Source organism: Canis lupus, chromosome 19 (genome assembly GCF_011100685.1).
Source record: "Canis lupus familiaris isolate Mischka breed German Shepherd chromosome 19, alternate assembly UU_Cfam_GSD_1.0, whole genome shotgun sequence".
NCBI lineage: Eukaryota > Metazoa > Chordata > Mammalia > Carnivora > Canidae > Canis > Canis lupus.
In genome coordinates this window covers 52597467-52885824 of record NC_049240.1, presented here as the reverse complement: position 1 = coordinate 52885824, position 288358 = coordinate 52597467, and the positions used below count along the sequence as shown (strand labels likewise).

Below are 288358 nucleotides of genomic sequence, written 5' to 3'. Positions count from 1 at the left end.
ACAGGCTATCCCAATAAAAACATGTCTTAAGGAAAGAAAATTCCATATATTTCTCCTAATAGACAGAAGTCTCATAAATTTTGGAGTTAAGAAATTCCTCTATTCACGTGGCACTGTCTAGATTTCTTATAAACATGATGTCTGAGATGGAAAATGCAGACCTCCTCTTTAAGAAATCATCCTACAACTACATTTAGATTTATGCTTAAAATATAATTTTAGAGTGAACAGAGGAAAAGAACATTAATGTTCCCATATTGAAGGAGTGAGATAAATCAGAACAAATGATGATTCCAGTTTCACTAGTCTTCTTTGGTGAGAATTTTCACAAGCCTTCTCTGCCCTTACGCCCATCCCATGCAAATTGAATAGATTGCTTAAAGTATATGGTAAGACCCAAATGAGGGGGCTGCCATAACCCAATCTTCAAAATATTAACAAACAGAATAGATTTAAATCTTTCTGTACAAGATAAAACATAAAATACCAGGCATATGCTTTCTTATAGTAGAGAAAAAAAATGTTCTGTATTACTTATCACTCTAAACCAAAATACCAATCTAAACAATTGTTTTATAGCAAAATGCTATCCAAATTTCTCTTATAAAAATAATAATAAACAAAATCCTACTCGATGTGGGACAGTATATAACATTTTTTAAAAGTTTGATTCCCTTATGTGAATAAAAATATTCACTTAAATAAAATTTTTCCCCAACTGATGAATTATAATATTTTAAGATTAAATTTTTGGCATCCTTTATATCCTAAAACTGAGTAAAAATAAATATAAAATAGAAATCTGTTTATTACTTCTGCACTATTGTAAAATATAATCTATGTATATACTAAGATTGATATTCTTTCACTTAATCACTTGAATCTGTGACTTTACAAATGTATTTAGTTCAGAGTTCTTTAGGGATAAATATGAATCTATTTTTACTCATTTTGATAATACATATTCTACTCACATTCATAATATGTATTATGTCATAACTATATACATATTATTTACTTATAGAAAATATTAGGAAAGATTATGTTATTTGACTAAGAAGAGTAAGATACAAGTATCACTGACAACTTTCAAGAACTCAAAATATTACTACACACAAAATCATGATTTCCAAGCTCAAATATAAAACATCCTAGAAGGTCTCAAATTATCTCAAACACTGTCCTAATACTCTCAGATCCTATCAAGATTAATGCATTTAACTCAAAGAAAAATTAAAAACCAGATGACACTTAATGCTTTTGAAAGAAAGTAAGAAAAAAAATAGAACAAAATCTGCTAAATGAATGTAGATGTCAAAAGGGTCAAGAGAAAGCCAAGAACCTCAAACAAACGTGGGCCAGCTATCATCCGTTTCTAAAGAGGATAGAGCCCAAAATGGGCTGAATGAAATGGAAGTTATTTATGAAGGTTTTCCTGACTGTGAAATTTGCTAACCTCCCTAGCAGTAGAGTGAGAAAAGAAGAGTTTTACTAGAGAAAATTCAAAATTGGGTAATATCTCACTGGTCTGAACTAACATATGTGACTCTGTTTGAAGGATAGGAAATTGGTAAGACAGTTATTCAAGTTTCCTTTTAATTCTGAATGTGCACAGTAACATATTCTTTAAAATTACACAGAACAGCTGGTCTTTTGGCTCTTTTAAGAATGGATATACATAGAAAGTGGGAAACATATGCATTGAATTCCAGTTCTAAGATCTTCTTGATACTGCTATGCAAATTGTTTACTTAGGTTTTTCAGATACTATCTTTTCTACCATTTCATTTATATGAAAAAAAGAAACCTGCTATCCAGATCTGAGGATTCACTTTCAACAGTACATGGCCCAATCATGGAACATTTAAGATAATTACTTCATATAGATAATATATGCTCAAAGATTCTAATTCCTTTTAAAAAGTGTTTAACGCAGTGGGATTTTCTCTTGTATTTTTGCCACCATCTCTGCTGTTATGGCAGCTGGTCAGCTAATGATACTCACTTTAACTGGCTTTTATTGAATTGATCACACCTTAAAGATAGAGCATATGAAGGTTATTGCTCTACTACCTAATGTTTGTTCTTTTTGATTTTTTTAAATTTTAATTCCAGTATAGTTAACATACAGTGTTATACTAGTTTCAGGTGTATAATATATAGTGATTCACCACCAATTCTATATGTTACTCAGCACTCATCATGATGTGTACTCTTCAATCCCCATTACCTATTCACCCATAGCCCCATCCACCTCCTCTCTAATGTTTGTTCTTAATAACAGTCAACGTTTTATGCCTCCTCTATAAACCTTGCTCCATTTTTCATCAAACAATTTATTTTGATAAAATATAGAAAACTGTCCCAATGATTCATGTTACTCATTACATTTATAAATTATTCAACAGAGAAATAACAAAAACTCTATGAAGTATAATCTAAATTGAACTAAACACATCAAAGTTAATGAACAGTTCATCCTTGATTTTTATTGTGTTTATTCAATTGCTGCTTAATTAGAAAAATGTCATTATTCAGACTACAGATCCCTATCACTGTAAAATCCATGAGACCCTACTATAAAACTATTATTAACTTTAGACCCAGTGATTGCTTTCCTCAAGCCAACAATGATGAAGACTAAATAAATACTTCAATAAGATTGAAAGTTGAGTTGCCCAAGATACAAACTTCAATGGGTGTACCAATAAATATGCAAATGGTTTCCAAAATTTTCAATATTTATTTAAATCTTTTCAAAACCACTTATTTTACTTTGGTGGTTATTTGAGGGTAGATGATAGAAATTCAATTTAGTTAGACATAAATTCCAAAGAGAAGAAAATGTATGAGCTTGGTGTCCCACCTCTTCCTAGGACTATAGAGAGAAACAAATGATACAGGAACTAATCATTCCATCACCATTATTTTGCTCAGACCATCTAAAAATTGGTTGGGATATAGAATCCATGAGAACTTCAAGAGCCATAGAGAAGAGTATCAAAATAAATTAAGTTCACTTTTATATCACTTGATTCACTAGCTCAGTAATATCATGACTTCTGTCCATTAAAATTAATTTTGTTCAGTTTACCCCATAACTTTATAATGCTAGCAAAACTGTAAAGAGTCCTCACAATGATATGTGATCTCTCTAAGAGCAGGTAACAACCATCACATTTATACACTTATTTATATGATTATAATCTAATCCTAACAGAATGATTAAGCTTTTCTTTCTTGAAGTTCAGCAAATATTAACAGAAGGACTAGGAACAGAAACAGGTATGGAATATAACAAATGAAATATAAATCCCATATGGAAAAGTCAAGTATATTCAGCTCTATATTTGGGGGCATCTTTATAATGAATACAGCAGGACTAGTCCCTACAACTCTGAAGTGTATTGTTCATCTATAACATAGTCTGCAGCACACAAGATAGAACCTAAAATTTTTAGCCTCATAAAATTTAACCAAGGTCAACGAAAAGCAGTTGTGAGCTATTATTACCTCCAGGTCAGAAATAGAGGTAAAAATCAAACCAAGATTTATCCAACCATGGTCTAGGTAAAATACATGTTAACAACAGACCAAAAAACCTGTAATTCTATATGTAAGAATCTATCCAAGGAAAGATCTCCCCACTCTAGAAAGCTTGAGTGTAACTGATTGAAAAAAAAAAAGCATAATTTCATTATTTCCCTTGTTTAGCTTTTGTTTGTTTTTCTTCTGTCATGGAGGCAGCAAAAACAAATTATTTGGGGGAGCCAGTTTGGCTTCCATAGCAGCTGCACCAGTCAGACACATCACAGCACAAGATGAGATTGCCAAATGTTCATTGTTTAAATATGGCCCAATTTACTAGGGTCCAAGTTATAATTAGGTTTCTTCTTTGAATTTTAAAAGGAAAAAAGTGAAGACACAAACTCCTAATACATATAATTAAGACTAGCAGCCTTAACCTAACAGGTTTTTAGAGACACTCTTACTGTCACTCTAAATACAGGTTTCCTGCTGAGAGCATAATTACAGTTTTTGTTGCACTTCATACTGTCTACCTCCTAGAGAGCTAACACTGTTTGTTATTAAAAGAAGACCTTGTCATATCGTGTTCACCTCTGCATATAATGTCTCTCATTGTTGCTGCTTACCTTTTATCTACTCTTCTGGTGTGAAGAGGGGTGGGGGGAATGGCTAATGAACTACAGAGACTTGGTAAATTTTAACAAGTTGGAGTTAATGGGGTATTTCCCCCCTCTTCTTCCACCAAAAGGCAGCCTGTCTTCTCAATTTGACATACTTGCATTCTGAATCCATAGATGCCTTTTCTTTATTATGCCTATAAACCAGGCTAGAATGAAAAGCAAACCCACAGAATCCTAACTACCTAAACTAGGAGGGTGGGAAATTCCATTTCAAATTAAATAGCACAGTTTTAATCCATTAAACTTTTCAACTACATTTATATTTAACACCAAGGTGGTAGCCAAATCTTTTCTACTGATCGAAAGCAAGGGCAATGAGCAAGTCTTAGGTAGCCAAGTACATTGAGTTTCCAAAGAGAACCTATAAAAACATGGTGCTTTTTTTTTTTTTTTTTTAAGAACATGACCTACAGGGGACATTTGTTGGTGCTTTGATAACTACATATTTCCAGACATTCAAATAGAATGGCAGCAAATGGATTTCTTCTTCCACATATTTACCATTCTTAGTATTAAAGTCACTATGCAGTTTTGGCAGTTTTTTAAATCTGCTTTGCATGTCTCACCAGGCTGTGACATCTCATTATGTGTTGTAACCTGCTCTGACAAATCAGCATCAAAAAAGACTGCTTTGTAAGGTGGGATAGTTTTTCACTATCATTTTCTAATCTGCTAAAGCTATAACCTATCAGAGAATGGAACACACAGTTGTTCACAAAACTGTAAGACTTAAAAAGAAAAAATATCACAAGTATTTTGGATCAGAAAGAATTTGTTAATACCATTTTCTCTAAGGCGCATTCAGCTACAATTATTTACTTGAAAAAAATAACAATTTCCAATGATGATCATCTATAGTTAGAGTTGAGGGTTTTTTAATATGCTGAAGCTGGAGCTTGACCACACTTTACAGCCAGCTATGCTTCCTCTCTACATGTCAGAAAACTATGTTTCAACATTTTAATGTATAAAATAATTTAGTGGAATGGTTATATAAAACAGGAAAGATCCATAGAATGGAAAATCCAAAGAGTAGCTAAAAGTATACACTTACGTATACTAATAAAAAGAAAGAATTCCAAGATACAGTGATAAGCCCCCAAAAAGCAAATTGCAGAATAGTATATGCAGTACAATTTTTAAAATACTCAAGCCATACTATTTAAGCATGCACAGGTATGTATATTGATGCCTATGTAAAGGCAAGTCTGGAAGGATATAAAGCATGTTGATAACACTAGTTACCTCTGCTAGAGGGAGTGAGACTCAGGCTCTCTTAGTGTCCTATTGCCACTGTAATAAATTACGACAAAATAATGGCTACTTAAAAAAAGATGAATTTATTACCTTACAATTCTAGAGGTCAGAAGTCCCAAACCAATCCCACTGAACTCAAAGTCAAGGTGTTAGCAGGGTTGGTTCCTTCCAGAGCCTCTGAAGGAAGAATCTATTTCCTTGCCTTGTCTAGCTTCTAGAGGTACCTGCATTCCTTGGCTTGTAGCCTCTTCCTTGAATCAGTTCATCCTCTTACTTCCTCCATCACATCTACTACTGACTTTGATCCTCTTGCCTCCCTCTTATAAGGAAGGACCCTTGTCATTACCTTGGGCCTACGTGAATAATCCAAGATTCTTGCTCCATCTCAAGATCTTCAACCAAGTCACTTTTACTATGAAAGGTGACTATCCACAAGACCCAGGAATCAGGACATGGACATCTCTGGGGAGGCCATTAATAAGCCCATTGCAGGAGGATCAAAGTTTCCTGGGTGATAGAGGAAACTGTCAGGGAAGTGAATCCTAGATTCCTAATCAAGAAGGAGGCAAAGACCTATTCTGTCGTTAGATTTCCTCCTAGTTATCAGATGGCTCTAATCGTGGAGAAAAAAAATAAGAATTCTGACAATGTCTTTTTCTGTTATCTCCATCTCACTCTTTCTCCTTCTCCATCTTCTTTATTGAGCAACGAGTATTTTGGCCAAACTTTAATTGGGTTTAATCTTCTCCAGACTTTGAGAGAAACTGTATCATGTGTATTACTGTCTTGGTTCTTAATATGCTAAAATTTTAAAGAACTCCTAAGGCTGGCTTTAAGCCTCTTACTTTCTGAAATACCAAAGGACCAGCTCCCTTCCTGCCCTGTCTGTAATATTAAATTTCCTATATCCTTCTGAGGCAGAAGGCTATGAGGCAACATGATTTGCTGGAAGAGGGATTGATTCATGCAACCCTCATTCCAACTGCCTTCTAACAACATTAGGTGTTGAGAGACTAAAGTCTATACTCTCAGTCTTTCTTTGTAGCTGGGGTTCTGGGTGAGATCTAGGCTCTGCCCATCTAATGCACTGATACACAAGGTCAAGGAACACTAGGTCAAGGAACCATTGTGAGAGAGGTCAAGGAACAATGGCAAAGAAAGCATGTTCTGGAGATGGTAGTCACGGAAGTAGTGCTCTTATTTGGTAACTTCTTGGTGGTAAATTATCAGAAGTGGTAACGTTCTGTGGTATGCAGCTGGGCTGGTGACAGCTTCTGAATCAAGCAGGAACAACTCAACTCAGCTCCCTGAGCAGCCAGAAGCTTTCCTGGCTCCTGATTCCTGGGAACTGATTCACCCTTCCCAAGAATTTGCTAAGCTATATACACACTTCAATCACCTGTACTTAAACTAGGCAGACTAGACTCCATTTTCTGCAACTAAGAATCCTGACCAGTACCTGTGTATGAATGAAGAAGGTGAGGTCAAATGCTTCAATTTCATATTGGAGAATATGGCCTCCCATCATGTCTCTTTGAGAGACGAAAGTGAGCCCAATGGGTACTGGGTAAAGCTGCTCCACTTCTGGGTAAGGTTAAGAGTAAAGGACCATTCTTGAAGCACAGCATGAAGTCTTTTCTCTCACTTTTTCTTGTCCCTGCCTCTATTCAAGTTTTATAGACTTTGTACTTACAGTCTCCATGCATAGCCTCTTCCTCTTATCACCCTTAGCCTGTGGTTTTTGGTTTGTTTGTTTTTGCTTTTATTTTCATTTGTTTCTGGTCAGGGCGGGGAGAGAAGGGAAAAAGTAAGTCTAAGGGAATGGTTCTTGAGATCTTTATTAGGAAAGAGAGGTAGAAAGCCCTTCGGTGTGCTCCAATCTACCCATTATCACAGAGTTCTGAATAAAACTGGTATTTTATTTCCATTTGGCTCCTTGTGACTCTACTCAATGACTTAGAATTTTATGGGCTGGAGGGCTGAAGTGATTGGTATCCACAAACTTCTACCATGCAAAGCTGGAACTCATTTTAGAGATCATTTATTTCAACTCTCTATTTTGTTGAAGATACTGACGTCCAAGGTTATAGAACCAATAAGTGGAAAAGCTCACAGGGAAGCTCAAATTTGCAGACTCTGAGCCCACTATTATTCACCACATCAACTAAAGTTTGGGTGACTGAATTTAAGAGACTAGGTCTAGCTAGTGGATTGAATTCTAGTTTTCTATCCAACCCACTTTACTCTCTTATATATCCTGCCTAATCCCTAGAAGCACTCAGGTTTCTGAGTCTTAATTTAAAAGATTTGTATGTAAAATATTTCAGTGGAAAAAAAAAAACTACTTTGGTAAAGAAAATCATTCATTCTCTATATCTAAACTCTGTAGTTTGATATTCCTAAAAGCAGAACCCACCTAGGAAAAGGGCTTGGAACAATAGGAAGGGTCTAGAAATATTTTTTAATATTTTTTGTATCTTTAACTATCCCTCCTTATAGTTAAAAATGTACTCTTTGTTCTTAAGGATAGAACATACCAAGAACTCTCCAGAGCTGGGAAGTATTTCCTACGGAACTAGGCAGGTAACATCTCCACCTGGCAAAACTTGCCTTTGTCTTCCATCTGGAATAGCAACACCAGTTCGGTCATCCCCAAAGGCACCATTCTGATACAACCCATTAATTTTTACAGGGTCTTGACCCATAAGAATAAATGGTCCATGCTTTAATGTCTAAGTATTCACATAAAGAGAACAGAGTTTAACTTAAGTGCTATATGTATAATCTTGGACCCAAGAAAAAAATATTTATGTTGAAAAGATATAAATTGCTTCAGGTAGTTATTTATTAAGCTTCTAAACAAATATGTTGTAGCATAAGACAATCCAAATCTATTTGGAAGAAAAGTATAAAAGACTACCAAGCATTATCACTAGTTTCTTATGAACAGTGTCATTATTCCAGCCCCTTTCATGCTAATGTATTCCCAGTTTAGTTTAACTATACTCATCTACGGATGGGATGCTCAAAAAAGAAAGTGGTTAAGTAATTCAAAATCCTCTCCCCACTGAGAACATTAAATCCTAAAAAATTCCAAAAGTCAGAATACAATAAAATTGGTTCTTTGGCCATAATTAAATAATTGTTCATGTGGGGAAAGTATAGCCAAACCACAATGTGACTCATATTAGAAACAGACACCAAAATCAAGTAAGAAAATGCAGATATATTCCTAAATCAGACCCTAGCTCCAAAGTATTAACCACGTTTTCCAAATAATCTCTTTTATTTATTTTTTTTAAGATTTTATTTATTTATTCAAGAGAGACACAAGAGACAAAGAGAGGCAGAGACACAGGCAGATACATACAGGGAGCCTGACATGGAACTTGATCCCAGGTCTCTAGGATCAGGCCCTGGGCTGAAGACAGCACTAAACCACTGAGCCACCTAGGCTGCCCCCAAATAATCTCTTTTAAAGAACAGTAATAATTAAGCAAATCAATTACCAACCCAGTACCTTACACCCTTCCAGGATTTCACTTTTGGAAATGAGTCAAGAAAAAAATGAAATAATAAAAGCTAACATTTATTGAATTTTTGCTAAATGCTAAGTGTTCTACCTAAGTTATCTAATGTTTTACTCATAAGAGCTATTATCATATACATTTTGCTGATGAGAACAAAAAGGTTTGGGATATTTAAGTGAGTTATCCATGTCCCTTTGAACATTAAGCTGTGGATCCCATCTATCTTCTCTGGAGCCCACAGTCAGAATCACTATCCTTTACTATCACCCTTGCGATCAACTTCTTTCTATAGTATACTTCCAGAACAACAGCTATGTTAGGAAACATTCTGGTTTGGGGATTATAAAATTCATCAAAAGAGACCAAATGAAGCCTGAGTGTTTTATACTGATAAACTCTCATTGGGCATGCAAAATATTTACTGTTTGTCTTCACTGAAAAAAAGGCATCTAATAGAAGACCTACAGGAGTGGAAAGTGTTGGAAAAAGAGCTTACAGGAAGCCTGGTCCACTCCTCATACACCCAATATATGATTTACGACCCTTCAGAAAAAGAGAAGCAGAAAAACCCTTTTTCTTTCCCCTCAAATTTTACTTAAGTTATCAATTTTTTACATTTTGCTTGAAAATAATGAGCTAATACACATCAGGAAACATTAGCTAGATACTTCCTCACATGAAAAGGCTGCCCAGTGCAGGGAACTGATCTGACTGGAAAATAACTGAAAGATTGACTATAATTAGATCAGAATCCTTTAATACAGAGATTCCCACCATAAAACATATTAAACAACATCAAAATAAAGTCTCCATTCAATTCTGTGTCAAACAATAACTGGCTCACGTAATTAGCCTGTCAGAGTATTCAGTGTCCACGGTAATGAGGAGCATAGTGATATGTCAGGAAGAAGAGAAGGTGGACTGCAGAGTTAAATCTGAGTTCAAATCCCAATACCTCTCCTGGGTAAATTTATGTCAGTAAATACATTTACTGGGTCTTGATTTGTGTATCTGCAAAATGGTAAGAACACAGGTTTGGGAAAGGTTAAGTGAGAAAATGTATATAAAAGACTAGATTCTAGTCCTAAAGATTCGTTTGTAAATAGAAGTTCCTATTATTCACTGCTATTGGGTGTGCAGCAGAATGCAACCAATAACACATGGTTCCTGCCCTAGAGCTTACGGTCTAGATCAGGAAACAAAGCTAGCAGATATGAAAACAGAATTATTGATACACACAGTAGTATTTGGAAGAAGAAATTGTTGTGGACTAGAACAGTTGAGGAAGTTCATAGTGGACACATATGTTGACTGGGCCTAGAAGGCTAAGGAAGATCAAGGATACGATGACTCAATTATCCACTCCCATTTTCTTTTAGAGATTTTATTTATTTATTTGAGCCAGAGAGAGCATGAGCAGGGGGGAGGGGGAGAGGGAGAGGGAGAAGCAGACTCCCCACTGAGCAGGGAGCCTGACCCAGGGCTTGATCCCAGCATCCTGTTATCATGACCTGAGCCGAAGGTAGATGTTTAACCAACTAAGCCAAGTGCCTCCAACCACTCCCATTTTTTAAAGAGAGAATGGTGAGTTTAAGACACAATGGTGATTCCGTTTTCAAAACAAAAGACTCAATAAATAAAGGACCAATGTTTGACACAATGGAATTCTACATATAATGTGCTTTGAACTTCTGCTACTGACCAACTGCAGTTTGTTGGATATGCAGATTCTTGGATCCCACCTACTAACCTGTAGGGGATTAGACCTACTAATCTGTACAGATTAGACCTACTAATCTGTATTTCAAGATTCTGGGGTGGTTTGTGTGTACATTAAGGTTTAAGCAACACAGTTGTAAACCACAAGAAAAGCTTCAAAACAATGAGGCTTATATGTTTTATATTTAAAAAAAAACACACAGGGTTTTAAGACACTTTAGAGATGATAAATCCTATCCTGGAATATTGTCATTTATAAAATGGGAATGATGATACCTGCCCCTCAAGACTTTAATGAGGGAGAGGCACCTGGGTGGCTCAGTAGGTTAAGCATCTGACTCTTGGTTTCAGCTCAGATCATGATCCTAGGGTCTGAGATTGAGCCCTGTATCTGGCTCCACACTGGAAGTGGAAACTACTTATAATTCTCTCTCTCTCCCACTTCATATACACACAGTTCTCTCTTTCTTAAAAAAAAAAAAAAAAAAAGACTGTTAATGAGGGTTAAATATGATAAACATACATAGAATCTACATTTTCTTTTTTTTTTAAAGATTTTATTTATTTATTCATGAGAGGCACACAGAGAGAGAGAGAGGCAGAGGGAGAAGCAGGCTCCATGCAGGGAGCCCCACATGAGACTCGATCCCGGGACTCTGGGATCACGCCCTGGCTGGAAGGCAGATGCTCAACCACTGAGCCACCCAGGCACCCCCAAAATCTGTATTTTCTAATCCCACAAGGGAAAACCATGTTTTTAAAATCTTTATATCTTCACTCTTAGCATACTGCTCCATACATAGCCCATATTCAAAAAATATGTATTAAATAAATGAATTAATAAATGAATCAAAGGCTTTAGGAAATGATCAAGGTCACTTCAAATTGGATGAACATAAGATCATGAGTTAGGCCTTTAGACAAAGGATGCTGAAATGGGGGAGCACTTTTCAGATTAAAATGTGCACATTCATTTACTTACAAGATCTTTTTATTGTTAAAGAAATAAAAATGTCACATAATAGTGAAACTTAAGCTATAAAATGTATTTGTCATAGAAAATTAGATTTATCACTTATAATGTACTCACTAACCTTGTGTTAATTTAATTCAGTACTAAATGTACTGTGGAGGTTCTGTTATTAATTACAACACTAGTTTTCTCCTGACAGACTCAAAATAGATAATGAGTTCATCTACAGAATGAAATCCAAACATGGTTCAAAGCCTCATTCTTTGATACCCTCAAGAAGCAGATAGTCTAGTGGGGTTAGTGACAAATGTCATTAGCAATTAGAATGAAGAAAATGTCTTAATGGAAGGATGTTCTAAAGAACGGTGGTGTCATTAATAAAAAAGCTGCCCCAGGCTGCCTCCAAAAGGTAGGGCAGGCTTCAGAGAGAAGCTGAGCTGAGACCTGAAAAATGAGTGATGCAGCAGGTGGACTAGTAGGGGGAGGTACCACATGAGCAAAACATGGAAGAGAAGAGAAACAGCTTGCACAGGAAGCTACCAGCTAGCTCAGTGTTTCTGGGGTGTAAACTCAGTATTTCTCAGTAGCAGGAATAAAACAGGAGATACAGACAGAGATGACATAAAGATGGCTTTGCATACTATAGAAAAATTTTACTTTTGAGGCTGGGGCGGGGGGAGGTCACCAAAATAATTTGAGTAGGGAATTAATATGATCACATTTTCATATGGGATAGGTCAAATTTGGCAGCAGTGAATCGGATTGATTGGGGGGAGGGAAGAGTGGAAGGAATAAATGGAATGAGACCAGAGACTGGCGAAGAAGTAGAAGAATTAATGATTAGTTGACATGGTGCCTGTGTCAGTGATGGTCAGAATGGACAACAGAGAGTAAGATAGATATTAACTAATTCATTCATGCTTTTTAAATTTCTAACCTTGATGCTCTAGCGCAATGATTTTCAGAGCTGTCTACCACCTGGAGAGCTTTCTCAAAATAAAGATCCTGTCCCCATACCTAAAACTTCTAATTTAGAGTGGGGAAATGCCAGCCTAGTATGACATCACCTGTGCAGACTCTCAAGCCTGGCTGCACATTAGAAACTTCTTTTAAAAAATATCATGCAGGGGCAGCCTGGGTGGCTCAGCGGTTTAGCACCGCCTTCGGCCCAGGGCTGATCCTGGAGATGGGGATGGAGGCCCACATCGGGGCTCCCTGCATGGGGCCTGCTTCTCCCTCTGCCTGTGTCTCTGCCTCTCCTATGAATAAATAAACAAAATCTTTAAAAAAAAAAATACCATGCATAGCTCCAACTTCTCAGAGATTCTGATTAATTCATCTGAGGTAAGGTTTTGGAATCAGGTGTTTTTAAAAACTCTCAACTGATTCTAACATGAAGGTATGGTTTAAAACTACTACCAATCCTCCAAAGCACAATCTCCACTTTTTTCAAAACTACTTCCCCTAAACTCACTCTTAACAATAATCATATCTTTTAGCTGACTGAGACTGTAGGAGTCGGATATAAGCAACACCATCTTTTCTCTTTTTTCTCTCCTATCACTTTGATTTTTGATCAAGAATGTCTCTATCATCTTGATCTCACCACCATCCTCATCTGGATTACTGAAGATAAAGATAATAAACCAAACTCCTTTCCTGAGTGGATCTTTTCTTCTGATTACAATCATGTAATTACAATCATGTAATCAAGTCTCTCTCACATTAAAAATAAAAACAAAACACAAATAAACAACCTTCCAAAAACTTTGCTAACTCTTGAGGCATCTTTCCATTGTTTTCCTTCACTTCAAAGCAAAATTTCTTTGATTATAAGTTCTCCTTATGACTGCAATTGGTGTAGTGATTCCTGATAATTTCTAATAACTTTGAAAAGTGGGAAAATCTGAAGAGGAATATTCTGTCCCAGAAACTCTAGTCAGGCCCTAGACAATAGGTCCTCTACTTTACCATGCAAAGTCAGAGAGGGAAATCCAACATTCTTGTACCAAAGGAGGGACTTTCATGTATTACATAAGGACAAAGAATTGATCTGAAAAGAAGATAAGTTCTTATATGAAAGGTGAGAGAGCAAATTCCATGTATTTTTATATCATTAATATTGCATTATGTTGTCAAACTTGTTGCAATAATTCTGGTGCAAAATATATAGTCCAAGCTTGTAAATTTGGTTCAATCTAGGTACAAGTGAGACAGAAAATAAGATAAGGGCTGAATTATTGGCCATTGTTTAATATGACTTTAGAATAAATGTACTAAAAAAGAAAGAATAAATGTACTGGTCATTAAAATAATTATGTGACACATTTCAGCAGTTTCGGTGGGGGGAGAGGGGGAACCCAACACACTTAAAAATAGCCATATAGGAAAAATGCCCATCCTACTGGCTCAAAGTAAATAGAAACTATGCCAAGGACTGGAGAAAGGATCTCACAAAAAAGTCCACTCATCTCTCTTAAAAGAGGCAGCAATATCTCTGGCTCACTAGACTTCAAAGTTAAATCAACTGACTTAAGAGAAGAAAGATACGAGATAAAGAACATTTTAGTGATATACTGTGACCTATCTCATTCTGGCATCCAGGAAGAATTTAAAGTATTACCCCCTTCCACCATCACTGTCAACATCAAACTGAACACACACATTGACAATTTCATGTCTAACAAGTAGATCTCTGACACAGGTACAAGAATGTTGAAGACCAAGTAAATCTTTGGCTGGAAAATTAAGAAAGTAAAAGTAATTCTTCCTCAATTATCTTTTCTCTCATCTTTAGAAAGCTGAATTAGAAAACTGAAAGGAACCCATAAGAAAGATAAGGAATAAGTAAAGAAGAATAAAACTCTACTTCTATCTGAGAAAAGGATTCCTTACGGGTCCCTGCAAGGGCAAATTCTGTTTACATGATTAAGAAATGGACAGACTTGGCTTAGCAGCAAGATTGAAACATTTGCCGGGAGCAGATCTGAATATATTACCCTGGAATCAAATTATTCCAATGGTTATTTTCAATATTTAGATATGTGAGACCTTATATAACTACGTTCTCAAGTAACTATTAACCATTATCTCTTGAAGGCCAACATAATTCCTAATTTATTAATTTCTCAATAATCATTTGTTGAAATAAAATTTTTTGGTCTTAGTTTTGTTGGTATGCCATAATCAGTAAAATCTGTTTTAAAAATCTGTGGAAGAATAAATGAAAATGCCCTTTAAAAAAAACTGAATACTTGCATGAATACAATATATTCCTACCATTAGGTGAAACAGGATACTTTAACAGTACATCCCACCAGGCAATCTGCCTGTCGAATCACCAAGCTTTATTAAGAAACCAACAGATGGGCAATATAAAAAAATTGACATTTAGAAGATTTTGGTCTTTACCCTTTGGCTCCCTGCCCTCAGGCCCAGAGTGTGGCCCTTAAATCTGTCTCCCCAAGAGACTGTAGGAAATGTCTGTGTGGTCAAACTGGTTCCACCATTGGTCCCATTCCAACCAAAGCTCATTAGTTTTACTTTTCCCTTTAGATTTGTGGGTTAGAGTTTTATTTGTTGCATAATAGAAGGCACTAGCAGCTTGTATTTTTCTTTACCCCTTGGCATTGAATCAGCAATGTATCCATTGCATTTTCTTTATAAAGTGGTAGTTCACTCTATGTCCTTAGACCTGGTTGTCATTCTAAATATTTATTAATTACTCTAATTATAATTACATACCAGTCATTTTATGTCTCTCAACTAGGTAAAATAAAAATGAACTAGTGCATTAGCTTCAACTTTAAAAATCTAGACCTGTACTGTCTAATATAGTAGCCTCTAGATACATTCAAATATCGAGCACTTGAAATATGACCAATCCAAATTTGAAATGTGCTGTAAGCAAAAACACACACCAGATTTCAAAGATTTACTACAAAAAAAAAAAAAAAAGAATTCGGAATATCTAAAATTTTAAATTATTTCTTTGAAATGATAATACTTTGATTATACTGGATAAAATAAAATATATTCTTAAAATTAATGCCAACTGCTTTTTAATTTTTTAATGTGGTGACTACAAATTTTAAATTATATATGTGGTTTACATTCTATTTCTAGTGGATAGCATTGATCTAGATGCTCAGAGTCATTCTAAAGATTTTCATTCTTAATGACTGAATAGTTTTACTAATTAATTTGAATTCACTCTTGCAGGCTTGTTTAAAATTTGTTTATTATCTTCTAGAGTTGACAAGAATATAAAAGATAAATTAAATAAAACTAATTAATGACCATTAATCATGTTTAAATGGCACTGACCTTGATCTTCCAAGAGCCTGGGAAGTCCTTTAAATACCTACATTAATGGCTTTCTGTCATGCCAAGTGATACTGAGTGCTGAACCAGAAATATTCTAATGCTGTTCTTGCCTTAGGTGACTGCCTCCGCCTGGTGCTCCACTAAGCATAATAAACAGTGAGTGACACATAATAGCCCAAGCCCCAATACATGTGTTGGAAAAATGTCATAGCACTTTTACCCAAAACAAAGTCATGAAATAGAATATAAGAAATTAGAAAAGTAAATCTGTTTCTAGTACTTGTGATGTATTCTCAAACTCAGCTTTCAATATATATGTAGAATAATGTATGCATGAATGTACGATCATCTATTCATCAGAGGCATGTTTTTAAAAAATGAGTGACCACTGTATTTCTGACCTATAAAAGGAAAATAAATTTTTTCTTATGGAAGCTAAAAGAAATAATGAGATGAAAAACCCTAATATTAAAAAAAAAAAAAAACCACCAACCATCCCTCCATGTCACTGCTTTTATCCATTGAATTGAAAAGCAAGAGTCATAAGAAAACAGCTCAACCATGAGAAAATAGTAATATCCTTCTAATCTGGAATATACAGCAAGGGCTTTATTAAATATCACTGAATCCAAAGGAAATACAGGCCTACGATGAGCCATTTGTGTAAAGGAAATAGAAGCCTGCAAAATCACATAGAGCATGCAAGCTGATAAAGACTCAAAAAAAGAATAGCTGCATTAGGAAAATTGTTCTGTATAATTCTCCTACCCTTCACTAAGGAAGTGAACTCCATAGCTGTAACAGGATATTCAAACAGGGAGAAAATTATTTTTCTCCAACACAAGCTTCTATTAACAAGAAACTTAATAACAAGAAATCATTCAAAGGATTTAATAATGCAAAGATAGTATACTTCGAATAACATAATCTAAAAGATACTCCTATTTATAAAAACTCACAAAGACAATGAAGAGATAACTAAAGACTGCCCAACATTTGTGTACAGAAGCTCTCAGTACGCTCCTATTTTTGTTCATCTTCAAGCTTCCAATTTTTCAGATAGATAGACCAAAGCATTGAATTTAGTAAACTTGCTAAAAATAGAAACAGCCTGTAGAGGAACCAGAACCAGAAGTAAATTAATTTACAATTTTTTAAATTAATTTTTCAAGCAGTTCTTTCTCTCCACATTCTCACTGTAAAACCACTATTCTTGGGGCAATATGAATGATTAGCTTTTACCAGACCTAATATGAAGGAAATAAACTTTTTTCCCTTTCCTTTTAATTGAATAATGAACATATAGTGTTATATTAGTTTCAGGTGCAAATATAGTAATTTAACAATTCTATACATTACTCAGTGCTCACCGAGATGAGCAACACACCCTCTGGCAATGACCAGTTTCTTCTCTGTATTTAAGTAGGTTTTTTGTTTGCCTCTTTTTATAATTTGTTCATTTGTTTTGCTTCTTAGATTCTACATATAAGTAAAATCATATGATATTTGTCTTTGTGTGACTTAGCCACATTTAGCATTCAATCTTCTAGGTACACCAATGTCGTTGCAAATGGCAAGATTTTATAACATGAAAGAAATAATCTTAACAGAGAATTCACTATAGAAATGGTCCTTGAATCAAGTTCAGCTTTTAAGTTGTTCCACAAAATCACGTGAAACTCTTTCCTAAACTATGGCTTCTATGAGTTAATGATACACTCCTTAAAACATCGTATAAAATGTATATGATCATATACTTTTTAAAAAATCAAAATAGGAGGAGGCAATACATAAAGTTTTTTTTAGTATATCATTTCCTTTTTAGTACTTTATTTTTTTTAATCTACATAATTTGCCACTCTATAAATGTCCCCAGGTTTCTCAACTCCCACTGTATAATGTCTATTTAGTATTTAGGTTATATACAATTTTATACTCTTACAAACAATATTACAGTACTATTCTTTGGTTTTTACACTGCAACCAATTTAAGAATTTCAGAAGAATAAATTCCTGGAGGTGGAAATTCTGAGTCAAAGATTATCATGTTTTTAGGCTTTTGGCAGATAAAAAGCAAAAATTACTCGCCAAATTACTCAGGCCAATCAATGTTCCCACCAGAAATAAACAGTAGGGCCTGTCTTCCCATACCCTCTCCAACAATGAATGTTAAGAACTACTTTAATCATACCTCATAGGAAAAGAAGAATGTATCTCAATTTTTACTCAGATTTTTTTGACAAATCAAAATTGAGAAATTTTTCTTTCTTTTTAAATTTGCCTTTTATTCTCTACTCTCTCCTTCAGTTGGTCTTTCCTGATTCTATGAAAAAGAACAATAACAATAAGAGTTCTCTGTCTTGAGATAGAGTATGCAGGGTATATGTGAAAATATTTACCTGCTTCCAGGGACTGGTAAATATAATTCAGTGCTGGATATACTATGCATTCCAGAATTTCTCTAACATCTTTGGTTTAGCTTTTCAACAAACAAAGCAGAAACCAGTCTTATTCCATATAACGCTCCCTTGGAATAGAGAACATTTCAGTTTGGCCTATATCCAGCAAAAACTCAAAACTTTTAATATTATCTAATTTTTAATTTCAACTCACTATATGGTTTTCTCTTCAAACAATTTCTGTCTTTCATGAACACAGATTCAAACCCTAAGAGAGATCCTTTCTGTAAATTTATACTTCAAAAGGAAACAAACAAAAAAACAAGAGAAGTGCTTCAAGATTGCCATGGAAATTGACATTCCTACTGTGCATCTTAGGACAACATGTGAGAGCTTTAGTGAAGCCTTTGAAGATTTAAAATGCATCAAATTAAAAACCATGTCCATTTAAATAAAGAGCTCTTCTGGCATCAATTCTGTCCACATTTCTGGTAGGGAAGCAAATGGCTTTTTTTTAAGATATGAACACAGTTGGGGATAAAGATATTTTCTTTATAGGGACTATCTAGATATCTCACTGTTGGATATTAATGTTAAGATAAAAGTAAAGCAGATTTGTGAAATGGACATGACAGGGAAATAAGCTACAAAGAGAAAACAATCTTCAGATTGCAAGAAATTGGAGCGCTACAGAATATCACCCAGTCTTAAGGATTTGAAGACAACTTTAAAAGAGATCTAGTTCAACCACTTATCTATCTAATGCTTAAATCTTCTCCATGGGAGATTGGTCAAATGTTCAATCACTTAATGTTTAAATACATGCAATGATAGAGAGCATGTTACCTATTGGGGCAGCCCATTTAAACTCTGGAGCAGTCCATTTAGCCGTGGCAATTAGTAAGTCCTTCTTGGAATGTCCTGCTGAAATGCGCTTTCTTATACTTCATATTTATGGATTCTCACCTCTACAGCAGAATCGCAAGAGAACTCTTGGTTGGCTAATCTTACATCCGTTCCCAACTGCTTCCTCCTTTCACCTTCCATCAGAAGGTAAAAAGTAAATGCTTTTTCTCTAGTATCCCCTGAAGCTAAGGGATGCCAGTGGAACCCAGTTATGATTAATAAGATAGAAGAAAAGTTTAAATGGGGGTTCTGGAAAAGCTTTTTATCCTTCCACTCCCCCTTCTTTCTGCCTTGGCATAAACTTGATAAGGGTATAATTGCTATTTGCAACTAAGAATCCCAGACACTGGCCCTTACGTTCCTGAACCACTGGCAACCACCTACCTTTAGACTTCCTATTACTTAAGAAAAGTAAACTCCATCAATCCTGAGGGATTTTAACTGAGTGTTTCTGATGCTTGCGCCTGAAGACATGCCTATTTAACACATATCCCATAATGATCGTGCTGGAAGGTCAAATATTTGTTCTATTTGATAACACCTCATATCTTAACAGAGAAAAACATATTTCAATAAACTGCTACAGGTAGCCAGATTAAATATAGCCTCATCTTCAAATGTCAACAATCTAGAATATATTATCATATTGCAACAATTTCAAACCACTAGGTAGACTACATCCAAAAGTAAGGGAACTTAGTAAATGGAAGTTAGAGACCTCTGAATTCTGAAGCAAGGCCACTGAAGCAATTTATTCATTGTCCCTGGTCAATTCTTTCTCTTTTCTGTCCTCTCTTTCTATTCCTATCTTACCTCACCTCCAAATTCACATTAAATTAAGATTTCTAAACCTTGGGAAGCCTGATAGAATGATCCAATTCGTTTTCTCTTCCCTTTTTTCTTTTCAGGTCTATCAGGATGTCAGTTTTCTGCAAATGACTTGGCACCATAGCTTAATCTCAAAAAGGAGTACTGAATTTCAGCTTTCCCAGGATCAACAAATGTGAGCCTCAAGTTGCAATGTGATTTACAGATACTGATCTGCTATAATCTTTTTAAACTAATAGCAAAATGCCCCCCAGAAATATGTCCAAAAGTTGGACCTATTTTTCTAGCTTCGTTTAATGCATATTACCAATAATGCTATAAAAGAATTAATATAAGTAGTCTCTAACAGGAACTAAAAAATAAAAATACATTAAGGTAAATCTAAATTTCTCCCCATAATTCATTCCCAACTCAATTCTTTTCAAGAAAAATTATAATTGTATTGTTACAGAATTTGTGTTTCTCAATTGCATTTCTTTTGTTTCTTTCTTATTTTTTTTTTTATTAGAGAGAGAGCAGATGGAGAGGGGCAGACAGGGAGGGAAAGAGAGACTCCTAATCCGGCTCCTCACTCAGCACAGAGCCCCATGCGGGGCTCAATCTCACAACCCTAAGATCACGTGAGTCAAAATCATGAGTTGGACATTTAACCAACTGAGCCACCAGTGTGCCCCCACAAACTGCATTTCTGAATCAGTCAGCAGGGCTGATCATATATCTTCCATCTACTTTAAAGAAAACTTCTAAGGAAGATAGTAAAAATAGTTAACAGAATGAACGTCAGCAAGAGTAAGTTCTGGAAAAAAAAAAAAAAGATTCTGAGTTTGAATCTGGATTGCCCCATATGAACTGATATCGGACAAATTACTTAAGTCCATGTGTCCTCATCATCAGTAAAGAAAGAATAATTATATCTACCTCATAGGTTTATTTTTTAAATTTATTTATTTATTTATTTATTTATTTATTTATTTATTTATCAGAGACACAGAGAGAGGCAGAGACACAGGCAGAAGGAGAAGCAGGCTTCCTGTGGGGAGCCCAATGTGGGACTCGATCCTGGGACCCCGGGGTCACAACCTGAGCTGAAGGCAGACGCTCAACCACTGAGCCACCCAGGTGTCCCTTCTTCATAGGTTTATTATGAGGATAATTTAAGATGTGTGTGTGTGTGTGTGTGTATAAGCCACACACACACATACACGTATACGGCTTAGCATCATCACTAGCATGTAAGTTTTCAGTAAATGGTTAGCTATCGTCATTCCTGGAAAAGTGCTGGTCCCTTTGGTACATCCGAGACCTCAACCATACTACTCTCTTTTATACTACCCTGGTTTTCTCAAATTATTTCTTTTGATTTAGCTAAATGATTAAAAATCATGGACTATCTAGCATAAGTATAAATTATTTTCATATTTATATAACTTCATACGTTTTAACCTGAACCATTGTCCATCCTTTTATAGGAATAGAATCTATGTGGTTTAGCAAGAGTTTTTGAAAAGACAGAAATAGTAAGGAGGTAGAGATTGAGCCCCCTGATATGAGAGGTATGTCTAAACTTGTATTATCCCAGGAGGATACCGTGAGACAAGGACTCAAGTGCAAATTGCTTTTTTTGGGAAATGCTGGGAACATTGGTAGGGAAGTAAGAAAGAGCTACAAAGAAGGGTTCCTTATCAATCCTACTACCTACTCTAGGTAACTTGATTTAATCTCACTAAAGAAACTCTAGGAAACAGTGCAAAACATACACCATCAAATTGGAGCACCTAAAGGGCAAGAGAGCCCAATTCCTGAGATCATCAGTTAACTGGTACTTCAAGGGATTGTTAAATTCCCGGCTAGTTCTCACCTACTGATCATGTCTCATAGGCATATATGTTTTCTGTGGTGCTGGTGAAAAAGAAATCAGCCACTGAGATACAAATATTGGGGCATGAAAGCCAGGAGGAACCCACTGAATGATCAGGGTAGGAGGAAGGAGGACCTGATGGGTGTGCATCAGGACACCGTGCACCAAATCAAACTAGAAGAACAAGAGCTAAATCCAAGTAACGTCCTGTGACAGGATAAAACCCTGGAGTAAAAATATCACAGGAAAGGAATCTGAGGGGAGGAAGTAAAAGCCTGAGATTTTTGTGGAATGGAAATGCTGGCAACTCAAAAAAAAGCTGGAATTTGGGTTTGGGGAGCGTGGTACACATCTCATATGCCATTTCAGTTGTGTGTATCCTAGCAAGAAATTCATGATGCTACAAGGCCTTCCCGCAGCTATATGGGCGCACCTAGGACTTCGGGCACACATTTTTCATCTGGCTGACTCTTCTTTAGAGCATTTACTTCCCAAAACATGTCAAGTCATACATTTCAGAGTCCCTGAAAGAAGAGTCCATTTTGGAACTCCTCCTCAGACCTGGACTATCCGCTCTGAGGAAAATTCAAACATCTTTTGACTCCAGGTGTGCTTTGGTGACTGACACTTACTCGCTGGATGACGTTTTCTGCATCTTCCTGGCCTGCTGCACCGAACTCGTTAGATGCTGTCTTCCACAGTGGATGTCCAGAGAGAAGCCCAGAACTGTGAGCTGAGGCCCAGAATCTAGGTGGAAGCAGAACCTAAAATTGTGAGCAAACCCAAGACATCTGCAATTGATGACCTCTGGTTCCCTCACTTCTTCAGCTAATATTTATTAAGCATCTACTTCTCTCTCACTTATATATGTGGCAGAGTTATAGTGGGAAGCAAGCCTGGGGCTGAAATCCCCTCTTATAGGATCTGCCAGTTAGTCCCTTTGTGCTGAGGAGGTCAAAGTTATAGATTAGATTGCTATGATCAGATGCTCACTTATTTTCCAGTGTCTGAATGCCACACTCCATCTCCGCCTCATGCCTGCCCCATCCCTGACAAGCTTATCACAGAGGGGACCTCAGTCAAATCCATCTCTAGGACAAGAGACAATATGCCCTACAGTGAGGTCCTTCTCACACGCAAGGGATATCAACTATCATTAAAAAGGCTTGTGAAACATTTACAGCAAGCTATTCAATGATTTTTATTGGGCTTCTCTGAGTATGATTACACTTAGGAAGGTTTAAGAACTTAGTAGGACATCTTCATGTAAGAACTACAGGATTTCCTTTATAGAGAGAAACTTTCCGTGAGAGTCATGATTGTTTACTATATTGATTTTTCATTTTTTATAAACTCCTGTGGACTTGATACATTGGGGTAAAGATATCTCTGAAATGGGTAATTCTCACTTCAAAAAAAAAAAAAAAAAGGCTGCTTATGTGGAGTTGTGCTTTCAGATTAATGTAAAAAGTTAGGCATGTTTACAAGGCACCCGGGTGGCTAGGTCAGTTAAGCATCTGCCTTCAGCTCAGGTCATGATCCCAGGGTCCTGGGATGAGCCCTGCAAGGGGCTCCTGCTCAGCGGAGAGTCTGCTTCTCCCTCTCCCTCGTGCGCTCACTCTCTCTGTGTCTCTCTCTCATCTCTCATGCATCCACACTCTCAAGCAAATAAATAAACCTTAAAAAAAAAGAGAGATGTTTAAATGGCTATTTAAAATTAATTTGGGGGACGCCTGGGTGGCTCAGCGCTTGAGCGTCTGCCTTCAGCTGAGGGCGTGATCCCGGTCCAAGGATCGAATCCCGCATAGGGCTCCCTGTGAGGAGCCTGCTTCTCCCTCTGTCTCTCTCTGTGTCTCATTAGTAAATAAACAAAATCTTTTTTAAAAATTAAAAAATAAAAATAAATAAATAAATAAATTTTAAAAATTTAAAAAATTAAAAAATAAAATTAATTTGGGACAATTCTAAAAGTTAAATAAATTAATTAAATTAATAAATTATGTGTTTCTAGATCCGTCCCTAAAACATATGAATCTTCCATTTTGTATACTGGGATTTTTTTTTTTTTCAGAAAACTAGATATATAAATGAACACCTTTGGAAATATAATTGAATCTTTATCTCTTTGGGGGCAACATTACCCTTAAAGTATGATGATAAGGCTGAGAATGGTTTCATTTCAAAAACTCAACTGTTCAAACTAACAAAGGAAAATACTGACTGAATAATTTTTAAGCATACAAACAAAAAATAATTTACAGCTATCTCCAGGTGAGAACATGGAAACAAGGTAAGAAGGAAAAGGGAAACAAATTAGGATGCCCAACGTTGCCTTCATTAGTCAAGTCAACCGTGCTGTTTTAAAAAGGCAAATGACAGTCCCTTCTCAGGGCCCTATTTGAATGTAACTGCTTTCTAAGTTAACTCCTGTCAGTCCCTTATGGAAAATTCAAAGTGGATACAATATAGCAAGCTTTAAAAAAAAAATACTACTTTTAGGCAGACCTTTACTTTCCACCTTACTACAGTCTCCATCATCCCTTATTACTCATAACCCCATCCTGATTTAGACCTTTATTTATTAAGTCTCGTCTCTGCAGACATGTGATCTGGGACTTCTGTGCAAAATTTCCCCCACCCAACCAAAATGCTCTATTAACTATCCTAGAACACTGTTCAGCCCATAATTCCACTCTCAAGTAGCCCCCCTCATTCCCTCTTTGCCTGTCTAAATTCCATTTCTCCATAAAATCCACTCACGTGATAATTATTATTTATGAGCAGTAGTGTACCACTATGTGTTTAGTAACTGGCTCTCTGTGGAAAAGAGGGAAATCACTGATCTGCAGTGTTTGCCAATTTCTGTGGTATAACGTGTCCTACCATGGCATTGCTGATTTCAAAACCTACAGTGAGAAAAGTGCATACAATCTGCTCTTGAGAGGTGATGAGAGCCAGCTCCAGCATACAACTGTTTTATCGGAATAAGTGGCTCAAGACTTTGTAATGCCATATCAAAGTATCGTATTTTTAAGAGAGGTGAGATATTATAGTAGAAGCAAGCATTGTGGAGCAGAAGTAAAAAGAATTGGGTTCTAGCTCTGCCATTACCTAACTAGCTGACTCTAAAGCCACTTAAACACTCTGGGTTTCAGTTCTCTCACCTATAAAATAACAGAAGCACACTAACTAACCTTCTAACATTAACAGGTCTATGAATGTCTGTAACTCCGCCTATGAGCGTGTCTCTTATCATCCATCTTAACTGAAATCTTTAGAGTAGGCTGTGCCATAACATGTTATGTCCTCAACACGCCGAGCACAGTGCCTTGCACTTAGCAGGTGCTCCACAAATAGTTTTTGAGTAAATTATTTACCTGGGCGACACTGGAGGTAGACTGAGTACACAAGGAATTAATAGAAGACAAAGGGGTGCGGGATTGTATCAGCACAAGGAGATGAGATCAAGGGATTAATTTGAAGAAACATTTTTCTCTGTAAATATAGATATTTTATGGGTTGGTTACAGATGGATAGGAAGTACCATTTTTAGTTGCACACCATATCTGTTCCTTCCCTCCTTTTAGGAGCATCTCTGAACAGGAACCAAATTGTCCTCATTTGACAATGTCTCTTAGTAGAAATTTCCCTTCTCCACCATCATTTTTCTATTCTTAAGATCACACTAAATTGTGTCATTAACATTTTTTTATCATTTATATTTCTCTCATCATATATCTCTGCCAGATTTATCTCAAAGAATATCTTTTCTACCGATCTCTTTCTTTCCATTTTTCTCACAATGCTACTTGTGATTATAAAGAACTTGAATTGGGACACTATTGTTTATACTCATAGTCCAAAGTACAAGAAGACCATATGCAATGAAGTAAAATTGGACATTCGACAGAAAGATAAATGCGATTCTTTCTATCTCAGTTTTAGCCAAGGCCCCAAAGGTTTATGTATATATAACAGTGAGGTAGGAAGGGCCCCACGCAGAATTGCTAAGACTGCAAAACCACTTCTGCCAAGTGGTTTATTCCAAGCAGTAATGACTCTTGAGTTGGAAGAACTGGAGAAGAATCCTTTGGAGAAAGTTATTGCAGATATTGTTGCCCCAAGGGAAAAAGGCTACTTCCTTACTTTAAGTCAGGTGAGAGCAAACTCAAAGGGAGACTTGGGAGAGTTTGACAAGTATCTCCCAGAGTGTAAATGCTGGGGGTAAGACGCTATGGCCAGACTGGAGCAATGCACAAAGACAAGACATGGGCCACACAGGAGGAAACAAACCTAGAGCCATCTTGAAAGAACTGTCTAAAAGACAAAGTGACTCAAGAGACGGACAGCTACCAGAAGTCTAGGAACTGAGGACAATGTCAAAAGTAACCAACTGCTTGAAGTATCACCTATTTCACAGGCATGGGAGTTATAGATGAGGGTCTCATAAGGGGAATCACCCCAAAAACAATGGATAAAAAGAATCTGCTTTGAACATCTGTGAAGTCAAAGCCAAATCACATCAGTAAGATCTCTACTGCCCCCTTTATGTATCTTCCTTCATCTCACTCCAGTGCTGGAGGGGCCAGAAACCATGGTGAGAGAATGGAAGAGGAGATGCCACTTCCCATATGCACGCACACCACGTGTGCATGCACACACATACCCACACACACCACTCCAGGCTTCCAATCCTTGCTCAGCCCTGGCTGAGGATGGAAGAAATTTTAAAGCGGACAATACGTTTGGATTATTAGACTGAACTGTATTCTTTGAAGCTGCAGAACTATTAATTATCAGAGAGTAACTTAAAAAGTTATGTTCTTTAATTCTGTTATCCCTCTATTTTGCCTAATTACCAACATTAAGATTGTGTTTTTTCTATTGCCTTTCATTGGAAATAAATAATGTATTTCTACTCCCTTTAGATTTTTCAGTGAACTAGTCCTAGGACCTCAGACACCTGTTCTTTAAAAAGGAGAATGTGTGCATCATTTCAAAAATCAATGGTTGGGACTCAATCCATTTAGAGACTGAGTCTTCCTGCAATGTGCTTACTCTTGTGGGGATTGCCCAGGTAAGGCTAAAACAAAACTCTTTATTCAAAATGATAATCTCTGTATATATAAGACTTGTATGTGATCTCAAATCTCTCAAAGGATTCTTGTAAATGTTTTCCCCAGCAGGTCTGGCATGGGACTAAGAGAAACTCATTATTCCATTCGTATTAATTTGTCATGGTGTGTACGGTCATGTACCCAGGACAGAAATGACACAAGCAAAGACTTCCAGGCTGACTGTCTCCATGGCTCAAGTCACCATATTGACAGAGTAAATAAAGATATATTCTAAGACTTATGAACCTGCCCATTATTCCTCTGGAACAGCAGCCAAAACCAATAGGAAAAAAAATGACCCAATGCTGCCAGGATGGCAGGCATTCTTTACTACATTTCATGCCAATTATTTCCTTTCACATGACAAGCAGGCATTACTTTTCAACTCCTGACCTATATTTCACATATCTGGGTTTCAGACCAAAAGAAACACTAGCCATCATAAAAATGCTGTAACAGCCTGCCACACGATGAGGAATCCCTTTAGGCTCCCAGCCAATAAGTTTGGTTTGAGTCTGCAAAACTTTTATAAGGTGGAAAGGTGGGGCAGGAGAAAATGAGGGTAATTGTCCTACCTTCCTTCAGAGGTCTTATTTATCGCAATATCTACCACATTCAGAGTGGTAGAAAGAAGTGGTGGAAATAATAATCCAGTGTTTACTTGTCTCCATGGTGTCTCAGGGCCAGCTGACCATGTCCTTGGCTGTTTCCCCTCTCTCAAGCACATTCTAATCATTCAAATAAAACTCCCCCTCCTCCCCCAAAAAAGTATCTTGCCTGAAATATCCCAAAGACACGAGACTGGAATAGAGAATTCTCCAGACAAAAACCTTACGATAGAGGGTGGCTTTTGCAGGATGTCATTGCCAAAGGCATTTATAGTGGCTGAGAGGGAATTTAAGTGTGATGGTGCACATCCACTAAATGGTTCCCTAGGGGCCCTGAAAAAGAAAAAGTAATATCCAAAAGTGCCCACCATCTTCCCAGGGGTAACTTTTTCAGAGTAACAATCTAACTCTGTGAAGACTCACAATGTGTTCAGCTGAAAAAAAATGTAGTGAAGATACATACATTCCTAGCCCCATAAAGCAGACCCCAAATGCAAACAAGAACCAGATCACAAAACATTCTCAGAGTATAGCCAAGTTCTAGACGGATATCAAGACCCAGAGAGATTTAATTTAATTTTCTAGTGTAACAGAGTAAGTCAAGAAATAGGGGTTTTAAATGAAATTCTTTTTGCCTTACAACCATACAAGTGCTTAAATAAGTCACTGTCAAACTCTATTGTTTCAAATTATATTATTGTTTCTAGGCGTAATAAGAGAAACATGGGGAAAAGGGGCGGGAGGCATATTGCATTGTTACACAAAGTAGCCTCCGGCATCTTTCTGGACTTCATTCATTCACTTCAATTATTCATTCATTCATAAGTACGTATTAACTACTACATTCCAGGTACTGGGCAAGTTGCTAGGGTTGAGATTGTGAACAAGATAGATAAGACTCCTATCTTCATGGAGAGGCAGAAGAGAGGCCAACTGTACTCTGGGCAAGAGACAAGCTGTAGCTGAGCCGAAGCCCTGGAACTACCCTCTGACATACTTTAGTCAAGGCAGCCAGCCTTTGCTTTACCACTGTGTGATCTCACACAATTCATGAATACCTTCTGGCCCCCAATTTGCCATCACTGCCATGAGACGGTGACACCTGTTTTACACCCACTGTATTTCGAGCTAAATTCTAAGAAAATAAAGCTTTATAAAACACTGTATAAATATCTAAATCACAAATATTAGAAAATACCTGCAGTAAAAATACTTGTTGAGAGATGGTATTCTACTTGTTACCTAACTCAAATCTAACAAAAAATACACCGTCAGAGATGAGAGCCAAAAGAGGGAACCAAGTGGTGGTTATAAATAAACATTTACACAATGCCTCCTGAAGAATACAATACTGAGTTTTGTATAAGGTCACAAGCTAGGTCACAGCAATGTTTTTCACAAACTCACAAACCATGTAAGAAAAATTACTCACAAACTATGTAAGGAAAAGAATATGCATATTTTCCATGTAATACCTTCCAGAATTAAATAAAATAAAGGAAATAAGACATGACTTTATAGATGAATATGGTTTTCTTTAAAATACAAATAGATTAATATTTCAAATAATATTCAATGATTCTAGAGAAAGAAGGTAGAGAAATAGTCTATGAAATTTGTTTTTCTCTCCCCTTCTCTTCCCACCTCTCTACAAAAGGAAAGAAGCCAAGAATTATGAGTTGGGGGTACTTTTTCATTCTTCCATAATTCAAACATATGTTTTCCAACTGAAAAGGGGGCAAGTGCTTCTTTAGCTATGACCCAGAATGATCACTTTCAGTTTCAAAGAAGATGATTAAAACCAAGTAAACCAACAGAGGATGTATGGTGGTAGTCACAAAGAGGGTTTTTTCCTACATCTAAAACATAACTGAATAAAAATATTTTGCATGGCTTTACCTCTAGGTAAAAAAAAAATGTATTTTTTAAAATGTAGTGTGCAAAAAAAAAATCCTCATAGATGGGTGTACTGGATTCCTTATAGCAACGAGTGCCAAGGTGTTCTCATTTTTAGACAATGAGGACAATGAGTTCAAATCCAAAGCCACTGACGAATCCAAACCTGCCACTGTAGTTGCAAAGAGATTGTCATTGGATGCTTTAATTCAAGAGGCATGGGGAATACACCGCAGTTCATCAAGACTGGTTTCCTTGTCTCCAAGTCCTGGCACACATATATGGGAAAACTCTGACCCTTTTGTAAACAGACAGCTTGACTCCCCCACCTTTGTGTGGTGGGGCCCACCTAGCCCAGTAGCATACTTCTCAACAAGCAGAATATTAACTTGGCATGAGATGATTTATCACCTAGTTATTGCAGGCATGGCAGGGTAGCTGCAAGGAGTAAATATTCTAATGCACTCTCACTCCAGGCAGGCATAGAAAAGGTAGAAAGGGTAAGTCCATTATAAGCTTAAATACTTAATAAGATTTAATACCATCCCTTTGCTGACAGAAGTAAGAGAAGGGCAGAAAGAACTCCAAAGAAGCAATGGGAAAACCACACGCCAAAAAAAAGAAAAAAAAAAAATCAGAGTTCTACACAGTTTGCAGAAAGGATGCAATGGAGTAAGTTTCTAGTAAAGGTCATCAAAAGTCCCACTACAACGGTACTATAAAAACACAAGAAAGAGGAAGACACTAAGCAGCTGGGTAATTGCCAACTCACAGAAAATGTCTTCTAGAAACATCAGCATGAAGAGAAATTATGTCTTAACCAAAACCATCTGATGGCTGAACTCTAGATGCCTTGTAAACAGGATCTTTGCCTTTATTTTCCTCCCAGCAGCTGACTGTAATTTTGGTGGTTTATATAAAAGCTGGATTTTTTTTTCTACAGATGAAATATATATATTTGCTGTTTGCATTTCTGAAATCTTTCTTTAGCCCTATAAGGCTCTGGTAACCACGGATACAAGTACTACTACTGCTACTACTACTACTGCACACACACACACCAACAAAACACTGATATACACTCGTATATCCAGATCTCCAGAGGAGGAAAATACTCTCTGATAAAAGAAAATATAATCTTTTTTATGGAGAATTTTTTGGGGGGGTTATAAATATGACACAGTGTTGTCAGATGTCTTATATTTTTCAAATGATATCTCAGTCAACAACAAGCGATTTTAAGCATGATTTACCTGCACTAGATTTTAAATCTGCTGAACTCATGGAAGTTTACCGTAGCCCAGCAGGGTGCATGAGACATAGGCATTGAGTACACTTTTGTTAAGTATATTAACTAATATAGTGAGACCAACCAGCAAACCTATTGTTAATTGAAGTTTTACTTTAATCATTTCTATAAATTAATATTTCCATTTTAATATTGCTAGTTGTGAGCAAATAAAAAAATCTCTGCTTCGATTTCATAAATATGCTAGGATTTCACACTACTCTCTTCCCCAGTGGCAGCCAAGCCTGAATCAATAATTGTATAGTGACATTTCAAATCCCCATGTCTCAAGCTAACAAAACCAGTAGGGTAAGAAGCAAATGTATTAAATATTATTTGAAGAATGCTTAAAAGAGTGACTGAAAGGATTTTTCCTTCACCAATTTACCACTGATTTGATCTGAAAATGCCACTACAAATCTACTTAGTAGACTCAAAACATACAAAGGCTCTGTTAATATGCAAATGTTATAGGTATAACCTGAATTTTCTTACACCTTAACACGGGTGTGCTAAAATATTAATTAAAATAATGATTTAAAAAATAAAAATAAAATAAAATAATGATTTAAATGTTCCTGGCTTATACATCCACTTATGCTAGATCCTCAGGCCTTCAGCATCCCCAGTCACTGCTCCATTCCTCACCTCCTGCAAACTCCTTTCCAGTGTTTCTTGGGTTTTCAGAGGGCATCTCAGACCTGCCCCTACATGACCATATTCCAGCTAGCTCCTGAAGTGATCTTAGAGGGGTAATAGAGCCCTCAAGAAATCAAATCTCTGTAGGGAACAATGTCATAGCAAAGAATACCTCATTTCCATTTTGGTCCCGGAACTTACAGAGTATTCTCTTTCTCTCTCTCTCCCTTCTCGCTCTCTAACTCGCCTTTAAATTTAACAAGAGTCCCTCTGCTCTCCACAGAGCTCAGCTGTTTCCAGTAGGGCTGAGAGACAGCTCTAGGTGACTGCAACCGTGGTGCGCACTGACCCAGCCCAACCCCCAGCAGGCAAAGCTCTCTTTTGAGAATTCATCCAGCCTGGCTCCTTCTTCTCCCAAGACATTCTTCAGTGTTTGTGCAAATGTGCTTCTGGCAAATACAGGAGAAAAATTTGCCAAATATGCCTGGATTTCGGTCTCACTTGAGACCGTATTCACATATGAAAAGATGAAGAGATAAATATTAACACAATATCACCCAAAAACGCCTTCATGAGCATTAGATTTTTTTCCAGTTTTACCGAAATACAATTAACAAATAAAAATTGTACGTGTTTAAGGTGTACAAGGTGATCTAAGATATGTGGACATTGTGAAATGAGTACCACAGTCAAGCTAATTAACACATTCATCACCTCACATACTTATTTGTGAGTCTGTGTGTGTGGTGAGAACAATTTAAGAGCTACTTTTAACAACTTTCAATTATACAATATGGATTATTTACTGTAGTCCCCAGGCTGTACATTAGATCCCCAGAACTTACCCATCTTAGAACTGAAAGTTTGTACCCTTGCCCTTGGACCAACATCTCTCCATTTCCTTCATCTCCTAGCCCCTGGCAGCCACCAATTTATCCTCTGCTTTTATTCTAATAATTCTCCAATTTTCTTATCCTATTCTGTGTTCTGAATTTGACTTTTTTCGATTCCAAATATAAGTGCGACTATACAGTATTTGTCTTTCTGTGTCAGGCTCACTTCATTTAGCAGAACGTTCTGCAGATTCTCAGACCAGTTGACCTTTCAGCAGACTCAGATCTCTGAATGATACAACAGATGAGATTTGATGAGCCAAGTAAAAGGGGAGAGGGATATAAAGGCTAAAAAAATAAAGAAGCTGGAGGTCCTTCCCCAGAAGAAAAGTCCCAGGAGCCAGTGCCTTAGCTGGTGCCACTGCCACCTGAATGGCCGCAGGCAGCCTGAAGATACGGGGTGCACGGCAGGGGACACCTGGATGCAAGGAGCTAAAACGTGGAGTGGAGGGACCCCAGAGATAAACTAGACCAGGTCTCGATGTTTATGAGAGTCAGTCTTAGAAGCAAATATCAGGGCACCTGGCTATCTCAGTCAGTGGAGCATGTGACTCTTGATATCGGGGTCACAAGTTCAAGCCCCATGTTGGGGGTAGACATCACATAAAAAATAAATAAATAAAACTTTAAAAAGAAAGAAATAATTATCTTTTCCAGTGAAATTCCACACGAAGTTTTATATTTGTTTTTGGTCTTCACTGTAACTGGCTCTGTTCCATCTTTCGCCAGTCATAACAACAGTCTACGTGACACCAAACATCCAGCCAATTCAGCCATAATCAAAACTCTTGTTAACCAGCCAGCTGTTTTCTGTATGTAACACCAAGCAATCCACTCGCTGGACTAAGGATACGCCTGGAATGATGGAAAAGACCAGATGTTTTGGCATTATATAGATGTTAAGCGCTAGCTGAAAACAGGAGTGTTCGCTGTCACTTTACATATGATCTTAAAAATGATCCACTCGTGCACTCTTCTCATGCCTAGGACATAAGCTCAACAAAGACCTAAGATACACATGCACAAACACATGCACAAACATGCGCTAAAAATCCTGGCTAGTGAGCATGTGTGTTATGGAACGTGTCAGAGGGATAGGGGAAATAGGATACCTCAACGTGCCCCTTCCCTGCCAGTTTGTGCTCTGCTCTGGCCTGTCCTGCCCTGCCCTGCCCTGCTCTTTATCTCAGGGAGCCGCTCTTCCAGGCTCTTCTGCCCTCTAGCTTTGGCATATGGGAGACAACACCGGAAGATGGAGGATGGCAGGAGGAAGGGAGTAACTAGGTAATTTTTTTTCTTCTGTCTCCACTGATGTCTCTACGAGCTACAGGTCTCGCCAGTAGGCCTTCCTTCTAGTTCTAGTTCTCACCTGAAGGCCCCAACCTCGGTCCCTCAAGCTCCTGTGTCATCTGTGTAATCTGTTTCCTGGACGAAATTTCATCTACTCAGAGACCTAGAGTGACTTTCATTTCTTTGGCTAGAATCTGATACATAGAATAATCTGAAAAAGTATCTTCTGACCCTGGGATTTCAAGAACAATCTGAGGCCTATGATGTAGCAACCCAGGTACTAAGCTCTCCTCCTTTTCCTCTCCTCTCCTTGTCAAGCATTCCAATTAGGAGGAAAAAGTCAATAAAAGACACTTATGAAAGCCCAGTCCCATTCAAAAGTTCCCTTGGTGGTTCTTATGAGACAGAGCCCTGAAATCAAATGTTTGCAATGCTTAACCAAAATCAGCAAACAATCCTTTCTGCGTGCCTCCACTCTCTTTGTATCTCCAAATGGACTTTTTAATTATTATTAATAATGGCAAGAACACTTTTAACATTTTAAGATTCATCTTCTTAAAGTTTTAACTGTACAAAATGTTAACTATAGGCACAATTGTGTATGGCAGCTTTCCAGAACTTACGCATCTTACATAACTGAAAATTTATACCCGCTGATTCATAATTTCCCCCTCCATGCAGGCCCTGGCAACCAATGTTTCATTCTCTGACCCTATGATTTTGACTATCAGATGCCTCTTAGAAGCAAAATCATGTAGTACGTGTCCTTCCGTGACTAGCTTATTTCACTTAGCATGGTGTTCAAAGTTTATCCTTATTGTCACATATTATAGAATTTCCTTTTTTTAACCTAATATTCTACTGTATGTATGTACCACATTTTCTTGATCCATTCATCCATCAGTGGATATTTAGGTAGCTCATCTCAGCTACTGTGAATAGTGCTTCAATGAACACGAGTGTGCTAACATCTCCTCGAGATCATAATTTCAATTCTTTTGGATAAGCAGAAATAGAATTGCTGGATCATATAATATTTCTAATTTCAATTTTTTAAAGGAACTTCTATATTGTTTTCCTTAGCAAATGCACCATTCTGCATTCCCATCAATAATGTAAAGGGTTCTAATTTCTCTATAGCCTCACTAATACTTGAGTTTTAACAGCCATCCTAATGTGTGTGAGGTGATGTCTCGTGATTTTGATCTGCATTTTCCTGATGATTAGTAGTATTGAGCATCTTTTCATATACTTGTTAGCCATTTGTATTTCTTCTTTGGAGAAATGTCTATTCAAGTCTTTAGGACATTTTTAAATCAGGTTACTAGGGGATTTTTTGCTATTCAGTTGTAGGTGTGCCTTACATATTTTAGAAATTAACTCCTTATCTGATATATGGTTTGCAAATATTTTCTCCTATTCTTTAAGTTGCCTTTTCACTCTGTTGTTTCCTTTGCTGTGCAGAAGTTTTTTAGTTTTTTGTGTTCAACTTGTCTATTCTGCTTTTGATGCCTGTGTTTTTGGTATCATATCCAAAAAATCATTGCCAAGACCAATGTCATGAACCTTTCCCCTATATATTCTTCTAGGAGTTTTACAGTTTCAGGTCCTACTTTTAAGTCTCTAAGTCATTTTGAGTTGACATTGTGTATGGTGTAAGAGTTCAATTTCATTCTTTCACACATGAATATTCTGTTTTTCTCAACATCATTTGTTGAAGAGACCATCCTTTCATCACTATGTATTCTTGACATTCTTGTTGAAAATTAGTTAATGATACATACATGGATTTACTTCTAGACTCTCTATTCTGCTTCATTGGTCTACATGTCTTTATGTTAGTACTATACTGTTGTTTTATTTTTAAGGTTTATTTATTTGTTAGAGAAAAAAAGGGCAAGTAGGAGGAGGGGCAGAGGGAGAGGGAAACAGAGAATCTCAAGCAGACTCCACACCGAGCAAGGAGCCTGACTCAAGGCTCCATCTCATGACCCTGAGATCACAACCTGAGCTGAAACCAGGAGTCCAAGTTGCAGATGCTTAACCAACTAACTGAGCCACCCAGGTGCCTTTATACTGTCTTAATTAGTATAACTTTTTGTAATATTACAAAGGCAAGAAGTATAATGTCTGCAGCTTTGTCATTCTTTCTCAAGTTTGATTTGATTATTCAGAGTGCTACATGATTCCATAAGAATTTTTAATATTTTTTATATATCTGTAAAAAAATACTATATAATTTTATAGGGATTGCAATAAATCTGCAGATCACTTTGTATAGTATGGATATTTTAATAATATTAAATCGTCTAATCCATGAATATAGAGTGCTTTCCATGTTTTTTACTATTTCAATTTCATTCATCATTTTTTTTTTTTAGTTCTCAGTGTATAAGTCTTCACACTCCCTGATTAAATTTATTCCTATGTATTTTCTTTTATTTTTCTTCTTATTGTAAAGGGATTGTTTTCCTAATTTCCTTTTCAAATATTTTGTTGTTAGTGAATGAAAATATAACTGATTCTTGCATGTTGATCTTGTATCCCAAAATTTTATTGAATTCCTTTATAAGTTAATAATTTTTTCTAATGGAGTCTTTGGAGTTTTCTCTGTATAACTGTGCCACTTGCAAACAAGGTTAACCTAACTTGGATGACTTTTATTTTTGTCTAATTTCTCTGGCTAGGACTTCCAGTACTACGTTGATTACAAGTGGTAAGAGTGGGCAACCTTGCCTTGTTCCTGGACTTAAAGGGAAAACTTGGTTTTTCACTATTATGATGTTAGCTGAGAAATTTTTATATATGGCCTTTATTCGGTTTAGGTAATTTCCTTTTACTCCTAGTTTGTTGAGAGTTTTTATCATGAATGTGTGTTGAATTTGGTCAAACACATTTTCTGAAAAAAAAGAAAAAAAAAAAAAACACATTTTCTGCATCCATTGAGATGATTATGTAATTTTTATTCTTTATTCTGTTAACATGGTATATCACATTAATCAGTTTTTGTATGTTGAAACATCCTTGCTACCTAGGAATAAATTCCATTTGATCATGGTGTGTAACCATTGTAATTTGTTGTTGATTCATTTTGGTAGTATTTTGTTGATGATTTTTGCATTTATATTGACCTATAATTTTCCTGTGATATCTTTACCTGGTTTTGCTGTTAGAGTAATGCTGATCTCATAAAATGAATTTAGGAGCATTGTTTCCTCTTTAATTTTTTATTACTTTGAGGATTGATGTTAATTCTTCTTGACTGTTTGGTAGAATTCACTAGTGATGCCTCCAGGTCCTGCACTTTTCTTTGCTGGAAGGTTTTTGACTACTGATTCAACTTTGGTAGGTTGTATGTTTCTAGGAAAATACCCACTTTTTTTCTAGGAATGTATCCATTTCTTCTTGGTTATCCAATCTGTTGGTGTATAATTGTTCATAACAATCTCTTTTGATTTATGTGGCAACAGTTGTAATGCCTGCTTTTTATGTCTGACTTTATTTGAGTCTTTTTTTCATAGTCTAGCCAAAGCCTATCAATTTTGTATATCTTTTCAAAAAAATAATTTCTATTTTCATTAAATTTTTCTATTTCTACTTTCTATTCTCAATTTCATTTATTTCTGCTTGAATCTTTATCATTCCCTTCCTTCTTCTAAGTTTGGGATTAATTTGTTCTTCTTTTTCTACTTCCTTGATATGCAAGAGTAAGTTGTTTGAGATCTTTCTTTTTGTTTAATGTAGTCCTATCACTAATAGTTTCCCATAGTACTGCTTTTGTTACATCCTTTGGCTTTAGTATGTTCTATTGCCATTTATCTCTAGATTATTTTCTAATTTTCCTTTTGATTTATTATTTGACCTGTTGGTGGTTCAGGAATGTGTTGTTTAATTTTCACATATTTGTGAGATTCCAAATTATATTATTATGTTTGAAGTGTTCAGAATAAGCAAATCCATAAAGATAAAAAGTAGATTAGTAGTTGCTATGGGTTGGAAGAGGAGGAATAATGGGGAATGATTGCTAATAGGTATGTAGTTGGTTTTGGAGTTGAGTAAAATGTTCTAAAATGAGACAGGGATATTGTACAACTTTGTGTATAACAATAAATACTGAATTACATAGTTTGTAAGGATGAACTTCATGGTATATGGATTATAACTCAATAAAGCTGGTATAGAAAAATCAAATACCCTAGGTATTCAACTGCAAAAAATACTGAGCAGGATCAACCAGTGAAATAGAAGCATGGTGTCACTGAGACTGAGAGAAGAAAATAAGTGTTTCAAGAATTAGGGAATGGCCAACCATGTCAAATGCTGCTAAGCAACCGAGTAAGAAGATAATAAAATAATTGCTAGGGGTACCTGGGTGGCTCTGTCAGTTAAGCATCTGACTCTGGCTCAGGTCACAGTCTCCGTGTCCTGGGATCTAGCCCTGCATTGTCAGGCTCCGAGCTCACCAGGGAGCTGGTGAGCAGTTGTCCCTCTCCTTCTTCAGCTGCCCCTCCCCCTGCTCGTGCTCTATATCTATCCCAATAAATAAGATCTTTAAAATAAATAAATAAAGTGACCGCTGGATTTGATAAGCAATGCCAATAAAAAATAATATACTTCTCTGTGATCTTTATTAATGCAGTCCATTACTTCAAACTAATAGCAAATATTATTGCAGAATATGGCAAGAAAATAATATCCTTATAGTATTTGTCAGCTTTCAAAATTTTATTTTCTTAGTCTAAATAATTATTCATTGCCATACCCATAGGAAAGCTTAATAAAGGCTGGAAGAAAAACTGAGGACATATTTCAAAAACAGGACAAAAAGTTAAATAATGGAAATACAAAAGAAAAATAATGAAATGAGAAGAACACAAGAAATCAGACATTTGAATGTTAGGTATTCATTGAGAACAAAGGGAGGTGGAGGGAAGAAAGTTATCAAAGAAAGAATTCAAGAAAATTTTCCAAAGTTAACGGACATGAGTTTCCAGATTGAAAGAGCCCAGTGAATACAAAGGAAATTAAGCCACACAACAAATGTCATCACAGTGAAATTTTAGAGCACGGTTGGGGGAAGAAAAAAACAACAATCCAATAAGGGTCCAGAAAGGAAGGAGAAAAGAATTTCACATAAAGTTTCAAGAATCACGGGGCGGGGATCCCTGGGTGGCTCAGAAGTTAAACGCCGGCCTTTGGCCCAGGGCGAGATCTTAGAGTCCCGGGATTGAGTCCCACATCAGGCTCCCTGCATGGAGCCTGCTTCTCCCTCTGCCTGTGTCTCCGCCTCTCTCTCTCTCTCTCTCATGAATAAATACAATCTTTAAAAAAAAAAAAAGAAAGAAAGAATCACAGGGTGCCTACGTGACTCAGTTGGTTAAGTGTCTGCCTTTACATTTTGTCACTTTTACTGCATATAGAATTCTAGATTGCAGATAATTTCCTCTCAAAATTTTGAAGACATTTACTTCCATTGTTCTCTTATTTCAGTGTTGGGGTTGAAAATATCTCAATCATTGTGATTATTTTGTTTTTTAAGATTTTATTTATTTATTTGATAGAGAGAGTGAGCAAGAGAGCACAATCAGGGGAAGCAGCAGAGGGAGAGGGAGAAGCAGGCTCTCCACTGAGCAGGTAACTTGATACGGGCTCGATCCCAGGACCATAGGATACTGGTGGTAGGTGGGACCAGAAGTGGACTGAGCATAGTCAAGGCAGGTGGTTGGAAAAGCATTATCAACATCCTCCAGAGTAGGGCTAAACATAGTGCTAAAAATATTTTCCATTTGAATGTCTCTTTTCATTGATCTTGTAAATGGGATCTAGCCCATTGATAGGGAGACATACATGCTAACTGTCTGTATCCCTATACCTACACCACAATGTTGAACATAAAAGAGATGCTAAAGAAAACAGTTTATAGTAAATCAGTTATTTAAGTGCTTATTTACAGAGGGATTATATATTGTCAGGCAATCTGAAAATGTTTGACCTTAATTTTATGTAAAACTTTCCTCAGACATAGTTCTAGAGTGAAGGATCTTAAAAGTATATGTTAAGACTTTGAACTACTTTTTGCAACTCAGCTTATGACATTGTCCTCACAGAAAAATTATTCTCAATATAACATACAAGAAAACATAATCTTTAACACAATTAAAACTTTGTATCATCTATCCATGTTTTCTGGTGGATGGTCAAGTAAAATAAAGACAAACAGGTCAGGGATCCCTGGGTGGCGCAGCGGTTTGGCGCCTGCCTTTAGCCCAGGGCGCGATCCTGGAGACCCGGGATCGAATCCCACGTCGGGCTCCCGGTGCATGGAGCCTGCTTCTCCCTCTGCCTGTGTCTCTGCCTCTCTCTCTCTCACTGTGTGCCTATCATAAATAAAAAAAAAAAAAAAAAAAAATTAAAAAAAAAAAAAAAGACAAACAGGTCAGTATGAAAGCTACTGAAAATCTCACTATTTCTGTTCATGAGTATCTGCTTTTGTTAAACACACTAGCATCTTCATTCTTACCTATATAAAATCTAGATCTAACACCTAATCATCAGGACCAGCTCATGGTACGACTGTAGGAGCATAGCCCACACACTGAAATTCTTAGTGCAATGGCTATCTGAGTCATTCCTGTTTCTTTATCACCAAATCCTTCAGAAATCTTTAGCTGTTATCTCTCACTGCCCCCAGAGCTTTCTAATTTTTCCCTAGCAAGTGAAAAGACTCCAGACATGTGAAGGAAAAAGGCGGCATAAGCCTAATCAAAGGAAGACTGATTGCTTTCTTGACATTCTGTAAAAAGAGCAATAGCTTCTTAAGGGGCTAAAAAGCTTTCCTTATTCATTCATTTTTAAAATAAACCTGTAATTGGACTATTTGTTTTTAATGGTTCCTTAGAAAAGCAGATTCATTATAATTAGAATTATAAATTCATATCAAAGAGAAATTTATTAAGAATTATGGTTAAAATTTGCAATGGGCCAATATAAGAAAATTTTTCTGATAATTCTAAGGTGATTTTGCAGAACATTTAAAAAATTATTTAACACTAAGATATTATAACTGGGGATTTAAACTATTTTTTAAAGATAGTTAAAACTGGGATCCCTGGGTGGCGCAGCAGTTTAGCGCCTGCCTTTGGCCCAGGGCGTGAACCTGGAGACCCGGGATCGAATCCCACATCGGGCTCCCGGTGCATGGAGCCTGCTTCTCCCTCTGCCTGTGTCTCTGCCTCTCTCTCTCTCTCTCTCTCTCTCTCTCTCTATGTGACTATCATAAATAAATAAAAATTAAAAAAATAAAAAAATAAATAAAGATAGTTAAAACTGCCACAAAACAGAAAAATCCTCCCAATGTATTATTCCACATAACATTAGAAAGCCATAGCAAAACTCTGAAGAAGCATTTACATATTATTACCTAGAAAAATATCTCTAAGTGCACAATAATAGAGAGTAATTTTATCTGAAAATTCAAGGCACTTTAAAAGACTAATAAAAAGAAAATGTTAAAATTATAATCCTTTAAAGAGTCTGCAGCTATATACATATATTCATGTGTGTACATTTATATCATTTCTGAATGGTATTACTATGTTCATAAAAATGCTGTGCTCTTTTTAAGGGAGACTTAGATACTAAATTTTGCACTGAATCTTTAGGGATTTATGCCAAAGTTAAAGCACTATACCAAAGCAAAATTCAAAGAAAAGCGGTTTTTAAACAAAGTGAATTGAAAGGTAATAAGGTGTTTATCCAGTAGGAAGTTACACATATAATCTTCTAATTTGAAGTCAGAAGATTAAAGCTGCTTTTCACTTACCTATACCAATACACAAACTATTAAGGTAGTTGGCATATTAGTTCTACTTTGGCTTTTCCTGCCAATTGTCTGCCAGAGAGAAAGGTAATGACCTCTTTGGACTTCAATTACTCCAGACAAAATAAGGAAAGCAATATTCTCAAATTCTAAGACCTTGTGGAGATTGTAGGGGAAAAGGACTCTACATTTCATGATATTTTTCCACTACAGTCGATGTACAGTTCAAAGAACTTTCTAATTCAGAGAGCTCTGTGATTCTTTTATTTATCATTGCTTAGATGAACTGCTAGACTACATATACCTAAGTGGGTCTTATCATTAATATACTGGCTATTCTCCTCTATCATATACTCTGCGGTGTTCATCTGGTCGTTAGCAGCAATACATCAAGAACTAAGAATGACCTTCAAACTCCATCAGTGTATCCAGACATTTCTGCCAAAATGGAGTAAAAAGGACAGATTTAGTACCACCACTACCACCCTCTGTGTTATAAACCACTGGAAAATTATTTAAAAATACAGGGAACAATGACTTAACAACATTAGAGTAGAAGCATTATAAGATTATGTTCTCTGTGAGAAGAGAAAAATGACAATGTGATCTCAACATTCACCAGCTTACTTCCTGGAGACAGTTTCAAGGCAAGAGACAAGCAGTCACCGAGCTGAAGGAGCAGAGATCAGAATTCAGATAAACTCAGCACCATACCCTCCAGTTCTATCCACGTTGAAGCAAATGGTGGGTATTCATCGTGTCTAATGGCTGAGTAATATTCCATAGTATATATAGACCACATCTTCTTTATCCATCTGACGATGGACACAGAGGCTCCTTCCACAGTTTAGCTATTGTGGACATTGCTGCTGTGAACATTGGGGTGCAGGTGTCTCGGTCTTTCACTGCATCTGTGCCTTTGGGGTAAATACCCAGTAGTGCAATTGCTGGGTTCTAGGGTAGCTCTATTTTTAACTCTTTGAGGACCCTCCACAGTTTTCCAGAGTGGCTGCACCAGTCCACATTCCCACCAATAGTGCAGGAGGGTATTATGCTGAGTGAAGTAAGTCAATCAGAGAAGGACAAACATTATATGGTCTCATTCATTTGGGGAATATAAAAAATAGTGAAAGGGATTAAAGGAGAAAGGAGAGAAAATGAGTGGGAAATATCAGAGAGGGAGACAGAACATGAGAGACTCCTAACTCTGGGAAATGAACAAGGGGTAGTGGAAGGGGAGGTGAGTGGGGGGATTGGGTGCACTGAGGGGGGGCACTTGTCGGGATGAGCACCGGGTGTTATACTATATGTTGGCAAATCGAACTGCAATAAAAAAATATACAAAAAAAAATTTCAGATAAGCTAAGAAAGGTAGAACTCATGGAATATAGTACCACAGAGGAAAAAGCTGCATAAAGAAAGAACTCCAGAGATCTACGGTAGGTCCGTTTGACACTTTGGATACTTATCTGTGCATGCGCACAAGTAATGTCCCAAGGCCGGGGGGTGGGGAGACCACAAAAAGTAGTCAGAAAAACCCCGTGGCTCTCATGAGGCTAGGAATAGTTTGTTTTCCCATAATCCAGGATGGGGAAAGAAATATAGGAAACATCAAGTAGAATTCTCAGAAGGATACTGCGTGTCAAGGTACAACATAATCAAATTGCTGAAAACTAAGAATGAAAAGAAAAATCCTAAAATCATTCAGAAAAGTAAGATACATTGTGACATATTATATAGAGAGCAATAAAGAGAAGAATTACCACAGACTCTTCATCAGAACCTATGCAAGCAAATGTACTGAAAGAAAAAAAATGAGAATGTCTACCTACTGTTCTTTACAAAGGGAAAATATCTTTCAAGAATGGTGAATAAATATGCATTTCCAGATGAATAAAATTAAGATGATTCATTATCAATAGAACTACACTCCAACAATGTTAAAGAAATTTTCTTATGCAGAACAAAAATAACACCACAGTGAAAGCTAAACTTTCACAGAGGATGGAAGAAAGGCAGAAACAATACCTATGTGGAGGAATACAAAAGACAATTTTCTCATTTTTTAAACTATCTTCAAAATATAATTGATTGTTTAAAGCAAAAATGGTAATAATGTGGTTTGCAGTTTATAGTGCATGCAGAAGTTAAATATATGACAATAACACCACAAAGGGTAAAGAGATGGAAGTACACTGCTGTAAAGTTCTAATACCATATATGAAAAGGTACCATATTGGGGCACCTTGGTGGCTCAGGTTTTGGCTCAGATCATAATCTCAGGGTCCTGAGATCAAGCCTCATGTCAGGCTCTGTGCCCAACAGAGAGACTGCTTGAGATTCTCTCCCTCTCCCTTTGTCCCTCCCTTCCACTTGTACACACACCTCTCTCTCCCAAATAAATAGACAAATATTTTTTTAAAAAGTGACAATATTATTTGAAGTTAGACTATGATAAATTAAGTTACATATTATCAACCCAAGAGAAAATAATAAAAAGCAAAACAAGAAGGTGAAATGCAACAATGGAAATAAAATAGAATTATTAAAAAAATATTCAATCAATCTCCATAAAAGAAAGAAGAACAGGAAAAAAAACACAAACACATGAGGCAAATAGAAAACAATGAGGGATCCCTGGGTGGCGCAGTGCTTTGGCGCCCGCCTTTGGCCCAGGTCGTGATCCTGGAGACCCGGGATCGAATCCCACGTCGGGCTCCCGGTGCATGGAGCCTGCTTCTCCCTCTGCCTGCGTCTCTGCCTCAATCTCTCTCTCTCTCTCTGTGACTATCATAAATAAATAAAAGATTAAAAAAATTTAAAAAAAGAAAACAAAATGAGATGGGTAGATTTAAATCCAATCATCTGTATAATGACATTAAATATACATAGTCTAAACATTTCAATTAAAAGTCAAAGGTTGTTGTATTGAACCCCCCCAAAAAGACAAAAAATACTCTTTAAATATAAAGGCACAGGTATTTTAAAAGGACAGAAAAATACATGCCCTAATCAAAAGAAAATTTGAGTGCCAATATTAATTTTTTAAAAAGTATACTTCAGGACAAGAAATATCATGAAATCATATTGTATGACTAAAGAAGAATGTTTCATAATAAGAAAAGTGTTAATTCATCAACAAGACAAAACAATCCTACATGTGTATGTAGCTACTAACAGAACTTTCAAATGCAAAACGCAAAACTGACAGAACTGAAAGGAGATACAGACAAATCTTAGTTATATTTGAAGATTGACACCTCTCTTTCAGTAATTAATAGAATATGTAGTCAGAAAGTCTAAAGGATGGACATAGACAATTTGAACAAGGTTATCAATTACCCTCACCTAAAAAAAACATTTAAAAATACTATACACAACAGCAGAATACACAAATTCTCCAAGCACGTATTGAATATTTACCAAATGAGATCATATTCGAGTCCATAAAATTTCTCAATAAATTTAGGAGAAATGAAATCTTATAAAGTATATTTATTTCATGTCTGCAAAAGGGTTAAAATAAAAATCGACAAGGGATATTTGGGAAACTCCCAAATACTTGAAAATTAAACAACACATTTCTAAATAACTCATCAATAAAAAAGAAATAACAAGGAAAAATATAAAATATTTTGAATTGAATAAAAATAAAAACACAAATTGTCAAAATTTCTGGAACATAAGCTAAAGCAGAGATTAGAGGGAAAATTACAGCAAATGCTTCTATTAGAAAAAAAGAAAGGTCTCAACTCAATTACTAAGCTTCTACCTTAAGAAATTAGAAAAAGAATGGAAAATTAAACCAAAAGCAAGCAGGGAGAAGAAAATAATAAAGAGCAAAAATCAATGGCATGAAAAACACAAAACCTACTACTAAGAGAAAAATCAACGAAATCGATAAATCTCTAGTCAGATTGATCAGGAAAAAAAGACACAAATGACCAACACTTGGAATGAAGAAGAAACATTATAAATCCTAAAATATCAAAAGATGATTCCTGCCCCTGAAGAGTTTATAATCTAGTTGATAGGGCAGGCTCTACGCACAGAGAAAAATGAACAATCTTATACTTGAATCAACAACAACAATAACTTTAATGAGAATCCATCACCTATTATATGCCAGAAAAGGTTCTAAGTACTTTTTATATATTAAATATTTTAATCATCACAACCATAATAGGTAGATACCATTATTTACTCCAGTCTACAGAAATGTACCTTAGGCACTCGCCCAATGTAGATACGGTAATGGTAGATACAATTTAGTAACTGAGACTCAGGAGGAGAAATCAGGACAAGGAGGAGAAAAGAGGATTGCACTGGCCTTGGGAATTTGTCATGGAAGACATAAGGCCTAAGCTATCTCTTGGAAGGTCTCTCCTGACGTCTACCAAGATTTACACTAGGTGTCGCAATCTGATATTAGATCTACTAGAGATCTAGTACTTCAACACAGTAGCTTACACCCACGTTTCAGCTGCTTCAACAAGCATTTATCGAATACTTACTGTGTTTTCGGCTCTGGGATCATAGACCCAGGCAGAAGATCTACTGAATATGTATATACAACATGCACCCTACTGGTAGATGTCACGGAGCCACAGTCCTCGCTCTCAAAAAGCTCAGAGTCTAGTTAGTTGTGTGTGTGTGTGTGTGTGTGTGTGTGTGCAAACAAATTAGAAAGCAACTGAGACTAGGTGGTAATTATGAGCGAACCTGAATAATATTATATACGAGTCCAGGAAAACGGAAGATTAGTGTGTTATCCAGAGCTTCATGAAGGAGAGGCATTGGATTTGAATACTGAAAGACTAATCATACATATAAAGAGAGAGAGAGAAGAGGGGCAATACCAGCTGTTGATGAGGAAAATTCAGGTGGGAATCAACAGCCTGCTTAGCTAAATGTAGGTGATGCCAGAAGATGGCTAAAGATAAAGCTGAACATGCAAAGCAGGTGGAGCAATAAAAGTTGGGGCATAAAAATTAGGTTGAATCCCAGATTTTTGTTGAAAATGTAGGCTTGATAAATTTCTCCCCTAAATTCTAACTAAATTATTCTGTTTTATTCAGGCAAGAGAAAGGGCATAAACACAAGAGGGAGTGCAGAGATCTCCCAAAGCAATAGAGAAAAATGTTTCAGTGATCATTTGCTATGCATGTCATTTCCCTGGGAACTCAGAAATATCAATAAAAATTAAAATAGAGAAGAAATATACCTAATCCAAGATTTTATTGATTTTTAAAAGACAAAAGCTTCTTTAAGCAATTAACATGCATCACTGATGCCACCAAACATCATCAAACCATGTAAGAGGAAGCTTAGAGTAATACAATCACTGATACTCCTGTGGGCTGGTAAAGTGGCTGCTGTGCTCAAATGACAGGGCACTGGGTCTTCAGGGTGTCCAAGGGATATTCCCACCGCAATCCATCAGCAGACTGGCAAGTGTTCTTAGTGACAGGAACACACAGCCCAGGAATACAGTCCTACCCTCGCTTGTGGCTCACAGCACCTCAGCGCAGGGCTGCTCTCCTGGCTCCCTCTAATGGCCCCAAATACCAATTAAGCAGCTTCATCATCTCTGTATCTATATTGGAACATAGGTATCAAGTTTGAATGCCTGATGAGACTAATTAAGTGCTTTGCAGGAGTGTGAGGTAATCAGTCCTGGAAGGGAAGGGGGAGAAAGGCAATGCCCAGAAGTGGATCTGACATGGTTCCTGTCCCTGTTGAAGTTTCATAAGATCACAGCCGAAAGAACATTCTACCATAAATTGAAAGGCTCTGCATTAACAGCAGGAAACAAAAACCCATTTCACAACTCATCCCCTACTAATGCAGCACACCCACCGCAAATCCTCAAGTCGTCGCGTTGTCCTATATCGCCACCTAACGTCCACAGGCAAGTGCATGCTAACACTAGCTGAGCCCAAAAAGTGACATTTTTTCTGCAAAGCCCTTCCAAGGGCTTCCAGGTAGACCTAGCTGTTCACGTCAGGATTCCTAGTGTGATTCCTCATTCTACTCCAGGGCATACCGGTGAAAATGTAATAATGAATTTATTTTATGAGAGTTAAAATCCCATTCTGTGGATTGCCCTCAAGTGCTTTGAAACTGCAAACTCTGTAAACTGCTCCCCGGGATGACTTTTTCCTTTTCTCTCTCTCTTTCTTTTTTAGAGGAGGGGGGCAGGCAGAGGGAGAGGAAAAATCCCAAGCAGTCTCCCTGTCCAGTGCGGAGCCCCACGCCGCGCTTGACCTGAGATCATGACCTGAGCCAAAAATCCAGAGTCAGGTGCTTAACCAACTGAGCCACCCAGACACCCCAGGATGACTCTTGACCCTCAGCATACATCTGACTCCCCACTTTTCCTTCTCACGATCTTCTATTATTGGAGTATGGATCCCGTCTACAGAGTGCATACACTTTGAAAGCATTCTTTGCCGCATGAGATATAACTGGGAAGAGAGGGCTGTATCAGAAATGCACCCAAATTGTTCATAACACCAGCATTTGATTGGCTTTACAATTGGTTCATTTTGTAGATTCACCCTTTCCCTCCTTCTACTCCTGCAACCACACAGTGGGAAAGAGAAAGAGATTTTTTTTAAGATTTTATTTATTTATTTATGAGAGACACAGAGAGAGAGAGAGAGAGGCAGAGACACAGGCAGAGGGAGAAGCAGGATCCACGCAGGGAGCCCAACGTGGGCCTTGATCCCCGGTCTCCAGGGTCACGCCCCGGGCCAAAGGCAGGTGCTAAACCGCTGACCCACCCAGGGATCCCCGAGAAAGAGATGTTAATGAATAATCAAAACTCAACAGAATATGACAAAAATAATTCCAAGGATTAATTACTTCAGAGACCCCATCTCCTTCCAAGCAATCTTTAGAGTATAAGCCCAAGCAAGCCATTTCTAGACAGGAAGTGTGACAAAATTCCAAAGATACAAGCTATTAGATGGCAATAAATTCTCTCAAAGCATTACTGTCTGAGTCAGGCCTCTTCTGTACCAGGCAAAATAGAAGATGTGAGCAATTAGATGAGTGTAGACATATGAAAACGGGACAGCTTTCTCAGTTTGCTTTGGAGTTAGATGTGCCGGATTGCCATGTAAAATTTAGGGCATACTTACACTAAAAAAATTACTCATTGTTTATCTGAAACTCAAATTCACCTGAGTGTCGTGTATTTTATCAGGCAACTCTACTTGAAATGGAATAAAAGACCTTGTTGGAGAAAATGACTAGGCTCCTAGCAGAAATGGAGTCACTTTTATGAAAATGGTGTCTTGGTGGGGTCCAGAGACCAGTATCAAAACAAGGGCCCGACATTGTAAGCATTCAAATAATACTCTGCATTTATTTAAAACTTCAATATTTCATATTTGTTATCTGGATTCTCCTAATGACAACCGTTATGTGGATATTTTTATGCCTGTCTCAAGGCTCACAGATATTAAGGATTTGTCATGGTGATCCACATGAAACTGTAGGAAAAAGAACTTGAATCCAAATCTCCCAGTATGGTACAACGTCCACAGATAAAATGTTCGTGTGGACCCCACAAGGACTTTTAATTGACATAAGGCCAGGAAAATGACGATATTCTGAGTCACTGAGCCGTCTTACATACTTTCAGACAATAGAGTCCAGTTTGATTTTTTAAAGCACAGAACATTCCCTATATTTCCCCAAGTACAGTGAGACATCATTCTTCTAAGGTAGGTTTATTCACACGCACCCAACTACTACCCTTTGTAAGCCATTTCGATGTCCTCGAGACTTTTGATAAAATCCAAATTTGTTTAATTCAGAGTTCACTTTCCCTAGATCTTTATATTTGAAATTTAGAAAATGTTCTTGTAATCCCTTTTGCTGTTATGGCTCAGGTTTGTGTTTAAATTGTGGAGTAGTGACACCTGGTGTTCAAAGTATGTATTACATGTTTCCCTGACAGTTTCGCTTTCATTTACTGATTTTTAAAGCTTCTTTTTTTTTTTTTAGATTTTATTTATTTATTATTGAGAGACAGAGAGAGAGAGGCAGAGACACAGGCAGAGGGAGGAGCAGGCTCCATGCAGGGAGCCCGACGTGGGACTCGATCCGGGGATCCCAGGATCAGGCCCTGGGCTGAAGGCAGGCGCTAAACTGCTGAGCCACCCGGGCTGCCCTATCTTTTATTCATAAAAAAATTAAAAAATATTTATTTTTTTGTGGTGGTGTGCTGCATTAGTAAGGGATGGGTTGTGAAATGAGTTTTTGTCTCCAGCTGCTAATGCAGAGCCTTTCAATTTACGGTAGATAAAGTTATTTTCAATTTAGGTTCCTCAAATTCTAGTTCTTATAAAAATTTCCTGAAGAATTTCTGAAAATGCAGCCTCCTAAACCCTTCATAGATTCTGATTATCTACAACTGGAGTAATGTACATGATGCAAGCCCCACTGCTACCATCCCTTTCTTCCTCCCGGTCAATCTCACGTAAGAGAACATTATTGTATCGCCCCAACAAGCACTGTGCAAATATATGGAAACCAGAGCTACAAGTATGAAGTTCAGAGGAGTTCAATGATGACAATAATGCTGATAATGAAAATAAAGATGATCTCAGATGACATTTATTACACACTAAGTACTGTGTACCATGCTAAATCCTTTACATGGATTATCTCATATAATCTTCTAAATATATCTATAAAGTAGATAATATCTGGGGCACCTGGGAGGCTCCATCAATTAAGTGTCTGACTCTTGATCTCAGCTCAGGGTCCTGAGATCAAGCCCCACATCGGGTTCCACACTCAGCACAGTCTGCTTGTCCCTCTCCCTCTGCTCCTCCCCCAGCTCGTATGCACTCCCTAGCTCGCTCTCTCCCTCTCTAAAAAATAAATAAAATCTTTGTTAAAAAAGTAGATAAGTGCTCGCTTCGGCAGCACATATGCTAAAATTGGAACGATACAGAGAAGATTAGCATGGCCCCTGCGCAAGGATGACACGCAAATTCGTGAAGCGTTCCATATTTTTATCAAGATACTTTCATATACAGGATAGCCTAATTTTGTCTAAATATGCTTAATATGCCCCAGATTGCAAATGCATCAGTCAGTAACGTCACTGTCTGTATGTGGAAGACATGTTCCCATGGATCATATGTGAAGATGTCAATAAGCTTGCATTAAGCCACCTGCTTTGTAAGTGGATTGATTAATAAATAACTTATATTTCAAAAAAAAAAAAGTAGATAAAATCATGGTCTCCATTGTAATGAGAAGGAGGCAGAGAGATGAGCAGATAGGTAATTGTTATTTCTAATATCACAAGTAAAGTCCACTGATTGTATGAATCACGTTCAAACTGAAAATAAGGGCAGCCCCGGTGGCGCCGCGGTTTAGTGCTGCCTGCAGCCCAGGGTGTGATCCTGGAGACCCAGGATCGAGTCCCAAGTCGGGCTCCCTGCATGGAGCCTGCTTCTCCCTCTGACTGTGTCTCTGCCTCTCTCTCTCTCTCTGTCTCTCATAAATAAATAAAATCTTTAAAAAAAAACTGAAAATCAAAATATTAAATAGAAGGCTTCTCTTCCATTACACCCTAGAGACACCCAACATTCACCCTCTACAATATTCATGTGTTGCCACATGGCAATAGATGGCTAGAACACATACGGTGTTTCCAGGAAAAGTTTGAGTTTTCTAGAAATGGCTATATATATATATATATAATGGCTATATATATATATATATATATATATGCCTATCTTAATGTATCAAATACTAAAAAGATATTGCATCACTGTCATAAGGAACTTAAAAGTTGTGATAATAGTCAAGTTCTGTGACTGAGTCCAATAATAAAAACCAAGTGTTCACAGATTTTTACTTTCATCCACACCCTTCTTACGTTTCTATTATCATTTTGCATGTTGTTTTCTTGCAACCAGGTAATAGTTCCACGCAGAGTTTATTAAAATAATAAAATATTGTCTTCAAACTTCTACTGTGCTTTAGATATGCTTGGTTGAGCAGAAAATAGTCCATCTTGTCTTTTGGTTTTATAATCCTACTACCTTTACAGAAAGGATTAGCTACGATGCAACAGTCTTTCCAAACTGAGCACTTAGCCATTACTAGATGTTCCTTCGTTCCTTCGGTTGCATTAGTATGCGTCTTTTTGTTACTCAGAATCAGCGTGTTCTAGAATCAAAAGGAAGGCATATGTTTACCAAAAAACATCAATGCACGCAGCTGAATGCGTGAGATGAGAAAGAAAACCCCCAAGGATGTGATATACTGGCTGGCCTCTGAATAGTCTCGTAATCTGGTGAACGGATCCATTTCTACAGTTTTGCCAAGGTCCTGGCTTATCTGAAGCAGCAGCACAATCTGAGAGAGAGTGAAAGGGAGAAGCAGGCAGGAGTGAACCGAAGTAAGCGGAGAGACAGCTACTCACCCCTTCGTCTTCCGCGCTGTATTGTTGTGGAAGGCATAGGGGTTTCGGAGCCAGACAAATCCCGGGTTTGATCCCATAGTCACCACTGCAGGTAGTTGTATGGCAGCAGGCAGTTTGGGCCCAAGGGTCAGTGTCTCCCCTCACGCAGTACAGACCCTACTCCTCTCCCAGCCCAGGTGTTGGGTAGCTAGATGCCAGGAGCTACGCAGCCTGGAAAGCAGCAGCGGCTACCGGCAGCTGGTTATTAACGATCCACACTTCGGCATCTACTCAGCAAACATGTACTGGTCCCCCCACCCCCACCGCCCCCCGGCTCTGTGGCAGGAATATAGTAAAGTGCTGGGGATGCAGTGAACAAGCAGATGAAGCCTCTGTCCTCGGGAAGTTTGTTTCACCCTCGGAGTATCTACTTATCAAAATTCCACCCCCCGTACCCTGCTCCACTGAAATTCCTCTGGCAGTCACGGCCACTGGATTTATCAAATAAAATGAACCTCGCTAAGATCTTTCTGTAGCACCTAATAATATGAGCAACGGCCATCATTCCTGACATCTAACACTCCTGATTTCCTTCTCCTTTCTGAAACCTGCCAGTCTTGTTGCTAGGTTTTCTTCTGTTACCCCTCTAATTAGTGTTTCCTGGTATCCTGACTTTGCCCTTTTACTTTTACACTCTACACTAGTATGTCCTGGACTAACGGAGCCACGAACTCCTTTAACAATCTGAAGCTATGCACCCTCTCCCTATGGGGGAAAAATAATGAATCTACTTACAAATATACAAAAATCTGCATAAGAGTTTCACTGATCTTTCTCCCTTCCCATAAAGCCCATCATTGAACTTTAGGTTAAGGGGTTCCCATGGTGTTCATTACTACCCATATGCCAATGACTCTCAAATCTCGGTCTCCTGTACAAACCACTTTCTTGAGCAATAGGCCTACTTTCAGATGACTTATTGGCAAGTCCACCTGAACTCCACATAGGCGTCTTCAAGCCAAGGATGGCCATCTTTCTCCAAACACCTGTTCTGCTTCTGGAGAACGTGAAGTGTGGAAAAGAGAACACTATTTTCGAACCTAACAGAGATTTGTATTTTTTTTAAGATTTTATTTATTTATTCGTTTTTGGTTTTGTTTTAATTTTTATTTATTTATGATAGTCACACAGAGAGAGAGCGAGAGAGGCAGAGACACAGGCAGAGGGAGAAGCAGGCTCCATGCAGGGAGCCTGATGCGGGACTCGATCCTGGGTCTCCAGGATCAAATCCTGGGCCAAAGGCAGGCGCTCAACCGCTGAGCCACCCAGGGATCCCCCCCCCCTCGATTTTATTTATTTATTTATTTATTTATTTATTACAGACACAGGCAGAGGGAGAAGCAGGCTCGCTGTGGGGGGCCTGATGCGGGACTCGATCCCGGATCCCGAGCCGCCCAGGTGCCCCAGACCCAGACTTAAGTCCAGACCTGGAAGCTTCGGAAGCATCCTTACCCTCTTTCTCCTTCCATTTCTTCATATGTGACACGAGGTTGATGACACCTCTACTTGCTATAGTGCCAGGAGCCTTAAAGCAAATAATGCAAAAATCCCCACCCAAGTGCCACCACAGAGTGCACGACCCACAAGTACTGATATTACCGGGTTTCAAATAAAGCAAAAGCAACTCTGTCTCCCGAATACCCTGGTTCATGAACCCGGGAGTCCTCCTCACGGGCCCTTCCAGCCGCCCTCTAAACGCCCTCTAAACGGCGGCAGCAGCGGGTCTCCCCGAGGCGCCAGCGCCGTCAGGCCGGGGCCCCGCTGCACCCTTCGCAGCTGCTCCCCGCCGCCTCCAGGACCACGGCGACCCGTGCCCTCGACCACCTGCGGGCCGAGGCGGCACGAGCTGCGGACCCCACGGCCGCTCCCCCCGACACATCTTTTCTCGGCTTTCGGACCAAGCCCGGTTCATCCTTCCAGTCACGCGCGGCGGGGGCGGCGGGGGCGGCGGGGGCGGCGGGGACGGCGGGGGCGGCGGGGACGGCGGGGGGCGTCTGCCTGCGGCCCAGGCCGTGACCCGGTCCCGGATCCAGTCCCACGTCGGGCTCCCCGCATGGAGCCTGCTTCTCCCTCTGCCTGCGTCTCCGTGTCTCTCAAGAATAAATAAATAAATGAATAAAATCTTTTTTAAAAATTAAAAAAAAAAAAAGTTCGAGGGTGCCGGGGGCCCAGCGGTGAGCACCGCCAGCGGCCCAGGCCGTGACCCGGTCCCGGATCGAATCCCACGTCGGGCTCCCGGTGCATGGAGCCTGCTTCTCCCTCTGCCTGCGTCTCTGCCTCTCTCTCTCTCTCTCTCTCTGTGTGACTATCATAAATAAATAAAAATTAAAACAAAAACGAATAAATAAAATCTTTTTTAAAAATTAAAAAAAAAAAAGTTCAAGGGTGCCGGGGGCCCAGCGGTGAGCGCCGCCTGTGGCCCAGGCCGTGACCCGGTCCCGGATCGAGGCCCACGTCGGGCTCCCTGTGAGGAGCCTGCTTCTCCCTCTGCCTGCGTCTCCGTGTCTCTCAAGAATAAATAAATGAATAAAATCTTTTTTAAAAATTAAAAAAAAAAAAAAGTTCGAGGGTGCCGGGGGCTGAGCGGTGAGCGCCGCCTGCGGCCCAGGGCGTGACCCGGGTCACGGGGTCGAGGCCCGCGTCGGGCTCCCTGCATGGAGCCTGCTTCTCCCTCTGCCTGCGTCTCTGCCTCTCTCTCTCTCTCTGTGTGTGACTATCATAAATAAATAAAAATTAAAACAAAAACAAATAAATAAAATCTTTTTTAAAAATTAAAAAAAAAGTTCAAGGGTGCCGGGGGCTCAGCGGTGAGCGCCGCCTGCGGCCCAGGGCGTGACCCGGGTCACGGGGTCGAGGCCCACGTCGGGCTCCCTGTGAGGAGCCTGCTTCTCCGTGTCTCTCAAGAATAAATAAATAAATAAAATCTTTTTTAAAAATTAAAAAAAAAAAAAGTTCAAGGGTGCCGGGGGCCCAGCGGTGAGCGCCGCCTGCGGCCCAGGGCGTGACCCGGGTCACGGGGTCGACGGGCTCCCCGCGGGGCGCCGGCGTCTCGGCCTCCCTCCGTGCCTCTCAGGAATAAATGAATAAAATCCTAAAGTAAGATAAAATAATAAAATAAGTATGGACTTCAGTCAGAACCTGAGGAGCGGGTCCAGCTGCCCGTGCGGCCGTGAGCGCCGGCCACGGAGCCGCCCAGGGCCCGGGACGCGCAGGAAGCTCGTCCGGGCTCGAGCCCAGCGGCTCGCGGGCTGACAACCGCGCCCCGACCGGCGGGAGCCCGCGTCCTCCGGCGGCAGCACGACGCGAGGCCTCTCACCCGGCCCCGGGACGGACGCGGAGCACCGGGAGCCTCGCGCCGGCCGGGGGGGGGCGCGGGGCGGGGGGCGCGGGGCGCGTCCACCCACGACGCCCACGGCGGCGGCCCCGGTGTGCGCCTGCGCGTGCGCATCATCCCGCCGACGCTCCTCCGCATCGATGTGTGCGGAAGCCGCTGCTCCGGCCTGGTCGCCGCCGGCGTAGGCGCTCGCCGCGCTGCCGTCGCGGCCGCCATTTTGACGGCGGAGCCAGTGCGGGCCCGGGACGGCTGGCGGCGGCGGCGGCTTCCACCGTGTCGGACCCTCCGAATGCGCCCGTCTGGGGGCCACCGCGCTCGGTATGGCCCCTGCCCCGACAGGCTCCCTGTGGCCAGGCTGTCCCCGTCAGCCCCGGCCCAGCGCTCGTCCGGAGCTGCTGTGGAGCCGCCGGCCCTGAGGACCGTGTCCCGGGCCGGCACGGACTCCTGCTTCCCCGCCGTCACCGGGCCCCAGCTGCTCGCGGGAGCGGGGGGGGGAAGGGGGCTTGGGGGCGGGGCCCTGCGGGGGCGTTGGGGGTGGGGCGCACTTCCGGGGAGCGCTCGGGCGTCGGGGGCGGGGCCCTGTGGGGGGGGCGCGCACTTCCGGGGAGCTCGGGGGTGGAGCCCTGCTTGGGGGCTGGACGGACTTCCGGGAGCGCTCGGACGTCGGGGCGGGCCCTGCGGGGCGCGGGGGAGGGCGCACTTCCGGGAGCGCTCGGGCGTCGGGGGCGGGGCCCTGCGGGACGCGGGGGGCAGACTTCCGGGGAGCGCTCGGGCGTCGGGGGCGGGGTCTTGCTGGGGGTGCACTTCCGGGGAGCGCTGCGGCGTCGGGGGCGGGGTTCTGCGGGGGGGGGGCGCCCTTCCGGGGAGCGCGGGGGCGTCGGGGGCGGGGCCCTGCGGGGGTGGGCTTGGGGGCGGGGTGCACTTCCGGGGAGCGCGCGGGCGTCGGGGCGGGGCGGCGGCGCGCCCCGGAGCTGGCGCCGGGTGGGTCACCAGGCTGCTGTGTTTTGTCGGTCCCCCAGGGGTAGAGCTTCACGGAAGGGACGATCGCCGGCGTCCGCCCTCCCCGCCGGAAATGGCCACCGTGAGTACACGCCGCCGTGGTTGGCAAGTGGGTTTCGGGACGGCGGCCTCGGCGGCCTGTTTCTCGCGCTCGGACGCGCTGTGTGAGAAGTGTCGCGGGCAGCGGGGGGAGGGGCGGGTGTGGACAGCGCGGCGCGCCCCGAGGGTGGTTCGAACACGGACGTTTTCGTCGGTCCCGGGTCCCCGCGCCTGCGAGTCCGTGTTTGGACACGAAGCCAGTGCCCGGATCCTTGCAACGTTTTCAGAAGACAGTAGTCAGTGGGTACTCGGAATCTGCCTTTAAGCTTTTTTTTTTTTTTTAATTACCCGGGTTAGCTACACGGGAAGGTTTTCGTAGCCGTCCCGGGATAGCGGGACCTCCCGCACCCTGCAGGACGGGCGCCAGGGAGGCGGGCCCGTAGCCCGGGAGTCCCGGTGGGCGGCGGCCGGGCGGTGGGATGCAGCTCACCGCGGAGCTCCGGGCCAAGGCGATCGCAGAAGCACTTCATCGGAGTTCCGAGAAGACGCTGGGATCCAGATAATTGGAGATTTTAATTTAATTTAACTTATTTATTCATGAGAGACACAGGCCGAGGGAGAAGCAGGCTCCCTGCAGGGAGCCCCACGCGGCGGGACTCGGGACCTCGGGGTCACGCCCTGGCCCGAAGGCAGAGGCTCAACCGCTGAGCCGCCCGGGCCGCCCGGTAATTGGCGATTTTAATGGAACAGCGGGGGATTGGTCTTCAGAGTCCCTCTCCCCTCCGTTTCAAAAACTCCAGAAGACCCTTCCGCCTTGCGCAACGCGGAAGAGCGGGAAGTGAGGTTGGGACCAGGGAACCTTGCATGTCACGCTCAGGGTTTAGATTCGATTCTTTGGTAAAGCTGTGGTCCTTTGATCAGAGCCGTGTGAGGAGGATACAGATGGCAGCCTTTAGCCAGGGTAGTATTCCCCTAAGGGAACGTGGTAGGTTGAGAGTCTAGTGATGTGAGTGCAGGGCCAGGTCATAAACGTGGACCACTGTCTTGGACCCACTCTAGGGTGACTTTCTACTTAAAAGCACAGGAAGGGAATGTTGTAAAAGAAGCCTGAGGTGTTCTCAAAACAGACATTAATTAGAATAGAATGCGAATGTTTAACTTGGCTTTGTTTTCATTTAAACGGATTAGCTCAGCAAGGTGACTGTTTCCTAAGGTGCTTTCATAGATCCTTTTATTGTTAGAAGTTCCGATAAAGTTTCAGTATTCAAATATACTTTTGAAAATTTGTGTTTGCGTTGTAAACACTGAATGCAAGTATGTGTGTCTTCCACATTGTAGGTAACATAGGTAGCAAGAGTCATAAATGTCTCCGCTTTGAAAGCTGGACCAGTAAATCAAGATGCCTTGGTGGGAACTTTGACAAACTGCAATTTTCATTTGTGATCCGGCAACAGGAGGAGCCTTTCTTTAGCTACAACGATTTGTTATTTAAGCCATTTGGGAATATGAATCCAATGCTGTGAGCTCTTCTGAGTTTTCAAGAATAGCTGAAAATTTGGACTTTTTCGGTGAAATCTGTGATTTTTCAATATTTATATCCGACACAAATTTCTTAGGATTTCTTATAACATCCCACTCAAATTCCTTTTGTGTGGACCACACAAAAATGTCTGAAGATAGGTATGGATGAATTTCCTAGAATGTGGATGAATTTCTTAATAATAAGCTTTCAGTCTTTGTTATAGAGCCTGTTTTCTGCTCACATAACCCAAAACGGGACTTAGTCCTAAAAGAGTGTCAAAAAGACATTTCTCCTTATACTACTAAGGACTTTAAAGTTATATTTTAATAACCTGTTTTCTTCCCAAGTCTAGAATCTTAGGTTTTGAAGTAGTCATATACAAAATCACGCTTATCCTCATACTGAGATAAACAGGCTGTTCTCTAATTTTTGAGTCATTTATTGGTTGTCACTTTTAGTTATATTTATCACTTTTAGTTATATTTACCAGCCGACCCAATGTCATAAAATCTGCCAGGTAAGAATTTGTCCTATAGGTTAAAAGGAAAACTTGAAAGACATCAACACTGTTGTCAGCTATTCTTTTCAGTGGATAAATTAGATACTGGCTTATTTAGCTGTTAAAATGAAACTTGGTAAATAAAATTAACATGAAACTTGGTGATTAGATTGTCTTAGATTGGCAACAAAACTCACATTTTATTATGACTTTTGTTAAATGCTTTACCATCAAGGAAAAATTCCAAAGTACGAGTTAGTGGCCTTGGCGCTCCCAGGCTAAAATAATCATAATCCTTAATAATATTAGGCAGTTGCTAAAATAATTTGGATTATCTTTCTTTTCCTTTTTTGCTTATGAAGTAGTTAATCACAAATAATAGCTTGATAATCATACTTTAATGTTAATAGTATATGGAAGTGTGGGAATAAGTAAAAGAGTGCATGTAAAGCACTTAGCATAGCATCTGTCCCATAGTAATTAACATCTATTGATTATTTACTATTTAATATTGCCCCCTTCAGATAATGTCTTATTGAGGGTTATTTTTAAGGCTTTGCCCAAAATATTTTCGGAGTTTAAAATTTTATATTGCCTTTAAGATCCTGAGCCATTATTCTCTTAAATGTCTTATTTGTAGAGGTAAATTGTAGAAACACCCAAAGTCTGAGTTTGTCTAGTAAGTTAAAATCTAATAATTATTTTATTTATCTCTCTGGGGAGGTTGGGTCCTGACCCAAGGAAGGATGCTGAAATTTTCAGATGGCCAGAATGCTCAGGAGACCTGCCTTCTTTGGAGATACATTAAGGAAGTTCTGTTTATCCAGTTATTGAAGACAGAGTTGAAATTTGCTAGACCTAGAAGGAGAGGGAAAGGGGCATTCTAGCAGAAGAACTCATAAGGCAGTATAAAAGAAGGCAGAGAAATATGAGAAGTGTTGTGGGGTTTTTTTTTATGTGAGACTAAAGAATTGAAAAAGAAAGGAAGGTAAAGTTAATAAATTATGCTAGAGAGGTAAAACAAGTTAGGATGTTCTCTTGTACTTAGGATGAAAAAAAAAGAACACCTGGGTTGGAATTCAGAGTACTCTGTGAAAGGGGAAAAGACTGATTCTGAAGTTATCAAATGGCTAGAGTCTTTCCACACCCTGGTAACTAATTTTCGTACCACTCCAGTCTATTCTTAAATCCTATTCCAGTCCATCCTGCACTAAGTGATACATTCCTAAAAACATTCCTTATTTTTGTCAGTTTATTCTATTCCCTGCCTCCAGATCAGGATTCTGATTTATTGAATTGCTGTTAACAAACCCTTTACTGTGTCAAATATAAAGCCTTTTATGATTACCCACAACTTAACTTCCAAGCCGTTTTTTTTTTTTTTTTTTTAAAGATTTATTTATTCATGCTAGACATAGAGAGAGAGGCAGAGACACAGGAGGAGGGGTAAGCAGGCCCATGCCGGGAGCCCGACGTGGGACTCGATCCCCGGACTCCAGGATCGCGCCCTGGGCCAAACGCAGACGCGAAACCGCTGAGCCACCCAGGGATCCCCCCAAGTCTGTTTTTTACCGCAATCCCTTAAATACCTAACCTTACTAAATTTCTCTCTTTTGAATATACCTTTTATGACTATACATCTGTTTCTGAAAGTTGCTCATTGAAATGCCCTTTTCCTCCACAAATTTCTATTTCTTCAAAACCTTGTGTTCTCTATGAAACTTCTTTTCCTGTTCTCTCGAGCTCTTAATTGTTCAAATCATTTAATAGTATTTCACAGATAATATAATATTCTTACATATTTTTTACTACACTCAGTCGGCATTTTTGTTTTTTAATGTAAAGGGTCGGATAAGTAAATATTTTAGGCTTTCTGTGCCATATAGTCTCTATACAACTACTTAATTCTGGCATTATGGCATGAGAGCAGCCGCATGAGAGCAGCCACAAACAGTACATAAGTATGTGTGACAATATTAGGCTAAAACTTTACTTACCAAAATAGGATGTATTCAGCTATAGTTCGCCAACCCCTGTATTAAATTATTACACTGACATAGGGCACCTGAGTGCCTCAGTCAGCTAAGCTTTAGACTCTTGATTTTCTTCAGGTCATGATCTCAGGGTCTTGAGATTGAGCCCAGCTGTGCGCTCAGCGGGGCAAGTCTGCTGGAGATTTTTCTCTCTCTCAAATGGATAAATCGGTATAAAATACAATAAAAAAAATTATTTTGACCCAAGTATTTTGCTAGAAATTTGTTCATGAAAGATGTTTACACATTCATCTATAGTCCGTGACCTCAGAGTCCAGGAAGTGAACATAGCAAAATATTTACCACAAATCTATGTACTAAAAGTGTTGAAGATTCCTTAACAATAAAAAAGTCTTACTTGTACTACCTTTTTAGTGTTGTTCCTGAATAGGGCAACTTTTAGAGGTTCCTATTCTCTCTAGTGTGGCACTCTCGATTCTAGCCTTTATCAGAAAGGCCATACACTTTTCCACAAAGTAATTTATTACTTGTTTGTTTAATAGATATGTTTTTAAAATTATATATATAATCCTTGTCATATGATAGTTGCTCCATAATAGGATAAAACTTGGTTTTAAAAGATTCTTTGCAGTGTGAGGGTTTGCCAGAGATTGTCTATGTTAAAAATAACGTATATGCAGAACAAATAATTTTAATTTTTGTCTTATTTTTAGGTGCTCTGTAATAGAGCCAGACTGGTTTCCTATGTCCCAGGATTTTGCTCTTTAGTTAAAAGGGTTGTCAGTCCCAAAGCCTTTTCAACAGCAGGATCTTCAGGTTCTGATGAGTCTCATGTGGCCACTGCACCGCCAGATATATGTAAGTAAAAGTTACCGTAATTTACTTATATTTGTTGCAAAACACCCATCTCCCTTTTGGCGACCACCAGTTTATTCTCTGTAGTAAAGACTGTTTTTGTCCCTTTTTTTTTTTCCTTAAATTCTATATGAGTGTAGTCATTTGATATTTGTCTTTCTCTGACTTATGTCACTTTTATATCCTCTGCATCCATCCATGTTGCTACAAATGGCAAGATTTCATTATTTTTTTATGGTTGAGTAATACTCCATTGTGTACATATACCAAATCTTTATCCCTTCATTTCTGTATGAATATTTGGATTACTTCCATATCTTGGCTATTATAAATAATGCTTTGTTAAATATAAGGGTGTATATATCTTTTGTTGTGTGTTTTCCTTTTTCTTTGGGTAAATATCCAGTATTCAATTATTGAATCATTTGATAACTTTGTTTTTAATTTTCTAAGAAATCTCCATACTGTTGTGCAAAGTGTCTGCACCAGTTTGCATTTCCACCAACAGTGCAGGAGAGAATCTTTTTCTCCACATTCTTGCCAACACTTGTATTTCTTATATTTGTTCTATTCCAACAGTTATAAGGTGATCTCTCGTTGTGGTTTTGATTTCTTTTCCCTGATGATTAGTGATATTGAGCATTGTTTAATGTGTGTACCAGCTATATATTTTCCTTACAAATAAGTCTCTTTAAGCTCTCCATCCATTTTTAATAATTTTTTTAATTTTTTAAAAAGATTTTATTTATTCATGAGCGAAACAGAGAGAGGCAGAGACACAGGAGGAGGGAGAAGCAGGCTCCATGCAGGGAGCCCAATGCAGGACTCTATCCCAGGACTCCAGGATCAGGCCCTGGGCTGAAGGCAGACGCTCAACCATTGAGGCACCCAGGTGTCCCTTTCCATCCATTTTTAATAGGTTTTTTGGTTGGTTTGGTTCCATGTTAAGTTATTTATATACTTTGGATATTAATATTTAGAACTATAAATGATGTATCAGATACATCATTTGAAAATATCTTTTTCCATTTAGTAGGTTGCCCTTTTTTTGTTTTTGTAATTGTTTCCTTCACTGTGCAAAAATGTTTTATTTTGGTGTAGTCCTAATAGTTTAATTTTGCTTTTCTTTCTATTGGTGAGCAGAAGTATCTAGAAAACTGTTTCTATAGCCTTTGTCAAGGAAATACTACCTATGTTACTGAAGAATAGTTGAGTGTGAATAGTTTCAAGCATACATTATGATAATTCAACAATCATATATATATTGCATAGTTCACACCAGGATAAGTAATAAAAGGGTGCATCTGTCACTATGCAGCCTTACTACAGGACTATTGACTATATTCCTTATGCTGTATTTTTAATACCTGTTGCGTACTTATAACTGGAAGTTTGTATGTTTTAAACCACTTCCCTACTTTGCCTATCTCACCCCTCCCTTTCCAGATGACAATTATCAGTTTGTTCTCTCTATCTATGACTCTCTTTTGTCTTTTTTGCTTGTTTGCTTGGTCATTTATGTTCCATGTTTATTTTTTTTATTTATTTTTTAAGATTTTACTTATTCATGACAGAGACAGAGAGAGAAGGGCAAAGTACAGGCAAAGAGAGAAGCAGGCTTTCTGCAGGGAGCCCAATGCTCGATCCTAGGACCCTGGGATCACAACCTGAGCCAAAGGCAGACGGACAATCACTGAGCCACGCAGATGTCCCTCTGTTCCCCATTTATAAGTGAAATCATTTCGTATTTGTCCTTTTCTGACATATTTAACTGAACATAATATTCTCCAGGTCCATCTATTTATTGCAAAGGGCAAGATTTCATTCTTTATGACCAACAATCCACTGTGTATGAGCGCATACTACACATGTTCTTTATTCCTCCAACTATCAATAGACACTTAGGTTGCTTTCCTATCTTGGCTATCGTAAATGATGCAGTAAACACAGGGTACATATGTTTTTAAATTACCACTTTATTTTCATTGCGGAACTACCTAACAGTCAAATTTCTGGATCGTCTGGCATTTCTCTCTTAATTTTTTGAGGAACCTCCATACTGTTTTCCATATTCTGCACCAATTGACATTCCCAATCAACAGACCACAAGGGTTCTCTGCCTCCACATCCTTTCCACTCTTATCTTTTTCATTCTAGCCATTCTGATGGCTGTGAAAATGAATTCATAAATATGATAGTTATTAAAGACTTGTTTGACCATTTTTGAAGAGAGAGATCTGCTGGCACAGGGCAGAAGTGCAGGAGAGAAGTCCCAGCGCCCTGCTACTGTACTCAGGGGCAAAGGCAAGAGAGACCTGGATTAGGACAGTCGCTGTTAAACAGGAGCTAAGTATTCCAAAAGTCCATTTTAAAGACGTTGGTGGCTTTTATTCCCTTGCTCTGCTTCCGTATCCTCCCAATCTGTAGCAGTTTTCAGCCTGGATGAATAATAGCATCATAGTAGTAATGGTAATGGCGCTTACTATGTGCCCAGCCCTTGTCTAAGTCCTTTCCATGTAATAATTCATTTAGTCTTCATATCACCTCGTGAAACCAGCAGCATTTCCACTGCACAGATAGGAAACCTGAAGCTAAGAGAGGTCAGAGGATGTGGTCAGTCATAGGACAGGGAGTGACAGCCAGGAGTGGAACACCAGAGTCCTGGCCAGAGAGTCTAATGCCTCTCCTGATCCTCTCATTACCAAGTACCTGTTGGTGGGTTACAGCCCTATAGACTCTCAAAGTGCTGAAGTGGAAGTGGTGGCCAATATTCAAATGGGAATATCCAGCTGGGAGTGGAGGTGGGAATCCAGAACCCAGAGAATAGTCAGGATTGAGGAGACACCACGGAAGGGGGGGTGAGATACCACGGAAGGGGGGGTGGAGTTCACTCGACCAACCTGAATCCCTCAAACTCCATTACTGAGTGTAGGATCAGAATTTAACCCACTGATTTTCCCGACTCCTTACAGAACTTCTTTAGGAATCACCACTCTAAATGATGACATCCTAATCACCAGCATGGTGCATAAGGCCCCCTACATCTGTCTCCTGCTGACCTTTTGGGGAATCATCTAATCGCCTTCAGGCTACCCTCTGTGGTTGCATTCCCAACTTAATTGTTCATACCTCAGAGCTTTTCCTTGGCATTTCTGCTCTCCTTTACTTGGAATGCTTCTCTACCTTGTCTGTCAGGTATATTTGTGTTCACAAATCATCCTTACCTCCAGATCGTTTCTCCTGACCTTAACAATCTCATCCCTGTGAGTACAACAGTCAACACAAAGGAGGGCTCCAGAGTGCTTGATGTCACAAGCTGAGGAGGCACGGGCTGAACTCTCTCTGAAAATCCTCCCTAAAACATGTAATATATCTATTTCCACTCTTCATTCCTCAATCTTAGTAAATAATAAACAAAAAAATACTATATGACTTTATTTTTTTTTTAATTTTTTGCCAAGGTATATACACATTTTATTTAAAAAAGTTTACAGTTTTCATTATACACAACTATTAAGAAGTTATAGTCAGAGGAGGCATTTGTCCTTTTGACAGAAAGCCCGCTAGATCTCACAATGCAAGGAAAAAGGTGGAAGAGAGGAGATAGGGCAAGGAAAAAATAAGTGATAAAAAGCTTAGATTTGAATTAAGGGCTGGTAAGTCCCTTTTCTCCAAGTATCACACAATATGTACCAAATACAATCAGTAAATAATGGCCATTTCTTCCCAAGCCCCCACTATTCTCACTATTCAGATCTGACCTGCCCCTCACGGGCCAGCTCAAGTTTTGTCTCCTCCAAAGACTAGACATGTAGTAAGCTCTATGAATTGGAGCAGACATACAGGGCATCAGAATAAGAACTCAGACTTTATTAATTCAGTCAGAGTGCACATATATTGGGGCTGATGACTTAACAAACAAAGGTATGGGGTTTGAGAAATACGAGTACCAAATTTTAAAACTATTCCATTACTCTTGTGTTTATATGGTAATAACAAGCAGTGATTGTAACTAGCGAAGGACGTGCTGGTACCTGTTTTAATAAATGTATGTCAAGAATGCTTGCAGTTACTGTTCAAGATCAAATGAGTAGCCCTCGAGATCACCATTGTCCCTTTTGGTATAATGTGACTGTGGCAATGTTGCGTGCTCTGAAAGAAATATCAATGGAAAAACCAGAAGTTTTATACCTTTTTTTTTTTTTTTTTTTTAACCATTCATCTATGGATGAACACTCGGGCTGCTTCCATATCTGGCTGTTATAAATAATGTTCAGTAAACATAAGGGTGTAAATATCTTTTTGAATTAGGGTTTGGTAGGGGAGAGGGAACTACCCAGCAGAATGACTGGATCATTTGGTAATTCTATGTTTTATTTTTTGAGGAACATCTATAGTGTTTGCCACGGTGGCTACTCAAGTTTGCATTCCCACCAACACTGCATGAAGGTTCCCTTTCTCCACATCTTTGTCAACACCTGTTATTTCTTGTGTTGCTGACTTTAGCCATTCTGACAGGTATAACGTGGTTCTCCCTGTGGTTTGCATTGGACTTTCCCTGATGATGAGTGATGTTGAGCCTCTTCTCATGCGTCTGTTGCCCGTCTGCATGGGTCTGTGGGAAAATGTCTGCAGGTCCTCTGCCCATTTTTAATTGTTTCACTTGAAATTTCTTGGTGTTGAGTTGTTGAAGTTCTTTATGTGTTTTGGATATTAAGCTTTTATTGGATGTTATTTGCAAATGTCTTCTTCCATTCAGTAGGCTGTCTTTTTTGCTTTGTTCCTGGGTTGTTTCTGTGCAAAGCCTTTTATTTTGGTATAGTGACAGTAGTTCAGTTTTCCTTCGGTTTCCCTTAGAACACATATCTAGAAAAACGCTTCTACAACTGATGTCAGGGACGTTAGTGCCTGTTTTCTTCCAGGACTTTTATGGTTTCAGGTCTCTGTTTAGGTCTTCAATCCATTTAGAGTTTGTTTCTGTGTGTGGTGTAGGAAAGTGGTCTGGTTTCATTCTTTTGCCTGTAGCTGTCCACTTTTCCAGCACCATTTGCTGAAGATCCTGTCTTTTCCCCATTGTATAATCTCGCCTGCTTTGTCATAGGTTATTTGACCATGTAAGCGTGGGTTAATTTTGGCTCTACTGTTGCACTGATCTGCGTGTCTCCTTTTTGTTGTTGCCGGTGCCATACTGTCTTGATTACTGCAGCTTTGTAGTATATCTTGACTTACAAGATTGTGCTGTCTTGAGCTTTGTACTTTTTTGTGAACATTGCTTTTTCTATATAGATTCTTTTTGGTTCCATACAGATTTTAGGGTGTTTGTTTTGTTTTGTTTTTTGGTTTTTGTTTTTTAGTAGTCTGAAAATTTGTTGGTAGTTTAATGAAGATTGCATTAAATCTGTGGATTGCTTTGGGTAATAGGGAAATTTTTACGGTAGCAATTGTGCCAGTTCATGCACATATCTTTCCATTTATTTTTTTGCATCCTCAGTTTTTTCATCAGTGTTTTATGGTTTTCAGAGTACAAATCTCTCACCTCCTTGGTTAAGTTTAATCCTAGGTGTTTTATCTTTTTGGTGCAATTGTAAATGGGATAGTTTCTTAATTTCTATTTCTGCCACTTCATTAGTATACAGAAATACAATAGATTTACCAATAATCTCTATTCTGCAACGTTACTGAATTCAGTTATCAATTCTAGTACTTTTTGGTAGAGAGTTTTTAGAGTTTTCTGTATATGGTTTATTTCAGCTACACATACTGGAAATCTTACATCCTCTTTACTAGTTTGGTTGCCTTGTATTTCTTTCTTTTTTTTTTTTTTTTTGGCCTGATTTCCCTGACTGGGTCTTGCAGTACAATGTTGAAGGAAACTGGTAAGAGTGGACATCTTTATCTTATTCTTGATCTTAGAGCGAAAGCTCTGCTTTTCACCATGGAGAATGAAGTTAGCTGTGGACTTTTGACATTTAACCTTTATCATACTTTGTTGAGAGTTTTTTCTTGGTGAATGATGATGTACTCTTTCAAATGCTATCTTGTGTCTGTTCAAATGATCATATGGTTTTTGTCCTTAAAGTGACAATATCACTTAATAACACTTTTTGCATGTACTGAACCACCCTTGTATACCTAGAATAAGTCACACTTGATCATTTTGAGTGATTTTTTTTTTTTTAGATTTATTTATTCGAGAGCAAGTGTGTGTATGCAGGGAGAGGGAGAGAAAGAATTTTTTTTTTTAAGATTTTATTAAGAGCACATAAATGGATTGGGGGATTGAAGGGAAGAGAGACAGGGAGAGGCAGAAGTAGACTCCCCACCGAGCAGGAGGGAGTCAGCCAGGGGGCAAAATCCGAGGACCCCAAGATCATGACTTAAGCCAAAGGCAGACCTTAACTGACTGAGCCACCCAGGTGCCCCAAGGAAGAATCTTAAGCAGTCTCCTTATTCAATGTGGAGCCCAGTTCAGGGCCTAATCTCATGACCCTAAGATCCTGATCTGAGCCAAAATTGAGAGTAAGGTGCTTTTAACCAGCTCAGCCACCCAGGTGCCCTGTGAATGATTTCCTTACTATATATTTGTATTTGTTTTGATAGTACTTTGTTCAGGATCTTCCCATCTATTTTCATCTGAGATTTTGGTGCATACCTTTTTATTTTTAGTATCTTCAGCTGGTTTTGGTAACAGGGTAGTCTTGGCCTGCTGGAATGAATTTGCAAGCTGCTTTCATGGTCTGTATTTTGTAATTTTCAAGAACAATATATAGTAACTCTTCTTCATATGTTTGGTAGAATTCACGGGTGTAAGATACCTGATCCTAGACTTTGTGTTAGGAATTTTTTGACTACTTATTCAGTGTCATTGCTGGCAATTAGTCTGTTTAAACTTTCTATTCATGATTCAGTTTTGGAAAGTTTTAGCTTTCTAGGAATTTGTTCATTTCTGTTATGTTCTTCGTTGGCATATAATTTTACATAATATTTTCTAACTATCTTTGGTATATTTGTGATGTCAGTTGTTATTTCTCTTTTTATTTATGGTTTTTAGTTTTCTCTCTTTTGGTGAATCAGTCTAAAGGTAGTTCAATTTTGTTGAGCTTTTCAAGGAACTGGGTCATGGTTTCATTGACCAGTTGTGGGTTGTCTTTTGGATGGTTCTCCATTTTAATTATTTCTGCACTAATCTTCATTATTTCCTTTTCTCTTGTTTTTGCATGTTTTTTTGGGGGGTTTTTTTTTAGCTCCTTTAGATAATAAGGTTAGGCTGTTTACTAGAGATCTTTCTTGCTGCTTTAGTTATGCCTATATTGCTATAATATTTAAGAGCTATTACCACATTGCAGAGATTCTGGACCATTATGTTTTCATTTTTATTTGTCCCCTTATATATTTTATTTCCTCTTTGATACCTTGGTAGGTGCATTCAAGGTTTAATAACATGTTATTTAGCCTGATTGTATTTGTGTGGTTTTTGTTTTTTCAAAGATTTAATTTATTTGAGAGAGTGCACAAGCTGGAAGAGAGGGAAAAGGAAAAGCACAGGCCTCGCTGAGAGGGAGCCTGACTCGGGGCTTGATCCCAGAACCCTGAATCATGATCTGAGCAGAAGGCAGATGCTTAACTAAGTGAGCCATCCAGGTGCCCCCTGTATCTGTGTTCTTTCCACATTTCTTTCTGTGATTCATTTCCAGTTTTAAACTTTTGTAGTCAGAAAAGATGCATGATACGACTTCAGTCAATTTGAATTTATTGAGACTTGTTTTGTGGCCTAACATATGATCTGTCCTGGAGAATGTTCCATGTGCACCTGAAAAGAATGTGTATTCTGTTTTTAATGGAATGTTCAGAATATAGTTCCATCTGTTGTAATGTGTCATTCGAAACAGTGTTTCTTTGTTGATTTTTGTCTGGTTCATCTATCTATTGACGTAAGTAGGTGTTAACATCCTCTACTTTTGTACTATTGTCAAGGTCTTCCTTTTCTTGTTAATGGTTTTATGTATATAGGTGCTCCCATGTTGGGTGCAAAAGTATTTAGTTTGTTATATTCTCTTGTAGGACTGTTCCCCTTATTGTAGGTATGTCCTTCTTTGTCTTTACAGTCTCTGTTTTGTTTGATGTGTATTATTACCCTAGCTTTCTTTCACTTCCATTTGCATGGTCATGGTTTTCCATCCCTTCACTTTAAATCTGCATGTGTCTTTAGGTCCAAAGCAAGTCTCTAAAGGCAGAATAAAGGTGGTCTTGCCTTTCAATCCATTCAGTCACTTCCTACTGATTTGATTGGAAAATTAGTTCACTTACATTCAAAGTAATTAATGATTAGCGGGTACTTAGTACCATTTGTTACTTGTTTTATTATTGTTTTTGTAGTTCTCTATTCCTTCTCTTGCTCTCTGGTGGTTTATGTGAAAAAATAAAAAGAAAGAAATCCAAGCATATCTATTATAGGTAGTTGATTTGTGGTTCCCATTAGGTTCATATATAGCATCTTAAGCAGTAGCAATCTGTATGAAGTTGATGGCCAATTATGTTTGAGTCCATTGTAAAAGCACTAAGTTTTTACCCACCTCCACATTTTATGTAAATGATATCATACTTGACGTCCTTTTATTTTCTGATTCTCTATGATTTTTATAGATATAATTGATATTACTGCCTTTATGTTTTTACCTCCATACTGGTTTTATATTAATCTACTACTTTTATTTTGTATTTACCTGTAAGATTTTTTCCTAATTTTCTTTCTTTGTTATGGCGATTTCTTTCCACTCAGAGAATTCTCTTTAATGTTACTTGTAAGGGTAGTTTAATGGTGACGAACTCTTTTTTACTTGTTTGGCTGGGAAATCTTTATTACTCCTTCTGTTCTGAATGACAGCCATGCTGGATATATTCTTAGTTGCAGGTTTTTTCTTTTCAGCGTTTGGATATCAGCCAATAGCCTTATGGAATTTCCCTTTTATGTGACTGCTCTCTTTTACTGCTCTGAAAATTCTCTATCTCATATCTGGATATGTATTTCCTGCCTCAGGTTTAGAAAGTTTTCAGCTATTATTTCTTCAAATAAATTTTCTGCCCCCTTTTCTGGGATCTCTATAATATGACTGTTTTTATGCTTGTGGTATGGCTGAGTTCCCTTTTTCATTTCCTGTTCAGCTTGGTCACTTTCTATTACCCTGTCTTCCCAGTCCCTGATCTATTCTTCTGCCTCTTCAAATGTTCCATTCATTGCTTGTAGTTTATTTTTTATTTCAGTCATTGAGTTCATCTCTGACTGGTTCTTTTTATATTTTCTGTCTCTTTGTTGAAGTTCTCACTAAGATCCTCCACTCTTTTGTCAAGTCCAGTAAGTATAGTTATGAGCATTACTTTGAAATCTTTATCAGGCATATTGCTTGTCTCCATTTCATTTAGCTCTTTTGCATGGTATTGTCCTGCTCTTTCATTTAGGACATATTCCTTTGTCTCCTTATTTTGTTTCTGTGTTTTTTTGTATTTATCTGGAAAGTAAGATATATCTTTTGATCTTGAAAGGAGTGGCCTTATGAAGAAGAGGTCCTGTGGTGCCCTGTAGCACACTTTCCACTCTTCTTCAGAACCAGGCACCTTAGGGGTGACTTTGATAGGAGTTTTGCACACTGTACTATTGTGGCTCAGTCACATTTGCCTTCAATCTAGTCAGCTACAAATGTTCACTTTGCTTGTTGTGGGCAGGGTTTGGTCCTTGTACTGTTAAGGGCCCATGGGGCAGGGAAGGGCTTACAGTTGGGCAGTATCAGTAATCAGTCTAGATGCCTGCTTTTCAGCCTATTAGCTGGGGCTGCAGTTGCATAAAAGTGTATCATGTGAGAGTCTTTGCTGATTAGTGGGGCCAAGAGATCAGAAATCAGATGTCTGGAAGTCAGTCTGCTGGTACTGCAGTCAGACTTGCATGTATGGTTATCTTCCCACTCCGCAGGGCAAGTGGAGTGATGGTATTCACTGTCAGGGCTGCTTTGCAGGGACTCCTGCCCAGTGGGGCTGCTTGAATGGATTGAATCAACAGGACAATGTAAGGTTGGGTGCACAGTGTTAGCAAACTACATGGAGAGTATTCACGTTGGATGCACAAATGTGTGGGTATCTAGGCTGAGATGGGATGGAGAAAATACTCTTGGAGAAGTTTCTTACAGATCCTTGCTTCTCCAGCACAGGTTCTTTTCAGCACACATTGAGATTAATTAAAAAAATAAATAAATCACCTTCATGTATATACCCCAGGCACTTTTCAAACTTTTGCTTCTGTGCTGTATCTAGGTGAGATTGTTAGTTACACACTCTCTCTTTGAGGATGGGAACTCAGTTTCCTATCACTCTCTAGCTCTCCCAGAGCTAAACGCACTAACTGTAAAAACTTTTGAAGTTAAGCCACACTGATTTTCAAAGCCAGATGTTATGGGGACTTCCTTTCTCTGGGGAGTTCCCTATGTCAGGGGTACCTCCTGTGGGGTCTTTTCCTCTTCCTTCTGTGTTTGTCCTTCCTGTTTGTGGTTAGTCTCACTGGGTAGTTTGGTTTCCAACTGCGTCTCTGCCCCTTCTATCTTGATTGGCTTCTTCTCTGTGATTAACCCAAAGACTTCCTGGGTTAGTTGCACTGATATGTCTGTTAATCTAGGTATCTCTGTATTAAAGAGGAGAGCTTAGGATCCTTCTACTCTGCTGTCTTCCTAGGTTCTTTCCAAAATTTACTATATTCTTTTAATGACTACCAGGTATTACATAGTATGGATTACTGTACTTTATTATATCCTTTTTCTTTTAATGGTCCTGTCTATGAACTGAAAACTGGCTACGTTGATCTATTGGTTTTATAAAAATAAAAATACCTAATTAGAAAAAAAATATTCTTTTAGTCCACCCATACATTTGACTGTTGGAGAAAATAGATTCACTTTGTTGTTCCTTTTCAGGTTCTCGAACAGTATGGCCTGATGAAACTATGGGACCATTTGGACCTCAAGATCAGAGATTCCAGCTTCCTGGGAACATAGGTTTTGATTGTCATCTCAATGGGACTACATCACAAAAGAAAAGCCAACTTCATAAAACTTTACCTGATGTTCTAGCAGAACCTTTATCAAGTGAAAGGCACGAGTTTGTGATGGCACAGTATGTGAATGAATTTCAGGTAAATTGTTAATATCGTTTATTTTCTGATTATTGCTAAAATAATTTCTGATAACTGTGAGCGTATTACTTGATATAACGTTTTTAAAGATCTTAATTCAAAATATATTCAACATATATGGCTTTTAAAAACAGCATTGTTCTATGTATGTTTGCTATATAATTTTCTTTTTAAGATTTTATTTGAGAGACCACACAAGCCAAGGGAGAGGGAAAAGCAGACTCCTTGCTGAGCAGGGAGCCAAAAGTGGGGCTCGATCCCTGGGATCATGACCTGAGCTAAAGGCAGACACTGAACTAAGCCACACAGGCACCCCTTCTTTTTTACTTTAGATTACAATCTCTTTTAGGTAAATAGTTCTTCAAAAATATCTTGTCTAATAGCTGTTTATTTCAGATATAGTTTAATTTCTATATTACTAAAAATTTAGATTCTTTTTCACTTTTATAAACAATAATCCTAATTTTTATGTGGAACAGATAACTAGTTTTATGCTCCACTGGGCACTTAAAACAAGAAAATACTGAGATCTCTGAACTTCTCCAGATAGAGTAATCTAAAAAAGAAAGACTTACAAATAAGTTTTGTTTTTCTGGGGTTTTTTTAAGTGAGTTTTTAAACTGGTATGGCAGGAGTACCTGGCTGGCTCAGTTGGTAAAACATGCTCCTCTTGATTAGGGGTCTGTGAGCTCAGGCCCTGTGTTGGGCATAGAGCTTACTTTAGAAGTGGGGAGTGGTAAATAAATAAACTGATATGCTCACCTAACTGGTTTCTATCAAACCCCTAATCCTTACCATTTTCTGAATTTCTAAATAGTTTCAGGCTGAGTTTTTTTTTTTTTTTTAATCAAAGCCATAATATTTGTAGCAGCAGCCCTTACAATTATTATGATTTAAATCAGCCTAACATTTGGAGACAGTTGACCTTCCCTAACTTTTTATCTCCCATAATTCTTTCTCAGTCTTCTTGGCTCCTTCTCTCTGTCTACCAATTATATGTTATTTCCCATGTGTTTCTTCTTTGAGTAACTCCTTGGTCACTTAATTCCCTGGCTTCCTCCATAAATTATAATTCCTAACTCTATCTGCCTGCCAAATGTCATTATCTGAACGTCTTAAAATTCCCTAGATTTTTTTGTGTCTCATCCTTAGGTTCCGCCTTCCTGCCCCCACCTCAAAACGTGTCCTTAATCCCATGTTATCAGCAGTGTAAGTGACTTAGTCATTATCCCACTGACCCAAGGTAAAGATCATACTGCTAAACTTGGCTCCTCTCTCCATCATATCCCTATACAGAGTGACAAAATTGCATTGCTTCCACCTTTGAAGTAGCTTTTAAATTATTTGTTGTCCCTTCAGTTCCCACTAATAAAGCTAGAGTTCAAGGTCTCTATCTCTCCTCCATTCTTAGAGGCATTATAGTGAGATGGACTATGGAACTAGGATGAATCTGATTTCAAAGGTTAGTTCTGTCTTTTACCTGATTTTGTGGGCTTAAGAAAGCTACTTAATATTTCTGAGCCCATTTCTTTATAAGTAAGATGGGGATAATAATACCTAGTGACCATAAAGTCGCTATGAGAAAATGTGAAAATGTACCTAAAACACTTAAATATACTGTGATCAGTAAATATTAGCTATTAACTGTCCTATTGCTTGCACAGTAATACTAGCATTAGCATTTTATATCTGATCTTGCTATTCTTCATTGTTTATAGACTAAAGTCAAAATTTCTTAGTGTGGCATAAATGACTTTCCATAGTTTTGATCTCTTAATCACAGCATACCCTATTTTTGTTTTTAAATGTACCATTCTCCTTGTACATACCATTGCATGTGCTTGTATTGTTTCTGTCTCTTCCTGGACTCTCTTTCCTCCTGAGTTTCTAATCCTTTCTACCTATTCTTTGCAAACCAAACACATTAACTCACATGTAGCTCAAATAGGATTTCAACCTTTTTCTGATTTCCCTCAGCAAAGCAAGTTTCTTCCCCATCTATACTGTGAAAAGACTTTCTATCTAATTTTATAGAACTTTTCACATTGGATTACATTTATTTGTTCATGCTATTTTTCTTCTATTAGCTCTTTTAAACCTAAGAGTGAAGACTGGATTTTTTTTACTATTGTGGGGCTGCTCTTGCTATAATGTCTGATGTATATAGTAGGTGCCCGGTAAATTTTAGTTGAATAAAAGCCTCTAAACACATCCTGTAGGAGAGACTATATATTTAAGCATGTTATTTTGTAAGTTAGTGCTATTATCCCCATTTCACAGATTACAGAACCAAGGGAAGGATAAGTAGATACCAGAATATCAAAGGTAACATTGTAGGACATAGTCATGGCATTTTAGTTTCTTAGCCAACTTCTATTCATATTACAATATTAATATATGTTCATTTTTAAATCTTCACCTCTTTATTCATCATAGAGAACAGTTTGAGTATATAACACTATTACTCTATTGCCAGTTAACTAGGATTATTTCTAAAAACTTCTCAAGGAAGACAAGTTTATAATAGACCAAATATTTTATTTGAACTCCAGCTTTTATTTATACTTCTTATTCCTCTTAGGGTAATAATGCACCTGTTGAACAAGAAATCAGCAGTGCAGAAACTTACTTTGAAAATGCCAAAGTAGAGTGTGCGATCCAAACGTGTCCAGAATTGCTGCGAAGAGGTATAGTGTACTTCAAACATTTTTACACTACGTGTATTAGATAATGCCACCAATTTTCTAATATGTTAAATGATGTACTCTGTAGGCATTATAATACTTTGTAATTAAATATTTTAATATGTCTGGCTGGAAATGATTACATGGCCAAGGTAAGGTCTTTCGAATGTCCCCTGACATCTGACCTCATGCTGCCATTAGACAGGAATAGTAGACTTTTTAATAATTTTTTCCCTGAAGTTCTTCTTCTCCTGAGGTAATAATTATAGCTATAATTTAATGAATGCATAATTTTAATAAACTTTTTTTGAAAATTACAAAATCAAAAAAAAAAAAGAAAATTACAAAATCAGTAACAAGTAACCTTACTGCTCTTCAGAATGGTAATATTTCAGTTCAGCAAGAGCAGAAGTTAACCAAAAGTTCACTTCAAATTCCTTTTTAAAAACAGTATGCATTTATTGGTACTACAATGATTTAATCATTTTTCTAAGGAAGTACTTTTATATACTGCTTTTTTTAATTAAAAAAAAAAAAAGGACTTACTTTCTCCCTGGAATTATTATTTATAGATTTTGAGTCCCTGTTTCCAGAAGGAGCCACCAACAAACTAATGATTCTCACTATAACACAGAAAACTAAGAATGATATGACTGTTTGGAGCGAAGAGGTAGAAAATGAAAGAGAAATGCTTTTAGAAAAGGTAATTCTCTCAAGTGCTGACAAGTTTTATGATACATTGTAAGATGATGGGGTTCTTCAGGCTTTAGTAGTTCCCGGCTCACGTGCTATATTTCAGTAGTAAGGGACTTTGACATCTGAGAAGTGAGATGCCGTGGTTGGTTGTTTTGTTTTTTTGACTTAGATTCTGTCTAATACTGCAATTTTTTGGATATATGTGTTTTTGTAAAATTGGAAAATACAGTAAAAATGGCAAAAAAAAAAAAAAAAAAAAGTAAAATGAACTCTTTATACTCCTCACTCTTTTTAAAGCAAGTCAAGTAAAAAGTGCAAATTACCCAAGGAGTAATACTCTGTGTACAGCAATAACATACTGTATACCCACATTTTTTTCCTGTCCTTTGCTTTTTGCCAGATGATGTGACACCTTTCCATAGCTACACATAGATTTCCAACTATGAATTTTTATCTTTTCCTGTTGTAAGCAGTGAATATGTTTGTGCATATACTTTTTTGCACACACTTAATCTACAGATTCCTAAATAGGAAATTGCTGAATCCAGAAGATATACTCCTTCTACATTTTGATAGATGCTGCCAGTTTGCCCACCAAAAAAACTGCCCTAGTATATATGCTGTCACCATAGCTCACCCTGGATATTATTAGCGTTTCTTTTCATTTTTACCAACCTGAGAATTGGTAAGTGGTAACTTAAAGTCTTATTTAAAAATATATATAACATATAAATATAAATATATAATTGTCTCAAGAGTTTGATGTTGGGTTATAGGAGATTCTGCAAGATAGTATAATACTCTTGCCTTGTGACAGATCAAGATTAGCTCACTTGGGCACCTTAGCTAACTATAATTGAAAAAATTCCTTTTACTAATTTCCGTCTAAGATAATACTAGCAATTTTTTCTGTTTTCTTTAGGATTGATGTATGGTTCTCTTCGTTTGTAAATTTTAGGATAATGACTTCATACTAAAATGTCCCACATAGCTTTGCTAATAAATTTCATGTAGTCATGATCATACACTAATTAATAAGGAAGTTACAGAGAGGCATACGATATTGTCTAATTTTAAAGAGATATGAATTTAGAGAGTTAACATTTAGGCAGTAACTCATTTTCTATTTACATATAAGGCAGTATTTACTAATATATATACTTACCATTGCTATCAATTAGTCATTCATGTACATTGCATTATTGGTCCTAACTTCTAATGAGTTAAGGATTCCAAGTCTCATTTAATACTGACTCTAGTAAAATTATCAGTTTTTTGTAACCAATTTCAGGGTTTGAAATGTCATTTTTAATTTTATAATAACTAAAAGCTTTTTTCCCTATGGAAAAAAAGGTGTTAGTGACTATTTTAGAACCAAATGTAATTTACTGTCAGTAGATATTTTATGTTCGGTAGTTTATTGTAGTTTTTTCCACCAGATGTCAGTGTTTTCTGTCAAGGAGCATAAATCTTAAATACTTAAACTGGTTCTCTTTGTGATAATTTGGGATTCTTTTAGTTAACTTTTACCACATTTGCATTGTTTTGTTCTCCTGGGAATTTTGTGTACAGCAGATCTGCTCATTAAATAAATATATTTTCTAATGACTTTTCTAGCCCATATTCAGTTTGCCGATTTAAGAATTATGAAAATAACCCAAAAATACAGCATTATCTTAATGTTGCTCACTCAGTATTTTCCAAGAAAGTTAGCTTAGTTTACAGAAAAAAGTTTGCTGATTGCTGCTAAAGAGCCACCTCATAAGTTTTTAGGCTTTATAGGTTTTAGGGTCTCAACTATTCAACTCTCCCTGTGTATTGTGAAAGGAACTAAAGACCCTATACATGAACAAACATGGATGTTTTCCAGGGAAACTGTCTATATACAAGCACCCAGCTGGATGGTTGGGCATTTAAGCTGCAAGTTGCTAACTCTTCTTTTAGGATATGGCCCATCTTCCTCAGGCTTAAACATTTGGGGGATCTCAGCTGGATGTGTTCAGTGAGGTCTTAGTACTCTGTGTGGGCCAGAAATCATATTACCTAGCACTGCACCGACCCATGGTAACACCATTGAGCTCAGGTGCCAGTTGGCACAGTCTGTGAGGCAGATTCCTCAAGGAATCGTGCCTTGTGAGTCGAACCCACAAATTCCAGATGCTTCAACATTCCAGAACTCTTGCTTTCTACCTCCTTAGCTTGGAAGACAGTGTTCCAAACAGACATGAGGATCACGTAATTTGTTGCCCTTCTTTCTGTCCAAGATTACAGTTTTGTCTGACTGTTCACGATTTAAAACCGTTGCCTCATAGGTTTTAGTATTACATCCCCTACTCTATTATGGCCAGAAGTGGAACTGTGCCCTTGGTTTTAAACATTTATGGTTTGTCCCCCACCCCCCTTTTTTTTAGCACTCTAATCTGGTCCTAATATTTGTTACTGTCTCTTTCACTGCTTACACTTCTGATAAAGCTAATAAAGACATCATAGGAATTAGAGTAGGATGGCAAAACCAAGATTTTGAATAGGTGATAGAGCTACATGGTCTATAATAATACACAAAAAATACAAAGAATATAGTGAAAATTATCTATGACTGAGTATGGATAAATGTGTCTTTGACATGTAAGTTTTTAAACATTAAAATGAATGAATGGTTTATATCTTTTCATTAGGGTAAGAAAGGAAAAACAAAATATTCATATTTTTATAATATAAAAATGGCAGCTATATTTTCTAATTCATGACAAATTCAGGAATCAGTAGCACAGAACTGATTAGAAATTGTTCCTAAAAATTTAGAAGAAAAAATACACAGACTTTTTGAAGGAAATGAAAGTGTTAAATGAACCATTTTTTGAACTGGTAAAAAATGGCTTTATATCTAACTTATCAGTCATATTTTCTTATTGAACTGTCTGAAGCAAAAGATATTTAAAATTTTGTTGAAAAATAATTTGTAAGGATGCTATCCAGGATATTTGTGTCTTTTTCTATGCAGTTCATTAATGGCGCTAAGGAAATTTGCTATGCTCTTCGAGCTGAAGGCTATTGGGCTGACTTTATTGACCCATCATCTGGTTTGGCAGTGAGTAATTACATTTTGAAAGCCAGATTAATTTGAAGTGGGAGTGTTTGTTTGTTTGTTTGTTTTAATTATAAAATGGTTTACAACTTTGGTAGAAATAGATCATTTAAGACATTTTTTTTAATCTTAATTTTGACAATCTTTGAGGTGCCATCATCACTTATAGTTAAGTTTTTCTGTCTTTATTATTTTTCATCCTCACTAGTAAATACTATTACATTAATGAAATAGGTAGTTACAAATCAGCAATCATAGTTGAAGGGAGAAAACTTCAGGAAAAACCACTGTTGTCATATTTTAAATTCTGGGTATAGCTTTCAGTCATAAATAATCATGAAATGTTTTATATCTTAAGCTAGGAATATATATTATTTCTTTTCAAAATCAAGTAACACATGTAGTATAGACGAGAAATGAAAAACTTAAAGATTGTGTTTTAGATAACATGTAATTTGCTAAGATTATTGGATGAAGAGGAAGTGTTTGGTCACACTTTTAATATTTGGAGTATTAAAATAGGTATGTGTTCATCATTGTCTTTCTTGCTAACGAATAGAACTTTTATTTCCTCCAGTTTTTTGGACCATATACAAACAACACTCTTTTTGAAACAGATGAACGCTATCGACATTTAGGATTCTCTGTGGATGATCTTGGCTGCTGTAAAGTGATTCGTCATAGGCTCTGGGGTACCCATGTGGTTGTAGGAAGTATCTTCACTAATGCAACACCAGACAGCCATATTATGAAGAAGTTAGGTGGAAACCAACAGTAATGTCAATGTATTGGCTGTACTATTGATATGTACCATTTGGGTTGATCTATAAACACTGTCAAAAGCTTCAATTTTTAAAATTTACTTATTTCTGGGTATTTATTTCAACATTTATGAATTTACAGCATTGGCAAATGGTATAATTTTTAAATCTCAAATGTTTATTAATACTATCATTGAATACATGTTGATCACATCCACATCGTATAGAATGTGATAATTAACATGTAACCAGGACATGATCTCATATTGTTATTTCTCCCCTTTATTGGAAAAACTTGAGTTTTATTTTTCTCTAAAAATAAATCAATCACACATTTGGTTATGATCTGTTTTTTCATTGCTATATTTTTTTTAAAAATTAATTTTGTAGTTTTGCATTTTTAAAATAAATGCAATCAAGAATTCTAGAAAAACTGCTAAGAGTTTTACTTTGAAGTAACCTTGTGTCAGAAAATAAGGATAATACTACATCTTTATATATGAAAGTGTATGACTCTCACCCTTTAAAGAATCCTTAACTCCTGGATAAATGTGGTTTATTTTGACAAAACAGTACCTCAGCTGCTAAATTCTATTTCTCCATTTTAGCAAGAGATGGAAATTATGATACTTTACAGAAATGCCTCTTAGTGACACTTTTTTACAGCATTTTAAACTTAAAAAGAACCATAGAAATCTCAGAAGAACAAGTAACTTCTACCAAATGAATTAAGAAAATGATTTTTTTTGTGTATTTTTCAATTGACTTTTTAAAGGAACACATGGAGATAATAAACTTAATAGAAAACCCTGCTTAGTTAACTAACATGTAGCTAAGTGTTGCTTAATGATTCAAGGAGTAATGGCTGCAGAGTTTTCATTCATTATGAAAAATAGAAAGCAATATAGGGTATACATGTAGAAAAGTGCAGCTATCATAAGTATAAGCAGCACCCAGATCAAGACAGAACATTACTGGCACTTCCTTCACTTGCCCCTCCCAAGGGTAACCACTACCCTGATTGCCTGCTGCATGAGTTGTTTTGTCTGTTTTGATACTTGATGCTATGTGAAACCACATATAGTATGTTCATTTACTGTGCATAATTATAAATCTTGTTTGCATAGCTTTTGCCTTCTCAGTGGCCCCACAGGAAAACTTGGGGCAGAGTGAAGGGGGTTCTAGTAGGTAGAGGCCAAGGATACTGTTAAACCTCCTACAATGCAGAGGACCGCTCACACATAAGGAATTATTTGGTCTGTGGCCTTGCAGCTCTCTCATTGTTTCTGCTGTGCGTATTGATTATTCAGGCATTCTCTTCTTTGTACCATTGTTTGAGCCATATTCCCTGAAATTTCAACATTGGTTTTAACATCGGAAGTGCCATCTACCGGTTGAAAAGGGCACTTAGTCCCCAAAATGGCTATGGCTGTGTATTATCATATAAGGGCTAGGGTACATGGTAGCAGGGCTCCTTTTAGCTTGCTAACAGAATTTCCAGAAACAACATGAGAAACAGTAACTGCCAGTTGTAATATTGTTTATGAAATGTGATGGCAAGATTCAGGTTCGGGAAATATAATCCAAGGGATCTTACTAATAGATGTAAGAAAGTAGTTGACTGTTATGTACGACAGTAAGAAAACACAGGTATCAGTTTAATCATGTCTACTTATTCAGGACACCATAAGGAAATCCTATGTAAAATTGTCCATCTTAAACATAAATCTGCTTCCTTTTAAAATAAGGTTGAGCCATTGAAATTAATTTCGACCTGTCACTGAGAAATAGGTTTTGTTGTCAAATTTGTATTTTGGCAAGAACTTAGAAATCTGTGGGAAGGGATTGTTCAGGTCATTTGACCTACATCCCTCATAGGCAAAATGAGAAATACCTAAGAGCACGCATTAGGTTATACAACTAGTGTTAAGATCAGCACTGGAATTTGGTTTGATTCCAGCGTGTATATATGTAGTTTGTTTTTTTTTTTTATTGGCTCCAATCATTGTCAAAGTTTATTAAGTGATTAAAAATATTAAAAAATCAGAATTTAAACTGCAAGGACTTTCAGGTTAACTAATACTGCTACCACATTTCATAGATAAACTTCGAATTTCATTCTCTTGAACTCCGCATGCTTCGAATTTCTTTGAAAATGTACTGAAACTTATCCAAAAAAAATTCAATTATAGATACTACACTTCAAAAAGCAGCTCTCTGACTTCAAGTGTAAAGCTTCCACTTTTTTTGGACTTCTGTCATTTGGAGCATCAATATAATCCTTAAATTTCAACAGAATTCTTTTAGTTCCAATTCTATTTCCTTCTCTTATAACTGGTTCTCATGTTGCTCCAAAGCAAGATTTCTGTATGCCTCCCGTACGGACATTTTGAACCGGGTAATTGTTGAAGGAGCTGTCCTGTGCAATTTATGTTTTGTAGCATCCTTGATGTTTTGTAGCATCCTCTACTCTAGATGCCAATAGCAACCCCTCATCATGGCAAAAATACCTGAAGATATTGCTAAATTGGCAGGGCAGGGACTAGGGGATACTAAATGTTTATCTGAAATTTAACAAAGTGTCCTAAATTTATTGCAACAAGCCTATCCCCAGTTGAGAACCACTTACGCACATTCTGCTTCAGTGGTCCTCAACTCTACATTTGAATTACCTCGAAGATATTACACATGCTGATGATTTGGCATCCACAGACTGATTTTATTAGTCGGATGAGGCCTGGGTGTCAGTATTTTTTGGTACTTCAGATGTGCAGTTAGTGTTCAAACCATTAGTATTTGAAACTAATAAAGAGACATCTAAGGAAATAAGAGCAGGATATGATAGTAGATTTAAGGTATTAAGGAGGTATAGGAAACAAAAATGAAAGCTACGTTAGGAGTTACCTAATAACTAAGCAGAAATAGCAGAGTAGGACTCTAGGCTCACCCTCTCCCACGTTTACAACCAGGCACACCACTCACATCTGAGTAAACAGAAGAGCAATCTAAAGACTGGAAGAACATATTCCACAACTAAATGTAGAGAAGAAACCACATCTGAGAGGTTAGGAAAGGCGGAAACAGAGATTGGGGGCTGCCTGCAGGAGACAGGGAGCTGCATATACAGGCAGGAGAAGGACCAGGATGCCCACGTGGGGAAAAAGAATCCCCGTGACTGGCTTTGAAAACCAAAGGGGATGGATTCTAGGAGTTTGTATAACCAGCAGGACCTGGAGCTTTAAGTCAGCTGACTCAGCACTGGGCCAGGGAAGGCAAATGGTAGCTGGGTGCCCACACTTAGCAGCTTGCAGAGAGGCACCACAGAAATGACAGTTTGTGCAATGCCTGGGACAAAATGAAGAAAACCTGTTTATACAGATTTTGGAGTATGTTGAGGAACTTCTCCAGGAACAAAGAAGTTGGCAAGTGCCATTTTCCTCCCCTGCCCCCCAGGCATAAGTATAAAGCTTCTTGTCAGAGGTGGTGCTACACAGACACTTGGTACCTAACCTGCTGGCCATGTGCCCTGACCACGAGTTCTCGTGAGGACTTCCCCACCCCTGTGCCCCACCACCACGAACATGCCAGGCCTGCTGAGACTGCCGGGCTCAGCACGGATTTGGTTACCACCACACACAACCCTGCCCAGCCACTGCAGACACAGATAACTGTGCCCACAGCTGCTACACAGCCGTCATACACCATGCCCTTGATGGCCATCCCCACACTTTGTAGGATTCTTCCTGAGACTAGCAGTTCTACACAAATTTAGATAACACTGCCACCCTGCTTTCAAGCCTTCCCGTGGCCATTCTCCCTCAGAGCCAGCCTGCCTGGAGCAAGCACAGCTCACAACTGGCAGAGTCAGGACTGAAAGAAAAAATGACCCAGACACGATACCCGGATGCAAGCAACATATAAGAGACTTCTCTGAATTGCCAGCTTATAGTGAGCAGGGGACATTGCACTGTGGGGCCCTCTTCATAAACCCACTACTTTCAAGAGCATAAAATGTAGCTGACTTTGCTAACAGAAACAGAATGGTAGAATGAGACTAAGAAATATGTCCCAGATAAAAGAATAGGACAAAATCACAGCAGGAGATCTAACCAAAACTGAAGTAAGTAATATGCCTGATAGAGAATTTAATGTTCATAAAGATAGTCACTGGACTTCAGGAAAGTGTAAAGGAAGTCTGTGAGACCCTTGACAAAGAGAAAAGTAACATACCAGAGATAATACATGAAATTAAAAATACAATAGCTGGGACAAGTAGTAAGCTATAGGAAGCACAGGAATGTATATATGACCTGGAGGATCCAGTAATGGAAAGCAGTCAAACTAAATGAGAGACAAATACCACATAATGAGAATAGACTTAAGAGAATTCAGTGATACCATCAAGCCTAATAATATTTGCATTATAGAGATCCCAGAAAAAGACAAAGTGGGGCAGAAAATGTATTTGAAGAAACAAAAGCTGAAAACTTTCAAATCGGGAGGGAAAGAGATCTAGATTCAGGAGGCAGAGAGATTCCCCCTAACAAATTCAACCCAAGGAAATCCACACCCAGACACATAATTAAAATAGCAAAGACAGTGATAAAGAATTTGAAAAGTTGCAAGAGAAAAGGCGTTTACAAACAAAGGAAATCCCATAAGGCTATGAGCTGATTTTAGCAGAAATTTTGTAGGCCAGAAGAAAGTGACAAAGAAGTGCTAAAAGAAGAACCTGCAACCTAGAATACTCTAACCAGCAAGGCCATCATTCAGAATAGGAAGTTTCTCAAAAAAAAAAAAAAAAAAATGAACTCATGACCACTAAACCAGCCCTATAAGAAATCTTAGGGGAAATCCATGAGTAGAACACAAAAACCATATGTAAGTGTTCAGAAAAATAGGAAGCACAAATGCAAAAATAAATATGTCTAAAAATCAAGAGAAGCACAAACTAAAAGGATATAAAATATGGAGCACCAGGGTGACTCAGGCAGTTAAGCATCTGCCTTCAGCTCAGGTCATGATCTCAGGATCCTTAGGTCAAGCCCCAGGTCAGGCTCTCTGCTTAGCAGGGAGTCTGCTTTTCACTCTCCCCTCTCCCCCCACCAGTGTGCACTCCTTCTCTCTAATAAATAAAAATCTTTTTAAAAAGGATATAAAATACGATTCCAAATATCTGAAATGTGGAGGGAAGAGGAGTAAACAATGACTTCAAAATTAAGCATTAGCTTAATATAGACTGCTATATGCAAAAGTTGTTATAAACTAAATGATAACCACAAATCAAAAAATAGGTATTCAAAAAAAAGTAAGGAGTATTTCACTAAAGCAAACTACTCATGAAAGAAAAGAGCAAGAGAAGAAAGGAACTACAAAAGTAATAAAACAAAGTGACAGTAAATACACACATGGCGATAATTACTTTGAATGTAAATGGACTAAGTACTCCAATCAAAAGACATAGGGTGATGGAATCAATAAAAAAAGCAAGACCCATCCATATGCTGCCTACAAGAGTCTCACTTCAGACCTAATGGAACATGCAGATTGAAAGTGAAGATAATTTCCATTTTTCATTGGAAATGAAAAGCCGGAGTAGCAATGCTTATATCAGACAAAAGAGACTTTAAAAGAAAGATTGTAAAGAGGAACAAAGGAAACTAATCAAACGTACAATCCAATAAGATACAACAATTGTAAACATTTAAAAAACCAAATATGCACACAACATGGGAGCACCCAAATCCATAAGATCGCTAATAACAAAAATGAAGTTAAAAAAAATGAAGTAATCAATGGTATACAATAATAGTAGGGGACTTTAACACCCCACTGCCATCAACAGATCATCCAAACAAAATCAAAAAGGAAACAGTGGCTTTGAAAGACACATTGGAACAAATGGACCTAACAAATATATTAAGAACTTTCTATCCTAAAAGAGCAGGATACACATTCTTTTCAAGTGCACATGGGACATTCTCTAGAACAGATCATATATTAGGTCACAAAACAAGTCTCAAATTCAAAAAGACTGAGGTCAAAGACCTTTAAAAAAAAAAAAAAAACTGACCACAATGTTATCAAACTACAAATTCACCACAAAGGAAAATCCATAATGAACACAAATACTTGGAGGTTAAATAACATGCTACTAAACAATGAATGAGTCAACCAAGAAATCAAGGAGGAAATAAATACACAGAGTCAAATGAAAGTGAAAATACAACGTTCCAAAGTCTTTGAGATTCAGCAAAACCTGTTCTAAAAGGGAAATTTATAGCAATATAAGCCTGCCTGAAGAAGCTAGAAGAATCCCAAATAAACTAACCTTACTTGTAAAGGAACTAGAAAAAGAGCAAAACCCAAAAGCAATAGAAGGAAATTATAAAGATTAGAGCAGAAGTAAACAAAATAGAAACTAATAAAAACAATAGAAGAGATCAATGAAACAAAAGTCCAAGGCCAAATGGCTTTATGGGGGAATTCTATCAAGCATTTAAAGAAAAGTTAATATCTATTCTCAAGTTCTTCCAAAAAAGAGAAGAGGAAGGAAAACTCTAATTCATACTATTAAGGCAGCATTACCCAGATACCAAAACCAGGCAAAGACACTAAAATTTTTTTTAATTAGAAAAAAAATCAGGTTGATATCTCTGATGAACATAGATGCAAAAATTCCTTAACAAGACTAGCAATCCAAAGAGTACCTGAGTGGTTCAGCGATCAAGCATCTGCCTTTGGCTCGGGTCTTGATCCCAGGGTCTGGGGATCAAGTCCCACATCAGGCTCCTACAGGAGCCTATGTCTTTCCCCCCCCCCCCCACCAAAGATTTTATTTATTCATAAGAGACACACAGAGAGAGAAAGGCACAGACACAGGCAGAGGGAGAAGCAGGCTCCATGCAGGGAGCCTGACACGGGACTCAATCCCGGATCTCCAGCATCAGGCCCTGGGCCGAAGGCTGCGCTAAACCGCTGAGCCACTGGGGCTGCCCAGGAGCCTATGTGTTTTCCTCTCTCTCTGTGTCTCATGAATAAATAAATCTTTAAAAAAAAAAAAAAAACTACCAATCTGAATCAAATGATACATTTAAAAAAAAATCATTCACCACAATCAGGTGGGAATTATCCCTGGGATGGAAGGGTAGTTCAATATTTGCAAATCAATATGATACATCACACTAATAAAAGAAGGGATAGAAGTCGTATGATCATTTCAATCGATGCAGAAAAAGCATTTGACAAAGTACATCTATTCATGATAAAAAAAAAACAACTCAACAAAGTAGGATTAGAGAGAATATACCTCAACATAAAAAGGCCATATATGAAAAACCCTAACATCATACTGGTGAAAAAACAGTGTTTCTTTCCCCAAGGGTCAGGAACAAGACAGGGATGTCCACTTTTTTTTAACATAGTATTGAAAATCCTAGTAGACACAGCAGTCAGACAAGAGGAAGGAATAAAAGGCATCCATGTATTGATAAGGAAGAAGAAAAACCTTCACAATTTATAGATGACATAATTCTATATGTAGGAAACCCTGAAGACTCCACCAAAAATCTAGAACTGACAAATTCAGTATGATTGCAGGATACAAAATTAATGTACAGGAATCTGTGGCTTTTGTATATACTAGTAACGAAGCAACAAAATGAGAAATTAAGATAGCAATCTCGTATATAATTGTACCAAAGAGCAACTTAGGAATAAAGCTCACCAGGGAGATGAAAGACGTAGAATCTGAAAAGTATAAAACGTTGATGAAAGATATTGAAGATGACACAAGTGGAAAGATATATCCCATCCTCATGGATTAGAATAACAAATATTGTTAAAATGTCTATACTATCCACCTGAGTGGCTCAGTTAAGCGTCCAACCCTTGATTTTGTCTGAGGTCATGATCTCAGAGTCATGAGATCAAACTCTGCATCAGGCTCCACTCTGGGCATGGAGCCTACTTAAGATTCTCTCTCTCCCTCATCCTTTCCGTCTGCCCCTCCCCACCACTTGCATGCTCACTCTCTCTCTTGCTCTCACTCTCAAAAAAGAAAATCTAGACTGTCCAAAGCGATCCACAGATTTAATGCAATCCCTACCAAAATACCAACAACACTTTTCACAGAACTGGAACAAAAAATCCTAAAATTGGCACAGAACCCCAGAAGATTCCAAATAGCCAAAACAAACTTGAAAAAGCTAGAGGTATCACAATTCTAGATTTCAAGTTCTACTATAAAGCCATAATAATCAAAACAGCATAGTAGTGGCATGAACACAGCCACACAGATCAAGGAAATAGAATGAGAAGCCCAGAAAACCCACAATTATATAGTCAATCACTTTGGACAAAGGAGTAAAGAATACACAATAGGGGGAAAAGCCTCTTCAAATGGTGTTGGGGGAACTGGATGGTGAAATGCAAAGAATGAAACTGGACTAATGGCTTTCACTATACACAAGGATATATTCAAAATAGATTAAGGGCCTAAATGTAAGACCTGAAACTATAAAAATCCTAAAAGAGAGCACAGGCAGTTATTTCTCCAACATCAAACATCGCACCTTTTTTCTAGATAGGTCTCCTGAGGCCAGGGAAACAAAAGCAAAAATAAACTACTGGGACTACATCAAAATAGAAAGCATCTACACGGAAGGACAAAAATCAACAAAACTAGAAGGGAACCTACAGAATGGAAGAAAATATTTGCAAATGACATATCCAATAAAGAGTTAGTATCCATAATATATAAAGAACTTATACAACTTAACACTCCCAAACCAAATAATCTGATTTAAAAATGGGCAGAAGATGGGATCCCTGGGTGGCTCAGTGGTTTTGCACCTGCCTTTGGCCCAGAGTGTGATCCTGGAGTCCCGGGATCGAGTCCCGCGTTGGGCTCCCAGCATGGAGCCTGCTTCTGTCTCCTCCTGTGTCTCTGCCTTCCCTATGTCTAAAATAGATAGATAGATAGATAGATAGATAGATAGATAGATAGATAGATAGATAATAAATCTTTAAAAAAAAAAAAAGGCAGAACACATGAATAGACATTTCTCCAAAAACGATAGACAACAGAAAAAAAGATACTTAACATTACCCATTAGGGAAATTCAAACAAAGCTACAATGAGATATCACCTCACACCTTTCAGAATGGCTGGAATGCAAAACACAAAAAACAAATGCTGGAGAAGATGTGGAGAAGAAGGAACCCTAGAGTGCACTGTTGGTGTGAGTGGAAACTGCTATAGCCACTGTGGAAAACAGTATGGAGGTTCCTCAAAAGAAGTAAAAAATGGAAATATGAATATATGGAAATCCAGTAATTATGCTACTAGATATTTACTAAAAAAATAATAATAAAAACATTAATTGAAAGGCATACAGGTTTATTGCAATATTATTTACCATAGCCAAATTGTGGAGGCAGCCCCAAGTATCCACTGACAGATGAATAGATAAAGAAGACATGCATCTCTCTCTCTCTCTCTCTCTCTCTCACGGATATCATTCAGCCATAAAAAATGAAATCTTGCCATTTGCAACAACACGGATGGAGCTAGAGACTATAATGCTAAGTGAAATAAACCATCAGAGAAAAACAAACACCATATGATCTCACTCATATGTTTTAAGAAATAACTGATCAAAGGGGCTGGGGGAGAAAGAGACAAATCAAGAAAAAAGACTCTTGACTAGAGGACAAACTGATGGTTACCAGAGCAGAGGTGGGTGGAGAGAGAGGTGAGATAGATGATAAGGATTAAAGAGTACACCTAGCATCATGAATAATGTATAGAATAGCTGAGTCACTATATTATACACTTGAAACTAATATAACATTGTATGTTAACTATACTGGAATTAAAGTAAAAATATTTTAAAGAGAGTCCAAATCAATTCAGGAATTTATTTAATCCCCACATCCTCTATGAAGCCTTTCCTAACTACTCCATCCCTCACTGATCATTTCTTTTCCTTCATCTGTATATCAGTTGGTACACCACACCATTTTGCACTTGATTGTACACAATTTTTTTTTTGTATTTTTGTCTTAAACTGTTCTTCTCATACTTTAGTCCTTACTAAATTTAGACACAGCACTAAACATGCAGTAATAGTCTTCATTCTCATCTTACTAACTGGGATACTTTGATTTTTTTCATAAGTTTTCTTTGCCCACTCCCTTCATTTTGTGTCAGTACAATGTATATAAGGTCTAACTTAATTATCCTGAAGATTAAAATTCAGCCTTTGAACATAGGACTTCCATTCATATTATTGGAAGTTACAATCACTTAAGACTATGTTGCTACTAGAAACCTGTAGTAATTAAGATAGAATAGTACTGCCATAAGGTTAGACAAACTGACCAATGAACAGGAAAAGTCTAAGAAACAGACCTCTACATAAGTAGCCGCTCAATTTATGACCAACATGACACTGCAGTGCAGTCAGAAAAGGATGATCTTTTCAATATATGTGGCTGGATCCGTGGATCTTCATAGGAAAGGAATATACTTTTGCTTTTACTTTATACCATACTGAAAATTACTTCCAAATGGGTTGTAAATCTAAACGTACAGCATAGGGAATACAGCCAATGGTATGGTAACAACATTGCATGGGGATATATGGTAGTTGCACTCACGGTGAGCATAGCATAACACGTGGGGTTGTTGAATCACTATGCTGTATACCTAAAACTAATGAAACGTGTCAGCTATACTCAAATTTTAAAAATTAAAAATTAAATATAAGGAAACATTCATAAATGTGGGAAATTAAAGCTTTTTAAAAGGAGAGAAAAAAATGGTCTTTGTGATCTTACAGTAGGCAAGGATTTTTTTAATAACAGGGAAACAAAACTATACAGGGTGCAAATTGATTTTGTCATACCAAAATCAAGAATTTTTAATTCATCAAAAGACAACATGAAGGAGAAGACAACCAATAGAGTTGAAGACATGCATATGCAACAATACAGCTACACACACACACACACAACCAATAAGACTCCTCTCCAAAATATATAGAGAACTTCTAAAGGCAGTGGAAAAAAAAAACCAGAAACATAACACTTAAATATTTACAAAGAAAGATATCCAAATGGGCAGTAAGCATGAGAAGGTGCTCTCCTATATTAATCATCAGAAATGCAAATTAAACCCCCAATACCACACCACTTCATGTCCCCAGAATGGCTAAAATGAAGATACAAAGTGTTGACAGATGCATAGCAACTACAGAGTTGTTGGAAAATGATACACTTCAGAAAATATTTTGACAGTTCTAAAACTTAATACTTCTAAGACCTAGCAATTCCACTCTGAGATACAGACCAACAGAAATGCACACATCTGTTCAAGAAAAGACAAATACTCCTGTAAAAGTCTATACTACCACAGTACAGAAAACCCAAAAGAAATACATTGCTCAAAAGCCCATCAGCACTAGAATGGATGTCAACTGGGGAATAGTCCCATAACAGGACACTATATAATAATGAAAACAAATGATTTATGACTATTTGCCCCAAAATGATGACACTATTAAACAATGTTGTGTGAAAGAAGCCAGACACAGAAGAGGACGTACCATATAATCATATGCATATAAAGTACAAAACTAAAACTACTTGAAGTCAAGATGATGCTCACCCTTGGGAGGGGAGGGGTAGTGACTGCAAAGAAGGACCAGAGCTTCTGGGGTGTTGGTAATGCTCTTTTTTCTGAATTTGGTTACTGACTGCATAGGTATTTCAGCTGGGCAAACTTGAGTAGTACATTTATGTGCACTTTTTTATATATGTGCTATTACTTCAATAAAAATTTTTTAAAAATACAACCAAATGCAGTCTTACAATAGTGGGAGAGCTTACTCAAAGATAACTGGTGTGATACAAAAAGATCCTTAAACCGTATACTTTTTTAAAAAGGGATTACAATTTATAGTTAACTCTGAAAAAATTATGAAACAAAATTGTTCTTAAATATTTAGGTATAAGCTCAACTATCCATTAATTCTTAGATTAAATAAAGCAACAAATTTGCAAGCCAATTCATTTTTCTTAAGCATTGTATTAGATCTTAAGCGTTATATCAGATCTAATTATATAATAAATTAGATATTATTTTACATTTTTTATGACATGATCATTTTGGCCAAGAGTTTAAAGAGTTTTCCAAGAACCTCTTAATCTTGGATACTTAAATCATTCTTTTAGAGTTTCTTTTAAAAAAAAAACAACTTTTTTTTAAATTTTATTTATTTATTCATGAGAGACAGAGAGAGGAGGCAGAGACACAGGCAGAGGAAGAAGCAGGCTGCATGCGGGGAGCCTGACACGGGACTGGATCCCAGGTCTCCAAGATCACGCCCTGGGCCAAAGGCAGGCGCCAAACCACTGCACCACCCAGGGATCCCCCTTTTAGAGTTTCTAATATTTAGTCATCCTCATAGGTTTTTCTGTCTTTAATTATTAATCAACCTAATAGTTGTTTCATCATATTCAATTATTTCATAAAATGTTTCATTTTTGTTACATTTGCAATTTTACTTCATTTTATTTACCTGTCATGCCATGGTTATTAAATTTGCTTCCTTAAAAGGAAAACAGGCAAAACAGATAAGGTTGCAATGCTATATAGTTTGCTTTGATCTTATACTATAAAAAATAGAGGTTCTTGATGCTTTAATTTTGTTTTGCATAAGATTATATTTAAATTATCACTTCTTACATAGTCTAAGATAAAGAGCAATATTCCTGCATTAAAAATGAGTGGTAATTTAATGATACAAAAATAGGCCTTAAACTTTTTAAATAATGGTTTGTACTCGTAGCCTAGGCTCTTTTCCTAGAAGTTGAATTTTTAGTAGTTTTGAAGAGTAAAAAGCCATTCTTGTCACAAACTCCATGCACAGGTGCCTGCCAAAGGTCCAGTTTTTTGCTGGAAGAATGCTTCAGCACAGTGCCTATCACATAGATGCTCACTAACAGGTGTCCTAAAATTGATGCTGACTAATTTAATGATGGTTCAGAAAAGTAATCCAGATTTGACAGGGTCAAACTGAAATTTTGTCTTCATGTCCATTTTAATCCCAAAACCTTGTGTAGAAAGAGCCCCAATTAGTTTCAGATTAGTTCAACATGTTTTATAATTGCAACACAGTTGGAACATTTAATGAAATACACTGCCTATCTCCCAAATATTGCCTGGTACATAATTACACTTAAAAAAAAAATGTCACTTTTTACCTGAAATTCAAATTTATCTGAGTGCACGCTTTTTATTTGCAAAACCAGGTGACCCTAAGTGAATGACAACAATGCTGTCAAATAGTGATTTTTCTTCTCTCCAGTTTTACTAAACCTAGTTGACAATATAACATCATATAAGTTTAAGGTATATACATACCATAATGATTTAATATATGGATAATTGCAAAATGATTGTCACAATAACTTTAGTTAACACCTATCACCTCACAGTTACATTTTTTTTCTTGTGGCAAGAACTTTTAAGGTCTACTCTCTGAGAAACTTTCAAATATACAATATCGTTAACTATGATCACCATGCTGCTTAATATATTCTCATATCTTATAACTAGAAATTCATACATTTTCACTACCTTCACCCATTTCTCTCACCCCATCTATGGGGACTGGCAACTGCCAGTCTGTTCTCTGTTTCTGTTAGTTAACATTCAGTGTCTGATTCTGCATATAAGTGAGGTCATGCAGAACAGGCCTTTCTCTGACATTTCACTTAGCATCACACCCTCAAGATTCATTCATGTCACAAATGGTAAGATTTCCTTCTCCTTTTCTGGCTGAATAATATTCCATATATACGCACCCCATTTTCTTTATCCCTGTATCTGCCCATGAACACTTAGGGTTTCATGTCTTGGCTATTGTATGTTGTATGGACATGTTGAATCACCCTGCCGTACACTTGAAACTAATATTACACTGTATGCTAACTGGAATATAAATAAAAACTTGTTTTAAAAGATGACAAAAAAATCAATGGAATAGAAAAGACAACCTGTGAAAAGGGAGAAAGCATTTGCAAGCCACATATCTGATAAGAGGTTAACATCCAAAATACATAAGAAATTCATGCAACTGGGACGCCTGCGTGGCTCAGCGGTTGAGTATCTGCCTTTGGCTCAGGTTATGATCCCTGAGTCCCGGAATCGAGTCCCACATCAGGCTCCCTGCAGGGAGCCTGCTTCTTTCTCCCTCTGCCTATGTCTCTGCCTCTCTCTCTGTCTCTCATGAACAAATAAATTCTTAAAAAAAAAAATTCTGCAACTCAGTAGCAGAAACACACACACACAAAGAAAAAAAAACATGAAAACCTCAGATAATTTAATTTAGAAATAGGCATAGGGACTGAATAGTCCTCTTTCCAAATAAGGTATTCAAATGGCCATCAGGTGTGAAAAGGAAAAGGTGCTCATCATCACTAATGATCAGGGTAATGCAAATCAAAACCGCAATAAGATAACATCTCACACCTTTTAGAAGAGCTACTATCAGACAAAAAAATAGGAAATGCTAGGAAGCCTCTGAAGAAAAGGGGACCCTTGTACACTGTTATTGGAAATGTACATTTGTGCAGCCATGATGGAAAACAGTATAAAGGGTCTTGGAAAACTGAAATCGAGCTATCGTATGATCTAGCAATTCTACTTCTGGGTGTATATCCAAAGGAAATTTAATCACCATCTCCAAGAGACATTTGCACTTGCATTCTCATTGCAGCATCATTTACAATAGCCAAACAATAATGACTTGCAATGGTGAGATTACAGAGAAACTTTAATAGAGCAGCAGACTGAAATTTTTTTTAAATGTACCAATATCTACTAAGAATAGAAGTACCCTCCTGAAAAGGGTACAAGATTTGATGATCCTTGAATAATCCGCACTTTCAGAAGTGAGTAATGCATCCATGACTCATTTTCTTCCCCTCAGGTTTTTGCCTTGAAAGATCATGGTTACTGTAGCTCACTGATTGCTTCCCCCCCCCCCCCCCACCTATTTTTCTTTAAAAACTATGACTCAGTTACAGCCTTAATATTGGACTCAACAATATTTTGAAAAAGAATTTTGTTGTTCAGATTTCTATTTGATTGCAAAAGGACATCTGCAATCCACTTGTCATTTGCTTACACAGCACGTGACTGCATTTGCCATTATTTAAAGTTATTTTAGCACTTCTGGGAAGGTGGTGAGTAGGGGGATCCTAAACCCACCTCGTCCCATGGACACGCCTAGATAGTAGCGACAGCAGTGCAACTAACCCAAAGACAGCCCCAACGCTGGAAGAACAGACTACCCACTGTTAATCTGTGGGGGCCACACTGAAAGAGTAGGAGAGGCAGAGACACAGTCCAGGACTAAACCCCAAGTGAGACTAAACCAAAACAGGAGGAACAAACACCACAAGTATGGAGGAGGGAAACGAGCAGAAACCACACCAGGCATCCCAGACACAGGGCACCCACCTCGGGAAGACAAGTCCTTACACCATGTGGCTTTGAAAACTAGGGGGCCTTAATATCAGGAGTTTTTACAATCAGTGGGGCTGAACATTAGGTACTTTAAAAATCGGCAGGCAACCCTCTGGGAGAGCCTGAGGACAACAGACCACTGAGTCTCTGCCACTGAAGAGCATAACAAATAACATCTCAAAGATACAGCACAGACGCAAGTTTGAAAAGCTCATGAGGCATACACGAAGGAGATTTATTTAATAATCTCAGAACGTAGATTGGAGGGGCAAGAATCATCAGGAGACCTCTCCAAGGACAAAAAAGCTGGCAGGCACCATTTCTCTCCACACCCCTAACTTCCCACACTAGATAGCCTGACAGCTGCAGGAACCAGTGGAGGCCTCTCTACCTACACTGCTGACCATGTGCCCTGCCCTTACATTATGCTGAGGTTCCTCCTATTTCAACCCACCCTACTCAATGCAGGAGTCCCTTCGAAGAAGCTCTTGTGGTATCATATCCAGCAGGCAGCTCTTTCAGGAACCAGTGTCACACCAAAGTGACTCCTGCCCTGGGGAGGGGAGAAGGTAATAACCGTACACACGAGTTTGACTGCAGCCACAGTACACAACCCATCTGACTATCCATCCCCAACACCAAAAAACCTCTAGGATGGCAACTCAAACGCTTTGAGTGGAAAGAAAGGGTCCTAATCAAGAATAAGGAAATTATGAAAAGAATCTCACAAATAGAAATCAAAGTGACACATTAACAGAGAAAGGGGGAAAATCATATCATCACCTTAATAGATGCAGAAAAAACAAATGACTAAAGACACCCATTCATAATAAAAACCCCAACAAAGTAGGTTTAAAGGGAACATCATAAAGGCCACGTAAGAAGAATGCACAACTAACTTCATATTCAGTGGTGAGAAACAGAGCTTTCCCTCTGAGATCAAAACCACAGAAGATTGTCCCTCACCAGTTTTATTCAATAAAGTACTGAAAGTCCCAGCACCAGCAATCAGACAACTAAAGAAATAAAAGGATAAAAGGAAAACATTCACTGTTTGCAGATGACATGATACAATGTAGAAAACCCTAAAGATTCTACCAAAAAACTACTGAAACTAATAATTCAGTAAAGTTGCAAGATGCAAAAGTAATATAAAGAAATCTATTCCATCTCTATGTTAATATGAAGCCACAGAAAGAGAAACTAAGAAAAAAAATCCCATTTACAATTGCACCAAAAAGAATGACACTTAACTAAGGAATTGAAAAACCTGTACACTGAAAACTATGAAACACTGATGAAAGCAACAGAAGATGCCACAGACAACTGAAATAAATTCCATGCTCAAGTATTAGAAGAACCTAGATTGTTAAAATATCTATAATATTCCATGCAATTTATAGATTTATTTTTAAAAATATTTTATTATTTATTCATGTGAGAGAGAGAGAGAGAGCGAAAAGGGAGGGAGGGAGGAAGGAAGAGAGAGAGAGAGAGAGAGAAAAAGAAAGAAAGAAAGAAAGAAAGAAAGAAAGAAAGAAAGAAAGAAAAAAAAAAGAAAAGAAAAGAAAAAAGAAAAGAAAAGAAGAAAAGAAAAGAAAGAGAGAAAGGGGGCGGGCAGAGGGAGAAGCAGGCTCCGTGCAGGGAGTCTGACGTGGGACTTGATCCCAGGTCTCCAGGATCATACCCCGGGCTGAAGGTCAACGCTGAGCCACCCAGCCTGCCCCAATTTATAGATTTAATGCAAACCCTCTCAAGATTCCAACAACATTCTTTTACAGAACTAGAGTAATCCAAGATTTGAAATCCCAGATTTCAGGGTATACTACAAAGCTGCAGTAATCAAGACAGTATGGCACCGGCAACAACAAAAAGGAGACACGCAGATCAGTGCAACAGTAGAGCCAAAATTAACCCACGCTTACATGGTCAAATAACCTATGACAAAGCAGGCGAGATTATACAATGGGGAAAAGACAGGATCTTCAGCAAATGGTGCTGGAAAAGTGGACAGCTACAGGCAAAAGAATGAAACCAGACCACTTTCCTACACCACACACAGAAACAAACTCTAAATGGATTGAAGACCTAAACAGAGACCTGAAACCATAAAAGTCCTGGAAGAAAACAGGCACTAACACGTCCCTGACATCAGTTGTAGAAGCGTTTTTCTAGATACGTGTTCTAAGGGAAACCGAAGGAAAACTGAACTACTGTCATTATACCAAAATAAAAGGCTTTGCACAGAAACAACCCAGGAACAAAGCAAAAAAGACAGCCTACTGAATGGAAGAAGACATTTGCAAATAACATCCAATAAAAGCTTAATATCCAAAACACATAAAGAACTTCAACAACTCAACACCAAGAAATTTCAAGTGAAACAATTAAAAATGGGCAGAGGACCTGCAGACATTTTCCCACAGACCCACGCAGACGGGCAACAGACGCATGAGAAGAGGCTCAACATCACTCATCATCAGGGAAAGTCCAATGCAAACCACAGGGAGAACCACGTTATACCTGTCAGAATGGCTAAAGTCAGCAACACAAGAAATAACAGGTGTTGACAAAGATGTGGAGAAAGGGAACCTTCATGCAGTGTTGGGAATGCAAACTGGAGTAGCCACCGTGGCAAACACTATAGATGTTCCTCAAAAAATAAAACATAGAATTACCAAATGATCCAGTCATTCTACTGCTGGGTAGTTACCTACCCCCCCCCCAAACCCTAATTCAAAAAGATATTTACACCCTTATGTTTACTGAACATTATTTACAATAGCCAGATATGGAAGCAGCCTGAGTGTCCATCCATAGATGAATGGTTAAAAGAAGGTATGGCGTATATATAACATGGACTATTAGCCTTAAAAAAGAATGAGATCTTACCATCTGCTACAACATGGGTTGACCTAGAGGGTGTGATCCTAAATGAAATAAGCCAGTCAGACAAAAACAAATACCTAGGACTTCACTTGGGTGTGGAATTTAAGAAACAATACAAAACAACAACAAAAACCCAGACTCTTAAGGACAAAAGAACAAACTGGTGGTTGCCAGAGGGGAGGCTGTTGGGCCATTGGTGAAATAAAGGGTTTAAGGGCACACTTACCTTGAGGACTGTTGAGAAATACAGAGAACTGAGGAATCATCACAGTGCACATCTGAAACTAACAGAACACTGTGTGTTAATTATACTTGAGTAAAAAAAAAAAAAAAAAAGAACAAAGTTATTTAAAATACTATGAATTCCGTATCTGATGTTATAGAATCTTAATGAAAACAGCCCGAGACTAAAGCTGTTCAAACAGAGTTAAATCATTGGTTTGGTCAAAGGAAGACTGTTTCGGCACGGAGTGAACAGCTGGGAGAGAGACGGGGAAACCGTGGGGTTTTTTTGCAGTAACTAAGTTATAGTAATGAGATTTGGCCTATATTAAGGCCGCGTGGGTTAAAATACCTTTGCAGAGTCAAGTGGTCACTCATGGGAAATAAATGAACTCTCCTGGGACCCTAGGGCATGAATCAGTGACCTGGAAGAGGCAATTAATCCCAAATGGACGAGCACCAGGCTTTTAGGTTGCTCCCTGCCCTCAGGACCAACCAGAGGCAGGCCCGCCGCCTGCTGTCGGACGCCCCGGCCCGCCCCAAGCTCTGCCCGGACTCCGACCCCAGTGTCTGCGCTGGCAACAACCGCTTCAGCCGATGGGAGGACACCTGAACTGGAGACACCACGAATATCGAGACTATAAAAGCTTTATAGACTTTGTTACGGAAACTTTGTTTCTGACAGTTAACACGGGTCCTCCGGCAAATCGGACGGGAGGCGGTGGAGCGAAAGGACGGGAAGTCCCAGTTAGGCCTCAGCAAACTCCTGGCCTGCTTCTAAAACGAATCCTGTTCTCCATTTAAAAATTCAGTGTAAAAAATATAAATAAATAAATAAATAAATAAATAAATAAATAAATAAATAAATAAATAAATAAATAAATAAATAAATAGATAAATAATAAATAAATAAATACTAAAATAAAATAAAATAAAATAAAAATAAAAATTCAGTGTATTTTCACTGGCAAGTGAAAGACTCTGGAAGTGCAGGATTGCCTTTAGCTGCCTTTAGCTGCCGGCCTCTCCACCACGTCCCCCCAGCCCCCAGTGCAGACTAAGCCCCGGCGAATCACGAATCACGTCCTTTCACAGGAACACAGACAAATACACATTTCGGGGAGGAGGGGGTGCAGAGAAACAAGCTTGTGAATACCTTGGGAACAAAGCAACTTCACAAAGAAGAACAAAATAGCTATATATATGAGGCATGTTTATCTAATGTAAAATATTACGTTCAGGGACGCCCGGGTGGCTCAGCGGGGAGCACCTGCCTTCGGCCCAGGTCGTGACCCCGGGGGTCCCAGGATCAAGTCCCATGTCGGGCTTCCCGCAGGGAGCCTGCTTCTCCCTCTGCCTGTGTCTCTGCCTCTCTCTGTGTGTCTCATGAATAAATAAATAAAATCTTTTAAGAAAATATTACATTCAAAGGTATCCATGTGAATATCTCAAATGGAAAAGGAAAAAAACCCTGATTTTACCGACCTGATTCAATGTTCTGCTCCCAGATGTTTAAAACCATAGGACGCAGTGATACCTTTGACCAATAGATGTCACCATCTAATTGTGTACAAAGTCCTCAAATTTGGAGCTTCAGTTTTGCAAAGAATTTGGGGTTTCTGATTTTGTAAAGAATATCCTACCTTATCAATCCTGCCAGTGTCAAATTTATTCTGTTCAGAGAGAGAGGTTACCCCACATCGATAACGACCTTGTTAGTCGGTTGGCCCCTAACGCTATTACCCAGATGCCACTATTCGGTTATGAAACTAGTTAGATTCTCCCGTAATAGAAAGTGGATCTCTCCAGTGTAGTAGGTCAAACTGTTGAGTACTTACACATGTCTTTTTTCCCCCATTTTTTAAATTGTGAGTTTCTGTGAAGATATCAGTGTGTCTCATGCAGGCTAATGGCTTAAATGATGTTAGGAAGGAGGACTTTTAGCTCTTAATACTTAAAGAAAGGGGCAGCAGTGAGACCTGGCGTAGGGGGTCAAATTCATCCTCACCAGCAAGACAACCAAAGAATCCTGGAGTAATCAAGGAATGCTGGGTTTAGCCAAAAGATCTGCTCTTTATATGGTCTCAAGTTTCCAATTTCCAGTTGTTAAGCACTTGCTGCCTCCTGCCTCCATTAGAAGAGACTATGTCTGAAATATTATGAAAGCAGAAAGTTAATAAGAGGAACTACTGCGTTTAGGAAATGTAGTAATGTATTATGGCTCTAGAGTCATTAAAAATATGTAGTACTCTGAAATACAGAAAAAGTGTGCTAAAAAATGAACTGACTGGATTTTTTTTTTCATATTGTTCCACAGTAGGTGGGACATTGATGATCCAAAGTATCTGTGAATCATAAAAGAAAAATTAAAACTTGCAATTATTTTAATATTAAGAATTTATACTCTAATTCTTTGAAAAGTAAGGTATGTAGGAATAGACACATTCATTGAAGTTTCAGATCATTGTAAGTAATAAAGCCTTACATTAGAAATAATTTCTAGCCTTCTGGGTAAATGAGAAAAAAGCACAGAGATACTGATGCATCTTGGGTCTTTGAAATCATCTAGTTCTACCTTTTATTATTTAGAAGAGAAAACTCAAACCTTTAGAGTCTTAAGTGATTTGACCAACATTGCACTAGAATTCAGATTTGCCTGGTTTTTTTCTGTTGAACTATTTCTCTAATTGGCAATTTCTGATAACTCAGGTGGTTTTGAAATTAACATTTTTTTTCCTTATAAAAAAGAATTTTCAAGTACGGCATAAGCTTTTTATAAAACTGATTTTTCTTACATGATCGTCTATTTTTAAAGCAATTTTAATTAGGAACCCTCTCCCTTCTCAGAACAGTATAAATGGCTCACAGCACCCCTACTTCATCCAGGCAGTTCTCCATTTATCAGAGCAGTGATGATAGAAATGTAGGAAGTTCTGACTAATGGTGGTGCTACAAGTAACTGAGAAAGGCCAATACTTTTCATGTTAACAAAACACTGGATTTGCTCAATGTTTAAGCTTTATGATTATACCACTAGGGCTATAAGTTAGCACCTTTATTGCTGGAATTCCTTACTCAAAAATAATGTCATGATCTGAAACTTCTGGTTTTTCCATTGATATTTCTTTCAGAGCACGCAACATTGCCACAGTCACATTATACCAAAAGGGACAATGGTGATCTCGAGGGCTACTCATTTGATCTTGAACAGTAACTGCAAGCATTCTTGACATACATTTATTAAAACAGGTACCAGCACGTCCTTCGCTAGTTACAATCACTGCTTGTTATTACCATATAAACACAAGAGTAATGGAATAGTTTTAAAATTTGGTACTCGTATTTCTCAAACCCCATACCTTTGTTTGTTAAGTCATCAGCCCCAATATATGTGCACTCTGACTGAATTAATAAAGTCTGAGTTCTTATTCTGATGCCCTGTATGTCTGCTCCAATTCATAGAGCTTACTACATGTCTAGTCTTTGGAGGAGACAAAACTTGAGCTGGCCCGTGAGGGGCAGGTCAGACCTGAATAGTGAGAAGAGGCCCTAGGAATAGTCTGTGAACTGCACATGGCAGGGAGTGCACTGCTTTGCCTAGAGCAGCCTCGACATGCAAGGGAGGGAGATGAGGCCAGCAAAATAGGCTGGGGCTGGACTGAAAGCATTTTCTGTCCCAGAACCACAGGTTTGCACTACATGCTCTAACATTAGACACTGACAGTTGTGGAGTAGAACAGTCTACAGACTCAGGTTTGAAGAGAGAGATCTGCTGGCACAGGGCAGAAGTGCAGGAGAGAAGTCCCAGCGCCCTGCTACTGTACTCAGGGGCAAAGGCAAGAGAGACCTGGATTAGGACAGTCGCTGTTAAACAGGAGCTAAGTATTCCAAAAGTCCATTTTAAAGACGTTGGTGGCTTTTATTCCCTTGCTCTGCTTCCGTATCCTCCCAATCTGTAGCAGTTTTCAGCCTGGATGAATAGTAGCATCATAGTAGTAATGGTAATGGCGCTTACTATGTGCCCAGCCCTTGTCTAAGTGCTTTCCGTGTAATAATTCATTTAGTCTTCAAATCACCTCGTGAAACCAGCAGCATTTCCACTGCACAGATAGGAAACCTGAAGCTAAGAGAGGTCAGAGGATGTGGTCAGTCATAGGACAGGGAGTGACAGCCAGGAGTGGAACACCAGAGTCCTGGCCAGAGAGTCTAATGCCTCTCCTGATCCTCTCATTACCAAGTACCTGTCGGTGGGTTACAGCCCTTTAGACTCTCAAAGTGTTGAAGTGGAAGTGGTGGCCAATATTCAAATGGGAATATCCAGCTGGGAGTGGAGGTGGGAATCCAGAACCCAGAGAATAGTCAGGATTGAGGAGACACCACGGAAGGGGGGGGGGTGTGGAGCTCACTCGACCAGCCTGAATCCCTCAAACTCCATTACTGAGTTTGGGATCAGAATTTAACCAGATTTTCCCGACTCCGGGGAAGGGGACCCCATGGGGTTCCTAGTGAGCGATGGAAATGGTGCCCACGGACTTCCTCACCAGAACTCGCAGGACTGACGTTCTGCTCATCTTTTGTTCTCTCACACTGTACTTCTAATAATCTGCTATTTGATCAAGTACTATATTCATTTCCACTTGGCTCCAGGACATCCGGGGGCTTCCGATATTCTCAAGCTCATTTTAAAAGTTCCCACCTGTCTTAGGCTTCTGAGAATCTCAACTATCCTGCCATCAAGTGTGAGCTCAGGGATCTAGACACTCATCTGGAAATCAAAGAGCTGTGTAGCATCATGGCTTAAAAGGAAAAAAAAAACAAAAAAAAAAAACACAAGAGCTTTGCAAAAACACCCGGGGTTGGACCTTAATTCCGCCATTGGTAAGTTTCCCATCCTTGGCCAAGTTGCTTTCCTGTCTCTAATAACGTGCATCTGAGGCAAAGACTGTCAGGCTTAGAGGAAAGGACACAGACAAGGCGTTGCTTCAATTTCCTATGGAAAAGGTCAGTAAATTTTAGCTGCTATCATCTGATCTGTAAAAGTGTACAATTTCGTGGAATAAAAGCAGTAAAAATTATCTTCAAACTGTATTTCCTTAGAGATACCATGCAAGCATTTCAAGACACACGTGACAAAACATGTTAGCACTTAATCTTATCAGTGACCGATGCTGTTTGCGTAGTCAAGTCTTAAAAAGTCCTACCTGAGGCAAAACAGTTCCCATGTAGGTCACGGTAAAGGTCAGACCGTTCGCTCACATCTACTGTGATGACTCTATTTATAAGTCAGTATGGACAGAATTAGCAGTTTTTTGCACAGACATTTTCTGTTGAAATTTACATAAGTATCTCATTTACTATTCACAAAAACAGTATGGGGTAAGTGATCCCATCTCCAATTCATGAGAAGGAAATCAAACTCAGAAAAAAAATAAAAATTAAGGCCTTTACAAAGTTTTTAAGTAATGGTCTAGGAATCCAAACCCAATGTTTTGTTTTTTTCATATGAGGCTTCCCATCTTTCGTACTGCATTGCCATTTGAAAAATCACTGGTCAAGCTTCTCACGTAGGTTTTGCATATTTTATTGGAAGGAAGGGCTGCTGCTGATGGGGAAGGGATTTAAATGTCATTCAAAGTGATTTGAGAGGTGATTATTTTTAGGTATTTGTAGGTGATAAATGGAAAGACATGATGATACAAGATTATATGGCAGGTGGTTCAGAGTATGTTCTGCTGCCTTTGGAAAGCAACAGTTCAAGAAGCCATTGAGTTTTGGTTTTAGCAAAAGATCACGGTTTTCAGACTCACTACTAAAATGCAGATTAAAGTACAATTCCTAATACTGCTACCTCCAGCATGATCCATGAGTAGTGGAATATCTTTATCATATAAATTCATATATTGTTCAACATAGGCAAATACTTACATGTATCAAATACTATAAATACCTTAACCAGAATTTTACTATTTGTAAATTAATTATATGAATGAATTAGAAAGAAACATTGATGGTAGTCTTTTTTTTTTTTTAAAGATTTTATTTATTTATTCATGATAGACACAGAGAGAGAGAGGCAGAGACACAGGCAGAGGGAGAAGCAGGCTCCATGCACCGGAAGCCCGACGTGGGATTCGATCCCAGGTCTCCAGGATCTTGCCCTGGGTCAAAGGCAGGCGCTAAACTGCTGCACCACCCAGGGATCCCTGATGGTAGTCTTGATAGGCCTGACTGGCTAAGGTTCCCCTCAAAAAAAAAAACAGATTGCAGACGTTTCTGTGCATGTGTCCAAACATATGCAAATATGCAAAACTTTGATTTATCTTGATATTATCCTATTATTTAATAATAGTTTGTTGGTTAGAGTTACTATGAGATTTCTTAAATCTGTCTTAACCTATGTGTCTTTATCATACCTCAGCTAGTATTCAAACCAGACCTTTAAAGTTAGGAAGTAGCAACTGTTGTTATAAAGTTAGATATTCATAGCTTTATTAAAGAAATATGTTTCAAAGGTGTTTGTTTTTTATGCCATGGGCCTTTTTTTTTTAAATGTTTTAAATGAAGTACATATGTTTAAAAAAGTTTATTATCTTTACATACATTTATCAAAATATTTTTGAAATTTGTGATTGGACATATGTGCTTCTGAAGCCTTAGTATTATAAGATGTCTAATTCTGAAGTATTGACAGTGTAAATGGTATTGATATATTGGCAACTACACAGACTGTCCCCAACCTACGGTGGTTGACCTTAGGATTTTTCAACTTTACCATGGCGCAAGAGCAATACATATTCAGTAGAGACCACACTTTGAATTTTGAGTTTGAATCTTTTTCTGAGCTAGGGATCAGCAGCACAGTCCTCTCTCATGATGCTGGGCAGTGGCAGGGAGCCAGAGCTCCTGGCCCGCCACGTGATCATGAGGACAAGCCACCGCCATCCTTCCCACCACTCTGTCCCCATACGACCGTTCTGGTTCACTTTCAGTAGAGCATTCGATCGATCACGAGATATGCAACACTTCACCATACAACAGGCTTTGTGAGAAGATGACTCTGCCCAACTGTAGGATAATCTAAGTGTTCAGAGCATGAGGAGGCAGGTGAGGCTAAGCTCTGAAGTTCGGCAGGTGAGGTATATTAAGTGCATCTTCAATTTATGCTAAGTTCAACTGACAACAGGTGTATCTGCACAAAATGCCATCATATGTCAGGAAACAGCTTTAATGCAATAGGAAAAGATCTGTGTTTTCCGGTGGTGACAAGTCACAGGACCTGCTAACCATACTGGATGCGTTGCTCATATTCACAAAGAAAACAAATGCTAAATTTTAGTGGAATATTAGTGAAAAGAAAAATGTAATTTTTTCTATCCAAGTTTATTCTATGCATGGACCGCACACTCGGAAGGCCTGTAAGCAACATGTTTTCTGCGAGTTTGTAGCCGCAATGACTTCTTGCTGATATTGCATGCTCTGGGGCTCCTACTACAGTATCCCCGTAGTGTTTAAAGTAGACTAAACCTTTTGAACAAATGAGCTGATACACGTATTGGTGTCTAACATGATGGAAGGCTTATTTCTTAGTTCTAGAACACTAAGGCAGGTGGCCCTCTTCCGGAATGTAATTCAAGGGCCCAGACTGCTTCCATCTGTGTCTGCATCAGCATCTAGAGCCTTGCTGTTGTCTAAATTCTGCTGATGGAAGGGGAAGAGGGTGTGAAAGGACCACTGCAGCTTCTTACAGAGCTTTGGCACACACCACCACCACTCACGTTTCCTGTGGCAAGAATTAGTCACATGGCCCCATGTGGGCATCTTCCTGGTAACCCTAATACAATGGGGTGGAAAGCACAAATTTGGGTGGACAGCTGTATCTATGCCACAATCAACTTTTCTCTCATACCTTTTATATGGTAGACCTGGGGAAAGCTTTCCTTACACCCGACCACCCTTCCCATGCGTGAGATGAACCCTACTTGGTTTTGGTGGATGCTTGTTTTTCTCCGTTGTTGAGCTGGATGAGAGGAAAAATTAACAAACCAACGCGACTGGCAGCTCTCACTCTGTGAATGGAAGCACCTAAGCTGCCAACCTAGGAGTCATCTTTGAAGTGTCCTCTTTCCTCCTCAAAGGTCATCTATCAGCTACCGCATCCCAAGTATTTCACCTCCTAAATACTGTTTAAATCCGACTGCCCCAGCCACAGCCTCACTTCAGATCCTCATAAATTCTTTCCTGGATGGCTTCTGTTAGAGCCTCCCAACCCAACATTCGGTCTGCAGCTTTGTCCCTCTTCCAAGGCCATTTCTCCACCAATATTCTCAAATTTTGAACACTTCACACCTCTGTAGGTGAACAAACTGAACACACGTCTCAACACAAGCACTTTGACGTCTTTACGAGTCAAGTATACTTACTCTTTCCCTATTCTGTCATAAAATGGTATGATTTTAAAATGGAGAGGTTAAAACAGAAGCATAAATAACACGCTCTTCCCCATCCAGTGGATTGCTCAATACACACCTGGCTCGGTCTGGGTTCTATCCGGGGAAGGGACGCAGCAGCAGCGGTGGACCAAGGGGTTGCCATGAGCATTAGGGCCTACCTGAATGCTGGTCTGCAAAGGGGTAGTCGGAAGGTCAGAGAAACAGTCCCTGCCTCAATTTGAAGTGGAAAAGCTGGCGTTTCCAGGAGTCTGCGAAGGCACAGGTGTGACCAGAGGACCGTGAAACGGGAGCTTCCCCTCGGGTCTCCGGAAACAGCTCCTTGGACTATCCCCGGCTCCCGCGACCTTCTGAGTATGATGGAATATGCTCCACCTGTGTCTCACCGGAGAGCGGATGACTAACAGCGGGAAGGCCGTTAAAGGGAAATGTACTTCCCAGCCTTAGGAGAGGGGAGCCAGGCGGTGCCAGGTGACCACAACCATGCCAACGCCACACACTGGGAATACTATGCAGCCCCCTCGGATGCAGACGAATGCTCTAATCTGGACTGAGACTGGGTTTTCTAAAACACACCAGATTTTGTCTTATTCAGAATCCTTCCTTAGCTTTCTTTTGTCTCCAGTAGTTGGTTTTGGTTTTTTTGGTTTTTTTCTTCTGGTAGTTTTTAATCATTTTAGCCTTGCAAACTTTTGTTTGTATACTTACAGGAGAGTGTAAAGAAATAAAATCAAATTCTCATGGTAAGCCTTGGTTGAACAGTGGGAGGGTTGGGAGCCTCTTCTAGATCCTCAGTGGCCTGCCCAGTTTTCCCTCAGTAGGGCAATACCCAGAGCCCCACAGAACTTCTTCAGGAATCACCACCCTAAATCATGACTTCCAAGTCACCAGCATGGTGCATAAGGCCCCCTACATCTGCCTCCTGCCGACCTTTTGGGGAATCATCTAATCGCCTCAGGCTACCCTCCGTGGTTGCATTCCCAACTTAATTGTTCCTTGTTCTCAGAGCTTTTCCTTGGCATTTCTGCTCTCCTTTACTTGGAATGCTTCTCTACCTTGTCTGTCAGGTATATTTGTGTTCACAAATCATCCTTACCTCCAGATCGTTTCTCCTGACCTTAACAATCTCGTCCCTGTGAGTACAACAGTCAACACAAAGGAGGGATCCAGAGTGCTTGATGTCACGAGCTGAGGAGGCACGGGCTGAACTCTCTCCGAAAATCCTCCCTAAAACATGTAATATATCTCCTATTTCCACTCTTCATTCCTCAATCTGTGAGTGCTTAGAAAACAAATAAATATATATGGTATATACAACTTTTTTTTGGTAAAAAAAAATAAAGAAAATAAATAAGTATGGTATACAATTTTTTTTCGTGTTGTTTTATTTTTTTTTAAATTTATGATAGTCACAGAGAGAGAGAGAGAGAGAGAGAGAGAGAGAGAGAGAGAGAGAGGCAGAGACATAGGCAGAAGGAGAAGCAGGCTCCATGCACCGGGAACCCGACGTGGGATTCGATCCCGGGTCTCCAGGATCGCGCCCTGGGCCAAAGGCAGGCGCCAAACCGCTGCTCCACCCAGGGATCCCTTTTTTGTGTTGTTTTAACACCAAACAACAAATCTGAGGAACACACCACACCACCTCTAGAATCTCTCTGCATTTGTATGTGTGTGTGATTTTGTCAAAACCAAGATGCTTCCTGAAATTTCAAGATGCTTCCTGAAATTTGAGATATGTTGCTTTTGCTGGAGAAAAATTGAAAATCATTACAAAAGTAATAAAGCATTCTGTAGCTCTGATATTCATGAATTCTCTGATATTCATGAATTCTACAGCATTCTCACACCCTCAGAATGGCTAGAATGAAAAAGAGAAGAAACAAGTGTTGGAAAGGATGTGGAGAAAAAGGAACCCTTGTGCTCTGTTGGTTGGGAATGTCAATTGGTGGAACCACCATGGAAGCCACCAGTATGGAGATTCCTCAAAAAATTAAAAAGAGGAATTCCAGATGATCCAGAAATTCCACTGTTGGGTGTTTACCCAACAAAAGTGAAAGTGGAAATTTAAAAAGATATGCATAACCCCTGTATTGCAACATTTACAATAGCTAAGATATGGTAGCAATCTAAGTGTCTATCAATAGATGAATGAATAAAGAACATGTGTATGCACTGTATACACACACAATGGAATGTTACTTAGCCATAAAGAAAGAATGAAATCTTGCCCTCTGCAATAAAGAGATGGACCTGGGGGATATAATGCTCAGTTAAATATGTCAGAGAAGAACAAATACCAAATGATTTCATTTATAAAAGTGGAACATAACAAATGACCAAGCAAGGAAGCAAAAAGCCAAAAAAAACTCATAGAAACAGAGATTAAACTGGTAGTTATCAGTTGGAAGGGGAGTGCGGAGATAGGCAAAATAGGGAAGTGGTTTACAAGGTATAAACTTCTGGTTGTAAGCAATAGGGATTAAAGGTTCAGCATAGGTACAGATAGTGTACTAAGGTCATATGGTGACAGATGTAACTACACCTATCACGGTGAGCATTGTGTAATGTATAGAATCGTTGAATCACTATGCTGTATACCTGAAACTAAAATAACATGGTTTTTCAAACATTTAAAAAGTAAAACTTGCATTTTCCTAATATAGAATAATGACCAACATGCACATGAAAAGATGCTTAATGTTACTAACCCATAGGGAAATTGCAAATCAGAACCACAATGAGAAATTACCTGTTAGAATGACTATCATCAAAGAAGAAGGCAAGAGACAACAGGTCCTGGCAAGAATGTGGTGGAAAGGGAACCCTTATACATTGTTGGTGGGAATCTAGATGACCCAACCTCTGAGGAACACAATATAGAGGCACCTAATTTAAAAAATTAAAAATAGGTTTACTATATAATCCAGTAATTCCATTTATGGCTGTTTTCACAAAGGAAATTAAAACAGGATTTCGACAAGATACTTGCACTCTTATGTTATTTCAACGTTATTCATAATCACCAAAATATGGAAACAACCCAAATGCCCATCAATGGATGAATGGACAAAAGAATGTAGTACATAGACACAGTGCAGTATTAATCAGCATGAGAACGTAAGACATCCTCCCATTTGGTGGACCTTAGCATCTTATGCTAAACAAGATGAGTCAGGCAGAGAAAGTCAAGTACTGTATAATGTCGTTTATATATGGAATCTAAAAAAGTTAAGTGTGTATAAAACAGAGTACAAGGGTGGTTATGAGGGAATGGTGGAGGGTGGTTGTGTGGAGGTGTGATAAGACCAATGGCGTTTAAGGGTACAAACTTGTAACAAGTAGGAAATAAGCCATTGAGATCTAATGCACATTATAATTAATATAGATAATAATGTAATATAACTATGTAATGTGGCAAATATCGCTACACTGACAATTATAATATATAAATTTATCAAAGCAACATGCCGTATCTTAAATTTACACAGTGTTATGCATTACATTTACTTAACAAAAAAAAATTTTAATGATTCCTACTAATAACCCATAGAAACAAGTGACTTAGGAACTCTGAAGACAATTAAAGGGATCACTCACAATCAGTTTACTCCTTTCATTCTAGAAATAAGTGATTGAGTCCCATAAGTAAAGAGACTTGTTCTGAGTTACACTGTTTTTAGCAGAATGAGAAATGTAAAATACAATTCCCACATGGTCCTCCAGGCCAGTGTTACTGGCGGATGGTGAGCAAGGGGGAGACATGTAAGGACATGAGAACCTCAAGAGGATGGGGTCCAGCTACTCATAGCAGTTTATATTTTATCTAAGTGCATAATAGAAAGCCACAAATCTGATGTATATTTTTAAATATTGTATTTAAAATAAATTTCATGATATGAATATACAAAAGTGAAAGAAAAGAGACCAGTTGAAGGTTATTGTAATAGTTAAGAGATGGTGGCAGCTTGGATGAAGATGGTAGCCAAGGTGATAAAGAAAAATGGAAGAGTTCAGGATCTACTCTGGAGCTACAAACAATAGAACTTGCTGATAGGTTGGATATGTGGAAAAGGAATGGAGAGGATATTAAGGGGTATTCTCAGAATTTGGTTTAAAAGGTGTCAAATACTGAAATGGGAAAGCTCAAGGTGGAAAAAAGCAGAAATTCTACTGTATCCTCTTAAGTTCAACCAATCAGTAAACTATTTCCTGATTCCATCCTTAAGTATCTACTTATGTATAAAGCATTGTTCTAGAAATAACACATATTCCCTCCGCTTACATAGCCTATGACTGAGGGAAGTGCTAACTGGGGAGGTGTTGCATAAGAGGAGGTCAAACATGTCTGTGAGGGAAGGCAGGATAGGATTTCCCATGAGAGTCACTAATAAAGTGCTACATAAGTGTTGTGAGATTATTTCTTATTGGACTAAGGGAAGAAAAGCTACAATAGTGGAAGTGTTATTTGACTTTTTGGGAGAGACAGAGATGGCATTTCAGACAGAAGGAAAGGTGTTCTCAAAGACAAGCAGTAGAGGAGTGAGTTCAAAACATGTTCAAAAACTAGGGAATACTACAGGGTCGGACTGATAGATTGATTCAGTTGTTTCGCAAGTATTTATTAAAAACTTAGCATATCCCAACTACTATGACCAGCTGGGGACTTAAGGATGGCTGAGATATAGCCTTTTCCCTCAGAAAGTTTATTGCCCAATAAGTGGGGTTGAATGAATTTGATGAATACATGGGAAAGAGGTATGAAAACAAATACTTTACATTCATACTTTTTTTATTCATCCAATATATATTTATTGAGTACCTACCATGTGCATTGTCCTTGGACTTGTTCTAGGACTTATATCCTAGTACAAACAGATGTATTTATGGACATTCTAGAAAAGGATTAGTGAAGTTTTAACTTGGGGTCTGGTTGAGATTGTTCAGAAAAGACTTTACAAACAAGTCATCTTTTACACTACACACAGTAGCTGGAATTGAGACAAAAATATTGGGCAAGGACCATAGTACAGAGGGCCCCTAAAGTCCATCCAAGGAGTTTGGCTTAATTCAGTTGTCACTGAGCAGTCATTGAGGGATTGTTGACAAGTTGAGTGACAGAAATAGATTTTTAATTTGGCTCTTTAAAAAAAAATGGCTCTTATTAATTTGATACAGGGACAGCTATATTTAGGAGTAACAGGGAAAGAGGAGAAGTTTTGAAATATTCAGCAATTCCAATCCTAGAAATATACTCAAGAGAATTAAAAAAAAAATGCATCCATGTCAAAACCTATATAGGAGTATTACAGCATCATCATTCATAACAGCCCAAAGTGGAAGCAACTCAAGTATCCATCAGTTGATGAATGGATAAAGAAATGTGGTATATCCCTGTAATGGATGCAAATCACCTGTAAAAAGGAATGAAGTACTAATTCATGCTACAACATGGATGAGCCTTGAAAACATTATGCTAAATGAAAGAAGCCAGACACAAAAAGCTACAAATCATATGACACTATTTATTTGACATGTCTAGAATAGGCAAATCCATGGAGACAGAAAGTAGACTAATGGTTTCTAGGGGCTAGAGGGAGCACAGGGTAGGGGGAGTGACTGTTCAATCGGTTTGGGATTTCTTTTGGGGGCAATGAAATTGTTCTAAAATTAGGTAGCAGTGATGATTGCGTAGCTGTGAATATACCAAAACCCCTGAATTGCACACTTTATAAGGGTGAATTTTATGGTATGTGAATTATATCTCAATAAAGATATGTTAAAAAGTTAAGTGGCTTTAAGACCAATGATGTTATTCCTGGGTATAGAGGACTTAAGGGGGAAGAGTTGCGGAGGAAAGCTGAATTTGGGACATATTGAAGCTAAGACATTTATAAAACATCTGGGTATAAATACCCATTATTGTAAATGCCCACTTGCAGCCTTAAAAGATGTATATTTGTGTATTGTCTGCCCAGAAGTGATTACTGGAGCCCTTCAGGAGTGGATAAATACTGAGTGAGAAAGTGAAAAGAGAAGAGATGAAATCCAAGACAAAAATCTTAAGAAATGTTGCAGGAAGGCAGCAGGGGAGAGAACTGAATTCCAGCAAGAAAAACTGTTTGGAAAAAAGGCCTGAGAAAAAGAGCCTGGAACAGGTGAAGAACTGAGGAGGCCATTGTGGCTGAGCTTAGGGGTAAATCTGGGAAAGGATGCGACTGGCTAAGTCCTAAGATAGGTGAGTTGGAATAAATCTTGTAGGTGCAGTTGGGATGCTTGGTCCTTAACCTGAGAACAATATGGAGCTATTGAACAAGGAAGGTCATGATCAGATTCGCATTTCTAAAAGATCACTCTAGCTATAGTGTGGAAGATGATTTGGAGATTGTTCAATCAAAATAATTCTGGTGGAAAAGAAAAACTTGGCCTAGAATGGAAATAGTGTAAGTGGAGACAGTTGAGAGAGATTTTGGTGATAAAGTGATAACTTGGTGACTTGGTGATAAAGTGATAACTTGGCGATAAAGTGATAACTTGAATATGGGTGGTGAGGGAGAGGCAGGTGTCAAGTGATAGGCTCCATTTTCTGGTCACTTTTATTGAATTGTGGGATAGAATGGGATAGAAGAGAAAATTATTGTGTGTGTGGGGGAGGGGGGGAACAGTGTTTGTCAAAATCCAAGCAAAGCAATTGAGGAGAAAGTTGTACATATACACAAGACTGTGTACTCCAGTGAATAGCTCTGAGTTGGAGATAATAACTTAGGGGTCATTATCAATAGACAGTCATTGAAGTCATGCTGTGAACAAGACTGATTAGAGAGAAAGAATAAAGAAGCAAACAGAACCAACCTATGCCTATGGGTCGTGTAGAACACCAATGTTTAACAATCAAATTGAGGAGAATCAGCCACTAAAAGAGAAGGGAGTGAGAGGGTTGGTCAGAGAAACAAAAGGAACATCAGTATAATCCGATGTCATGGAAACCAGAGAAAAGACAGTGTTTCCAAGACAAAGGGGTGATCAGCAGGAACAAGTGGTTTGGATGATGCTAAGAGGTCAATGAGGATTAAAAACTAAAAACTATTGGTTGTGAGAATTCAATATAGTTCCATGGTGGAAATGTACCAAAAGTGCAATCAATTTCAAAAACCCAAATCTAGACACAACTAGATTTTGAATGAGGAGGTGTGACCAATGCTGATCTTTGTTGAATATTGTTCAAAAATGTTAAAAGGAGTTCCTGATGATGATTAGGGAGCTGAGACTTGGTGGCCTTCCAAATGGTTTCAGTAATGAGGTAAATCAGGTTCAACCACCTGGAGGGTGTTACAGACGTGGAGTTTCCAAACCCACAGTCCCCTGGGTCTTCCCTCTCTAGAACCTCCACTCAAAGAAAGCCAGGAATATGGAAACAAGATGGGAATTCCACATAATTCCTGGTCGTCACTAAAATCAGAGACGGAAACTATTTACATCTGACTCACCAAATCTTTTGATAATACAAAGACGTGCATTTCTTTTTTTTTTTTTAAGATTTTATTTTTTAAAATTTATTCATGAGAGACGCACAGAGAGAGGGAGAGACACAGGCAGAGGGAGAAGCAGGCCCCAGGCAGGGAGCCCGACGTGGGACTCGATCCCAAGACCCCCGGGTCACAACCTGGGCTGCAGGTGGCACTAAACCGCTGGGCCACCAGGGCTGCCTAGATATGTATTTCTTAAATGATAAGTTAATTTTTCCCTCTCTTTTTCACCCTACTCCCCTGTCCAGCAGCCTAGAAGCACACGCTCTAATTTCTATTTGTTGAAAATACAACTGGTCTGTTTGGGGGGCTTCATCCAAAGAGATGGGGAACAATGCTGGTGATGTCAGCTATAGCATTTGTCCAGCCTTTCTTGCAAAAGTTTCATAATTCAGTGATGACTTCAGTGTTGATGGTTATCAAGTAAGGTAGGACGGTGATTTTCTGTTATTTAAGGCAACTCAATCCAACCAGAATGTAAACATTATAAAAATCTATAATTCCAGCTAGATCTATTTTACTTGTATTTGAAAGCTCGCTGTATTTAATCTCTTTTTATTACATAAGCTAACGATGTGGATAATGTTGTTGACTTTTTATTCATCTCTTAATGGGTAGTTTCAGAGTTAAACCACGTAAGTACCCTCCCGCAGTACTGCTAAAGGATATGGTCAAAATCATATAGGAAGGTGACAAATCATTCATCGAGAACCACAACCCTAAGTCACAGGCAAGATAAAATGGAGCTGAAAGGTATTTATAGGATCTGCTGCAATTACTCAAGAAATATGAAAGTATTTTCCTATTCGATAGCATGCAGCTTTAAAAAAATACACTGTGTGGGTAAAAGCTAGGCTGCCTGACTCAACTTCTTTTTCCAAGTGTCATTAATAAAGCTTGGCTTTAGGCTGCGTGTGCTTTCAAAATAACGTGTAGTCAGCTCTTCCTTTCTCAGAGGCCGTAACTTGGTTATCAAGTTTTTGGATTATACGGGTCCTCCGCTTCTCTCTCTCTTCTTATCCTCTTTCTTTTCTTTCTTTCTTTTTTTTTTTTTTTTCTTCTGTTGCCTAGTTTCTAGATATGTCATCACTTGTTAGTAATTCCATCTGGCAAAAGAGTAAAGAAAGGAGCCGAAACTTAATTCCGCTCGTTTCACCTCTTGCTAGCAACAATGGTAGAAGAATTATTACAGGAAGGGGTTGAAAGTATTGGCCGGAATGAAGTTCAGGGAATATGGGATATTTCAATTACTTGTGCCCTCACTCTGTCTTTGGCCAAATAATCCAGTCCTGGGCTTGCAGTCAGCTAGTCAAGCCTAATCATCTCAAGCGTGGGGTGTGCACATGCCCTGCTCCCCCCCCTTTGCTGTTCCATCCACCCAACTTTGGCATCAGTCTGATGCGTTACCAATTCTACCCGAATAAAAACAGCCCAAGTGAAGTCTGGCTGCCCACTGCATTCACGGCCCTCCAGGAAGACTGAAGAACTACAGCACCTGGAACACAGTCCTTCGAGGTGCCTTTGAATCACCTGGGGGTCTTGGTAAAATGCAGATTTCCACTCAGGGGGTCTGGGACGGGGCCTGAAATTTGGCATTTCTAATAAGCTCCGATGCCAAGCTACTGTTGCTGGTCCATAGACCCACACATTTTGAGCAGAAAAAGCTTGGAAAAATGGGTAGACCTTGATAAACAATAAATAAAAACATAAAAACCTATCCCGCTTTTCTATAAGGTTCAGGGTATAGGTAATAAAGTAAAGGTCCTCCACAGCGTATTTTTATTTAAATAAAGAAACGTGTATATTTTGCTATAAATCAGTGGGTTTCAAACATGCTTCCTTAAAAAAAAAAAATTCGTCCCATTGTGATAGGAACACTTGACATGAGTGCTGCCCTCTTAACAAAGTGTTGAGGGTACAGTACAGCATTGTCACCAGAGGAACGCTGCAGTCCAGCCGCTCTCTAGAACTTTCTCATCTCACGTGACTGAAATTCTATGCCCCTTGAATAGTAGCTCCTCATTTCTACCTCTTCTAAACCTCTGGCAACCATCTCCTCACTCTTGATTCTGTGACTTTGGCCATATTAGATCACCTCGTATGGGCGAAACCATGCAACGTTGGCTCTTCTGTGCCTGGCTTATTCCACTTTGCACAATGTCCCCAAGTCCCATCCATTTTGTCACATACTGCAGAACTTCCCTCTTTCTAAAGACTGAGTGGCGCCCCACTCTCTGCATTATCACTCCCACTTCACCTCCGGTTAGGAAGGCGTCCATACGTGTGTCTAGCGCCTCGATCTTGGGGCCCTCCGGGGGGTGGCCCGCAGCGCCGACGGGTCTGGCTGCCTGGGGGAAGACAGTGCTTTGGGCTGGGAGAGGCCTTGGGCCCTCCCCGTACTCGGCACAGAGCAAGTGCACAAACACTCTCAGCTCTCAGCTTTCTACGGGGCGGGGGAGGAAGAGTTGCTGAAGCATCTTTTCTTAAAAGCAACAGAACTTCTTTCTCAAAAGAAATATTTTATGAAACTTCAATATATAAACCAGAGAAAAGTGGTGGAGTCAAGGGAGAATCCCTTAAACCCCTCCCACTTAGCCTCTTTCAGCTTCTCTCGGCCACAGAGATCTTGGTGGAACTTCTATTTTTGCAAAGGACACAGACAAAAAGTCCACCGCTTTAGGCCGAGTTTGAATCGCCTAGCCAGCGCCACGAAGCAGTATTTATTCATTTAGCACGCATTTGTTTTTGTGCCTACTGTGTGCCGGGCACATTGGCGGGTGGGACTTACATCCTAGTGTAATATAATCACAGTAATACAAATATGATAATTTTGCACGTTTATTTAAAAAAAATTAGTACTAGGGGCGGCCCGATGGCTTAGCGGTTTGGTGCCACCTTCAGCCCAGCGTGTGATCCTGGAGACCCGGGATCGAGTCCCATGTCGGGCTCCCTGCATGGGGCCTGCTTCTCCCTCTGCCTGGGTCTCTGCCTCTCTGTTTCTAATAAATAAATAAAATCTTAAAAAAAAAAAAAAGAAAAAATAAATTAGTACTGTAAAGTGAACACAGTAATACAACAAATAATAAACAGGATGAATAAATGAACCACACAGCACAGTAGAGGGAGATAAGGGCTAGCGAAGAAGCCAGAAAGCAGGGTAAGAGGAATGGCCGGGGCAGGGACAGCTATAAATAGGGGGACAGAGGGGCCTTGTGGCGAAGGTGATATTAAAGCAAAGACTTGAAGGTGACCCAGGGCTACAACGATGGTCATGAGCTCACGGAGGAAGGGTGCTGCCGAGCCCAGCCTCGGTGACGTTGGCCTGGAGGCCATCCAAAGGCAATCCGTGACAGGGAACCGACTGTGCGGACCCCTTGGCCTGGCCTGTATGGTCAGAAGGAGCCACGCAGCCACGCACTGGATTGGGCAGCCTCGCATCTCAGACATCCATCAAGATCTGGGGCTCAGTGTCAATCATTCATTCATGCATTCATCCATCAGACACGTATTAATTGTTCACCATGTTGAGGACCTTGTGCCGGGGCCCGGGACGCAGAGCCCAAATCATCCGAAGTCCCAGTAGGAGCGCCTCGGGCTGCTCGCAACGTGGTCGGACCGGGTGCGCCTGCGTGAAAGGGCGATCCCCAAACAACCGCTAAATGCAAGATGCAGTCATGCGTCCGGGTGATGCGAATTCAGGGGGCAGCAACCCAGGCCGTGGGCACGGAAGGCCCCCCACAGGGTGAGCAGGCCTTCGGGGACGCAGCCTGCCTCCCGCCTAACAAGCCCGCCTGCCGAGTCACTGCCCCTCGGCGGCTGACACCCCGACTAAATATCAGGTTTGGACTCATGAGGTGCTTTTCGCCCCAAATCATAGTTAACTGAAGTAAGTCGTACCTGCAGATACTCCCGGACTCTGCGTTAGGGAAATGTGTTTCTTCGTGTATAATGCATTTTGCCACACGTTCATTGTTCACGACGCTTCATGGCGCCGAAGAGCATCTCCTTGATTGTCTGTGGAGTCACCCGGGGGCAGTGAACGTGCTGCCCCACTCTGTGGCCTGAAGAATGTCCCGCGTGAGCAAGCGATGGCCAGACGGCCGCCGACGGGGAGGGCGGCGAGGGAGACCCGGGTGCACGGAGAGAGGGGCGGACGGCAGAGGCAGCCCAGAGCCCAGAGAGGGGCCCGTTCGTGCCCGTGACACGGCATCCAAGCGATGCTCCCGTTCAGGTGACAACGTCGCTCACGCCAGGAAGGCCCGGGCCAGCGGGCTGTGGGCTGGCGGTCACCGCTGCCGCCTTTGCCCTGAGACGGGGGGCCCAGCAGAGGAGCTGGATAAGTGGCACCAGATCCCGGCGGCGGGGATTTGTGCTTTGTGGGGACCAGACTTTCCCACTGAGAGATCGGAGAGCAGATCGCAGGGTGGAAACCCGATTTCAAAGGCTGTCGGCAGCGCCGCGCAGATACACGGGCTTGATTTCCCTCTTCCCACCCCGGCGCCCCAGCTCCCCCAGGGGGCCACACAGGCCTTGTCCCGTCGTGTGTGCTCCAGGGGAAGGTGCTGGCGGGGTGGGGGCTCACGTGCATCTGTCTGCTTGCAGGAAACGGCACTGGCAACGCCCGTGGAAGGCGGGTGTCTGGCACGAGCCTGGGTGCGTGGGGCGGGGCGGGGTGCGGGGCTCCAGGTGCCTTCGCTCCGTTCTGTGCACCTCCTCCCTCTCGGCCGCTACTCCCGAAAGCCACAGCAGCCCAGAGCATCCAGGGCGCCCACCCTCCAAGTTCTGAACGCTAGTTCACCTCTGCCCCAAGCCCCAGCCTGCAAAAGCTCTGAGTATCCCTGGGACAAGGGCCACGTGGACAATTCTCGCGAGTGGCCCCATCCCTCCGTGTCACAGATGTCGCTTTGGACTGGCGGTCGTCAGTCGCGGGGCGTTGCTCCTCAGTGGGCTCGGGCTCGGCCGGGAACCGACCGCCCGCCTTCCCGGCAGGCTTGCTCTTGTAAAGGAGCCAGCCTAGAAGGCACGTGAGCCACTTCCCCATCATCCCCGGGCACTGGCGCCGAGGGGCAGTCGGTAGAAAATCACAGTTTGGGAACCTCTCCCCAGGTTACACTGCCTGTTAGCAGCCGCCCCACAAGACCACCCTCAAGCATCCCTCGCTCCCCGTAACGCGCTCGCTGGTGCGTCATCCTGAGTTTGCTGGTACGTTCTCAGCCCCACTGACTTTGTCGTGGTCTGGGTCTTAGGGTCCCGGGTCTACCAGTGTCTAGAGTATGTTTTCCTTTGTTGCGAATGTCCTAGACCTATCTCTTCACGAGACTTCTGATATTCGCTAAATAAATCCATGTCCTATATCCCATAGGAGTTGGTTAATTTAGGTATTTATTTAATAAGCATTTATTGAGCACTTTCTTCTGATCACTAAAGACTTGCCCTGCCTTTTGTTGCCGTTTAGGTTCACAGAGCTCTGTTTTTCTTCCCTTCTCACCTACTTGTCCTCCGCGGGACCAGCCCGGGCAGCGTTGTGTCTTTCTCGGTGGGTTTGTAGCCAGCCCTCCCCACGGGTCCCTAGCTGTGGGCTTCCACATTTTGGTGCAAAGACAGGGTAACATTCCATGTTTCGTTCCCGCTGCCCCTGGTCATGATGGCCTACATTTGGTTGTCCTTTGGCTACAATGATCCCTGCTCACTGTGTATTGTCGCTAATTGTTACTAAAACGGTTCCAAATAAGTCTGAGTATTTTGGTGTATATCGCTCCCCTGGAGGACTTTGCCCCAGAGCCATCACCTTCCCCTTGCTCATACTGAGGTGCATTTGACATTTTAAAAAACCATGTGCAAAGCCTAGAAAGTTCTCACTGATGAGCACCCTACTGCCGTCTTCCTGACATGTTCAGGTCAACACCTAATGGTTATTTGCATATTAAATACGGTATCAAATAACAATTTAGCCTCACCGATGATTTCCCAGTTGCGTCTGGATGTAAAATTTTGTAAATATCTGTGGAATCCACCTGGTCCAGTGTATCATTTAAAGCTCTTGCTTCTTTGGAGATGTTGTGCTTAGAAGATCTGCCACTTGCAGAGAGCGCCGTGTTGAAGTCTCCCGGTATTAGTGTATTATTATCTAAGTATGTCTTTCCTTTGCTTACTGATTGATATACTTGGCAGCTCCCACATTAGGGGCATAAATATTCATGATTGTCAGGTCCTCTTGTTGGATAGACCCTTTAAGTATGATCTAGTGTCCCTCTTCATCTCTTACTATGGTCTTTGGGATAAACTTTATCTGATATGAGGATGCCTACCCCTGATTCTTTTGAGGGCCATTTGAATGGTAAATGGTTCTCCACCCTTTTATTTTCAGGCTGGAGGTGTCCTTACATCTAAAATGAGTCTCTTGTAGACAACAAATACATGGGTCTTGCTTTTTCATCCAGTCTGAAACCCTGCGTCTGTTGATGGAGTCATTAAGCCCATTCACGTTCAGAGTTACTATTGAAAAATATGAATTTAGTGTCATCATGATACCTACTCAGTCCCTGTTTTTGTGGATTATTTCTTTGGGCTTCCTCTTTCTTTTACAGGGTCCTCCTTAATATTTCTTGCAGAGCTGGTTTGGTGGTCACATATTCCTTCAGTGTCTGCCTATCTTGGAAGCTCCTGATCTCTCCTTCTATCGATAATTTCTCAAGGGATAAGAGCCCCTTATCTATAATCGCAGAGAACAAGGAGACCTATGTCATCATAAATAATTCATCAGCCTTTTTCAAGCCCCAGAGTATAAGATCCTTCACTATTGACCGTGCTCTGATGGTTTTCCACTTTCTTTGCCCCAGACCTTTATCCTCCTATCAAAAGCATTGATAAAAAAAAAACAGAGACGTGAATAAGCTGCCACATTTAAACCAAATCCTCTATAAGCAAAGCAGCTGAAGGGATCACTTTCCAGTTTGGATGGTGTCAGAGTATAGAAGAGACTGCCAGCTGCCTACCAGAACCCAGTTTCCCTTTTCCCTGGCACACTTAATGGAATCAAGGGCTCCTGACTGCGGCGGAGCACCAGCTAACTTCTACTGTGCTGAGCCGTCGAGTGTTCGGTCTATTTCTTACCTCAACTTAGTCTAACCTGACGAATAATAAAAGGAATCACTTTGCTTAGAGTCTGGTGTCTCTCAGCCAAAGGATGATTTCCATGACCTAATAAGTAGATGTCCAGGTCACCAAGTCATGAGGGAAAATGAGAGAAAAGGGACTTACTCTTGTCAGCCTTGAGGATTTGCCTTCAGAGACAGGAAGGGGACACCCGGGTGGCTCAGCAGCTAAGCATCTGCCTTCGGCTCAAGGCCTGATTCTGGGGTCCCGGGATCAAGTCCCACATCGGGCTTCCTGCAGGGAGCCTGCTTCTCCCTCTGCCTGTGTGTCTGCCTCTCTCTGTGTGTGCCTCTCATGAACAAATAAATAAAATATTAAAAAAAAAATAAGAGACAGGAAGGAATGCCATGTGGACGCTCACGGCCAAGACTCCCTGTGTCTAATTCATTGATCCTCCCCCCCATTTGTTGTTTCTCTCCTGGTTTCTATAACATTTGCAACTTCTGCTGAAGGAGAAATCCAGAGTCAAGCCATAATTCTGAGAGTTTTTGCTAAATGAATAGAGTTGTATGACCACCATGACAATCATAGGACATTTCCATCTCCTGCCCCAAAGTACCCCATGGAAATGTCCCCCCGTGGCCAGCTGCTCCCTGCACCCTCTGTCTTCTCTATCTAGAAGGTCACATAAAGGAACCACAGTACACATGCAGCCTTCTGGATGCGGTTCCTTTCGTGAACACAGGGCACGTCCACCTCCCCGTACGGTGGCCTGTGCAGTCAGGCGCTGGCTTCTCACTGCTGTGTTCATTCCGTTACGTGGGCCTGTCCCCGTCCGCTCGTCTGCTCCCCCGCTGAGGGACATGTGGATTGCTTTCAGTGTGGGGCTATTATGAGTGGAAGCACACTAAACATTGATTCATGCACCGGGTTCTATGTGAGCAGAGCTTTCATTTCACTCGGGTAAACAGCAAGGAGCGGGATTGCGGAGTTGTGCGGGAGGGTGTGCTTGGCTCTGTAAGCAACCGTCAAACTGTTTTCCGAAGTGCCCATGCATTTTGCACTCCCACCAGGTCCAGAAATCTTAAAAATACATCATCTCATAGTGCCGCGGATGAGCTTTGCCTATTCGAGAACACCACATCAGTGCAATCGTTGTCCGGCTCCTTTCGCTTGTCTAACGTCTACGAAATCCATCCCCGCTACGACCCGAGCCACTGCTCATTCTTTCCCACCGCTGCACGTCGTGCCTCCTGTTCGGGCGTCAGCCCGCTGGCGGCCACTAGGGTTGTCTCCAGCCGCGGGCTCGTGCGGACAGAGCTCCTGTGCGTGTTCCTGTGCTGCTCTTTCTAGGGACACATGGTGACGAGCTCCTGGGCGTCCCCGGAGGAGCGGAACTGCTGGCTTACAGCGAAGGTGCGCGGCGCTTGGGAGAAACTCCTGCCCCAGGTCTTGAATTCTTTGTCTTAAAGAGGATCCTTGAAAATGTGAGCTGCAGGCCCCGTGAAGCTGCAGCTGCCCTGCGAACGAGCTTTCAAGCAAGAGGCCAAAGCCACAGGCCCATCCCCTTCCCGTGGGTTCAGCCAGGGCGCCCACGGCGGCCGCGGGCTCGTGGAGGGCAGCACCCAGCACCCCAGCCGCAGCTCTGGCCGCCCCGAGCGGGCACTCGGGCTACACCTGGCGGCTCGGCGCACCTGCCCGCACCTGCACAGCTGTCCGCGGAGAGCGCCGGGTGCGCAGGTAACCCGGGCTCGAGCCCTCCCGGCCAACTCTCGGGGACCCGGTACCGTCGTTCTCGGGGCGCTGACACAGCTGCGTTGCGGCCCTGGACCCCAGCGGCTGGGTGTCTCCGGAGGCCTCGAGAGTCCTGACATGGTTGGGGCCCGGGTGCTCGCGGCTGCCGGGAAGGCGGTGGCTCCTGGGAGCCCGGTCGCCTCACCCTGCACCTGGCCGTGGCCCAGGGCTCCCCGTACCCCCGCACCTGGCCATGGCCCAGGGCCCTCCCCCATCCCCTGCACCTGGCCGTGGCCCAGGGCCCCCCGTCCCCCCACACCTGGCCGTGGCCCAGGGTCCCTTGCACCCCCATACCTGGCCGTGGCCCAGGGCCCCCCGCACCCCCGCACCTGGCTGTAGCCCAGGGTCCCCCGTCCCCCTGCACCTGGCCGTGACCCATGGCCCCCCATCCCCCCGCACCTGGCCATGGCTCCCTGCGTGGGGCTCCCCGTGAGGCTCCCCGCGTGTGCAGCCACCTTCGGGCCGGCAGTCACTGGGCGGCGAGCTCCAGCGCAGGCCCCTGACTCGGACCCGGGGGCCGGGGGCCTTCCTCTCCTCTGCACACTCGCAGGAGCCCAGTTTTCTTTTTTTATTTTTATTCTGAAGATTTTATGTATTGATTCATGAGAGACACAGAGAGAGAGAGGCAGAGACCCAGGCAGAGGGAGGAGCAGGCTCCACGCAGGGAGCCCGACGTGGGACTCGATCCCGGGACCCGGGGTCTCGCCCTGGGCCGCAGGCAGCGCTCCACCACAGAGCCCCCGGGCCGCCCAGGAGTCCAGGTTTCATACAAATCTAATAATGGAAAGGGTTTCACGTGGATCAAGGTGCCCCTCTGGCAGGACCCACTCGGGGGCAGGCGCCTTAGCCTAAAGCCACGGGACTCGAGGCCCGCCCTGCACCACGAGCCCACCCGGCCTCCCCTCCGCCTCCCCGTGTCTCCCCACCGGGGCCTCCGGCCTCCTCAAACTTTTCTCCACGAAAACCTGCCTTTCCCTCTCTACTCTAACAGCGGGGGAATCTCCCAGGCGGCATCACCTTCTCCTCCCTTCCATCCTGGACCCACTGCCAGGCTCAGGATCCCTCACAGCCACCTCCACGTTACCATCCCATTGCCTCGGCTCCTCAACAGGCTCCCCTGGCGCTCCCGCTGGCTTATTATGAGCTTGTCTGGTCAGCCTCCCCTCCGTGTCCCCCAGTTTGTACCATGTTCAGCGACGTCAGTCTAGGAATTAAAAATGCCAAACTCAAACCCCCTTTCAGGTACTTGAACCCCTAGGCCAAAGCCCCAGTGAATAATCAGCCCGTGCTTGAACACCCTGGCAATAAGACAGCAGGAGCCACGCGTTCCATTTTTAAACAACTCTAGCTACGTGAAAATTCTTTAATAAGCTGAAATCTGTATTCCTATAATCAACGTTACGGATTCTAGCTCTGCCTTTTGAAGCTCTATAGACAAGTTAAACTGCTTTTCCCACGTGACAGCCCTTGGACCATTCCGGCTACCTCTCTACTCCAGGCTTACCAACTCCAGGGTCTTAACATTTTCTGAATGTAACACATTTTTTTCCTCCCATGTAGTTGCTCTCCCCCTGCACATGCTCCAGGTTGTGCATATGGATACACAACTGTACACATTGCTTTAGCTGTGATGTGACCGGTGAACTATCCCCTCTCTTCCAGAGAAATTCTTTCCATGAACACAGCTCATTAAATTGTTGTTGTAATGGTGTTGGTGATGATGGTGGTGCTGTGTAGGGATGGTGGTGATGGTGGTAGTAGTGACGGTGAGAGTAGTAGTGCTAGTGCTGGTGGTAGTGGTGGTGGTGGTGGCAGTGGCAGTGCTGGTGGTGGTTGTAGCACTGCTGATGGTGGTGGTGTGGTGGTGGTGGTGGTGGTAGCAATGGTGGTGATGGTAGTAGTGATGGTGGTGATGGTGTGGTGGTCGTGATGATGGTAGTTATGGTGGTGCTGGTGATGATGGCAGTGGTGGTGCTGGTGGTAGTGATGGTGCTGGTGCTGGTGCTGGTGGTACTAGGAGTGGTGGTGCTGGCAGTGATGGCAGTGGTGGTGATGGTGGCAGTGATGGTGCTGGTGCTGGTGTTGGTAATGATGGTAGTGTTGGCAGTGACAATTTGGTTGATCACGTCATACTGCTGATCCATCACAGTCAACTAGTTAAAGTTAGAAGCTTGTTTTGCTGCTACTAAGTCATATCTCTACCACCTTTTTCATGTGCTGTTAGATCTGTGGACTAGGATCAAGATCGCGGAGCTTGATCTTGGCAGATCTGAGCCATCATTTCAATCTAAGGGGGATTGTTTCAGACCTTGATTTTGTCAGTTTGTTTGCCATTCTTCTCAGCTCTGGTTCATCTACAGATTAATGAACACGTCCCCCATATCTTTATTTCAAGTTTCTGATTAAATATGAATCAAGCAGTGTTAAAGTTAGAGGCCTATGAAAAAGACACTAAAGAGCGTCCTTCAGGGTAACATCTATCTATTAATCAGCATCCTTTGGACACAATTGTTCAATTCATCAATTTTAATGTACCTCATTTTTCTTCTGTTTTGTCCCCAAGGCTATCCTTGAAATTTGGCTGTTCCATATACATATCTCTTTTTTTCATTTGTACCAGTTTCATAACCATGATCTCCCACCCTGAAAACCAGATTAGCTTGATAAGACTTCTTCAATGATATTTGGTAATCACCAGGTTACTTTTATAGATCAGCTTTCCCCGACCATTCTGTTAATAAGTAATCCTAGAATTTTACTTAAAAAAATTTATGAAATTCCCACTGGTCTGCAGTGAGAAAAATCCCACATCTTTATCACTTTTGAGAATCAGAATCACACTTGTCCATCCCATCTTTAAAGATGTCTCTTATACTCCACAACTGTCTCGCTGGGGGGAAAAAAATCTATTCCTCCCTGGGACCTCGGGACTCGTTGAAGCCTCGTGAAGCAGATCTTACCCTGCCTTCTATTGGGGTTATTTATATAGACATCCTATTCCTTCCACCTCCAGCCGTACTGGACTGTGAATTCCTTGGCAACAGGGAACGATGCTTATTTTCTTGCTATCCCCTGCAGTGCTCCGCACTGTGTATTTGAAGGTTTGAATTGAACTGAATTGCACAAAGGAAGAAAATTAGTTTGATCTATGCAGTCTCAAAATCATTTTTGGTCAAATTGGATTCTTTTCATCTGTCTTAATATCTAATTTGTGCATAGTTGAATCAGTCTTGCAGTTAATCTGATGTGGCCATTAAGACTACTGAAGACAGTAAATTCATTTTCCTGATCTGGTGATTTTTAATCATATAGTCACAGCCATTCACAGAGAAAAATAAAACAGCAGATTAAATAGCAAGCTAATAGCAGAATGATGAATGAAATTGCCCCTCGGCACAAAGGCTATTACAGATAATCTATAGTTTCGGCCAAATCGTTCATTCGGTTTTGATCCAACACCCTTTTGTTAAGAGATAATAGTAGCTGCCAATTACTTAGTGCTTCCTAAAGGTGAAGCACTTCACTAGGAGAATAGCAAGGGGGCTGGTAATGTGGAGCCTGGCTTGGCTCGTGTCCTGGCTACACCAATGACAACCTGTGGGACCCTAAGCCGATGATCTCAGCTATAAAACAAGAACAGGAGGTGTCAGTTATAACATTAGTTCTGAAATGTGTTCTCTCATCTAATCCTCATGACTCTGTGAGCCACTATTATTTTTTTCCAACTTTGCAAATTTGCAAGGTACTAGGAGCTAGATGCCACAGGAGTCATAGAATAGCCACGCCAGATCCAGATACAATCTTGCCCTGGAGGACTTCGCGGTCAAGTAGAGCACTGAATTTTAAATAATTAATTATAATCAATGGCAGAATAAAATATCTGCTGTATCAATACGAATGCAAAATTTATGACAGCACAGAGGGTTATGTGGATGGCTTCACGTAAAAGTCTGTAGAATTTTCTTTGAAACTGGAGGGATAAAAATGATCTCCAAAATCACAGCAGAGATTAAGGGCAATCCAGAGTGAGGGAGCTACATAGCAGAGAATAGCAGCGTGAAAGGACATTAGGGGTAGAGCACTAGCCAGAGAGGGCTTCTCACTCTGCTGCTGTAAGAATCATTGTAGCGTGGCCCAATCAGAATTATATATTTTTAAAGATTTTATTTAGTTTAGAGAGAGAACGAGAGCATGCAAGCAGGGGGAGCAGCGGAAGGAGAGAGAGGGAGAGAGATAATCTCCAGCAGACTCCACACCGAGTGCAGAGCCCAGCACGAGGCTCCATCCCATGACCCTGAGATCGTGACCTGAGCCGAAACCTAGGGTCTGACAATTAACCCACCAAACTACCCGGGTGCCCCTCAGCCAGAATTATTTTTAAATATGCAAGACATCAGCTAGAAAATATTACAGTACATTCACATAAAAATAGGATGCATATTATGAGCCAATACTCATAGTATTGGTTCACAATATAAAATATATTTCTTATTAGGAGTTGTGGTCTAAGAAGTGTGAAAGGCATCCATCTAAAGAGGTGGGACGCTAAGCTGTGGAGTGCTATGGCATGAGTCCGAGGACAGTAACAAGCAGCTGTGGAATGATGTGCCGCTGGCCCTTGAGCAACGCAGGCTTGGACTACACAGGTCCACTGAGAGGCAGATTTTTTTTTCAATAAATACAGTACTATAAATGTATCTTCTCTTCCTTATGATTTTTCCTAATAACACTTTCTCCAGCTTACTTTATTGTAGGAACATCATATATAATACGTCCAACATACAAAACCGATGTTAATTGACCGTATATGTTAGCAATAAGGCTTCTGGCTAACAGTAGGCTACTGTAGTTGAGTTTTAGGAGAGTCAAAAGTTACACATGGATTTTCAACTGCATGGGGGGGGGGTTGGCACAGTTCAAGGGTCAACTGTATTTATATTTTTTGGTGAGAGAAGAGAGAAGGCAGGCAAGTTGGAGAAGCCCCCACGGTCTGTGCCAGCACATCCCACCTTGACGCTAACTAGCCTATTCTGGGCGTCACTAATAGGTGTGAGACGGAAAGAAGTCTTCTCCTGAGCGAGTGTGGTCATTTAGTGCACAGGTAGAGGTAGATTTACCGTAAAACTGGAGCTTCAGAAACCGTTGTTCCCATGAGTCCCTTCCAAGCCTCTGTTCTGGATTTTGTATTTGTAATTTTATGCTCTTCTTCTTACAAGGCTCTTCAAATTGTATAAGCTCAGGATGCACCAAACCTCCATCTGGCCCAGCTTGTATATGAATTTGAACAACTGTCTTTGTTCTAAAACGAGGCTTCTTAGAGACTTGAAGATACGAATGTGCATTTGGAATCTCCTGAGACAATTTTGGGCCTTCTCCTCCTTTCCGAAACCCCCAAATCTCTTTCTTAAGTCCTCCTCTCAACCAGCACTCACTTCACATTTCATAGGCCCAGGGGAAGGCGTGGGATGCAGCCTCCCTCGTCTTTACACCAACAAACCTATCAAATCGCTGTCCAGAAAGGCCAAGCAGCCCACATCTGGAGAAGTGGCAAATTTAATTTTCTCTCGTTGACTTCTTTGTCTGGTGTTCCTATTTCCAAGGGAAAATGAAAACAAATGTATTAAAAGTAACTGAGTTTCTTTCAATTTAAAAGAGGCTCTGGTTAAGTGTAGTCTTTGGTGTAAATACTCCACCTTTCAAAGTGTTCTCCATCTCCTGCTGTCTTTCCCCTCTCCCTGGGAGCAACTGGACGTAGCGAAAGCTCACATGCATTTACAGCAATGAAAGAGAAGCTTCTGGTGCATTCACTGTCCTTCGAGGCTTCGCCACCTCCTGCTGGGGGCTGGCCCCTTCTAGTCAGCTCCCGGCTGACCTGCGGTGTCCCTGGATGATGCCCGGGTCTCCCACCACATCACAGGCTCCTCACCCCAAGCTTAGGCTTATTATGCACCCCTGTTCTTCCCAGCACCTCCGTGCTCCAAGGGGCCAGAGCAGCGGCTTCCTCACAGCCCGGGAGGGGGTGTTGGCGGGAGGCCTCGGTGTGGACCTGATGCCAGGTACCTGCAGGGCTTGCAGGGGAGGATTTCAGCCACTCAAGGTAGCCCCAGGACGGTAAATAGCAGCTGTCCGCAACCCTCTCCTGCAAATCTCTCTGGAACTTTCCAGCGTAACACACTCTCGGGGTGACCTCAAGAGCACTCCTTGTCTCACGTCTCTCCTCTCTAGTCTTTCCTCCCTTTCTACCTGCTTGTCTGTCAGGCAGGAGCTCCCCTCACATCATTTCCTTCTCCTATTCTTTATACTTTTTTTCAAAGCAGATCCTCTACTTCTTCCCTGGGGCAGTAGGACTTGTGACTTAGCCTTATAGTAAAAGGGTAGCGAGGGAAGAGAAACTCGGATGACAGAGAAGGAAAAACGGATCAGGATATGTTTGTGTGTTTTTTTTTTTTTAATGTCAATTTACTCCACTACAAATAGCTCTGCTAATCCACCATCTCTCTCTTTTCCCCTTACCACCGAGACCAGTCATATCAGAGGCCAGTCCTCCACTTGTCCTATGACAAGAACCCTCATCAGCCTCAAGGATTTCTCTGTTTAGGTTTCCCCCTTGCTCTGCTTTATGAGTCACTTCCTCGGGCTTTATCCCCCGTCAGCTCACTGAATGCAACATTGTTGAAATCACCAATGACTTCTTCACAGTCAAAGCCAATGGACACTTGGGTTCTCAAGTTTGTCTTCTCAACATATTTGATATCATCCATTATTTCTGCCTTCTTCAAGCATGCTCCTCTCTTAGTTCTATAGTAGCACTTCTGTTTTCCGATGTTTCTTTTACCCACTAGCCTCTCCTTTTCAAACTCTATTGTTAGATCTATCTCTTCTTCCTGGCATATGAGTTTCTGAGGCTCAGGCCTGGATGCTCTCCCTCTTTCAATTCTTTCTCTACGTTCATGTCTCCCAAATTTATATGGCCAGCCTACATTTCTGCTTTGAGTTCACTCCTGTATCCATGGACCTACTTAACATCGCCTCTTAAATCTCACATATGTCTCTAGCTCGACATGTTTGGAAAATAATGATTGATTCTTCTCCACCTACTATACCCTCAGCCCCAATTCCTTCTTATCTTAGTAGAGGGCACCATGTTTTAATCAACTGCCTAAGACTTCTAGGTTTCTACCTTTCCTGCACCTCCGACTGTCATCCAAGAGAAAGTGATTTCAACTTCCCAAATGCTTTTTTTTTTCACTGCACTGCCAGCCTCTTAAGTCATCTACTATCATTTTTCAGATAACATTGTCTAGTAGCCTTTCAACTGGCCTCTGCTTCAGTTCCTGCCTTCTCCCATTCATGCTCCATGAAACAATAAGAGAAGCTGGCTTAAAATATACCATGGTTCTTCTTTTTCTAGTTTGCTTTCCTACCCTTCCTCAACAATTCAGCCCTTTGGATATAATTCAGCCATAAAAAGGGAAATCCTGCCATTTGTGACAATGTGGATGGATCTTGAAGGCATTACACTAAATGAAATGTTAGAGAAAGACAAACACTGAATGATCTCACTTATATGTGAATCTAAAACAAAACAAAACAACAACTCATAGAAAAAGAAAAACAAAACAAAACAAAAAACAGATTTGTGTCTATCAGAGACAAAGGCTGGAGGATTCCAACGAAGGCAGTCAAAAGGTACAAACTTCCAGTTAAAAGATAAATAAATATTGGGGGTGAATGCATAACACGACAACTATAGTTAACACTGTTACGTGGTATATTTGATTGTTTTTAAGAGAGTAGATCCTAAGAGTTCTTGCTTCAAGGAAAACATTTTTCATTCTTTTTCTTTTTTTTTTTTGTATCCACATGAAATAACGGGTGTTAACTGAATTTATTGTGGTAACCATTTCACAAGTTATTAATACTATATGCCATAAACTTATACAGTGCCTTCTGTCAATTGTATCTCAATAAAACTGGAAGAAAAAAAAAACTAATTCTGCCTAAAAGCCATTCACTGGTGCTGAACAAGAAAGGCATCCATGTAGCCAGGTATTAACCACAATGGCCCAGAACTAGGGATCAAAACCTAAGTAGAGCTGAGGAGGACATCCACATGAGGTGATGGCATGGCACATATTGCCTAAGCGTGGATGGGTGAGAAGGATATGCACACAGGAGAGGTGGAGATGGTAATAGCCCAGCGTGGCTGTTGGAGCCTGAGCGGGGTCAGGAGATCATCCATACCAGGAGTAGAGGAGTAGGGATTGGTGGCAGAAATTGGAAGTTGGTTGCATGCATGGACACTGATCAAACAAGTAAATATATTAAAGATATTGGAAGTCAGGTTTCTTATTGTGGGAAAAAGAGGTTATAAATATAGAAAGGTAGAAAAATAGAATTTGCCTTGTAGTTTGCATTGGAATTGGAGATAGCAGTATGAATTCATAGTTCTCTATATACATGAATAGACATAAAAAGAAATGAATATAAATGTGTGTCTGCACATATGCCTACAGGTATACATGTGTATCGCCTAGCTCTGTCCTTGAGAAAGCCTGGGAGCTGTAACACCCCAGTGACAATATGCACATGTCTTGGTTTCTAAATACCTTCTCCACTAAAAGGAACCAGGACTCCTTAGTAAAATGGATGATCCCAAGGCTGGGGTAGGAGAAGTACAAGATGAATCTGGGACATATTTTGTGTCAGAAACTAAGGAAGTGCTCAAAAATGATGGGGGCACCTTGAAAAAAAACATAGAAAACCATAGCTAGCTTGGAAGTGCTCCCATGGGTCAAAGCTGAAACTATTTGGCATCAAAATTAATAGTGATAGTAATAAATAATTATCCATTGAATAAGATGGATGAAATCTATACTGACTAGTCTATACAGTCCATACTGAAATGAATCAATAAATGAATAGATTAGGAATGGGAAAGCTGGAAAGTACCTCTTCACAAAATATTTATTGATTACAAGGGAGGGAGAAAGGTATCTTTAGAGTCAAGAAGCTTAGCTGACATCACCTTAATTAGGGGATCAAAGTTAAAATCACCAGCAATGAATGAGTTGATCAAAACCATGTGCCACCTAATAGTATGCAATGCATCACTTCTCTCCTGCCAAAGATGCATAACCTGAATCCAACCACAAAGTAACATCAGAAAACCCAAACTAAGAAGCTGTCTACAAAGTAACTAGCCTGCAATCTTAAAAAATGTCAAGACTATGACTGCCAAGACAAGATTGAGGAAGCAAACAGACTGAAGGAAACTAAAGTGATATGACAACTGAAAGCAAAGCATGATTCTGGACTAGATCCTTTTGCCATAAAGGTATTACTACAATAACTGGCGAAACTTGAATAGAGTCTGAGGTTAGGGTTGATTTGGTTTCCTAATTTTGGTGATTGCATTGTGGTTAGTAGAACGTCCTTGTTGTAGGTGCTTGGTGTGATGGGTCATGTGGTAGGTAGCCTCTAAGATGGTCCCCATGGTACCCACCTCTTGATATTCCTGCCCTTGTATAATCTCCCACTGAATGTATTTACACCCAGTGGTTCACTTCTAATTATTAGAAAATGACATAAGTGATAGCATAGCACTCAGTGATTAGGTTATAACAAGACTGTCTCTTGGCTGCTCTTTCTCCTTCTCTTGCTCACTCACTCTAAGACAGGTCAGCTGCTATGTTGAGGACTATGTGGCAATGAGTTGAGGGAGACCTGTGAGGAAGGCTGTGAAGAACTGAACCCTTAACAAAGCCTTGGGTCAGTAACCTATGAGAAACTAAATCCTGCCAACAACCACCTGAGCAAGCTTGGAAGTGTTGTTGCTACAATCGAGCGTTCAGGTAAGACTGCAGGTCCGTCAACACTTTGTTTGCAGCCCATGAGAGACTATGAGACAGAGGGGCCAGCTAAGCCCAGGTTCCGATGTGCAGAAAATCTGAGATTATAAAGGCTGTTTTGAGCCACTAAATTGTGGGATAATTTGTTACACAGCAATAAATAACAAACACAAGGTATCATACTGCAATTTATTCTCAAATGGTTCTGGAGGAAAAGCTGCACTCTAAGTTTGAGATTGTTTTAAAAACGTGTATGTGTGTGTGTGTGTGTTGGATTATGTCTCTTCCCTGCTAAAAGCTCTTTATGGGTTTCCCATAATATGTAACAAAATCCAAATTCCTTACTACACCTTACTGTTCTGCCCTTGATCATTTCTCCAGCCCTCTTTATCCTTCTCACCCCTTTTTAACTTCTGCCGCACTGGTTTTCTCACAATTCTTTGAACAAATCATGAGAGGGCCTTTGAATTTACTTTTTCTCTTACCTGAGATGCTCATCCCCCATTCTTCACATGACTATCCCATTCATATACTTTAAATCTCACCGTTTTTGTCCACTTAAGAAATCCATTACTCCTCATTTATATTCTCTTTCTCAGTCCCTCTCTGGTCTCATTCATATGCTTATCAGATTTTGCAATTATTTTATTTGGGTACTTGTTTTTAATCAGGCTCTGCCTTTGATAAAGATAAGCATTGGGGGAGTCATCCTTCTCCTTTACATCACTGCATCCCTAGTATCTAACACAGAATAAGTATTATTTAATAATTGTTGAATAAATGTTTTAACATATGCTGATGACTTGGGTAGAATTTTCAAGAGCAAAATTTCATTTCTCCTCCCTCCCAAAAAGAAAATTTAAAGCTACACAGAGAGAGTTCAATTTTATTTACATAAGCGATCAAATCTGATCATAATAGAATTTTTATGTTCCAACATCAAAATTGATTGTGTATATTGAACTGAAAAACCAGGTCATCATATGGCTTTTCTATACTACTTTCCTGTTATCTTGTCTAAAAGTTGGTTTTGTTTATTCTATTCTTTTAGTCCCTATTTTGAAGATATCTCATCTTACAGCTTTATTCAATGTATAGTACAATTCCATATGTAGATAACAGTGCCATCTTCCAAGAATCCCAGGAATGGCTTCCATATGGATTTATTGGGCCACCCAGAGCTGGCTTTGATGGTGGGTCTGGGAACCCTCTCTGCCAGCTATAAGCCCCCCTCCTGCTTCAACAATTCAGTACCATCATGGAAGAGAAAAAAAAAGCAATGCGAATGAGCCTTAAATCTCCCATCTTGTATCTGCCAGAACATATCAGTTCCAGGTCATGTTTCTGCAGCACCCATGTCATGGAGTGAGCACAAACTGTCAATATGAAGAAGAGAGAAGCTCCTTTGACAGCTCCCATGTCTACATTCCAGACCCATTACAGCAGGAGAGCTTGTTCCTCTTGAATGAGCTGCTGCTCCCTCAGCTGGTCCCCCAGCTGTAGAAATACATCCACTGCTGGAGAAATTCTCAGGGTCAAGGCCTAGAAGAGGCCATGTCTCTGCCTGTCATATATATTTACAGGACAGACTTGCTGTATTCATAATTGGGGGTGGGGTGAAGAGGGAAAAGCAGGCAGAAACACAGCATGTCTCCCCAGAAGGTGCTATGTGTCATTTCACATTCTCACCATGTAAGTGCATTCAGTTCAAACCTAGAATCATAAAATAAGAGAGCTTCAGAATTAACTTCCTTTTGTAAAAAACCTTGCATTTCTGAAACTAGCTTTCAAGAACTGGATAAACAAACATTTCTATGAAAATAATAAACTCTGCCTAATTGCCCATTACCTTCAAATTATAGATTCCAGATATGAGGAGGTGGGGGAGAAAGGCAAAATGGAGATAAGTAATATGCCGGATAGAGAATTTAAAGTAATGGTCATACTCAATAGACTTGAGGAAGGAGTGGAGGACCTCAATGAGACCTTCAACAAAGAGGTTAAAAAATAAATAAATAAAATTTAAAAACCAAATAAAAGAGAACTAATCAGAGATGAAGAACTTACTAACTGAAATTAAAAATACACTAGATGGAAAATAGTACACTAAAGGCAACAGAACAGATCAGCAACCAGGAGGACAGAGTAATGGAAAGCAATCAAGCTGAACAGGAGAGAGAAAAAAATAATAAAATATGAAAATAGACTATGATAACTTGGCAACATCATCAAATATAATAACATTCACATTATAGTTATCCCATGAAAGGAGAGAAAAGGGAGCAGAAAATTTATTTGAAAAATAGCTGAAAACTTCCCTATTGAAGATTGAAGAAAACAGAAATCCAGATCCAAAGCCCCCAACAAAATCAACCCAAGGAGGTCCACACTAAGGTATATAGTAATTAAAATGGAAAAAAAATAATGGTGATGAAGAATGTGAAGAGTTGCAAGAGAAAAGAAGACAGTTACATACAAAGCAAATCTCATGAGGCTATGAGCTGATTTTTCAGCAGAAATTTTGTAGGCCAGAAGAGAGTGGCATGACATATCCAAAGTGTTAAAAGGGTAAAACTTGCAGCCAAGAATACTCTAATCAGCAAGGCCATCATTCAGAAGAGGAGAGAGCAAGTTTCCCAAAAAAATAGTTAAATGAATTCACAACCACTAAACCAGTCCTACAAAAAAAAAAAAAAAAAAAATCTTATGGGGAATCTATGAGTGGAAAACAAAAAAACATAAGTAAGAGTAAGAAAAATAGAAAGCACAAACACCAAATCAAATATATATGTAGAAATCTGTCAAAATTAAAGGATGTGAAATATGATACCAAATAACTGAAAATATGGAGGGGAGAGAAGTGAAAAATTTCAAAATTAAGCAATCATCAACTTACTGTAGACTGCTATATGTATAAAATGTTATATACAAACCTAATGGGAAGCACAAATCAAAAACAAGCAATAGATGTGCAAAAAATAAACAGAAAGCCAGCAAACCATGAGAGAAGACAGCAAGAGAAGGAACAGAGAGGAACTATAAAAACAATCATAATACAGCTAACAAAATGGCAGTAAGTATATACTTATCACTAATTACTTTGAATGTAATGCACTAAATGCTCCAATGAAAAGACACAAGGTAGTAGAATGGATGTAAAAGCAAGACTCCCCTAATCCTGCCTACAAGAGACTCATTTCAGACCTAAAGACACATACAGATTGAAAGTGAAGGGATGGAAAAGTATTTATCATGAAAAGAGAGTTAGACTTCAATACTTGTGTAAGACAAGTCTTTAAAACAAAGACTGTAATGAGGCAAAGAAGGACATAATCATAAAGGAAACAATCTAACAAGAAGATGTAACAATTGTAAATATTTATGCACCCAACATGGGAGCATCCAAATACATGAAGCAGCTAACAACAAACATAAAGGATGCAATCAATGGTAATACAATAATGGTAGGAGACGTTAAACCTCACTGACATCAATAGATAGATCATCCAAACAGAAAATCAGTAAGGAAATAGTGGGTTTGATAGATACGTTGGACCAGATGGATCTAACAAACATACTCAGAATGTTCTATCCTAAAACAGCAGAATACACATTCTTTTTAAGTATATATGGAACATTCTCTAGAATAGATCATATTTAGGCCACAAAACAAATAAATCTAAACAAATTCAGGGCAGTCCAGTGGCCCAGCGGTTTAGCACTGCCTTTGGCCGGGGGTGTGATCCTAGAGACCCGGGATCGAGTTCTGTGTCGGACTCCCTACGTGGAGCCTGCTTCTCCCTCTCCCTCTGCCTGTTTTTCTGCCCCCCTCTCTCTCTGTGTCTGTCATAAATAAATTAAAAAATCTTTAAAAAAAGTAAAAATAAAACAAAAAATAAACAAATTCAAAAAGACTGAAGTCATACTATGCATCTTTTTCAATCACGATGTTATGAAACAAGAAATCGACCATGAGGAAAAGTCTGGAGAGAACACAAATATATGGAGGATTGCAAGAGAAAAGAAGACAGAATATATGGAGGTTAAATAACATGCTACTAAACAATGAATGGTTCAACCAAGAAATCAAAGAGGAAATTTTAAAAAATACATGAAGATAAATGAAAATGAAATCACAACAGTCCAAAACCATTGGGATTCAGCAAAAGCAGTTCTAAGAGGAACATTTAGAGCAACACAGGCCTACCTCAAGAAGCAAGAAAAAGAGCAACTAAGCAACCTAACCTTACACCAAAAGTAGCTAGAAAAAGAACAAACAAAACCCAAAACTAGCAGAAAGAAGGAAATAATAAAGTTTAGAGCAGAAATAAATGAAGCAGAAACTTAAAAAACAATAGAACAAATCAATAAAACCAGGAGCTAGTTCCTTGAAAAGGTCAACAAAATTGAGAAACCTTTAGCAGATTCATCAGAGAGAGAGAGAGAGAGAGAGAGAATACTCAAATATACAAAACCAGAAATGAAAGAGGAGAAATAACACTGACACCACAGAAATACAAAGGATTATAAGGGAATAGTATGAAAAATTATGTGCCAACAAATTGGATAACCTAGAATAAATGGAAAAATTACTGAACACATATAACTTCCCAAAGCTAAATCAGGAGGAAATAGAGAATTTGAACAGACCAGAAATGAAATTGAATCAGCAATCAAAGAACTCCCAACAAACAAAAGTTCAGGACCAGATGACTGCACAGGGGAATTCCACCAAATATTTCAAAAAAAGTTTATACCTATTCTTCTCAAACTATGCCAAAAAGTAGAAGAGGAAGGAAAGCTTAGAAATTCATTCCATGAGGCCAGCATTACTCTGATACCAAAACCAGACAAAGACACTACAAAAAAAGAGAGAACTATATGCCAATGTCTCTGATAAACATAGACGCAAAAATCCTCAACAAAATATTAGCGAACTGAATCCAACAATGCATTTTTAAAAAATCATTCGCATAATCAAGTGGAATTTATTTCTGGCATGCAAGGCTGGTTCCATATTAGCAAATCAATCAATGTGATACATCACACCAACAGGAGAAAGGATAAAAACCATATGAGCATTTCAATAGAGGCAGAGAAAGCATTTGACAAAGTACAACATCCATTCACGATAAAAACAGAACAAAACAAACAAATAAAAAACCTCAACAAAGTAGGCTGAGAGGGAACATACCTCAACATCATAAAGGCCATGTATGAAAAACTCACAGCTAGCACACACTCAATGGTGAAAACCTGAAAGCTTTTCCCCTAAGTTCAGGACCAAGACAAGGACGTCCATTCTCACCATGTTTGTTCAACAGAGTACTGGAAGTCTTACCAAGGATAATAAAATACTTAGGAATAAACCTCACCAAGGAAGTGAAAGACTTATACTCTGAAAGTATAAAACACTGATGAAAGATATTGATGACATAAACTAGTGGAGAGATACTCCTTTCTCATGGATTGGAAGAACAAATATTGTTAAAACGTCCATACTATCCAAAGCAATCTATAAATTTTACACAATCCCTATCAAAATACCAAAAGCCTTTTCCACAGAACTGGAACAAAAATATCCTAAAATTTGTATGGAAGCACAGAGACCCTGAATCACAAAAGCAATCTTGAAAAAGAACAAAATTGGAGGTATCACAGTCCCGGATTTCAAAATATACTACAAAGCTACAGTAATCAAAAAAGTATAGTACTGGCACAAAATAGACATATTGATCAATGGACCAGAACAGAGAGCCCAGAAATAAACCCATGCTTATGTGGTAATTAATCTTTAACAAAGGAAATAAGACTATCCAATGGGAAAAAGACAGCATCTTCAACAAATGGTGTTGGGAAAAATTGGACAGCTACCTGCAAAAGAATAAAACTGGACCACTTTCCTACACTGGACCACTTTCCTACACCAACCACAAAAATAAACTCAAAATGGATTAAAACCTAAATGTGGGCAGCCTGGGTGGTTTAGTGGTTTAGTGCCACCTTCGGCCTGGGGTGTGACCCTGGAGACCTAGGATCAATTCCCGCATTAGGCTCCCTGCATGGAGCCTGCTTCTCCCTCTGCCTGTGTCTCTGTCTCTCTCTCTCTATCTATGTGGGTCTCTCATAAATAAATAAATAAATAAATAAATAAATAAATAAATAAATAAATAAATAAAATCTTACACACACACACACACACAAACCCTAAATGTGAGGTCTGAAACCATAAAAAATCCTAGGAGTGAGCACAGGCAATAATTTCTCAGACATCAGCCGGAGCAACATTTTTCTAGTATGTCTTGTGAGACAAGAGAAACAAAATAAACTACAAAATAAACATCAAAATAAAAAGCTTCTGCAGAACAAAGAATCAATCAACAAAACTAAAAGACAATTTACTGACTGCGATGACATTTGCATATCTGATAAAAGGTTAGTATCCAAAATATATGGAGAGCTTATGTAACAACACCAAAAAACAAATAATCAAAAAATGGGCAGAAGACCCGAGTAGACATTTCTCCAAAGAAGACATACAGATGGCCAACAAGCACATGACAGGTGCTCTACGTCACCAATTGTCAGGGAAATGCAAATCGAAACCACAGGAAGATCCACCACACACTCGTCAGAATGGCTAAACTCAAAGACACAAGAAACAGCAAACGCTGATAAGGATATAGAGAAAAAGGAACCGTCACGCATGTTGATGGGACTGCAAACTGGCACAGCCACCGGGGAAAACAAGATGATGGTTCCTCAAAAAATTAAAAATAGAATCACCATATGATTCACTGCTGGGTATTTACCCAAAGAAAATGGAAACACTAAATCGAACAGATATTAATGTCTAGGAAAATTTAAACTGTGTGTTCTCAAAAAAATAAAAGTGTGTTCTCAATGGCCAGGCAACTGCATTTGCAGGTAATACTCAAGTGAGACATGTAAAAATAAATAAATAGATAAATGTACTTCCTACAAAGGCTTTTACTGTAGTCTTCTTAGTAAAAGGAAAAAACTGAAGCTCACCTATAAAGCCAACTTAATTTTGGTATATTTATATTATGGACTTCAGTTATATAGAAATAATCTTGAAAACACAATGTGAAGAAACACTCCAGTTACAGACGATTGCTTAATAGTACAGTAAATAATTTCCATAAAATTTACATACCTATAAACTAGCTATGCTGTTTATCAATATATATTTAGAAAACATAAAAACAAGGGCAGAATCACGGAATTCATGACAGCACTTAACTCTGAAGAGATGGATGAGGAGAAATGTGACCCAGGAAAGATTTATAGGAAATTTCAATTTTATTGGTAATAGTTTATTTATTAAGAGAGTGATAAAATATATACAATAAAATATGATATTAATATTTGTTACTTCTGGGTGGTACCTGCGTGGTATTTATTTTATTATCTTTCCAAACAACTCTTTGGTGTTCAAATTATTTTTCAAAATAAAAAAAAAATTTATGACAGTTTATAAATTAAAGAAATCGTTAAAAAAAAAAGGTGAGATGGGCTTTTTGAAGACTCGTCACAGGGTGGCATTCGTCAGGATAAAAGGCTTGGTGAGGCCATGCCTGGGCAGGGACACGGCAGGAGTCCCTGCCCCAGTCCTCAGTCCTGCTTAGGAGTCTGCGGTCCCAGCCCCAGAGGGACTTTGCCCTCCTCCCCGGCCCCCGGAACCCCCTTTTCTGGGTTTACACATCATTCTTTGGAGGAAGTCTTTTCCATTTTGTATGAGTGCGTTGTAATTCCCTTTCGTCGTACTGGAAAAGCCCTCTGCGGGCCTCTTCCCTGCAGTACTCATCACTCTAGTATAATTTGCTGTGCACTTGGCTCCCTGTGCGACCGCTGGCTCCTAGGCTGTGTGACAGCTCCAGCAGCCCCAACACCCTCCGCCCACATTTCTGCTGAATTCACGGATTCTGGGGCCAGAAAGGCAGCCACAGAGGGCTCTGGGCTGGCCGAGGGCCCAACTGAGGGCACCGCTTCCTGAAGACGCCACTAGGAAATCCTCCAGGCAAACCAGCTCTCGAGAACCTTCTGCCCAGGGCTGGCCTTGCATTTCAGAGTCACTGATGTTTGAAGCTGATTTTCATGGGGAAAAAAAGACCCAGTGGTTAAAGACAGCTGATCTTCACTTGCCTTTCCTCCTTGTTTTATCTAAACACACAAATAGGGAAAGTTGGCTCAGAAACCATTCAAAATTGGATTTTCTTTTATAACCTCCACTCAAAATCCCCCATGTTACAGTTTTCCACATAAAAAAGCCAAGTCGCAGCCCTACGGAAAACATCCTATAGATATTTTCCTGTTTTTGCCATTCTGCCCAATTTTTTAAAATGTAGGGACCCTATCAGACATACCCATTGTTCAGTAATGGGGAAAACATGGGTGGTGAAAGCCACACGCCCGTCAAGCTTGACCTTAACCCGTTCCTGGTTTAGAAATCAGAGCTTACTGCGGATGCCCCTGGGTTGGAGAGCTACGGGTCAGGACAGGTCAAAGGGCGTGAACTCCACCCTGGCCTTGGGGGAACACCGTGCACGCAGGTGCCCCGCACACTGCTGAGTGGAGGACCCTGTGGCAGGCTGCGTAGCCACGTGTGAGTGTTCCTTGCCCCCTCCCACTCCCGCCTGCCCGGCCGTGTCTTACAGAGTCACCTGGAGAGCACAGCGGCCTCCCCGTGGGCAGCACTTGGCCACATGACTCGTTTCAGCCAGTGAAACGTGGGCGGAAGTGAGAGGGGGCCCACCCAGCAGAAAGTTCTAAGAGGCATGGCCACCTTCTCCCAGCATCCTGGAACCGCTTTTCTTCAACACACAGAACAGCATGTTCCAGAAAGAGACTGTTCTGCTAGCCTGAATCCCACAATAAAGCAGATCCGTGGAGCTAATGTGCAGCTGATATATAACGTGAGCCCAGGGGAGGAACAAAACAAAACAGAAATACTTCGCTTTTGAAGCCGTTAATAGTTTAGGATTGTCGGTTACAATAGCACAACCTAGTGAACGACGACTGATGGAGAATTTTAAAAATTAGAATAAGCTGAAAATATGCTCCCCACAGTAGACACCAGGCTGCTGACGGGCCTCCCCTCTGCCACCTACAGCAGGAGCTCGTAGAAGGGTTTGGGAACTTTGCCATAGGGTAGCCTCTTTTCCTCTGCAAAGGCAGTTGTAGCAAATATTCTATTTCTGGCACACAAGCTGGCAAAAAGCCTCCAGGGCCTTTCTGTCCTTCTGTCCTTTTTTTTCCCTCTACAATTCACCTCAAAGACCCAGAATCTTCTGGGTCCAGAACAAGTTCCAGTGTTCCATCTAGCTTCCTAGGGAGATCTTTAACAAATTTCTCACCTGGTTGCAAGTGAGCCTTGCTGACTGAATAGAACAGATTGGTTTTCTACCTTTTCTGAATCAATGGTGGGAAAAACTAGGATTTTCCAAATTAGAGTAATTTAACCTATTGATTTTATCACCAGTGACTCTCCACTATCTCTCCAGGAAGATAGAAGACCTTTCATTAAATATTCCTTGGACATGGGTGCAGCCAAGAGCCTGCCGGTGGCCATCCACGCTATAGACGCTAAACCAGAGTTTTATAATTAGAGAGAGAGAGAGAGAACGGTTTCATGGAAACATGATGCTTGGCAGGGATAATGTTCTGATTTCTGGAGGAAACAGAAGTCAACTAAAGAAGGTGCTAAAAATGCTCTCTAAACACTGGAAACATGGACTGAGCTGGGTCTTGTCTCCATTCCATCCGAGTAGAATCCGTCCCTCACCTTCTTGAGCACACATAGGAGCACTGTGCGTATCAAAGCAGCTCTCTCTCAACACCACACATGCATATGTTGCTGACACTTCAACATGTCGCTCCTATTAGCTATTGTCCTAAGTATAGATTTTAAATAAAAAACAGGACACGTGACTACAATGATTATTTGTTTCTTTTTAAGTGAGCTCTACATCCGATGTAAGGCACAAATTCACAACCCTGGGATCAAGAGTCACCTGCTCTACCAGCTAAGCCAGTCAGGCGCCACTACAAGGACTGCCTTTATTATTAGTAAAATTAATTAATTATTAATTAAATATTAAATACATTAATTATTGATAAAATTAATATTAGCAAATACTAGTAACAAACAGCATCGCGGTTTCTTTAGAAACTAAGGTAGGGCGTGCTCTTGTGCAGGAAATCATCTGCCTTGGGTATTAACTTTCTTTTTGACTTTCCCCACCCAAGTCTTGTACTTTGTCTCCCCTACCCACACCTTCCTTCTGCCCTACCCCCCACCCTCTGCTCTGGACAGCTGTGATCTCCTTTCCTGTTCTCCATTTCCCACTTCCATCCCCCACCTGATCTTGTCGATCTTCAGAGGGACAGTGGTGCAGCGGGAGGGGCATCGAGCTTAGAGTCCCCATGAGGGTTAAGGTTGAGTCCTAGTGCTGCCACCAACATACTGAGTGACCTGAGATAAGTCACAACAGCTTTCTGTGTACCCACGTCCTCACCCATATAATGAACTAAGGATATTTGGTTTAATTATTTCTAAGGTCCACTGCAACTTTACAGTAATATGGGTCTTCCTGCTTGGGTACATGTCACTTGGTTATTTGAATCTGCTCTAGCTTTCATGAGCCTTTTTTGCCACTTCTTTTTATTATTACTGACATTCGGGATTTAAAAATAGGTGCTCGGTCTTAACCAACAGTTGCTCTTTTATATTGGAACAAAACATCAATTGTTTCTATGATGATATTCCTGCTTTGTAGGTTATAAAGAAAGTCCAGAATATAAGGTTGCAGAATATAAATTGTAGGGGACTTTCTTCTGCCAGAAAATGGCAAGTAAGTTAATCCAAGTTTCCAGAAGACCATAAGCTACTCTTAACAGAATCTCAGCATCTGTTCTGCAAAAGGCAAGAGTGTTGATTTCCATTTGTACTCCCAGAGTTCTTTTCTTGACAAGCCAAGTCCTAGACAACAAAAGGTGGCGGTGTTACATTTACCTCTCAACTGCTGGGATAGAGGAGAGGAAGTAACATCAGTCACATCAGAGTCAATATAGCTCATGTTTGGCAGAGCTGAGAAATGGTATCCAGGCTTGTTTTTTGCCATTTGAGTTACGATCTGACACAAGGTAGATGCTGCAAGCCTTCACAAAACAGCCTGTCCTGCAGAGAGCTAATGGCGAGTCAAATCTCTCTTGTCCCACATGCAGCTCCCCAAATCCCTGCAAATTATTCCAGGGTTGTCAAGGCCCTTACTCCCTCTTATCCACACATGTCCCCCTTTCCTCTATTGAAGTAATTTAAACATTCTTGTTAATATTTACTAATGAGAAAAAAGGATCATAAAAATAAAGTATTGATAAAAGTTTAGAGAGGGTATACAGATTTAGACACTTCATAACACTCTTGGGACAAATTGGCACAAGTTTCTGGGGGGTAATTTGGTAATAGAGATCAAAAATTTCTACTAGTTGTCCTAGAGTCATCTCAAGAGAGTGCGCAGGTGTTCATTGCATTATTGTTTGTGAGAGCAAAATCTAGACACAATTTTTAGGATATGCTGAATGTGGATCAACAGGGGATGGGGTAAATAAGTTATGATCCGTCCATACAATGGAATTCATGTAGCCACTTAAAGAATGAAGTAGATCTTCACGCACTGACAACAAAAGCTATCCCAAAGGTACTCATTTTTAAAGCTATGTTGCAATGATCTGCACATCACATGAACTTTAGGCAACTGTCAGATAAGTGATCTTTACAACGACTAAACTGATTAACATAAGGATATGACAGATACATAATCATAAATGTAAAAAAATAAAAGGTACTTTGCAGAACTCATTTCTATGTATATATGTGATACCATTCATGTAACTGAATGAATATATTTGCAATTGTTTATACATGCATTAGAAAACATGTAAGAGTATATTCAAGAAATTATTATTTTTTAAAAATATTTCATTTTTTATTTATTCATGAGAGACACAGAGAGAGAGGCAGAGACACAGGCAGAGGGAGAAGCAGGCTCCATGCAGGGGGCCCAACGTAGGACTCGATCCCACATCCAGGCTGAAGGCAGCGCTAAACCACTGAGCCACCCGGCTGGCCTATTCAAGAAATTATTAATAGAGGTTATTGTGTAGAATGGAAAGAGGTGGGAGTAGAAAGGAGGATTTTGCTTTTCTAATTAAAAACTTGTCTACTTAACTATTTCATATTTCGATGCTTATGCATTACCTTTGCCTTTACACAAAACTTTATTAAAGGAAAAAAACTAGAAACGTATTTTTAAAAAAGTGAGACAAATTATGATATAACCATAAAATGTAAATGTAATAGTAACCAACCCCTACAAATTACCTCCTACAGCTATGTTTGCTGACAGAAAAGCATTTGAGATGCATTGCTAGATTTTAAAAGGAGTTTACGAAGCAAAAAGAGCAAGGCGAGCAAGAGAACCATTGGAGCCTCCCGAGGACATGCTCCAAGTGGAGTTCTTCTAACACCGATGCCAGCACAGTACCCAGCAAACCTGTCTCGAAAGTACCGCTCCTCTGATGCACACTACAGTCCCACACTGTGCTACAGGCTACGTCCTTTATGGTTGATCCTCACAACAACCTCAGATTGAAGATGAGGGAGGGTGTTTAACAAATGAGGCTTGGATTCAAACCCAGATTCTTCTTCCCAAACCAAAAAGTTTGGAGAATAAACTGACCAAATCAAAGAATGACAGAATGAATCATGGAAAGATTATAGGACTATACCAGACTGAGAAGTACCACAGTGAATATGGAACTCGTAACTCAGGGAGACACCCTTATTCTCTCACAGCAGCTGAGCAAGAGAGGGGAAGTGGGCTCAGGTGTTGAGTCCTGATTTCTTGACTGCAGGTATACAATAGGAGATAGGCACTGGAAAGATTATTAGTGATCACACAGTTCACTGTTTTTCAAATGGTAAATTGTAAATTAGTGGATCTTGACACCAATGTAGTGAGTCACAACTCAGATATTTCTTTACAAATAGTGAACTGGAATAGAATGGAATATGGAAAAAAACAGACATAATGCATGTTGTGGAGGTCCCTATGTTTTTTGTGAAACACAATTTCAGTTGTATTTTATATACACAGAAATGTCTGCATTGAGTTGCACTGCAATAATATAAATGGCAGCCAGAAAAGTTTGTTTTTTTTTTTTTTTTTCAGAAAAGTTTTAAAACCATTGATTCAGTTTCAGCTCCTTCATCAAGTGACAGACTAAGGTCTAGAGGGATTAGATCTTTTAAGACCATAGTGTCTTCATCTGCAGAATCTGACTCCATCTTGCATTTCCCCACTTATATTCTTTGTCCCATCTTTCAAAATTATTGTTACTGAGCTTACCTTTCTGACAAGGCTACTAGGAAAGATAATGTAGGTATAAATATGGAAGCTACCATGTTATTATTACTATGTTAGGACTTACCATGCTATCAATACGGGATGAGCTAGTGGATTCTGGTAGGACCCAAAGTCACTGCCTCAACATCAGGTGAACAAAACAGGCTTCCTGTCATGGGAAATGGGAATTCCAAGGCTGATGTCTTGACAAGAATGTTTCCAAGTCTCCATCCCAGGACCCAGGGATCACGACCTGAGCAAAAGGCAGATGCTCAACCGCTGAGCCACCCAGGTGCCCCATAGTACATTGGTTCTGTCGACTGTACAATATCTTAAAATTATGTATTTCCCAATAAAAGGAAACTTCTCCTGATAGCAAAATTTCAAAAAAAAAAAAAAAAAAAAAAGAATGTTTCCAAGTCATAAGTGACCCGTAGGTAGGAAGAGAAGCATTTGGCATAGCATTAGGCATGTGATATGACAATGAGTAGTTGTAGAGCATCCAGCATGTCCTCCAAGCACCTAAAAGCAATTCTTTTTCCAACTCTAATTCTTGGCCCAACTACATATTTCATCTCAACAAGTACACTAAAGTCATAAGAAATGAAAATTGTGATCCATTTTAATGCTTTTCCCAATGCATTACCCTACTCGGTTTTGTGCTAAGTGAAAACTGTTGCTCTTCTTTAGTCTACCAATGCACTATTTCATTGCAGAATCATAAAAGTTTTTCTACCTTCAGGAACATAAAAAGTGTCCTCCTCTTCTCCAGCCTGAGGTGCAACGGCTTCACCCCTCACTACTTCTTGGCTGTACTTACTGTACTATGAGTCCTTCGGGTTTCAGCTCATGGACCCAGTGAGGGCCCAGTTAGTAATACTCCTTTCTAAAGGTCTGAACCAGCTACAGTCAAAACAGTTGTGTCAGGGTATTGGATATCCCCAAAATAGTATCCCTTTACCCTAAACCAGAATAAGACTTAAAAGCTAATTGGATATTGCTAGATTATTGGGTTTCCAGCTTTTGATTTTTTACCACTATCAGCCTAGACATGTGTGGTCTGGGCAAGCTAAGACATCCTTAGAGGAACATGGGAAAATAATAATGCTAAAAATGCAATACTTTTTGTAGTTTACAACTACAAATTACTCATTTGTTCATTTTAACTGGTTTGGTTTAGATGTGATTCTCCTTATCCTAACTTATTCTGGTGTCATTAGGATTGGCCTGACCTAGAGTGTCTATTTTTAATTCCATTTTTAACCTTTGCTTACATACTTACTCAAAAAACAACCTGAAAGCCTTGATCCATTGATTTTTGCGGATGGCTCTGCCATGGTCTGCAGGGTTGGTGTGCACGGATTATACAGTAGCTGTGGATCTCTTGAGACTCTGCATTTGTATCTGATTTTTCTCTGTCATTAATGATCTTTCCATTAAATCCAAGCTTTCTGCTCTCAGTCCCCGTGACAGGAATTTTAGCCCTCTGTTCAGTATCTGCTCTGAAAATAGATTTCCCACTGAGCAGAAGCTGTGGCAACATGACACCTCTTGTGTAACACTAAACATACCACAGCCCTGTCTCCAATGCAGACCATCAGCGTTGACAATAGATCACTTTGTTTGCAATAAGATACATGTTAGGAATGTTTAACACCAGAAGAGACAGGTCAGATCCTCTTCTATTTGAATTCATTTCCCAGCTATTTGGAAAAAAGTCAAATAAATAGTTTATTAACTTAAAACCTAAATCAGTTACTACTATCGGTTTACTCAGTTCAAGTCAACCAAACTTTATAAGAAGTTACTATGTGCCAAACACACGCTAGATGCAGAAGGGTCAAAGGACGCATGTTCCCATCCTCAAGAAGCCAGCTAAGAGAGATCAACACATACGCAAATCTAACACCTTGTGTTGTAAGCTCACTGTGTCCTAGGCTCGGCACCAAGAGCTCTCTAGGATCTCCTTTGGTTCTCAAAACAACATGAGGAACTTTGCCTGAGGTCTTTTAGCTTTTTGGTAGCTGAGCTGTGACTGGAGTCCAAGCCTATTGATCCAAAGCCGATGCTCCTCCCTTTTCAGGATTCTCCTTTTCACTGCAACCTATATTGTCGTTTCTGGATTTGTAGCAATGACTGTAATGAACCCTAGTTTAGTAACATTCTAGACCAATTGGAAGTAGCACACATTCACCCCCTCAATTATATTCTATTTGCACAGTTTGAGTCCAAGCCTTCTTTCTGCTCGAGTCTTCTGAATCGCTTTTATCCAGTGGTTCGTAAATATTTTTTTAAATATTTTATTTTTAAGTAATCTGTATAATCAATGTGAGGCTCAAACTTATAACCCAAGATCAAGAGTCACATGCTGTATGACTGAGCGAGCCAGGCGCCTCTGTAAACTTCTGAGAGGAGGAGGAGGATGGAGGAGGGAGAGACCCCGAATGCTTTAGAACTCGAGGGGGGCATTAAGGCCTCCCTTCTTTCTTGACACAATGCTCTCACGCGTCCCATCAACCAAGACTGGTGAGTGGGAAGTAGAGAGGCAAGGAATAGATTTTTAAGCATTTTCCTTCTCAGGGCAATAGGCAGCTCACAGCTGCAGGAGGCGAGCCGGCAGTGAGGCTAAGCTCCCCGGTGCAGTGTGCCCTTGTCGCAGCGCCTGGAGGCCGGGGGGTGGGGGGTGCCCTGGGCCCGCAGACCTGGGGCGGCAGTGACAGGTCAAGATTCCCAGCTGGCCCTGGGGGCTGTGGGCACGGGACTGATGCACCCCGAGGCCCCTGGGGCAGAGGCGTCCCCAGGGCCCGAGAGGGGCAGGCTTTGGGCCTGTCGGGGCGCAGCCGGGGGGATTCTCCCTAAGCAGGGCCTGCCAGGTGCACCCTCCCGGGCACGTACAAGCCTCGACACTTGCTTCCTACCAGCTCTTTATGGAACATGGGGTGTCCTGAAAAGGGGATATGAGTGCGGTGTCAGCGGCCAGGGCCGGGCTGCAGGGAGGCTGACTCGCTTAGAGGGTAGAGACGGGCTCGGGGCAGTGAGGGACAGTGGGAATAGCCGCCACCACCGGGAGAAGGGACCGCACTGGCTCCCCTGCCTGAGCTTTGGGGCTCCTGTTGCCCGCACTGCAATCGGAAGGCGGCCACCTCCTTCGCGACTCTCCTCTCTGTGGCTTATTTAGAATTAGAGCATGTGGTGTAAGTGTCTCGACTTTGGTGACTGCACTGTGGCTACTCGAGACACCTTTGTTCTCAGGGAAGGTGGCGAATTCCGGGTGGAAAGGTACAACGTCCGGACGCAGCCTTCCTTAGAGTGGCTTGATGGTAATACATGATCATCATATTATTAGAGAGAAAGAATGATAAACCAAATGTGGCAAAATTTAAAAATTAATGAATCTTCTTGAAACTTCTCTGTAAGTTTGGAATTAATTTGAAGTAAAGAGCTCAACAAAAAGTAAGAAAGGAATCACACTTTCTAGATCTTCTCATCGAAGATCAGTACAATCCAAATCTCGGGGGGCAGGATGCTGGCCAGCATCGACGGATCTTAAAGAACCCCAGGGCCTGCAGTGGGCAGCCGGGACGGAGAATCAGATTCCAGGACTCTGGGATCTGCCCCGAGTCAACAACAACACTGAAAAGTTATAGTTATGGCTCTCGTTATAAAGTAATATAACCACATTATGTAAAAATTGGAAAATATTTTTAAAACAAAAAGTTATTCCTGTAACGTGTACAATGAGGACATTTCGGTCAATTTCCTCCAAGTACTTTTTAATGTATATATTCACTTCCTAGATAGTATGACACACTGAACAGAGGACTTTAGTGCTGCTGTTTTCATTTGACATTGAAAATGGCTTCAGAGCGGTCATTTTTGATGATACTAGACCAAGTGGATGTGCTGTTACTGATTTAACTGTTCTCCTACGTTTGCACCTTTAAGTTATCTTGAATTTTTATTTATTTTAATTTTTCGACTTACAGATAATACTGTAGGGAACAGATGTGCTCATAGTTGTGTTTCGATATTTCAGGCCATTTACAAGAGTGGGGTTATGGGTCAAGATATGTCCATTCTCATGGCCCTCAAACTGCTTTGCTAAAGAGCTTTAACCATATATGCTGCAATCAGCAAGACATGCTAGTTCTGCAGCATTTGGCATTATGGATTTTTTGTTGCAAATTTAATATGTGAAAAACGTATCAGAAGTAGGCCAGGGCTGGCAGAAAGGAAACTTGATTTTAACTCTTCTTCTGTCACCAACTAGCAGTGACTTTTGAGATTTTTCCCTTAATCTGTCTTCATCATTTCTTGCATTTATTCAAAAAATTCTTTTTTTTTTTTTTTTTTTTTTTTTTTATTCAAAAAATTCTTATTGAGCACCTGCTGGGTTCCAGGCACTGAGCTCAGCGTTGGGAATACGGTAGCGCTGTAAGTTGGGAGGCTCGAGAAGCAGACTCTGAAATGGAGATCGGTGTGCAGGGGAGTTATTACAGAGCACTTTGGGGATCAACACACATGGAGATGCAGGATTGGGCAGAGGGAGAAGGAGGGCTGCAATGAAGTCTCGGTGAATCCACAGCCATGGGCAGCTGTGAGGGTGAGATATGCCTTCTGAGGTACCCCAAATTGGGGTGGGGGTTGGGCCTTTGTGTCCCCATTTCATTTAGAGGCTGGATGCTGGCTGCACTGGGAAGTATCATGACCTTGGTGAGGCAACTCTCTTCAGCCCTATCAATTCCTGAGGAGGACTGCAAGCTGAGGGCTGGGAGGGGAAGTGCTCCTAGCGGCTGGAGACATATGTCTTTGTTTCCTGAAAGGAAATCTGGGTGGTGCCTCACAACACTACTACAAGTGGTGACAAGAGCAGACAACTGTCCTTACCCCATGAGGGGGAGATAGACACTGATATTACACACACACACACACAATGACAATCTGAAGAGCGCTATGATGTAAAAGTTCAGGATTCCATGAGTGTGGAGAGCAAGGGGACTTGATCTCATCTGGAGGCTTCAAGGAGGATACCCTTGAGTCAGTCATACATAGCTGAGATTGGGGGATAAAAAGAAAGAAAAGAGTATACGTATTAGAGAAAAGAACACTGTGCAACGAGCTGAACCTGGAGGGAGCCGATGTTTCAATGAAAAGAAAATCAGAGTGGCTGAGGTGCAGAGAGTCAAAGGGAACAAGACCAGAACGAGGGCAGGGGGAAGGCGAGGACCAGCTCAGGGCCACTTTCCAGGCCATGAAGAGGACATTGTTTTTCCACACGTTAACCAATATGAAATCTTTGAAGAGTATTAAGACCATGGGTGACATAATCAGATTTGTACTTTTAAAACATTTCTGGTTGTAATAAGTGGATTGAAACGCAGGGAGAAAGGATGGGAGAGACTCATTAGGATCGTAGCTTAGGCCGGAGTAGTGCAAGTGGACAGGGAGAGAAGCAGACAGACTGGAAAGAGATAAAATTGACAGGACTTGGTGGTGGATTTGATTTGGGAGGTAAAGTAGAGGGAGTGTCAAGAATGACCCTAGGTTGTTGGTGCTGTTCCCTGAGAAGAGGACACTTTGGTCTCTCTTGAATTTGAAATAAGACACAAATGTTATCTTGAGAAAGTAATCCGTAGAGAGCTTTCTAGAATTTATAGGAGTCTGAGGGGAAGATAGATAGTTGGCAGCTACTGGGGAGTAGCTGGAAATCTAAATAATGGGCATGAAGACATCACCTAAGAGAGATTACAGAGTGAGAAGGAGGCTAGTGCCAAATCATGAGGAACTTATGATTTGGTAAAGGGGGGTGATCCACCAAAGGAGATCGAGAAAGCGAAGGTAAACAAGCAAGCTCCTGGGAGACGGGGGTTCATGGAAGCCAAGGAGTCATTCAGCGTGGGGGGATTAGTCAAAGTACAGACTAACAATGACAAGTTAGGTGAGAGGAGGACTGAGAGTGACACTGGGCTGAGCAGCCCGTCTGTCATTAATGAATTCAGGACCTTCTCTGTGGGCCTAGCAGAGCAGAGTGGGTGGGGAGTGCGGAGATGACAGTGAGCATAGACCTCTTTCAAGAGGTTTGGTTGCAGAGTGTAGGAAAGAGGGGGAAGCTGTAGGGGGAATTAGGGGCCAAATTCATTTTACTTTGTTTTGCTTTTATGATATTTGAATGTGGATGAGAGAGAGAGAATAGAGTGGAAGAAGCCGAGTATGTGGAAGTGGAAAGCGTTGGGGTGGAGGGAAAGGGATCCTGTGTACAGGAGAGGGTAACCTCATCCATGTCACAAGAGAGACAGAGAGCACTGGGTTTTTTTTTTGTTTTTAAAGATTGTATTTATTTGTTCATGAGAGACCTAGAGAGAGGCAGAGACCCAGGCAGAGAGAGAAGCAGGCTCCTTGCAGGGAGCCCGATGCGAGACTCGATCCCGGGACCCCGGGGTCATGCCCTGGGCTGAAGGCAGCACTGAAGGCTGCCCCTCAGCTTACTTTTTAGATCTGCTGCTCTCCAGCCTCGCTTAAATGAGTTACTTCTTTCTGGGCAAGATATTATGACTGGACAGGATCAGCTAGTGGAAGATCGCCCTCCAACTCTGATGTGTCATCTGGCCAAGGTCAGTATTTCTGGGCGGACGACATCCAACGAAGAACATTACATGGGCCAGGTCCTGTCCTATCAGTGCGGTCTTGTAAGTCAATAAATGCCTGTTCTGTGTCCTCTGTGTACCAGACACTTAGAGCAGAGCCGAGACTAAAGAGGAGCTGTTACCGATCTTCATGGGCCTCACAGTATAGTGGGGAGTCATAATAATGCAATACTTGTGAGTGATGTATCATGAGGAAGAAGTTTACAATTGTGTTGCCACTAATAAGAGGGCTCCGCTTTATTTTCCAGGCGAGAGAAGACTCCCCTGGGAACATGAATGCAATCCAAACCATGACAACTGGGCAAGTGTTTGGTTACGAAAAGAACTAGCTCATAAGGGTAGCGAAGGGCTGTGATTGCTGAGTGTTAGGAAAGCTCTGAAGTCAGTGTGGGAGAAGTTGGCTATACATGACTGTAGCTGAAAATCTGAGTGCCAGCGGACTGGCCCGTGATTTATTTTTCTAGATCTATCTTCAATAAGGTTGCTTCTGTGATTATTACTGATCATCCCTGATCCATGTTTAGCCTTCCATATTTGCTACTGAAGGGCTGCCTACCAGAGGCACGTGGAACAGGAGGAGCGTTACCAACCGTCAGGCGTTGTAAAGCACCCAGACAAACTAGATTAGAATTGCTGGACATGGAGCCGAGTCATTTTAGTTTTAGAAAGCTCCCAGGTGATCCTAATACAGTGGTTGGCACAGAGACCACTGCCATGGGGCTCTGAGAGCCTGAGGGCACTGGGGTTTGGTCTCAGGATATCAAATCTCAGGTCTCAGAGTGAGGGCACAGAATGAGAACAGGATCATTTGTTTCCTTCAACCCTACCCTCTTCCCTCAAGTGCTACCAGGCCCTCCTTCTCCCACCAGATCTAAGAGATTTAATTCTTGCCCACGTTTCAGTTTGAAAAGGCTCTTGCTCTTTCTCTTTGTGAAATGTACACTAATCTCAGTAATTTTGGCCTTGTATCCTTGCCTACTTCATTTATAGGAACTCTAACCATCCAACCACCCCTGCCCACCCTGCAGAGACCTTTGTCACTGTCTCTCCTTTGCCACCCAGTGGGGTGGGTGGTACATCCTCAGTTGCTTTCTTGCTGATGCTTTCTCCACTGCTCCCTAAGTTGAAAGTGTTTTGTTATCTTTAGTGATCTACAGTCTTTCACACAACCTATTCTCTTAGGCCTTCCAAACTTTGCTCTGTTCCTCCAACTTTATTACTCCCTTTGTGCAAACACCATTAATAAAGTGCCCTAGCTATCAGGCTGAAAATGTTAAAGTCAAAGTATCCATGGTCAGGCTCAAAAGAAACATTTCCCAGGCTAAGTCAAATGTTCACCTCTGCATATCAAGGGGTGAGTTCCCCGTCTTCTGGGAATTTGAGGTAATCTGTCCTATTGTCCCCCTGACCTGAGGGCCCTAGTTCAAATCAGATTCTTAGTAGGTTTCTTGGGTTGCATGGAGCTCCTGTGGTGGATATACAGAGTGGCCCTCACTGCCCTCTTCCTATAAAAGGACAGTGGCTATGGGCTAGCTAATTTGACTAGATACTCACGTTCACTATTCTCAAAATGTTCTACGTAGGCTGGCCTAAACATACCTGCTATGCTTTTCTCCTAGACTTTCCATATTCTAGACTTTTCAGTTTTTTGGATTATTTGACTTTGCAGAGATAGTTCTTGGGAGGTCTGATCACATTTTCACTTTGGTCTTGGGCTGTCTCACATGAAGGAGGGTGTGTCTCTGCAGCACACTTGGTATTTAGGTCAGTGGCAAAACACACACAGGGTAATTAATTAATTAAATATGATATTAAAGGTAGGGTTGGCCTCAACTCTTTGAGTATTCAGAAAGACTTTAAAGGCAGGGATAAGCCCAGTTCTGACATGTATCAGGACCAAGCCAGACTGAATGAGTCATGAGTGAGCCCAAATATGTTCTCTCCGACCATGGAGGGCTATATAGCACCTTTTTACCCTAAACGCCACAAGCATGATCCCTGTCCTCAAATGATTCATTTTCACATGTCAGTGTGTGATGTGGGCCATAGCTGCACATTCTGTCCTGTTTTATTGCTGGGAGTGGCTGGGATGAAGATGAAGTCAAGCTGCTGTGCACAGTGAACCCCTTACCTGGGGGAAAGGCAGGTGGAATAAGGAGTGGCCAGATCTCCCATGAATAAACAGTCATGCTTCACTGTAGAGAGAAGAGGAATCAGACAGTGAGTCAGTTTCAACTCTCAAAGGTAAATGGATTTATTGAGTATGACTAACTTTTAGCCCTTCTTTTGTATCATGGCTATATTCTGGTGATATTTTGTCCATTTTGACTAAACTCAAAAGAGTTGCTTTTCATACATACCTTCCAGACTTCCAGACTTTGACAAAATGATCCCTGTTACCTCCAGAGGAGGACTGCAGTGGAAGCCTGAATTCCAGGTCTGAACCTAGCTTTTAAGGTTGGCTTCTGAGAACGCACATGCCATAAACTGTGAGAAAACCATTTCTGAATAACTGATGGTCTCTAATTTAGACAAGTTATTCTGCTCTTTTTAGACTATGATTCTGAAAATTATTATTTCAACTGAATGTTTTTCCTCTCAAATTAGAATGAACAATTATGTTCCCAGAAGGCTAGCTTCCTTCCTTGGCTTGCTCTCTCCACATTTATTCTGTGCCCTTTCCTCTACTGATAGTCCTTGTGATACTACTAATCACACAGTGAGTGTGAAGGAAGAGGAAACTTCTAAACCATTGTCTATTTCTGATGTTGTAGAACATCTAAGAAGGGACATTTTGATGGTTTTATCTTTTCTTAACTTAAGCAATGTAATTTTCTCAGAGACGAATGATCTGGGTTCTCTGGGGTTCCTTTTCCTCATGTATAAAATAAACGAGATGGACTAGAAGTTTTCTAAGTTCCCATTCACCTCTAACTCTGTGAAAAAGCCTGAGAAATGGCTTTTTAGAAAAAGTGTCAGAGAAAGGTGGAGTCAAGATGCATGTCACCTTGGTGGGGGTGGAACAGAGCCCTGAATCAGGAATCAAAGTTCTTATAATATAAATTACCAGTGGGACTTCCCTCAACCACTTCACAGCTTTAGCTATGAAAGCTGTAAATGGGATCATGCTGATCAACTGAAGCAATGGTTGTCAAAGTGCTTTGAAAATAAAATCAAATACAAGAATCTGGGGTTGCTATTAGGAAAGCTGCAAAGAGGCTCCCTCAGAAATCATTTCTCTGCCTCTGGATTTTAGGTCTCCATTCAACTTAAAATAAAGCTACATAGACATGCCACTCCCACCGTCCATCCAATTTCAGCAACTGAAAATTTGGAGTTAAAATTTGCCAAAGGAATAGCAAGACAATAGTAACTTGCTAATGGGAAAAACCATGCTTTTAAGGTTAGCTAAAGAGAGTAACTGCTGAAAATAAAGGCTTGACTTGAAAGACATTTTGGAAATCTGCATTGGCTTTGTAACACATTAGGTTAGAAATTTTTATATCTAAAAAAAAGAAACTTGTTTTCTACTAGATTCTAGTGGAGAATACTCTAGGCTAAAGCCATGATGCTTCATATTCATGTCTTAGTACTACTTCTAAGTTGCTATGCAAGTTTAGAAAAATGGCTGAAGGTCTAAGATCAAGCTCTCCAAATTACAATGTAGATTAATAGTACCCGCTCAAAGAGTTTTCATATATTTTATTCCTAGTAGGTAAGTTAAAGGTAATTTTTAAAAAATTTATAAAAATTATTTAGTATTTAGGATAAAAGTTACCATAATGTAGCCAAGGTACAAGGCTTTTCATACCTGGTATGCCCTAAATGTTGTTTGTAAATAATATCTTATAAATGTGTTAGGAAAGGTGCTCACCTCAGCACCATATATACTAAAAAAAAAAAAATGTGTTAGGAAAGAAATATAAAATGCCTTTATAAAGTGAAGAATCTTTTTTAAACCCCAAGTTGGGTTACCATGTAAGTCTATGTTTTCAAAATCAGATTTTCTAAAAGCATAGTCTGCCTATAGTGTTGTTTACATTAAACACACAGAGCTATTTACGAAGGTAGTGAAAAGAGTTATTTTCATGGAAGTAACACTTTAAGAAGCATCAACTATGTCACTGATCCAGAATCTAATAGAAAACCTCTAACTTTAAGGGAAATATTTCCCTGAAAATGTCAAAATATGGTGTATTAACAAAGAGTCAAGATTTATGTCTGGTGCCCTACCTTTTGTGGGCTGTAGCCCAGGGAATGCTCCTTGACCTCCCTGCTCTGGTGGCCAGGGCAGCTTGTGTTCCTGGGTCTCATAGGACTGCAACAGTCAGAGAAACAGTTCTTGGCAGGCTAACACCCCCAGAGAAATGCATGGATAATAAACTGAGCCACATCCATCAGTTTTCTGTGGATACCTCTTTTCTTGTCCTGGACTTTGGCCTAAGGAGCAGGTGTCAGCCTTACACACATCTAGAGGCTACAGAGGTGCTTGCAAAGAACGTAGATCAGAGGCTTCCATCTCTGTGTGCTCCCTCTACCTTACTCCTACTTAGTGGGATCTCCCAAAAACAAACTTATGCACATCTCTGGCACCCTGATCTTTATAACCATCACCTAGGGGACACCTCCAGATTACCTGGCTCTGGTGGACAGTAGGCCTCATGCTGATAGTCCCACAGAAATGAATATATTATCATACTAAAAAAGCCTGTCCCTGATGGTCTGACTTCCAATTAGTCTGAAGCTAAGTGCTGGCTGAGATCCTCCCCTTTGGGACACTGACAGGTCTTCATACACCATCAACAAATGAGAGCTATTAAAAATATAACAGGCTGTTTGGACAATTGGAAGCTTGAGAGACAACCAAGAACTAGAGCAGTGTTGAACAAGGTCCATCTACAAGGGCCTCTACTTCAAGATTGGGAGAGGTGGTTGTTTCATTTAATGCATAGAAACCAATAGAGTCAAGCAAAATGAAGAAACAGAGGAATATGTTCCAGACAAAAGAACAAGATAAAGCTTCCGGGGGTAAAAAGCTTAATGAAACAAAAGTCATTTACCTGTCAAAGAGTTCAAAGTAATGGTCAAAAAGATGTTCACTGAAGTAGGGGAAGAAATTGATGAACACAGTGAGAACTTCAACAGAGATAGAAAATATAAGAAAGTACTAAAAAAAAAAGTACCAAACAGAAGTCACAGAGCCAAAAAATATAATAATTGAACTGGGAAATATACTAGAGAGGTTGAACAACAGACTGGATGTTTCTTTCAGAAGAAAGGATCAATGAACTAGAAGACAAAGCAGTAGAACTCACCTAATCAGAGCAGGGGGTCAAAAAGAAAGGGGAAAAAAAGTGAAGATAGCTTAAAGAACTTATGACATATCAAGCTGACTAACATTTGCATTATAATGTTCCCAGATGAGAAGAGAGAACAAAGAGGGTAGAAAATTATTCAAAGATATAATGTCTGTAAAATTCCCTAACTTGAGGAAGTAAAGAGATATCCAGATGCAGGAAAACCAAGCTTTTAAATGAGATAAACCCAAAGAGATCCACAAGAAGAAACATTACAATTAGAATGTCAAAAGTTAAAAACAAGGAAAGAATTTTAAAAGAGGCAAGAGAAAAACAACTTGTTACATACAAGGAACATCCATAAGACTATCAGTATATTTTTCAGTCAAAACTTTGCAGGCCAGGAGGGAGTGACAAGATATATTCAAAATCCTGACAAAAATACAAACAAAATTCCAACCCAAAATACTATGCGTAACAAAGATATCAATTCATACTGAAGAAGAGATAAAGTTTCCAGACAAGAAAATACTAAAGAGGTTCACTATTACTAACCTGAATTTACAAGAAATGTTAAAAGGACTTCTTTAAACTAAAACAAAAGAACACAAATGAGTAACAAGAAAACATATGAAAAAATAAGTCACTGGAAAGATAAATATATAGTACAGGTAGTGGATTAATCACTTATAAAGTGAGTATGAAAGTTAAAAGATCAAAGTAGCAAAAGAAACTATAACTATAATAATTAGTTAAGGTATAAACAAGAATAAAATGTAAAATGTGACATCAAACACAACATAAAAATGTGGTGTGGAGGGGAGTAAAAATGTAGAACTTCAGAACATGATCAAACTTAAGTTGTTATCAATTTAAAATACAGTCATAGATATAAGTTTTTATATGTATGCCTCATGGTAACCACAAAGCAAATCCTATAGTAGATACACAAAAGAGAAAGAGAAAGGAATCTAAGCTACCACTAAACAAATCACCAAACCACAGTGGAAAAGAGCAAGAGAAGAAACTACAGAGAGGAATTATAAAACAGCCAGAAAACAATTAAGAAAATGGCAGTAAGCACACACCTATCAATAATTACTTTAAATGTAAATGAACTAATTCTGAAATCAAAAGAGAGAATGGTTGAATGAATACCAACCAAACAAAAAAAGAAGACCCATCTATATGCTGCCTGCAAGAGACTCACTTCACATGTAAGAAAACACACAGACTGAAAAGCAAGGGATGAAAAAGATATTCCATGCAAGTGGAAATCAGAAGAAAGGCAGGATAGCAATATCTGTGTAGGCAAGGAAATATCAGAATGATGAAGGGATCAACCCAACAGAAGGATACAGCATTTGTAAATATTTATGCACTCAATATGGGAGCACCTAACTATATAAAGCAAATATTAATAGACTGAAAGGGAGAAATATACAGCATACAGTAATAATAAGGGACTTTAAAATATACCCGTATATCAATGGATAGATCATTCAGACAGAGAATCAATAAGGAAACATTGGCCTTAAACAACATGTTAGACCAGATGGACTTAACAGATATATCCAGGAAATTCCATCCAAAAACAACAGAATACACATTCTTCTCAAGTGCACATGGAGCGTTCTCCAGGATAGATCATATGTTAGGCCACAAAGAAAGTCTTAGTAAATTTAAGAAGATGGAAATCAAGTATCTTTTCCAACTACAGTGGTATGAACCTAGAAATCAATTACAAAAAGAAAACTTGAAAAGGCCACAAAGATGTAGATTAAACAACATGCTACTGGGCAAGCAATGTGTCAAAGAAGGATTCAAAGAAGAATAAAGAATACCTTAAGGCTAATCAAAATAGAAAGACACATATCAAAATTTATGGAATGCAGCAAAGCAGTTTTAAGAGAGGTACTCATGGAAATAAATGCCTACCTCAAGAAATAAGCAAAAACAAAACAAAACAAAAACCTAACAGTACACCTCAAGGAACTAGAAAAAAAAAGGCCAAAGTTAGGAAAAGGAAGGAAATAACAAAGATCAATGAGAAGTAAATTAAATGGAGATTAATATGACAATAGAACTGATTGATGAAACTCAAGAGCTGTTCTTTGAAAAGATAAACACAATTGACAAAACTTTAGCTAGACTCACCAAGAAAAAAGGATTCAAATAAATAAAATCAGAAATGAAGAAAAATTACAATTGATATCACAGAAATACAAAGGATCATGAGACTACTATGAATAATTACACACCAACGAATTTGACAATCTAGAAGAAATAAATTACTAGAAACATACAACATACCAAGAAGATATCATAAAGAAAGAGAAAATCTGAACAGATTGATCAATATTAAGATTAAATCAGTAATCAGAAACCTACCAATAAACAAAAAGTCTAGGACCAGATGGTTTCACTGGTAAAATTGTACTAAATATTCAAAGAAGAATTGATACCAATCCTCAGAATCTTCCAAGAAAATAGAAGGAAGAATGCTTCCAAGTTTATTTTATGAAGTCAGAATTACCCTATTATCATATCGAGACAGGTATACCACAAGAAGAGAAAATTATAGGCCAGTTTCTCTGATAAAAAAGAGATGAAAAAATCCTCAACAAAATTTTAGCAAAACAAATTCAATAATACATCATTTAAAAGGATTATATACCACAATCAAGTGAGGTTTATTCCAAAGATGCAAGGATGATTCAATATCCACAAATCAATCAATGTGATACACCACGACAACAAAATAAACAATAAAAATCATATGGTCATCTCAATAGATGCAGGAAAAGCTTTTGACAAAACTTGACATACATTTATGATAAAAACTCTCAAACTAAGTGTGCAGAGAGGGAACGTAATTCAACATAATAAAGGCCACAAATGACAAGTTCATAGCTAAAATTATACTCACTGATGGAAAACTTTTCCTCTTAAGATCAGGAACAAGAAAAGAATGTGCTCTCTCCCCACTTTTATTCAACATAGTACTCAAAGTCCTAGCCAGAGCAATTAAGCAAGATAAAGAAATAAAAAGCACCCAAATTGGTAAGGAAGAAGTAAAATTGTCACTATTTGCAGATGACATGATACTATATAGAAAACCTTAAAGACTCCATAAAAAAATTATGAGAACTAATAAAACAATAAAGTTGCAGGATACAAAATCAATATACAAAAATCTGTTATATTTCTATACACTAATAATGAGCCACCAGAAAGAGAAATTAAGAAAACAATCCCACTTATAATTGCATCTAAAAGAATAAAATAGGGGTTGGGGTGACTGGGTGATGGGCACTGAGGGGGGCACTTGGCGGGATGAGCACTGGGTGTTATGTTATATGTTGGCAAACTGAACTCCAATAAAAAATAAATAATAATAATAAAATAAAGTCAATCCTCTAGGCAAATAAAAAAATTTAGAAAAATATAAGAGGTTATTAAATTGTAACCAATTTTTTGATTTCCATAAAATAATAAAATAAAATAAAATAAAAATAAAATAAAAATACCTAGGAATAAACCTAACCAAGGAAGTGGAAGGCCCATACATGGAAAACTATAAGACATTAATAAAAGAAATTGAAGACACACATAAAACATAAAGATATACTGTGCTCATGGGCTGGAAAAATCAATATTGTTAAAATGTCCATACTACCCAAAGCAATCTAGAGATTCAATGCAATCTATACCAAAATTTAATGGCATTTTTCATAGAAATAGAACAAGCGATCTTAAAATTTGTATGGAACCACAGAAGACTGTGAATAGCAAAAGCAATCTTGAGAAAGAAAAACAAAGCTCAAGGCATCATGCCCCCTGATTTCAAAACTCTAGTAATCAAAATAACATAGTACTGGGACAAAACGCACCCACACAAATCAATGGAACTGAACAGACGGTCCACAAATAACGCATGCTTGTACAGTCAATTAATCTACAACGAAGGAGGTGAGAATATACAATGGGGACGACAGTCTCTTCAATAAATGGTACCGGGAAAACGGGGCAGCTACGTGCAAAAGAATAGCACTAGACTACTGTCTCATACTGTACACAAAAATAAAATTGATTAAAGACCTAAATGTAAGACCCCAAACCATAAAACTCCTAAAACATAGGCAATAAACTTTTGGACATCAGTCTGAGCAATATATTTTTTGATCTGTCTCTTCAGGCAAGGGCAACAAAAGCAAAAATAAACAGTGGAGACTACATCAAACTAAGGAGCTTCTGTACAGTGAGGAAAATCATCAAAATATAAAAGGACAGACTATAGAATGAGAGACAATATTTGCAAATGGTATTTCCAATCAGGGAAAATCCTGATTGGGATTAATATCCAAAACATATGAAGAATTTATACAATTTGACACCAAAAAACCAATCTGATTAAAAATTGGGCATGGAAAAAAAATTGGGCATGGGACCTGAATAGACACTTTTAACGTAAAAAGTATACAGATGGGATGCTTGGGTGGCTCAGTGGTTTGGCATCTGCCTTTGGCTCAAGGCATTATCCCAGGACTCTGGGATCCAGTCCCACATCGGGCTTCCTGCATGAAGCTTGCCTATGTCTCTGTCTCTCTCTCTCTCTCTGTCTCTCATGAATAAATAAATAAAATCTTTAAAAAAAAAGTATACAGATGACCAACAGACACATGAAAAGATGCTCAACATCACTAATTATCAGGGAAATGCAAATCAAAACCACAATGAGATATCAACTTGGAACTGTCAGAATGTTTATCATCAAAAAGAAAAGAAATAGGGATCCCTGGGTGGCGCAGCGGTTTGGCGCCTGCCTTTGGCCCAGGGCGCGATCCTGGAGACCCGGGATCGAATCCCACATCGGGCTCCCGGTGCATGGAGCCTGCTTCTCCCTCTGCCTGTGTCTCCGCCTCTCTCTCTCTCTCTCTCTGTGTGACTATCATAAATAAAAAAAAAAAAAAAAAAAAAAAAGAAAAGAAATAGCACATGTTGCCAAGGATGCAGAGAAAAGGGAACCCTCGTGCACTGTTGGTGGGAACATAATCGGTGTGGCCACTCTGGAAAACACTATGGAGATTCCTCAAAAAATTAAAAATAGAGGGATCCCTGGGTGGCGCAGCGGTTTGGCGCCTGCCTTTGGCCCGGGGCGCGATCCTGGAGACCCAGGATCGAATCCCACGTCAGGCTCCCGGTGCATGGAGCCTGCTTCTCCCTCTGCCTGTGTCTCTGCCTCTCTCTCTCTCTCTCTCTCTCTCTGTGTGACTGTCATAAATAAATAAAAATATAAAAAATTAAAAAAAAATTAAAAATAGAAATGCCATATGAGCCAGTAATTCCACTTCTGGGTATTTACCCAAAGAAAATAAAAACATTAACTCCAAAAGATTTATGCCCTCCCATGATCATTGAGGCCTTATGTATAATAGCCAAAATACGGAAACAACATCAGTGCCCATTAATGCATAATTGGATAAAGAAGATTTATGTATTTATAATGGAGTATTATTCATCCATAAAAAATAATGAAATCTTCCCTTTTGCGACAACATGAAAGGAACTTGAGGGCATTAGCTAAGTGAAGTAGGTCAGAGAAAGACAAATATCATAGGACTTCACTTATATGTGGAATCTGAAAAACACAAATAAAAAAAAAATCAAGCTCATAGATATAGATTAGACCGTTGGTTGCCAAATGTGGAGGGGGATGGGAGAAATGGGTGAAGGAGGTCAAAAGGTCAAACTTCTAGTTATAAAATAAGTAAGTCATGGGGTTGTACGGCATAGTGCCTACAAATAATACTGTCCTGCATATTTGAAAGATACTGAGAGTAAATTTTAAAGGTTATTAGAAGAAAAAACGTAACTATGTAAGGTGATGGACGTTAGCTAGAATCCTGGTGGTCGCTGCACAATGTATACAAATGTCTAATCATTATGTTGCAGACATGAGCCTAATGTTTTATGTCAATATGCCTCAATTAAGAAAAGAAAGAAGAAAGAAAGAAAGAAAGAAAGAAAGAGAGAGAGAGAGAGAGAGAGAAAGAAAGAAAGAAAGAAAGAAAGAAAGAAAGAGAAAGAAAGAAAGAAAGAAAGAAAGAAAGAAAGAAAGAAAGAAAGAAAGAAAGAAAGAAAGAGAGAGAGAGAAAGAAAGACGAGAAACACAAACAAGCTGAAGTTTTTCAAGGTCACTTTCAATACCTACAATTTTACTAAGAAAAATAAAATAAATTTCATTGTATAGATAAACATTTATATTATTCAAATGTTTGTTTCCTGCTGCAGAAGAAACCAACAAGGGAAAATGCTTTCCATTTTTATCATCACTAACAGATTGAGGTTTAAAAATTAAGTTAATGGGGTAGTATTTAGAAATACACACATACACACACACACACACACACACACACACACACACTTTCATTTTTCCTGTTTTAACAAAGAAAATGCTCTAGGGAAACTGCAGACCTGATTGTAAAGTCTGGTAATCTCTCCCTCTTTGATTTTCTGCAGCACTTACTGTCTACATGAATCATTTGGCGTGAGTGAATGGTCTTGTCTCTTTTCATGCGTGTATTTCTTGTCTGTACAACAAGAAAATGAGCTCTTGGAAGGAAGTTCCCTGTGACCCTAAGCCCTATGCCTTATACCTCAATCATTGACTGACATGTACATTTGCAGGGAGGAGCCTGGTGAGATACACTTAAAACCTTTATTCATTGATTTACAAAATGTACAGTATTTACAAAATTTAGGCATTAATCCCATCTTGACATGAATGCAACGGGGAATCTGAAAATAAATAAATGGCACATAGGTTAATGTACACATCATGGCTGTTTGCACTTCGAGCCGTCACCAATGGTGGGATTTAACGGGAAGTTTAATGTGGTAGAAAAGTCAGATGGATGACCAGTCCTGGCCCTTCCACATGAGTGGCCCTTCCTTGGCTCCTTGAGGCTGGGGATGGCGAGCAAACCGCTTTCTTTCAAGAGAACAGAACACCAGTCCTTCTGATAGGCACGCGAGGTTCATGCAGAGTTTGTCGTGATTCCCTGGGGTGGCAGATGAGTTCGCAGCACTGTGGACCTGGTTCCCCGTACACCAGACAGGGAGGCTTTGGAGAGGTTGCCTTCTCATTAAAAATTAAAAACCAACATTTCGACTTTGCCTCTTACTCAAATTGCATGCAGTACGTGGCGGTTATCAGTGGAGTGGCCATGCACAAAAATGGTACGTGGAGATATGTACAACATCAATTTTTCACTGACTTAGAGCATTTATAGCAGTTAACCTGTCTCCTCTTTTAGCAAGAGGAATGGACTAGGAAGCTATGCCTCCACCCCTTAAAGAAAAAACACACCATACAAATGGCATCCTGCAGAGACAGGACTAGTCAAACACCACATGATCAGATGGACAGATTCTCAGTCAGGTTTGGAAGTTTTCCTAGTTTCCCTAATTCCATCCTCTCTGCTCTCTTCAATCCCACCTCAACCTATAGAACCTAAATTGGAAGGAAAAGGCTTCATGTTATTGAGCTTCGTAGAGTCTCAGTACCTTCATCAGTAAAGTGAAAATCCTAGTAATATTCCCTATAGGGTGCTTGCAGGTTTCATATGACTTAATATATATATATATATGTATATGTATATAAAGTGCTTAGCATAGTGCCTGCACATAAGAGGTGCTTAGTAAATGTCTTATCTCCCTCTACTTCCCCAATTATAAGCAACACATTGACAAGCCTTAAATGAACTCTCATTTAAGGCCATATGATGCAATTTAGATTATTTCGTATCACAGCTACCACTGTCAGTCGGTTCATATTTGGTAATCCCTGAGGGGGGTCTCCTTTTATGAGCCTCAGAAATCTTCCTGTGCAGGCAGATGGACCCTGACAATACTCTCCTCTTTATCAGCAATGGCTCCACCAAATTTCATGCAAATATGCCCCTTAACCCTGCAGAGAAACTCATACTAGTGATGGTCACCACCCGAACACTGCTGGGACAACACCGCTGAGGATACCATGAGCAAAAGCCCTTGAGGCCAACACATTACTCTTGCTCAAACATAAGTTAATTTTTTTCAACACTGATGCAAGTATTATAGGTCACTTTCAATGAACATATATTACAAGCTCTATCACTGTTGAAAAAATAAGTTTTCTAATTTGGTCACTTTGTTCAGAATAAAGAATATCTTACAATATATTTAAGTTTCTCATTATGCCATACAAAAATAAATATTGTATAAATGATTTACAAGGAAGAAGAAAAAGTTGTAACTCAGGCCAAAAATACAGGAAGAATGGCAAAAATGTTACCATCTACTTCAAAAGCAATCACCTAAAAGAAAGAAAAATTCCCACTGGGTCTCCTTACTAGTCTCACCATCACCCAAGTGGCCCACCTACTTCTCATCCTAGGATATTATGTCTCCTTTCCCTATCAGTTTTGAGATAATGTGATGCAGAACCTTCTCCCTAAAGTCACTGGAGAACTGAAAGAGGAAGAACCCAGGAGGGCTCCCTGGCAGTATGATGTACGATGGAAGGGCCCTCTGTGAACACAGGTCAACCTCCACACATCTTCCTCTTATTCTGAAATCCTCTGTCTAGCTAAGCTATGCCTGAATAGGACTTCATGAGTGGAGAAAACTCTACCCTACTTTGGGATTCCTTGGATACCCTTGGCCCAAGGAGAATTCAGAGTCTCACGGAGCACAACGAGGTGCCAAATCATGGCCAATCTCACCAATTATGATGAAAGGATATGCAGCTGCTTTATGGATGCTAGTTCCATTAAGTTGGGAAAAAAATCCTTCTCCTGCTACCCCTCGCCCTATGCAACAAACTTATGATTGCTTCTTATTTCCTGCACAGTGCAGAGGGAATAGGATTCCAACCACTGGGAGAAGAACGTTGGGAAAATTAAATTGGACAACTACTTACTACATTTCCAGGGACTTGGTCAGAATCTCCAAGGAAACAGTCTGTTCATTTTGGAATCAAAGTTGTAAAATTCTAAAGCCATAAATAAATTCATGATTATATTTAAACCAGTGGTCCCTCACCTTTCTCCTGAAGAACACACATCTGTGCATGTCCATATAACACGTTGTCTAACACTCAGAGGGTCCCAGGACCTCCCATGGCTCATGCATGTCCTCCAAACTAAGAGCCTCAGAGCTCAATAAATGCAACCATTTTCCTGGGGTAAAAAGAAACGTTTGTGGTATACAACTCAGGGTCTGTTGTGGGGGCAGGCTGGCTTTAATAAGGTCTCGGACTCGAAATGACTACACGGAAGCAATGCTTGTTCCTCATGGTAAGTGGAAATGCTTGGCTGTGCAACATCTGCTGAGTGTCATGGTTTCACACATGTAACTATTGTCAAGCCCATGACTCATGCATGACCATGGACCATGGAGATCCCCAGGGATTGCTACTATACACGGCGCCTTTGAGCTGCTATAGTGTGAGTCCCAACCACACCCACAAGCAGGACACTATCACTGACACGCAGTGTGGGTGCCCATTTGTCTGATTTATGGGTGACGTTGTGGCAAATGTGGCATCGGTTTCATTTCGGGGGAGTGGCAAGTTACAGATATTTCCTTCACAACAGGAAGTGCAGACCTGAAAGAAAGGAAGAGAAACAGAAGGCTGATGAGAAGCTGGCAGACCGTGGAAGGACGCGAGGACTCTGGAGGGAGCTGTCTCCCTCACAGTAAGACTGAAATGAAAACTACCTGTTCCACAAGAGAGGCACAACCCTGGACTTAAGGAAGTGGGATGAAATTTCATCTGGAGCCAATGTGATCAAAAGGAAAATCCCCTGGACTAAGGTTCAAGGAACGTGAGCTCCACTTTTGACATCCGACCGGGTGGTTATTACATGGTTCTACGACCTTCTTAGGTCTCAGCTTTTCCATCTGCAAAATGGGGATTATAATACCCTACGGGGTACCCTATACCTTATAGGGTACCCTATAATACCCTACCTACGGTCTCAAAGAAATCCCTTCTGAGTACTTGAGGGTAACTTTCACTTGCCAAAGTTCCACAGTGTAAGTGAAGTGGAAACAACCCAACTTACACTTACCTATGACTCACTGGAACGGTCTACGTAACTACCGCCATCCTTGCGGGTGAGGTCAAAGTTTGGAGGGTTTTCATTAATGCAGTTGTTCCTGCCTTATACTACGCTGTTCACGGACCATAAGAAAGAAATAAACCTAAAGGGTTATTGGCTGAAATTATTTGGGGCCATGGCTACACAGACTGTAAATCAGTAGCTTCAGCATCCCCTGGGAGTCTATTAGAAATGAAGAATCTCAAACCTCACCCCCAATTTAGCAACTCAGAATCTTCATTTTAACAAGATTCCCAACTGATCCATGTGCACAGTAATATTTGAAAACATGTCAGATGGTCATTAAAAACTGTCTATTTAGTCATTATCCTGCAAGGATTTGAGTCTGGTCACACTTGACATGAGCTAGTAAGACATCACGATGTTGAGGAGAGAAGCTGAAGGTCAGAAGTGAGTCTGAGTTCTCTCTGTGGACAGAACTGAGCACATGATGTCACTTCCCTGATCTTTACCTTTATCCACGGTAAAGGAGCTGCAATAATGCCTGAGCACCTAGTTTGCTGGGAGCGGGCCAGGTGGGGAGGTAAAACCCTTGAGTTTACCTTCTATATTCAGACCAGCATCAAGTTGGCAGATTATATTTTGAAACGGAATTCTTAGTGTATTGCACCACTGGCTTGAAACCTGGGTATCTTCTGGAAGGCCCTAGTAAATGTGCTGTTCCGGGGTTTTGAGAGCAGAAGCTGCTTCCAACCACCAGGAAGGCAGCCTGATGGGGAGAAGTGGGCCAACCTCAAATAAAGGCCAAGGCCTGATGTACAAGACGTACAAGAGCACACACGGAGCTAGCTCTGAGCAGCCAGCAGGAGAGCCAGGGGCATTCCCTACTCTGACGCCTTCCTCTGGTTCTTTATATTCTCCTTCAAGGCTCCGTCTGAAGTTCACTTTACCACATGGAGTTTAAGGGGAGCAAACCCACCAGGAGATGGTTCTCTGGGCACCAACTCAAATGACTCAGGAGCCAATGGGCACCTTCCCAAATGAGCATTCCAGTCAGGACAGGAACCTCCCTTCACGGACAGTGGTCAGAGCCCAGCTGCCGCGGCCATCCTCAGCTGAATGAACTGCTGCTACATCTGCGACGCTTCAGCATGAGGCCCTAACTGATCCCTCATTCCTCCTCCTTCTGGTGGTTTGGTTACTTTCCTCTGAGTAAAGGAAGGGCTTACGATAACTTTCCGTACCCCCTGGCGTTGTGCTTCCATAACCTATACTGGTTTTCCTATGCTCTGGTGTAAATTTATTCTTTCAGAGCAAACGGGAAAGGAGAATCTTCTCGTAATGGTACAAAGACAGTCAAAAGCCAGGCTACATGGAGGAGGGAGAATCTGCTCATGAGCACCGGCACGCGCGTCTGCAGTGGGGGACGCTGACTGGGCTGTCCCGGTCACTTGCTTTGTTGCCCAGACCTTGTGGCCTTCATGTTCAGAATCTCTGCAGCCAGTGGACAAGCACTCTTCCAGTGGAACGCAGCGTTTGGTAACAGAGATGCTGTTTCCTGTGACTTCCATCGTATGCTGAGTGTAGCAGTATCTGGTCTCTGTCAACAGAGAATATATGTTTCAATTGAGATGGGAAATGTTAGCCCAGCCTGCCTGGAAGGGAAACAACAGGAGTGTCAACGCTACAAGTCCTGAAGAGATTTAACAGCACGTGAACTGTACACCGTGTTGGGTTTATGTCCAATCCCAAAGACGTCCTTGGCGAGATGCACTTCACCGCGGGAGGAGGAGGAGAGCCTTATGAAGAACACTGGGCCTTCTGCCTGTCGTATCCCCATAAACCAAGATATAATGGTATCACTCTCTGCCTTTCAACAAGTTGTGCCACTGTACTGATTTTTATTTTTAGGGGAGGGGAGGTCTGGAGGGACGATTAGGATGTGAGAGTCAGCAATTTCAGGAAGATAAAGGGATGAAAAAGTTCAAAGGATGCAGGTTAAAAAAAGAAGTTAGGCACGTAACAATGGTCTTCAAGGAGTTAAAAGACTATAGCAGAGGCTGGTGTGTGTATGTGTATGTGTGTGTAAATATGTGTGTGTGTGTGTGTAAGTATGTGTGTGTGTATGTGTGTGTGTGTGTCTATTTGGAAACAGCTATTCCCATGTAAGGGCCGAACAATTAAAAACAGATTCATTTTATCTTGAGAAAATGACTTTACCCAAAAGACCTTCTGGACAACGAGCATAGCCGGATCCTAGAATTTAACCCAACAATGAAGGTGCTGCAAATCTGAGGGGCATCACTTCTCCCGAGTACGACTTCAGCATCTTCTAGGATGGCACATGTAGACGGACCACGATGCAAGTTTCTAGACATCCCTCAAAATCTTAAGATTCCAAAAACTTAACATTTCTTCCAAACTACCATGGAAAATTACTTCTAATTTAAAGACTAAAAGAAATGGCTCTGTCAAAGTAATTCTTTAAGGCCTCAAGGCGGTGTTCAGCTTTCTAAGCCTGGGATTTAGGAGAATGTTCCTGCTCCATTTTCAGATTGAAAAAGAAAATGAATAATTCTTAAGAAATGTCACCGAGCTGTTTTTCATCCATATCTTGGATTCAACTTTGCATGCTTTATACATTCTGGATATTTAGTGGCTAATATGGAATTATGACCTTCTAGAACATTATTTATTAGGCAATAAAAATCCCCCCCACCAGACTCTGTCACAGTTTTGGCAGATTTTAACCAAAGTATGAAAGTCCAAAGAAGAAAGCTTAAAGGTTCTAGGCCCTGAGAATGAGCTCATACAGACACAGCCTGGGAGTCATGAAAATTCAGGGGTTTTAACAATCACCCGAAACACCCCCACCTGCCAGGAACCTGCATGACCTCTGACTGAGTCGTGCTAAGGACAGATTTTCCTAACGGTTACACGAAAGTGGGGTGTCCCTGGGCAGAGTCTGGTCAATACCGTCCCCCAAGCGCTGTCCCCGCAGCACACCCTGACTAGAATTTTGTCAGTGGGAATCAGGTCAAGGCAGCCCTAGCTCGTCAGGGCTCTGGAGCGCTCTTTGGGAGTGGAATAAGTAAGGCAGCCCTATGAGCCCACAGGAAAGTTGAAAGTTTTGCACCTGGCAATAAATTCTCCCAAAGTGCTAAAATAAACTGGAGTGATTAATTTTCTGATGCGGAGGAGGTGGCGGGTCTCCTCTGATTCTTTTTTTAATCTTTTTTTTTTTTTTTTAAGGCAGTGACAGGTTTTAATAAATGAAGACCAGTAGCCTGAGAGATTTACCGTATTTCCCAAAGAGGACTGGTTTACCTCGCTGGTGCCAGACTTGGGCATTTATGGTCATCATAGGAACACCTTTCCCACCCCATCCCACCTTCGGATGTTCAAGAGAGCAATTAAGACAGGAATGCTCTTATCTCCTGTCTCCCCTTCACGCAGACAACCAGGAGTAGCTGCCAGAGGTTTTATTGCTCCGAAGGTAAATCTGAGCAGATAAGATCATACGTTTATAGAATAAGTAAACCATTACATGGTTTCGGTTTTGGAAACTAGGTTTGTCCCCCAAGTATTAAATGCTCTGATCTTAAGTAAGCCTTGAACAACAATTGGTGAACTTGACATAACTACTTTTTGTTCTTACTTTTGTGTCCATCATAAACCCTCTTTTAATTTATTAATTGGAAATTTATTACACTGCAAAGATAATAACCAATGAGGTTTTTTTCCCTCCAGGAAAATATGCAAAAGTCCAGTACCTAATAAGTTAATTCTTGCTATCCCGGGGAGAGAAAAATGACCAGTGATGAGTCTAGATAAAAAATTTTCTTACACTCATAAAATATAACCCAGGAAACAAAGATATTTCGAGAACACCCCATTACTTCCAGCAGCAGCTACCTTAGATCTGAACTGTTAATCCATTCCACTTCTTATCTTACAAAACCCCTAGGTGAGTTATGAAATGTTAATACAAAAAAAAGCTCTACAGTTAAATAAGTTTTGGAAATATTCAAATAAAGTTGAACAGGTTTCTTTAGAACACAACTTAGGAGAGCCTTGAGTGTGTATTGTGATCTCCAAGGCAGGCGGGGGGCAAGCAGGCAGCATTTCCCAAGCAGAACTAGGTGGACCACATGTGGCTTATCACTGGGCTGTAGAATTGATAAAAAAAAAAAAAAAAAAAAAAAAGAGTTTCAGCCACAAAGCATTGCTCTCCATGCATTCTGAATAATCCTTGGGTTAGTAATGAGGTTATATGAGAATCAAGCCTGCTGATAACTTCACACTAAAAGGATTTCAAAGGCTTTTATCTAAAAGATAAAAGATGGATTTGAATTTCTACCAGGTTAGTTTTGGCCTCTAAAATCTCATATTCTGCAACTGCCTGGTATTCCCAGAGGTTGTGAAACACAAGTCTTTTACTCTAAGACTCACAGGCATGCAACTGAAAGCAGAACTGGGTATAAGAGAGCTTAATCAACTCCCCAAAATCATAAAATATATAATTTTCATGAAATACACACACACACACACAGAAATTCCATGAACTAGTTTTAAAATAAAAAAAAAAATCAAAGAAAGTTTCAAAGCTAAAATGTAAATTTCCATTTACCCACCAATATTCATTTTCCAATATGGAAGCAGTATTTAAACAAAATATACGTTAAATGATTTGAATTAAAAATGACCCACTTGCCAGTAAAAGGGCTTCCTCACCACTCAGTTATTCCTTGTGGGTCCACTAGTTTGGTGTGTATGTGTGTGTGTGTGTGTGTGTGTGTGTGTTTTAACAAACATATCTAATGATTAAAGTGACACTAGAGAACAAGTCTCCATGTGCAAGAAAATTAATGGGAGGAATACAGCTTTAATCATAGTATTACAAACTATATTGAAAAAAAAAAAAAAGTCTAGTGACATCTGCCGACACACGCCCAGCCTGAATCCTTCCTGTGTCCTCAGCCCTTCACATCGGGCTGTGCTCCTCCCAGGTTCTCCTCTGCAATGACTGTTTGCCTAAGTGTCCCCTTGGATGTCCTTTTCCCATGTCTGACCCCAAAGGATTTCTTTGCAGCTCTGGGATCTCTTATGTATCATGTCCTCTGTGTGATTCCCCTGCGCTTCAGAGTTTTACCTTCTAGAGTTTCTCCTCCATCTCTGGTCTCTTTTCTTGCTACGCTTTCCTTAATATCCTCCCATGTTCTGTTCTTTTTTTTTTTTTCTTTAAAGGTTTTATTTATTTATTCATGTGAGAGACAGAGAGAGAGAGAGGCAGAGACACAGGCAGAGGGAGAAGCAAGCTCCCTGCAGGGAGCCCGACGTGGGACTTGATCCCGGGTCTCCAGGATCCCGCCCTGGGCTGAAGGCGGCACTAAACCGCTGAGCCACTGGGGACTGCCCCCATGTCCTGTCCTTGAACCTCTTCTCACTTCTCACTCAAGGGACCTCATCCAACCTCTGATGATGTTATCTTCATTCTGACACTCTCCCAAACCACAGAACCAAATCTCCAGCTCTCTCCTGGACACTGTCAGCAGTATCTCAAATCTCATGTATCTTAAACAAATCAAATCCACTGCCACCCCCATCTGTTTATCTTCCTGTGCTTCTATCCTCAGAGGTGGCACCTCCATCTTGGACTATGAAATTCAGAAGCAGCTCAGATTTCTCTTCTCTTCAGCTCAGGCATCTACAAGTCCCTGAAATGTCTCCATTATCCACCTAATTCCTCTGTTTCATTTTCCATTTTCCCTTTGCATCATTTCTCGTCTCGTCTGACTTCTCTACTTTCTAATGCAGATGCCAGACAACCACCAGAAATGTTAGTGAAACCAAGGTCAGATCATGCCCCCCGCCCCGGTCTGTGAGGGCCCGAGTGCACCCTGCCTGTTACGGAGCCCTGGCTGCGTACCGCTAGGTTTAGTTAGCTTACTGGAGTGGCCACGGGTGGTCCACTGCTTTCTCCCTGCTCCTAAAGCTGTGTGTCAAGGGGATAAGAGGAGCTTTGCTTCCCTGCTACAAGCATCGATTACGTTTATAACTCACATCTTGAAACTCAGCATTTATTATTATTCAATGTTGCCCTTGATCTAGGTCTGAAACTATCTCATCATTGCTTACTGGATACCTTGAGATACCACATTACATCTTTTGCCCACCGTTCACAACCAAAATGTTTCCCCCTAGCTCCTCCTGGAAACCTGTACTTTAAAGTTCAATGTAAATGTGATGAATTCTGTGAAACCTTCCTTGATTTTCCTCCTACCAGATTCATAGACCTTCCTAGTTTCCTCATTTGGTATGTCTGGCTTTCCTGGCTTTCCTGCTAAATCACAGTTTCTCAGCATTAGCACAATTGATGTTTTTTTTATCACAGTTTCTCAACATTAGCACAATTGATGTTTTTTTTTTCTGATTTTTTAATTAAAGTTTTTATTATTTTGAGATAATTACAGATTCCCATGATTTGTAAGAAATAATACAGAGGGATCTCACATATCCTTCACCCACTTTTCCCCAAATGGCAACATACTGCAAAAGGATGGTATAGTATCACAATCAGGATACGGTCGTTGATGCAGTCAAGATAGAGAACATTTCTATCTCCACAAGGATCACTCGTGTCAAAACATTTTATTCTCACATCTTCATCCTTCCTTTCCCTACCCCCTCCTTAATCCTTGGCAACTACTAATCTGTGCTCCATTTCCATAATTTTATCACTTTAAGGATGTTACATAAATGGATTTATATAGTATGTGAACTTTGGGGATTAGGCATTTTCACTCAGCCTTAATCACTTGAAAGTCATCCAGGGGATCCCTGGGTGGCTCAGCAGTTGAGTGTCTGCCTTTGGCCCAGGGCGTGATCCTGGAGTCCCGGGATCAAGTCCCACGTCGGGCTCCCTGCATTGGGGCCTGCTTCTCCCTCTGCCTGTGTCTCTGCGCCTCTCTCTCTCTCTCTCTCTGTGTGTGTGTCTCTCATGAATAAATAAAATCTTAAAAAAAAGAAAAAGAAAGAAAGAAAGTCATCCAGATTGTCATATCAACAGTTTGCTAATTTTTAATCCTGAGTAGTATTCCATGCTATGGATGCACAAAGACTGGTTTAGCCATTCACCGACCAAAAGGGCATCTAGGTTAGGGATATTATGAATAAAGCTGCAATCAACACTTGTGTAAAGGCTTTTGTGTGGACACAGGTTTTCATTTCTCTGGGATAAATGCTCAGAAGTGGAATTACTAGGTTATATGGTGGATATATATTTGAATTTCTACCAGGTTAGTTTTGGCCTCTAAAATCTCATATTCTGCAACTGCCAACTGTCTGTTTAGCTGTTTATGGAACTGTTAATACTGTTTTCAAGAGTAGCTGTACCATTTTATACTCCCCCAGCAATATAAACATAATCTAGTTTCTCCAAAATCTAACTGGCATTTGATAGTATTATTTTTTTTAGCCATTCTGGTAGATATACTGTGATACCTCATGTTTTTAATTTGCATTTTCCTAATTGCCAATGATGTTGACTATGTGCTTATTTGCCATCTATTTATCTTCCTTGGTGAAATATCTGTTCACGTTTTTTGTCATTTTCTTAATTGTTTCATTTTTTACTATTGTGTTTTGAGAATTCTTTAAATATTTTAGATATTAGTCCTTTGTCAGATATTTGATTAGCAAATATTTTGTGTCAGTTTGTTGTTTGTCTTTTCGTCCTCTTTATAGGGTCTTATGTAGAACAAAGATTTTTAAACTTTGATAAAGTCTGATTTACCCATTCTTCCTTTTACAGATCATGCTTTTTATATCAAGTCTAAGAACTCTCCATACCTATAGATTTCAAAGATTTTCTCCTGTGTTTTTTTTTTCCTAAATGTCATGCAGCTTTATACTTGCCATTTAAGTCTATGACTAATTTTGAGTTAACTTTTATAAAGAGTGTAATGCTTAGGTTGAGGTTCATTTTTTTGCCCATGGATGTCCAAATGTTATAACACATTTGTTGAAAAGGCTCTTTTCTCTAGTGAATCAGATTTTGTGACCTTGTCAAAAATAAGTTGGACATATTTTTGAGAGTCTCTGAGATCTCTATTACGTTCCAGTGATTATGCTTCTATTCCTCTGACAATACCACAGTCTTGATAACTGTAACCATTGGAGAAATATTGAAAGGGGTAGATTGGTTCCTCCCACTTTATTCCTTTTCCAAAACTGTTGCAACAATTCTAGTTTCTTACCTTCCCATATTAATTGTATAATAATTTTAACTACATACTAATATATAAAAACTACTATTTGTATAACTACAAATAATTCTGCTAGAATTTTGATGAGAATTGTGTAAAAGCTGCATATAAATTTGAGGAGAATTGACATCTTTACTATGTTGAGTTTTCAATTCATGAACACGGTCTCTAAACTTTTTCTGAAAAAAAATAAAAAAAATAAACTTTTTCTGAATTCTTTTATTAGCACTTACAGTTTTAGCATAAAAATCTTATAAATGTTTTGTTAGATTTCCCCAGTCACATTCAGAAGTACTGGGGGTTAGGACTTCACATGGGAATTTCAGGGGGGACACCACTGAGCCTATGACAGATCCTTGTTGGTAGAGATAGTAACCAAAAGCAGTCATGTAAGAAGCCTCTGGGCTGACAAAAATAATCAATTTCTTAATCAGGGTACTGCTTCCACAGTACGTTCATTTTTTTAAAGCTTTGCTAGTGGTTTTTTTTTTTTAATTTTTATTTATTTATTCATAAGAGACACAGAGAGAGAGAGAGGCAGAGACACAGGCAGAGGGAGAAGCAGGCTCCATGTGGGGAGCCCGATGTGGGACTCGATCCCGGGTCTCCATGATCAGGCCCTGGGCTGAAGGCAGTGCTAAACCGCTGAGCCACCCGGGCTGCCCCAGTATGTTCAATTTGTGAAAATTCATCGTGCTGTTCACTATTCTGCGTATGTTACATCTCAATTATAAGTTCAGTAAAACGAAAAGTGAAAGAAAAAAGAGTCCAAGTTAAAGGAAAATTTATGAAGGGAACGAATTACAAACTGAGTTGTAGATAAGGTCAATTACGTGGAGTGTACCCCAACTAGGACTATCACATGGTCTCCAGGATCTAGGCATCGGATTAATCTCTTGGCTTTCCTGATCCTATCAGTTACTTTCCACAGACCCCTGAAAGAGACTCTTTTCTTTTCTTGCCCCAAGTAAAAAATTCTCCAGGTAAAAAAAATTAAAGGCAGAAATTAAAAATAAATGAATACTTATCAACCTGATTGAGTCATAACTGTCTTCCTTTACCCTATAGTCAGCGCCTCTTGAAGAAACTGCCAAACAGGTACTTTCTTGGTTTTATTTTTGTCTTGTCTTAAAAAAGAAAAGATAAATCATCCATACTTCCTAGGGACAGGTGACATAGGAAGTTAAGGAAACCCTCTTTTAGAGCAAATCCCTGACATCCAGAAAGCTATGTGCTTATTACCAGGCAAAGGCCACGAAGGTGGTTGGGAAGATAGGTGGAAGGGGCGAGGATAAACGGGACCTCACGTGAACCGTGGTTCAAATAAAAGCAAGAAGACAAAAGCATCAAGGGGATGCTTCCTATCTGAGGCAATTGTGTTCACGGAAAATACTCGGGCGAAAACACCGTGGATTGGAGCTGGCTGGATGATTTCAGGTGTCCAAAGAACACCCACCTTGTCTAGGCTGATGAAACTTGGGTTAAAAAAATCACTGACCGGTTCTGATTGGAGAAGCAATCTGGGAGTTTCAATGCCCGCTGAAATGAACTAGCTCCTGCCTTCTTACCAAGAAACAACAGAATAAAATTGAAATAGCCAGATCAAACTGAAACAACAGAAATCCGCGTGGAAGCAGAGGCGGGCCCCCGGGGCAGAGGGGACGCGAAGTGCGGCCCGACGTGTCTCCCCGAGCTCCCCTCGGGGCACCTGCTGCCGGGGAGGCTCCCCGGGGCGCCGAGGGGCACCAGCAGGGACCCGAGCCCGCGGGGGAGAGGGGCGGCGTGGGGACGCAGGCTGGTGGCCCGGCCACCCGCTCGCAGGCCGCTGCTTACAAAGCTCGGCCCGTCACCTTGCAGCTCCTCTCGCCTCTGCCAACGCGGAGTGCCGGGAGGCTGCGCAGCAACGGGCACTGCCAGGCACTGCCGAGCGGCAAGAAGTGGCACGATCGCTCTGGAAGGCTGCTAGGCCGTCGCCGGGGAGGCCAAAGCACACGTGCCACACGCCCGGCGACCCCACGGAGCTGCTCTTAGCAGCAATGCACACACACACGTTCCAGAACACGTGCACAAGGACGCTCACGGCACCCGAAGTCCGCAGGCAGCCCCAGTGCCCATCGAGAGTGGACGCAGTGGAGCACACCCCGGAGGACGGCCCCGCGGCTCGTGAACACGCGGGTGACTCTCACATAGGAAACGTGGGGAAGAAAAGGAATACGGCCTGCGATTTCATCGGTGTGTGGCTGTGCTGGTCGTCACGACCAGGCCACCTCCGGGAGGCCGCCTGCAGCCCTAGTGGCCTGGCGAGGCGCCGCCGCCTAGCACGGGGGACGCACACGCCGCCGGTTCACTTCGTGACATTCCAACGGGCTCCGCACTACGATCCATCTATCCGCTTCCTGGCGTGGCTGTTACCCGTCAATTTTAAGGTTTTGACTTTAAAAAAAGGAGGAGGTCTAAGACTTCCAATTAGCGACAGGACAAGCTGGGTCACCTACACAGCCCGTCACCCCCAGCAGCCAGCAGGGTTGGTGCCGTGTCCCCGAAAGCTTCTGTGGACACACGAGTGAACTCTCCTGGGGCGCCCGGGGGGCCCAGCGGGTGCGCGGCTGCCTCCAGCCCAGGACGTGACCCCGGGGTCCCGGGATCGAGTCCCACCTCGGGCTCCCTGCGAGGAGCCTGCCTCTCCCTCCGCCGGGGTCTCTGCCTCTCTCTCCGGGTCTCCCATGAATAAATAACTAAAATCTTAAAAATAAAACAAAATAAAATAAACAAGTGAACTCTCCTGAACATAAGGGAAATTCTAAGGGCCAACGCTAGGCTCTGAGTTCTCCACCCGGGATGGAGATGGGGCGGGAGGTGTTCAGAGATAAACTAGAAGATGTGAAGCCTGGCGGCTCAGAGCTAGGATAGAGACCCTTAGAGAAGGCGGACACCGCACACCGCGAGGGCTGCAGTCTAACATCTAACATCGCCTAAAAGAGAAAACAAATCCGCCCTTAGGCAAAGTAAAACCGAAAGGCTGCGGAGAGGGAGAGGGAGTGACAGTAAGGCAGGCTTTCCTGCGAATTACTGCCCCGGGGCTTGTCTTCAGCTGTGCTGGGGCCACACTGATATTTCCTGCTTCAACCGGGTAACAGCTGTGAAAAGGGTCACCCAGGACTTTGCCCCGCAGTACTTTCAGGGGAAGATTTTGTCTTACAGGGAGGCATCTGCACTTCAGGATCAAGAAGAAACCTAAAAGCCCTGGCTGCTCAGGCATCCTCCACGGAATGAGCCTTTTTGAAATTGTGATGTTTTGGACTTGACATTTAATTCCACAGACTCCTAATAAACACCGAGCCAGCCCCTGTCCCGAGGCGCTGCTGGGCCTGCACGCGGGCTAAACCCGGGCTCTGAGGGCGTGCGGCTAACCCCGAGTTTTCTTTCGTCAGCTCCTTAAACTGGCCCCTCGGATGATAGGATTTCAAGATCCCCCCGACTCCGGCGGCTGCGCGGGGCGTGCTCAGAAACCAGAGGCTAAGCAGCAGCCGGCCAGGTGGGGCAGCAAGGGGCGGCCTGGTGGGGCAGGGAAAGGCGGCCAGGTGGGGCAGGGAAAGGCGGCCAGGTGGGGCAGCGAGGGGCGGCCAGGTGGGGTAGCCGAGGGGTGGCCAAGTGGGGCAGCGAGGGGCGGCCACGTGGGGCAAGGAGAGGCGGCCAGGGGGGCAGCGAGGGGCGGCCAGGTGGGGCGGCGAGGGGCGGCCAGGTGGGGTAGCCGAGGGGTGGCCAGGTGGGGCAGCGAGGGGCGGCCAGGTGGGGCGGCGAGGGGCGGCCAGGTGGGGCAAGGAGAGGCGGCCAGGGGGGCAGCGAGGGGCGGCCAGGGGGGCAGCGAGGGGCGGCAAGGTGGGGCGGCGAGGGGCGGCCAGGTGGGGCGGCGAGGGACGGCCAGGTGGGGTAGCCAAGGGGTGGCCAGGTGGGGCAGCGAGGGGCGGCCAGGTGGGGGGGCGAGGGGCGGCTGCGGGCCTCCTCCTCTCCCGCCGCGGAGCCTGCTGGCGGGGATCCGTAAGCTCAGAGGCCGGGGCAGCGTGACAGGAAAATACCCCCGTAGCGCACATTTCCAGAGTCAGTCCGGGAGCCCGAGTCGCCGGTGGCCGGTGCCGCCCTGGCCCCGAGGACTCGGGACAAGGCCTGCCGGCCGCCGCCACACGCCTGGGACCCTGCAGGCCAGCTGGCCCCGGCGGCTCACGTGCAGCAGGCGCCGGGGCACGTCGGTGTGACGGAGCTTGGTTTTCAAACATCCTCGAAATCCAGATGATCCCCGAGCAGTTTGGAATGTGGGCTTATTCCACAGAGAGAAGACTAAATACTGGCACGAAAGGGGTTTTTCGCTTTCAACCAGTTATTTTCACATTGAGTGATAATGAAAACGCAGCTGGACGAGTCACAAAACAAACAAGAGGCCAAGCACCTCACGGAAAGCCGGGGTGCTCGTCCACAGCAGCCTCTGAGCCTCCCTTACCAAGCCCCTTGGTGGCTCTAGGGCCGCTGCCAACTACTAACAAGCGGGGAGAAAATAAATCTCGGGCTGTTCAGTGGTTAGGATTCAGATTTTAATCTAATAATCAGTGATGATGTTTTCATCATTAGAAAAATCTGGAGATGGCCCAGAGGCTCCTGGAAAGTGGGGTTGGCCAAGAAAGAAGCTGAGTGTGGCTCCATCCCTCTCAGGTCACAGCCTTAGTCCCTACTCCTCCTCTGACGTTCAAGGCCCCACAAAATACCCAAGCTCCACCTCTTTGCCCCCCTGTTCTCCAACGCGGACTAGTGGCCACGCCCAGGGCCACGTCTCTGCTGGCCCCGAGCCCCCCTGGGCAGCCCATCGCCACACCTGTGCTCCGAGTGACCCCCCGAAGGCCCTCCTTGACACTCTGCTTCCGCCGCCCAGTTGCAGGGCTGCTGCCTCCCCCCGGCCCACGACACCCTCAGCGCCGCCTGAGCCCCCACAGGGCCGCGGTTCCCGTCGGCTCCCCCACACCGCATGCCACGCTTCACCTGGCACTTGCTCTTGTCCCGACATCCTCGACACTTGACACATTCAGATCTTGTCCCTCCAGCTCACTGGGTGCTCCCTGAAAGGAGAAACCCGGTTCCTACCTCCCACTGCATAATCCCCCCCAAAAGCCTGGCATGGTCACTCTGCGTCATGAACCTCAGAGCATCACTTTCCACTAGCCTTCCAAGTTTAAGGACAAAAAAGATAAAAGTGGGAGGGAAGAAGGGAAAAAGAGAACTTGTGTGAACGCTGTGATTCTTTCCGATATCTGTACTTTGGAAGAACTGGTTTTGACCTCTGGGCAAAGGACCACAAGGGATCGTCCCCTTTTCCTGAGAGGGATCCAAGCAGAGAGCTACCGGTCCCCTGCTTTTCCTTTGTGGCAGGGATATACCTGCCCACCGTCAGACTTGGACAGGGCCTCTGAAATCCGGCCCAACGCCTGAGAGCACTGACTCACAAGCCCTCCTTGTCCCCTGCATCCCGCCTGCGAGGGCAACGGCGAGGAAAGCGCTGCCACATTTCCTCTGCAGCACCTCCGGCTAGCGGCAACTGTTTCAGAAGCGAGTTCCCTGCTGGAACCATCCCAAAGGTTACTGGCGACACAAGCAAACCATCCTGTTTTTGTCCAGAATCACTGTTTACAGTGGGTCCCAAAATTTCCTGCATATTAGGACGACCCGGAGGGATTTCAAAAATCCTAATGCTCAGCCACCACCCCACACCCTGAGAACGGCCTTGGGCATCGGTGTTATGATTTTTCCCTGTGATTTCAATGCGCCACCAAGTTTGAGAAGCAACTTGGGTTAAACCAAGTCCATCAGCAACCTGCCCAAATGTTCGTTCTGTAGGGGTAACGTTAGGAAAACACTGGCTTATTCCAAAATAAGCACATGGCTGCAGAAGGCAATGCAGAGAGCACTTATCTTTAATTACCAGGATGGTTTGGTTATCTAGCTCGTGATTAGGCCAATCTTTGGCATCTACATGTTTTTCTCTTCCCTGTGGTCTTTTGGGACCCCATTAGCATCTCTACCTAAAAGTAAACAAGAGGAAGTTGGAAATGACAACAGTGCACTTCACTTCCTATTAGCGGGGAGAGGAGCTCCCAGCGGTTCTTGCCCCTGCCTGTTCATTAGAATCACCTGTGGTATTTCCATCATCCAGTGCAGGGCCCTCCTCTCCGAGATGCTGGCGTTTCTTACCGCGTGGTCTCCAGACCAGCAGCATCTGTGTCACCTGGGAATTCCTTAGAAATGCAAATTCTCAGAACCCGAAGCAGACTTCCTGAACCAGGAAGGGGGCAGAAGTCTGTGTTTTAATAAGCCCTCCAGGAAATGCTGATCATACTGGAGTTTGAGGACCACTGGCCCAGGGAGGACACAGGTTCCAGTGATTTTGAAGAGATCCACGGGAGTTTCTACTGGGCAGCCTCGGTGGAAGCTCATGGGTTAAACAGTAGCGGCTTAGGCAGCTGGACACCTGCCTCTTAATTTCATTTTGCATGTTCTCCCAACGCCCAGGCGGAGTGTGAGAGTTCCTGCATTATGTGACAAAATAATAGATTTGGTGCTGGTGTATTCAGTCATTTTAACAACTGGACCTAAATCATCAGTGAAACCTAACTGTCCACTCAAACATTTGTCAATAAAATACTCTGTCCTCATTATCTCCCCCATTCAAATGACCGGACTTCCCTCCAAAATTAAAACAGCCCATTATTAGTGACTCCACAACCAAATATAACCATTTTTCCTATTCAATGGGATAAAAGAGATATGAGTATGGACGTGAAGGGTCTACTTCATTTTGAAATGGGCCTCTGGGTCAAAATTTCATGCTTCAATTGGGCATCCGTCTCATCCTTCAGAAGAAATGAATAGTTTAAAAAGCTCAGAGGTTTTTTGTGCGTGTGCAATAACGGCATTTCGAATTCCAGCTTTCATACATTCTCAGGATAGAAGCCTCTGGCAAGATATGCAATAAATGGGATCTTTCTATGAACACCAATTCATACTTTACATAAAGGAAGTTACTATGCAGTGACGGATGCTTCAGAGAGTGGCCAACAGGCTGGTTGTTCTCTTCTTGTCCTGCATTTGGCTAGGCCTCGGGGTGGGAAGGAGCACTTACCTCTTCAGGCACTCCAAGGACGCTTCAGGAGAAAAGGGGCCTTCCTGTGACTAGTTGATGTCTCTAAAAGCCTTTGATCATAAGTCGATGAGAAAAGAACTACTAATAGCCTCAGACAGGAGAAGTGGTTGAGATCGCAAGCATGCCTCTCTCTATCTATGCGTCAAGTCAACAAGGCGGTTCGCTCACGGGCAGCTCTGGGGACCCCAATCTGTCTACTGAGAATTTACCTCGAGGACAGTAGATGTCTGGAGCCCATCGGTTGCACTCATAATTGTCTGCTGCCTTTTCACAGGTGAAACACTTAAATCCACCGGGATATGGTGTGGCTAGAAAAAGGATCAAGAAAAAGATTAATTTTTTTTAGACTGAGCACAGAATCCTGAAGTCAGACATGGTCATCTTTTTACAAAAGTTTTCTCAAGACAGCCTGGCAGTTTCTTTAAAAACTAAACCTGTAACTACCATCTGACTCAGCAGCAATTGCACTCCTGGACACTCATCTCTGAGAAATGAAAACTGATATTCACACAAAAACCTGTATGCGAATATTCACAGCAACTTCGGCCGTAATAGCCAAAAACTGGAGACAATCCAGATGTCCTTCAATGAATGAGTGGTTAAACACACTGCGGTACCTCCATGCTATGGAATATCAGCAACAAAAGTGAACTATTAATACATTCAACAGCTTGGATGAATTTCCAGGGAATTATGCGAACTGAAAAGAAAACAGTCCCCCAAGATTACATACTGTAGGATTCCGTTTATACAACAGTTGAAAAATGACATTTTAGAAGTAGAGGAAAGTTTAGTGGTTGCCAGGGGGTAAGGATGGGAGTGGTGGGGGCATGAGGGGAGAGGAAGGTGGAGGGGGGGCTGATAGGAGGGATTCTTGTGCTACTGAAACTGCTTAGGGTCTTCACACGGTGGCGGGGACACAGACTTACACATGTGAGGAAACTGTGTCAAACTAAATACACATACAAATGAACACAAGTAAAACTGGGGACGTCCGGATAAGACAAGTAGATTGATTGCATCAACGTTAATAACCTGGTTTTTCAAAATGTTACCACTGGGGGAAACTGAGTGAAGTAAACAAGGGATCCCTCTATGTCACTTCTTATAACTGCTTACGAAAGTACAACTATCCCAATAAAAGTTCCAACTAAAGACAGGCATTCTAGACTTCCAACGATTTACTCTTATGCGTCAACTCGCATAGACGTGTCAACATGTAAATATAAATATTAGATTGAAACATTAAAAATGCCCTTATGTTTGACCATTTTGACCTAAAAAGTGGCAATATCTCCGGTTCAACCTGGTATTTTTATCTGGTTGCCCTGACATGGTTAAGAATCCTCAGAGATGGGGATCCCTGGGTGGCTCAGCGGTTTAGCGCCTGCCTTTGGCCCCGGGCGTGATCCTGGAGTCCGGATCGAGTCCCGCATCAGGTTCCCTGCATGGAGCCTGCTTCTGTCTCCTCCTGTGTCTTTGCCTCTCTCTCTCTGTGTCTATCATAAATAAATAAATAGATCTATTTTTTAAAAAAAGAATCCTGGGGACAGTAAGCAGCAGCTAAGAAAAGAGTCTTCGTGACCAAAGTCTATGCTGTGCAGAGGGGACCCTCCGAAGGCCGTAGCAGGCCCGTCTCTGATGTCCACGGGGCAGCACGCTGAGGCCACGTGGTGGATGTGGAGGCCCTACAGGCCTCTAGCTCAAGCCTGAGGGATGTGTAATCCCAGGAAGCCTTCCCTAGCCCATCCTCTCCTCACCCCTGAATTCCTGCTTCCTACCTTCCAAAGAGACTGTCCTAGGTGCTCGTATCTTGCCTTCGTGTACCCTCGGACAGAGAGGTGTCCGGTTAGAGTCCCGCTGTAGAGAGCATGCCCAGCACACGCAGGGCCTGGTGGGCACTTAAGGCCGAGCGTCCGCCAAGAATGTCAGGTGCCAGGAATGAATGTCGGGTCGTCTCTGTCCTTCTCACTCATGTGCTTTTCCTCGCTGCTTATCAACTTAGAGTTTTGCCTTCCATAAACAGAACTTTTGCTTTTTTTTTTTTTTAATTGGTAAAATTACCTGGCCTCTTTTTTTTTTTTAAAGATTTTATTTATTTATTTATTCATGATAGTCACAGAGAGAGAGAGAGAGGCAGAGACACAGGCAGAGGGAGAAGCAGGCTCCATGCACCGGGAGCCCGATGTGGGATTCGATCCCGGGTCTCCAGGATCGCGCCCTGGGCCAAAGGCAGGCACCAAACCGCTGCGCCACCCAGGGATCCCTACCTGGCCTCTTTCAAAACTGCAAGCGCTCAAAGACTTCATCTGCAGGAGCCAACTGTTCTCCCTCGCAGATGGCCGTGCCTGCGTATCCCACTGGTGGAAATAATCATCTCAGGGTAAATTGCTTTGCCCACATGGAAGCAATTAAGTGTGTTATCAAAAATAAATGAAGGAGGAGGCAGCAGCTTAAGGCCAAAATGATGGGCCAGCTTTAACTCTGGTGCTCACCTTGCACAGAATAGCCGCCGTCCTTGTACGTGCTCGTACCATTTCACAGCTGAGCCTGACCCCATCCAAGAAACGAACATGATCAAAACTCACAACCTGTCTAAAAAAGGTAAGAAACTGGAACTTTTTAGAGGCCAACTATGTTCCTCCACGTAGTCGGGGACTCAAATTCCGGGAGATGATGATAGTGAGGGCACGGACTGTCTGAAAACAAGAGGACGGGAGGCAGCTTAGAGCTGCAGCTCCCAGGGAGGAAATTTCACTACGGGGATACATGCTCCCCCTTCATACGGTTATAACAAAACAGAAGGAAACAAGATCTTGTAAAACGACACACAAATAACGTTTATGTGTCCACACCTCACCGTCCAGATAGGTGGGTTACATCGGAATGGAGAGATTCTACTTACATAAGAAGATATCTCAAGTGTGAGCCCGAAGAATTTAAAACAAGCAGGTCCTTACATTCCAAAGCTGCTCAATATCCTCATGGACACTGAGCTTATTTTGACAAACACTGTTATGAGAAAATCCATACGAAATATTCTAAGACGCTGTCCTACTGGATACGTGAAGAAACTAGTTTCACCGTCAATGTAAAAACACATAATATGTAATAGGTTTAAAAGAACTTCAAAATGGCTTGTAAAATTTGAGGAATTATCATGTATTGGAAAAAAAAAAAAAGTAAATGATTTGCCACCGAAAAGTAATTCTCAAAAAATTATCATCACACTCCCCCAGGTTTAGGACTGCAAGCCGGCCGTGCCACTGCAGCGGGCGTGATTAATTCACGAGAGCATCCAATTTTATCTGTCGGTCACTACAGCCAGTAAAACTCTTCACCGGAATGTCGGATTAGTTATTCCTGGAAACTTTCCCATCAAAGAGACAAATTAAGAACTCTGAATGAAGATTGATGATCTAGCCACGACAAGAATGAACTTCTCGAGAACCTGGCACTAAGAAGTTGTGGTGTTCCCAAATTTGGATTATTTACTGGACTCTTCAAAATGATCTTTTGCTAGACGGGTGACATATCCCACTAAATACTGTTATTTCTTACACAAGTAGGCCTGGGCTCTGCAAGTAACCCAAAGCACATCAAAATTTAAACAGGAATATGAGCTAGAACACTACGGCGGCGAAACGAAGCTTCGCGTCAAGTCATTTATCTCGGGCATGTCTATCAGCACCGGCTCTGACACTCAACCAAGGGATCTCCTTTTCAGTGAGTTTTACTTTTAAATCTACAACGTCCTACCTGCGTGCGTCTCAACCACAACCGTCTAAATATTTGCTTTCAGCAACTTGTACCTGCATCTTGGCAGGTAGTACCGATGGGTGAATCGTCAAACTCTTCTCTGTGCCAAATCTCTTCAAACAGACTCCGTTTCAAGGGGCCAATTATAGCACAATATCAAGTAAATGGTTAAATTCTTCGCCCTGGAAATATTCAACCAAAAACTAAGGTCCACAGATGAGCAACTGTCTCCAGTAACTCGCTAACTGATACCGCATCTGATAAAGAAGTTCTTTTTTTTAGGAGGAAGGAAAAGGGTTCCTAAGAGATGTGTTATTTTCTTCTTTGTTACTTCAAAGCACTACAGAGCAAGTAAAGTTTCAAATCGTGGTGGCCTCAGCTGTGAATGAATCTAATTTGGCTCTTGATCACAGAGTTAATAAGCTTAGTGTTCTGCATTTCAGGGCATAAGTCCCTGGTCCCTCAAGAGTAGATGATTGTAAAGAAAAAAGGAAAAGCCAAAGCGCCCAGTTACTTCCTGTAATATAATCGGTCCATTAGAGTCCTACGGTCAGCCGAGGTTCAACCACTGTAATTCACTCGTAAGGCCATGGAAGAGACTCCAGCTTTGTTTCCATCTCTTGGAACTTTTGCCTGGACAAAGGCCTTCAGTCATCAAAACTGTGGTGAGAAGAGAATCTTGTTTTAAAATGCGTGCCACTGTGTAACGCATCCAAACCTGTTTTATTCTTGCAAAACTAATTTCCATTGTTTCTGGAAACTGCATGCAAACATAAGATTTCTAGAAATCTGATAAATTGATCTCCCTTCTGAGTCCATCCAGCGACAAAATATTGTCAGGATAATTTGAATGCTATGAACATATTTCTGACAGAAATGCATTTTCTGGTACCTTTTTAGAAAGAACGCTCACTTCCTAAGACTTACGTGGTACAGAATTGTGAAGAAACTGCGTTGGCTCACTCTCTGGGCATAAACAAGCCCCCCGCAGGGACACAGCTCTTTGTTCCACATGATTAAGGAAAGACTCAGAATATGCAGCCAGAGGAAAATTGGATTTCTCAGGAGAGGTTTCTATTAGAAGTAAAGAAATGGAGGCCAAGAACAGGTTGCAACCACTTAGGATGCTAAATTCCACTATCTCGTCTGATGCCTGGAAACCAAAGAAGTCACTCCGTTTCTCTGAATGCTAACTCCTGCTTTGAAGGTTTTATTGGTCTTTGGTATTTTTTTTTTTAATTTAATTTTATTTTTTTTAAATTTTTTTTTTTTTTTTATTTATGATAGTCACACACACAGAGAGAGAGAGAGAGAGGCAGAGACACAGGCAGAGGGAGAAGCAGGCTCCATGCACCAGGAGCCCGATGTGGGATTCGACCCCGGGTCTCCAGGATCACGCCTCGGGCCAAAGGCAGGCGCTAAACCACTGCACCACCCAGGGATCCCTGGTCTTTGGTATTTTAATCATAGGGTGGGAAGAAATTCATCATTTTTCAAATGAAAAAGGAAAGAAAAACATACAAATTACAGAACAGAACGTTATAGAGGTCAGTGCCTCAAGTTTGAAAGCCATGAAGTTGATTTTTTTTATTAAAGGTCGGAAACCTCAAAAACTAGGGCACCAAGGGGTGTCTGGCTGGCTCAGCTGCTAGTGCATGCAATCCTTGATCTCGGGGTTGTGAGTTCTAGCCCCACGCTGGGTATAGAGATTACTTAAAAATAAAATCTTTAAAAACAAACAAAAACCGCACAAAAATTAGGGAACCGGAGATCAAAGGAGATGAGTCATGGGATGCTGAACTTTTCCAACCAAGATTCCAATCTCACCTCACTTTGCTTATGGTCTCTGAGGACTGCTTGGTGCCCACGGGAAATGAATTTGTTTGGGTGGTGTAGAAAACTTGTGTGTCTTCTCAACATCTCTAGCATCACCGATTTCTCCTCTGGTAGGTTCTGAGCAGTATCTAACATTAATGGGATCTGGCTCTCTTGCTGACCCCAGGGAAAGCTACTTGGGCTTCCATCTACAAAGTGAGGTGATTATATTAATAATTCAAAGCCAAGATAATCCCACTCTTCCCTCACCTATTTTTTATGGTCTATATTCTATAGAAACCTGCTGATTTGCAGAGAGATCACTCCCTCTAAACCTGGTCTAGTGGGTGCCGCTCAGGGGCAGAGGACCATGACCTTTAAAAAAATTAAAGTCTAAGAGAAGCAAACAAACATCAAAAAGTCCTGAGATCGTGCAGAGAAATGTGGAGTAGGAACTGTTGAAGGTAACTTCAATCCAGCAAGACTTTTTACTCCCCGTGACCAGTCATGGAGACTCTAAGCGAGAATTCAGCCCAGAGCTTCCGGGGAATCATCTATGTATAATCGAGCTTAGGACCGATATCTTCTGGCCTCCATATCTCCAAATCACATCAGAAGACCCCACCAAGTCTTTCTATATGGTGAATCCTTTTTTTTTTTTTTAAGATTTATTCTTTTTAGAGAAAGAGAGTGCGTGAGCATGTGAGTACGGGGAGGGGAAGAGGGAGAGAGAGAGAATCTCAAACAGACTCCACGCTGAGCACAGAGCCCTACCGGGGGCTCAATCTCACAATCCTGAGACCATGAACTGAGCCAAAACCAAGAGTCATCCACTCAATCGGCTGAGCCACCCAGACACCCCTATATGTGAATTCTTTTTAATTCTATCCTATTTAATTCTATTTAATTAACATAGGCCACATGAGCAGAACTTTCCTGCCAACCTCTAGAGGGCAAGACTGATTGCTCCCTCTGGCCTTGCAGAGCTCATCCTTTAGAGATCCCATTCTGAAAAGGACTTTTCACATAGGGGGCCCACTCATCCCAGGCACTGACCCGCCACAACACTGGCACAGAAGTGGTCGGCGTGTGTGACTTAGTCTTGTTCACTCAAATCTAATCCCCTTGATTTTCCTCCCCACCCTGTGTACAATCACAGCCTCACAGGAGGCTTGTTTTTCGGCCCAGTGACTACTGAGTCTGTCACTGAAGCGGACAAAGAATCCCATAGAAACGGAAGGTTTTCGCAATCAAAACTGAGACTGAAATCTAGGTTTTTGTTCACCAGGTCTAATAAAAAAGCATGGCTCTTTGGAGAAGAGACCAAAATGCAATTCCAGAGAACACGGCAAATATCAAAAAGCACCTTCTTTCCATGATCATTAAAATAAACAGTCCCATAGAAACAAGCAGCCAGATACTCTTTCCACACAATTAACCAGTAGGCACCAGCCTTTACCGGTGAGAGCATACAATAGCAGCAAGTCTGAAGGAACTACTTGCTGCCTGTCAAGTGTATATTTGGAGTTAAAACATTAGAGAGACCTATTTCCAGCAACTTCAGTTTACCATCTCACTCACTCACAACAACGTCATAAGAAACAAATATCAGAAAGGGAGACAGAACATAAAGACTCCTGACTCTGGGAAACGAACTAGGGGTGGTGGAAGGGGAGGAGGGGGGGGTGGGGGTGACTGGGTGACGGGCACTGAGGGGGGCACTTGACGGGGTGAGCACTGGGTGTTATTCTGTATGTTGGCAAATTGAACACCAATAAAAAAATAAATTTATTATAAAAAAAAAGAAACAAACATCCCACTGCCTCTCACGTAGGTGCCTCGTATCTTACGGATATTATCTCTAGTCCACAAAATAATGCACCAGGGTGTGTATTATTTCATCCACTCTAGAAATGTAGAAATGAGCACCTAACAAGATGCCTCTAAATTTCATTGAGCATTTACTTCGGCTCATACTCTGCTAAGTGCTCTGCACACATTCCTTTATTTAACCTTCACAAAGTTAGGGACCTTATTTCAGGCCAGAAGGCTACAAAGCAGTTGAGCGAGCCACGGACCCAAGCCCCAAGCCCCTGTGCATTCCTCAGAACCCCTGTCATCTACACCAGAACACGTACCCATGAAATATTCTGACTGGGTGGAGACTGCCTCCACTTGGGCTATAAGATCCTCAAAAGCAAGAACCATGTTTTATTTGCCTTTGTACCTCCCATGCCCATGACGATGCTTGACACACAGTAGACGCTCGGAAAACATTTGCTGAACGGAACATTTCAGAAGAGTAACATACCTCAGGGCAAATGGTGAAGGTCAAAACACACCCAATATACCCAGCCTTCCCTACCACAGGGGCCACGCAGAAGAGGATTCAGACAGAAATAAGAGGGAGGGAGAAGATAAACGGAGAGATGGAGGCCAAAAGCAGAAGTTTAACTGCTATGCTTCCCGAAGTGTGATCCTTAGAATACGAGTAAGAGAAACACCTGAAATTCTTGCCGAAAGCAAAAATTCATTGGTACAGTCCCAGGCGTGTGCAATCAGACACCCAGGGAAGGGATCTGGGCACCTACATTACTACGCGCTCCCTAGATGATTCTCAAACACAGGAAACCAAAAGGGATAGGGAATAGGAAGTAGCGGAGGCCAACACCGCTGAAACTGAGAATCCGACGCCCAGACAGGAAGACCAGCTATTATCTTGCCTGTAAAGAACTGATCTTTTTACAAACACCCTCCTCCCGGGACACGCCAGTTCACTTTGATAACCGATTGGGAGCTGGCACAAGTTAAAGGGAAGGGCGCTCAGCATCGGAGCGATTGTGCTGCGAACAGAGAAAACAAGCCTTAACAATCTGCCTTGGAATAAAAAACAAACACCCTATTTAAAAGGCGAGGGCAAAACATACATCTCTGGGGGCACCAGCACCCTCCCAATCAAATCATCCAAAGTAGTTTCCCTTGCGTGGAAGGCTGCCTTTGCCTGTCTTTCAACTCACATCTTTTTTTTTTTTTAAATAGATTTTATTCATTTATTCATTTATTCAAATATTTTATTTATTTATTCATGAGAAACACAGAGAGAGGCAGAGACACAAGCAGAGGGAGAAGCAGGCTCCACGCGGGGAGCCCGACGCGGGACTCGATCCGGGACCCCGGGGTCATGACCTGAGCTGAAGGCAGACGCGCAACCACGGAGTCACCCGGGCGTCCCAACTCACATCTTATTTAAAGTAAAGCGACATTTCAGCAGCAAAGCGAACAGGAGTCTTACTTGAAGGGTGGAGGTAGACAATGTCTTTCACTGTGAAGTCTCGCGACTGAGCGGCCTTCAGACAATCAGCCAGCAGGCTCAGGAGCAGGAGCCAGGCCAGGGCAGGGCCAGGTTCCATGGCAGACCGAGGCGTCACTCATACAGGGGGCCTGGGAGCCAGAACTTGGGACAACGGGAGGGAACTCGCACCTGAAATATGAAGCAAGACTCATCTTAGTGTCCAACTCGAGGAAACCCTGGGGGGCCCAGCAGAGCCCCTGCACTGGTCGGATGAGCTGCGGGCACACAGGAAGCCACAGGCACAGGCAGGTGGGTCGACAGGGAGAGAAACCTTCTAAACGGTAATGTGAGAGCACGTCGAACAGTCCAGCCCCAATCTATTCTTCATTAGGTAGCTAAAACTCCCCTGGTGGGGTAGCAGTCCCCTCTAATATCCAGCAGAGATGGCCTCAGGAGAGACTGGGTTTTAATGAAATCCAGGTATTTCTGCCAGGAGGCCAGGGGATGTCAGCCGGAATGCACCAAGGCGGAAGGCAGGCACAACGGTTCAGGAGCATTTCCTTGGGAACGATGAAGGCCAGGTGTGAGAGTGCAGCACCCCTGGGTCATGGTGCCCAAGCAAACCCACAGAGGCGAGGCTTTCAGATTTGGGCTAGGATGGGATGGGATGGGATGGGATGGGATGGGACAGGATGGGAAGGGAAGGGAAGGGAAGGGAAGGGAAGGGAAGGGAAGGGAAGGGAAGGCAAGGCAAGGCAAGGCAAGGCAAGGCAAGGCAAGGCAAGGCAAGGCAAGGCAAGGCAAGGCAAAGGAAGGGATGAGATGGGATGGGATGGGATGAGATGGGATGGGATGGGATGGGATGGGATGGGATGGAATAGGATAGGATGGGATGGAATAGGATAGGATGGGATGAGAAGGCAAGGGAAGGGATGGGATGGGAAGGGATAGGATGGTATGGGAAGGCAAGGCAAGGCAAGGCAAGGGAAGGGAAGGGAAGGGAAGAAAAGGAAGGAAAAAGTCAAACTGATAAATGAGGTTGGAGCATCAGCGTAGCACTAAGCAGTCACCATTGCATCCTTTATTCTGGTTCTGTCCTTTTCAATTAAAATCGAGAGCAGTAAAGTCTTTTACTAGGTTGAGCTGTCCGGCTCACTAAGAATGTGCATGCATGTCGTCAGTCATACGTGCCACCGCTTGCCCTCTTACCGCTTTCCTGCCGTCTGTCCCTCGTGTTCTACTCTTTTGCAAATACCATCACTCTATTGCCCCCACAGGGAGCATGTGAGATAGTCACTTTATTTGAAAGTGGCAGAAATAAACACCAGTTGGACATTCTGTTTACAAATTTTTTTTAAGGATTTTATTTACTTATTCATGAGAGACACAGGGGGGCGGGGCAGAGACCCAGGCAGAGGGAGAAGCAGACTCCATGCGGGGAGCCGGACGTGGGACTCGATCCCGAGACCCCGGAGTCATGGCCTGGGCTGAAGGTGGCACTAAACCCCTGAGCCACCCAGGGATCCCCTGTTTACAAATTTTAATACAAATATTCAGTGAGATTTTTTTAAAACTATGACAAAATAATTCTAAAATCATTTTGTCAAAAAAAATAGATCAAGAGTAAATATATTATGAAACAAATAGAGAAAATCGGGGCGTCTGGTGGCTGGGCTCCTGCCTGAGGGCACCCCGAGAAAACAGGACACGAATGACAGACACCAACACAACATCCTCCTAAAGGAGCGTGGTGCCGCTTCCAAGGCCTCCCGGGTGCGGCTGCACCTGAGGCACACGGACCCCCAGCCCGCAGCAACCCCCTGAACTGCAGCGGCCCCCCGACTTGCAGCGACCTCCCCCGATCTGCAGCGGCTCCCCGGCCCCGAGTGAGGCCCCTCGACCTGCAGCGCCCCCCCCAGACCTGCAGCAGCCCCCCGACCTGCAGCGGCCCCCCCAGACCTGCAGCAGCCCCCCGACCTGCAGCGGCCCCCCCAGACCTGCAGCAGCCCCCCAACCTGCAGCGGCCTCCCCGACCTGCAGCGCCCCCCAAGCCTGCAGCGCACCCCGCGGCCTGCAGCGGCCCCCTGACCTCCAGCGGCCCCCTGGCTGAGGGGGGGGAGCCCCGGCTGGAGGCCTTGCCCCGAGACCCTGCTGCGCAGCCACACCCCCTGCACCCCGGGTTTGCACCTGCCAAATGAGGTCACAATGCCACCTGCCTCGACAGTTTAGTGCACGAATGACGTGAAGCGACGCAGTGAAGCCCTAAGGACAGCGTCCGTCACGCAGGAAATCCTGTGTAATATTTCCCTGTATTTTCATTATTATTGTTTTGTTCAAAATACAGCGTTCAAGTCAATGTGGTTTTCGAAGTCAGGGTGACCATGACAGGACTGTCGTGTTCTAAGGGAGAGTAACCAAGGGGCCGTGAATGGGGGTTCAGCACAGCTCGCTTTCCTGAAATCAGAAAAAATACCACAATTTCCAGAACTACTGGAAATCCACACTTCTTTCACCCCAAAATGTGCCCCGTGGCTGGCCAGGCAGGGACAAAGCAGGTGGGAGACGGGGAGGGTAGCTCCTGTCACCAAGCTTTTACTGTTGTCGAGGCTCATGCGGACGCAGGTGACCTCCTGGCACCCGCCATCGATGAAGCAAACGGGGGTGACGCCCACCCACGCTCTCCCGCGTCTCCCTCCAGCCGCCCCGTGGGGCCTGTGTCCCACCCCAGGCCCTCTACACAGCTGCGTCACGTTTGCTCGTGTCAGAGGCGTGGAGAGAGCACAGGTCGCGAGGTCCTGTCCTGCCCTTTGCAGGCGCACGTCTCCTGCAGGTGCGCTCACGCAGGTGGTGGACCCAAGAGGCCTTCCGAACCCCTCAAGCAGCTGAGGCCTCGTCACTCCGGCACCGCTCACTCGCGAAATGGTTCTTTATGTATTCCCTGGGCTTAGGTGGGCCTAGAAGGCGGCCTCAAAGGACAGATAGCAAAATGGTTGAGGACTTCTGATCAGTTTAATATTCTTCTTTTTGCTTAATTTGTAGGCTGAAAAGGTTCTCATCAGCCAGTATTACTCGGCGGAGTGTGTTTGTGTATCCACACGATTGCACGACCCGTCACCTGGCCCTGAACACTTGCATCACCCCCCAGAACTCCCGCACTCATCGGTGGCCACTCCCATTCCCCCCACCCCCCACCCGAACCCCTACGACCACGAATCTACCTTCTAGCTCTATGGGTTGGCCTACTGCAAACATTTTGTGTCAATGAAACCATATAACAAATGGCCCTTTGTGTCCAGCTCCTTCCAGTTAGTACGAGATTTTCAAGATTCATCCACGTAGTAGCATGAACGGGTTCAACATGCCTTTATTGCCGCTGAATAATATTTTAGGATATGAATGTAACACATTTGTTTATCCATTCATCAGCTGATAGACATTTGGGTGGCTTCCACTTCTTTAAGATTTTATTTATCTATTTGAGAGAAAGAGAGAGAGAGAGAAAGAAGGAGCACTGGGGAGGGGCAGAGGGAGAGGGAGAAGCAGACTCGCTCCACCCCAGGGCCCTGGGATCATGACGTGAGCCGAAGGCAGACACTGACCTGACGGAGCCACCCAGGCGCCGCAGGGGGCTTCCACTTTTTGACTACTGGGAATAATAACGCTGCGAGAACATTCCTGTTCACGCTTTTGTGTGGACACACGTCTTCAGTTTTCTTGGGTATATACCTAAGAGTGGGATTGACAGGTTTTATGGTGACTCTGTGTTTAACTTTTTGAAGAACTGCCCAACAGTTTTCCACTGTGGCTGCACCATTTTACGATCCCATCAACAAAACACCAGTGTTCATTTCTCTACATCCTCACCAATCCTTATTTTCACAAAAAAAAAAAAAAAAAAAAAAAAAAAAAAGCCTTTTTTTTTATTATAGCCTGGTGAGTGTGAGGTGGTATCTTCGTGGTTTGATTTGCATTTCCCAAGTGATATGATGCTGAACATCTTTTCATGTGCTCACTGGCCATTTGTAGATCTTCTTGGGATGATACCAATTCAAATCCTTTGCTCATTTTTTAATAGGGTTATTGTCTCTCTATTGTTGACTTACCGGAGTTCTTTCTATACTCTGGACTCTGGACACTTTTCAGATACAGGATTTACAGATATTTTCTCCCTCCTTGTTTACTTTTCACTTCCTTGATGGTGTCCTTAGATATAAAACATTTTTGATTCTGATGAATCTCATACATTGCGTTTAATTAATATAGATTTTGTTTCCTTATACAAGTCAAGTCCAACATGGCACTAAAAAAAAATGTGCAGACAATGCACAGTAAAAGACCTTGTCTACTCTGTAGTAGCCAGGGCTGTATTTTCCACCTCTCTTTCCCATAAGAAAAACAGAATGGGCAGACCTATTTATTCATATCACCACCAACTGCTTACATTCCTATGGTAAATCCTGAAACCCTACTCACTCTATTAGTATATCCTAGGAACTAAAAAATGAAAGATGAGTTACATGCATTCACAATTAGTCTAACCATCACTGAAATATGGGCTCTGCTGAAGGGGCTGTATTTTTTCTGTCCAGAGTCAGTAGGCAAGGAAGCTTTAATCCCTAAGCCTCCCAAATATGATGCTGGATACGCTCAGATAATATGAAGGGTCTTTTCTAGGACTTTGACGCCTTTCTCCGGAGTCCACTGTGCCTTTGGACTGTCCTAGACATTTAGAAAAGATGTTGCATTTCCATTTTATGTGCTGCTATTTGAATATGCGCTGAGGACCCCATCCCTGACTATAGTTCTCTTTATGAAGAAGTACACTCTCATTTTCACAGCTCTGTGACCTTTCATTTGTTATTTATGAGCTTTTGCAAATCTAATACCACTCTGACAGATTTAATTTGTGCTCTAAATTACCTTTGCATGAGTTACTCAAGTGCTGGTTTTATTCCAATGGATAACTTGCTACGTTCTGAAACAGAAAAAAAATTAGTTCAAGATCTATTTGACTTCCTCCACTTGGGAGAAAGTTGAAAAGAGTCGCATTCTGATTTTCACTCGACGGTAATACTTAGTATAAAGGAGGATTCCTAACACTAGTCATGGAGGCAAAGTGATAGACCCATAACCCAGGTCAAGTTTTACAAATCTACACCCCAACTGCTATTTCATAGAGAGTCCATAAAATAAGATACTCCCAACTCCTTAAACTGGTCAATAAGACAATTAATTAAGCACTTTTGGAAGCTACACTGACTAAGGTACAACTACCAAACGACAACACCTCAATACTAAATCACTACACAAGCAAATGTGAACTAGAGAAGTAATACAAATCTAAGCATTTCCCAATACTATCCATATTGAAGTTTGAAATGCCTAACATAGGAGCAAAATGAAATTCTGAAGCCTGAAAGATCATGAGAAATCTTGACTTAATTTTAGATATGTGTAATCTAGGCGTGGTAGTACCTTAATGACTAGAGACGTTAATCCAGCTCCCAAAAATACAAATTAAGAACATGTCTTCACCAAACGAAGACAACTTAAATGTATCATTCTGACTACAGTAACTTCTCACAATTTGAGAATCGCTTATAACATGGTGGTGGTTTACGAACACATCTGCAAATTCGTTGACATCTCTCCATTGAGAGGTGGGGTTTGCATCCTCTCCTTTTTATTCTGGGCCAAACTTACTGACCAGTTGGCCGGAGTATGGTGGGAATAACTCAACTTACACGCAGTGTTCTGGAACACCCAGCCATGTAAGCAATCTGACTGCTTTGAGTGCCATGATGAGAGGAAGCCCAAGTAGCCCACCCAGAGCTACTGAGATTTTATGAAGAGATAGTGCTGCTGCCCTGCTAGTCCCCAGCTGCTCCTGCTCCACTCTCTGCTCCATTCCAGCTCCAGCCACGGTCTGATTACAAGCGCATGAAGACTCCAAGTGAGAACTGCCTGGCCAAGCCCTTCTCACTTCCTGACCCACATAAGTGAGGAGAGAGAAATAAAATGATGACAACTACTTTATGCTATTACATTTTGTGGTGATTTGCTATGTCGCAATAGCTACCTGGAATATGAAGAGCTGGTACAGGAGAGCTAAGTAGGAATTACAGTGCCACTTGTGAAGATAATCCCATGTTTCACGTTGGTGGCAAAGTAAAGAAATTCAAATCAAACAGACTGTAACCAAAAGGTGGGTAAGGGAGGAAAGGGATGAATTTCACTGTCTCATCTGACCGTCTAGTTTGGACATGGCTGGATTTTTAACCTCTTATCAGGAATTTCTAGCCCTCAACCTTGCTCCCCTCTTTGCCTGTATTCTCATTCAGTTCTTCCCAAACCGTGGCCAAGAACTGGATGTTGGGCCAGCAAAATCACACATATGTCCCTACAATTAACAATACTAAGTTCTAAGTAACCTCATTAACCTGGAAATGCAAAATGAAACTAATGATGGCTCAAATGAGTATTTCTACAAATGCCAGAAGGTGGGGAAGTTACCTGTTGGGATGATTTTCTTCCCTAAAAATAAAATGCCATGCCATTACAACTTGGCAAATCAAAAGATAAGGTTGAAACGATAGTTCTAGTGGGCATTTGGCACCACTTCTGCCCTATGTCTCCTCCTCCTTATGGAATGGCTCTTCTACTGATACCCATCATTTGGTGTTATGGAGGTACATTGTATTCTTACATGGTCCATCCTATAGGCTGCTATTGCTTGGACCAGGGTGGGACATGTGATCCAAGCCAGGCCAATCAGAGTTCTTCCTGGGTATTTTTAAAGCCAAAATCCGAAAAAGACAATCAGCCCTCTCTGGTACTGGAGTCCTCAAGAAATGAAACTTAGGAACATGTGTAGGGCATGTTCCTCCCCATATGGAGGAGGAAGAATACAATGAAACTTGCTGGCCAAGAGAGTCAGAGATGAGGGATGGAGACAAGAGCTGAGTTGTGTGCAACCCTTGCCTTTCTGGTTAATTGTAACTCTTTCCTTAGAAGCCTCAATCTCGCCCTTTCACGAAGATAGCACCGAAGGGGAAGAAGGAAGCCCCTGCCCCTCCCAAAGCCAAAGCCAAAGCAAAGGCTTTGAAAGCTAAGAAAGCGTGCTGAAAGGCGTGCACAGTCACAAAAAGAAGATCCGTAGGTCACCTACATTCCGAGGACCCAAGACCCTGCATCTCCGAAGGCAGCCCAAATATCCTCGAAAGAGGGCCCCCAGGAGAAACAAGCTTGATCACTATGCCATCATCAAGTTCCCCTTAACTACTGAGTCAGCAATGAAGAAAACAGAAGACAACAACACACTTGTGTTCATTGTGGATGTCAAGGCCAATAAGCACCAGATCAAACAGGCTGTGAAGAAGCTCTATGACATTGATGTGGCCAAAGTCAACACCTTGATCAGGCCTGATGGAGAGAAGAAAGCATATATTCGACTGGCTCCTGACTATGATGCTTTGGATGTTGCCAACAAAATTGGGATCATCTAAACTGAGTCCAGCCAGCTATAAATCTAAATATAAATTTTTTCACCAAAAAAAAAAAAAAAAAAAAAAAGAAGAAGAAGAAGAAGAAGCCTCAATCTCCATCCAGTAACCTTTTTTTGAGAGAGAGAGAGAGAACAAATGCATGCATGGGGGGTGGGGAGCAAAAGGAGAGGGAGAGGACAGACAGACAGACTTTTAAGGACCTCCAGGGGTAGCGCAGAGCCCAACACAGGGATAATCTCACAACCCTGAGATCATAACCCCAGCCAAAATCAAGAGTCAGATGCTTAACCTATGGAGCCACCCAAGGCACCCCCAATAAATAACATTTTTGCCCAAGCTAGTTTTAGGTGGCTTTCTGACCCTTGCAACCAGGAGCTTTGACCAATTCAAGAGTCTTCTAAAAGGGACTAGCCACCAGCTTACATTTTTCTTTGTAACATAAATGCTTTGACATTAATACTTCTTTAAGGCTTATCAACAAAAAGGTTAGAGTTGGTTTTTAAAAATGTCAATAATAGGGGAGACTGGGTGGCTCAGTTGGTTAAGCATCTGACTCGACTTCAGCTCAGGTCTTGATCTCAGGGTCATGAGTTTAAGCCCTGCACTGGGCTCCACCCTGGGTGTGGAGCCTGCTTAAAAAACAAACAAACAAACAAACAAACAAACAAACAAAAAGTCAAAAAAATTTCAATGATAGAGAACTAGTCAGAGATTACCTCTTCCAGACTTCTTAGACACTAATGTTTCATTTCCATAAGCTATAGGGAGATATATGATCACATATTCTGGTATGAATTGAGGATCTACTTGTATAAAAATCAATGCTTTAAAAAGATGTGTATTTCTTTTTCTGGAACCTCTTGGCGAGGCTAGAGTTATAGGGAAAAGCTGCCTTTGTACCTTTTCCAATCTGATTTAAAGGTCAGTTGCATCAAAAATGCTTCAATTCCTGAAGGATAAATGATTTCTGGCCACGTATGCCCAGCAGTATATTCACATTTCTAAGAGATGTTATATTAACTCTCTTCCGCTTGCTGGCTGTTTGCTTGTTTGCTTCCTCTATCAATTTGAAGTTTCTAGAGAACTGATGAGATGGCATTTGGAAGTACAAACAGCCACAAGGGGATGGAGTCAAAGAACTCTCCAGGAATGGAACACCAGGTACATTTCAGGTCCAGCCTGACATTTTTTATTTGCCTGGAAGGGAGTGGTGGTTTGTAGAAATTTTTGCTTCTGTGTCATTTTTAAAATGCTTCTATATGATTAAGAATATCGTATTTTCATTTTATTTTTTCTAGGAATTTTTATCCTAGAGACCTTCCAAAAAATGTGGAATTTCAAAATATTTGAACTTACTAATTCCCACCTTCAACTTACTAACAATCACTTAACCTAATCTTGATTCTCCCCCAGGGCCAAGAAGAGCTAATTCACATCAAGTATTATTCCCTATTTTGCATGGAGTAGGGTTTTGCCCATGGTTCCAAGAATCCTAACCAAGTTTTTTCCAAACCCCTTGACGGTTGTTTCCAGACGGCCCTTTATAACTCAAGTTCAAGAAAACTGTAGTTGCTAGGGTAGGAGAGCCAGCCTGTACTCTCTCTTTTTGTGAGAAAAATAAAATAAATAAAATAAAATGGCCAACATTAAAACAGTGGCTTAAGTGAAAACTCGATGGCTAATTTTTTTTCAAATCACTGGGTTCCTTAGTAGCTAAGTACTAAGTCTTAACCAATTTTTCTCATTTAATACAGAATATGTTTCCAAAACCAAATCCATCCATTAAAAAACAAACAAACAAACGAAGTTAAAAAATTTTCAAAGCAAAGGCTTTGAAAGCTAAGAAAGCGGTGCTGAAAGGCGTGCACAGTCACAAAAAGAAGATCCGTAGGTCACCTACATTCATCCATGCATTCATCTTCCAAATTTCTGACCAACCAATGCCTTCAGTGACACACAACATGTCTCCTGAGAGCGCAAAGACCATCACAGTTTCATTTTGGTGAAAGGGTATTGGGGTCTGTGAAAACTCACAGTCTAAACTGTAATTTGTTATTTACCTCACCCTGGGTGTGAAGGCAAAGGAATGTACCAGATGACCTCCTGACTCTGTATCACTGAGGTGTGAATTCTTCCTTTGTAATGCACCATCTTCATTTGCAAGCCTCCATAAATAATGGTTATTAAAGAAGTCTATTATTGTAGCAAAACAATATAATAAGATTTTACATAATAGTATGCATCCAGGCAGAAAAAGATGCAGGAGTTATTAATAAAAGAAGACTGTCCTGGATAATAGAAACTTTTTATTTTTGCAACTAAATTAACTCCCTTCCTAGAGAAAAAATACCGAGTAGCTTCTCATGGATGAGGAAATGTGGGTAGGTATCTAGGCATCTAGGTAGACTCCACTCCCTGACTTCTGATACTGAAAGAGCCGCATGAGACTCCTCTCCCCTCCTCATTGCAGTCTTCCTATTCCTGTTCCCCAGTTGTCCTCCTCGTTCTCTATCTTACTTGCTCATTCACTCATCCATCATCCTCTGTGGGGCAGGTACGGCTAGCATTATCTGTTAAACATGCTGTCATTCATAGTTCCAGCTGAACAGATTATTGAGCCCTATTACTAAAATCATTGATGTGATTCTTAAAGATCCCCTTCAGGTTGCTAAGTACATGGGAGGAGACGCTGATTTGCTTTGTATGCAAGGGAGAGATGATACATCTTGGAGCCATTTAGTCAAGAGTGACCATGGGGTGAGGATGACCTCCTGGCTTTACAAGCAAGGCCACACATTTGCAAGACGCCAGGTAGAGGAGCCAGGTAACACAGTGACTGCACCCGTCCTCCACAGGCCCTCATGGGGGTCACCAGGTGTTACCAATAAAACCCAACTTGAGGTCCACAGTCCTTCCTGACAACCAGAGCCGCTTATCTGGAAGAAGGAAGAAAGGGGGAAGTGGAGACAGGGTTGACCCATTACATTTTATAAAGACCCAGTTAACGTCTAGGTTCATATGAATTATCAAATAATACATTAGTAATAAGGCAGTGGAAATAGGAGGGATCAGAGGAAACAAAAGATGTCAAAATTCCAAAATATCATAGCCAGAGGTGGATGTACCATGCAGTGAAGGGGAGGCTTCAGGGTCCCTGATCGTAGGGGCTCCTGCCACGGCCCTGTTCCTAATTTTAGGATTGTTCATTCATAAATGCTTTCCCTTAAAGAGAGCTCCTCCCTAAAAACCGGGATCAGCTGCCCCTGGCCACAGTAACGCAAAAACAATTCTTGGTATTAGTAATAATATTCTTGCTTTTTCTCTAAAAAGATGTTAATAAACAGAAATACATGCTGTCATTCTACTCTCATGGAGAAAGGGAAAAAAAAATAAGTAGGAAACACAGCACATTAACAAAGGCCAGCCTCAAAACGGAGGAAGTGGAATCGTAGCTGGAGAAAACCATCAACCAACCAAATAACTCCATCCCTCGGGGACCCCCTCCAGCACCGCCTGTGAGCAAATCCCCCAGGAGCACTGCACGGAGAAAGAATGTAGGGTGCCCTCAAGGCAAAGGAGAAATTAGGGCCAAGAGAAAACCCCAAGCTTTAGATAACACATTTTTTTTTTTTAAACAATTCTAAGAAGGATCAAAGAAACCACTTCATCTTAAGCTGGACTATGAAGGAGGCCAGCCCAGGCTATGATTCGGACTCTGCTACTGGAACCTCGGGCAGGTTTCTGAATCCCTGTGCCTCATTTTCTTCACCTGTGAAATAGGGGCAATCATACTGCCTATGCCATAGGGCCCTGAGGAGGACTAAAGGAGATGACACACATGGAGCACTTTGGACCATACCGAGCACATGCCTGCTAGCTAAGATAATTCTTAAAATCAGCCCTGAGTGTCCTAACAAGGCATCGGGTTCCTCCTTTGGATCAAGATGCTGGCTCAGAACCCTCTGTTCCCCAGTCTTGGAAGGAGGTATGAAAGGTCTTTAAAAAGGTCTTTAAAAAGGTCTCCATGGAATACTGTGTTCTATTAGAAGAAATCAAAAGCCCAGGTTCCTTGCCAGATTTCCTAGCTGATTCCAACTACAATCAGCATCCTCAGGCGAGGCTAAAAACCCAGGGCAAGTGAATTATACGAGGCAGACTGGGAAGGCCTAAGACAGGATTTCTCAAATTTGAAAACTGCCTTCTCTTTTAAAGAGAAAAAAGTCTCACAGTCTCATCTATCCCTACTCTCAATTAACCCTAATTATAGTAACCATAATGCTTCTTACATCTACACAGATAGAAAACTAGGTCTAAGCCCCTCTGCTTAAAGCCCACGTAATAGCTTTAAAGCTAAACAAAATTACCATATATAAATAAAATTACATTCAAATTAAATACACTAATGAAATAAAATGGAAAATAACAGCACTGACTAGAGGGGCGCCTGGGTGACTCAGTGGGTTGAGCGTCTGCCTTCAGCTCAGGTCATGATCCCGGGGTCCTGGGGTGGAGCCCCACATTGGGGCCCCTGCTCAGTGGAGAGCCTGCTTCTCCCTCTCCCTCCTGCTCTGCCTGCTTGTGCTCTTTCTTTCTTTCTTTCTCTCTCTCTCTTATTTATTTTATAAGTAAAATTTTTTATTAGAATAGTAATAACTAGCATTTACTGAGCACTTACTATAGGGCTGAACAGTTAAGATATCACTACTCTTGGATCGCTCCTGGTCTACAAAAATGGGAGTCCTGTGTGGTTCAACCCAACATGTGCAAGACACTCTCTAAGAGCTTTCTTCAATCCCCACAGCACTGTGAAGTAGGCACTACTATTACCCCATTTTACAGTTGAGAGAACAGGGGCACCAGGAAATGAAAACACACATTTTTGAATCTTCTACATGAGTGGCAGGTGCCGAGGAGGGAGAAGACAGCATTCGGGGGAGCCCTGCCCTAGGAGGCATACCTCTGGGGATGGGATGATGGAGGAAGGGCCAGACCCAGAAAGGGTTTGGGGCAGCCTGCGAGCACGAGCAGGACACCAAGATGGGGAGGCTGGAGGGCAGGTGCCAGCCATGGAAGAGCACCTTGACTGTGTGTCCTTTTGTGTTTGTTCTGGGTGGGGCAGAAAGGGGGCTTTGCTGGGACTCCTGAGGGGAGAGACGCTGGCACTCCTCGGGGAGCAAGAGTCAAAGCGAAAGCCTGTAAAGAGGAGGTGCAGGAGAAAGCGAAGGGGAGAGGGGGTGAGAGGAGAGGAGGGCGTGTCAGTAAAGGACCAAGATTCCCCAATATGCTGCACATTAGAATCAGCTAAGATCCTAACAAACGGCTGATGATGGCCTCAAGCACTGTGGTTTCATTGTAGGGGTGTGACCCGGGTACTGAGGGTCAAAAAATCTCCCCGGGCGATCGTGACTTGCAGCCACGTTGGGGAAGCCTTCTCCTGCCGTTGCAGGTGCTGGTGCAAGGAAACAGCTCCAGGGTGCCTTCCGTCCATCCAGGGCACCAGCAAACGCTGCCAGTTCCCCGCAGCACTGGGTTAAGGAGCTAGCCGGCAGTCGGAGGGATCAGCACTGTGAATTCCATCAGGCCTCCCCTCTCCAGCCTCCTGGGCTCCTCAGACCTCCGAGGGAAGGAGCTGAGCAGCTGGGACCCACGAAACGACCGCGGCCTCCCACCTGGTTTCTACAATGCTCTGGCTCCAAACCTCATAGGCTTCCCTTGGCCACTTTGGTGATGGCTTCCCCAAAGTGGTTTTCATCCTCTTGAAGTGATGGTCCCATGTTGCCCTTGAAAGACTCAAGGGTGAAGCCCCCTCTACGTTTGCGACTTAGCACACTTCATTCTACAACAACGAAAGAGAAGATGCCTGGAGGCCCCTCCTGGAACAGATACTGTAACTGACTCTCAAGGTAGCCAGGGACATGGATGTGTTTTTGAGAAAGGAAGCAAGTAGGCCAATGTCCGTGCTGGGGAGAGGACGGCTTTTGCAGCCCGCAGACTTGAGCTTGAACTCTTGCTCTCCCACGAAGAGCCGCGTGACCTGGAGCCCTGAAGTCCCTGGGGTTCAGTCTCCTTTGCACGGACACCCGGGATGCCTTGAATGCATCGGGACCCCCACCCCGCCATTTCCACTGTGAGCGACTATGCCTGGGAAGCTAAGTCTTGATCAAGAAGTGACCCCTTCCGTCCCTTTAGAAGTGGCAAACTTCCCATCTTCACTGACTTTCTAGTCGCTCGCTCTGATGTTATTCATAGAAGGAAGGCTGGGCTGAGAATAAAGCAAAGAGAAAAGAACGGTCGTTGGGAATAACAGGAAAGGTAGTAACACGTCCAACCTCCTTTCACTCTGTAAAGTTAGAATAACATGATCCCAATACCAAAACCATATAATCTATGCAGTTGCACTGAATCCTGCCAAGTCTTTTTCATAAAGGCTATGAAACAAAAACAAAAACAGAAACGTGTATATATCATAGAAAATAATCCTACAAGACACAAAGGAACTGAATCACAGATCTTAAAAGGATCAGGATTTGGCACAGGACGTCTGGTTGCTCCAATTCCTGTTTTCATGCTTACGAGGATCTGAAGTTTCCGGCCAGCCCGTGTGCGCACACTTGGAGAGTCAGTAGTGTCAATACATGCGACGGTGACTCTACGTACACAGCAAAAGTCAGGCTCTAAATCCACACTGTGGGTCGGATCGTCCCGCAATGATGGAACCTTCTACATTGGCGCTGTCCAATCTGGGGGCCACTATCCACGTGTGGCTATTGAGAAATGGACGTGTGTGACTGAAGAACTGAATTTAATTTTAACTAATTTAAATTAAATAGACATTAGAATATCGGCTACAGCGCTGGATAGTGGAGTTCTATATTAATGATAAGTAAATGGAAAACAAAGTTGTGCCCTGAGGACCACTGAGGGCTGGGGGAAGTAGCATGGCTGTAACCTAGATAAATACCAACGCATCAGTGTTAATTAACTCAAGTCAGAAAACATCATGCAACTCTTGGCCTGCTCATCAGTGCTGGGGTGAAAGGGGATAAAAAGGACGTGAACTAGACGGAGGCATCATTTTTCTGAAGTTCCACCAAGAACCACTCTATCCCTACCTTTATTTGTTTTTTTGTTGATGCCTGAAAATGTTAGCTTCTTATATTGACCAGAAGCATCCTACCTGCTTTACATCTGATCCTGTCAATGATCTTACGGGGTCAGTATTGTTCTTTAATCCCTATTTGTATAGGTGAGTGGACTAAGGAAGGGAAGGGATAAGTCGATTGCTCCAAGGTCACCTGGGTAGAGTGTGGGAATGGACATCGGAATGCAGTCCTCAGGCTTCGCACACCACGCTTCAAGGAGCCATCGGTGATTTAGAAGTTACAGCGAAGAGAAGAACTGCCTTTGAGAGGAGGCTGGCTTGTCCAGTGTATCCTAGACGCCCTAAGACTGTGACACGTTTGGGGAAAAGTGGTCATTTTTAGCTTTGAGAATGTGAAGGAAGCATGCGACCGCCGGAAGCTGAAGGAAGAGGGTGAAGGAGACAGAGGCAAACAGGGGAGCCAGGTGGTTCGGAAGACTCACTCTGCCAACCGTCCCCCCCAACGCCCCCCAGGCCTTCTCTGGATCTACAGATTTATTTCCAAGTCATTAAAACCAATGGCAAGACTGCAGATAGAGATGTAAAAAAACAGTGCAAGTCTTGAAAGAATCAGAGGAAAGAAGTGTTTCTGCTATAGGCTGAGAGTCTCTAACTCAGTTTGCTTGAACTAGAAAACCTTAACCTTGCAGATCCAAAGGTAGGTGACCATAATGAGCTTTCAATCCTCCATTATTACTCACTCCAGAGGATTCCAGATTTCCGTATTCTAAGTAATGCTGTCAGTAGCATTCTTGCAACTACAACACATGGTCTAGTCTCCATTATTTTCTTAGGATAAACTCAGACATGGGGAAAAAGGAAAATGAAAAGAAAATGCAATCTGCCCTGTCTTCCACCGGGCAGCCCAGGATGAACGCTGAGGGGGCGGCGGGGGTGGTGGTGGTGGGGGTTCCCTTCCTGGGATTGTGTCATCAAGCTATGATGTGAGTATTTCCCAAGATCCTTTGTCTTCCTCTGCTTATAATCAAGAACGAATCAAGCCTTCCCTCCTGCAGGACTGATTAAGCCAAAATTATCAAGTCCAGGTGGAACGAGCAACACTGGGTTTCCCACTACAACACAACCCATCTCTTCTTACCATGAGACGTGTGAACAAGGTATGTTTTCTAATCTTAATTTACATGCAGGTTCAACATCTCCCACTAATAACACATGCTCTAAATACGGCCCCCAAAAGCATCGTCAACTCCAAATTAATTATCAGTTTATCTGGGAGAATTCATTCATTTATTAAACATTTACTCTGTCTACATTCTGGGGTCCCAGGGTAAACAAAATAGACGAAAACAATATTTGATGTTCCAGCTCAATATATTTCTGGAGCTCCAGAAATTTTGGAGGAAGAAACTGATTCAAGAAAAATTAATATTGAGGTTTGGTGCAAGATCCAGCTGACTAAATGGAGTTCATGGCCACTGCTGGCTCAGCACAGATTTAGTTTCTTTTAGTGGCATAGTGCTTGGGGACCCTCCACCCCAAAATAAAAGAACAAAAACGTAACACATGAAAAACTTTTGGTTACTCACTAGATCCCAAAACCCCAGAATTGTTCTGGACGTTTTTATCTTCCTGATATGCAACACCCCCCACCCCCCAGGGGTTTTTTGATCCCACTTTCTAAATGCTTTTCAAATCAGCGCCACCTTCTTCATCACGCCTATGGCCAGAACTTCAGTTCAGGGCCTTAATTTTTGTTTGGACTATTGTCATAGCTTCTAAACTGGTCTGCCCGTCTCCAGTTTCTTTTCATTCTAATACTCCTGTCTTATGGTTTTCAAAACCAGAGATCTGATCCTATAGTTCTACAGTTAGAAATTCGGAATGGTTCTCACTGCTTGCAGATGTAGTGGAAATTTTTTATGTACAAACAAGGAGATCGAGCGTTCTAGTGGGAGAATGAGAAAATAGGCCCCCGGGACTCTGGATGAAGGCCATGCCATCTGCAGCAGGGAAGTATACCTCTTTGGAAAAAACAACCCTGGCGTGTTGCTGAGCCCTGCGAGCGACAGATGCTCCTGTCTGTGGTAACAAGCGACTGCGCATTCGGGACTGCCCAGCACAAGCTGGGTTCTGTTAGACCTAATCACACCTATCGGAACCTCAGCCAGCATAATTACCTAGGGGCTTACGAAATGCCTGCTGCACAGGCATGGGATCCTGCACAACACAGCGTTGAGTCCAAGACCGCGCAGCTGGCCTCCCCAAACGCTGGAATAGCCTTCCGAAGGTACAGCACCAGCTCAGAGGCAATACTTTGAAAGGATGGGGTGTCAGCCGCAGGATGCAGCATGTGCATCAGGTCAGAGTCTCCCATCTGATGCTGTGTCCTCACTAGGAAGGACACCGAGTCCGAAGACCAAGGGGTAGAAGCAGGAGTGGCCTCTCTTACCATCACCCCCAGTGATCCATGCAGCTCTGAGCTCTGTAATACTGGAGATCCTCATCTACAAAGGGGCATAATCTTACCAAAGGACATGGCGAGGTCCTACTGAACTACATGTTTCAGCTCCCACTGGGACACCTGGGACTCTTTGTGTCCAAAGACCAAAAGAATGCCATACTGGCAGGGATAACTGGTCCTACATAGGAGGAAGAGGCAAGGCTACCTTTATACAATGTAGGCAGAGAGGAACCCATACGAAGCCTAGGTGATCCTCAGGGGTACCTCCTGGTACTCCTTTACCCCAGTGTGGCTGCGAAAACACACATGCAGCAGTCCTAGTCTGAAAAGGGGATGACCATTAAGGTTCCGGACCCCCTAGGAATGAAGATTTGAGTCACACCATTAGGTAAACCATCCAGACCTACCAAGGTGATAATCAAGGACGTGAGAAACCCAGAATGGGTATCCTAGGAGGGAGAGCGGGGAGTACCCATTGCAGTCCCGGAATCAACTGCAGCGAGGATGGGATATAATTTGTCCGACCAAGCCTCATCTTCTGAGTTCTCTCTCAGGAAGAGCCGCCCACAGGAACCACGGAGGTGCTCCTCCTTGAACTTGCATAGCGAAGGAGGTCTGCGTGGCACGAAGAGCAGACTATAGGAGCCATGAGACTAAGCCTCATGATTTCTGGCTGTAGGCAGCACAATTAACCTACAGCCCTAGCTGCACTCCAAAATCCATCACCACACTCACACTGAGGCCACACCTCCAAAAGGCTGCTCCTAGCCAGTGACGATGGCACATAAAACTGGTTCATTTTCTGGGAATACAGGAGACTCCTCTGATAGGCGACTTTGGCTCGAGGGTGCCCCATCTTCCTTGCTGAACTTTCTGAGAACTGCACTATAGACTAAGACCGTCCCTCCCAAGGGTCGGGGCTGTACTGCTTCTGACAGCTCCCAGCCTCCTCCAGCCCATCCCCTTTTCCCTCATAGGTGTGCTATAAATCTGTTACACATCTAATCCCATCTCAACATCTCCTTCACTGTCTTCATGATCGGCCTCTACCATCTGTCTGGGCTCATCCCCTCCTTGCTCCCAACAAGCCCCTGCCCACTGTGTACTCCACGGGCACCAGGAATGAGCATGCTACTTTTGCATTCAATCCTAGAAAAATCTATACTACTCTCTCCGTCTAGAATGCCCTTCCCCCTCTGCTTTCTCTTTGGCGACTGAGGTTTGGCAGCCAGTATACACAGGACACTTTGGCCTGGCCCCGTTTTCTTCACTCTTTCTGTTTTTGCATGACCAGGCCAGGGCGGGATATGCCAGACGACAGGGTGCAGATGCCTCATATCCTATACCAGGTCGTAGGGCTCCATCTAGGTATCCTATGTGGTACACATCCCACAAACTGGCTCTCCCGCTACATAGTGACAGAGTCTAGAATGTGTCCATCTGTAAGGACCAGCCACTACTCAGCTCCAGCTAAATGATGCCATGAGGCCTAGGGAGGCAAGATCTGATGGGTTAAAAAAAATATGGACCCTTAGAAGTCCAGATTTTTATTGTGAGATTGCTGCATTTTAAAGGCTATAAACTAATTCAAAGTAAAACCAAACCCAACAGGAGGTCACACAAAGACTATTTACTGACTGCTCTGGTTCCCACCCGCCAGCTTCTGTCCACCACCCTAAAACACACTAATGGCTTCGACCACAACCCTTACGGAATATACCTCGTAGACAGAACGCTGGAGGCTCAGCACACGGCGATGTCTCTAAAACCTGCAGTCCTCTCTGAAGAAACTTCATCATTACATTCTAGATTCTGTCTTCTTAGTTCATGAAGTGTTTTATGACCCCGTGCTACTGCAGACTGTATTAACCTCACCAAAGAGGCAACGAATTCATCCTTTTATTCAACAAATATTTGAGGACCTAACATGGGCCAAACCCTGTGCTATGTCTAGACGTTCCGATTTGAATAATCAAGCCCTTATAATCAGGAAAATCATAATTAAGTAGAAGAGACAGAAATGTAGAAGGTACGATGTTATGCTGCTTGAGAAGATTTTATTAATACATTTATTCTCTATTAAAGGCAAACATCTTGATTTCTCAAAGAACATTAGCATCTTTTAAGCAAACAAAAAATATATATAAAATGCCAAGAAGAGGGATCCCTGGATGGCGCAGCGGTTTAGCGCCTGCCTTTGGTCCAGGGCGTGATCCTGGAGACCCCGGATCGAATCCCACGTCGGGCTCCCAGTACATGGAGCCTGCTTCTCCCTCTGCCTATGTCTCTGCCTCTCTCTCTCTCTCTCTGTGACTATCATAAAATAAATTTAAAAAAATTAAAAAAAAATGCCAAGAAGCATCTTAAACCATAACCTGGCTATTTGAAAGATTTTAATCTATGAGAAATCTTTTCATTATGCAATTGTAGAAACTAAATGAGGATTTAGAAATATAGTGAGCATTTTTAAAAAATATTAATAAATAGTTGGCAATAAATGCTTTAATAAAATCACTTCAAAACTGTTTCTCATTCTTACACTCTGAAATGCATTGTTCTGAAGAGTGACATAAAACAGATTAATTTGGGGGAAGAAGCCAAAAAGTACAACACAATTCTCTTACCTGAATATCTACACCATCAAGGTTCCATTGCTTATCAAGTCCTATTTCTAATCACGTAAGTTTATGAAGAAACATGATTACAACAGCTACTTCTAGGGAGACTTGGTCATAGTTTCTGGGATTGCTGAAGACCCGTCATACATAGTAAAGATACAATTAGAGCTACCGTGGGCCCTGTCCCTAACTTAAGCACAACTGCACTCAGCTAGTCCCAAGTGGGTTCTCATTGCGGGGTAAGGTGTGGTGTGTGGATGGAGCCCAGAATTAGAGTAAACCTGGCAACTGTTCCAAATGCTTCTTCCCATCTTCCTCTCAGGTCCCCAATCACACTGCAAATCAATTGCCTGGTACCGTTCCAGTTCCAGAAAGCAGATATGTGAACTTCGCTTTCCTAATAACCCTGGCCAACACTTTGAAACACACTGGGAGAATTTTAACAACTGGATTAAAAGGCCAATCAAATGGTAAACTCCCAGGGGAAACGCTTATGCCAGAGAATAGATGAACTGTTAGCTGATTTCAAGAACAAATGGAAAGTGCAAATCTGGGAGAAATGAGTGGGCAAGGAGAATAAACTAAATGGGATATGAACAACTGGGCCACAGAATCTGGTTTAGTAAATCTGTAGCACGGTGGAAAGATGAAATTCTCTTTTCTTCCTAATTCCTTTTTTTTTTTTTTAATAAGAGTTCATTTTCCTTTATACGTGATAAAATTTGGGCAGGTTTGTTCTCTTTGTCTATTCTCCTATATAATGTGACAGATGACAGGGTAGGAGAAGTATCCAGTAACTTACAAACTTGACTGCAAGGAAAGGCTGTAGACAAGGATGTTGGCTTCAGGGCTACTGAGCACCAGGGGGTTCTGGAGGACCTTGCTGGACATCCCCCTAAATCGTCTCAGTTTGCCTTGTGTGAGGATAAGGTCAACTGTTGGATGATGCTTAATGACATGTTGTTAACCTTTTATGAAGTCAGGGAGAAAGGAAAACGCAAGCCACATGAGAGAGCTTCTGAGAAGAGTGTGACATCGTCAAAAACAATCAAAATATAAGAGAAATTAAAAAAATACCAGAAACCTAGCAAAAAAAAATATCACTATGTTTGGTCTTCAACTCAGATGGCGGTAAGGGGAACAGGGGCTCATGATTATGAAAGATGCACATTTCACTGCCATGTAATTCACACATAGGAATTCTCCTGGAAGTATTTATTATCTAGCTTCTGTTTCCATTCTCACCACATGAGACAGTTTGGATCCTAAGACGAAATGGAATTTTATTTACAATTTTTAGCTTAAAAAAATGGAAAAAGTTGACAGTATTTTGGCTCCCAATGATCACAATGCCCACAATGCAATCCTGAGTATTTATTTCCTGTTAACTGGATAAAAAGAACAGACACATCATCGCTGGCTTAAGAGATCTCTCTGGGATATTGTACCGTGTTTACACGGCTCACAGACCCAGTCCCAGTGTGACTGATCATCAACATTATCTGAAAAAGTAGACTATTACAGACACAGACCCAGGAAGCCTAAGGCAGAATCAGAAAATCGGTATTAAGACAACAGCAAACACAACTTCCATGCTGATTTAAAGATTTCCAGGTATAGAAACTTTAGGTTTAGATCAAGAAAAATATGGATAAACACCATCCCTAAACAACAGTTCACAAAAATAAAATAAAAATTGACTAATAAATCTTTTAAAAATGTTTAGCCTTATCAGACTTCAAAGAAAAGTGAATCAAAAGAATGATTTAAAACAATATAATTCATTCACCCATAAAACCGGCAAAATACTTTGATTCGATAATGCCCTATGTTAATGCATGTGTGGGAAAAAGACAATCTCACTTGAGAAGCAAATTAGTTTATCTTTTTTTGGAAGGTAATTAAAAAGCATCTACCAATTTTTTTAATGTACGTGTTCTTTAATTCAAAAATTCTGTTTCCAACAATGTACCCAGCAGAGGTATTTCAAAAGCGTGCCAAGATAATACAGGGGAGAATGTTCGTGATAACTTAAATATCTAACAACAACAGGGAGGTTTATAAGTGAAAGTCATACCATACAAAGGAATATTGTGTAACTTAAAAAAAAAAAAAAAAAAAAGGAAGAAGATTGGGGCACCTGGATGGCTCTGTTGGCTAAACGTCTGTCTTTGGCTCAGGTCATGATCCTGGGGTCCTGGGATCGAGCCCCACATCGGGCTCCCTGCTCTGCAGAGTCCGCTTCTCCCTCTGCCTCTGCCGCTGCTTGTGCTCCCTCTCTCTCTAATAAATAAGTAAAATCTTTAAAAAAAAAAAAAAGGGAAGAAGATCTACATGATATATTATGGAGGGGAAAAAAGGAGATGTACATGAGAAAGTACACTATGGTCCTTTTAGTGTTTTCAAAAAAAGGAAATACATAAATATATATATATGGGCTCTACGCATAACCTTTATTTTCTGAAAAAAATACCTAAAAAATTGTTAATAATGATCTTTGGGAGAAGGCCTCACCCTGGAAGAGGGAGGGAGGTTTTTACTTTCATTTTCTATGTTTCTATGGTGTTTGCGTCTTCTCACCACCTACAAATATTCAAGGGCATGCGCGGTGTTTTCTGCAAGATCTGTTTAATTCCATGCTAGCTTCCCTCACTCTCTAGTACATTTCTTAGTCAAATACTTCTGCCAATCACCATGTGAGTGAGTCAATTTATTTCAGATTATATCCCACCCACGCTGCCAACCCACTTACTAGAAAAATGGATTTGAGAAGGCCTATAATAAAAGACTCATAGTAAGGCTATTAAATAAAAGCAGCAAATAAAATTCATGGAAAGGAAGAGGAAATAAAAAGCCCCGGCAAATGTACTGACTGTGGCTGAGCAGTCCGCATGGCTTCACATTTCCTAAAGAAGAAGGCCAAAGGGGAAACATGACGGTTGATGTTATTCTTATTGCCTGTTTGTCAAAGTTTTTTTTTATTTTATTTATTTATTTATTTATTTATTTATTTATTTATTTATTTATTTATTTATTTTTTACTTGGGGCTGAATTCTGAGAGACATGATCCAAGACACTTTGGAAACATCTTGATTTTATGGCGTTAACCTCTCAAATTTGACCCTGCATCCGAATCACCCAGAGGATTCACTAAAACACAGATTGTTGGGTTTCACTGCCGGGGTTCATGACTGAGTAAGTGCACGGTGGGAGGATCTTCTCATTTCTAACAGGTTTCCTAGGTGATGCTGACGCTGCTCGTTCTGGACCACACTTTGGGACACAGGGATCTTTGACCAACCCTTCATTCATGAGCCCCCAGTGGTTGATGACTTCATCAGTAGCCCTGCCCAGGATCTGGACATACTCTTCACAGAGGGTGTGATGCTGAGTGAAGTAAGTCAATCGGAGAAGGACAAACATTATATGTTCTCATTCATTTGGGGAATATAAATAATAGTGAAAGAGAATAGAAGGGAAGGGAGAAGAAATGGGTAGGAAATATCAGAAAGGGAGACAGAACATAAAGACTCCTAACTCTGGGAAATGAACTAGGGTTGGTGGAAGGGGAGGAGGGCGGGGGGTGGGGGTGACTGGGTGACGGGCACTGAGGGGGGCACTTGATGGGATGAGCACTGGGTGTTATTCTGTATGTTGGCAAATTGAACACCAATAAAAAATAAATTTATTATTTAAAAAATAAAAAAATAAAACTAATAAATAAATAAATAAAGACTAAAATGTAACCCAGGTTCATATGATCTAATCAGAAAACAAAGATGGAATTCAAGACAGCCAGAGACGTAAACGTATCGCACATGACTTGGCCCTTCTTGATACAAACTGCTTCTACCCCACCTGCCCCTGATACGGCTTAGACAGGAACTGATAATGCAAATTCATGCCTTGCATTAGCAATAGCCTCATGTACCCACACAGGAGACTGGTCTCCTGCCAACATCCAAAATATATTATCATTGAATTCCAAAATCAAGAATCAATGACCTTTAGACAATCTGCTCTCTCTTTCCCCCCCTATTGACATGGGGAATAGAGGATTAACTGTACCAGGAATTAACATAGGACCTTTCTCTTGGAGAGGTAAGAGTTCAAAACACTTTTCAGGTCAACAACGTCATTTGTCTTCCAACATCCCAGGAGCAGGGTCGGGGTGAGCTGCACCTTCATTACAGCACTGGAATTCCATGTCTGAGGCCACTGTCTCTAAACCCTACTTGGTTCATCGTTCTGAAAACACTTGGTGCCATAGGACATAACTGGTGCATTTAACAGCTGCACTCAGATAAAGACCACAAACACACAGACACACTTGCATGTACACTGACACCAACAACCAATATGTTTTACAAGATTAAAAACATCTAAAACTACATATGCAACAGATGCACTCATAAACGTATATACATTGTACCTCAAAACAGGGAAAAATTTTTAAAAAGGATTTTTAAAAAACTAAAAGTGCTCTGAGATCCCTGATTTTCAGTAAGCTTACCCTGTTTTCAACAGTTCAGGTGCTTTAAGTAAACACCTACTGTGGGCCAAGTACTGTTTCAGCAACTGGGATTATTAGAAGTTGGACACAAACCCTCCTCGACAGTTCTTACAACATCTGTCACAAAACGGATCATTCCCGATGACAGAGGTAGGCTAGGTGTGACGTTAGCTGTGTAGCCAAACGATGCCCAGAGAATGGTCACTGAACCCCTCCTGGGGGGTCCCCGGGGGCGTCCTGGGGGAGAAGACACAGACAGAGCCCTGACACATGAGCAAGAGACAGCTGGAGTGAAGACAGAGCGGTGCGGTAAGGGCCTCGTGCCAGGCTGAAGGTTACGTGCCCAGATCCAGTCACTCCTTCTTTGTTACAAATAGAGATTCAATTTTGTTCAGGGTGGCAGCTGGCCTGACTCGAAATACACTCCCCCGAGTTCCCTGCAGGCCTGGTGATGGGGCGGCACGGTCCAGGCTGATGAGATGCCAATGGAAGCCACAGAAGGGCTCCAGGAGAGCCGACCCCGCCATGTGGCTTCTCTTCCTTCCTTGCCCTTCGCCCTTTCTGCTGCCGGCAATATAGTGAGAAGCCCAGAGGTGCGACTGTCATTGGGGGGCGAGGGGGGGTAGGAGGAGCAGAAAGAGGGAACAAAACCGGTCTCGCAGAGCCTCACATCTGCCCCAGAGGGAAGTCAGGCCCTGTTAAGTGCGCCCGGGGGCGTGGGAGCATGGGATGCATGCAGTGTGGACGCATCGGATGCATGCAAACAGCGTGGACACATGGGATGCACGCAGTGTGGACACATGAGATGCATGCAGTGTGGACGCATGGGATGCATGCAAACAGACACCGCCCTACGCACGTCGGCAAGACTATCGCCGCATTGCTGTTTGTTTCTTTGCATATTCTGGGGAAGGTCCCAAATTAGAGCAAACGCTAACACCCAAAAGCAACCTTCCCAAATCCTTCATTTTTATCAAAACCTGAAAGGAAGGATGTCCTGGCACTTTTAAAAAGTGCTGCTATAATTGAGCAGCAGCCGCTATTAACAATTGTGTTAGCAGAAAGTTTAAATGGTATTTAATCAAGAGCTAACAAACCACTATCACAATGGCCAGTAGCACTGGCAGCCTCCTCTGGGGGGAAAAAATCACATGAATACGTAATCCCAGGGTTTAAAAAAAATTTGTGTAGACAAGATTTTCTCCCTGTCATCCTCCAGAAAAAAGAACTATGAACTTCCTCTTCCTCCGTTCCCTTCCTCTCCTCCCTCTCTCTCTCTCTCTCTCTCTCTCTCTCTCTCTCTCTCTCTCTCTCTCTCTCGCACACACACACACACACACACGCACACACACACACACACACCCTGCATTTGTTGCTTTCCTACACGGTCACACAATCAGTAGTCTCAAGCACTGACAATGCTCTCCTTTTGCTACGTCAACCCCAGCTGAGACCCATAATCAGCAGACAACCAGGCAGGGGTTCTTTGTTACCCCAGGAAAAATGGTAAGAGCCGGGGACCCCTGGAGGGCGGGCTGAGCAGGCTCGGAGGGGACGTGCCCCCGCCTGCGGATCCCTGCGGAGGGTGACCCGTCCCTCCAGGTCCAGAGCACCCGGCGGCGGTCCCGGGACTCCCACCAGCCCCCGGCCGGGCCGCGGCCGCTCCAGTCCTGGCTCTTGCGGAGGGAGCTGTTCCCAAGGGACAGTCACACGGGCTGCAGGAAGGGGCTTGGCCCCCGACAGCCATTCTGAGCCTGGGGAGTTCTGTGGACATAAAATTTAACTTGAAAACACAAAGCTGTTCTCCAACGAAGATTTGCCAATGTCGCGTTTTTTTTTAAGAGGCCCTACAAGGAAGGCAACACCAAGAGCCAAAGCAAACATAACCATGTTCCCAACCACACTTATTGGGAAGATTTATCCTTTTACGATGAAGGATTCCATTCTGTCCATCTGGGAAGGGTCAGGCTGTCTGCCAAGTGTCTTAATACCTCCCTAATGATTTTGACCTTTTATTTATATACTTTGCTCTGTATTCCGAAATGTTTTTTTTCCACTTGGAACTTCCAGACCAGTTTATCCCAACAGTCTATATCTCAAAAGTTCTTGACTCTTTTGGGGACAGAGATCCCTTTATCCGTCTAGTGAAAACCAATGCTTTCCCAAAGCAGTATTTTTATTATTTTTTTTATTTTTCTTATTATTTTTTTTCCAAAGCAGTATTTTTAAATGCATAAAGTAAAATACACAGGATGACAAAGCAAACCAATTATATTTAAATATCAATAGAAAGATACACAAACTTGTGATATAGCAATAATATATGCTTCTTTATTATGACATTAAGTATCAAGCTCTAGTGGTGATGCTAATAACGATCATAATTTTAAGCAGTGATGAGCGTAAATGATATTTTAAGATGTCTGTAACAATTCTAATGTTATCTGAGAATATTTTAGATTTCTACTGATGACAAAGTCACAGGCACCACTAATCCTCTTGTGGTTTCATTAGTAGATAATAAAAATAAAGATGCATTTTGCCTTCCAAATTAAATGCCATATCCTCCTGTAATTTGGAAACAGAAAATTTCCAGCCTACCCTAACACCACTACTAGCTTTTTTTCTAACAGCCCACTCCATTCCACATTCAATTGCATAACTACATCCATATATGATGTGTCAAAGTGATGTAGGGTTAAATATCAAAGATAAGGAAGTCATCTTCTCCCCCTGGTCCTCCAGCCATGCCACTGCCCCCTCTCCAGAGGCAATCACTGCTAACAATTTCTTGATATCTACAGAATGTTTCATTTACAAAGCATTTTGTTTAAATTCTAGAAAACTGTATTTTGCAATGGAATCACTTTATATCCTTTTTTAAAAAAAATTATCATCTTTCTCCTCCCTCCATCCTATTTGACCAACACCACTTATCTTCTGCTTATTATTCTCTTATTATTTCCATGGCTTACTCATTGCTGCATTCACCCTCAACGTTCAGGTCAAGGCATAGAACACTGAACAGCTACACCTTGGCCAGTGGGCCGCTCCACCTGTCTGTGCTCCACTGACGTCCCCAGAAGAACCTCCTGCACACTCCTCTCCCAGTCTCCCAGGTAGCAAGAACATGTTCTAAAGAGAAGAAAGCAGCCTCTCTCTGAAATCTCTCACTGCCAGCACTTCTAGGACAGCCATGAGACAAAATAACGCCCCCCCCCCCACACACACACACAACCACTTTCTGCCATCCTCATCCTGTCCTAAAATAGAGGACAGTCTTCCAAAAGAGGAACATCAGAACCTTATAAAAGAGCAAATCTCCCCCCCTCCAAAAAAAGGCAGTTGGCATATCACAGTCATACAAATCACAAGAACATGCAGAGAAAAAGGAGTAGATGGAGGAAAGGCAAACACTCAAGAAATCATAGAAGAAAATGTCCCTGTCTTGCAAAAGGACTACAGTTGGCAGGGTAAAAGAGCTTATCCAGTCTGAAGTTAAGAATGATTACTAAAGGGACGCCTGGGTGACTCAACGGTTGAGCGTCTGCCTTCGGCTCAGGGCATGATCCCAGGGTCCTGGGATCGAGTTCCACATCAGATTCCCCACGGGGAGCCTGCTTCTCCCTCTGCCTGTGTCTTTGCCTCTCATGAATAAATAAGTAAAATCTAAAAAAGAAAAGAAAAGAAAAGCTATGGTTTTTATGTGTTTATCTCATAATCACTTATCTTCCTATATTCCCTCTTTAATTCTAGTTAGTGTTTCTTAATAGAGCCTCCTGGGTTTTCTAAAAATAATCATCAGCTCAAAGAGGAAATTTTACTTTTCCTTTTTAATATTTCCTCCTGTCATTTCTTGTCTCATATTTTCTAAAAACTCCAGAATTCTGTTAAAAAGCGGTAATAGCTGTCTTATTTCTGATCTTAATGAAAAACATTGAAAGCTTCTAGACAAAAAATAACAAGTTGCCTGTAAAGGAAAGAGAATTAGACTGACATCAGACTTCATCTGCATGCTATTGAGAGGAAAGAATCACACTCCCTGAATTCTATGCCCATCCGAGATATCTTTCACTTCCCACAGTAACAGGAAATATTGAAGTTAATTTAATAACCACACAAAAAAATTTAATAACCACAACAATAGTACCACTGAGTTAATATTCATGGAGCACTTATTCACTCTGCCAGGTTCAATTCTACACATTTCACTTATTGTGATAGTTGGTCTACAAGGTGGCTCCATTAATTCCTTCTCTCCCCCTTCACTCACGCCTGTTCAGGATGGGGTCTAGTCTCCCCATTTCATAGAATCTAGTAGAAGTGTCATTGTACCAGCTCTAAGCCAAGACTTTATGAGGACTGGCACTTTTCTGCCTCCTGGGGGTTTCCATGTAGGAAAGTCCAGCTTCTTGGATAAAGAAAGAGGCTGTATGAGAAAAACAGGCACATGAGTGAAAAAAGCCATGCTGGACATCAAGCCTGGCTGAACCTTCAGACCATTCCAGCCTCTGCTGCTATTTGATTCTGGTCACACGAGAGCCCCCAAACAAGACTGGCTCAGCCAAGTCCAAGCCGCAGAACCACGAGAGGTAATAAGTTGTTGTTTGCACTGCTGTTTTGGGGTAGTTCATTATATAACAGTAGGTGACCAGAACACTGACACTAACGCATTTAGTGTTTACAATATTCCTACCCGGTAGCTGTTATTGGTACTGCCATTCTACAGATAAGGAAACTAAGGGCCCAGTAAGCTAAACTGTCCACGGCTTACCCAGCTAGAAAGAAAATTCTTGGAGAATTGCAACAATTCAAAAATAAATAAATTCCTTGCTTCATCTGTAAAAAATATGGGGAAGGACTCGAATGCAACAAAAATGCATCAGAGCAGAGACCTCAAGAGAGAGGCAAAGGGAAAGGAGAAAGAACAGTGATAAGAAGTATATCTTGCAAATATATTGTGAAATCTAAGATAGTATAGATACCATAACTGAGAGCATGTTAACTAGATGTGAAAGGCTTCTGAAATCACAGACAGGCTGCAGACATAACAGTCATAGTCAAGAAGGAAAGGAAATGCAGGAGTGGAGAAGGAGCAAGGCTGGAGGCAGGAAGAAGAAAAAGAAGCAGGGGCCCTTGGGTGGCTCAGTCGGTTAAGCATCTGACACTTGATTTCAGTTCAGGTCATGACCTCAGGGTTGTGAGCCTGAGCTCGGCATCAAGGTCACACTGGGTGTGCAGCCTACTTAAGATGATCTCTCTCCCTCCTCTTGTCTCTCTTCCTCTCCTTCTCCCCTGCCCCTCCCCCCCCAAAAAGAAAGAGAAAGGTAGAAAGAAAGAAAGAAAGAAAGAAAGAAAGAAAGAAAGAAAGAAGAAAGAAAGAAGAAAGAAGAAAGAAAGAGAAAAAGAAAGAAGAAAGAAAGAAAGAAAGAAAGAAAGAAAGAAAGAAAGAAAGAAAGAAAGAAAGAAAAAAGAAAGAAAGAAGTAGAAAGAAAGAAGAAAGAAAGAAAGAAAGAAAGAAAGAAAGAAAGAAAGAAAGAAAGAAAGAGAAGCAAATGCATTCTGAAGTTCTTGGTCTGAATTTCTACAAGATATAAATCAACAAAACTGACTCATGTAGAAAACTGAATCAGTCAATTATCATAGGAGAGATTGGAAAAGTGGTTAAACTCATACCATTAAGAAGAGAACGGAAACAGGATTTTACAGTGAGTTCCATATAACTTACAAAGAATAAAAATGTTATTTAAATTATTCAAGACTATAGAAACCTAGAGAAAGCCCCTAAATCCATTTTATAAAACTGGTTTAGCCTTTAAAGCAAAATTGATAAAAGCAGTACAATACAAGAAAACCACAGAGCAATCCCACTTATAAATATTTGCTTGTTATCCCACTTATAAAAATTCTAAGTAAAATATTAGCAAGCACATCCCAAAGTAAATGAAATGGATACTGCCAGTGATCAAGTGGCGTATACTCCAAAAAGGCCATTTCCACACCAGCAAATCCATTAACATCATTCATGATAGCAACAGATGCATGGAAGAAAAGTGGTTGGTTACATCAATAGGTTCTAAAAAACATTTGGTAAAATTCCACAGCTATTATTCATAAGACTCAAAGTAAAATATAAATAGAGAGAAACTCCTTGAATATGAAAATACCTATTTATTGAAAATCAACTGCAAACACCATTCTAAACAATGCCAGGAATAAAATGAGATACCTGCTATTATCATTACAATTCAACAGCGCACAGAAGAAAAGAAAATAGTCAATATAAATAGAGTGGGGGGGGAGATAAAATTTTCCTTTTTTGTCAATGATGTTTATATACCCAGAAATTCCAACCAATGAGTTTCTGGTTCAAAAACGAAAACTACTAGAATCAAGGAAGAAGTTTGATCAGACAGCTAGAAGTTTAGAGCTTTTCTCCACATTTGCAAGGAAAATATAATACCATTATAATAGCATCAAAAAGGCAAAAAAAGGGCAGCCCGGGTGGCTTAGCGGTTTAGCGCCGCCTTCTGCCCAGGGCATGATCCTGGGGTTCCAGGATGGAGTCCCACGTCAGGATCCCTGCATGGAGCCTGCTTCTCCCTCTGCCTGTGCCTCTGCGTTTCTTTCTCTCTCTGTGTCTCTCATGAATAAATAAACTTTTTTTTAAAAGGCAAAAAAAGATTAGAAATATGTATATAAATTAAAAATTCATATATTCATTTAATGCAATGTCCATTAGAATCCCAAATTTTTAAAGTGGATATCATATCTGTTTAGGTAAGATTAAACGTCCAGAAATTGGCAAGAAATTTCTGAGAAAGAATAATGAGGGAAGGGCCATACCAGACTTCAATCCATTAAAATCAAAACATGGTATGGAGGGGACACCTGGGTGGCCTTCAGGTCAGGTCATGATCTCAGGTCCTGTGATCCAGCCCCGAGTAGGGCTCCCTGCTTCTCCCTCTGACCCTCCCTCTCCCTCTCTTTTTCTCCTCTCTCTCATTTTTGAATAAATAAATAAAATTTAACCAAAAAAAGCAAAGACATGGCATGGAAATGAATAACAGAACAGACTCAAAAGCCCAGAAATGAATCCCAGTATCATTTCTGGAGTAGCCCCCTGCCCTCGATCATTGGTACTATTCTTAGAATAGAAGCTTCTATATGACAGAGTGAGTATTGTGATCCACTGTGGAGAGAACATCTCACAATAGGATATCATGCAAACAGAAAATAAGAATTAGGTGGAGCCCCTACCCCCATCTTACTAAAGTCACTCAAGAGAATGAGTGAGATATATGCCATCTCAACAATGGAAGTCCATGAGGTACTGGTCAGTAAGGGAAGTAAGATTCAGAGTATATTACAGTAACTCCTCTATTTTTGGAATGTCTTGTTCACTATTTAGGATTGTGAATATGCTGGATCCTGATCACATGACTAATGCTGCTTTGGAGGATGTCTCTTTGTACAAAACAAAACATAAATGTACATATTTGTAAATGTCTATATAACACACGGAGAGAAATGCGGAGATATACAGATGCAGAAACTAGGCTGTTCAATATGATCGGTGGTAGAGTGGGGGCGTCGACGCGAAGGGAGGCAGAAAAAACAACGTAATTTTTCAGTGCATGAATGTTTAAGAAGATCTAATTTATGAAGAATTATTTGCACACAGACACATACACCAGTGTGCTTGTGTAGAGGAAGAGATACACAGAAAGAGAGAGAGAGATGAAAGGAGGGGCACCCAAATGTTATTTGTGGTTATCACAGAAGCATGGATTTCAGGTGATTTTTCCTTTATATAATCAGTAAAAAATAAGTTTCATCTTAAAAAAAAGTTCAGATTGTGAAGGACACATTCATGGTATAAATTTAGTTTTAAAATGTATTTCAAGTGGATGTCAAGTCAGAGGGTCTTCGTATTTTAGCGTGTGAAGTTTTAATAAGGCGGAGGATGAAAGCCCATAGCACATGCCTATCACACCCAATCATGATCACTGCTATCATTATTTCCAGAAGTGCAGAGGTTGCCCTCCGACAACTCTTGTCTAGCTATAGCAAAAGCATAGCCCAAGTGAAGGGAAGCTCACAGAATCGCTGATGACTCTAAAATCACCTTCATGCAGCGGAAAAGGCGTTATCAGCTGTTGTCCTCCACACAGCTGTAGGGCGGGAGATGACATCATCATGAATTAAGAGTTGAAGCAACAGCATTTCCAACCTGAGGCTCGTACGTACTCTTGTCGTCCTGCTAGAAACGGGACAGCACAGCTGATCACTGCACTTCTTATCCGAGGCTGTCAAGCCACCTGATTTGCAGGCAGGCTCTGGGTGATCTCCCTACCTCCGTCATCAGGTCTGCAGGAGCCTTTCCAGTCTCGCTTGGCGCCTTAGTATCCAAACCCCACCGCAAAGGCCGGCAAATCACCCTGTTCCTGCCATGTCTCCAACAGTCAGGGCTTCCAGAGCCCTGGGAGCTAATGGATGGTAACAGATTCCAGGAGAACTTAGAAATCCCTGCGGTTAAAATACTTCTTAAAATGTATCCAGTCTTTCTAGCTGGGGAAAGCCAATCTCATCCTCCCTCACCATACAGTGCGACCTGGATCCCTTAATCTTGCTCAGATTTGCGCATAATACCCTCTGATGTTTAAGTAATGCTGTGCCCAAAAAGACAGCTCCCTGCCGCACCCCTGGCTCTGCAGCCTGCCAGTTGCCCACACGAGGCGAAGGGGACCACACTTGGCTCTACCCCTTTCCTGGTGAGGCCTCCCTGCCCCCCCCCCCCATTAGAGGCTGGAAAACCCCTATGCCTGCTAACTCAGTGAGCCTGAATTCTTGATAAACTGGTTATTTAGTACCATCTAATATCCTAAAAAGAGCAAGTATGAGGCTCGTTATTTTGAAAATGGATGCTTCCATGGTTGGGAGGAGGAAATAACACTATCTTCACACAGAGAAGAGCTTTGAAGTCATCCGCTCACCATAGTCATTTACAACCAGATCAGCTCCGTTACCTTGCTGCTGAAAGTGCTAGAAACACAAGAATGGGTTTTCACTGGAAACTCGTAGAGCTAAATCAGACCTCAAAATACTTCGGATGGCACCCACTTAAGTACAAAACTGAAAAGCTATATAGATGCATAAATGTGCTCAGAACTCTGATTATAATTACCAGGGAAAAGGGCTTTATAGTCATCAGTGAATCATCCTAACTTGGGAAGGAAGGAAAGACTTACGCAAAGCTATACCTGATTGCGGTAGGAATAGGGAAAGAACACAAGGTCATACGCTTTTCATCATGCACTTGAGCCAGCGTGCAAGGATCCTATTTTCTAGTGGGGTCCTCCATACAGTGATATCCTTTCATTGACAGAGAACCTTCCCAGGGGGTCAAATTTGGATCTAAAGGACTTCAAAATAATAGATACTCAAGACTTTTGTATGGCTGAGAGAGAGAGAGAGAGAGAGAGAGAGAGAGAGACATAACTTCTCTGTATGGCAGCCTCTGCTTATATCAGTGCAAATAACACTCACTGCTGTGCCATCATTATTCCCTCTTCCTCCGGGCACCGAGAAGCACTGCGTGAATTGCCAAGACGTTGAAGGAAAGGCTGAAGTTTGCAGAAATCTTACCTTCCACTTACTTCATTCAGTGCAAACGACCACGACCACGTTGATTGTGCCCCTTGAGCCCACATCACACACTCACACACTGTGCCCTGACTTGGAGAAATACATTTCTTTTCTGTCATTTAAGCCACCCCGTCCCTAGTATTCCGTGACGGCAACCAGAGCTGACCCCCTGCTCCCGGGGCTTCGCTGTGCTCAATGACTTGACCATCGTCAAACTGCTGGCTCACTCCAGTTGCTGCCCTGCTAAATGCACGTTCCTTGTTCTCTACTTCCCCCCAAACGAGGCAGGATATTTCCAATCGCATCTCCCTCCAGCTGACAGACCTTCTCTCCTTCCTGCAAGCTCTCTCCCAGCAAACCTCTTCCTCCCATCGAATAGTGGTATGTTGCAGGCAGAGAACCCAGGGGGACACTGGGCTGATCACACACTGCGAGCGGCGTCTGAGAATCACTTCTGTGAATCACGGATCAAAAATCTGCCCTTAAAAAAAAAAAAAAAAATCTGCCCTTATAAGGATCAATCAAATCAACGTACCTGGGAAGTATTTTAGAGGTTGCAAGGGAGCATGTAAATATAAAACATATGATGGCTCAGCTCCTTTTATGGAATCTGACTTCAACGCAGAAAGCCAGTGACAGCTCCAGTAACAAGATTAATTTTTAAAGCCCCATATAAACCTACAAATTTCCATAATAGTCTATGCCATCCCCCAAATTAAGTTACTTCAGGGCAAGAACTTTTTTCTTTTTCATAATCAAGGGGAAAAAATGATTTGAAACAAAAGAAAGCTCAAAGACAGTTTCTATATACCAGACGCTAAATCAGTGGCATTGAGCAAGAGGCTCCCCCACTAAACTATGGGATCCTCAGGGACAAGGTTAAGCTTAATTCACCTTTAAAACTCCGGAGTCCATTCTAGTGCCTGGCACATAGCAAAAAAAAAAAAAAAAAAAAGAATCAATCAATCAATGAACAAATGTGGTGTCACATTCAAGAGAAGACTCTTGAGATGGATTACTAAGGATCACTCCAGGATTCTTTCTTTGTCAACACGTAGCAGTACAGCATAATGGAAAGCTTTGGCTTTGAAATCTGATGCACCCGCATAAGGACACTGATTCTTCCACTCACCTTGGGTAAGTATCTCAACTCTTTCATCTGTAAAATGGGAATATTAATGCTTGCCATACAGGCTTGTTGTGAATGTTCGAGAGAATGCACCTACAGCGGTTAAAGCACTAAGATGGTGTACGTGCTCAGCAACTAAAGGTCGTCATCCTTGATGACTATCTCCAAACGAGCGTGGACATATGAATACAATGGTACTCATCGCATCACGCACAACCTGCCCCTTGTCTATAAACTACTCTACCAATACTTCCATGCAACTACTGCCCACTGACTTGAGGGACCGTAATACTTAGTGCTGGATACCAATGACCCATGGTAGCCAGGAGACAGAACTGGGCTCTCATAAGACTTCAGATCCTGAGGTTTTTAAATATAAACTAGGACATGTACCCACAAGTCCTGGGTCAAGCGGTAGCCACAGGGCCTGCATGGCAGGAGGAGGCGGGCGTGGCTGCAACAATTCTAAGTAGGGACATCCCTCAAAATTCTCTAGAAAGCCAGAAAAGTAGGCTGCCTCTAACTAGGCAGAGGGCCAGCAAGCAAGGGAAGGATGAGCCAACGTGAAAACCTGCAATGGAACGGAGCCAGAGGACGTGCTAGATGAGTAGAAGACGAGAACAGAGGAGAAGCTGGGCGCCGCTGAATATCCCACAGTGATATGGTAACGTGGCTTCACAGCTACAACTGTGCAGGGCTCTCCTGAGGGACGAGGGTTTTCTTCCCCTTTCCAAAGAACTGGACAAGAGGTTATTCCAAGTAGAGATGCAGGAAGAAGGTGCTGGGAGAAAGAGGCCAGAAGGCCGGACTCGACAGCAGGGCTACGGGGGTGCACACTTTCAAAACTGGCCATAGTTTCTTTCCAATCTCCGGTAGGGAGCATTTTGAAAACTGCACAAGGTCCAACATTTGAGGAAACTACCTGGATAGAATATCTCCTGACAACAGATTCAAGGCAAAATAATCATAATCAACTGCATGTAATTAACCAGCAGGATAGAATGCTTCCAGGGCATTTACGTATATACTATGCTGTTTGGGGAAATGCTAGGAGGCTAAGTAGTAAACGGTCAAAACCCAGGGATAGACAAGGGGTCCATTAGCTGGACCCCAAGAGAGCATGCCCTTAGGCTACCCACCCAGCACTGGAGGGCATCCTGCATCGCAGCCTCAGAGGGAGGAGGGAGGGCTTCGGCTCCAGTCCCCACAGGACGGCGGCAGTCAGAGCAGGAGGAGGGACTCCCTGGAAACACGGAGCTGATCCACCGCCACTCAAGGCCTTCTCAGGGGGAGATCAACCTTGCATTGAACAAAAGACTTTACAGACCAAAAATAAAGATGCCAACCCAAACCCCATTGCATTGACAGGTCAAAACCCTTAATCCCTGGTGACCTTCACTCCTATTCAAATGCAACCACTGTAATGAAAATATGCCTGGATTCAGTTTGTAAGCCAAGAAGCAGACAAGCACAGATGTTTCCTCCTCGGGACATTCATGAATGCATGGGGCCATTTGGGCTTCTCTGTTTCTAATTTTCTTATTTCGCTAACTTGGTTCTCATCCTCCAAATGTCTGACTCAGTCTCTCTCTCTCTCTCTCTCTGAAGCTGGTTCCATGCCTAGCTGTGATTATAATATTTTTATATCCTAAAATCATAACTTCTGCAGATACCTGGACTTCAGGAAGCCCGAGAAAACATTAACAAATCAACTCAAAGAGACAGGGACACCTTCCATTGTCCCCCACCCTGTATGACTGGCCCTGTGTCTCTCAGGCATACACGGGACAGTGTTTCTGCCATGAAAGGAGCTTCTTAGGAAAAGGCTAGGGAGATCGTTATCAGAATGGAAATTAAGAAAAGTGATCGATCAAATGTCACAAAGGAACTACAATTTCATAAGTCTTTAAAAGCTAAGGCTTTGGGTTGTTTTTTTTTTTTTTTAAACCTCTCAGCCACTCTCCCTTCCTCCTAAAATCATGGCATAATTGACCTGTAAGTCCTATGCTGTAACTTGATCTGCCAATGTCCACTGTAAAGCTTAACAAAGTGTGCAGGACAGCAGTAACCCATTCTGTCGGGCGAGGAACTTTCTGGAACTTTCCCCAGTCCTTGCAGGAGAGAAGAAAGATAATGTGCCTAGCCTAGCATTTGGAAGGCTTAAGGTCACCAGGTTGTTGAGAATTTTTAATCTCCCTTTTAATATAAGTCATGGTACCATTAACTTGAATGCTACTGAAAATAGAGTTGAGCAGCTCATAAAATAACAACACAGACAAGGAGAAAAAGTATCTGACTTCGGTAAAGCTAAGACTGTGTGAACAACAGATTTCAAGTGCAGCCAGTCATCTTATAAAAAGAAAGCCAAGCATTCAGGCAAGAATTACAGGACTCACCCCCCACCCTCCGCCTTCCCCCTCCCATCACACCCCTGACTCCTCCACCTCCCACCCCCTAAACCCTGCTGTTGAGGTGTCAAAATCCCATGGGCATTACCCAATTCCCAGATAGAGTCTCCCGACACGTCATTTGCATGAGGACTTCATCGTGTGTGGCTTTCCTGAATCCAGGAAGGTGGAGCCCAGGACTTCTCAACCTTCTCTTCTTAACTAACCCAACTGCAGAGGAAGCAAATGCCTACCCGAGGGGGACTGAGATCCAACACAAAGTAGGAAGTCTACATTACGTTGATACCTCATGTTTCCTTTTTTTTTACACTGTCCATTACATTCTACTCTATAATATATTCATCTGTTTTCATATCAAGCCAATGTGTTGTCTGAATTCATGTGAAACACATACTGCAGGAAGCTGCACCAGGTTAATCCTATTTGTGTGTGTGGTACACTGTGTCAATTTACACACTCTCTATTTCCACTGAAGTTCACTTGAACTTTTAATCCCCTTTTCTTTGTCTAGCAGCTTAAAAAAAAGCAGGGGTGGTTGGTGAGAGAAAGGTAGTTTGGCATATTTAATTATTTAAATAAATCGAAGTCATTTAGAAATATCCAGAAGAAAGAGTATTTCAATTTTATTCTTTTCTCTGTTTTCTTTTCCATTCTTTCTCTGTATTTTAGCAGAATGCAGTTAGTAGAATTTCTGCTACTTTCCGACTGCCTTTTTTTTTTTCTGTAGCTCACAGATTCCTATGCCAAATGGGAAGCCCATTCCAAGTAGTTTAGGGAATTACAGGTTAATTCCCCCAATGCCTGTAAAGGGAATGGCATCTGACCCAGACCCAGATGGATTATATATCTCCTTAGCTACAAAGATTGGTTTAGGAATGGGCTTGTGGTCAACCAAGCCAGAGAAGTCCCCAGGACGTCTGCCTGGGGTTCATTCCCCTGTATCGCTACTATATGTATATTTATATAAAATATCTGAAGATATCCGCATCCATCTTCGTTAACATGTGAAGAAGGCTCCTAAGAATCAAGTCAATTTGCGTAAAAGAGGTGCTCAAAGATAATCAAGAGGAGAAATGACAGAGGCTTGTGGAGAGAAAGGCACAGAGAGACAGGGCCCTGATAACAACACTTTCACCCCTGGATTTCACTGTACCTAAAGCCAGAAACCCTCCCTACCCCAGATCTCCCACTTATGGGAGAGGGGGAAAAATTCTCTTTGAGCATAAGGCAGTTTAAGTTAAGTTCACTCATTTATAACTTAACACAATCCAAAATGAAAATATGGACATGTGATTTTACTCCACATGCTCCAACACCCATCAAATCCTTAGAAGGAACCCAAACTCCTTAGTGTCACACCAAGGCCAAATGGTATCTAGAACCCACCTTCCTTGGATCAAAGGTAACTGAAGGATGCATCTTGGTCTTGTACACTACACGCAAAGATGATTGGGAAGGTACTTCAAAGATGTTTGAAAAAGGCTGTCTTCCCAGATTCTCAACTTCTCTCATTGTACTTTCAGCTCCCTCTCCATTCTCTAGTCTGTCTACTTCTGTCTCCCTGGCTGGGAGTGTCTCATCTCATTATCTGCCTGGTGAATATTCATCCTGGTAGCTCAGCCCAAGCAGATTCCCACATGAGAACTCTATTACACCCATTCTTTCCCTTTTCAGAAATTCCATTCGGCTTCAGACGTGTTCTAAAATATGTATTTTCTGAGTGTTGTTCTCTGCCCAATGAGAAAGCAGAGTTCTGCACTATCTGCCTCTTTGCCCCAGAGTAGGCCCACAAACAAGGCCCACAGTCTCCACCTGGAAAGCAGGTACTCAGGCCCGACACTGAGTCTCATAGTAAAGGACCTGCTTCCACCCTCTGAAGGCCATATACCGCAAGAGACGGGGGTTTCTAGCCGTGGAAGAAAAGAAGATGACATGAGTGAAAAGCAGAAAATCAGGCCCTTCCATGTCAATAAGCATCATTACAATTTAAAGCACATGGTAGATGAGAAATCTGAAAATCACTTTATAAAGAGAGGGTAACTCTAGGCAGCTGCAGTGGAAACAAAAATCCTCCAAAACTAAGTGCAATAGGAAGCAAAACCTGACCCTCCCTTTACTGTTCTGAAGACTCCCCGTTCCTTATAACTAAATTCAGGTTAGTCTTCATTCTTGAGGAAGCGGTGACTTTGCTCACATACTATATTTTTTTTCTACAGAAGATTAAAAAGGCTAAAATATATGGATTGGGTTTTAAGAACATTTTCATTTTGGAAAACACAGGCAATTATGCCGGTTAATTACAGGTTGGGGAGAAATTCTTGATCCTTTGCCAAGATGAATTCATTCAGCAGCACCTGGGGAACAGTGGTGATGTTCTAGACTCAAGGACTGCCTCGACTGTCCAACCTCGGGGAAGGGAGCCCAACCTCACCCCACTCTCCAAAGCATGTAGCTCTCTCGTTCTGCCTCTGTCGCTCCCCTGCCTCCTCTGTACATATAAAGACAAATGTGGCCTTTTTTTTTTTTTTTCAGTGCCAGAAAAAACTCAGCCCTTTTCCCTCCGCCTTTCTCATAGCTGTTCTGGAAAGAGCGCAAACAAATAAGCTGTGATTTCTCTGTTTGATAATCATAGGAAAGGAAAAATTTCCATTTCTGTACAGAGCAAGTCTAATTGCTTTCACTGAATTCACTGGGCATTTCAGTCTAAGAAAATAAATCTCCTCAATTGCCTGGCTGAGAAGACCTGTTAAGTCCCCGACTTGTTAACAAGGAGGTCACCATGGTAGCCCTCCGCAGACATGACTGATATTAGGACTCTGTTGCTAGTTATCCCAAATTGCCAATTTCTTTTGCACACGCGGGCTTCTCTCTGACGAATACTGTTAAACTCAGATAAATCCAACGTGTCCTTGCTGGGTTTGTCCTCCTGGGGACTTAGTGAAAGAAATGTGCCTCTCAGATGCTTCTGCTCTGAATGTTGCATGCAGGGAGGGCCAGTGAGAGCAGTCGGTTGAGTTTCTGCAGAGGGAATAAAATGAGGCACTTATTCACACTCGGCCCCGTAGAACGCCATGAGCTCTCCTTCAGGGCAGAAGAGGAACCCAAAGCGAAGCAAAAGGGAAGGGAAATGAAAGGATGGGTCCCAGGAAGCCACTTGAAGGTAGAGGGTCGCTAAGTTTGCACCTGGAGTGAGGGGAGAGTCTTTACCTCCTCCCAGAAATCCAGAGGGACACCTGGAGAGAGGCTATTCTCTGTGTGCTCTTTCCTCTGGGGTGCCAGCTGCAATGCCAACCCCAGCACCCAACTGTGGCAAGCGCCATGTCAAGTGCAATGTTTCTCCAACCAACGCCCATGACTGGGACCAGTGTGGGGCCTTTACACAGGACAAAGCTGATGTCACACTCTGGCACCAAGGACTTGAAGGAGTCATGCCCCCTAGTGCCTTCTCAATTGCCAAGACAAACAAACGTAGTCAATTGGGAATTTCTATACGGATGCCATCGTGAGTTTCCTACAGCCATGGACAAATGTCCAAGAGTTTGTGACCAAAACACTCTGTCTTCAGTTTCTGTCACAGACGGAAATGTCTGCTCCCTCGACACGTAAAATCGGACCATATATATATATATATATAGCATATTTCTTTAGTAGATGAAATGCGAACATCTTACCATTGAGGCCCGTCAAAAAATGAAAATCCTAGTATGGATGCTTGGATTGATTTGTTCATGTATTTAGTCAGTTAACAAACATTCAACCGGTTTCCGCTCCGTGCTAGGAACTACGGTGGGAACACAAGTAGAAATAAGACACAGCCCCTTTCCCTGAGAAGCTTACAGTATAGGGGAAATGAGAATTTAATATCATGTTTGCTACAATATGGATTTTTTTTGGGGGGGGGGCAGAGTATATTGGACCATAAAGGAAGATTCAATGACTTGTCTATAGGAGCTGGGAAGTCTTCACAAAAGAAAAGGCAGTTTATTTAAATCCTGAAAGATGAATACGTGTTTTATAGGTGGAGAAAGAAGTGCAGGTCATAGTACGCACAACATAAGCAGGGAGACTCAGTTGTGTTACCTACCGGTAGACACCTACTGGTAGGTGCTAGGAAATCATGACCACTGTTATCAAAAAGCAAAGCCATCAAGGATTTAAGTTGAAAATTTCTAAATTTGCTCAAAGTATACCCAGTTCCTTGTAATCTGCCAAGCTGATTCCTTTCTACGGTATTTACACAGCTCACGGAAGACTCGGACCCATAATGCTTTGTAAGATTAGTTCTCTTTCATTCTAGCTTCCACGTATGGCTTCCTTTAGTCCTCTCTTATTTGGGGTCTCTTTAAACCAAACTGACTTTAATCCGTGGACTGTACATGCGGCAATATACGTGATCGTCAAGTCTCTTTGATGTTAAACTAACAGATGTCGACTTTAATTTTGCGGTGCTTTGATAAAAGGATTAAGGGAAGGCTTGTGAAAGCAATCGCCTTACCTGAATTTTAACGAATGACCAACGAGGCCAAACATGTGGTTAAGCTCAGCCTAGTAAGAAATGAACATATCGCAACAAAATGAACACTCACATTGGATAATTTCTAACCCAAAACTCATTTACTGACCTATTAAAACTCGAGGTGAGTCGGCTGGTACAGAAAACTTTTTAATACTTTTATATAATTTAGAGAGCACTTACTGAGCTTTGGAAAATAAAGTTTAGGATTCAAATAGTAGCGCTGGTTGCACAACAGCGTGAATGTAATTAATGTTACTAAACTGCACACTCTAAAACGGTTAAAGTGATCAATTTTATGTTACGTATATTTTACTACAATAAAAAAGTATCTCCAAAGCACTCATTGGAGTATTTTCTTTATGACCAGATATTAACATTCAAAGTTTTTTATTCTTACCATTTTCCTTGGAGAATATTCTAAAAGATCATCACAGACTCTCTAGTCAAAGCCCATTGCCTTGTAACCATTTTATATACGTATCCATATATACAATATTAGCAGTAAAGTAAAACATAGTGTATCTTCAAGAATTCTAGAGGAGGTCAGTCCCCAAGATTTTCATAGCTTTCTCTCCAATTAATGAAGTAGCAGCATTACACCAGGCTACCAACTTGAGTATCGACTCCACGTCTACAGACGTTCTGAAATCACTCCGATTCCTACAGTTTTTATGTGTGACCAAAATTTGTGTATGGTTAAGTTGTTCTGACACTAACTAACTTTTATATAAGATTTGAATCAAGCTGTTGAAAGACTTAGAAACTCCAGTGATCTCTGCTACAGTCGGGACGGCCGGACCGAGACGCTGACTGCTGTGGGTGAGGTTCCCAAACATGACTTAGGGCCACGGAGTCGGGTCTCCGGGAGGGTGATAAGCAGTGAGCGAAGTTCAAAAGGCAGAGAGAGCACGGGGAGGAGCTCCCCGAGGGAGGCGGCACAGTAAGGGGGAGATGCAGCAGCGGAGAACGATCAAGCCATTTCTTTTTTAAGATTTTATTTATTTATTAGAAACAGAGAGAGAGAGAGGCAGAGACACAGGCAGAGGGAGAAGCAGGCTCCATGCAGGGAGCCCCACGTGGGACTCGATCCCGGGCCTCCAGGATCATGCCCTGGGCTGAAGGCGGCGCTAAACCGCTGAGCCACCTGGGCCGCCCCGATCAAACCATTTCTAATGCAATAGGAAAATAATCAATTCCACACCTCAGCAATTCTGATCATACCTAAGGGGAAACGGGCGCTATTTTGCCCTGATGTTACCATCCCCACGGCACAATGACGATCATCGGGGAGGTGACTGCAGAGTAAGAAGAACCATTTCACACCTAGTTCCTATTTATAATAATACTTTGCACTTAAGGAAATTAGAAGTTCCCTTGTTAACAAAAGTATTCCTAAAAATATATTTATGACCTGGAAAGCAACCAGATGCCCATTAGCAGGGCCATGTTTTTCCTATTAAGTTAAGTAGATCTCATTGTTTTTTTTTTTTTATTTTTTTTTATTTATTTATGATAGTCACAGAGGGAGAGAGAGAGAGAGAGAGGCAGAGACACAGGCAGAGGGAGAAGCAGGCTCCATGCACCGGGAGCCCGACGTGGGATTCGATCCCGGGTCTCCAGGATCGCGCCCTGGGCCAAAGGCAGGCGCCAAACCGCTGCACCACCCAGGGATCCCCAGTAGATCTCATTGTTAAGCTCGGCCAGGATCTTCTCGCCGCGAGCCTCGCTTTCCCCTGGACTGTGGCCCAAATGACAGAACCGAAGGCTTGACGGACGAGGAGCAAGGAGTCTGGTGTCTCCGTGGGACGGTTCGGGACAGTGGAGCGGGACAGGCCAACGGATACCGCCGCCCGTAACGCCCAGCAGCGGCTCGGGGCCCACCTTCTCCGGCCACGGCCACGGCCACGTGGGTCCTCTCCTCTCCCCAAACGTCCCCGCTGGCCCTGGCGTCGTGCTCCCGTGCTGATCCGCCCTCCCTTCGCTGGGGACTCCCAAGACATCAGAAGAGGCCCGGACCCCAGCGCCACGGCCCCCCGCTGCCCGACCGGCCGCCTCCCTCGGGACCTGACCGTCTGCGAGTCTTCAAGGTGCATCCAGGCTCCGACCCTTCTCACGACTCATCGCCCCCTCCCCTCCTGCCTGGAGTACGGCGTGTAAGTCCCCTTCTCGTCCCCTGCTGCCACCCGGGGCCCCTCGAGTTTCTTCTCAACCCGGCAGGCAGTGATCCTTGGAGAAGAGCCATCGGCTAAGGCCATCTCCTCCCCTGAGAACCTTCTGGGGCTCTCGCTCTCCCTCAGCGGGAAGCCAGAGGTGTTGCGAAGGCCTCCAAGCCGCCGGAGTGCAGCTCCATTCCCTTCCTGACCTCCTGACCTCGCCCCACGCCTGCTCTCAAGGTGCCCAGGAACTCCAGCCTCGGGCGTCTGCGCGTGCTCCTCCCTGGGCTGAGTGCTCCCCCCTGGGCCGAGTGCTCCCTCCGTGGGCCGAGTGCTCCCCCCCGGGCTGAGTGCTCCCCCTGGCCCACGGCCGCCCCCCCACCCCCACCGAGATTCTGTGCAGTGGCCTTGCCAGTGGCACGGTCCCTGATCTTACCTAAGATGGCAAACCTCGCCTGCCCCCTGCCCTGCTCTAATTCTACGGAGAGCTCACGCTCCCACGACTGACTTGTCCCTTTCCAACACACACTACCACTTACTGATTTATTTCGCTCACCGTCTGTCTCCCGTGGCCCTGCAGACAACGGAAGCTTCCCTGCTCCGTGGCCCGCACCTGGAACCCTACCTGGCGCTCCGCGGCGTGTGCTGGATTAGTATTTATTGGCTTGAGGAATTAAATCACTGAGTCACAGATATCAGCCATAACTTTCAGGTTCCCAGCTAATGCTCCCACTCGGAGGTAGGCAAGAAGACAGCAGTCCCGTCCTCTCAGAGACGTGAGGGGTCCCCACGCCGAAAGGAGGAGGAAGGACCGGTCCGAAAGGACCGAGTCGAGGCCCGATCAGCAGCAGGAGAGCTCAGGACGGGGCTCCCTTCACCCCGGGCCGGGGGTGCACAGAGGAGGCACTGAGCGCTCACAAGCACAAACCCTCCTGCTGCTCATCGGGCTTCAACCCCATTCAAGGCAGAATCAGAAATTTTTTTTTTTTCAAATATCAACTTTTTAAAGACTTGTATTTATCTATTTGAGAGCGAGCGGGAGGGAGCGCACAGGCAGGGGGAGCTGCCCAGGGACAGGGCGCAGCAGACTCCCCGCAGAGCTCGAGCCGGACCGGGATCAGGACCTGAGCTGAAGGCAGACACGCAACCATCTGAGCCCCCAGGCGCCCCCCAAATATCAATTTTCAAACGGACGTCGGTCCTGCCCTCCCGGGCACTGGGCTCCCTTCGGCAAAGTCTCTGTTCCCACGTCCTTGCCGCTGACGGGATGGGCGGCTCATCCGGGCCTCCTCGGCCGCCGCCCCCTCCGGCTCGCCCACTGCCCCCCAGCCGGCTGCAGCCCCAGTGTGTCCCCTGATGACCCCGCTCGGCCTCCTGCGGCTCCGGCCAAGTGCCCGCGGCCCCGGACATGGCAGGTTCGGGTCAGTCCGGGATCAAAAGCCTTCCTCGCACAGCCCACGCGGATCGTGAACACCACCGGCTCACACCCGCATCCTCACCCAGAATCACCCGCTTACAAGACCCAGCGAGCCCGCCGTCGGTGCCTGCCGCGCACCCACAGTCCCTGCAAGCCTCCCGCCAGCTCCTGCGGCCAAAACCAAGTGCAGGCTCGAGGCCCTCGGAGGCGGGGGACGTACCGCACGGCCGACCGACAGCAGAGGTGGGGACAAGGGGCCGGAGCCGGGGACAGCCAGCCCGGGGCACGGAGGCCGATGGGGCTGGTCCCGGGGCCCACGTGCGGCCTAGGAGCTGCGGAAGCTGGAGGGGCAGCCGCGGACTCAGTCCCACTGCAGAGCCTACGTCTTCCCTCCTCCGTCCCGCAGGAAGACCTGCGCAAACAAATATAGCCACTTGCCTCCTCCCCCCCCCCAGGTGGGGGGCTCAGCGGGTGGGCATCTGCCTTGGGCTCAGGGTGTGACTCCAGGGTCCTGGGATCGAGTCCCGCAGGAGGCCTGCATCTCCCTCTGCCTGTGTCTCTGCCCCCACCCCCCGTCGCTCATGAATAAATAAAATCCTTAAAAAAAAACAAAAAAGGAAAGAACCACTGATCAATAACAGGATCCGTATTGTATATTGCAGGTAACAGGCACTCAAAAAATATTTAATAAGTCAGTGACTAGTAGAATAGAATATTCCCGGTGGGATAAGTGAAAACTGATGCTCAATTGATAACCGCAAACAAGAGAATGAAAGAGAAGCGACGGGACAAGTGCTATTATTAAAAGTCTGATCATAGAAGCGGCCCCGGGGTGAAAGGAGCCCTGTCCTGAGCTCTCCTGCTGCTGCTTTTTTTTTTTTCTGCCTACAAATTAGGCACAGCTAGGAGAGCCATTCCCGAGAAGGGATGAAACTCAGGCATCACCAGCTTAGGAGGTGCGCAGAGAACGCGGACACACGCTGTGTCCCACTAGATCCCCAGGGTTCCGCCCGGCACCTGTGCACGGGACACTGGGTGCTCGTGCGATGGACGGAGGCAGAGGCCGAGAGGGGCTCTGGGGCAGGAATATCCCAGGCAGCAAGCAAAGATGAGGGTGTGAAGACCGGGAGGACAGGGGCCTACACCACACCGTTACTCGGCCCACAGGCCACTGTGACCTGGGAGCAGTGCTCCGGCTCCTGCAGCCTCCTTCAAGTCGGATAAAGCAGCCGCGGTGCCCGGTGCCCGCTGCACCCCAGGACGTGGTCAGCCATCGCAGCTTCCTCAAGTCATTAAGCAAAGCAAGCCGACTCCTGCACCTTCTCCTTGCACCGAAACGTCACAACGGACCCAAAAGACCACATGTTTTCGGCACATTTCCCAAAAAAGGTAGGAAGAAAGAAACACAACAACAGCAACTTCAACACAGTAAGTCATCTATTTTTGCCAAAGAAAAATCACCTGCGTACTTTGGAGCAGAGCACTCTTCACCTTTCCTGGAGCCGGAGCCTAAACCAGGGGCCACCGCCCACCCTAGCAGCAGTGGCCAAAAAACCTGGTTAAAACGATGGAATCCGACAGTGGACGGCTCGCAAACGCATAACCACGTCCCGGAGAGGTCGGATCTGATGCCCCCTCCAGGCACCAGAGCGACAAAGGAGAGGGAAGGCACGGTGCCTGGGGACCGCACCGTGGACACTTTATAGGAAACCAGGAGAGAGGAGCGCAGCAGCTTAGGGCGGCTCCGTATTTCATTAAATGGATGTGCCCCGTTCTGCACCAATCGAATAGGGACAGCAGCCATCGGGGACAGCGGCGCTGGTCGGCAGAGGCTCTGTGGTGGCTTCTGCGGATTCCAGATCGGCGTCCTGCTCCTGCGATGAGGTTGCCCGCCGCCCCCGGGACATGCATGTGCAGCCCGCAGCACGGACCTCGGCCGCGTGAGCACGGTGCTGTGTCCATCAGACCCTTACAGAGGGAGCATCTGAGGACAACGCATCCTTACGCTGCGCTTAAATAACACAGGTGGTTGCATTCACTTCTTCCGGCAACGCTACCTGGGTAGTTAGGGCTACTAGCCTTTTACAGATGGGGGTGCAGGTTCCATTGCCCCAAACCTTTGTTCTCTCACCATCCCTGTCATGGTTTTTCCAGATTAGAAGGGCCCCACCTACTAAGGAGAAGGCCAGAGGCGATGGAGAAAGCCAAGCTGGGGTCGGCGTGGGGCTGGCGTGGGGTCTGCGTGGGCCGGCGAGGGGCCGGCGAGGACTCTCCACCTCTATTTATTCCACTAGTATTCAGATGCAAGGTGATTGCATAATGTGAGCTGACGGCCAGAAAGCTCTTGGGCATCGCCAAGCGAGGGAGAGCTGTTTCCCCTGTCCGGGTTGTGGACTGCGAATTTGGAGTCTGTCTCCAAAACAGACCCAGGGCAAGCCGCACGCCCGGGCAGACGCTGCTCGGCCTCAGCCTCTGTTGTTTCAGCCCGGAGGTGATTTCCACACCAGCAAGCGGCCCCCGTGTGTTTTCACAGCGCTCTCCGGGGTCACAGTTGTCGAGGCGTGTTCAGGACCTCCAGCTCAGCGGCCTCCTCTCAGGCTAAAATAACACCCGGCTCACATGCTAAGAAAATGCAGCAGTTGTAATTTTGCAGGGGTGGCGCTTTTGGAAGGAGACACCCAATCCCATATGCTTTGCATACTTAGGACATTGCTCTCATTAGTGACATCCTAGACAATGCTCTCGTGTCTCAGACCAAGGGCTCCCCGGCAGCTCAGCCACACTCTCGTTGGGGTCCCCCCCCCCCAACCTGTCAAAGCCAGTTCCTCGCCTCTCGGCAATAATGTCAATAGTAATAATAACAGCAATGATAATAGTAACCCAATGGGCCCTTCGGGGCACTTGGGAGGAAATTTCAATGTGTTGGGGCCAGTTGTAACCATGAGCCTACGGGGCGCACGGTGAAGAGGCAGGAAAACGGAAGAGCCTAAGGGAACCAACAGGAAAACGACACTTTTCTGATCCTGTTCAGAAAAGACACATTCTAAGTCTTGCTTGAGGTTGTTGGGCCTCCAAGGTCAAAGAGCGCATATGGGTTTTCTGGGCTCTATTTTCCTCGAGCCAAGACAGAAAGCAGGCCCCCATTTCAGTAGGTCACCAAAACCCAGAAGGCCTTATTCTCATCATCCACTAACCTTCAGAGGTAAAGAAGCCTCTCACCTAAGTTTCTCCCCACTCGCAGCCTCATCTATCTCCGACAGCTCCATGACTCGGCCTCATAAGTCCCAGAAGAATACAACTTGAGACCACCTATGTGTAAAAAATAAACAAAAATACGCATGCCAAATGCACAGGAACTTACAGATACGGTTCTTTTACGCCGATGAAAACTTCTCAAGCGACCAAGGCAAGCGCTGGTGTGGCCACCTCCAAAATAAATCCACACGTACCCCACCCCCATCTAAAGAAAGATGCGCAAAGGCCCTTTGATTCTAATCTAATGTAAACCCTAAAGTAAGTCCGGGAAACAGCTCTTCTGATGGGTCACAAACACTCCCTCAAGTCTCTCTAGACCCTTGAAGGCTCCAGTTTACCCGAACTAAGCTGAACATCCCTCCTGCCCTGAGACTTTGGCACAGCGGCCGAAATAACAACGCTCCTGGCTGCTCTCGCCTTGGTCATCCAGCACAGGCAGAAAAGAAAAAACAAACGCATATACCATATTTTTTAATTAGAATGATGTCATGAAACCAAATTTGATCCTACAATATTAACCACCTGTAACAGCAGCCTAACGTGTGCCACCTGTCCAGGACACACGGCGTCAGCTGTCTGCCCCTGGACACCCCTGTATAAAGAACCTCACTATAGATCTGACCTCGCAACTGTCCGCAGAATCTCCTAAATGCAATAAGAAATTTAATACAGATCATGTCTCTTAAGGGCCCGAGATTGTGAAAGAAAGCAAGAGAAAGGACATCGTCAGGGATGGGTTTTCCATTCGATGTAACATCCCTTGGGCATCCACTGCTTGCTGGGCTCTGGGTAGTGCTCAGATCGTGCCTTCGTTCTCCGTTAGCGTGGGGCACTCGGGATCCAGGTGGCCACTGCTCTCCAGGATGGAGGAGTCACACTTGCACCGCGGACTTCCCATGCTGCTGACCAGAGCAACACGATGCATCGTAATCTCAAAACGCGTCTTGCACCAAAGACCTGAGCATAATTTTGAGACTTTTTCCCTTCTCCCCTACCTTTCTCTCAACCTATATATTTAAGGCAACAAAACAGTGTATTTGACTTCTGAAATAATATGACTAAATAAGCACTGCCTGCCCTGGTTTCTTTCCATTACTGGGATTCCTGTAATAGGTTTAAGAAAAGATGCTGGACTTTTAGCCTAGAGGGATACTTAGCCTCAATATTAGCTAGAGAAATTCTAAATGTCCCAAGAAAGTTCATTCAGTACTTCGCCCTTTTAAAGCAACATGAATCCAAGTATCACGCAGTTCATTTCTGCGTGGGGCCAGGAGTGGGACCGTGAAAACGATCTCCTTAAAAATCCTACAGAGTAAATAATTTCCCCCAGAATTTCCTAAATTCAATTTCTTTGACCAGAACGACTAGGAAACTGGGACCCCAATTAATCCCTTTTACACTGTGCTGTAGAATTAAACACCAATTTAAATGTTGCTACTAACACACAGACCAAAATACACTCAGGACCAAATGCATCATCCTGTTTTGTCCACCTGGCAAATTATATTCTCTCTTTCTCCCCCTCCTTTTTTCTCCCTTTCTTTTTCTTTTCTTACTTGGTTTCCAACCTCTTTGCATTTGTCTAGTGTGTATTTAGCTTGAGTTGGGATTGATTTTTTTTTTTTGGGGGGGGATTGATATTTTAGATTTTGTTGACTTGTTCACGTGTTCTTCTCTGGGAAAAATGACTAGAAGGAGGAATTCACAACAAAAGAAAGAACCAGAGGTTAATACTTTCTGTCACAGATCTAATTGATATGGTTATAAGTAAGATGTCAGAGCTGAAATTCAGGATAACAATTATAAAGATGCTAGCTGGGCTTGAAAGAAGCATAAAAGACATGAGAGAATCTTTTAGTGCAGACATTAAATCTAATCAGGCCAAAATTTAAAATGCTCTAACTGAGATTCAGGCTAAATTGGATGCTCTAAGCCCTAGGGTAAATGAGGCAGAAGAGAGAGTAAGTGACATGGAAGACAAGTTGATAGAAAGGAAGGAAGCTGAGGAAAAGAGAGAAAAACAAGTAACGAACCACAAGAGGAGGCTTTGAAAAATCAGTAATGCCATAAAACAGAACAATATGAGAATTATTGAGGGTCCCCAAGGGAGATGAGAGAGAGACAGAGGGATAAAAGGGATATTTGAGCAAACCATAGCTGAGAACTTCCCATCTGGAGAAGGAAATAGGCATTGAAGTCTAAGAGGTAGAGAGGATGCCTCCCAAAATCAATAAAGATAGATCAACACCCTGACATATAATGGTAAAGCTTGCAAATTTCAGAGATAAAGAGAAAATCCTGAAAGCAGCTTGAGATGAGAATTCCTTAACATATAGGGGTAAGAAATATTAGACTGGCAGCTGACCCATCCAGAGAGACCTGGCGGGCTAGAAAGTGCTGGATCATAGGGGAAGAGAGAGAAAACCTAATGGGAAGAAATCAGAGATGGGGACAAACCATGAGAGACTCTTAACTCTGAGAAACAAACTAAGGATTGTTAGAGAGGAGGTGGGTGATGGGTGGTTGGGGTAACTGGGTAATGGGCGTTAAGGAGGGCACATAATGTGATGAGCACTGGGTGTTATATGCAACTAATACATTATTGAACACTACATTTGAAACTAATGATGTACTATATGTTGGCTAATTGAATTTAAATAAAAAATAAATAAATGCAAAAAAAATAAAAAAAATAAATGTTGCTACATAAAAAAATAAAAATAAAATAAAATAACAAAATAATAAAATAAAATAAATAAAATAAAATAAAATAAAATAAAATAATGTTGTTACACAATTAAAAGTTACATAAAGGATTGATTTCCGGAGTATACAGCTAAAGCAATAAACACCCTGAAGGGAAAAAAAAATATCTGCTTTTGCCTCACTCCGGTGTGGCTTCCACCAGCAGACCTTCGCATCAAGCGTGACTGACGGCGTCCGTGCTGCTCAGTGCACCTCAAGAGTTCAGTCCTCAACTTACTTGACCGTCTGCAACACTGGCCACGGTTGAGCGCTCCGCTTCTAGAACCATTCTTCCTTGGATCCTATGCATCGCAGCATGGCATCCTTGCTGTCCTTCTACCCTCCTCCCTCCTCCGTAGCCGCCTGTTCTGACTGCCCGCCGGCCCGCCGTGGCAATCTCCCGGGGCAGTCTTGGAAGGCCTTGTCTTCCAACCCTATGCTCTCGCCCAAGGTGACCTCATGCACTCCCACTGCTTTAAACACCACACCAGCAACTCCCAAATTTATAACTTCAGCCCAGACCTATTTTCTTGACTCCAGACTCATTAATTTAATTACCTCCTGTCATCACTGAGGCTGGCTCACAGGCATCGGAAACTCACCTTGTCCCCAGCTGGCTTCTTGATCCCCAGGCAATGGCCCCTCCATCCACACTACTGGACTCTGGGGAGTCATCCTCAGCACCTCCTTCTCCTACAACCCACAGATCCCTCGGTCCTCTATCCCCCACCACCATCTAACCCAAGGACCCACCATCTGTCGCTAGAGCCCTTGTCATTGTCTCGTTCCTGTCCCTGCCCATCCTTTCTCCAGCAACCACCAGAGAGAGCTCTTCAAAGTACAAATCTGATCATGTGACTCCCTATTCAGTCTTAAAACCTTCTAGAGGTTTACACTGAGAATTTATAACAAAGTTTACCATCTTGGGAAATGATGGTATAAACTCCCATCCAAATGATGGTTTATACCATCATTTCCCAAGATGAGAATTCTTCTTTCCCCAGATGAGAATTCTTTTCCTTCTTCGCTGTGTATAGCTCTGTGAACGTTGACGTGTGTCTGCCCCTGCGTAACTCCCACCCTGTACAAGCTACGGAACGTCTCCAGCCTCCAGGAGGTTCACGCCTCTGTCCTGTCCCCACCCTCTCCTGAGGTAACCACTCTTCTGGCTTTTATTACAATGAATTGGTTTTGTCTGATCCTGAACATCATATAAATTGGCTTATAAAAATGAATACTTTTTTTTTTAACTAAACCAAATTCTTCAAATGCTCCTGCAAATTTATGATTAAGCCATAAGCCAGCGTTAAGACAATAACATCCCGCAGTCACCTGAAATCAGGTGTTCAGGTCCAGAGTCTCAAGTCCCTGAAAGAGTCTGTTAATTAACAGGTGAGAAACAAAATCCCCATAATACTCCAGATTAACTTGTTCCCATGAAGTGTTCCTAAGTATTTCAGATGACACAGGGACTACTACTTCTACTCATGGGCTCTGAGCCAATCTGGAGAACTAATCTCCCAGTCAAATTCAAAGAAAGTATTCTTTTGATTCAAACAAAGACATCAAAGTGACAAAAATGTAACAGCATGAGCGAAGTATATAGTTACGGCAGGGTCTTAATAGAGGAATGAGACTTTATGAGCTTAAGGTCCTACCAGGAGAGTTGTGTTGCAAGTATTAGGAATTAACGATGGGCTGTGGGGAGGCCAGCCTAAAGCTGGATAAAGCCTCACCTGCACCCATTCACCATTATAACTTCACCCTGGAGGAAGGCCATCGAGTCTCTATTTTCAAAGTACAGCCCCTGATTATGTCCCTCCGTCCAGAATAAGGGCGAATTCCAATAAAGGGCCCAGGGAAGCCCAGCCCCTGGAATGCATCAGCGACACCTGAGAGCTTATTTTGCCACCTGAAATCCAGACAGACATCCCCCCAAGGTTTGGAATTTTTGAAGCCTATGTTGGGTGGGGGTGGCAGGTGGCAGAAGCAGAGGCCCAGGGGTTTGGTTTTGCTCCCTTGATGGTCCAATAGCCCATTCCTAGCGTCAAGCTGGGAAATCCTAAACCTAAAATTAGAATCAACTAGGACTTTTACCAAAGCCTGGGAGAATTCACAAAATGGGTCTCACCAAGCATCCCTATGCCTAGCGAGTCTTGCTCTCTGCACCCTTTGGCAACGCAGTTAGACATCTGCTAAGCGTACCAGCTGGTGACACTTGCCGGCTGGGCACGTGACCGGCATGGGTTTTGATGGTATGATTCCGGACACATGCAAGGTACTTAAAAAAATCTCAGTGCCTATTAGGGTAAAGGAATTCCTACAAACTGTAGTTTTGCTTCCTAAACATAAAAGAGAAAAGCAACTGCTCACTTTTTTAGTCAAAGTGTTAGGAGGATAGAGGGAAGCAGAAGGTAAGAAACAATTTGGGTAAAATCCCCATCAGCCCCTCCACTTTTTGATGACCAGAAGGCTTCCCAGAGGATGAAAAATATATTTCTTTAAAATGTATAATGACATTTATATATTTGAGCCTGGGTGGCTCTGTGGTTGGGCGCCTGCCTTCAGCCCAGGGTGTGATCCTGGGGTCCCGGGATCGAGTCCCACATCGGGCTCCCTGCAGGGAGCCTGCTTCTCCCTCTACCTGTGTCTCTGCCTGTGTGTCTCTCATGAATAAATAAATAAAATCTTTATATATTTTATAATATATAAAATCTTAAAATATATATATATATATATTTATATATATATAAAAAGATATATATATAAAATCTTAAAATATATATATATAATATGCCTACTTTCTCTTCCTTTATCTGCCTAAATTTTCCTTGCACCCTATGCTAGCAAATTTCATCTAGCCTGGTTGAAGATGCATGGAAAAAACCTTCCAGATCCTTTGCTAAATAAAGTGATGACTGGGAGGGGGAGTCCCAGGCAGGACCAGACATCCTTAGCTGTGTTCTTAAGCAGCGATCATTGTGGAACCTGGGAGGAAGGCCATCTGACAGGATCTCGACCCCGAACTGTCCTCACACAACCAAGAATCAGCCCAGTGAGGAGGAAAACCATGGTGTGGAGATAGGAGAAATGCAAACTTTAAGGTTTTTAACTCGTGCAGTTGCAGTCGGCCCATGACTCATAGTTTCATTAGTTGACTCCATTTTTATGTTTGCTCCTCACAGGATGTTCTTGGGTTTACAGAGGAATGCAGAAGCACTTGCATTGGACAGGCACATTGGGCCCAACTGGAGACTCCTATAAGAAGCCCCGGTCCAGGCTGCAGCTCTCTGTGTCAGTTCCCTGGTGCATGGAATACTAGAATTTTTGTTAGCAAAGACATTCAATATACCTAAGGCATGAGAGAGGAACCTGTTTTTGTAAAGGGTGAGTAATTCCTGGTATGAGGACCTGGATTTAATTCCTTGGCAGCTCATTCTCTTCCCCCTTCCATCCAAATTCTCTACATTGGACACCTCTTTCCCTCCTACGTTGCTGAGAGCTACGGCCGCCTCCCTGCCTGAGTTCAAGGCTCCATCCGTGTCCCCTCCCACCTCCTCAAGGACCTCAACCCTCTTTCAGCTGTATCTTCTCAACCCAAATTTGGTGGCTTTTTCCTCTTCCTCCATGGATAAGTACATTTATGCCTACCCCCATCTAAATAAAAACCAACCAACAGAAGATTTCCCTCTTAAGTTTCACAAATTGAGCTTCTCAATGTCACCAAGTCACTGTCCTCACTCTTCCTCAGTTCCACCTCTCTGTGGGATCAATGGCATCACACACCGTGGACCACTGCTTCTCCCTGAGACACTCTCCTGTGTGGCCCTCCTGCCCCCACCCTCTCCTAGCTGTCTTTGAAGCACCTCGTGGTGCACACCCCCCAATTTCTCTAGAGGCTGACTCCAGCAGGAGTGGGCCTTTGTTAGCCATGTTTGTACTCTTTTGCATCACGTGGATCTTCCCCCGGAAAGAAAGAGAAACTTTCTCTTTCTCTAGGCACTGCAGTTGAGAGGCAATCGGACTGGTGATCTCCTCCTTAGGGGAGGGTTAACCGTGGGAGCTCTGGTTTGTCAAGTGCACAGAAGAACAGGGGAAGGTGGTGTTTAGATAGAAAAAAAGAAACAGCCTGGATGAAATATCAGAGCTCGGAGTGATAGAGTCCTGCTGGCCTTGCAATTTTGTGGTCCCTACTTCCACATCTCTGAGTGCCTCAGACAACTCATTAAGCTTTCTAATGAACTCTAAAAAAAATATTTTTTTCTTGCTTGAGCTACGTGGTGCTGGTTTCTGTGGCCAGCAACCTCAGGAACCTCAATTACCATACAACTTACTGCTCCTCCTCTCTTACAGTTTCCCTTTCCTCCTAGTGGCAGGTGTCAAAGGACTGCACTCTTAGCTCTCTTCTGAGTCTGTACACTATCTCCTGGTGACCTCCTCCACACAGTTGGCTTAAACTGCCACCTCCAGGCAGATAACTCTGGTATCTGTCACCCAGCCAGACCTCTTTTCTGAGTTCCTGACTTATATACCCCGGAACACTGCTCATCTCCGGGGGGCCAGAGGGCTATCCCACAGGGCCCCTTACAATGAACAATTACAAAAATGACCTCAAACCTATTGCTTTTCTCAACTTTTCTAGACTGATGGATCACCTCTACCATCCACTCAGTCACTTAAGTCAGCAAGGGGATGCAAACTTCACTTCTCCCTCTGTTTCACCCTCTACAATGGATTCAACCCCAATGTCTTAATAATTCTGCACCTTAGTACTTCTCCAGTATATCCTCTCTCTCCATTCTGACTTCCCTGTATTTTAGACTCCCATCACTTTATTCTATTTGGCCTTCTCGCCTCCTAATACCCCTTTTACCCTCCTCTATTTCTAAAACACCAACTCAGATTATCTCCTGATCCTCTCAAGGTAAAGTCCAAATTCCTTGGACCAACCTCCAAGAACCCTGATGATGCTGTGACTCCTGCCAACCTTGTCAGTCCCACCTTTAGCACCTTCCAGTGGGCCCCTAAACTCTGTCTACATGAAAAAGTTACATATCCTGAAGTCCTAAACTTCCCCCAACCACTGAGCCTTCCTACTCAACACTCCCAGCCCTTGCAAAGCCTGTCCACATTTCTTCAAAGTCTAATCAACTAACTCAGTTCAGCACCACCTCTTCCTTGAATATTGCTTAATACCCACCCACCTGCACCACGGGATTAGGGTTTACAGCCTCTATGCTCCCATAGTCCCCTCTGCATAACTTTTCTTTTTTTAAAAAAAGATTTTATTTATTCATGAGAGACACACACAGAGAGAGGCAGAGGGAGAAGCAGGCTCCATGCAGGGAGCCCGATGTGGGACTCGATCCCAGGACTCCAGAATCATGCCCTGAGCTGAAGGCAGACACTCAACCGCTGAGCCACCCAGGCGTCCCTTCTGCATAACTTTTCCATCGGTCTTTGATCCCATGCGGTAATTATCCCTTTCTATCTGTGACTTGTTCACAACACTGAAAGTTCCTTAAGGGAAGAGTAAATGTCTTTTGTATATTTGTATTCACGGTTCCTGCCATTCAAGACACGCTTTCTGGATACCTGGTTCTAGAGCACCCAGCAGGGAATGAATGAGGGACAAGCACTGAGACGCTACAGAACCAGAATACATTGTCTTCTTTCTACTACAGCTTTGAAAATAAGAAGGAAGAGATGAGGGTGTGTTTTCAGCCTTTGTTTTTGATAGCACTCTGGGGCTTTTTCTTTCTCTTGCTTGAGATATCTCAAGGGGGTGGTTCTCTATGTACTTTCACGTAAAGAGTGGTCTTGTCATACGTGCACAGAGCTGACCCAGGGCTGCAAAACCTGGTTCAGAAAAAAGTGCTAACTACTACCTAGTAAAGGCTCTGTAAGTATTTTAACTCAGAAAGGACAAGGTCTCTTCCCTCAAGAAAGGGAACCGAAGATCTTAAAGGCTTGTTGCAATGGAGCCATATATCTCTTTGTCATAGTATCCTAAAGTGGCCCCATCTGTTATTAATGTCCTGGGTAATCTCTTTCCCTTTAGTGTGGGCAGGCCTAGGGATGTGTTTCCAACCAACCAAATATGACAAAGGGGCTGGGATGTCTTTTTTTTGGTGGGGGGGATGTCTTTTTAATAGAATGTATCTCTTGCTGGCTTTGATGAAACAAATTGCAAAGTTGGGGAGACCCATGTAATAAGGAACTGAAGGTGGCCTCCAAAGCAGGTAGGAACTGAGGTTCTCAGTCCAAAAGTTCTCAAAAAACTGAATTATGTGAACTCCAAAGTGGATCTCTCCCCAGGTGAGCCTTCTGATCAGATGCTAGCCCTGGTTAACAACTGATTGCAGCCTGGTAAGAGACCCTGAAACCCACCCAAGCCATACCCCACAGAAAATGTTTGAAGCCACCCACTTGTGGCAGTTGGTTAGGCAGTGAAGGATAACGAATGCAATTTTCTTTATCCCCATTGAAATATAGCTACTTCAGAAAAAAAAAATCCATTTTTCAGCAGGTTGCATAGAAATCCATCATCAAATAAATGTTTCACTAAAATTGAAATACCCTCTAAAAACAAGCTTTAGCATTCTAAAAGATGAGGCTAAAAGGATCCACACAAAATATTGTATAAAATGAAGGGGGCGGGGGCAGGGGGGTGGGCGGAGGAAACAAGGTTAAAACTTGTAAAGGGACTCTGGAGAAAATTGTAGGCTCCATTGGTTTATTTAACTTTAAATCTTATTAAATTTGCTAGATGCATGTTAGCATTCATGGTTCATTTACTTTTATTCTGACTTCTATAAATAGGCACGCTATGAGCCCTGATAAATGACTTAAAATCTTGTTTGACTTCAATAAAGAAATTAGCATGTTAATCTTAAAAATTCTACCCATAGAAATGAATGAAAGCCTCCTTGTCCCCCTTGCTCTACTCCCTGCAAGTTTACCTCCCCAATTCCAGGGCCCCTCCCTGCCATCCTTGTTCTTTTCTTTGGCTCTAAATCCATAAAATCTGGCATCCTCTCAAATCACTTAGCTCTGGCTCTCTTGCAAAAACAAACAAAAGCTACCTGGGGCTCCTGATTCCTGCTCATTTACATTCTTTCTGTGCCAAGGGTCAGAGGATGTCAAAGTTGGTGGCAGCCAGTCAAGCCCAGCATGGGACAGCCCTTATCTCCCCATGCAGTGTTTCTCTATCTCTCAACATGCCAGTACTTATTTCTCTAAAATTATAAACGGAAACATGGAACTGCCACAAAACTGATACTAGTTCAGTCTAAAAAGTTCAGCCCAGAGGAGTTGTGACAAGTAGACAAGAGCCCAGAGAAAGCTCATTTAAAAAAAAAAAAAAAAGCCGGCAGTGGGTAGAGGGGAAGACATAATCTATATGACCTATACAGTATAAGGAAAACAAAAGCAAGCTGGAAATTCCCAGTAGTTTGATCATGTGGAATGCATATTTAAATTATGAGCAATTCACATTAAAACACTGATTCTTTGCAAGTAGCTATGGGTTTAAGGCTTTCTAAATAGCCTTCAGCTAAAGAGTGATGTCAGTGTCATACATGTACCACTAGCTACACATATATGCCAGTTCCATCTGTGAGTTAGTTCTACAACCCATCTCTCTGTCCTGGAAAGGTCATATCAACTCTTTTGCCCATTAACAGTACTTTTGTGCCCCAAGATGAAAATTGCTTAAGACACATAAAAAAATTCTATACATACCACTAATTTGTGACTCTCCAAAGCTCATCCTACTTGACAAGATCTTATTCCTCAGTATTTAATTTCTCTCATTAGGAAGAATTTAAATTAAATTATTTTTTTTTTCCTTGGGGAAGAGGAGATAATGAAAAAAGAAGTTCAGAAACACTACTCTAGGTGCTTAGAATTCTGGATGAGCACATAGGGAAGAAAATGAACATAAGAAAGGCAGAGTAAAACCTGCAGACACTAAATGAAATAGCCCTAATAACAATCTAAGAACTGGATGCATTTGTGTATCATAACAGGTGCAGAACTAGAGAAATCCCAAAGGCAGGTTACGACAAAGAATTAGAAACTTTGACCTTGAAAGTCAGAAAAGCTGATCAGTCAGTTCCTAACACATGATTATTAGTTGTGAGACCTTGGAGAAAAGTTATTTATTCATTATTTTATTTTTCCTTTTCTGTAAAAAGAATGAAAATGTCAGATTTTCAAGGTTATTACAATAGTTAAATGAGATAATATTAGTGAAGAGCTCCGCAAACAAGAACACACTGTTCAATTAAAAGGTAACACCATGAACAGAATTACTTGACCTTGAAAAACACTGGATGGACACAGGATTACATTAATCTACCTAAAGTTGATGCTACCGTGAATTGCTGTGTCAAGACGTCATTAGACTCAGTGCGATGGGACTGCTCATTGGAATAACACATCCTATGTAAAAACAAGCAAAACAGGAGTGACCTAGTGTGACTAATCAATTCTGTCTTAAAGGGGATAGTAAGAGATACTCAGATCACAGAGAAGTGGTGTAAGAGAAAACCTCCTTTCTTATCCTTCCCCCATCAACTAACCAAATCAGCCGTGCTTACTCTGAATCACCCGGGGTGCTTTTAGAAACTTTTGAAAAATGTCTGAACCTGGAATATGGTGAGAACTCCATAAATATTTATTGAATAAATGAGCACAGACAAGGTTGCAGGGAGGTTAGTATTCTCATACACGACTGTGGGACTGGAAATTAGTACAGTCTGTTAAATATGTATCGACATTTTTGTTTGGTTTGGTTTTTAATTTTGTCTTTAAGTTCCTATCTTTGGTCAGCTAATTCTGTGTCCACGAACCCATCCCAAGGAAATAATCAAAAAGAGAAACCATAATGTATCCACAAGGATTCCTATCACAGTATCATTTTATGTTTGGATGATATACCGTTCTGGGATAGCTTGACTTGCACTGAACACGCATAAAACATTTGTGCTCTGTGGACTCTCTGTTATGGGTGGGGATATATGACAGGTAAACAGAAGAAACAATAAATCGAAACAAGGTACTACAAGAAATCAGGTTATCATCTTAACCAAAGCCGGCCACCCTGCAGCTTATTAATATTTCAAAAAGTTGAGAACCTGCCAATCACTTCAGGTCCGGTCATGTCAGATCTTAGCCTCCCATCATCCTGGTGATCTCCACTAATCTCAAAATCAAAACAGCAGACAATTAGCAGTTAAAGCATCTTGAAGGAAGAAGTAACTTGCAGGCTAAGGCAGGACAGGAAGAAAGAGAATACAATTCACCTTACTGGCTTTCTTTTCAAACTCCCAATCTCCCTGAGTCAGGACTCCCCAGGATTTTCAACTCATCACCAGCCTAAGATTTTCCACCACAAACAATAAGCATTCGCAAGGGACTAATTGTTCCATTATCCCCCAAAACCCTTCTGAAAAGGTGCTGAAATCACTGCAAGTCTGCTCTAAGTCCTAAGTCCTACCTTCATGTGAGCTAGAAGATACAAATATTTTCTCAAGAGTGCAATGAAAAAGATTCGTTTAAAAAAGGGAGAAAATTAAGTTCTATGCAGAAGACTAAACTGTAGCTCTGATTTTTGGTGTCAGTGATCCAAAATTTAAGAATGATAACCAAGACAGCAAAAGAGCATCTTTATCAGATGCATTTGTCAAGTACTATTGAGCACCTACTTACCAAATGAGTCAGACATCGTAGCTCATCAGCCAGGTAACCCTGGTACAGAGGAATCTGTGGATATGCAGGCAGCTGAATACATACTGATAAACAGCATGTCTGTAGTGTCTGATACTTCCCAAAGCACTTTCACAAGTGATTTATCATTTGATCTTTGTATTAACTCTGCGAGGTAAGCAGAAAAGGAAAGATTTGAAAAAGGCAGGGCACGTAGATTTAGGTTAGCTGACTTGTCCACATCTGCAGAGCCAACCGAGTAGTGAAGGCACCAACACTCATATCTAGCTCTTCCGGTTCTCTTCACACCATATCACCCCTAGGGTAGCATACACAGATGCTATATACGTGATATATATAGTACATGATCAGACGAGAGAGAGAGAGAGAGAGAGAGAGAGAGAGAGGTGTAACCAAGACCCAGGAGCCAGGCTGCTCACTCCAAGGCCCAAAGCCATCATCTGTGGGAGCATGATTTGGGGCATATTATTACTAACACTCCACACATCAGTTTCCTTACCTGCTAGGCAGGGACAATCAGAGCACTCAGCTGTTGGGTGATCATGAGAATCATGTAAAAACTGCTAGCACAGTCACCAGCACATAGCAAAGGTCCAATAAATGTTAGCTACCATGATAATGCAGGACACGGACTGAGGATCAGTCCACTTAAGATGCAGACATACTGAGTCCTTCTCACGTCAGGTGTGTGTCAGGTGCCATGTTCGTTTCCTCTTGCTGCAGTGACAAATCACAAACTCAGTAGCTTAAATGGCATAACTTTATTTAGGTCAGGAGTCTGAACTGGGTCTTACTGGGTGGGCTAAAGCAAGTATCAGCAGAGCTGTGTGCCTTCTGGATGCTTTGAGGGGAAATCCACTTCCTTCCCTTTCTCAGCGTCTAGTGGCCACCTTCATTGGCCTTGGCTGATGACCCCTTCCTTCCTCTTTAAGCACATGATTCCAATCTCAGCTTCTATGCATGATCCCTTCTCGCCCCCTGTTTCCCTCATACATCATGTTCTCTGCCCTTGACCCTTCCACCTCCCTCTTTAAGGACCCTGGTGATTGCATGGGCCCATGAGGATAATCAGAATAATCGCCATCTGAGGATCCCTACTTAATCACGCCTACAGAATCCCAAATCCCTTTTGCCATTTAAGGTAATATTTGCAGGTTCCAGGGACATGGGCATCTTTGGGGAGTCCATTATTCAATCTACCACAGGTGCCAAGAATACAGGAATAAATTTGATGAAACCTCTGAGTTCAAGAAATTTATGGACTATTGAATAAAATAGACATTAAAAGAGAGAGAGGGAGAACTAATTCTAGTGCACATCAGACTACACCACTCAGGGCTATTAGAGAAGTATAAACAAAGTACTCTGGGGCAACAGAGGAAGGATGGGTTTATCTCAACCAAAAAGGAAGAGGAGTCTCATGAAGAATACAATGCATGCACAGAACTGGTCACTGGTGTGTGCTTAAACTTGTGGCGATGACGGGTATCCCAGGAAAGCACATGGAAAAGTTGGGAGTATCCAATGGGCGGCTGTGATTACAACCAGGGAGCTGAAGGGAGGAGCCAACGGCAGAAGAGAATGCTGAAGAGGGACATTAAGACCAGGTCATGAAGGACTCTACACAATGAAAAGCCACTGAAGGCTGTTGAACCCGTCATTCAGATTTACACTTTACAAAGAAAACTCCAGAGGCAGTGAGGAGGGTGAATGGCAGAGGGGATTTAAGAGCTACCTCAGTAGTGCAAAGGAAAAATAAAGGAAGAAAGACTAAATTAAGAAAGAAATGCAGGAAATGAAAGTAAAGGTGGATACGAGACACACGTCCAGAGTGAAATCAATGTGACCCAGTGACTACTGGATACAAGAGGGAGACCAAAATGATGCTGGGGTGGTTTAGGGAGGGATGTGTTTGGATATGCTGATTAGAACTGGAAGGGGACTCACTCTGATTGTTCAGCAAATAGGAAGAGCATGCAAAAATGACAGCTGTATGTCTGAGAATCTAAACAGAATTAATAGAATCAGAGGACCTGGGCTCTGGTCCTTTTCTGACATTTATTATGTTGGACTAGTTGCTCAACGCCTTGGGGACTTGGTTTCCCCAACTGTGAAGTGAGAAGGTGGGGGGTATCAGACAATCATTAAATTCCTTTCCTTAAAAAAAAAATTCCTTTCCTTTCTATAGAAGAAGATTTTTGCAAATGACGTATCAGATAAAGGGCTAGTGTCCAAGATCTATAAAGAGCTTCTTAAACTCAACAGCAAAGAAACAAACCATCCAATCAAGAAATGGGCAAAAGACATGGACAGAAATCTCAAAGAGGAAGACATAGACATGGCCAACAAGCACATGAGAAAATGCTCCGCATCACTGGCCATCAGGGAAACACAAACCAAAACCACAATGAGATCCCACCTCACACCAGTGAGAATGGGGAAAATTAGCAAGACGGGAAACAACAGATGTTGGAGAGGATGTGGAGAAAAGGGAGCCCTCCTGCACTGCTGGTGGGAATGTGACCTGGTGCAGCCACTCTGGAAAACTGTGTGGAGGCTCCTCAAAGAGTTAAAAATAGACCTGCCCTACGACCCAGCAATTGGACTGCTGGGGATTTACCCCAAAGATACAGATGCGGTGAAACGCTGGGACACCTGCACCCCGATGTTTATAGCAGCATCCACAATAGCCAAACTGTGGAAGGAGCCTCGGTGTCCATCGAAAGATGATGGATAGAGAAGCTGTGGTCTATGGATACAATGGAATATTCCTCAGCCATTAGAAACGACAAATACCCACCATTTGCTTCAACGTGGATGGAACTGGAGGGTATGATGCTGAGTGAAGTCAGTCGGAGGAGGACACACATTATATGGTTTCGCTCATATGGGGAATATAAGAAATAGTGAAGGAGATTATCAGGGAAAGGAGGGGAACTGAGTGGGGAAAACTAGAGAAGGAGACAAACCATGAGAGACTCCTGACTCTGGGAAACAAACAAGGGGTGGTGGAAGGGGAGGAGGGCAGGGAGCCGGGGTGACTGGGTGACGGGCACTGAGGGGGGCGCTGGACAGGATGAGCCCTGGGTGTTATCCTATATGCTGGCAGATTGAATTTACATAAAATATTTTTAAAGATTTCCTTTCTCATTCTAATATCTCATGGACCTAATATCTGAGTCATTACTTCCTTCTCAGAAGTTTCAATCACTTCTTCTAGCCACTACCGGAAAGTCTGATGGGTCTTGACTTTGAAACAAAAGGGCCAGAGCTAGAAAGGGGAAGGCGGGGGGTCCTACAAGCACGGCCCGCCTGCTACGCCCAGGAACCATGCCTGCCACCCTCTCCTCCAGGAGCTTCTCCCACTTGGCCTGGACAGCCCCCCACGGGGTCCTAGAAAAGACAAGTTTTGTTCCTTTGTTGTCAGTCATTGAAGAGCATAACAAAGGAGTATCAGAGCTGTTCTTGAACTATGTGAACCCGGGGGCAGAGGATGAACCGTGCACGCGATATGTTTAGCAAAAACTGCTTGATGCATTTGGTTTAAATTCTATTCATGTTGCCATTGTGTCAAAAAAAGAGCATGACAGAAATTGAACAATCACCACCTTCAATTTCATGGGGGAATGGGATTATAATTTGTAATGCTAGAGCCGTGGGACAGTTATTTTTGTTCCGTCTGGGCTGAAGCAGCTCTGGGGCGATACGGCCACCACTAGCGGCAGAAATAAAGCAAGCACGTTAGCACGGGCCGGGTGACAGCCTCATCAATGTGCTCACCTATGCAACCACCCAGGAGGACACTACACTGAACCCTAAAAAAGACTGTGGGGCGGCTCTGTCCACATCCTCCCTGGGTCCTAGGAGACAAGGCCTCCTCCAGCCGAAAGCGCTTAGTCGGGGTCCATGAAACTGCAACCCTCAGGCCTTGATACGGGCACTCGACCCTAAAGCTCATAAAGCCTCTTTAGCAGGGAGAAAAATCCAGTTCAATGGTCAAGTGTCAATCAGGGTGGGATAACGAGGCAGCCGCTGAAAATACAAGATTCCCAAGCTCCGCCGCGACCCCTTTGGGAATGCAGGCCTCCCGAAGGCTTCGGGGCAGAGCATAGCGCGGCAGCACCGTTACCTTGGGGGGGGGGGTCCTATTTCAGTGGACACAGAAGCCCCATAAATTTTTATTTATGTTTTTGCTGAACAATAATTGACCTACAATATTGCACCGCCTGCGTGACGTGACCTCCGCGTGTCCTGCGAGCTGATCACCACAGGGCCTAGTTGCCTACTGGCCCCGCACGAACTTAATGCGGTTTTACTGCCTCGGTGCCCACGCTGTCCTTCGCGTTCCCACGACTTCTTTATTTTATAGCTGAGAGTATGGGACTCTTAATCCCCTTCACCTGTTTCGCCCTCCAACTTTCACCCACTCCAGCAACTAATACTCGGTTCTCGGTTTTGTCTTTCTGGTGACAGTCCTTCCGACGGTGTAGGGGACTATCTCATTGCGGTCTTGGCTTGCATTTCCCCGAGGATTAGCGGGATCAGGCATCCTTTCATGGGACTGCTGGTCATCTGTAGGTTTTCCTATTCAGGTCTGCTCATGTGTTAGGTTGTTACTGAATTACATGAATTCTTTATATATCTTGAATATTAACTCCTTATAGATGTATGATCTGCAAGATCTTCCCCATTCAGCAGGTTACCGTTTCATTTTGTTGATGGTTTCCTTCACTGTACACAAGAGCTTTTCAGTTGGATATAGTCACTTTTGTCTATTTTTGCTTTTGTTGCCCTTGCCTTTGCAGTCAGATTAAAAAAAAAAAAAAAGGACTAAAACCAGTGTCAAGGAGCTTACTACCTGTTTTCTTCTAGAAGTTTCATGGTTTCTGGTCTTACATTCAAGTCTTTTAATCCTGCTTGAGTTAATTTTTGTATTTGGTCTAACACACGGGTCCAGTTTAATTCTTTTTTTTAAATTTTTATTTATTTATGATAGGCACACAGTGAGAGAGACAGAGGCAGAGACAGAGGCAGAGGGAGAAGCAGGCTCCATGCACCGGGAGCCTGACGTGGGATTCGATCCCGGGTCTCCAGGATCACGCCCTGGGCCAAAGGCAGGCGCCAAACCGCTGCACCACCCAGGGATCCCGGGTCCAGTTTAATTCTTCTGCAAATAGCTGTCCAGTCTTCCCAACATCACTTATTGAAGACACTGTCCTTTTCCCATTGTATATTTTTGCCTCCTTTGTTGTAAATTAATTGGCCATACCTATGTGGGTTCATTACTGGGCTCTTTTCTGTTCCCTTGATCTATGTGGGTTTTTTCGTTTTATGTTAAAACCATCATGTTTTTAATATGATAGCTTTGTAATATAGTCTGAAATCAGGGAGCATGAGATCTCCAGCTTTGTTCTTCTTTCTTAAGATTGCTTTTGCTAGTCAGGATTTCCGTGGTTCCATTTAATTTTTAGGATTATTTATTCTATTTCTGTGAAACATGCCATTAGAATTTTGATAGGGACTACACTGACTCTCTAGATTCCTTTGCATAGTATGGACATTTTAACAATATTAATTCTTTTAATCTAGGAGCACGAAATATCTTTCCATTGATTGGTGTCTTCTTCAATTTCTTTCATTAATGTCTTCTAGTTTCCTTTAATGAGTCTTTCACCTCCTTGGTTAAATTTATGTGTAGGTTTTGATGCAACTGTAAGTGAGATGATTTTCTTAATTTCTCTTTCTGAAAGTTCATTATTAGCATATAGAAACACAACAAGTTTTGTATATTGATTCTGTATCCTACAATTCTACTGTATTTTTATTATTTCTAACAGGCTTTTTTTATGGAGTCTTTAAGATTTTCTATATATAATATCATGTCATCTACATAGACTGTTAGTTTTACTTTTCCAATGTGGATTCTTTTATTATTTTTTTTCCTAATTGCTATGGCTATGACTTCCAGTACTAAGTTGAATGAAAGTAAGATCAAAACAAAACATCTTTGTTTTGTTTCTGATCTTAGAGGAAAAATGTTCAGCTTTTCACCACTGAGTATGATGTTAGCTATAGACTTCCCATTTATGGCCTTTATTATGTCAAGGTACATACCCTCTACACACTTATTTGGAATCTTATCATAAATGGACATTAAATTTTGTCAAAATCCTTTTCTGCATCTACTGAGATGATCATATACTTTCTATTGCTTATTTTCTTAATGTAGTATATATCACATCAATTGATTTTGTGGATCTCAAGCCATCTTCGCATACCTAGAATAAGGGTGTGTGATCTTTTTAATTTATTGATGAATTCAGTTTGCTAATTTTTTTTTTTTTTTTAGGATTTTTGCATCTATGTTCATCAGAGGAATTGGTCTATAATTTTCTTTTTTTGTGGTCTCCCTGTCTGCTTTTGGTATCAGAGTAATACTGGCTTCATAAGACTATTTTGAAAGCATTCTCTCAGATTCTATTTTTGGAAAGAGTTTGAAAAAGATTAGTATCAATTCTTCTTTGAATGTTTGGTAGAATTTACAAGCGAAATCATCTGGCCCCGGACTTTTTTGATTACTAATTCAATCTCTTTACTAGTGATGGGTCTGTTCAGGTTTTTTTCTTTCTTCCTGATTCAATATTGGGAGGCTGTATGTTTCTAGCAATTTATCCATTTCCTCTAGGTTGTCAAATTTGTTGGCAGGTAACTGTTCATCGTAATCTCTTACGATCCTTTGTATTTCTATATCAACTGTAACTTCCCTTCATTTCTGATTTTATTTAGTTGACTCCTCTTTTTTCTTGGTGAGTCTAGCTAAAGTTTTGTCAATTTTGCTTATCTTTTCAAAGAACCAGCTCTTCATTTTTATTGATCTATTCTATTGTCTTTTTGGTCTGTATTTCTTTCCACTCTGATCTTTGTTATTCTCTTCTTTCTACTAACTTCGGGCTTTTTTGTTCTTTTTTCTAGTTCCTTGAGGTGTAGATTTAGGCTGTTTAAGCTTTTCTTGTTTCTTGATGTAGGCTTTTATTTCTATGAACTTCCTTCTTAGAACTATTTTAGCTGCACCCCACAAACTTTAGTATATGTCCATCTTTATTTGTCTCAAGGTATTTTTTATGTCTTCTTTAACTACTTTGACCCACTGGTTGTTCAGTAGCATGTTGTTTAATCTCCACATTTTGCAGTTTTTCCCATTTTCTTCTTGTAATTCAGGTCTAGTTTCATATCATTGTGGTTAGAAAAGATTCTTGATACGATTTCAGTCTTCTTGAACTTAGTGAAACATTTTTTTTGTGGCCCAACATGTGATGATCTATCAATGTTCTATGTGCACTTGAGAAAAACATGTATTTTCACGCTTTGGGATGGAATGTTTTGTATATATCAAGTCCATCTGGTATAATGGGGCATTTAGGCTAATGTTTCCTTATTGATTTTCTGTCTGCAGGATATATCCATTGATGTAAACAGGGTGTTAAAAGTCCCCTACTATTTTTGCATTGCTGTCAATTTCTTCCTTTAGGTCTGTTAATAGTTGCTTGATATATTTTGGTGCTTGTATGTTAGGTACACAGATATTTATAAATGTCATATACTGCTGGATTAAGCCCTTTATCATTAGGCAATGCCCTTGTCTTTTATTAGTTTTGTTTTAAAGTCTATTTTGCCTGATACAAGTACAGCTACACCACCTTTCTTTTTGTTTCAATTTGCATGTAATCTTTCTCTATTCCTTCATTTTCAGTCTGTATGTGTCCTTCTGAAGTAAGAATATTTTAGGCAACATATACATGACTCTTGTTTTTTTATTCAAAAGACAGGCACTCTGTCTTTTGACTGGAGGATTTAATCTATTTATGTTTTAAGTAATATTGATAGGTATGTACTTTTGCCATTTTACTGTTTTCTGGTGGTTGTTATAGTTCCACTCTGTTCCTTTCTCCTCTTTCTACCCTTGTGATTTGGTAATCTCTTTAGTGTTATGTTTAGGTTTCTTTCTCATTTTCTTTGTGTATTTATTTAATAAATATTTATTAAATAAATAAATATCATTTTCTTTTGTGTATTTTTGCTTTGTGGTTACCATGGGAATTGCATAATATCCTTTGCATATAACAGTCTATTTTAAATTGATAGCAACTTAAAATTAAATACATTACAAAACTCTATCCACCCCATGTTTTGTTTTTGGTGTCACATTTTACATATTTTTATTTTATGGAACCCTTAACTAATTATAGTTTTAGTTTATTTTAGTACTTTTGTTTCTTGACATCCACACTAGATGATATATGGATTAGTTCACTACCATAACTAAATATTTACCTTTTCCAATGAGATTTTTACTTGTGTATGTTTTCTTGTCTTTAATCAGTGCCATTTTCCTTTTCAGCTTAAAGAAGTCCCTTTAACATTTCTTGTAAGGCTAGTTTAGTTGTAATTAACTTCTTTAGCTTTTGCTTATCTGGAAAAGTCTTTATCTCTCATATTCTGAATGATAATCTTGCCGAGTAGAGCAGTCTTGACTGGAATCTTTTTCCTTTCAGTGTATTAAATAATGTCATGCCACTCCCTTCAGGTCTCTAAGGTTTCTGCTGAAATATCTGCTGATAGACTTATAGGAGTTTTTCTCTTGCAGGTAAATTTGTTTTCCTCTTGTTGCTTTTAAGATTCAGCCTTTTCTCTTTTTTTAAGAATTTATTTATTTATTTATTTAGAGTACGGGGGTGGGGTGGGGAGGGGTAGAGTTAGAGGGAGAGAGAGAATCTCAAGCAGACTCTGCACTGAGCACAGAGCCTGATGCAGAGCTCAATCTCAAGATCTTGAGATCATGACCTGAGCTGAAATAAAGAGTCAGATGCTTAAGTGACTGAGCCACCCAGGTGCCCCTATGATTCTCTCTTTATCTTTAACTTTAACATTTTAATTATAATGTGCCTTTGGTATGTATCTCTTTGTGTTTATCTTACTTGGAACCCTCTAGGATTCCTGGACCTGGATATCTATTTTCTTCCCTAGATTAGAGAACTTCTCAGGCATTATTTCCTCAAATCAGTTTTTTGCCCCTTTTACTCTCTCTTCTCCTTCTAGGATCCAAATAATGCAAATTATTCTGTTTGATGTTTTCCCATAGGTCCCTTAAGGTATCTTCAGTTTTTAAAATTCATTTTTCTTTTTGCTGCTCTTTCTGGGTGAGTTCTATTGCTTTGTCTCCCAGCTCACTGATCTGTTCTTCTGTTTTAGCCCATCCACTGCTGTACCCCTCTAGTGTATTTTTCAGTTCAGTTATTGTATTCTTCAACTCTATCTCTTTGTTGAAGTTCTTACTGTTTTCATCCATTCTCCTCCCTAGTTTAGCATCTTTATTATTTTGAACTCTTTATCAGGTAGATTGCTTATCTTTGTTTCAGTAAGGTCTTTTTCTGTGGTTTTGTTTGAAACATATTCTGTCTCTTCATTTTGCCTGATTCTCTGTGTTTGTTTCTATGTATTACATAAAATAGCTACCTCTCCCAGACTTGAAGGAGTGTCCTTGCATAGGAGATAAACTGTGGATTCCAGAAAGCAATCCCCTTGGTCTCAAGGGCCAGGTGCTCCAGGGGTGTCCCCTTTGTGGGTTGTGGCTTCCCAACAACAGGGACAGGGCTGAAGATACAGCACAGGGGAGATGGTACGTTTTCCCAGACAGCTACAGCACAGTTGCACACAGGAGCAAAGTGGGCAGTATGTCCACCTGGCTTGTTGTGGCACAGCTACAGTGCAGGAGAGTGAGGATTGCCCACCTGTACCAGCAAATTAAAGGGAGACTGTAAAAATGGCACCCACCAGTGCCAGCATTAGCAGAGTAAGACCACAAAAAGGGCACCTGCCAGCACTTCCATCCCCTGAGAGAGTCTCAACAGTTTCCCGTTTCCAGCAGTAGTGAGTCTCTTTCACAGTCTAGGTGCTTTTCAAACTTCTGCTTTTGTACTGGGTCCCAGCATGAGTGACTCTGTGTGTCATCCCATGTGCGGTAGGTTCTCCACTACCACAGTTCTATAGTTCTCCTGGGTACAATCCCCATTGGTTTTATGTTTGGGGGGCTGGTCTCTCCAGTGCAGGAACCCAAGAGCTGCGGTTCCTGATATGGGGCACAAATCACTCACTCCTCAGGAAAAGTTTCATCTTGTTGAGATTCTCCTGGTTGTGGTTGTGTGCTGCTGCACCTGGGGAGGGATTTCTGGCAAGAGCACATTGCCAGAATTGGCAATTGAGCACATTACCTCTTCTACCCATCTTGATATGGCCCTTTCATCCTTTGTCATGGAGGCACCGGTCATCTAGTTTTTAGGACTTCGGGGGGGAAGTATTCCTATATGTAGCTGTAGAGCGACTATGTCCATAGGAGGAGGGGAGTTTAGGCTCTTCCTACATGGCCATCTTGAACCCCTACAGAATCCCAGTTAAGTTCTGAGGAGTTACATGTTAAACAAGTTGGGGAACCTTTCTTAGCCTAAAAAGCATGTGCAAGTGAGCTTGCATAATGAAAACAAATTAGAAAATAAGAAAAATCAAAAGTGCTTTTTCTCCACTATTATACATGTTGTACCTACATAAAGAATCAAATATCTCCTAAGGCAGTCATGAAATTTTGGACTCATGACTAATCCATTCATCCCAAGAAAACATTTAGCCTTTAGAAAAGGGCATTATCTCCCGGACTAAAAGCAGATTGCGAGCTTCATTATTTGACCTTTTCATTTGCCTTCTCTTGAGCCGCCACTTCTCCCTCAATCATAAAAGGGAAAATGAGTATCACTGGGGATCAGGGGAAAAGACCAGAAGAGACCTACTCTGTATCACTGATCCAGGAACTAGGGGCAAAACCCTCTGTCTTGCGCCAAGTTATTTACCAAACCACCAAGAGCAATAGCATGCAAAGTAGAAATGAGAGGGGGAAAGACGGTATCTAGCAGAGGCGAGGATATAATGGTTGGGAAGAGAGACATGATGTGTCCATTATGAGGAAGGAAAACATTTCACCGGTACCAAGCTTCTCCAGCCCACACTGATTCTCCTTTTGCTAATACACAGGAAAAGGGCCACCATGACAAGTACATGTTGTTCCACCCTCGCCACAGCTGACTGGTCCAAGTTGATATCCATCCCAGACTGAGTCAGTCAGCTCTCTTCCCCAGGACTGTTGGTCTGGGACCAGAGAGCATGAGTCAGTCCTTTGCAGTGGCATAAACTATAAAATGCATACATCACAGGAGGATCTGAAGTCATCTTTCCCATTTTATCTGCACCTGGTCTGCAGTAAGAAACACCAAAACTGACAAGCTGAGAGAAACCAAGAGAGAGGGAGACAGTATCAGATGCATTCAAGTCCCTGCTAGTAAAGCCCACCCTATGGCCCTGGTCTTCTAGCAATTTCACTGTCTGACTCTTCCTTCAATTACTCTACAGTTAGCCACGTATGAGAGGGGTGGTATGGCCCAGCACCATAAGAACACAGACCCAGAGTGCAACGGCCAATCCTTACAGGATACAAAAAAATAATAAATTAGGGGCAAGAAGAAGATCAATTCTGCTCCACACATGAGATAATTTGAGTTGGGGTTTTGTTGCTTATGAACAAGAAAATCTAAATACCTAATGAAAAAAAACAAAGATGTTATGCCTAAGTCCCTACGAATATAATAGGGGACTCAGCCGATGATTTGTTTGAGAAGCAAAGACCTTCATGACATTTGACCATCTGAGTTGCACACGTCCTTTGCCTTGCTGATCCTGGAGCTCTTTGGAAGCTGATTCCTCATATATATGGATATACATTTATACACATATACATGGGCTTATGGCTATTGGGCCTCTTCTTATCACCAGAGATTAAAATCAATATGTCCTCTCCCTGATTCAATGCAGTCCCAAGATAATGTGAGATGACTGTGAGGGAGGAATAAAAACAATTTTGCAGCCCTCAGAGAAGTTCTGACAGTTTACAATTTTCTAACACTATACGCAAGACTTTGAGAAAGCATATAAAATGCTAATATGATACGTATTAACTGTGAAAGCATATAAAAGGCTTATATGATAAGATTGATTAGAAGACCAGGTCTCATGCGAGCAATTATAGCTGACACCTGAAGGCAGACTTCATTTCTAGCATGTCAGTGTCCACAATGCACCTGAGTAAAAGGTGATGTTCCCCAAAACTTCATGATAGTATTAATAACTTTTGATATTTAGATTGAACACTGCGACTCATGCTAGTTTTCTTGTCCATATCCAGGTAGACTATTTTACCAGCCTTAAATATTAAAAACATCCGAATTAACATTCAATATTACTTGGAAAGATTAAGCCCTTTACCAGGAACAAGCTTTGTCCCACGGGGAAAAATATATTATTAATTTTGCATAAATTTTTAATTTTTATATAAAAGACCTTAATATAAATTTTAAGATAAAGTATATAACTTTATATAAGATCGTAGAATAACATATGAATTGATTCAGGTAACTTTTATTGAAATAAATTCCAGTTCTCTTCGTATCAACATCTCAAAGGCCACTTTAAAAGTGGGTGCTGAGGGACACCTGGGTGGCTCAGTGGTCGAGCTCAGGGCCTGAATCCACGGGTCCTGGGATCAAGTCCCACATCACGCTCTCCATGGGGAGCCTGCTTCTCCCTCTGCCTGTGTCTCTGCCTCTCTCTGTGTGTCTCTCATGAATAAATAAATAAAATCTTTTTAAATAAATAATAAGAATAAAAGTGGGTGCAGACAAGTCCATGTTTTCTCAAACCTCCCAAATGCCCAATTCTTAGGGCTCAAGAGCTCCCAAGGCACACAGATCTGCTCACTGTGAGTCAGCAAGGGCAAGAGGCACAGTTTCCAGCTGGCCCCGCCATCGTATAAGCCGATGCTGTCAAAGTTAGCTCCTTCTCTGGATTTTGCAGATCACTAACTCCTGAACTTCTAGCAGATTGGCCTCCTCATATAGTGAAAAGTGCATTTCTCTCCCAGCCTCCTATACACCACACACGGAGAGAGGGGGTGAGCACAAGCGGTTGAGGATATCGCTTGGTGATTTCCCAGCAACGCAGGTGCAGTTCCTACTACCAACTGGACAGGGCCGCAGAGAGCGCCAGCTGCAGCCCCATCTCGTCCCCTTTTTCTTCAGTGACGTTCTGTGCCTCTGGTCTGAACGGCCTTGCCTTTCTCTCTTAAAATGCTACAGGGAAGAAGTGAGCTGAGTCAGCTGAGCTACCAAGAGCAACCTCCACCCGCGGCCACCGTCACCGCCGCTCCCCCTCTTAGCGCCTTAAGCACCTGCGCCCTGTCCCTGGAAGGGCCGCACCAAGCCGTGTGTCCGCGCGCCTTGATTTATAAGCTGCAGGGCGAGAGAAAGGGCCTTCAAATGGTTTCAGGGTGGAGATTTCTTTTTTAATGAGCGTATTTAGGTTGTTAGGAGTCAAGTTCAAAATTCGAGTCACATATGAACAATGTTTATAGGAGGAGGCGTAACCTGATGTTCAAATGCATCTGCCTCCCGTTTTGAAGTTGTTCATCTTTAAAATTCCTGTGTCGCTTCTGCAGAGGTGCCCGGAGAACGGCCCCACCCATCTGTAAGTAAGAACCCAAGCTCACTGCATCGGTCACAGGTTCCGGCACCCCGGCACCCCGGCACCCCGGCACCCTGGCACCCTGGCACCGGGCAGCGCAAGGGGCCGAGCGCGGTCCACGGCAGCTCCCACGGGCTCTCGCCGCCTTCCAGGCTAACCCTTTAGGGCCGGTTAGAGTCCCAGCCGCCAGCCCGAGGCACGGCCGTCACCCTGGACCCACCGCCTCAGGTCCCACGGTCGAGCCGAAGCTGCCAATAGGCTCGAAGTGGCGTCGAGGGGAGACCTTAGGCTTAAAATAAGAGGATGCGTCCAACTGGACTATGAGGCTGAGCTTCGAGGGCGGCTCCCAACCAGCCAAGTCGTCGGCAGACTGCCCGCCGGGCCGGACCCCAGGGTACAGGGACTCGATGCCCCAAGGCCGCGCCCCCAGGGGACGGGGACTCGATGCCCCCGGGCCCCCAGGGGACGAGGGCTCGGTGCCCCCAGGCTCGACACCCCACCGCCCTCCCTGGAGCCCCACCCGGACGCCCCGCTCCCGCAGGTGCCCCCCTTCTTCCCGCAAGGCCTGCTCCTTCCCAGTCCTCCACTCCGACAGCAACGGAAAGGATGTCGGGTGTCACTGGATCCAGTCCCTGCAGGGCCCGGCTAGCTTCTCCCCTAAAGGCTCGGGCAGGAACAGCTTGGGCCTCGGGGGCCGCAGGACGTGGTCGCAGCCCATCACCCCCCCGCCCCAGCAGGGTGGCAGCCACCCGCACGATCCCCGCGCCTGCGGGCGGGGGCAGGGAAAATTTCTCTATTTGAACTGAACGCCACATCCTTTGCATTATTTCACGAAGTTCATCTTTGCTTTATCACTTTGCATTAAAAAAAATAAAAGAATGGGACTTTTTTCCTTTATAAAGCAGGACTCCAAGGTTCTAGAGAAAGCATTCAAATTCTTACGCGCCTTAGATTGATCAACGCGTGAGCACAGTTGCTCCATGATCTGCCTCTGGAGAGCACAGCAGAGGGTTTTTTTTTTTTCCAGGTCTACTGAAACCGCCATGTCTCTAAAATCTAAGAACAAGAGAAAGTTGCTAATAAATTTTAAACTTCCCACATAGTTACTTCGGAGAATGTAAGATTACGAGAACAGCCGAATTCAAATTCCACGCTGCTTTCTGAAAGATGAGATGACCTCCTGATAGGCTATAAAGTCTGTGGAGCATCTGTTTTGGGAACATATGTACTTAAAATTCCCCACATGTCAGCTTCAAGTTACTACAAAATATAAGGCGGCACCAGCTGCAAGGAGAAGGAGGGAAAGCTGTTAGCAAAGTGGCAGGAAATGTTCGAGATTTTTAATGGGACCAAGTCTCTTTACCATTTGCATATCACGATCCTAGGAAAGAGACCGAACAGAGGCTAGAAACCCTACCCCTTCCCCCTGGAAGGTAATTCTCCCGTGCTCCCGATGCGTTTCCCCTTCCAACCTCCCTATCCAGGAGCTGTGGTAGGTTTGATTCCTTTTTAATTGAAGCATAATTGACACACGATGCTACCTTAGTCTCAGGTGTGCAGCATACGGGTTGGACGAGTTTGCAGGTTCTGCTGTGCTCACCGCAAGCACAGCTCCCATCTGTCACCACACAATGCCACTGATGACACTTCTGGCGCTGCACCTTTCATCCCTGCGACTTCTTCAGTCCGTCACCTGAAGTCCGTCCCTTCCTCTCTCCTTCGTCCGTTTTGCCGCCCCCCGCCCCCCAGCCCGTTCCCCTTGGCGAGCGCCAGTTTGTTCTCAGTATTTATGGCTCTGTTTCCGCTTTGTTTTTTAGGTTCCACATATAAGTGAAACCACGGTATCTGAAAGGCACGTTTTTTTGTCTTTCTCCATCTGACTTACTTAGCACAATACCCTCTAGGTCCACCCATGTCCTTGCAAACGGCAAGAACACTTTTTATGTCCATTTTTTTTTATTTTTTCTTTTTTTTTTATGGCTGAGGAATATTCCATTATACAGACACATACACAGATACCTAGATAAATAGACACAGACAGACACAGATAGATAGCTCAGTATCTACAGCAAAGAAGAGATTGACGCAAGGCTGTCTATCGATAGCGATTTCTTCTCTACCCATTCATCCACGGGTGGGCACTCGGGCTGCTGCCATAGCTTGGCTGCTGTAAATAATGCTGCGGGAAACAGAGGGCCACCTATATCTTTTCAAGTGACCCTTTGCATTTTCTTTAGGTAAATACCCAGCTGTGGAATTACTGGGTCACATGGTATTTCTATTTTTTATTTTCAGGGGAACCTCCACACTGTTTCCTATGGTGGTTGTACCCGTTTACATATGGTAACTGGTGTCCCATTCCCACCAACAGTGCAAAAGGGTTCCCTTTTCTCCACATCCTCACCGACACTTGTTGTCCTTTTGATAGGAGCCATCGTGACTGATGTGAGGTGGTACCTCACTGTGGTTTCAATTTGCTACTTCTTTTTAACCAAAATGCCTTCCCCTCATTCTTTCTACATCCAAACATTACCCATCTGCACAGACCAGTCCAGTTCTCACACTTTCCACGAGAGCGGCTTCATTTCGTCTAGCCCACAAATTCCTACTTCTCTCTGTACCTACAGCAAATCCAAAGGATCATACATCTGCAACGTAATTGTCCTCCTTCTGCTCTGACAGCCTGATCTAATCGCCTCACGTTTGTGGATCTGCTCCCATTTCATGACTTTCATACAGACAGTGAAGTCCCCAAAGCTACCTCTCCCCAGAACTCATCCACATTCCCAACACCTATTCCATATCTCCCCTTGGAAGCCTAACAGTTATCTCAGATGTAAGAGGTCCAAAGCAGAACCGATCCTTTTCCACATCTGCTCCTCCTCAGTTTTCCTATTTCAGTAGGTGACAGCCCCACCTTTCTAGGATACCGGCCATCTGACTCTGCTCTCTCACTCATGCCCTGCTGCCTACCCTCAGTAAATCCTACCTCCTGCACTCTTTCCAAATTGACCACAAATACCGCCTGCGCCACATCCACTGCAACCACGGGGATCTAAGCCAACATCATGTGGATTGCGACGGCCTCCTTCCAATCTTGCCCTCCCTTCTATTATTTATTCCAACAGTAGCCATTGATTTTTTAAAATCATACAATTAATCAGTCATTTTTTGGTGCAAATTCTTACAATGGCTCAACTCACTCAGTCCTTCAGAAAAGAAAGAAAAGAAGAAGAAGAAGAAGAAGAAGAAGAAGAAGAAGAAGAAGAAGAAGAAAGAAGAAAGAAAAGAAAGAAAGAAGAAAGAATAACAGCAAGAATAGAGAGCGATAGAGAGCGCGGGGAGGGAGAGCGAGTGGTTGGGGCTGTTCCTTTGAACTTTTCTCAGGAGGTGCTTGGAAAGGAGAGAACATCTGTGCAATAACCTCTAAGGCCCTGCATTATGGAAGGCCCGCCCCCTTATGCTTCTGGCCTCTTCCTACTCTCCCTCTGGCTTACTTGACTCTCACCACTGGTCTTCTTGATGTTTTGAGGGTGAAGCACGATGCTACTGCAGCACCTTTGCATTTCTGCCTGGAAGGCCCCTCCTGCAGAGGTCCCCAAGGTTCCCTCCCTTACCTGGTCCAGGTACTCATGGGAAACCTTCACCGTGGGGTTTCCTAGGACCACCATATGTAAAGTTACCAACTGCTTTCCATCCACCTCAGACATTCCCTCTTCCCCACTTTAGTTCCACCATAGCTCTTAGGACCATGTAACATGCTGCATGTTTTCTTATATCTTTCCTTATTTTCTGCCTTCGCCCTTGTAGAATGTAAGCTCCAAGGGGCCAGGGATTTATGCGAGCCTTAGTCACTGCTTCATCCCCAGAGATCTTTTCCTGTTTCATTGTGTTTCCACCTCGAACTGTGACTGACACAAGTTGATCCTCAAATATTTAAAGAGAAAGACGGAGAGAAGCCAACTACAAGTCCCACAAGGACAGTTACCATGTCTCTCCATTTCTTTCTACATCCCTGGATAAGGCCCAGAAAAAAAGTACTTGTTGCCTGATTATTGCTATGTTTACCTTGGCAAATGGAAAATATTAGGTCATTCAAATCGTTGGACGTGCTCGAGGGAGACAGTGGTGATGCGGTATTAAAAGACGTAACAATTTTTAAAAGATTTCAAAGCTATTTAAACTTAAGCCCATAATCTCTATTCAAGTATGAACAATTCTCAAAATCACCAATAGGAGACAGCTTCTTAAATGCTGCCAAAAAAAAAAAAAAAATAGAACTACCTGTCCAAAAAAGATGGTAAGAGGGAAACCTCAATGCTGTCATTTATTGGGTAAATTACAGCAAATAAAATTTCATTGCCAAGCCCAAAAATAAGTCATTTGGGTTGGGTTTTTTTTTTTTTTTTTTTTTTTTTTTGCCATTAGATTGGTTATTAAAATGGACAGGTGCTTTTAATAAGTCAACAACACTTTGCCAAGCGATGAGAATGGTGATGACCTAGACAAACTGTTAGGGGAATTACAAAACTGGGTCAATGCAACAGAGAAAGGAAGAGCTTTTCCCCTCCCCTGTCTACAAGGAAAAGGGTGTGCACCCTGTCATCTCCCAAACAACCAGTATTTAACAAGGAGACTTACTAGTCAGTAAGTCTCAGAAATGGTTCAATCTTTCTACACATCCAGAGTGTTGCCTATAACACATCAACAACTACAGACCAACGACACACTACATTTTTTTTTTCCACATAAGATAATCTGAATATTTTGCAGAAAGCTTTATGGAAATCCTCCATCTATAAAATGATTGAGTGCCCCAAAAGGGGAATGCATAACAGGCCCAAACCAACCCTACCTAGTTTTTTTTTTACTGCGCTTAGTTCGGGCCCATAGAGAAAAGACCCACATCTCTCCCAAAGTTCACTGAGCTAGTGCAGGACAGAGCCAACTGCACGGATACATCTCTTCTGCTTTGTACAAAAACTTCAAGTAGAATTCTTTTATTTGTGTATTAAAAAAAAAAAAACAGAAAATACCAAACACTAATCAGCATCCTATTTGTGGGCTACAAAAATTGATTTTTAATTGTCAAGAAAAATAGTGTTGTGTGTCAGGTAAGGATGACAAGACTGGCATGACAGTGGAGACAATAACAGGGAGCACTGTTTGTGAACTCATCTGTTCATTTTTACGGCAAACACTGAGTAGGGAGGCTCTGCTCATCAAATATCTAGTGACTATCTATCTACATTGTGCCAAGGCTTTCGATGAGTGATGAACTAAGGCACCGTGCGTAATGTTTAAAGGAACAAGAAAGGTGGCCTCTAAAAAATGAGAGCCGAATTCAAAACCAGGAGCACAGCGTGATTTGGAATCTTTGCCAAGACAGCTCAAGGTGAGGAACCATGAGGCCCTGAATTAAATTATTATTACAATATGTCTTTTATCACTTGGAAAAAGAAATACGCATCAATTGTCCACGAAATTTCAAAATTCAATTCAGAGTTTAAAAATGGAATTAAATGTATACAGCTTATGCCAGGTTTTTTAATAAGACAAGAATAAGTAAATGGGAATATTGACGATTCATTAGAGATAAGCTTGAGTTCAAATAACAAAACATTTGACAAAGAGTCTTAAAAATTTAGAATGGCGGAGAACAGATAACTAAAACTTATTAACAGCAGAACATGTAAATTTAATTTAATTGTAAAGTGAAATTGGTATCAGATTTTGGCTTTTATTATCCTAACATTGCCTAATTATTCTTTTTTAACTTATGAAGAAAACCTAACTCCTAGGCCACTATAAATTGTCGGCTGTAAATTATGTGGAGGCTGACCTACAGAGATGCAGATTAGTCTACCTTTAGAGAATTCGCAAAGTCCAATGATTACAATATGAAAAACAGCCAGTGTGAATCCTTAGCCTTCCTTCTAACCCAAAAGATTACAGATGGCTATCCCGTATTCCTCTACCCCCTACCTCCGCAAGGTGAAATCCTACCTATGCTATCCCTTGGACATCTGTAAGGGCCTCCGCTCCCCACTTTAGAGCACTGCAGGTTTTACCAGGTCCTCACCAGGGAAAGGGTGAATCTGACAGGAGCCAAATTAAAAAAAAAAAAAAAATATATATATATATATATATAAGACTGGTATCTTATATATATATAAGATATATATAAGTCATATATATATAAGATATATATAAGTCTTATATATATATAAGATATATATAAGTCTATATATATATAAGACTGGTATCGGTGGGGCAAGGGGAGATAAACATCTTCTGTAATCCTGAAGATGAAGGGAAGAGCAACGCACATTTTGTATATATTCAGGATTTTGTCTTTTCATCTTGATGTTACAGCTCTATGATTAATTGCACTGCTTTGCTCAGAAATGCCTCTGTCAGAATAAAATCTGAGTCTTCTGCAAATTCTTCTTTTCTGAAATATTATTCCCGCTATTAGCATAAATGTTTCGATATTTTTGTTAGGGGTGTGTGGGTGTGGATATGGGTGTGTTTGGGAAAGTCATTATTTGTGTTTTGACTGCCTGTGACTCTCTGTAGTTTAAAATATAAAACTAAAGGGGAAAAATGCATACCTTGCAGGTCTGTACTATCTCAACATCCTCTTCTCTTAAAGCAGATGCAGGGATTTTCTAACAGTACATTTTTGATCAAAAGGTTTATACACAACACACAAACTCTTCTAGATAAAGAGGCCAGGGGCTTGCTAGAAAAGAAACAAAGACAAACTATCTAACTGTAAATTCACATAATTTAAAACCCAGAAGAAACTCAAGACACCAGCTAACCCAATATTTGGTGTTGTACCAAACACTGGTCCTTAAGATGCGCCTTCCAAAGGGGGGCTATTGTTGAACAGGTTTGGGGTTCACTGAGTACTCTACTTCCTTTCAGACTTTGGGATGATATCCACTTACTAAAGGTTCTGAAGCCTTGCAACTTAAAAAAAAAATAGATATTATTATGCAACCCATTGTTTCCCAAACATATTGGACCATCACACACCTTTCTGCCTTCAACATTCCACAGAACTGGTGTCTCTTCTTGCCAATCCTGTTCTAGAAGTGCTGATCTTGTATAATCATCTTACAGATGAGGAAACTGACATTCAGAGTTAACTCGTTTGGCCAAGATCTGGGAATTAGCTCGTGGTTGATAGTTCAGAATAGCATGACTAGAGTTTAGATAAAGGTAGGAAAGAACCAGAAAGCCCAGCATCTTTCCTTTCCACCCACACCTCGCTGCAAAAGGGTTGCCTCTCCTGGTCTCTGTGTCACTCCCCTCAGACTCCTGGAGTCCCTCCGCTCTACCTGCCTACCTGACCAGACAGCGCTCAGAGGCATTCATTAGTGAGTGCGTCCTTCCCACCCCCACCCCCCACCCCTCACCCCCAGGGAACCTCTTAACAATGACTTACCAGGGAGTGGCTTTCAGGGAGGCTATGGCAGGACCAGGCAGATAATTTTTTTTTTTTTAAGATTTTGTTCATGTATTTGAGAGACAGAGATAGCGAGAGAGAGGGGAGCACAAGCAGGGAGGAGAGGGAGAAGCAGGCTCCCCGCTGAACAGGGAGCCCAACTTGTGGGGCCCCGACCCCAGGACCCTGGGATTGGGACCTGAGCCAAAGGCAGATGGAATGTTTCCTCAGACTGATCATAAACTAGGTGATTCCGGTCCTCTAGCTTTCTCTCCTTCACTCTTTTCCTTTCCATCTTCCATGGTCAACCTTATTGAGCACAACGCTTCTCCCCCCGGAGAGATCAGAAACCCTCATGCAGTGTCAGAAGCACCCAGAGGCTGCAGGGGAGGAGTCCACCCCCAGCCTAGACGTCTCTGGGCGCTCTAGAGCACTCTGCACTTCCTGAATTTGCCCCGCCTGGCTGGCAATTACCCCTTCCGGCAGAGGTCTTGCCCAGAGAGCTCCAAGCTGAGAAGAAGGTCCCGTTACAAAACGTGCCTTTTTAAAAAATGTTAGCCCATGACATGCTATCCATGCATTGTCCTTCATTTAGGAAGCTGAGCCTCTAAATAGCCTTGGTGGGAAAAATGTCTTTGGCATCCTGTTGATCTTCACTTGCCTGGCTCGGCTCTACCAAAGTACAACGCTGGCAACGGTGGAAGATGAACCCAGAACTGTTTCTCAGAACTGGGTGGAGTAAAGGTTGATCCTGCCACATCTCACCTGGTGCTCCTCAAAACAACATTTTAATCAGCTGGCTGTGATTCCAGTCTATGACAATGGGACAGGAAGAAGAGCATGGGCTATTAGAGATTAAATCTTGCCTCGTCTAGGTTTGTTTTAAAAGTGCCAGCCCTGGGACACCGGGGTGGCTCAGCGGTTGAGCATCTGCCTTGTGCCCAGGGTGTGACCCCAGGGGTCTTGGGATCGGTCCTGTATCGGGCTCCCTGCAGGGAGCCTGCTTCTCCCTCTGCCTGTGTCTCTGCCTCTCTCTAGGTCTCTCATGAATAAATAAATAAAAATCCTAAAAATAAAGAAGCGCCAGCCCTAACTATGCATGTTACTTTCTTCTATAAGAAGGGGGTCATACGGGAGATGATTCATGAAAGAGTTTTTCAATAGCATAGAAAGATTTTATACATCTTTATCTATAAATAGCAAGTTTGATATACTGTCCTCTATTTTATTCTACTAGAATAAGGACCAAACACACTGAACATACGCTATCTACATAGTTAGGCAGCCACCATGTCACCTAGAGACAAAGAATACTATTGAGGTAGTAAGAAATTACATATGAATAATAAATCTGGGTGATAGGACGGAATCTGATTATTTTCCTTCTCCAACATTTCTGTTGTTTTTGTTTAACAGAAATGTTCTATGTACTTTAAAAAGCATAGTACAGCTTAGTATGAAAGTATGATGCAGACGGTGTTTTATTTCCACCTGTGAAGATGGCATACTTATCTTTCCCAAGTCCTAGGTCATGGGGACTAATGGCTTAGAGTCTGTTCTACATAAACCTCAATACCTAGAAGGTATTTCTAGGAAACAAAAGCAGAGAAAGTGTCTTTGAAGAGAACAGTCACGACTTGTGGTACCTGTTCTTCATGGACATCCAGAGACTACACTTTGCATCGGCAGAGAAGCAGAGCCGAGTAAAGGTAAGCGAACCAACCCACCCCTTCCATCTAAACCAATCTCTTGCGATGCCCCCAGCCTGGCCTTCACAGCTTTTTCTCGATGAAAGTACGAATTCTAGTCAACATATTTGTTGAGGGAGTACTCTGTGTAAGACAGTATGCTCATGCTAGCACCCAAGAGAAAGGCATTATGAAAACAATAAGCTGAATGTGAGAAACACGTCAGTATGAAATACAAGCGTAAGTAGAAGAGTATAATCTTTACTGATGAGAGGACAATCGGGGGACAAGGCTTCCTTGGGGAGGTTGCACTTGAACCAGGCCTTGAAGGATGAAAAGGACTGTCAACTGGGAAATAATGGATGTGAGTACATCCCTGACCAAGGATATGTCTGACCAAGAGTCGGAACTGCTGCAAAACTCACTCAGCTGGGTGACTGGGAATATGAATTAAAAGAATTTCATAAAAGAAAACTCTTCTATGAAGTTATGGACATAAAAGAAGAACCATGTACTTCTAATACCAGCCCTTTGATCTTCTCTGGAAACATACAACAGAGGTGCAGAATATTACTTGTACTAAAGTCAGTATTTTTAAGTGGTAATATTTTTAGGACACTTGAAAGTGGGCTTTTCTCCTCTTCCAGATAAGGAATTCAATGTGTTCCACATGAATAATCAAGTCAAAGAACAGTGAAGATCTACAGAGCAAGGAAAGAACAAATTCCAGGGAGATGTGCTAGATCTTTTACATTATTTACTATAGATCTCAGGCTCTTCGAAGCCAAGAACTCTGTCTGACTTAGCTTGGTCTAAATACCACCATCATACCACACTTTCAGTTGCTAAAAACTACCTCATTAAGTCAGCATTGATGGACAGTTTTTAGTGGCAAAAAAAAAAAAAGTACATTGGTTCCTACTCATCTAGGAATCTAAAGTCTAGCTGGCACGGCCCCTTGATTTTATAGGTGAAGCAAATGGAGTCCACACAGTGGGTGACTAACTTGCTAAAGGTCACCCAGCTAGTTAATGGCAACCAGTTGAACTGGAGGAAACTAAACATCTTGCCCAAGGTCATGCAACTAGTGGGACAGAATTACAACCCAGGAGAGCCCAGGCCTCTAACCTCTATTGGGCTCCACTTCTCTGCCAATGGAAAATAAACATCATCCTGCGCAAGGACGCAGAGCGCTGTTGATGAAAAGCCGCGCAAACAAAAAAGTAGAGGGTAATAAATGCTAATATTCTAAGTGCAAGGAAGTGTATACATTATCTAAATTGCTTTAATGGCATCAGGAACTAGTATTTCTAGGTGTCTCGATGGAAATTTGAATAATGTGTACATTGGCTAACTGACACAATTCTGTACTGAAAAGGAGAAAAATGACACGAGCATAGTGCAAACTTCATTTCTCCTGCTTTCCACGCATAAAACATTAAGAAATATATTTTTGAAAATGGCCACCCAAAATCCTGCTGCTCTAACACAATACCTAAATTGTTACTCATTTAGAATGCTTAAAGATACTTGTTTTGATAATTCATGTAACAATCTCTCTCTTTTTTTAAAGACTTTATTTATTTATTCATGAGAGACACTGAAAGAGAGGTAGAGACCCAGGCAGAGGGAGAAGCAGGCTCCATGCGGGGAGCCCGATGTGGGACTCGATCCAGGACCCGGGGTCATGCCCTGAGCCAAAGCAAGATGCTCAACCACTGGGCCACCCAGGTGCCCCTCAGGTAACAATCTTGATTTTCTTTTCCATGGCACAGACTGTAGGACGATCCTGGGTTTAAGAACTCTTACACCTGTGGCTTCTGAAAGGTCTACCAAAGAAATGAAGATTCTGCGCCTAGTACTTCTCTCTCCCCTAAGAGCCTATTATGTGGTAATAACTCACGGACACACCTACATGTTTCTTGGACCTATTTTTAATTTTAGCCTGCATGCCATCTTGGCAAGAGGGAGAATGAGGCTGACCAGGTGGGAGGGCAGGGCGTGGACAAGGTTATTACACAGCCTTTGGGCTTATTACTTTCTGCCCAATGCCAACAGATGTTTTCTAGTCCTAGTTTTCCACTTTCGTGAAAAATAATCTTGGCAAACTCACTCTATGTGTTCAACAGTGCATGAGAATCTGACGTGCAGTGTCCATCTAGCTCTTCTTTTGCAGCAACACGATAAGGGTAGAAAAGTTCACAAGGTTACGAGTTATGGTAACTATGACCCCTGGTTGGTAGACTGAGCGAAATCACCTGATCAGAGGGACATCATACTTGGGGTGTCTCTCACTGCCATGATTCTGGCAACTGGGCACATCCCATCTGGAATCCCAAAAGCTTTGTCTAGGCAGCTGTTATAAGACATCGGCTCCCAGGAGCACAGGCCTCTAGGCCAAGATGGTTCCCACATCTGTCCAATGGGGGGTCTCATCTCCTCACACCTGAGCTGTGCTCCATGAACAGATGCAAGGATTCCCACAAAGGAATGCCTGATGGCAAGCTGTGGTTCCCGTCCTACGGTCTTCTGGTTACATGCTGCCATGGGTGACCAGCAGTAGTCCTGCAGTCAGATTAGTGGAACCGAAGGAGCTCTAGTAGGTATGACAGGAATCTTTATTATGTATGACAAGGGTCCCATCCCTTGAGCCTTTTATCCTTCTGGGCAGAGTTCTTTTCTTTCTATCTGTCATCAGATACTAGCCACCTTCCCCGAGTGCTCATTCACCATCCTGCACACTGACCTGATCATTTGAGTGTTCTTATCCTGTCCCTTCATGTCTATCCTTCTGGAGGAATGACAGTAAGAGTTGCATGCAGTTGCATGCAGTGGGGCACCTGGGTGGCTCAGTCGGGTAAGTGTTCCACACTTGGTTTCAGCTCAGGTCACGGTCAGGGCCCTGAGACGGAGACTGTGTTTGAGTTTCTCTCCCTGCCCATCCCCATCCCCGAAACATTGTCAATCAATCAATCAATCAATCAATTTTTAAAAGTATTTTTTAAAAAAGGGTTGCATGCAGTAACATATATATCAGATTTGATATATAATAACAAGATAAACTTCCTTGTTCTTCCACTAAGATTCTGACAAACCAGATATATTATTATTTTGACCCCAGTAACTTACTGCTGTGAAAGATGTTAGTGAAGAACATACATTGATTCTCGGGTTTCCTCTAGGGATCTAGTGTTGTACTCAATTGTGAATATTTAATAGTTCATGGTATACATTTCTCTCTTGCAAAGATTCTAGCTTAACGGGAAGGGGCAGAGGTCACTGGGATCATACCCATGGTGGGGGCGGGGGGACGTCCAAATCCAGGAAGGAAGGTGGTGATCCCAAGTTCAGGCCTCAGAGAAAGGTAATATCCAAGCCAATGAAAGAAACAAAACCCCCAAAACATAGGGAAAAAATGAAATAAGAGATGGAATCAAGTGATAGGATCCAGATCAAAAGTTGAGAATAAGCCAAAGGCTCCTAGATAGTCAACTCAGGCCATTTTTGTGGCCCAGGAATTAGTTGTATAGTACAAGGAATGTCAGGATGCCTTAGCGATCACAATTAAATTAAGGCTTGAATGAATCATATGACCTCAAAGGATAAAATGGGCCTTGGGATCTCTCATTTAAAATTTCTGTGGGGAAAAAAAATAAATAAATAAAAAAATAAAATTTCTGTGGGGGAAATTTTCTGTGCTTCTCCCTCTGCCTCTCTCTCTCTCTCTCTCTCTCTCTCTCCCCCCCCCCGGGGTCTCTCATGAATAAATAAATAAAATCTTTAAAAAATAATAAATAAAATTTCTGCAAGTTTATTGGGGCTTTCATCTATTTTATTCAATTAAAAACATTCACCAGTATTTACTGGGAGACTGCCATGAACCGACATCAAGGCAAGCACTGTGAAGCCTGAAGGGAAAGAAACAGACTTGGTCTCTGCCCTCAGAGGGTGTACAGTCCACAAAATAGCCAGCAATGCATTCCAATCCCTTGGCCCTGTATATCCATCCGGATAGCTATGGTAAAAATGGAATGAATCTCAAGTTCCCAGTTCTTACTACATAAAGGAGAGCACAAGTGTTCATCTTCAGCCACACTTTTTCCTGAAAGCAAATCTAAGGAGAGCATTTACACATGCAACCTTTTATATACAGAGAGTGCAAGGGCAAAATGTGCAACTACAGATTTCTAGAAGACCTAGATACGATCATCAAAGCACCCTTTCTTAGTACGACAGCATGAAATCTGAGGTTATAACGCTACATCCTATATTCATAACACTTTTTCTTATAAGAGCAATACATGTTCATTGTAGGGAATTTAGAAAACAATGAAGTAAAAGAGTAAAAGAAGAGTTTTTTAGCAATCTTGGGACACCTGGGGGGCTCAGCGGTTGAGCGTCTGCCTTTGGCTCAGGGTGTGATCCCAGAATCTGAGATCTAGTAACTCATTGGGCTCCCTGGGGGGGCCTGCTTCTCCCTCTGCCTGTGTCTCTACCCCTATCTCTCAGGAATAAATAAATAAATCTTTAAAAAAAAAAAAAAAAAAAAAACATTAGCAATCCCATACCACCCAGAGATAGTCACTGTTAACATGGTGATGCATTGCTTTCTACCGAGATGGATGAACAGGTAAGTAGAGAGGATTTATATGAACTTACTCAACAACACATTTTCAAAACATGGTATCACAGTTACACAGTCTTATATCCTACTCTCCTCTTAATATTGACTTTAACTTGGCGGACACACTTTTCTTTAGAGGGTTAAGAGCATGTTATCCTGCTCTGTTGACTGCTGATGGGAATAGAATTTAGAACCATCTCCTAGAAATGTGCTTGGGATTGCTTTTCCCAAGTACACTTATCCTCAATCTTCCATTTTGCCTTTAATCTTCTATTATTTTTCTTCCCATTTAGGTTGTCTTTTAAGTTATTCCTATGGTTCAACTTTATCAGCTTGATTTTTACTTACTCATAAGAACTGCATGCCATCTGTGAACATTTATAAAAGTTTAAATAAAACCATCCCCAAACTACTTCCTGGAAGAGCCTATTTGTCCACTCAGAGAAGTGTCTGTTTACTTTTAATCTTTGTTTCTTGCTTCTTGGCCAAACAAAAAGGTCATGAATAGGGAGGGAACTGAGATTTGAAATCTGGCTAGGCTTTTTGAAAGTTTAAAAATATCACGTTTTCTGCAACGCCGTAGCCACAAACATATTTCCTCCTTTAACTCCAATCCATTCTTGCCTCATTCTACAAAATATGTTGCACTTGCTGTCATCTGTGTTGACTTTGAACACCCATCTCCCAGTTGTCCATGGAGACACGGATCTGGTCTGATGGCTCCAGGGTCCTCCCTTAAACCCTCCTCCTGAGAGGAACCCTAAGGACACCAACCAATGCTCCAGAGAGCTGTCACTTACACACTAAGTTTCTTCAACACACTTGGGCAATGGCCACCTGGTCATAGTGCATCTGCACTTAGGGCATCTGCACCTGGTCTTTATCTGCATCTAATCTGTGGATTAGGTCTGGAATATCCTGGGCACTTACCATTTGCTCTATTTCCTCCAATGTGATTATTGCTCCAGAAAGCCTGGGTGTAAGAATATTACTCAGCAAAAGGTGGAGCCAAGAATTCATTTACACCCTATTCTTTTTTTTTTTTTTTTTCTCTGAGTATATGCTTGGTATAATGTAAGCCACGAGCTTCTACAATTCTCATTTCACAGTATTTAGGAGTCTTTCACTATTGTTTTAGGAATTCGCGGCAAGGATCTTTTCAAATTCATTTTTGGCTCTCTCATTTTTGTGTCCTGAGATGTCACCCTTTGAGAGCTCGATTCAGTTATCTGACCTGTCAAAAATTTCTTTTGCATTACATATATCTAAGTAAGAATTCTTTATTTTTTCCTATGTAATCGGTGTTTCAAATAGCTTGAATACAAGACCTTTTTTTTTTATCATAAGTTCCTATAAAGAAATTCATACACTCCCCACTTTCTTATGGATAATTTAATTTTTAAGTATTTATTTCCATTCTTTTCCTCTTACATGTCTGCACTGAATTGTCTTTTAGAGAACTGATTATGTACTTGATGTCTTTCTTTGGAGTCCTCTCTCCCATTATAACATCAAATTGAATTGAAGTGAAATATATATATTCATCATTACGTGCTCCAATCTGCAGTGCATCTGTGAGGCACTCAGTGAACGTTTCCAGAATGAACAGATGATACCAAGGGCTAACTAGCATGGGGCATTTACTGGGTGTCACGTTCCACGCTAAGCACTGGATATGCATCATCATGTCATTAATTCTCAGGCACTAGACTGCAAACACCCCTGGCAAAGAGTTTGCGCACGTATCCCTAGCACCTCTAGCAGTGCTGGCACTCGGTAGGTGCTCACTGAGACTGCCATACGGAGAAACTGAAAAACTGCATGAGGTAGGTGTCATTACTATTCATGTTTTACACATAAGAAAACCTACGTATCTTCTCATGTGCCTCTCTGAGGCACAGAGAGGTTCAATTAATTTCTGGGGTCCCACAGTTTGTATGTGAAGCCAAGACTTGCTTCCAAAGCCCACGTACTTAACTAGGACTTACTACTCGTAAACTCACTGCCTACCTACATTCAGACAAAATCAATTCTATTCATCTTAACAAATACTATGCAATGCCACAGATAAATATTGTGAGCAATAATTTTCCAAGAAAAGATTTGTAAATGACAGGCTTTTAATAAATAATCAGATAGGCGGATAGATATGTGTGTGCTCCCTATTGCTAACTATGCAAGTAAAACAAGATTCCTCCCTAATCAATATCTTCTGTTGCATCTGCACACTAGTTAATGAGGATTTCAGGACTTTTTGATAAATGATGGTTTTTTTTTTTTTTCCTGAGTGGTTTCCGGGTTTATTTAAGTAATCTGTTTTGTCAACTCTTTTTAACATAAGAATGGCACTAATGAAATAATCATTTATTAGGTCTTCCTTGCAATTGTCTACAGAGGTTATGAGGAGCTTCTGCTTAGAAAGCCAGAGACTTATGTATTTCTGTTCCTGTTACAAACATTTCTGTCACTAGTGGCTCCTTGATTTTCCTGGAACACTACCACTGGGACATCATTCTTCAGGGCTTTGATTACTTGTATATTTAACAACTCATTGATAAAAATAATATACCCCTTTCGAAAAGACTGGTTCCTTAAAAACACTATGGGCTTTCTCCCTAAATCCTTATCAGCCTACATCTTCGGGGGAGTTAAATGATACTTAGCAGAGACCAAATCTTTTTGGGAATGGTACGTAATGGTCCTGAAGCCACGGGCTGAATAGTAAAAAAGAGGTGCAGAAATTAGGAGTAGGAAAACACTGAAAATGTAGCCCACACGAAGGAAGGAAGGGCAGGAGGGAGGAAGGGAGCAAAGGAAGTAAGAAAATAGAAAAAAACTTGACTTGAACTCTACTATTCACCTTGGAAAAATCATAATCTCTAAGATCCTCGGCTATCCTACCTGTAAAATGGGGTGACAAACATGTGACTTCCTCACAGGCACTTTAATGGCAGATCTTGATGTGCCATGTACGGCATGACACAACACATGGCATGGTTTTCTACTTGGCATTAGTTGCCTGTGTTCGGCCCCAATTACGCATTCTATAATATAAACATTCATCTTAAAAAGACTGCCCACAGCCTCAAAATACGGACCCACAAATCCTATCTACCTTTTTTGGTCTGGAAGCATTTCCCATATTCTTAACCCAAAGAACCAACTCGCAGTTTTTAGCCACCTTTGTGTACCTACAGGCTCAGAAAGCTTACTGTGCGCTCTGAGGACCTGGGTTCTGTAAAACCTCTGTTTAAACAAGGAAGCCTCTTTTAAGTCCTGTTTCAGTCCGGTGCCTTTGGTCAAGGTGGAAACTAAAATTGAAAATGGATAGATGTTTTACATTTAAATGGGTTTAACGTAAATGTGCATTAAGCCATTTCATGGACGGGCGCACAAATATCTTTTGCAAACTTGGTACACGTGAGCACATATACAGGAACCGTTCATGTCTCCCAGAGAAATAAGGTGCAGACCCAAAATTTTAAGCAGCTATCCTGAGTCCTCTCACTCGAAAGAAAATATAATGGCTTTAAGGGAATTGCTCTAATGATATCACGGCATCTGCACTGGCTGGCCAGAGCGCAGTGTATGTCACCGTAGTTCAATTTAACAAGAAATAAGCTGCTCCCTGGAGAATCGAAACTCCCTGGTCTCGCACAAAGAAAATTGAATTTTGGAGGTCACTCTTTGGGGTAGGTTACCAGAGGGAGAGGCCGAGCATTCCTGCTGTCATATGCTCCAGGAGGTCGGTGCTTGCCCCCAGCAAATCGCCACCCGAGGTCTGGGCCACCTCGACGCCCTCGGCCCGGAAGGGAGCCCTCGCAGGCCTCCCGGGGAAGGGCCAGGGACAGGTGGACAGGTCCCCCGGGGAAGGGCCAGGGACAGGTCCCCCAGGGAAGGGCCAGGGACAGGTCCTCCGGGGAAGGGCTCAGGGACAGGTCCCCCGGGGAAGGGCTCAGGGACAGGTCCCCTGGGGAAGGGCTCAGGGACAGGACCCCGGGGAAGGGCCAGGGCCAGGTCCCCCGGGGAAGGGCCAGGGCCAGGTCCCCCGGGGAAGGGCTCAGGGACAGGACCCCCGGGGAAGGGCCAGGGCCAGGACCCCCGGGGAAGGGCTCAGGGACAGGACCCCCGGGGAAGGGCCAGGGCCAGGACCCCCGGGGAAGGGCTCAGGGACAGGACCCCCGGGGAAGGGCCAGGGCCAGGGCCAGGACCCCCGGGGAAGGGCTCAGGGACAGGACCCCCGGGGAAGGGCCAGGGACAGGTCCCCCGGGGAAGGGCTCAGGGACAGGTCCCCCGGGGAAGGGCCAGGGCCAGGACCCCCGGGGAAGGGCTCAGGGACAGGTCCCCCGGGGAAGGGCTCAGGGACAGGTCCCCCGGGGAAGGGCCAGGGACAGGTCCCCCGGGGAAGGGCTCAGGGACAGGTCCCCAGGGGAAGGGCTCAGGGACAGGTCCCCCGGGGAAGGGCTCAGGGACAGGACCCCCGGGGAAGGGCCAGGGACAGGTCCCCCGGGGAAGGGCTCAGGGACAGGTCCCCAGGGGAAGGGCTCAGGGACAGGTCCCCCGGGGAAGGGCCAGGGCCAGGACCCCCGGGGAAGGGCTCAGGGACAGGTCCCCCGGGGAAGGGCTCAGGGACAGGTCCCCCGGGGAAGGGCCAGGGACAGGTCCCCCGGGGAAGGGCTCAGGGACAGGTCCCCCGGGGAAGGGCCAGGGACAGGTGGACAGGTCCCCTGGGGAAGGGCTCAGGGACAGGTCCCCCGGGGAAGGGCTCAGGGACAGGTCCCCCGGGGAAGGGCCGGGGACAGGTCCCCCGGGGAAGGGCCAGGGACAGGTCCCCCGGGGAAGGGCTCAGGGACAGGTCCCCCGGGGAAGGGCTCAGGGACAGGTCCCCCGGGGAAGGGCCAGGGACAGGTCCCCCGGGGAAGGGCCAGGGACAGGACCCCCGGGGAAGAGCCAGGGCCAGGACCCCCGGGAAGGGCCAGGGCCAGGGCCACGAAGGGTGGTGGGGTCCTCGCAGGTCCCCCGGGGAGGGCTCAGGGACCGGGACAGGAGGGCGGCGGCGCCCCCCAGGGAAGGCTCAGGGACCCCGGGAGGGTTCAGGGACCGGGACAGGAGGGTGGCGGGGTCCTCGCAGGGCTCTCGGGACCGGCCAGGGAGCGGGACAGCAGGGCGGGGGCCCCGGGCCGGCCCCAGACACAGCGAGTTGTGCGCGGCCCGGTGCGGAGCGGGCTGCGGGCGGGGGCGGCGGGGTCCGAGGGGTCGGAGGGGTCGGAGGTCCAGGCGGCCCGGCCTGAGCGCCCCACGGCCCCGGCCCCGCAGCAACACGTGGGGCGCCGCCCCCGCCCCCCGCCCCTCCGCCCGGAGTTCCTGCGCCGCGTCCGCTCGGCCCGGGGAGCGGCGGGCGACTCCGGGGGCGCCTCCTGCAGCCCCGGGCTGGGCAGCCCCGCGCCCCGCCCCGCGCCCCCGCCCCGCCCCGCGCCGCGCCCGCACACGCCCCCCAGGCCCGCCCCGGCCGCGCGGGACCCGAGCCGCGGGCGGGATGCCGGCCCCGGAGGGCGGCGCGGGCTCGGGGCAGCGGGCGGCTCCGCGGCGGGCGCCCCCCGCCGGCCCACGACGCGCACCGCCGGGCGCCGCCGGCCCCGAGCCCGCCTCTACTCACCCGGGCTGCGCGCGGAGTCCGGCCGCCGGCGCCGACCCGCCGCCCCATCCCACGAACACTGCGGCGCCCCCAGAGTGTGCAATGCGGAGCCCCGCCAGCGCGCAGCCCCGGCCCGGGAGCGCGGGGAGGGAGCCGGGGGGCGGGGCCGGGGCCGGGGGCGGGGCCGGGGCGGGGGAGGGGACCGCGACGGAGGGGCAGGGCGGGAGCGGGGGGCGCTGCGGGGAGGAGGAGCCGGAGGGGCCGCGGGGGAGGGCCGGGGGGCGCGCGCCGCTCCCCCCGCCGGGTCCCCGCCGCGCCCCCTCCCCCCGCCTGCCCGCCTGCCCGCCGGCCTCGCGGGCCGCGCTCCAATCAGCGCGGGGGGGCCGAGCCCTCGGCGGGCGGCGCTCGCCCCAGGTCGGGGAGCCCGGCCCCAGCCCGGCCCCGGCCCCGGCCCGGCCCCAGCCCGCGAACTCCTGCCGGCTCGGATGGGCGCGCCGACCTGGACTCGCACACCTGCCGCGAGGCCCGCCCCGGGAGCGGTGTTTGCTCACGTGGCACCGCGCCCTCCGGGGTGCCCCGGGTCCCCGCAGCCCACCCCCGCTCCCGCTCCCGCTCCCGCTCCCGCAGACTCCAGGGTCTCCGCAGACTCCCCCCCCGTCCCGCTCCCGCAGCCCCCCCGGCTCCCGCAGACCCCCCCTCCCGGTCCCCCAGGTCCCCCCGGGTCCCGCAGACCCCCCCGGCGCCCGCTCCCCCCCCGGGTCCCCGGCCCCCCACCCCGGGTCCCGCTCCCCCCGCCCGGGTCCGCGCAGAAGCCGCAGCACCTGCGAGCCGGGCCGACCCCGACAGGAGAGCGGGCGCCCCGCGGCGGGAGGAAGCGGGGAGGCGGCGGGCACCGGGGCTCCGGGCAGGCGGGACCTCGGGCCGCTGCGGGCCGCGCACCCACGTGGCGCCCCCGCCCCCGCCCCCAGGCTCCCGGGAGGCTCGGAGTTCCCCCCCCCCATGTGAGCCCGGGTCCCCCGGACTAGACGATTGGACCTAAAGCCTCGGAGGGGGAAGGGCGCGGGGCCCCTGCGGGGCCGCGGGTGGGGCGCAGGGCGCGGCGCGGACCGGGAGGCTCCCCTCCTCCTGGGACTTTGTTTTTCAAGCGTCTTCCCAGGTAGGCCCGCTCCGACCCCTCCTGCGCCCGGAATCTACTCCCTCTCAACGGAGAAAGATCTTTCTTAAATTTTTTATTTAAATTCAATCTAATCAGCATATGGCGTATTATTAGTTTCAGAAGAATATAGTGATTCC

General features: G+C 42.2%; 2 protein-coding genes, 1 long non-coding RNA gene and 1 other non-coding gene across 7 annotated transcripts; 3 read left to right on the top strand and 1 right to left on the bottom strand.

Annotated features, from left to right (window-relative positions):
- The first annotated feature begins 50481 nt into the window (after nt 1–50481).
- Nucleotides 50482–50588, top strand: LOC119877297. The gene has a single exon (XR_005374353.1). It is a non-coding gene; the product is annotated as a U6 spliceosomal RNA (small nuclear RNA).
- A 4958-nt stretch (nt 50589–55546) lies between these two features.
- On the top strand, nt 55547–80035 carry MMADHC (metabolism of cobalamin associated D). 2 transcript variants are annotated; one of them, XM_038565188.1, is made up of 8 exons: nt 55547–55701; nt 56403–56464; nt 61150–61294; nt 72247–72464; nt 75046–75151; nt 75721–75851; nt 78846–78932; nt 79507–80035. In XM_038565188.1, the coding sequence occupies exons 2-8, from the start codon at nt 56456–56458 to the stop codon at nt 79705–79707; spliced, it is 897 nt and encodes a 298-aa protein (XP_038421116.1). In that variant the 5' UTR covers nt 55547–55701; nt 56403–56455; the 3' UTR covers nt 79708–80035. The 2 variants fall into 2 exon arrangements, with proteins under 2 accessions (XP_038421116.1, XP_038421115.1); XM_038565187.1 differs by lacking the exons at nt 55547–55701; nt 56403–56464 and adding exons at nt 58073–58101; nt 59491–59593.
- Nucleotides 80036–114562: 34527 nt separating this feature from the next.
- LOC119864406 lies at nt 114563–146263 on the top strand. The gene is made up of 3 exons (XR_005373843.1): nt 114563–114737; nt 132875–133052; nt 145462–146263. It is a non-coding gene; the product is annotated as an uncharacterized LOC119864406 (long non-coding RNA).
- An 18856-nt stretch (nt 146264–165119) lies between these two features.
- On the bottom strand, nt 165120–287978 carry LYPD6 (LY6/PLAUR domain containing 6). 3 transcript variants are annotated; one of them, XM_038565186.1, is made up of 5 exons: nt 287887–287978; nt 192843–193031; nt 184186–184284; nt 169996–170126; nt 165120–168069 (listed from the first exon to the last, which is right to left on the bottom strand). In XM_038565186.1, exons 2-5 carry the CDS (start codon nt 192958–192960, stop codon nt 167902–167904), a joined length of 516 nt encoding a protein of 171 aa, XP_038421114.1. In that variant the 5' UTR covers nt 192961–193031; nt 287887–287978; the 3' UTR covers nt 165120–167901. The 3 variants fall into 3 exon arrangements, with proteins under 3 accessions (XP_038421114.1, XP_038421111.1, XP_038421112.1); XM_038565183.1 differs by lacking the exon at nt 287887–287978 and adding an exon at nt 287087–287212; XM_038565184.1 differs by lacking the exon at nt 287887–287978 and adding an exon at nt 227015–227137.
- Between the last annotated feature and the right edge of the window lie 380 nt (nt 287979–288358).

Coding starts and splice junctions, on each gene's coding strand:
- MMADHC (XM_038565187.1), top strand. Junction 59,594..61,149: donor TAGAGTCTTTCCACACCCTG/GTAACTAATTTT, acceptor TCTTATTTTTAG/GTGCTCTGTAATAGAGCCAG. Junction 75,152..75,720: donor TCCAGAATTGCTGCGAAGAG/GTATAGTGTACT, acceptor TATTATTTATAG/ATTTTGAGTCCCTGTTTCCA.
- LYPD6 (XM_038565186.1), bottom strand. CDS start 192,960: ATGGAACCTGGCCCTGCCCTGGCCTGGCTCCTGCTCCTGAGCCTGCTG. Junction 170,127..184,185: donor AGACATCTACTGTCCTCGAG/GTAAATTCTCAG, acceptor CTCTGTTGACAG/AGACCAGATACTGCTACACT. Junction 168,070..169,995: donor CTGAACATGAAGGCCACAAG/GTCTGGGCAACA, acceptor CCTTTCTTTCAG/GTCTGCACTTCCTGTTGTGA.